The sequence below is a fragment of the Papio anubis genome, chromosome 16, assembly GCF_008728515.1.
Source record: "Papio anubis isolate 15944 chromosome 16, Panubis1.0, whole genome shotgun sequence".
Classification (NCBI taxonomy): Eukaryota; Metazoa; Chordata; class Mammalia; order Primates; family Cercopithecidae; genus Papio; species Papio anubis.
Genome location: NC_044991.1, coordinates 87,299,399 through 87,587,756, shown reverse-complemented (window position 1 = coordinate 87,587,756; position 288,358 = coordinate 87,299,399). Strand labels below are relative to the sequence as shown.

The 288,358-nt window shown below is 43.5% G+C and overlaps 3 long non-coding RNA genes across 5 annotated transcripts; 1 reads left to right on the top strand and 2 right to left on the bottom strand.

Moving 5' to 3' along the window:
- Window positions 1-122,469: 122,469 nt before the first annotated feature.
- LOC110740468 lies at window positions 122,470-279,507 on the bottom strand. 3 transcript variants are annotated; one of them, XR_002515047.2, is made up of 7 exons: window positions 276,795-279,507; window positions 257,720-257,809; window positions 237,153-237,340; window positions 230,043-230,121; window positions 129,007-129,601; window positions 127,624-127,765; window positions 122,470-125,111 (listed from the first exon to the last, which is right to left on the bottom strand). It is a non-coding gene; the product is annotated as an uncharacterized LOC110740468 (long non-coding RNA). The 3 variants fall into 3 exon arrangements; XR_004179134.1 differs by lacking the exon at window positions 237,153-237,340; XR_002515048.2 differs by lacking the exons at window positions 122,470-125,111; window positions 127,624-127,765; window positions 129,007-129,601; window positions 230,043-230,121; window positions 237,153-237,340 and adding an exon at window positions 254,040-254,125 and having other exon boundaries at window positions 276,795-277,277.
- LOC110740479 lies at window positions 151,848-161,552 on the bottom strand. Its single transcript, XR_002515050.2, has 2 exons — window positions 152,036-161,552; window positions 151,848-151,940 (listed from the first exon to the last, which is right to left on the bottom strand). It is a non-coding gene; the product is annotated as an uncharacterized LOC110740479 (long non-coding RNA).
- On the top strand, window positions 176,099-176,879 carry LOC116270833. Its single transcript, XR_004179135.1, has 3 exons — window positions 176,099-176,221; window positions 176,327-176,675; window positions 176,820-176,879. It is a non-coding gene; the product is annotated as an uncharacterized LOC116270833 (long non-coding RNA).
- Window positions 279,508-288,358: the final 8,851 nt, after the last annotated feature.

The window sequence follows — 288,358 nt, the reverse complement described above, 5'->3', positions numbered from 1 at the left end:
GTGGAATTGGTGCTGGCCTGGTCACATAAACTCTGTGATGACTGTAATGACCTAGTCTGGCTTGTGAGAGCAGGCCGTTAACACCAATGCTGGCAGACTGTTGACTCATAGTCCAAGGGAGAGCTTGACTTTGTTGTGTTTTTTTTCCAGAACTTAGGAGTTTCCCAGGATCCGAGACTTGGTGCTAAAACCAGGAGAGTTTAGAGGAAACCAGGACTATTGGTCACCCTACATGATGAAGATCATAATGACAGTATGATGAAGGTTATAATAGCATTATTACAAACAGCAATAGCTCACATGTGCATGACACTTGCTATGGGCCAGCCCTGTTCTAAGCCTTTACAAACGCTGCCTCTTCAACCCTAAGGACATGCCGTAGGTATTACTGTCCTCATTTTCTGATGAGTTGTGTGGTTCAGGTAAGTTAAGTCACACACTTGATAAATAAAGGAGTTTTGATTGAACTCCTGACTATCTGGGTCCCAGGTCAAGGCTCCTGACTACTCTGCTAATATGAAAACCAGCAAGAACAATCATTTCCTGAGTGTTTCATATGAATCAGAGGTTATGCTGGATATCTGGCACACTCTGTCACTTTTAACATTCACAAATGTTGTTCAAGGTGAGTACTTACAGCCCTGTATTACAAATGAGGAAGCTGAGACTTTGAGGGAAGAAATATTCTACCTACGGTGACACAAGTTCTAACCAGCAAGGTCAGGATTCGAATCTCAGCTCCTTGTCTTGAGCTCAGAGCTCTTAACTCCACCACTCTGCCTTGCTATGTGTAGCTCTCCAGAGGAAAGGCTTCTACATCTGGCCTTTTCCTACTTGTGGGGAATTGATATCAAGGAGTGATTTGGGTAATCTGACCCTAACAGACTCAGATTGATGCAGCTCTTCCACCTGCTCTTAACTGCGGAGCACCTGGGTGGCTGGAGTTAGTGGGGCGTAAGGACCTGCTCTCTCAGGCCGTGAGCAAACCCCCAGCTTGTCTTCACCTTGTGGCAAATTCATTTCCCCCTTGCTGCCAATAGCCTAGTATTTAGAGAATATATGCATACTTAAAGACTGAATAATTAGATTCTTCTCTCTGCTTAGATTGATGTTTCTAACAAATTTGATCTCTTCACACTTGCTGCATTGTACTCTGTTAAGATGATTTTTGAAACTACATAAGAATCAACTGAGAGTAATTTGGAGCAGAGTCCGAGTTCAATATAACAGAAATGTTGGATTTCTGGAGACTGGATTATTGAAATAATCTCTTTATTCACTGGTTCTCACATTCTGGTCCACAGACTTCTCCCCTAGTAGAGTCCTCAAGGTAATCTGAAAAGGCAAAACTCTTTTCATTGCCTATTTTTCTGTACTGTCATTTGCACTGATGGAGGGACAGCTATGGTGGGTAAGCCTTCTGGAGCTGTGAGCGTGGATCAAGGCACCAGCAACTACCTACGAGCAGTCCCTGCATTCCCCACTGCTACTTGCTTGCAGCTGAACAAAACACAAAAGCACAACAGCCAATCTCACTTAAAAATGTTATTGATACAGTGGTAAAAATTATTAATTATTGAATATATTAATTGCATTACATCTCAAAATTTGATTACACATCTTTTTAGTATTCTGTGTAATTAAATGAAAACTTCCCATAAAGCACTTCTACTACATCATAAACAATGGTGTCTGTGTCAAGAAAATATATTTTTATAGTAGTTAGAATTGCTAACTAAACTAGCACTTTATTCATAGAACACCATCCTTATTTGAAAAAAAAAGTGACTGACAGACAAACTATGGTTTTTTTAGACTTAGGTATTTGGAACTGGTATTAGAATTTGAAAAGTTTGTATTTTACACCATGAACTTTACAGATTCCCAATACTTCATAATTTTTCTGATGAAATCAGTGGTGATATTAATGAATATGGTTATTTTATATAGAATGGAATATACAAACATTTGAAAGATCTGCCTAGACTTAATAGTAGTAGTTCACACAGTGTGGAACAGAGGTCACTGAGTTTAAATATCCCAGATGCCCCTGTGAGTTCATTGCAGCACCCCAGGGAGCCTCAGAGCACCCTTAGGGAATTTCAGAACCATAGAAAGAAAGAAAGACATGGAATAGTATGAACAGCACTAGCAACTACCTTGACCTAACTGATACTGTAGAGCACTGTACCTGACAACTGCAGAATGCATTTCATCTTATGCATTCTTTCCAAGTGCATGTGATCGATTTAACAAGATAGACTGTACACCGAGCCATAAAATATCAATTAATTTAAAGGTATTGAAATTATACAGAGTATATTACCTGACTATAGTGTAATTAAATTAAAAATCAATCACAGTAAGATATCTAGGAAAAAACAATTATTTGGAAATTAAACAACACACTCCTAATTAATCTATGGGTAAAAGAAGAAATTAGAAAGCATTTCAAACTAAATAGAAACAAAAATGCAACCTATCAACTAAGGGAGTACTTGAGGGAAATTTGTATCCTTAATGTCTATATTAGACAAGAAGAAAGGTGCAAATCAATGACTGAAAGTTCCACCTGTAAAAGCTATCAAATAAAGAGCTGAGTAAGTAGAAAAATTAAAATAATGAGGAAACCAATAGAAATTAATGAAACAGAAAACAGATAAGTGACAGGGAAATTTAACAAAACCAAAATAACACAGCTCTATCTAAACTTATCAAGGAAAAAAAAATAATAAGCAGGAAAGGAAAGAAAGATTAGAGAAAGAGAGAGAATTTCTAATATCAGGAATGAAAGAGAGGTCTCAACCTATATTCCACATAGTTTAAGTGGGAAACAAAGAAATACTTAGGATAACTTTATATGAATAAAATTTGAAAATTTAGATTAGATGGACAAATTTCTTGAAAAATACTGTTTTTACTAAAACTGACCCAAGAAGGTGCAGAAAGTCTAAATAGACTTCTATGCAAGAAATTTATATGCAGATTTGAAAAATCAGGAAAACGCTGGAGGACTTACACCTGACCTCAAGACTCACGATAAAGCTGTGATAATCAAAACCGAGTGATACTGGGATAGGAGTGACACATAGACCAATGGACAGAATAGAGAGCCCAGAACGCTTGAAACTCAATAGTGAAAAGATAATCAACAGAATTTACTAGCTGGTCAACACATTTGAAAAGACTTTGCAAACAAAGATACATGGCTGGTCAATAAGCACACACCATTAGATATATTGAAAAGGCAAGTTAAAACTCCAATAAGAAATAGCCAGACCCCATTGAAATGACCAAAATTAAGAAGACTGACAACACTAAATGTTGGTAAGTATGTGGAGGAACTGGAATGCTCACACATGGTTGGTATAAATTTCTAATAAAGCTAAACACAGACCTACACCATGACCTAACAATTCTACTCCTAGTGATTTTCCCAAGAAAACATAAAAGCATGTGCCAATAAAAGACTTATACAGTACATAATTGTTCCTAGCAGCTTTATTTGCAATAGTCGAACACTGGGGAAAAATTCCTGATAGCAATCAACAGGAGAGTGGATAAATACCCTGTGGTATGTCTATACAATAATGTACTCAGCAACTGAAATGAACCAGTCTATGGCGCACACAAGAGTGAATCTCAAAATCATGATACTACATCAAGGAAGCTTACACAGAAAGCACATAGTGTATGGGTTCATTTATATGCATTCTAGAACAGGGAAAAATGATGTATGGTAAGAAATAATCAGAAAGGGGTTGCCTCTTGGGATTGGGTGGAGAGTGGGTAATAGGGAAGAGGCCAGGGAAATTTTCTGTGGGGATGGAAATGGTCAGTATCGTCACAGGGATTTCCATTACACATGTGCAGGCATTTCAGAATTCATAAAATGATATGCCTAAAATTTGTGCATTTAATCTTATGCAAACATTATCGTAAAGGAAAAAATCTCTAAATAAATATTGAACTCGAGTTTATGATCTACATGTTGAAGTAGGAAAAGGGGCACAACTGCCTGTAACTTACTTTTAAATATATATAAAAAACATGATGGATTGATGCTTGGAGAGAGGAGAGGATGGATGGATGAACATGCCATAAAACAAGACTCTGTAGGCCAGGCGTGGGGACTCATGCCTGTAATCCCAGCACTTTGGGAGGCCGAGGTGGACGGATCACCTGAGGTCAGGAGTTCAAGACCAACCTGGTGAACATGGTGGGACCCTGTCTCTACTAAAAATACAAAACTTAGCTGGGCGTGGTGGTGACGCCTGTAATCCCAGCTACTCAGGAGGCTGAGGCAGGAGAATTGCTTAAACTCAGGAGGCAGAGGTAGCAGTGAGCAGAGATCGTGCCACTGCACTGCAGCCTGGGTGGCCAAGTAAGACTCCATCTCAAAAAACAAACAAACAAAAAAAAACCCCAAAAAACAAAAAAACAAGAGTCTTTAAAATGGTCATAGAAGAATCTGGGTGGTGTGTAAAGGTGTACCTCATAAATTCTGTCAATTTTCTGTATGTTTGAATTTGTTTCTAATAAATATCAAAGGGAAATGAAGTGGTACTGAGTGGACGCCAAGTTCATGGCACAGTGCTGGAGCCTGCTCTGTCAGACACCATTGGCCCTGCTGAGGGTCACCCTGAACCTTCTGCTCACCAGAGATGCACTGCGGTCTCGGGTATGGGGAGGACAGCTTCTCTGTACTCGTGAGTGCTGCCCGGGCTCTGAAAGCATCACACCAATTCGGAAACTCACTTCCACAGTCCCTGGATGGCATTTGCTTGTCGGAGGGGTGAAGAAATAGAGTCAAGCAGGTGAGCTTCAGGGAGAGCCAGGACATGAGAGCACTGGTCTCAAAACCCGATCATCTGGGTTGGGGAACTCGTTCCATGTCTGATTGTTTGAGCCTGAGCAAGTTATTTAACTTCTCTGTGCCACAGTTTCCTCACTTGTAGAAGGTGCATAAGACAGTACCTTCTTTATCAGGGTGTCCTGAAGAACACACCAGACCAATACATTTAAATCACAGCGAGAGCAAAATGTGTTTGAATGAATAGCACAACTGTTATTTGCATTATTATCATCTCTCTCTGTAGCCCTCATTTTAGCCTCCTTTAATCTCCAATACCAGGGCACACAATTATGCCTCCAGCTCCTTCAGCTAAGGCCCCAAATACCCATAAAAATCAACTCCTGGGATTGGAAGCCTCAGCACTAACTGGCCACCTGTCCCTCCAACATTCTCAAAATCCCAGCATTTATGTAGATGGTGTTTACACCCCAGCTTCATGATTCTTTTACCTTTTTTCCAATAATTTGGACCTTCTCCCTATCTCAGCCCCCACTCACACCACCTGGTCTTCTTCTAGGTCCTGTCATTGCCAATAAAAACACACCACCTTCATCATCTGAGCACAACAGTACCATTCCAGAAAATTGCGCAGTCAGGTTCCCTGGTCTCACTGTAGGTTCCATTCCAGTGCCCTAGCAGGGGCCTCGGGCATGGCCCCTGGACACCCTAAAGCATTTCTCCAGACCACCGCCACCCACTCTCTGAGATAACTCACTCACGCTTTCCTCCTTCCAAACCTCAACTCCCCATGTCCTGTCTTTGCTCTCAGCTCATGGCCTTCCTTCGTAGTTCACAGAGAAAAAGCAGAAGAAATCAGGAGAGAATTACACATCCTTACCAGTCCTTCTCTCACCTTGACCTGGCTCCACGTCTCTCTCGTGGCCCTCTTATTAGTATAACTGGACACCCCATGCTCTTTCTCAAGCCTGGAGTGTCTGCACATACAGGAAGGACCCCAGCCGCTGTCACTGATGCAAGAGTGTCATTCGGCAATTGTCACCTTTGTTTCTGGATCATCAGCTTTCTCCCCTCTGTAGGATCATCCCCCTCCATGGACAGTATGCTGAGATTCCTCTCGTCTTAATGAGCTTGAGCTCATATCCTCCTCGATCTGCCAATTTCCCTTCTCCCTGTACGGAAACGCATCCTGGAAGGGTGGCTGTACTTGATGTCTTCATTTCTGTTGCTCCCATTCTCTTATACCTTCTCTCAGTTGGATGCTTCTACCCTCAGCCCTGTATCAGCTGCTCTAGAAAGATCACAATGATCTCCACGTCAATAAATCTCACAGTCAGCCCTGAACCTCACCCCATGGATCGATCTTACACTTTCTTTCCTAGGCTCCCCTGATACCGCACTCACCTGGGGTTCCTCCGACCTTCTCAGTCACTGTGTTTTATTCTCTTCTCTCTGTCTACTCCATCCCTCCTGGGGGATCTCATCCCATGCCCTGCTCACAAATACCATCCATGCGTCTCATCTCCTTCTGGAACTCTATCCTCTGCTCACTGATGGACACCCACTCTTATTAATTCATTCAGTGACACAGTACACATTGATTTAGTACCTGCCAGGTGCCAGAAACTCCTCGGGATCATAGAAACGCATCAGAAAATAAACACAGTTTCCCACAAACAAGCAAACTGAACAAAATTCTAGTAGGAGCTTTCACTCTGGTAGAAAAGACAATGAACATAAATGTCTAAATTATATAATAAATCAGAAGATAAGTAGTAGTATTGAAAATCTGTAAATGCCATATATGTGTATCTACCTCTATATTATGTATTCCTTCCATGTTCTCTAATCTACTTTGTACAAATCGTATATGTGTCATTTACTTTTAAGACATTATTTATTTTATTTTTCCATAAGTTATTGGGGTATGGGTGGTATTTGGTTACATGAGTAAGTTCTTTAGTGGTGATTTGTGAGATCCTGGTGCACCCACCACCTGAGCAGTATACACTGCACCATATGTGTTGTCTTTTATCCCTCACTCCCCTCCTACTCTTTCCCCCAAGTCCCCAGTGTCCATTGTATCATTCCTATTAAATAGCGGTCAAGCATAAAAATCCACATACAACAACCTTTTACTCTGCAGAAATAATCAAAGTGATAGTAAAAGTTTGGAATTCTTTGCCAGTAAATAAAATAACGACAATCTTAGAAGTCACCCTGTGTTGCGGTTGGGCCCCTGTGGAGCTGCGCCCTCTCCTGTTGCTCCTTCCCGTGTGGGGGACCCTGTGCAGCTGTTTCCATCCCCTGAATGTAATATCTCAGAATGAGAGCAGGGCAGCTGCTCCGCGCTGGCCTCTTGCCAGGCTGGGACAAGGCCTGTCAGGGTCTCTTTATGTCCAGGATACTATAAAGCCCCATGCTGGACTGGAACTTGGCATCCTGGCTACATTTGGCTCATTGAATGAGACCTCAGGCCAGAAGCCATTGACTCCACTAATTTGTTTCAAAGAAGGCTGGGGGGACATTAGAGTGGTCATTTCAGATCACGGGTGTCATGAATACAAATGGGAAAATAAATTCCAAATGTCTTCAGGTTATGAAGCCTCTCATGCTTGGCTAATGAGGAAGCAGAACTGAATTTAAAACCAAAATCAGACCTGCTAATTAATTACGTACTGCCAGCGATTTGAAAAAGCAAACATACTAATATGACTTTGATTTTTTTACAAGGTTTTTGTTTGTGTACCCAGATGGTAATGTACAGAGACAATGGAGAATGTTCGTGGAAGATAGGAGAGGTTTTCAGTTCAGAAAATATCAGATAACATACTGTTTTAATATTTAATGTTTTCTACCTCTCAGAGACAGCTGCTTAACTTTTACAGAGATGTTCCAATACTTAATTAGAACAACTTCTAAATGTCTGCTGGCCCATCCAGAAGGGTGAATAATAAAAATAATTTTTAATGATGCTGAAACTAAAAACAAAAACTTTTGTTTTCACAATTCTTGGCTGCTCGGAAGGGCCTTTACATGGGGCCACGTTAATTGGGTCGCTAAGTCAATAGCAGCCTGAATAGTCACTGCCTTAAAGCATTCATAAAAGAACAAATGATTTTGAACCCATTATAACTCAACAGAGACCACAAGGCTACAGGAATGAGCTCTTAGGAGCAGTATTTGCACATGGCATAGCCAACCTTTCCTACAACCCCGCAAATGGATTTCTCAGGCCTGTTTCGCAGATGACAAAAGCGACTCAGAAGTTAAGCAAGTGCTTTGGATAAGCCAACTAGCACATATCCAGCTGGGATACAAACGCAGGACCGCAGATCAGCCTGTACTCCTCACAGAAGTCCACACTGACGTTTAGTGTGGTCTCCAAACATCTTGCTTTTCTTTATGGAACATTCTAGAATTGATGTATATTCCTTTGGCCCTGTAAAGTCAGTAAGTACCAGCCCACAGAATGACAGCTTCCTTAAGACACCAACAGCCCTAGCTTTACTGTCTTATTCAAAAACCAAAGAAAATTAGTGTTGTTCCAAAGCCCAGTGTGTAATTGGTAAATCAGTTCAGTTAAACCAACATCAACCTCACTCCCGATTCTTGTCTTCCTGCTCCCTCTCAAATTAAAGGCATCACCACGAGTCCCGTGGCTCAAATCAAAAAGGGGGCAGTTACTCCATGTATTCCTCAGCTCTCCCCCAGTTGTCTCTCCAAGCCACTGGAGTCTCTTCCTTTCCACAACCACTACCCTAGTTCAAACCAGGCTGCTTCACACCTTCAGCAAACAGGGCCTGGATGTGGGTCTCCTTAGTCCCTCCCTGGTCATGCCACTCTCTGGATAGTATCACCATGTTCATTTTAAACATATAAGATTGGCAGGCAGATCAGTTTCCCCTGCAAAGATGTCCACATCCTGCTCCCTGGAACCTGTGACTATATTAGGTCCCATGGCAAAGAGGTATTGAGGTTGAAACAGAATTCAGATTGCTGATCAGCTGGCGTTAAAATAGGGAGAGTATCCTAGATTATCCAACGTGCTCCCATGTACACACAAGGATCCCTTATGGTGGAAGATAGAATCAGAAAGAAGGGAGGGAGAGAAGGAGTTGGCTCACCATTGCTGGCTTTGAAGGTGGAGGAAAGGGCATGAGCCAAGGAGTGCAGGGGCCACCAGAAGCTGGGAAAGGCAGAAACTGATTTTCCCCTACAGCATTTGAATGAAATTCCGTCCTGCTGCCACTTTGACTTTATCCCTGTGGGATCTTGTAGGACTTCTGACCTTCAGAGTTGAAAGAGAATACATTTATATTGTTTTAAAGCACTATGTTGGTATAATGTTAGAAAATCACTAGGAATTAATACACCAGGTGAAGTCACTCAACTCTTAAAAATGGCCCAACACTCCTTAATTGCTTTCAGTTGAAAATCCAAGCACTTCCCTGTGACCTACTGCTCCCCGTGTGAACTGGACCCACCTGACTCCAATTGTAGCTCTCTATGACCTTCCTCCTCACTCATTCTACCCCAGGCTCATGGGCCACTTGTGTTCCTTAACTGGGTGACCCTGGCCTCAGGGACTTGGCCCCTGCAGCACCTCTGTCGGCAACTTTCTACCTTTCTCTTCTTCCCCCAGGTCTCAATGAAAAATCTCAGCATGTTCAGTTTAGCAGCAACAGTGTCACTCAGAGCTTGTTCTATGCAGATTCTTAGGCCCTACGCCAGACTTGTTGAATCAGAAACTCTGGGGTTGGCTCCCGTGATTCCTAAGCTCCCTGAAGTCCAGGAAGCATGACACTGATTATTGTCTTCAGGACCCAGCTGCAAGTCGCACTTACCTTAGCAGCTGTCTTCCTTGTATACTGGGCTTTCTCTCCTGCCCTGACACATCCAGGTAACTCCAGGAAGGCAGGGACCTCACCTGTCTTGTCCCCACTTGACCACCAGTGGTGAGAACAAGGCAAGCCACGTGGTAAGAGTTCAGTAAACATTTGTGGAATGAATTACTGAATTTACTTTCTGGAAACCACCTCGCAGGGACCATGATGTGAATGCAAAGATCAAAGTAGCATGTCCCCATCCTTGAAAGCCTACACGTCAGTGGAAAGGTCTTTGTTCATATGATGTGGGTGTATGCTGTGATAGAAGTTTGTGGAAGCTGGAATGAGGGCCTCTGAGCCTGGGCAGCACATGGCTCATCCCAAGCAGAGAAGGAATAACTGAATGATGTCACATCATATTATTAGGTTGGTGTAAAAGTAATTGCAGTTTTGGCCATTAAAAGTATTGCACCAACCCAATAATTATGTACGGTCCCCTGGTTGGGGGAAGCTCTGTTTGTGCTGGGATCTCATCAGTCTCTTTCAGAAGATCATCTATACCTAGCACTTAGGACAGTGCCTCATACCTGGAGAACATCAGTAAAAACTCGTTGAGTGAATGGATGTGTATAGACTCAGAAGACAGTGAGACAGGTCGGGCGCGGTGGCTCACGCCTGTAATCCCAGCACTTTGGGAGGCCGAGACGGGCGGATCACTAGGTCAGGAGATCGAGACCATCTGGCTAACACGGTGAAATCCCGTCTCTACTAAAAAATACAAAAAACTAGCCAGGCGAGGTGGCGGGCGCCTGTAGTCCCAGCTACTCGGGAGGCTGAGGCAGGAGAATGGCGTGAACCCGGGAGGCGGAGCTTGCAGTGAGCTGAGATCCGGCCACTGCACTCCAGCCTGGGCGACAGAGCCAGACTCCATCTCAAAATATAAATAAAATAAATAAAATAAAAAATAGAAGACACTGAGATATAGACAAGTTGATGAGATTTGGATTCTTTCAGGTAAGCTTGAGTGTTCCAGACAGAGCACAAAGCACGAGGAAAAAGCACTGAGTGGTAAGCAGTCTGAGAAAAGGCCGGCAAGGTGAGAGGAAGGTGGATCTGAAAGCACCTTGCTCTCTGATGAGAATGAGGTTGGCAAAGCTTTGGTTCCAGCTGAGGCATGTAATCCCAAACCCAGGCAGAAACCTGCCAGGGGCTTCCACACCACCTCATGGACAGACTTCATAGTCACAGTTTCACACAGAGGATGAAGGATCCTGGGGACAGAAGAAGTGCTACGTGGGACAGGTGGGGGACTCATCAACTGACCGAACCTGTGGAGAAGCCAAGACTGGCTTTCCCTCCCCGCATCCAAATGACAGCACTTTGCAAGAAGTGACTTCGTCCAGAGGGCTTGTTGAAACTTTCTATTTTAACTCCAAAAACAAGGGCTGTGTTGGTTTGAACTCTGCTTGAGACCGTGGAATGGGAGACATTTAGTGCTTCCTAGATGATGGGCTAAATTATTTGAACCCTTTTCACAGAGCAGTGAGTAACTGGAGATGCAGTCATCATTGTGCATCACCAGCTGGGCGTTTGGGTACTAATTTGATAACACATCTCCCTTCGGTGAATTTCCAATAAAGGATTTTCTAAATTTCTATTTCTTTAAGATCTAAAAAATACAATAAGATTCTTTATTACCTAACATATCCTAGCTCAATAGAAGGCCTACAGGTAAAATATTCATGTGAGCATGTGTGTTAACAAACATGGATATTCCATGTGTGAATACAGAACGAGCAATGTTGTCATAAATAAAATTACACCAAAATCCATAGCGCTTTTTATCTCCTTATCAAAAATGCACTGAGGCATAGCTCAGTGAATAGATTCAGTGATCTAAGCTATTCATTAAAGGTAATAGAACAGAAAAATAACTTTTGATACACAGTCATTCCAACATGTTATGTTTTAGAGTCGTTGCTAAATCATATTGTCAGAGTTCACTTTATTTGACTATTGAGTCAATGGAAAAGAATGAACCCTCTCTCTCTGAAATTTCTCTCTTTAATTCTCAAGACCCGCTCTGCTAGGTTTAATACCTCGACAGTTCCAGGCTTAATTTACTCCTTGGAACAAGCTATTAAGTATGCATTGCTGCTTTGCGCTTTCTCTCTGAACCGTTTCCTTTTTTAAACATACAACCACATAGTAATGGTCTCCTAAGAGAGGATTTTATCAGCGTTTGGTATTTAACAGGAAATCATGATGTCTAATTTGTGTGCCCATCCAGAATCCCTCCTATGACATGCAGGTATTTTGCATTCATTAAACAGTCAACCATATGGCCATTCAGATGGTACTTTCACCTACATAGATGGATTGAGAATTAATAAAAATGATTGCATTATTTAACAGATGCAGTAACTATATCATCACAAGGTGAATGCAGTCACTTTGAGGTCAAGAAATGACAGGGCCATGGAGGACTCCCTGGTCAGTTATGTAAGTGCATTTCACTTTTTTGAGAATTTTTTGAGAATCCTTGTGTGCATCACTAAATGCTGGGGCAGCTTCTACCGGGCAAGCTCCACTCGCCTTTGGAAACAACTTATTACTGCATTCTGACTCCAAGGATCCCTGGAATGCAGACTGTTTCTGATTTAAAATGCTGAAAAAAATCAATAAAAATTAATTTTAAAAATGTAAAATTGAATAGACAAATGAATAATGAGCAAAAAACCTCTTTACTTCTTAGTAAATTTTATTTTAGAGCATCAAAACATGCATTTTTTTCTCAGATGAAAAAAGCCAGAGTTCCCAAGGTAAGGAAATTTGGCATAAAATATGAGGAGAAAAGAATATCAAATTTAGAGGCATGTCAAGCATAGCAAATGCAAAAAACTAAACTAAACAGTCAGGAAGTCCCCCAAAGCCCAAATCAAAGCACCGCCACCAGCATGCTAAAGGCAGAGATGCAACTGTTTGAGCTCTGGCCAACTTTCCTCCTTTCGTTCATTCACTCATCTCCAACTAATGGGGAATGTGCCAGGATCTGGAACAGACCATGAGAATCTCTTGCGAGGGAATGAGACACACAGTCCCTGTTCCCATGAGGTCCATGGTCATAAACAGAAAAGTACACCACTGCAGAGTGACTTTTGACATCTCCTGCCAACACCCACCAACAGCTCTACACTGCAATTAGAATAAAATCCATGGTTTTCCAACCTCCCCCTCTATCTTCACTTTGTCCACTCTCTCTGGCACTCTCTCCTCCAAAACACACATCTTCTTTGGCCCCCAATGCCATTTGTTCTAACCCCAGGGCCTTTGCACTGGCTATTCCCTCTGCCTGAAATGCTCTTTGCTTCATCACTGTAGGACTGACTCGCTCTTAATCACCTTACCCTGTTTTATTTCCTTTGTCATGCTTTTCACCATCTAAAAGAAGTTTTTCACGTTTACTTCGTTTAGTAGCAACCCCCTACTATTCTAATCTCCATAGAAGCAAGGAGTCTGTCTGTCCTGTGCTCTATTCCCACTGCTTGCAACTGTGCCTGGCACATAAAGAGTGGTCAATAAAGGGAAGGGAAGGGAAGGGGAGGGGAAGGGGAAGGGGAAGGGGAAAGGGAAGGGAAGGGAAGGGGAGGGAAGGGAAGGGAAGAGAAGGTAGTGAGGGAGGAAGAAAGGAAAGGGAGGGAGGAAGAGAGAAAAGAATGAATGAAGGGAAGAAGGGGAGGGGATGGGAGGGGAAAGGGAAGCAGAAGGGGAACGGAAGAAGGGAGAGACTTAAATACTTAAAAACGTGTGCCAAATACAAAACATGGATGAAATTAATCAGGTGCTTTGAGAGCAAATGAACGTTGCTGGGGGCAACAAATAAAGAGACAGGGAGGCTACCCTCTGATAATGTTATATTTATGCCACATCCTGAATAATAAAAAGGAGTGATCCATGAGCTATGCCCCAATTTGGGAGAAGAGCGCCCTGGAAGACAAAGTAACAAGTCTCCGAAGTGAGAAAACCTGATGGACTCAGCACCCACATGGGAGATGCATCCAGTGCCCTGTGGCTCCAGCTCCGGGTCCACCTCCCTCCACCTTCCCTTCTCTGTCCCACTGAGCGAACACACTCACACCCTCCCGCTGACCTTGTTACCATTTGTAACTGCATCAGCTGCAAAATTGGGTCTTTGAGCTTACTGCCCACTCTTCGACTTCCTCTCTGTCTAGCATGTTTGCTTAATTACTCCAACTGTGACCACTCTTCCACTCGCCAGACTCACAGCCTCAAAGCCTCCTCCTTTCTTTGTTTCTTTTATTATCAGTTCTAGGACTTGTGAGTTGGACCCTGTGCTCATCACCTCACTTGTCTGGATAAACTGGTCCTTGATGAAGCGAACCATTTCATTTCTCCATGACCACACCCAAAAAGCCAAGCCTTGTGGCAGAAAGTCACATAGGAGGGAAAATGATGTTATCATCAATTTACAGTCATCAGCTCAACTGTTCTCAACCCTGCTTCCTGGTTGGCTCTGGCCCCGACCTCCACAGTATCTATTTCTAATGCTCACCAGTACCCCAAATGTCCATGCATTCCCCTCTTTTCTATTCTTCCTTAAAGATGACATCATCTCTAATCTTAAAGAATAGAATAGAAGCCATCTTTCCCATCATGTTTGTAACAGTATCCATACTCATTCCTCTTTTCTCTTTTTGTTTAAAGTTGAGATGTTTCTCTGTGTATCCTAAAACTTTCTCTGATGTTTCTCTGAGTGCATTCTTCCCTCTGTATGCAGGGGGATTTGTTCCAGGACTCCTCAGATACCAAAATCCACCAGTACTCAAGTCCCCCTGGCATTCCTCCTCCACATCCTCAAATGTAGAGCCCTGCGCAGGGGGCAGAACGCATATCTTACATCAGACTCTCTAAACCTTGGAGTCTATCCCTTCCTGCTCATTCAGAAGCCTTACAGAATTGATCAGCTTGGGTGCATGTTGTTACTCTTTCTTTCTTTCTACATTTAATTTCATTAAGATATAATTCACATACCATAAAATCACCCTTAGAAAATATACATTTCAGTGCCTCTTAGTAAATTCACAAGGTGTGCAACCATCACCACTATTTAATCTAGAACATTTCATCATCCCATATTAAAGAAACCTATATCCATGAGTAGGCACTCCCATTCTCCACCTCCGCACAACCCGTGGCAACAAATAATCTACTTTCTGTCTCTATGTATTTTGCCTAGTCTGGACATAAATGGAATTAAATAACTTTTGGCCTATTATGTCTGGATTATTTCACTCAGCATGATTTTTTAAGATTCATCCATGGTGCAACATATACCAGGAATTTATTCCTTTATTTTTGGTGAAATGACATTTCAGTGTATGAACATCCACATTTATTTATACATTCATCAGTCGATGGACATTTGGAGCATTGGTGTGGTTTCTGGATTTTGGCTATTTTCAACAATGTTGCTGTGAACATTCATGTGCCAGTTTTTGTGAGCATATGTTTTCATTTCATTTCTCTAGTGTAAATATCTAGGAGTGAAATTGCCAGATTACACAGATGTAACTCTATGCTGAACATTTTTCAAAAACTTCCAGACCGTTTTCCAAAGTCATTTGTACCATTTTACATTCCCATCAGCAATGTATGAGAGTTCCCGTTTCTTCACATCCTCACCAATATTTGTTATTTTCCTTTTTTTTTTTTTTTTTTTGTTTTTTTTTGAGACAGAGTCTCTCTCTATCCCCCAGGCTGGAGTGCAGTGGCATGATCTCAGCTCACTGCAACCTCCACCTCCTGGGTTCAAATGATTCTCCTGCCTCAGCCTCCCAAGTAGCTGGGATTACAGGTGCATGCTACCATGCCTGGCTAATTTTTGTATTTTTAGTAGAGGTGGGGTTTTGCCATGTTGGCCAGGCTGGTCTTGAACTCCTGACTTCAGGTGATCTGGCTGCCTTGGCCTCCCAAAGAGCTGGGATTATAGGTGTGAGCCACTGTGCCCAGCCATTTGTTCTTTATTATGCCCATGCAGTGGTTTGAAATGGAATCTCATGAAGACGTTGATTTGCTTTTCCAAAATAATGATGTTGAGCATCCTTTCATGTGTTTGTTTGCCACTTGTGTATTTCTTTGAAGACATGTCTATCTAGATATTTTCCCAATTTGTATTGGATTATTTGTCTTTTTATTGTTGAGCTTTTAGAGTGCTTTCTGTATTCTGACAACTAGATTCTTATCAGAAATAAGAATCATAAATATTTCTCTCTTACTATATGGGTTCTTTTTTCACTTTATTCCTAATAGCATTTTTGACACATGAGAGTTTAAAATTTGATGAAGTCCAACTTATCAATCTTTTATTACTTGCTTTTCTGTTAGGTGTTACATCTAAGAAACCATTGTCTAATACAAGTTCACAAAGACTTACGTGCTTGTTTTTTATCTAAGAATTTCATCATTTGAGCTCTATAAAACTCAATAAGCCATTTGTTAAAAGTTAGTACTTTATTTTTTAATTTAATTTTTAATTTACAAATAATAATTGAATGTATTCACAGCATACATAGTGACGTTTCAATTCATATAATGCACAGCAATCAGACCAGGGTAATTAGCATAGCCATCATCTGAAACATTTGTCATTCCATTGTGTTAGGAACATTCAATATCCTCCTTGTAGCTATTTGAAAGAAGACATTCATACAGCCAACAGACACATGAAAAAATGCTCATCACCACTGGCCATCAGAGAAATGCAAATCAAAACCACAATGAGATACCATCTCACACCAGTTAGAATGGCTATCATTAAAAAGTCAGGAAACAACAGGTGCTGGAGAGGATGTGGAGAAATAGAAACACTTTTACACTGTTGGTGGGATTGTAAATTAGTTCAACCATTGTGGAAAACAGTGTGGCGATTCCTCAAGGATCTAGAACTAGAGATACCATATGACCCAGCCATCCCATTACTGGGTATATAACCAAAGGATTATAAATCATGCTGCTATAAAGACACATGCACACATATGTTTATTGCGGCACTATTCACAATAGCAAAGACTTGGAATCAATCCAAATGTCCATCAGTGACAGACTGGATTAAGAAAATGTGGCACATATACACCATGGAATACTATGCAGCCATAAAAAAGGATGAGTTCATGTCCTTTGTAGGGACTTGGATGCAGCTGGAAACCATCATTCTCAGCAAACTATTGCAAGAACAGAAAACCAAACACCGCATGTTCTCACTCATAGGTGGGAACTGAACAATGAGATCACTTGGACATGGGAAGGGGAACATCACTCACCAGGGCCTATTGTGGGGAGGGGGAGTGGGGAGGGATGGCATTGGGAGTTATACCTGATGTAAATGACAAGTTGATGGGTGCTGACGAGTTGATGGGTGCAGCACACCAACATGGCACATGTATACATGGCACATGTATATGTAACAAACCTGCACGTTGTGCACATGTACCCTAGAACTTAAAGTATATTTAAAAAGAAAAAAAAGAAACAGAAGAAAAAAAAAAGAAACTATGTAATTTTTTTTGTTAACAACAGTCATCTTACAGCATTATGGAACACTGGAACTGATCCTTTCTCTCTAGCTGTAACTTCGTGTCCTGCAACAAATCTCTTCCTAACTGTGTCCCTTCCCTTGCCCCTTCCCAGTCTCTAGTATCCTATGTTCATTTTATTTCTATGAGATCAACTTTCATTTAGCTTCCACATGTGAGCATGAACATGCAATTCAACAACAGGCTCCTGAACAACCTATGGATGAAGAAATTAAGAATGAAATTTAAAAATTTCTTGAAACAAATGAAAATAGAAGCACAGCACACCAAAACCTACGGGGCACAGCAAAAGCAGTGTTAAGAGCCAAATTTATAGCAACAAATGCCTACATCAAAAATCTAGAAAGATTTCAAAACACAACCCAATGATGCACTTCAAGGAATTAGAAAAGCAAGAACAAACCAAACCTAAAATTGCTAGAAGAAAAGAAATAAAAAAGATAATTAAGCCATCTTGAATTAATTTTTGTACATGATTTGAGAGGTAAAGACCCAACTCCATTATTTGACATGCAACTATTCAATTGTCCCAACATCATGTGTTGTAACGATTATTCTTGTCCAAAAATAAATGAACATAGATGTATGGGTTTACTTCTAGATTACCAATTCTAGTCTACTGATCTGTCTGTCTATGCTTATGCCACACTGTCTTGATTACTGTAGCTTTGTATTAAGTTTTGGAATTGAGAAATGTGAGTTCTCCTACTTCCTTCTTTTTCAAGATTGTTTTGTTTATTGTAGATCCCTTGAATTTCTACATGAATTTTAAGATCAGCTTCTCAATTTCTATAAAAATCACAGTTGAAATTTGCACAGGGATTACATCAGCTCTAAAGATTAATTCAGAGAGTATTTTTGTCTTAACAATACTAATTCTACCAGTTCATGAACATGGAATATTTATCCACTTGTTTGCATCTTTAAATTATTTCAACACTGTTTCATGGTTTTCAGTTCTTTTGTTAAATTTATTCCTAAATATTTTTATCATTTTGATGCTATTATAAGTGGAATTTTATTGAATTCACTTTCTAATTGTTGATTGCAAGTGTATAGAAATACAACTAATTTTTAATATTTATCTTATATCCTGCAATATTGTTGAAGTCATTCATTAGTTCTAAGTGTGTGTGTGTGTGTGTGTGTGTGTGTGTTCCTTAGGATTTTTTGTTTATAAGATCATATCATCAACAAATGGAAATAGTTTCTCTTTCTTTCTGGTCTGGATGTCTTTAATTTTATTTTTTGCCGAATTTTCCTCTCTAAAAATTCTAGTTCAATGTTAAATACAAATGATGAGAGTGGTTATTCTTGTATTGTATATGATCTCAGAGAGAAAGTTTCAGTTTTTCACCACTGAGGATTTCATTAGCTGTGGATTTTTCATAAATACCTTTTATCTTGCTGAGGAAGTTTTTTCTATTCCTAATTTCTCTAATGTTATATCATGGAAAGGTGTAGAATTTTGTCAAATGCTTTTGCACATTTATTGAGATGACCACATTGTTTTAGTTCTTTATTCTATTAAATGGGTACTACATTGATTAATTTTCATATAACAAACCAACCTTGCATCCTGGGATAAATCTCACTTAGGGATGGTATGTAATGTTTTTACTATGCTGCTAGATTCAGCATGCTAGTATGTCTTTGGATTTTTGTGTATATGGTCATATGGGATATTGGTAAATCATTTTCTTTTCTCATGATTTATTTGTCAGTTTAGAATCAGCATAATATAGATCTCATGGAACGACATGGAAAGTATGTCTTCCTTGTCTATATTTGGAAGTGTTTGTGTAGTACTGATGTCAATTCTTCTTTAAATATTTGGTAGAATTACCCATGAAGCCCTCCAAACCTGAGCTTTTGTTTGTAATAAGTTGTTTATTATTATTATTATTACTGCTAATTTAATCTCATTACTTGTTATAGGTATACTCAGATTTTATACTTCTTAAATTAACAGTTTTATTGCAACATAATTCACTTAGCATAGAATTCACCCACTGAAAGTGCTCCAGTCAGATTTTTAGCATATTTACAGACACGTGCAGCCATCAATACAGTCAATTTAGAACATTTTCATCACATCCGAAAGAAACCCCATGACCTTATCTATCACCACCATACCTTCTCACACCCAAGCCCAAGCAACCACTATTTTGCTTTATGTCCCTATAAATTTTACTATTCTGGACACTTCAAATGAATAGCTCACACTATGTGACATTTTCTGACTAGATTCTTTCACTTAGCATAATGCTTTCAAGTTTCATCCATGATTAAGAATGTATCAGTACTCCATTCCTTTTGATTGCTGAATAGCATTCTGTTGTATGGATATGCCACATTTTATTTATCCATGTGTCAGTTGATGGACATTTGAGTTGTTTACTCCTTTTTGCTGTTATGAATGGTGCTATGCTAAACATTTGTGTACAAGTTTTTGTATGGATATACGTTTTTATGTTTCTTGAGCATATACTTAGGATGGAATTGCTGAATCATAAGGTAACTCTATGTTTAAGTAATTGAGGAGTTCCCAGACTACTTTCCAAGGAGCTGCACCACACCAGCAGTATATGATGGTTTTATTTTTTCTACATCCTCAGTAACACTTGTTATTTTCTGATTCTTGATTATAGTCATCTTAGTGGATGTGAAGTGGTATCATATTGTGGATTTGATTAGCGTTTCCTTGATTACTAATGATGTCAAGTATCCTTCATGTCCGTATTGGACATTTTTATATCTTCCTAGCAAAAATGTGCATTTACATACTTTGATCATTTTTAAATTGGGTTATTTGTATTCTTGTTCTTGATTATAAGTGTTCTTATATATTCTAGATATAAGTCCTTTATGAGATATAGTATTTGCAAATATTTTCTCCCATACTGTTTATTGACTTTTCACTTTCTTGATAGTATCTTTTGACACACAAACTTTTGGAATTTTGATAAGTCCAAATTATCCATTTTTTTCTTTTGCTATTCATGCTTTTAAGTCATATCTAAGAGTATTTTTTCATATCTGAGATTGGGAGGATTTTCCCCTATGGCTTATTCTAAAAGATTTATAACTTTAGTTCTTTCATTTAGGCCTTTAAACTACTTTGAGTTCCTATTTGTGTTTGGTGAGAGGGAAGAGTCCCATTTCATTCTTTTGCATATGGCTGTCCCTACACCATTTGTTGGTAAGACTCTTTTTTCTCTATTGAATAGTCTTGACATCCTTGTTAAAATTCAGTTGACGATAGATGCAAGGTTTTATTTCTGGACGCTCACTTTTACTCCATTTATCTATATGTCTCTCCTTATACCAGAACCATACTTTCCTGATCACCATTTCATTGTAGTAAGTTTTGAAATCAAGAAGTGAGTCTGCCTATTTGATTCTTCTTCTTCAAAACTATTTTTGATATTTAGGGTTTGTCACAATTCCATATAAAGTTTACAATTACCTTATTAATTTCTACAAAAAAGTATGCTGGAATTCTGATTGGAATTGCTTTTAACCTATAAATCAATTTGGGCCATATTTCCATCATAACAATATCATTTCTTCCTTTCTATGAACATATATTTTTTTCCATTTGTTTGGCTCTTCTGAAATTTCCTTCAACAAAGTTTTGTTGTTTTCAGAGTATGAGTTTTACACCTCTTTTGTTATTATTCTTAAATATTTAATTATTTTTGGTGGTATTGCAAACAGAATTGTTTTCTTAATTTCATTTTTAGATTGTTCATTGCAAGTATACGAAAATACCTGTGTCTTTTGTTGGAACATGGATAGAGTTGAAGGCCGTTATGCTTAACAAACTAACACAGGAACAGAAAACCAAATACTGTATGTTCTTACTTATAAATGAGAGATAAATGATGACAACTCATGGACACAAAGAAGAAAACAGCAGATACTGGGGCCTACTTGAGGGTGAAGGGTGGGAGGAGAGACAGGAGCAGAAAAAATAACTATTAGGTACTAGGCTTAGTAACTGGATGACAAAATAATCTGTACAAAATCTCCATAACATGAATTTACCTACATAACAAACCTGCACATGTGCCCCTGAATCTAAAATAAAAATTTATGCAAAGTACAACAGCTTTTCATATATTGATCTTGTATTCTGAAACCTCGCTTAACTAGTTCATGAGATTTTTTATGGATTCCTCAGGATTTTCTACATATAAAATCAACTCATCTATAAGTAGAGATGCTTTTAGTTCTTCCTTTCCAATCTAGATGTCTTTTATTTCATTTTCTTGCCTAATTTTCCTCTCTAGAATGTTCAGTACGGTGTTGAATAGAAATGGTGAAAGCAGGCATCCTCGTATTTTTCCTGGTCTTAGGGGGAAGGTCCGGTCTTTGAGCATTGAGTATAATGTTCATTGTGAATTTTTCATGGATATTCTCTATCAAGTTGAGGTGGTTCCCTTCTATCGCTAGTTAGTTGAGTGTTTTCATCACAAAAGAATGCTATATTTTGTCAGATGCCTTCGGTATTTATTGAGATGACCATGTGGATTTTGTTTATTTTATTTTACTAGTGTATTACAAAGGTTAATTTTCACACATTAAACCAAACCTTGCATCCTGTGATAAATCCCACTTGGTCATGGTGTAGAATATTTTTTATGTTGCCAGATTTAATATACAAATATTTTATTAAGGATTTTTGCATTTTTATTTATAAGAGATATTGCTTTGTAGTTTTCTTTTCTTATGATGCCCTTTTCTGTGTAGTACTGAGATAGTAATAGTCTCATAGAATGGATGGGAACTGTTCCCTCTTCTATTTTTTGAAAAAGTTTGTGAAAAATTACTATTAATTATTATTTAAATGTCTAGTAGAATTAAGAGGTGAAACCATCTGCTGGACCTGTCTTTGTGGATAGTTTCTTGATTACTAATTTAATCTCTTTACTTGTTTTAGGTCTACTTAGGTGTCTGTTTTTTCTTGAGTCAGTTTTGATAGTTGATGTCTTTCCAGAAATTGTTAATTTCGTATGAGTTACCTACTTTATTGGCATACAACTGTTCGTAATACTTCTTTATGATCCTTTTTATATCTGTAAGTTTGAGTCTTTTCTCTTTGTTTCTTGCTAGTCTAGCTAGAAAATTATCAATTTGTTAATATTTTAAAACACATGTTGTTTTGTTATTCTCTATTTTTAATTAAAAAATAGAATTTTTATGTATTTATCATGTATAACATAATGTTTCGAAGTACATATAACAAACTGTGGAATGACATACATTCCTCACATAGCTGTCATTTTTGTGGTGAGAACACTTTACATCCACTCTTGCATTTTTTAATAATACAATATATTGTTCACTATCATCTTCATGTTGTACGCTGCATCTCTTGGACTTATTCCTCCCATCAAACTGAAATTTTGTTTCCTTTGACAAACATCTCCCTACCACTACCCTTCACCACACCCCTGATTACCACCATTCCACACAGTACTTCTATAATATTAACTAACATTGACTTTTTTAGATGAGTATGTGTGAGATCATGTACTATTTGTCTTTCTGCGCCTGACAATTTCACTTAACGTAACGTCCTAAGACCCATTTTATTTATTTTCCTCTTTTATTATTTCCTTTTTTGCTGCTTTCTGATTAGTTTGCTCTTGTTTTCCTAGTTATTTTAGCCTGTAATATTAGGTTATTGATTTAAGACAGACCTTTATTCTTTTCTAATGTAGGCATTAATTTCTGTAAATTTTTCTCTAAGCACTACTTCAACTGCATTCCATAAAGTTTGGTATGTAGAGTTTTAATTTCAAAGTATTTTCTAATTTCACTGTGACTATTTCTTTAACTTGTTGGCTATTTAGGAGGAGTGTGTTGTTTACATTTCTAATTTCAATCATTGTGGTTGAAGGAGATGCTTGTTATGATTTCAATTCTTTTAAATATATTGAGACTTGTTTTATGGCCTAAAATGTAATCTATCCTTAAGAATTTTCCACATACACTTGGAAAGAATGTATATTATGCTATTGTTGGGTGGACTCTTCTATAGATATGTCTTATGCATAAACATTTATAGTATTGTTCAACTCTTTTATTTCCTAGATGATCTTTCTTGTAGTTGTTATATCCATTATTGAAAGTGGGGTATTGAGGTTTCTGACTATTGTTGAATTTGTCCTAAAATCTATTTTAGTATTAGTATATCCACCTCAATTCTATTTTGGTTACTGTTTGCATGATGTACCTTTTTCCAGCTCTCTTTTGCTTACTGTTTTCGTGGTATATGCTTTTCCAGATCTCCTTTTGTTACTGTTTGCATTATAGACCTTTCTTCATCTTTTTATTTTAAACAAACTTTTGTCTTTCAATCTAAATTATGTTTCTTGTAGAAAGCATATAGTTGGATTATGTTTTTTATCCATTAAGTCAATCTCTGCTTTTTGATTAGAGAATTTAATCCATTTCCAATTAGTGTAATTACTATTGGATTTACCTCTGCCATTTTGCATCTTCCGTTTTGCTATTTTCTATGTTACTTTCAACTTATTTTAAATAGCTAATTTAAAGTCTCTCTTTAGTAAATTCAACATCTACATTCTTTCAGGGATAGTTTCTATTGATTGCTTTTTTTCTTCCTGTGTATGGGTCATACATTCTTTTTTCTCTTATTTTTTTGAAACTTGATGTTTAAATAATAAAATGTAGCAATAGAATCTAGATATCAGATTCTCTCTTTGCCCTCTTCGGTCCCCAAGGTCTGCAATTGCTGCTTATTGTAGTTGCTGGGTTTGTTTGTTTTGTTTAGTGTAGTGACTTTTCTGAACTAATTCTGAACAGTCTGTATTCATGGTTGCGTTTGATCACTGAAGTCTTTAGTGGTTAGCGAATACCTGGACATAGATACATTTAAATAGATGGAGCCAATATGTCTCTAAGTGTTGCTGAGAGCCACTGTTCACTCGTAGCGGTATACCTTCAACACTCAGCCAGGTAATTAGCAACTCTGCCTTAGCCTTCACTTGCTGCTCACACATATTCTCAAGATCAGCCAGAAGTGAGACCTTAGGGCCTTTTAGGTCTTTCCTAAGCATGTACATGCTCTATGTATGTGCATGGTCCTCTATTTTTCCAGGAATATTTTCAGAGCTTTTCAAAACCCCTATAGATTTCTCATTGCTCCATGTTTCCTTTTTATGTTTTTACTTAATAGGCTTTATTTTTTAGAGCAGTTTCAGTTTATATAAAAATAGACCAGAAAAGTACAGAGTTCCCATATACTCCTCCTGCTCTTCTCACATACTTTCCATAATTATTAACTTATTGCATCAGTGTGGTAGTTTTGTTACAATTGGTGAACCCATATTGATACATAATTAGTATTACCTAAAGTCTATAGTTTACACTGGGGTTTACCATTTATATTATATTGTCGATGGGCTTCTATATGCCCTCTGCATAATGTCAGATGCATAATATCATGTATTCACCATCACAGTATTATACAAAGTAATTTTACTTCCCTAAAAATCCCCCATGCTCCACTTACTCATCTTCTCTCTTCATTCTGCCCCCAGCCCCCAGCATCTACTATCCTTTTCACTATCTCCATTGTTCTTCCTATTTTAGAATGTCATATGGCTGGAATCATACGGTATGTAGCCTTTTTAAACTGACTTATTTCACTTAGTAATATGCATCTACGATGCCCCCATGTGTTTTATAGCTTGTTAGCTCACTTCCTTTTATGGATGAATGAGACTCCATTGTATGGATGCAGCACAATTTTTTGCCCATTCACCTACTGAAGAACAACTTGCTTTCTTTCCATTTTTGGCAATGATTAAAATTTTTTTTTTTTTTTTTTTTTTTGAGACGGAGTCTTGCTCTGTCGCCTGGGCTAGAGTGCAGTGGTGTGATCTCGGCTCACTGCAAGCTCCGCCTCCCGGGTTCATGCCATTCTCCTGCCTCAGCCTCCCGAGTAGCTGGGACTACAGGCGCCCGCCACCATGCTCGGCTAATTTTTTTCTTTTTATTTTTTAGTAGAGATGGGGTTTCACCGTGTTAGGCAGGATGGTCTCGATCTCCTGACCTCGTGATCTGCCCGCCTCAGCCTCCCAAAGTGCTGGGATTACAAGCCCAAGCCACCGCACCCAGCCAATAAAGTTGTTATAATCATCTGTGTGCATGTTTCTGTGTGGACATAAGTTTTCAAATCAATTTTGCAAATACCTAGTGATACAAGTGCCAGGTGGTAGGACACGACTGTCACATTGTATCAGTTTCTTCTTTTGTAAGAAACTGCCAAACTGTCTTCCCAAGTGTCTGTACCAATGTTTTTTATTTGCATTACTCCTAGGAAATAAATGAGAATTCCTGTTACTCCATAGCCTCACCAACATTTTGTGTTGGTGTTATTTTGAATTTTAACCATTCTAATAGGAGTGCAGTGGAAACTCATCATTTTTTTCGTTTTTAATTCCCTAATGACATATGATGTTGAACGTCTTCTTGTTTGCTTCTTTTCCATCTGTTTATCTCCTTTGGTGAAGTGCCTGTTCAAACCTTGTGCCCTCTTTTTAACTGAATTATTTGTCTTCTCCATGTTGAATTTTAGGAGTTTTAGCATTTCCTTTTAAAGTTTTTTGTTGGTATGTTTTTACATAAATGGTTATCTACCACCTTAGGCAGCTACAAAGTTAAAAGAACTGTCAGTAATTATTTTAAATAATCACCCCTAGAGAGAAGGCTTTTCCCTCTGTGTAAGCTCTAAATCAATCACATACAGCCCTGTAAGTAGGGTCTTCCAGGGATTACCTGACATGTCACAAATGACAATTCTTTGAGAATGAGGCTTTGAAGTGTTCTAGCTCCCCTCTGAATTCTCTAGTGACTTTCAGTTTGCACTGGGGATGTGAGCTGCTATTTTTCAAGATCATTATGGAATTGGAGAGTGGGAGATGAGACAATGGAAAATTAAAATACCACAAAGCTTATTCTTCTTACTAAGATTCAGCCACGTTTCTTGGGGGAAAAAACAAACCCTTCCTGCATTGCTGCAAGCTTTGGTTAATTTCTAGAATTCTGAAAAAGCTTATTCTGATCTTTTCTGCAAGTTTCTTTTTTATGGAAGAGGGACTTCTCAGAGGTCTTTACTCTGCAATTTTCATGTCTCTTTCTTGCTTGTGTATTTTAACTGGATCATTTTCATCAACTGTTAAATGGCTCAAGTATTTTCTGTTTAAAAAATTTCTCACATTTTACTTGAGTGTACAATCTAGCTTTCATCTCTTGAAATATTAGACTATTCCCCGATCCATTTTCTCTTATCTTACGTTTACTCACTCTACTCTGCTCTGCCCCTCAGCTCTTCACCTGGCCACAACTACTCCCCGCAATGACCCCACCTGCCAAGATCCAGAAGCATTCTCCAGTCCCTTACTCGACCTCTCAGTGGTAACTTCTTTCTGGAAACATTCTCTTCCCTTGGCTGCAGTCAGCAATATTCTCCACATTTTCTTTCTCATTCTTCTTTAAGGACACATCCTCTTTTACCCAGACAGTAAATGTTGCATTCATAGAAGAAACAGGGAGAGAAAAAAAGAGATTGGAGACCCCATTCACAGGTGAAGTTTTTACTTTCAGCCTAGGTAATCGCTCAATTTTACTTACACCTGTATGATTCTCAAATGTGTATCTTCAGCCAAGAACACCGCTCTCATTTTTTTTTCTCTATTCTTTTTGAAAAATGGAGACAGGGTCTTGTCCTGGCTAGAGTGCAGTGGTATGCTTATAGCTCACTACACTCAAATTCTTGGGCTCAAGTGCCTCGAATTCTCGGGCTCAATTGATTCTCCCACTTCAGCCTTTCAGCTAAAATTACAGGCATGCACCACCACGCCTGCCTATTTTTTAAAATTTCTTATATAAACGGGGTCCCATTATGTTGTCCAGGTTGGTCTCAAACTCTTGACCTCAAGTGTTAGGGTTACAGGCATGAACCACCATGCCTGAACACTCCTCTGATTTTTAGCTGGCATATCCCACTACTTCCTTGACCCACCCTCTAGGACATCTCACAAAAACTTCAGATTCAATAGGTTTGCAAAATAATCATAATAGAATTCCATCCTGGGTTTAAAAAAAATCACGGAGCTCTTGCTAAGAGTAGACCTAAAAATGCTGACACACAATTTGAATTGATATACCTTCCACTCAGGCTCTGGGTCCCCCCTTCAGATTGCCGGTCCCTGATAACTTTGAGTAATACTCCCCCATTATTGTTGGCTTCACAGGTCTTTTTCCCCTGCATCTGTTCCTCTTCATTGTTTCTACCTGTGGACATTTCCATCATTCGTCCTGTTCAGCAAATCAGAAGCTACCAATCATTCTTGGCACCTCTTTCTCCCTTTCATTCCCCACACCCATTTCATCACTATGTGTTGTCCGTTTCCCCTTCTGTTTTTTGTTTGTTTGTTTTTGTTTTTTTGAGATGGAGTCTCGCTCTGTCGCCCAGGCTGGAGTGCAGTGGCACCATCTCGGCTCACTGCAAGCTCCGTCTCCCGGGTTCACGCCATTCTCCTGCCTCAGCCTCCCGAGTAGCTGGGACTACAGGCGCCGCCACCGCGCCAGGCTAGTTTTTTGTATTTTTAGTAGAGATGGGGTTTCATGGTGTTAACCAGGATGGTCTCGATCTCCTGACCTCGTGATCCACCTGCCTCGGCCTCCCAAAGTGCTGGGATTACAGGCTTGAGCCACCGCGCCCGGCCCCATTTCCCCTTCTAAGAGAGGGCTGTGATGAAGCTGACTCATTCCAGCTATTTTCTCTCTTTTTTCTTTTCTTTTCTTTTTTTTTTTTTTGAGACAGTCTCGCTCTCTCGCCCAGGCTGGAGTACAGTGGCGCGATCTCGGCTCACTGCAAGCTCTGCCTCCCGGATTCACGCTATCCCTTAGAGAAATGGTTGTTAACATTTACCAGCATGCCACTGCTTCTGAATCTTTTTCAGATTTACTCACCTTCTTCCCTCTACTGATAAACTACTACTACTTCTAGCCTGGTTTCTACTCCAGAAGACATTTAAGAGATCCTTCTTCCTCCTCCATTGCCACATCCACATTAAAGCCATCTTGTCTTTAAATAAAAACAAATTAGACAGAAACATGCTCCTGATTAAGACAGTTTAGTTTCCATTTATTTTTCAAAAAAAAAAAAAAAAATCTCCATTTTGACCAATGATGTCCCAAGCGGTCTGGATCCTGCCTACCTCTCTAGAGTTATATCACACCATTGCCTTCTTCTTGGTCCAGAAGAGAAGGGTGTTTCAAAAAGGAGGAATGCCCCACATAGTTAAGTATGGTGCATCAAGAAGTACCAAGGAAATTTGCAGAATGGTGGTCTTTGGGGTCCTGGAGCAGAATAGATTCCAATGGCTGTGCCCATCATCAGAATGTAAGCCCTGTGAAGGTAGGAAATGATTGCTCACTGCTTTCTCCTCAGCGCCTAAATCATGTAAAGCATGCAGCTGGTGCTCAATAAGCATTTGTCAATTGAGTAAATAAATGAGTGAATGAATGAAGATGGGATGTGAACAGACCATGTTGGAGAATGCCTGGCAGGACCTTATCAGCACTCTGACTTACAGGTAAAACAGTCTACCCTAAAAGACATTCTAAGTTTTTTAGATCTCCGTACATCTTGTGGATTAATTCAGGAAGCATTTGACATGGTTGCATCTTTTTGTGAACTTCCTTTTTGCTTCTTAACCGTATGTTTCTATGCCTTGCAATATATTTATGGGGAAGACCTTAGAGACTTATCTTTTTTATTTTATTTTTTGATACATAATAAATGTACCTATTTTGGGGGTACATATAACTTAATGCATGCATATAATTTGTAAAAATCAGATCAGTATAATTGGGGTGTTCATCATGTTAAATTTCTTTTCATTATGCTAGAAATATTGGAATTATTTTCTTCTAGCTATTTTGAAAAATACAATAGACTATTGTAAACTATAGTCACCTTACTGACCTATCAAACACTAGGTCTTATTTCTTCTATCAAACTGTGTAGGTATACCTATTAATCAGTCTCTCTTCAACCTTCCCCCCTGCCCCCACCAGCTCTTCCTGGCTTCTGGTGACTACCAATCTATTATTTTCACAAAACCTGCTTTTGTAGCTCTCACATATGAGTGAGAACATGCATATTTGTCTTTCTGTGCTTGCCTTATTTCACTTAACATAATGACCTGCAGTTTTACCCATGTTGCTGCAAATGACAGGATATCTGATGGTGGGGATGAGAGGCAGGGCGATTTTCTTGTTACGATGCTCACACAGTTTCAAGTCTTTCCATATTCACACCACATTAAAAAGACAATGATGTATTCTTCTTTGTAATAAAAAATAATAATAATGGGTTATAGACTTGAAAGGGAAGAAAAGCTGGGCTTTGTAATAGACTTCTTAGAGGGATCTTGTAGGTTTTCAACATCCACCTTCCACAGTTCATGATGAATGTAACTAATCCAATGGGCAAATAGACGAGTGAATTTTCTGGAAGATGCACCAAAAACAAAGCATGCACTGGCTAACTCTGTAAGTCAGGAGAGTATTCGATATTGAGCATTCAATCCCTTAAAGTGAGAGGAGGCTATACTTTAGAAATCATTGTCAGTGCTTATTATGACAAAGGGCCAATCGGGGGTCTCTAAAAGCAATGATTGTATTTAAGTACAGAAAAACAAGAGAGACCAAACACACATTACCTAAGAATGGAGATATCCACTGTATTTTTCTAAACATGTAAACATAATGTCACTGTTTCAGAGGAAGGAGGAGTTGGTATCTCTCATCTCACTATCTGTGCTTGGAATAACAGTGACACACTGATGCCTTTGGCCCAAAGACCCGAGTTCATCTGAAAGGAATTAACTTTTTTTTTTTTTTTTTTTTTGAGACGGAGTTTCGCTCTTGTTGCCCAGACTGGAATGCAATGGCACGATCTCGGCTCACCGCAACCTCCACCTCCCAGGTTCAAGCGATTCTCCTGCCTCAGCCTCTTGTGTAGCTAGGATTACAGGCATGCACCACCACGCCTGACTAATTGTATTTTTTTTAATAGAGACAGGGTTTCTCCATGTTGGTCAGGCTGGTCTTGAACTCCCAACCTCAGGTAATTCACCCGTCTCAGCTTCCCAAAGTGCTGGGATTATAGGCATGAGCCACCACGACCAGCCAGGAATAAACTTTTCTGCAGTGCTGTTTTATAACTTAGAAAGAGTCTGATCTCCTACCTATTGCCAATGCTTTGTCAACAGCTCATATGGCATTATAGTGCCGTATGTTAACTGTATTTTCTTATTTTCTGTATCCTTGATGCTCTGACATCTGAGGCCTTGGGCACCTGGAAAAGGACCACTTCTCCTACGGTTGGCTAATTCCTAGATGGCAAATGTCTTGCCTGAGAGTACACCTTGCATACGCAAACCAGTCAGAGTTCATATCCACAACTTCTTAAGCTCCTGAAGTCTGAGACACAATTCTCCTCCCCTAATCACCCCAGAGCTAGATACCAAACAACTAGGATAAGCTCTTCATAGTAGTCTGTTCTCACACTGCTAATAAAGACATACCTGAGACTGGGTCATTTATGAAGGACAGAGGTTTCATGGACTCACAGTTTCACATGACTGTGGAGGCCTCATCATCATGGCAGAAGGCAGATGAAGAGCAAAGTCACATCTTACATGGCAGCAGGCAAGAGAGTGTGTACACAGGAACTCTCATTTATAAAACCATCGGATCTCATGAGACTTATTCACTACCCTGAGAACAGTATGGGGGAACCGCCTCCATGATTCAATCATCTCCACCTGGCCCTGCCATTGACAGGTGGAGATCATTACAATTCAAGGCGAGATTTGGGTGGGAATGCAGCCAAACCTTATCACTCCTATAGCTCAGAGCCTGCCAGAATTATTCGAAACTTCCAATGCAAAGCCTGCCCCACTTGCTCACTTTGCTTCTCCCATTCCTTCCCGTGAAAACACAGTGAAGGTTCTCACCACAGCTCCTCCTTCCCACTGCCCGCTCATCTCCCTTGGTGCCTCTCCCCATGGCCCCACACGCTGAGTCTGCTCCCTGTTTCTCAGGACCATGAGCATATTACAACTTCTTTCTTAATGACAATCATTTCTGTGTCTGCCTGTGTTGTCATACCTGCTTAAACCAAATCCCAGGCACATTTTACAACCTACCTGCACACCCAAGTCCCCACATATCTCCAGTGTGTTCACTCATTCATAACATTGGAATACGATCTTGTGCCCACTTTATAACTATGTACCAGGCAGTTTTATGTTACTAGAATGGACCTGCAGGTTGTGGAGGTTGAGAGCTGGACTATAGTGTCAGACTGTTCACCACTTGCATGAAATGTTTCAAGTTGTTGAATCTCTCTGGACATTAGTTTTCTTTTAAGTATGATAATACAGATAAGCATAAATAATATAGAATAAATATGGTTATTTTGAGGATTACCTAAGTTAGTTTCCTCAAAAATCCTAGGCTATAGTAAGTGCTGAGATATTGGGATATGATATTGGATCCTCAGAAGTCTCCCACTTTTATAAAATGGCAAATTGGGAATGTGCCAGAAGAGCTCTTGAAGTTCTTACCCTCAACACTTGCTCATTTTCCATCACCAACTCCACCAGCTAATCTTGCTTTACATCAGGAGCCTAAAAATTTTGCCTTGAACAAACTCTCAGAAAGAGTAAAGTGAAATTAATTTTAGTCCCTGGTCTACCGCTAACTACCTGGGTAACCACAGTGGGTTATTTTACCTGCTGTATCAGTTTATTTATGTGTAACGACTGACCACAAACTAGTTCGTTAAAACAACACATTTTTATGACCTCGTGATTTCTGTGGGCCAGGAGTCCAGCATAGCTTAGCTGGGCCCTCTCTCTGCTTCCGGGTCCCTCAAAGGCTGCAATCAAGGTGCCCACAGTGGCTTGCTTGTGGCAGGATTCATCTCTGAGCTCACATGGTTGGATGACAGCCACGCTCCCTCGCGGCTGTCAGACTGAGGTCTTCCTTGCTGGCTGTTACCCAGAGGATGCCCACAGTTCCTGCCACAGGAGCATCCTTAGCACGGCAGGGGGGTTCTCAAAGCTAGCAAGGGAGAGAGGGTCTCCTAGCATGACAGATGTTGCAATCTTTTGTAACACAATTATATAAATGACATTCCATCCCCTTTGCCATTTCCAATTACTAAAAGCAAGTTACAAGTCACACCCACATTCAAGGGGAGGGATTACAATAAGAGATCATCTTAGAATAAAATTCACACCTCTCCAGATCCCAGTTCCCAGGAGGGTTTTGAAGAGAGAGAACCAAAAGCTCCCTCATCCATCTCACATTAAATCCAGACTGAGTAAGAAACTCATTGCCATGAGCCTTTCATGCAAACATCAGTTCTAGGAGGACATAGCAAAGCAAACATTGTGACAAGCCAGTGCCTAAATCATCCAGATGTTTCTAGCCAAGTGCAAAGATACTTATTTACCAAGTGAGGGAAAAAAAAAATAAAAAACCAGTCCCAGCCCTTGTTAACTTTCAATCCAATGCCAAGTAGCACAATTCAGTATACCTATTAGAACATCAAACAACTGAAACACAAAATAGCTGCAATGGCCATTTTTTTAAAAGAAGCAATTTTGTAAATTCAAAGTCCAATGTAGATGTTAATAATTGCTTTGTTCACTCTGAATAATGGTTCATCATGCCAAAGGCTTGGCTCATTTTTCCTGTCCGTTCTGTAAAGCATGTATTTATAAATACACGTTGCGATTCCGGGAGAGCAGAGGGTGCCATTCTTCATTCTGTGAGACAATTGATTAGTAGGACCTTGAAGTCATTTTTCAAGGAATAACTATCAATATTAACAGCCAGCATTTCCCATTTATAAGCAGCTAAAACCACCTCTTCTCCATGGGGACAGTATTTACATTTCGACCTGGAATTAGTTTGCGGTTCCCAGGGTAGAAATCAGGTATTATGTTGTGATTCCTTAAGGTTCAGCTGTCCAAATACCAGGTGACAAGGAGAGCTTATGTGCAGCCTTGGAAGGGAGCTGATTAGCATAGGCTCCCGCCCACCCTGCACAACACCACCTGCCTTCTGCAGGAGGTGGGCAACAGGGTAGAGCAGAAAGAACCAGGATTTGGGGGCAGAAGGATCAGAACTTGAATTCCAGCCCCACCAGTAATGCACTCAAGCACACAGGCAATTGCTCAAACTCCAAGTCCCAGTGTCCTCTGTGGAAGCCAAGGAGGCCCCTCGGTGGTCTTAGGGGTTACTGTGAGGAGAACTGAGTTAGATAGCGTTGACAGAGCTATGAGAATTTGGCCGATGTAACTCGGCTTTTGGCACTGTTTATTTTTGAAAACATTTTAGTATGGAAAATTCCAAACATAGAAAAAAGTACAGAGAAAGAATAATGAGCCCCATGCATTCATCAACTGGGATCAACTCATGCCAATTTAGTTCCATCTGTAATCACAGACTCTCCTCCCTCCAATTATTTTGAAACAGAATTCAAACATAATTTCATCTGTGGGTATATCAAAATATATCACTAAAAGACAGAGACTCCTTTATACCTAACCACGATATGATATTGCACTAAAAACAATAATGTTTTAATACTATGAGATATTCAGTTCCTGTTCACCTCTTTAATCATCTTATACACAGCGGTCTTCATATCTGTGTGGGTTCTGCATCCATAGATTCAAGCAAATGCAAATCAAAACTAGTTGAAGAAAATAAAACATAACAATACAACAATAAATATACAAATAAAAAACAATACAACATATCAACTATATAACATTTATACTGTGTTAGGTATTGCAAGTAATCTAGAGATTATTTAAAGTATATGGGAGGATGTGTGTAGGTTACACACAAATATTATGCCATTGTATACCAGAGGATTGAGCATTCATACATTTTGGTGTTGGGGGTTGGGGGTGGAAGGTTGTCCTGGAACCAATCCCCTGTGAACATTGAAGAATGACTTTTTAGTTTAGTTTTTAGAAATGAGGTCTATATATTGCAATTCATTGATATTCATCTTAAGTCTTTTATTTTCTTACAAGGTTTGTTAAGGTCACATGTACTATAGATTTTCTGAAGTCTAGATTTTGCAAATTGCATTCTCCTGGCCTCATTTTAACATGTCCTACTGTTCTGCATTTTCTGTAAATTGGTAATTGAATCTAGAGGCCTATGTGATAATGTTTTATTTTTCTACTCTCAAATTGATATACAATAAAATTGGCCTTTTTGGTGGACAATCCTAGATTTTTTATGATGAACTTTTTGTTTTTAAACTTCAAACAGGATTTCTCGATCTTTGAACTATGGACATTTGGAGCCAGATTATTCTTTGTTGTGAGGGCCAGTCCAGTGCATTGCAGGATGTTTAGCAGCATCCCTGGACTCCACTCACTAGATGCCAAGAACACCACCTTTCCCCCTTGTGACAACTAAAAATGTCTCCAGATGTTGCCAAATGTCTCCTGGTTGGGGAGGGGAATCGTCCCCCATTGAGAATCACTGTTTCAGAAGATTAGAGGGACCGTGTCAGAAACGGTAGAGATATTCCCCTGTCCCACCATGTCCTCCAACTTTATCATCAGTTGATTGGTATATTAGCCCATCCTCCCACGGCTATAAAGAAATACCTGAGACTGAGTAATTTATAAAGAAAATAAGTTTAATTGGCTCATAGGAAGCTATACAGGAAGCATAATGCTGGCATCTGCTTGACTTTTGGGGAGGTCTCAGGAAACTTTCAGTCATGATGGAGGGTGAAGGGAGAGGCAGCCTTTACATGACTGGAGCAGGAGAAAGGACGAGGCTGGTGCCACCCACTTTTAAATGACGAGATCTCACGAGAACTCACTCACTATCAGGAGAACAGCACAAAGTGGGAAATCCACCCCCAGGATTCAATCACTCCCCATCAGACCCTGCCTCCAACATTGGGGACTACAATTCAGCATGAAATTTGGTCAGGGACACAGATCTAAACCATATTACTTGGCAATGAGCCTGAACTATCCACATTTCCTCCATGATAATCCCTCCAACTACAGATCACAGTAGTGACTTGTAAAATCATCAGAAAGCTTGGTCAGGAGCAAATTCAACTCTACTAGAACTTACTAGAATTTACAGCTGTTCAACATACACAAATCAATAAATGTAATCCATCACATAACCAGAACCAATGACAAAAACCACATGATTATCTCAATAGATGCAGAAAAGGTCTTCGATAAAATTCAGCACTCCTTCATGCTAAAAACTCTCAGTAAACTAGGTATCGATGGAACATATCCCAAAATAATAAGAGCTATTTATGACAAAATGACAGCCAAAATTATACTGAATGGGTAAAAACTGGAAGCATTCCCTTTGAAAACCGGCACAAGACAAGGATGCCCTCTCTCACCACTCCTATTTAACATAGTACTGGAAGTTCTGGCCAGGACAATCAGGCAAGAGAAAGCAATAAAGGGTATTCAAATAGGAAGAGAGGAAGTCATATTGTCGCTGTTTGCAGATGACATGATTGTATATTTGGAAAACCCCATTGTCTCAGCCCAAAAACTCCTTAAACTGATAAGCAACTTCAGCAAAGTTTCAGGATACAAAATCAATGTGCAAAAATCACAAGTATTCTTATACACAAATAAGAGGCAAACAGAGAGCCAAATGATGAGTGAACTCCCATTCACAATTGCTACTAAGAGAATAAAATACCTAGGAATACAACTTACAAGGTATGTTAAGGATCTCTTCAAGGAGAACTACAAACCACTGCTCAAGGAAATAAGAGAGGACACAAACAAATGGAAAAACATTCCATGCTCACGGATAGAAAGAATCAATATTGTGAAAATGGCCATACTGCCCAAAGTAGTTCATAGATTCAATGCTATCCCCATCAAGCTATCAATGACTTTCTTCACAGAATTGGAAAAAACTACTTTAAACTTCATCTAGAACCAAAAAAAAGCCTGCATAGCCAAGACATCCTGGGCAAGAAGAACAAAGCTGGAGGTATCATGCTACCTGACTTCAAACTATACTACAAGGCTACAGTAACTAAAACAGCATGGTACTGGTACCCAAACAGATATATAGACCAATGAAACAGAACAGAGGCCTCAGAAATAACACCACACAGTACAACCATCTGATCTTTGACAAATCTGACACACACAAGCAATGGGGAAAGATTCCCTATTTAATAAATGGTGTTGGGAAAACTGGCTAACCATATGCAGAAAACTGAAACTGGACACCTTCCTTACACCTTTACAAAAATCAACTCAAGATGGATCAACAAGTTAAATGTAAGACCTAGGACCATAAAAATTCTAGAAGAAAACCTGGGCAATACTACTCAGGACATAGGCATGGGCAAAGACTTCATTTCTAAAACACCAAAAGCAATGGCAACAAAAGCCAAAATTAACAAATGGGATGTAATTAAACTACAGAGCTTCTGCACAGCAAAAGAAACATCATCAGCATAAATAGGCAACCTACAGAATGGGAGAAAATTTTTGCAATCTATCCAGCTAACAAAGGGCTAATATCCAGAATCTACAAAGAATTTAAACAGATTTACAAGAAAAAAACAAACAACCCCATCAAAAAATGGGCAAAGGATATGAACGTCTCAAAAGAAGACATTTATGCAGCCAACAGACGTGTGAAAAAACACTCATCATCACTGGTCATTAGGGAAATGCAAATCAAAACCACAATGAGATATCATCTCATGCCAGTTAGAATGGCCATCATTAGAAAGTCAGGAAACAACAGATGCTGGAGAGGTTGTGGAAAAATAGGAATGCTTTTACACTGTTGGTAGGAGTGTAAATTAGTTCAACCATTGTGGAAGACAGTGTAGTGATTCCTCAAGGACCTAGAACTGGAAATATCATTTGACCTAGCAATCCCATTACTGTGCATACACCCAAAGGATTATATATCATTCTACAGTAAAGACACATGCACATGCATGTTTATTGTGGCGCTATTCACAATAGCAAAAACTTGGAGCCAACCCAAATGCCCATCAATGATAGACTGGATTAAGAAAATGTGGCACATATACATCATGGAATACTATGTAGCCATAAAAAAGGATGAGTTCATGTGCTTCACAGGGACATGGATGAAGCTGGAAACCATCTTCCTCAGCAAACTAATACAAGATCAGAAAATCAAACACTGCATGTTCTCACTCATAAGTGGAAGTTGATCAATGAGAACACATAGACACAGGGTGGGGAACATCACACACCAGGGCCTGTCGGGGGGTTGGGGGCCTAGGGGAGAGATAACATTAGGAGAAATACCTAATGTAGGTGACGGGTTGACAGGTGCAGCAAACCACCAGAGCACGTGTATACCTATGTAACAAAACTGCACGTTCTGCACATGTACCCCAGAACTTAAAGTATAATAATAAAAAAATTAAAAAGAATTTTTTCACATCGAATTAATTAAAAGTCATTTTCCTACAATACCTTTTTTCTTATTTGTTCCCTAACTAGCTAGCTTTGAGATCGATGTTATTCCTGCCTAATAAGGTAAAAAAAAAAAAAAAAGAATTGAGTTCACTAAATGTATTGGGTAAGAACTTTTATATAAGAGAAATATACTTGTATATTATATTTTATTAGTGAATATAGGATGGTTTTTACTCAGTTTTCCCTTCTAGTCTGGTGGCAGCCACCATAAACAAGTCAAGCTTAGGGCCCACGCCAGCTCACCTGTGGGAAGGACATTCCCTTGGTGGCTTTGGACTTACATGAGTTGCTTGGCAACAACTACGGTGGGTCATTGCCTTGTTTGGTTTCTCCTTCGAGAGCCACGAACAAGAAAGTTCCAGTTCACTTCATGGGGGCAGGAGATGTGGACCTGGCAGCCCACATGGCTGAATTTGAGAAACACTGTTGCCAGAATATCTGACATTCTAATGACCCGTTTCCAGGCCACCTGTCATGCTGACCTACATATTCTAAATTGGGATTATCTTCCTTCAGGAATGAGAGCACCAAAGAATGGCAGAGAAGCTGGGAGGATGTTTTAAGATTAAGAAGAAACTTGGCTTCTCAAGCACCTTGATTCATAGCCTTGTTTGACTCTTACTTCAGCGGCAACCTTAGGCAGGTTACTCAACCTCTTGAATATCAGCTTATCCATCTATGAAAATGTTTATAAGAATGTCCACACTGCACACACACACAAACCTCTCACAGACAGTCACTGTCAGTAAGGACTGAGTATGTGTTCCTTCTGAGCACCTAACAAGCAAGTTTCAGGAAAGTTTTGCTTTTAAGAAATTCAGCAATGTTTTAAGAAAAAATAAAGATACAGATGTTATCTCTGTCTTGTCCCCAAATAGGTTTGTGATTAACAGTAAAGATGAAGAGAACACTCTCGAACATAGACTATCCATTGAATGTTGAGGCATTTGCAAAAATTGCACCTACTCAAGAAAGAAAAAGCAGAAACAACTGTAAAGTAGCATTTCTTACATACTCAAAATAATGCTCAGTGCTTTTTAGACTTTATTATGTCACCCTAAAAACTAAATATCCTTACTGTTCCCTTTTCACAGATGAGAAAATCAAGGCTCAGAGTTTGGGGCCCTTTCTCTCAGTCTGACAACTAAGAAGTGAGACAGGAACTTGAATTCTCTTCTGAGACCACTTCTGCTCTTATTTAATAGCGAGGCTAACTTTGGGAACATGCACCAAAAAAAGCAGCGAGCAGGGCATATCCTGATTTATAACACATGTAAGATAAACATTGATTTGATGGCAAGGACGCTTCCCCCCATCCCCTGGGAGATCTGGCTTTTTGCTTTTAGCATTTTTTTCTCTTTTACCTGGAGGAGGGGAGAGACGTTGGCATATCACTTGAAAAGCTTACAAATGACTCTTGCAAGCATAATAACGCCACTGATCAGTAGACTTGGAGACAGACATGCGCTGGGATAAAATTATTTTTTTCCCAAAGGGACAACACACTTAGCAATAAAGTGCCCATTAGCAAATCCTGCCCAGCAGTGAAAAAACAGGCGATTGCCACATGACTAGCGAGTGAGTGCATGGAGTTCTCAGCTGGAATGCAGAATTATTTTATTATGAAAAGACACTTGAAGCGAAATTTTGCTGAGAGAAGGACTTAGCCAGGAGCGAGAAGCACTTTCCACTTAGATTTCTTTATTGCTACACCATTGAACTCAAAGCATTACCCAAACTGTCATTATCAACTCTGCATTTCGGGGGGTCAGAGCAAGCTATAAAAATGGACTTCATGCAGGCTGCAGCTTGATAATCATCCTCTAAATGGGTAACCCGTTTCTTCCATCATTCCTAGTGGCAACTTAAAAATTAACACTCTTTAGAGTTCCAGATGTTCAAAAGAAAGAGAAAATAGAATCCTCCTTCCAGTCCCCTTCCAAACCCTGTATGCCTCAGGAAATAATGAGGTTTTTATATGGCATTGAACTCATGCCCCACGCCCATGTGTTTGAAACCCTTTTGTAGCTTGCCCCTGCCAAGGCCCTGCATGGCAGGGAGGGGCTGGCTGGCTGATGGGTCCTGCGCTTTCTCCCTCCTCCCTGGGCTCCAGCCACACTGGTCCTCTGTACGGGTCAAGGTTCAGCACTGCCAAGAAGAGAATCTGCCTCTGGTTAACTTAAGTTAAAGGGCAGTGGGAAGTTACTGCTGGGCTCAAGGCTATTGGAGAGCCCATAGGCCTGATGGGGGCGTTACAGGACCAGGCTTAGGACGGGGAAAGCAGGCAAGGGATCCCAGCTGGCACCAAGGCCACCAGATGCCATTACCTCCATCATCATCACCTGGATGAACCCTAAAGTCCCTACTGCACTAAGCTAACATCCCCGCCACCGCCTCAAAGTCATGAACGCCTCATCACAGACCACAGGGGCAAGGGAGCCAGGGCCTGGCCTTGTCCGGTCCTTTTGTGGGAGACAGGACCCCAACTCCAAAAGCCTCACATGGGGTGGTTTCCCCAAAACTCTGGAGAATGCTCCACTTCTGGGCGGCCTGCAGTGTGATAAATGACAGCAAAACCTTCTTCGGTGCTTTGAACACTTCACTCTCCTCTCTGCCTGGGACCTTCGCGCCTTTGGTTCCCTCCCCCTGGAATGACTTTTCCCCATCTTCGACACATTCCCACCCATCCTTTAGAAGTGAAGTGAAGACTCAGGCCAGGTCTACTGGGATCCGCTCCAGCAATGTCCCCTATCCCGTTTCATAGCAACGACCACAATGCAATTCTATACTTACTCACTTTGTTGTCAATATTCCATTTTCCTAGTTAAAACATAAAACTCATGAGGGCAGGGACCACGTCTTGCTCACTTCGTACCCCCAGGGCTTAGCTCAATAGCTTTTCATGATGGCCTCTTGACCCTTAAGGGAGAGTATACATCTGGGCTCTACCAGGCTGAGGACATTCAGGGAGGGGATTGAAGTGACACCACCTGCAGGAAGACCCTCTTCTCAATAGGGGTTAAAACATGGAAAATTAGTGAGGCCGGTTGCTGATTACCTTTGCTGGTCAAAAAGATGCCTGTGGGTTCAGTAGCTGGTTATTGTGCTGTTCCGTGTTGCTGATCTAGTTACCTATCTCTCTATCTTTCCATCTATCACATGTACACACAAAGGAAAATTTCTCCATAATGCAAGGAAAAAAAAATCAATCACATATAAAACTTGAGTTTGCATAATTACAGAGTTAAAACAAAAATCAGAATGAGGCTGTGGAGGAGGATAAGAGGTAGTCGCCAATCATGTCATACCCAAAATTATCACCAGGTGTGTTTATATCAGGGCATCGCTAAACATATTTTGAGAAAACCATTTAGCGTAACTATACCCTGGTGAAGTAGACCCAGGAGGCGGCTGAAGACCCAAGTGTGGGTAAAATGCTCTGTGGGGGACATTGTGCTCATCACCTAATTCATTCTGCAGCACGGGGACACGGAGCAGGTCCTCCGCACTGATCACTGTTTCAGGTGCAGGAAATCCAGAAGTGACAAAGAGATGGACAATAGAACCACTTGCAAAACTCCACTCTATTCCACCCTGGGAGTGCATGTCTGGAATGAGTCGGTGCGGGGGCTGTGAATCTGTGATTTCCCCAGCTCAAGGGAGCTGTGAGTCTGTGACTCCCCAGCTGAGTGGGGGCCGTGAGCTGGTGACTCCACAGCTGCCCTGTTTCCCCTGTACCTCTTCCAGGGAAATAGCTTACCATACTCTCTGATTCCGGTACTTTGAAGATATGTGTTTTTCCTACAATATGACTCCAAGGTGCCAACCAAGAGCTTTCATTTTGGAGAGGAACAGCACCAAATCCAGACTACCTATATTCAAATCTGGCCCCACCATGGACAAGCTGTGTGACCTGGGCAAGTTCCTTAGCCTCTCTGTGCCTCGGTTCTCTCACCAATCCACGGTCGTGATGCTGGCACTTTCCTCAGTGGGTTGTTGTGAAGATTAAATGCATTACTTAGGGTATTTTAGAGTGCCCGGCACGTAGTCTGTTTAATGAATATAAACTTCTATCATTTTATATGGGATTCAATAAAGACATGATAATCTGTTCTCAAATTGGAAGGGATTTATTAAAGTTACTTGTATTTTCCAAAGTGATTTTGCCTCTATGAGAGTTATGCCTTCTGGTCTGACCACAGACTTCCTGAGAAGGAGGCCCCTCTGAGGTCAGCAGGTGCTCAGCCAGCGTGCAGGGGTGTCATGCAGAGAAAGGAAGGATGTCCAGAGACGGGGGACGCCCCTGCGGGCTATAGCTGCCATGCCACGTTTCTACTATAACACCAGTTTTCAGGCAGAAGAAACCTCTTTTCACTACCAGCATCATATGAAATATTCCCCCAGAACTCACCATCCTCAGTGTGTCCTCTGGTCACTTGAAAATGGTCACTGTTATCCACAAGGATGTGCTATGAATTCTGGGGATTAGGACATGGATGGTGACCTCAGCAGAGCAAGGAAAGTCAGGACAAAGCCTGTTGGAAAGAGATGTGTCTCGGGCTGCCTGTTGAGACCTCACAACTGTCCCCCTTTACTCGTGCAAACACCATCCTGATTTTCTTCAAGGCACAGCGTTCCCAGTCTCAGATGATGTGTCCTGATGCGTTCAAGGCATTGGCTTTTAAGTGCAGCCTACAGGCTGGCAGCACAGCAGCAGCAAATTCTCATCCCCCACCCCAGGCCTACTGACCCACGAGTGATCCAGTTCTGACTCTGCAGAGCTCAAAGGAAATGGTCTCAGAGGAGAGTTACATGAACAAATCACTAAGACATCAGCAACTGCCAGGCCTCAGATTCCGAGGCGAGAAAAATAACTTTTCATTTGTTTAAACTGAATGTCTGTTCCTTAAATCTGGTCACATTCCTAATTTAAATGGAAAGGATGATGGTGCATTTGTTTTTTGACATGTTGCTATGGAAGAAGCGAAGAGCACTGTTGAGATCTATTAAAAATGGGAGAAGAACTGAAAATTAATTCAGATAAATAATACTAACAACAACAAGCAGCGCTTAGTCTTGGCCGGGAAAGCTTCTAAATGCTTCACTCAACTGATTTAACCCTCCAACAGTTCCATAAGGTAGGTGCTATAGATCAGCATTTTATGGAAGACGGAAACAAGATACAAAGAGATTAAGGAATTTAGCCCAGATCATGCAGCTGGACGCAGCTGTGCATGCACTTGAACCCAGAGGGCTGGCCTCGATCTCCGCTCTGTAACCACCGGTTACTATAATACTTCCTCCCCTGCCGCTGCCCTCCAGGGCTCAAGGAGTTCCTCAAGGCATGGAGATTTGAATAACCTTCATTTACATAATCGCATTCCTTCTTCTTTTAATTCTCAGCTAATTTAGAGTGGTTCAGTTAGCAGGAAATTTAGAGCCTTCTGTAAATGAGATTAGGAATGCTGGTAATGTGGAATGTGGATCCCAGTGGTTCTCAAACTTGACCATGCATCAGGATCCCCTGCTGGCCATGAAAGCCCCATTGCTGGTCTCACCCTGGGCCTCTGACTCAGGAGGCCTGGGGGGAGCTGAGAATGTGCCTTCCCAGTAAATTTCCCGGGTGACCTGCTGCTCCTGGTCCAGGAGTCACACCTGGAGAACCACAGGACTGTCCATAGATTTAAGAATTCGAAGCTCCCACTTGGAGCCCCAGAGAGTTTAGACCCAGTTTATTTGCACTACTGCAGATTAAACCTAGACCACGCAGGACACTCCGTGAAGGTTGCCACTCTCTGTTGATACTTCCTTCCCTCCGTCCCCCATGTCTTTCAGGAGGTGGTGGTGTTGACTGGGAGTGAATTTTTGGAAGGGACCATGGGAATTTATATATCATTTTGAAACTTATGAAACCTTTTGTCAAAGTTTCAGTTTCTGATTCAGGCTCAGTCCAGTACATTGTTCAATTCCCCTGGTGTAGGCATCATATGGCAATAAAACCAACTCGGAGGCCGCCAGCCACGTGGTTTCCATCTTAATTTACTCAATCCCAGGGCACACAGGCTACAGATGTGGAGAAAGATCTAGATTTTGGACATTACCCCTCATCCCACCATCTTGCATTCACTCATTTTCGCTTCATGAGACGCCGGAATACAAGCGCACGTGCTCTGAACTCCCCACCAGAAAGCTGAGTTCTTCTTTACTCATCAGCTGCCCTGTTAAGATCATGATGCAGGCACCAAGTCACTGATTTGGACTGTGTGCATGTAAACAAGAATATAAATTAAAAAGTTTTCATAAACAACAGAGAGTTTTGTTTTCATATGTTTTAAGAATAAGACTCTTATTCAGACCTGTCTAACGATGTTACCCTACTCAAGCAATGAGTTGTAATTATTTTATTCTGTTGAAAACTGGACGATCCCTGTTAAATGAATGCCATTTAACAACAGTGGTAGTCCTTGGGGAGATGGGATAGCATTCTCCATGACTTAATTACAGTAGACCCACTGCTTATCCACAGTTTTTTTGTTTTTTTGTTTTTTGGGGTTTTTTTCCCTCCCATGGTTTCAGTTACCTGGTGACAACTGAATTTCTGAAATATTACATAGAAAATTCCAGAAAGAAACAATTTATAAGTTGTAAACTGTGCATCATTCTGAGTAATATGATGAAATCTCACATCATCCTGCCCTGTCCCACCAGGGATATAAGTCATCCTTTGTCCACTGTGTCATGGAAAGGAATCAAACTCTGTAAAATATTTAATGCAGTTTATTCTGCCCAAGTATAAGTGACCAAGGCCTAGGGCACAATCTCAAGAGGTTCTGAGAGCATGTGTCCAAGGTGGTTGGGCAGTTTGGTTTTATATGTATGAGGGAGGCATAAGGCATCAATCAATGTATGTGGGTAGGAAAAGGGAGGCGTCAGCCATCAATCAATGAATGTGCGTATGCATTACTTCTGTTCGGAAAGGTAGGACAACTTGGAGCAGGAGGCTTACGGGACACAGGTGGATTGAAAGATTTCCTGATGGGCAATTGGATGAAAAAGCTAAGTTATTATTGAAAGGGCTGGAATCACTAGAAAGGCCTGTCTAGCTCAAGGTAAGGGGTTGTGGAGAGCAAGTTCCTCGTTGTATAGATGAAGCCTCACAGGTGACCACCTTTGGAGACAACAGATAGCAAATGTTTCCTATTCAGGCCTCTATTAGGTGCTAGATGCGCAGTTAATCTTTTCAGATTGGGAGGGCTTGGAAGGGGGAAAGATCCAGCTGTTTTAACAGAGATTCTTTGCAGAGACAATGGTCCTCTGCAAAAATGGCTTTGCAGGTCATTTCAAAATATGGCAAATAAATCTATTTAGGGGTAAAATATTTTGATTTCCTTCTTTATCTATCATGTGATATGATACCAGAATAGGGTTGGAAAGCGAGTCATGTTAGATAGGGTTAAATAGGACCCCTCTAAAGAGATTTTATAGTTTGTGGAGCAGACTCCCCAGGCCTCTTAGGTAAGAATTTGGGCAAGAGAAGTAAAATATCAGAGTTTAGTCCTCAAGTGTGTCCACACTGTACACACTACGCACCCATTAGTCATCCACATCCTGTGTTCCTGACATTGGTCCATCCATAGGACATCGTCATGGCTTCGTGATCTAAAATCACCCGAAACAGATGATCTTTCTCCTGACTTGTGGTCAAAAGGTCAATAGCAGCCTAACAGTGCCTCACAATGCCTACACCATTCACATCACCTCATCACCTGAGCACTTAATCGTCTCACACCAGCACAAGAAGAAGGGTGAGTACGGTACAATATATATTTTCAGAGAGAGACCACATTCACATAACTTTTATTAAAATACATTGTTATGAGGATTCTATTTTATTATTAGATACTATTATTGACCTCCTTCTCTGCCTAATTTATAAATAAAATTGTCTCACAGGTATGTGTTTGTAAGACAAAAGCATAGTATATACATGGTTCAGTACTACGCTTGGTTTCAGGTCTCTAGTAGAGGTCTTAGAAAGTAATCCCTGCAGATAAGAGGGGACTACTCTAACACATTTAGTGAGCACCCACTATGTTAGTGGTCAAATGAGGTTTACTAAGAAGGTTAAGGTGAGACTTGTGTTCCTAAAGAGCTCACAAGGAGCTGTGGCTGGTACCAATGAGCACCGAGAGCTGGTGTGCAAGGATCTGGCCTAGCTCACAGCCAGCGACCCTTCCAGATGGAGCCTCCCTTACATGTGGAGGAGGAGCACATTCTCCAGGATCGGCCGCCTCTGCACACCTGTGCTGGATACATGAGGATGAGGGAAGTGAGAGGTGATGTCTCCACATGGCCTCCCCAACCATGAGTCTAAGTCAGGAGAAACCCCCAGATCCCAACATAAGTGACACAGTGGACTCCACTTCCCATCCGCACAGTGCGATATGAGGGTGGCTGTGAGGCTGGTGTGACTGACCATTGTGGGAATTGATGGCAGGAGGGGGATGTAAACTCCCTTTAAACATGGGGCAGTGAACTCCCCAGTAGGTGATTCGGGATGTGGACAATTCATACTTCTACATACCCATGGCTCCTGGTACATGTGCACAAAGAAGATTGCAACACGGAAACACAAACATGATTTTAGCAGAGAGAAGAATATTGATCAAAGGGGCATGTATTGACTAGAGGAGGGAAAAGCTTCATAGTTGATGAAAATAGATTGATCTAAATCAGCAAACTTAGAGGAAAGGGGAATCTTGAAGAGAAGCCACCTAAATAAGGAGGAAGAGGCAGCAGATCTGCAGAGGGCTTGTGTTTTTTTTTTTTTTGAGACGGAGTCTTTGCTCTGTAGCCCGGGCTGGAGTGCAGTGGCCGGATCTCAGCTCACTGCAAGCTCCGCCTCCCGGGTTTGTGCCATTCTCCCGCCTCAGCCTCCCGAGTAGCTGGGACTACAAGCGCCCGCCACCTCGCCCGGCTAGTTTTTTGTATTTTTAGTAGAGACGGGGTTTCACCGTGTTAGCCAGGATGGTCTCGATCTCCTGACCTCGTGATCCGCCCGTCTCGGCCTCCCAAAGTGCTGGGATTACAGGCTTGAGCCACCGCGCCCGGCCAGGGCTTGTGTTCTTAAGACCACAGGTGCGAGAAGAGTTAGGAGCAAATTTTGGAGCGTGAAGTGCTGTCTCGACTTTCTCTGCTCTCAGTGACCTGGCAATTAAATTCCTTCCTGATGAAAATGAAGTAATCATGAGCAAAACCTTGTGTTTATGGCTCAAAATGCAGGCAAGGCAGGGCCGTGGTGGGGCTTGGAGGGGGCTGGTCACAAAGCATGGGTGAGACGTCACGTCAGGTCTGGTTTCTCAGACCTAAGCCACTGCCAGCTGGAAGACCTGCTTTTTGTTAAATTAGTTTTAAGGAGTCCCTTCTCATCGGACAGCTGCCTGTGCAGTCACCAGCTCAGTCTCATCTGCACCTTTTGGGGACCCAGTGCTGGAGCCTGGCTGAGCTCCTCGTGGGGCTCATGCTAGGCCACTGGGCTGTGCTATGAAGCCACTACCTGCTTCCCCTGCTGTAGTAGTCTGTTCTCACACTGCTAATAAAGACATACCTGAGACTGAGTAATTTATAAAGGAAAGAGGTTTAATTGACTCACAGTTCACCATGGCTGGGGAGGCCTCAGGAAACTTACAATCGTGGCGGAAGGGGAAACAAACATGTCCTTCTTCACATGGCGGCAGCAAGGAGAAGTGAGGGAGTAAAAAGGGGAAAAGCCCCTTATAAAACCCTCAGATCTCATGAGAACTCACTAGCAGGAGAACACCAAGACTGTAACCTCCTCCGTGATTAAATTACCTTCCACCTGATCCCTCCTATGACACATGGAGACTATGGGAACTATTTAATACAATTCAAGATGAGATTTGCATGGGGAAACAGCCAAGCCATATCACCTGCCTTCCCGGGGCTCCCGTCAGCCAGGAGGGATGTGATGACCAGAGTGGAAGGGAGGTTTACAAAAGATAGGAACTCACAACATAGCATCAGCATCCAGGCCGGTGCTGGGCAAAGCTACTCACAGGCAAGCTTACTTGTCCTGCAGGGAGCTCTTTCTGCCCATACCCATCACTCCACAAATGGCCCCAGACACCTCCATATCACAGATCGAATCCTCTGAGACCTCACACTCCCCCCATTTCCCCAAGCAGCCTCTCCTTGGAAGGAGAAGAGGATAATTTGTTGTCATATATGGATAAACACCTCTGTGAAGGACAGTATACAAAACTCCATCAAAAGAATTAAACATATTTAAACAACCCGAATTACTCATCCCACTTGCAGGACCCTAGCCCCAGAAAATAATCAGATGTGTGCAGATATACGGAGGTCAAGCAGTGTTTCTCAACCAGCAGCAATATCGCCCCAGGGGCATTCAGCAAGACAAATTTTGGGTTGTTGCAACTGAGGGGAGGAAGGTAGGTGTTTCTGGCATCTAGGAGGTAGGGGCCAGTGGTGCTGCTACACATCGTACCATGCCCAGGGCAGCTCCCATAACAAAGCATTATCCTGCTCAAAGTGTCAACTGTTGGGAAACCCTGATGTGAAAGGATGTTCATCACAGCAATGTGATAGCCAACTAAAAAAACTGAAAATAGCCTAAACGCCCAAGCATAGATGGTGTGAGAGTTAATACAGAGTGTCAACTTGAGTGGATTGAAGAATACAAAGTATTGATACTGGGTCTGTGGGGGTGTTGCCGAAGGAGATTAGCATTTGAGTCATTGGGATGGGAGAGGCAGACCCACCCTAATCTGGGTGGGTACAATCTAATCAGCTGCCAGCATAGCTAGAATATAATCATCTGAGATGGTATCTCAGACTCCTTTGTCACATTTTTCTGCCTGCTTATATTCTACCTATGTGGCAGCTGATTAGATTGCACCCACCCAGATGTAAATGATGAGTTAATGGGTGCAGCACACCAACATGGCACATGTATACATATGTAACAAACCTGCACGTTGTGCACATGTACCCTAAAACTTAAAGTATAATAATAAAAAAAAAGAAAAGGAGTCTGGCCTAGCCTCCCAGCCTACATCTTTCTCTCATGCTGGATGCCTCCTGCCCTCGAACATTGGACTCCAAGTTCTTCCGTTTTGGAACTTGGACTGGCTGTCCTTGCTCTGCAGCCGGCAGATGGCCTATTGTGGGACCTTGTGATGATGTGAGTTAATACTTAATAAACTCATATATATATATATATATATGTATATATATATATATATGTATATATGAGCATATATATGAGTGTGTGTGTGTATATATATATATATAGTTCTGTCCCTCTGGAGAACCCTAACTAATACAGAAGGTTTAATGTGTTTTGTTTTTGTTTTTTAAAGACAAAGTCTTTCTCTGTTGCCCAGGCTGGGGTACAGTGGTGCAATCATGACTCACTGCAGCCTCAAACTCCTGAGCTCAAACAATCCTCCTGCTTCAGCCTCCTGAGTAACTGAGACTACAGGTGTGCACCACCACACCCAGGTAATTTTTAACTTTCTTTTGTAGAGATGGGGTCTCACTATGTTTCCCAGGTCGGTCTCAAACTTCCAGCCTCAAGTGATCCTCTCACGGCCTCCCAAAGTGCTTGGATTACAGGCATGAGCTGCCGTGCCCAGACTGTATGTAACATACTCATGTAACAAATCTGCACATGTACCCCCCGTATCTAAAATGAACACTGAAATTAAAAAATATATGTCTTTAAAAATATATAGGCCGGGCGCGGTGGCTCAAACCTGTAATCCCAGCACTTTGGGAGGCCAAGACGGGCGGATCACGAGGTCAGGAGCTCGAGACCATCCTGGCTAACACAGTGAAACCCCGTATCTACTAAAAAATACAAAAAACTAGCCGGGCGAGGTGGCGGGCACCTGTAGTCCCAGCTACTCGGGAGGCTGAGGCAGGAGAATGGCGTAAACCTGGGAGGCGGAGCTTGCAGTGAGCCGAGGTCTGGCCACTGCACTCCAGCCTGGGCGACAGAGCGAGACTCTCTCTCAAAAAAAAAACAAAAACAAACAAACAAACAAACAAACAAAAAATATATATATAATAACTAGAGAACATGAAAGTAAATCTTTAAAAAGCTCATTTTTAAATAATATTTAATGGCATAAGAAAATGTTCACGGTATGTTGGAAATAAAAAGATCAGTGGTTGCCAAGGATTCTGGGTGAGGAAGAAAGGAAAGAACAGGCAGAGCAGAGAGGGTCTTTAGGGCAGTAACGACTCTGTATGATCCTGTAATGGTGGATACATGTCATTATACACTTGTCAAAACCCACAGAAGTATAACGCTAAGAGTGAACCCTAATGCACACTGTGGGCTTTGGTTAATAATAGTGTATCAATATTGGCTCACGGATTGTACCTAACGCAGCACAGTACTGCAAGCTGTTAATAATAGGGAAACTGGTAGGGGGTGAACTTGGTGTGTGGGAACTCTTTGTACTTTCCACTCATTCTTTCTGTAAAACTAAAACTGCCCTAAAAACAAAGTCTATTAACTTTCAAATAACCAAATAAATAAAGCAGGTTACATACAGCACCGTGGTGGCTATCCCATCATCTCTTTGATGGCATCAAGACTCCGGGCTTGGCCTCTTCCTTCTTCCTCCCCAAAGGTGACTTGGGTCTAAGGGTAAGATACACTGATCTGTACCTTAGAAGAATTGCCTAAGCTCAGGTGTCATGGTTGGACTGCACTTTTAGAGGAAAACTGCGACAAAGGTGGCAGCACATGGCATCTCTTGTTTTCCTTCCATAAGACCTGTGAAGAAAATCATTGCCTCTTTTTTCCTTTGGATACAAGGCCGTATGGGACAAGTGGTCCCAGTGTCTCCCATTTTGCTGGGAAGACTTTGGCTCTGTGGCTAGCATGCCCTGCCCCAGTCACCCTCCTGGACTCCACCAAACCAAGGACGTGGGTGGATTTACTGAAGACAACAGGCATTCCAGCAAACTTTGACCAAGTAAAGAAGGCCGCCACTAGTGTGACCCAGCTCACTGGGATCTGTGTTGTTTTGTGGTGAAGGAGTGTCTGGGCTAAGGGAGGATTTGGGTGTTCATGGGTTCCCTGTGTAAATATCACCATAGTTTCATTTTACCATTTCCCACTCTAAGAGCAACTTTCAATACATCTTATACACACACACACACACACCCCTACACACATACACCCACATTAGGAAGGAAATACTACAGACCAAAATATGAACAGAACTGGCAGTGTTTATTTTTGGAAGGCGGAATCAAGGTTAATTCTTCTTCTTTTTAATCTCGAAAATTACAAACCTATAGAAAAGTTGAAACAATGAACTTTCATTTAAACACTCATTTGCCACATTGTGTGTGCTTTATGTAACTATATATAGATATTTAGATAGAGATATTTTTGCTGAAGAATCACTTATAGCATGCATACACTGTTTTATTTTTCTTTTCTCTCTTTTTCTCTGCTTTGTTCTTCTTTGCTGCAGCATTTGAGAGCTAGTTCAGACACCATAGGACTTCGCTCTTGATACTTAGGCAAGTACTTTCTAAGAACTAGAGCATTCCCCAGCAGCATGTGAGTGCGACAGCTTCTCCATCTTGTCTCTGATGGTGACAGGACGGAGATGTAGCTTAGACTCCAGAATCCACCTGTGGGATCAGGAAAGCCTGCTCTGCGTCTGCGTGGCTTTGCCTGAGATCACACCCTGCTCGCTTCTCCCCATCCTCATGCTGTTCTTACTCCCTCCTGCCAATCTCCCCAGGGATCACTTCCTTGATAAAGCCCTTGCACAGGCATCCTCTTATCAGGTTGTGCTTCTGGAAGACACACCCTAAAACTCAGCATCACCAAGAAAGCAGCCACTCTGTAAACGAACCGCTGAAAATGGAAGCACTTTTTTCCTCAATCACTTTATTGTATTATCTTATTTTTATATATGTTGAATTTATGAAAGAAAACCAAACTGTACCCAGTAATATGGATTCAGGGCTTCTCAGGGCAAATAACAAACATTACCAACACCTTCAAATATTTGAAGTCGACTCGATAAACATGAAGTTCAATGCCAACAGCTTTCAGAAACAGCTTAGATCATAGATTAAGAAGTTACAGGGAAAGAACACATGGCTAGCTCAACATGATTGTAGACTCAGACTTACCATCAAGAATAATAGCAGGCAAGCCTAAATCTGAGGCACAAATCCTTCTAAAGTAATACTCATATGTTCCCAGCTCTGGAGGCAGCGCATTGCTTGTTGAGCTGCTACCAACTGCTAGAAAAGCCTATTTTATCCTGAGCTGAATTCCACTTCTATGACAAGACCACCCATGGACACCACTTCTGGTTTCTAAAGCCACAAGGAGTATAACTAATCCCTCCTTTCACACCACGGCCCTTCAGAAGCCACGGAAAGCCTGCCTGCCGCATCAGTTCGCCTTGCTTCCATGCTAAGCACATGCGGCCTCATCCATACACTGTTCATTGCCTCTTTCAACAGGCATCCATCCAGCACCAACCATGCATCGGCATCGTGGCAGGTGCTGAAGACGGAGTCGCAAATGAGGCAGGCAGGCATCTGCCCTCATGAAGCTGGCAAATAAGCAAGGTAAACAATGGAACTCCGATTATCATGATGGACTTTCCAGGGCTACAGATGCACCCCAGTGCGGGGAGAAGATCCTTTTACATCTTCATCCTTGAAACACTCCCAAGGAGTCCTCTGCAGAACATGTAATTCCCAGAGACACTCTCCAAGCCAGGGTCCTATGGGCAAGTCGGGTTGGCAAAAGCTGCCAGCACCCCTGCCTGGTCAAGTCACAGCCATGTGTGTTAGCAGCACCACGTTGCCGCCGCAGCACAAAAATCTACTCTACTCTGTTGCAACCAGTATTTCCCAGCTTATTGGAACCACAATGCTCTGTGTGTTTTGCAGGCAGAGTTTTCTGTTTTATCATTCTCACACTGGAATTCCTTGCAACATATTTGATTTCTTCTATTTTTACAAATAAAGACAAAACTAAAACCCAAGCAGGCAGCTTCCTGGTCCTATTTCCACATGAGTGCCTGTGAGGGGAGGTGCAGCCAGCCATTTGCTGGAACCAGGGCCAGCACGGTTGGCAGAAAATGAATGGCAGAACCTCTGAACAGACCTTGAAGAGTCTCCAAGTAGAGTTCTCTGCCTCCTTGGGAAGCAACAGGAGATGGGGCGACCAGCTGTTCTGAGTTTTGGCTCATGGTGAAGCTAGGGCACCATCTGCTGAGTTAAACCAACCACCTGCCTGAGACGATCCCTGGTGAACGCGTTGGGCATCGTGAGCCACTTGGCCCAATGTCACAGGAACACTACCTGCAGGGCTGCCAATCACCTTTTAGAAACACCACCATCAGCTCTGAGCACCAGACCAGCATCACAAGCAATTTGTGAAACCAAGATTGGCGAGTGAGACTCAAGACGCATCAGCCAGGGCTCTTTTGGTTGTGAAAGAAACCTGATACAAATTGGTCTATTAAAAACAAGAAAATAATTGACTCCTATAACCCAACGACCTAGGACCAGGCCAAATACAGGTGCTCCAATGTCATCATGCAATTTACATTCAGTCCCACTGACTTTATTCTGGGGCAATTTCCCCCTTTATTCTGGTGGCAGTTAGCAGCACCAGGCTCACCTCTGATCAGCTTGTTGTTCCAGCAAAGAGAGAGCTCTTTCCCAAAAAAGGAGTCCCCTGAGCACAAGTCTCAAGTCTTCCTTGCTTGATGAGTCATGCCCATCCCTGAACAAATTACTATAGTCATAGAAATGGGAAAAACTGGCTGTCTAGGCCAGGTCCAGGGAAGTTCTCTTATGGATAGGGATGGAGTCAGCCTCTCTCAAACCTCCTGGACTAAAAACAGGAGAAGGGTGGTTCCATAAAAGGAAAACACACATTCCATTTCCCAGGTACAGGTGCCAGGCAAGCACAGATGTCCACTGCAAGGGAAGGGACTTACTTCTGCCAGTCCTGTACCTGTATCTAAGATCATGAACAGAGGAACAAACACATTCTTGTCATCCCTCCTGAACTTGAGTTTCTTTGGAACTGCTGAAGTTCCAACTTGACCTTCATACTCCCTCATCACCAAATGACAGCATCACCATACAGGTGATCAAAGTTGAGCCCAGGCCTGCAGAGGTTTAACAATCACTTACAGGGCTTATTTTCACACTACTGCCCATTCCATGGGCCTCAACTTCAGGGTGCATAAGAAACTCCTCCTTGAGTTAAGCATGCCTGGGTCCCAGGCCCCAGCCCTGGTGTTTCATCTCAGCAGGTCTGGAGACGGCTCAAGCATCTGAAGGCTCAACAAGCAACTCCGGCAATGCTTACGCCCATGGTCCTTAAGCAACAGTTTGAAAAAAGCCGGATTTAACCCATGGAGAAGTACCTGAGCCCTGGGAAATTATTCCAATCTAAAGAAGAACAAAATAGCCTGAGGATAAACACATAACCCAAGGAATCAGAGGGAAGGAAGGGTGCAAAGACAGGCATAGAATGACTAGTGCCTCAAAAGGATTGATGATATTTGAAATACCTTCCTGGGCCCTGCTCCCAGCATAAAAATAAAAATCCTCCATCATCAGAAGAAACAAAGAAATAAACAGAATGGTGAGTCGTGGTGGAGAGAGCCTTTCTGGGAGAACAAAGACTTGGTTTTGTTTTGTTTTGTTTTGTTTTGTTGTTGTTTTTTGTTTCAGGCAGCTCTGCTCTTAAACTCCAAGACCTTGGGTGTATCAAGACCCCACCTTGGGCACAAATTCACTTACTTGACAGGTTAGAAACTTGGAAATCTAAGGACTGGCCACAATGATAAAGTCAGAGTCAGGTGCATAGATACAGAGGTCTCTGTCTTTTATGATATTTATGTCCACACATCTAAATAGACAAACCTTTTTTTCTCTCTACATGCCTGTACACCCACACACACCCTGGAAGAATGTAGAGACATACTCTGAAACATTACAAGCCTCTTAGTAGTAAGAATTTGGGTGAGTTCAACTAGTTTCTGTCATATTGAAATGTTTATATTATACTTTATTTTTGCATAAAGAGGAAAACAATATTTTTTATTAGTCAGGGTGGGTGAGGCTATGCTATAGTAACAAACAGCTTCCTAACCACAGTGGCTCCAAACAGCAAAGGTTTATTTCTCCTCTAAGCAACATGCCCATCATCATTGAGCGAAAGGACTGCACCAGGGGACTCTCACCCAAGCATGCCATGGGCTGAGTGGTCAGCGCCTTGTTGCTCCAGGCAACAAAGAAAGGGACAGCTTTTTCAGGTCTCACACCAGAAGGACGTGCTCAGGCATGAAAGCAACACATGTCAATCCACTCACAACTCATTAGCTAGGGTTGGTTACATAAACCCACCCAACCATGGGGTGGGGTAGTGAGAACACCAGAAGTATAATCCTACCATATGCACAAGAGTCGGAAAGCTAGACAGGTTTAGCAATCCACACTAATGATTACTGCACTCTTTAATGAAAGGTTTAACAATCCACACTAATGATTACTCCACTATTAACAATGTGTGTTACATGTATACACGTCTGTGTTTCACATGCATGTGTGTGTGTGTATGTGTGTGCGTGGTAAGAGCTTTATCACAGGATTGGGCTCCCAGCAAACGTTTAAAGGATTAGAAATTCCAGCCTGGGCAACATGGTGAAACTCTATCTCTACAAATATACAAAAATTTCCTGGCATGCACCTGTGGTCCTGGCTATCCAGGAGGCTGAGGCTGAAGGATCTATTGAGCCCAGGAGGTTGAGTCTGCAGTGAGCCGTGACTGCACCACTGCTCTCCAGCCTGGGTGACAGAATAAGACCCTGTCTCAATAAATAAATAAATAAATAAATAAGATGAAAAATAAATAATGGCTTCAATTCATGGACCCTTCTGCAGATTCAGGGTGGGATCAGAGCCTCCACTCACTGGGGACTCATCAGTGTCATGAGCACTTGCACTTCCTCAAGGAACAGACTGGTATGGATGAATGTTCAGTTTCAGGATCAGGTGGAGCATTCCATCCTTGCCTACTTGTTCATTCGCTAACACACAATTGCTGCGAGCTCAGCTCTGTCCGAGGTACTGGTGGGAGCACAGTGGACCTCTGGGAGTTTGCATTGTACTAGAGACCTGGCGGCACAAAAAAGAAAATCATTCAATCGGCACTCTCCGATGGGGACAAAGGCTCTGAAGAAGATTAAAGACGGCAATGGGTAGGTTGTGAGGAGGGGCAAGAATGGAAAGTTCTTTAGGAAGACAGGCAGGAGGCCTCTCTGGGGAGCTGACAGATGAAGGAGGTGCCAGAGCAGGAAGAGCCACTCTATCTGCACCCATCCTCAGAAGAGTGGGCCCCAGAAGGATGTCCTCAGCCCTCCCGAACCTAGAGGAAGAGCAGCCGGGTCTGCTGTGCTTGGTGAGCTCCCAGAACCTGTCTACCCAGATGACTGCCCAACCGGGGCTGCAACTACTTCCTGTCAATTCTTGCCCTTCCCCTTGCTCCTTAGGACCCTGGTCAAAGATGTGCAGGACCACGTGGTCAGTCAAGAAGGAGCTTCGCTAACCGTCTCCCCCATACGTTGAGTCATTGTTTTCCATTTGAGACAAATAACCACATGGTTTAGCCTTTTCCCAGGCAGCTTTCCATTCTAAAGAGGCGCCTGCATATTAGAGCCCATGATGCATGGCACGGAGGCTGCTTAGAGCTTCTTTATGGCCTCATCAGCAGTAGCTGGACGATTACAAAGACGTCTTCTCTGTTTTTAAAAACAATGATTTATTGAAGCTCTTCAACTCTTCCTTCCTGAGTATGTGTATTCCATGGACATGTTTTGCTATAATTAAATTCCTAGATTACTGTCAAGTCAATTGTTTTACCCGTCCAATCTGTAACAGCACATTTTATTGTCTCTTTTTATTTTTTAATTAAGATAGAAATAGATGTATTCTATGAAAGCCAGACACAAAATAAAACAGACTACTTCTCTAGTCAGTCAACTGTACTCACAGGGATGCTTCGGAGTCAGGAGTTAGGAACCCTAAGTGTGTTGTACCTAGTGTGGGAGCAGCCAGACATTCTGAATTCATTCGTCCTTCATTCGACAGGTATTTATTGAGCACCTACTATGTGCCAGAGGCTGGAAAGTTCACTGGGGATTTGGTGGTGAACAAGACAAAGTTTGCCCATATTTGCCTACATTCTTCTAGGAGAGACATGTAATAAACAAGTCACCATGATACAGTAAGATGTAATATTTTACGATGAAGAAAAGCAAACAGGGTGTAGGATAGAAAGTGATAAAGGATGAGGACCACTAAAATCAAGTTGACCACGGAAGGCCCTTCTGTGAAGATGACAATTGAAATGAGGCCAAAGTTAGGCTGACACAGCCATGCGAAATCCAGGAAAGAACACTGATAGTACAGGGAATAGAAAGTGCAAAGACCTTGAAATAGGAAAGAGCTTGGCAGGTATTAGGTGTGGGCAGAGGGTGGGAAGAACACGAGGAGAGGGTGTTGGAAAGCTGGAATGGAGTCGAATCTGCAGGACTGGAGGAAAGGAGTGCCTCCTAGGAGGAGACAGATGAGGAGGATGGGATGAGAGGATCCATAAGCAGCAGAGACCCCAGCTCTGGCTACATCTTAGGACACACCTGTATGGTACACCGGCCTTGCATCCCAGAGCTCCCGGCCAGTGATTCCTGCAGCCCAGGACAGCACCTGCAGCACAGCCCCTGTACCTCTCTGGTCTTACCGTGGCACACAGGCATCTTTGCCTGATGGCAATGGCCAGGGCAGCCTCCTCGATGCCTGGTGCTGCCTAAAACCCTGCAATTTCTGGGGGCCTGCAGATGGGGGGTAATTCCTCAAAACAAATGAGGTTGCATTTTCCTCTTGCCAGGAAGGATGAAGGCTCAGAGTTTTCATTCCTTAATATAAAGAAAATGAGGGCTTTCAGTATTCTGTGTGCATGTGAATATGAGGATGTTATTCAGCCCTGCTGTATTTGTAGCTTCAATACCTAGAATGGTTCCTGGCATATAGTAGGTACTCCATCAATGATGAATAAATGAAAGGCTGGCCTGGAAGGAAGATGTGGCCCTTTCCTGACCCTCGCCACCCATCCCAATATTACCTCACAGTCCAACGTTCCTTCCCAAATCCACTCTGCAACGAGGGCTCTCTCAGAGCCCAGCACAGCACCTGCCCTTCTCTGGGTCCCTGCAGAGATGGCAGGAGCATGGTCGGTGCCTGTCACGCTTCCCTCTGGACCCCTCCCTTCCCTGGGCCCTCTTGCCTCCTTGCTCCTCAGTCCTCTCTTGGAATTTAGCTGCAGTCTCTGTCCATGGTCCATGCCAGGTTCTCCCCTCTAAGTACTGCCAGGTTGTTCAGAGATTCAGTTTTGAATTAAGAGCTTCAGCCACTGTTGGGCCTGGACTCTTGAGTTCAGACTACATCCACTAAGGAGGCAGAATGAGAACCAGCGCCCTCTGGGCAACCTCTACACAACTCTCAGTCTTCATTCTGTATCTCTGGGTTCGCTGCTGGATGGGGTAGGGGGAAGGCAGTGACTTAAACCAAGGGCCTTGTGGTGATGCAGCTTCAGGGCAAAACATCTAAAGACAGAGAGATCTCGTGTACATCCTTCTCCCTGTGATGTGCACAGAATGTCTCTCCATCTCAGGCTTGATCACATAACTAGAAGATCTCCTTCTAGCTCCAACCTCCAGGAAGCAGGAGCAGGGAGATGAAGCTGTCCATTCTAGAAATGCAGACACTGTGGTGACCAACTACCCCAGTTTGCCTGGGACTGTGAGGTTTCCCAGGACACAGGACTCTCTGTGCTATAACTGACATTTTCTTTAGATACAGGGTCTCGCTCTGTCATCCAAGCTAGAGTGAAGCGGTGTGATCACAGCTCACTGCAGTCTCAACTTCATAGGCTCAAAGGGTCCTTCCACCTCAACCTCCCAAGCAACTAGAACTACAGGCATGCATCACCAAACCCAGCCTAGTCAGTCATCGTAATACATTTACCTATTGTGTGTGCGTGTTTGTGTATCTATCTGTACAAGCTAGTCATATTCTTAGGCAAATCTCCAGTGCTGCAGTGGAGGTGAGTCTGTAGTACAGGTGAGTCAATTCCGGCTGGCTGAAGCAGGCTGCTCTACGCTCCTTTTCTCATGGAGAAGAGGGGATGGACCCTAAGTGGTCCAAGACATAAAAGAACTGAAGCTTTTCACAAACCCACTGTCACAGAACTGCTCAAATGATTCCAGAGAAAACTGGAACCTGCAGAATGCCTTTCCATCGTGTCCTTGGACCAAATGCAAAGCACAGAGAGGTGTGTGCGTTTGTTTTATGTTTTTAAAAATGTATTTGGAGCTCAACCTAAGTGTTCATATTTTCATGCTGGGAGGCAGTGGGAAGCGTTTTTCTCCTTCAGTCAATTCTCATTTCCATGTAAGGCCTATGTTTGTTCTGGACGTGGCCACTTTCAAGGACCCAGCAGGCTTTTTTTGTCACAGCGAAGATACCTTCTTGCTTATCAACTTTTTCTTCTGTGTAGAAAGTTTCCTGGATTCCGAGCCATATTTTCTGACGGCACTCATCCTGCTCTTAGCATTGAAAGTCTCAGGTATCTCATAAGAGGGGGCCTTGTGGACACAAATGCTGACCCACCTGCATGAGTTGGGCTGAGAGGAGGAATTTATGTCATTTCTGGAAATACAGATGAACCTGGAAGACCTTATACTAAGTGGAATAAGCCAGGCACAAAAAGAAAAGACACTGCATGACCTCCCTTCTATGTGGGCCGGAAAACAATCAAACACCGAGGAGCAGAGAACAGAATCGTGGTGACCAGGGGCCGGAGCATTGGGGAATAGGAAGATGCTGGTCAAGGATGCAATGTTTCAGTGAGAGGCGAAAGGATGTTTCAGTGAGGTGAAAGGAGAAAATACACATTTGAAGTGATGGATATGTTAGCGAACTTCATTCAAGCATTCCACATGGCATACACATGTCATGATATCACTTTGTATCTCATAATATATATAATTATAAATATAATCTCATAAATACATACAATTATAATTTGCTAATATCCAATAAAAATAAATTAAGAAATAAAAAGATAGCTATGTGGTGTCCGGATCCTAAGGAAGTGAGGGCACACGTTGTGGCCAGACTGAGGTCCCGACACCTGCAGGCCCCAGCCTGAAGAGCCTTGGGGTTATCTGGGGAAGGAGCCCCAGGGCCCAGTGCTGACTGCAGCATCTCAATGCACAAGGAACCACCTGACATACAGGAGGTCAGCAGGATGCTCCACTGTTGCAGTCCTAAAGTAAAACAGATAGGGGTGGGGGCTGCAAGCCTGCAGCAGCAGAGGCCAGCCCTCCAGGGATTTTGACAAATCCATCACTCAAACAGCACTGAGGTGCTTGATCATAAAGGGGAGATTTATCACAATGGAGGGACATGAGTATTTATTACTTAGATGGATAAAGACAAGCCCAGAAAGAGTGAAAGCATCTTAATTTTGGCCTTGCCTGAGTGCAGAAGGTCAGGTCTCCCCAGGGAGGCTTTAGCCGGATGGCTTGTTTGAATTTCCACAAAACTGCACTTTTTACATTGGAAAGCAATGGGTGAAAATAGACAAAGGGGTGGGTTTAGAAAGTTCTAGCAAGGCGTGGTGGTTCAAGCCTGTAATCCCAACACCTTGGGAGACCGAGGCAGGCAGATCACGAGTTCAGGAGTTTGAGAGTTTGAGACTAGCCTGGACAATACAGTGAAACCCCATCTCTACCAAAAATAAAAAATAAATAAAAAATAAAATTAAAAAAAAAAATTAGCCAGGCACAGTGGCACGTGTCTGTAATCCCAGCCACTCCAGAGGCTGAGGCAGAATAATTGCTTAAAGCCGGGAGGCGGATGTTGCAGTGAGCCAAGATCACACCACTGCACTCCAGCCTGGGTGACAGAGCAAGACTCTGTCTTGAAAAAAAAAAAAAAGAAGGAAAGAAAGAAAGAAAGAAAGTTCTTGTCACCTATATACATAGTGACTGATCAGGAAAGGAAAGGGAGGAAGAGGGTTTGTTTTCTATTGAGGTACCCTGTGCCAGGCCTCAGCTGTGTCACTGCAACAAGGCAGCTCTGAAACCCCTGCTGGAGGCCAGGACTCCACACTGGCAGTCCCTGGGCCCCCACTCAGCTCTCTTGGCCCCACTGTCCTTATGTGTAGAATGGGAAAAGAAATTCTAGTACTTAAAGTGGTCATTGTACAAAGTAAAAGAGACAGTTTAAGTAAAGTGCCTGCTACATTGTAAACATACAATAAATGCTAGTTATTATTTTCACTCCTTTGATCTACCAATATTTTTTTACTTGATGGATATATTTCCTTCCAACACAATACTTATCTTGTCTATATTTTTACACTCTTGGTTTATTTACAGAAGTGTTTCTTATAATCAGAAAAGAGGCATGCAGTATTCTTAAGTTTATCTCTCCTCCTTCTTAGGGCTTCTTGGAAACAGAGTTGCACTGAGACCTGAACAGGAACGTTTTACCTTCACAAGCACATGGGTGACCACCTCCCTGGACCCACCGTGGACTAAGGCTAGCTGGGTCACGGCACAGCAGAGGGTGTGGCTGAAGCAGGGAAGATGAGCTAAGGCAAAATGTTTCATTACTATTAGAGATACAGCGAAAGAATCCACAATTTATAAATAGAAAAGAAATATGGTTGGGAGGCCGAGGCGGGCAGATCACGAGGTCAGGAGATCGAGACCATCGTGGCTAACAGAGTGAAACCCCGTCTCTACTAAAAATACAAAAAAATTAGCTAGGCGTGGTGGCACATGCCTGTAGTCCCAGCTACTTGGGAGGCTGAGGCAAGAGAATGGTGTGAACCCAGGAGGTGGAGCTTGCAGTGAGCCGACCGAGATCGCGCCACTGCACTCCAGCCTGGGCGACAAAGCAAGACTCCGTCTTGAAAAAATAAAAAATAAAAAATAAATAAATATAAGAAATATGGGTTAGCTGGCAGGTATACCTTATTGTGTACTGTCTTGATTAGTTTCTGGAAACCTCTTCAGATGTTTTGTGTTCTTTTAATTGTAAGGTGTCACTCCAAAGTACTCAGGTCTTATTTTCTCCTTCCCTGCCACATATCTTTCTAGGCGATTTCTCTGACATAGGTCTCTGTAGACAATGCAAACTCTTCAATGTTTCTACCCCCCCAAAGTCTTCAAAGGCCACCATTTCTTCTTCTTTTTTTTCTTTTCATGACTTGTACCCTTCAGCATGCTGAGCTTTTGATGTCAGGTATCAATTTTTTAACTTTTAATTTTGTCTCCACAAAGTAATGTAAAGAGAAATATGAAGGTTAAAATAATACTTCTCATAAGCATACAGCTACAGATTTCATGGCTAAAAATGGAAAATTAATAGTACCTTTCTCTTTTAACTCTTAATGTGATAACCACTTCTTGATTTCTGCCTTTCACTGAGGTCTGTTGGGAAGAGGGTTTGGCTGCCGTTGTACAGATTCAGGTTCCAGGACAGGAGTCCTTCTTACCTGGGACATAATAGTGCTAAATAGAAAACACCCCTTTTTAATGCAATGCTTATTTATTTATTTACTTACTGAGACCGGGTCTCACTCTGTCACCCAGGCTGGAAGCACAGTCGCACCATCATGGTTCACTGCAGCCTCAACCTCCTGGGCTCAAGCCTCCCAAGTAGCCTGGACTACAGCACACACCAACATGCCTGGCTAACTTTTTGTATTTTTTGTAGATACAGGGTTTTGCCATGTTGCCCGGCCTGGTTTTGAATTCCTGAGTTCAAGCCATCTTCCCACCTCAGCCTCCCAAAGTGCTGGGATTACAGGTGTGAGCCACCGTGCCTGACCAATGCTTTTGGATGAACGTCTAATATCTCTGTTTTTCATCTGTTAAAGATTTCAAATGATCGGTGGGACCTCCTAGTGCCATCAGGGAGAGGTTAGAGAGGTGGGTAAGGAATTTACCCTGGCTGGTTTTTTTTGCAGCTTGTCCATCAAAGGTTCTCAGATTGGAAAATGAAGGGGCCAGAGGAGAGCCTCCCTGCTCTTGCCTGTGAATAGCCATGTCTTTCTAGAGGTCTTGGGATTCCATGTAGGAACAGGCTCTGGGACCACAGAGGATGGAGAGGAGAGAGGGGAGGGGTTGAGGAGAAAGATAGGAAATGCAAGTGCCAAGGTAGAAGGGCCCCAGGGCTTTTCAGAGCAGAGGTGCTTTGATTGTCAGGCATCTAGGTCTCATATGGGAAAGCTCTCCAACCCTCTGCATTGTCAGTAAAGCCTATGACACACACAGATGTTTTGTGAGCAAGTGTGTATGTGTGTGTGTGAATCAGACGAAAAGAGCCCGATATCACATTTAAGTCAGAAGAGAGAGACAAGAGGAAGTGAGATTGGAAAAGAGAAACCCAGCCCTGAAGTGGACTGTAAGGAAGTAAATTTCCAGGGTGCACAGAAATTTCAGAGCTGATGAGAGCTAGGGGGCTTGAGGCAACGTCTGGGGTGCACTCAAACAACCTTGGAAAATGCTGGGACAAAAGTGACCAGTGAGTAAAAGGCAGAACTGGGCTCTTAGCCCATATCTGTGGGATTTGGGATATGAATATCAAAATAATAATCATGATAATGACCATCATTAATATGGTCAAGCCTGGACTTGTAATCTTCAGAACAGCTCTATGACATGACCCTAAGATGACTCTCACTTCACACAGGAACACAAATACTCTTGAGAGTTTAAGAAACCTGCGCAAACCATGCAGTGAATAAAAGCCTGAGCTGGGGTTCAAATCTGGATCTATCTGACCCCAGAGTTCTTGAGTTCTTGCTCTTTTTTTTTTTTTTTTTTTTTTTTTTTGTATTTGAAACAAGGTCTTGGTCTGTCACCCATGCTGGAGTGCAGCGGTGCGATCGGAGCTCACTGCACCCTCAACCTCCTGGACTCAAATGATCCTCCTGCCTCAGCCTCCCGAGTAGCTGGGAACTACAGGCACACACCACCATGTCCAGCTACTTTTTTTTTTTTTTTTTTTTTCATAGAGATAAGGTCTCTCTATGTTGCTCAGGCTGGTCTCAAACTCCTGCCCTCAAGTGATCCTCCAGCCTCAGCTTCCCAAAGTGCTGAAATTGCATACATGAGCCACTACGTCCAGCTTCTTGCTTCTTCTTAACCTCTTGCTTTACCTGAATGCAGATTAAAAGCTCTGTCTTGGGTTAAGTGGATGAGGAGAAGTGAAAAGTCTCCTGTATACCTGTTAACATTGTGCATTTTATTAATACTGTCTAATGGGCAGGTTGGCTGCCACCATCTGATGTTAAATAAATAAGTACAAACAGCATCCTGATATAAATATCATCTGCCAGCTTTGACAGTTGCTCTGAAATTGCTCTCAAAGTGCTTGGAGATGGTAGAAGACACAAGAAAATCAGCAGAAAGCTTTCCGGATTGAGCCTTTGATCTCAGCAGGGCTCAGATCAAGGTCCACTGCGCGTACAACGCCTTGGTTTAACCAGCGCCTGAAGGATTAACACAGAACAAAAGCTCAAAGCACACTACCTGCGTCATTTCTAAATGAACACATTTGCTGCTGTCTCTGTATGTTGCAGGGTTTATGCTGAGGTTCATTACTTCTCCCCCTTACTATAGAGGGAATATTTAACTATGCATTTTTCAGCACAGGCTATTTCTCCTCTTGCATAATAATTCAGTAGAAAAGCAGGGGAAGAGGAAAAAAAATGAGAAAAAAAACCTGTTTAGTTTTTATGTTTTGTTTTGAATAGACTTTTAAGAATTAGCAAATTTAGCAGCCGGACCTAGAGGAGAAGGTGGGCCCTTTCGAGTCAGAAGGCCCGCATTTGCAGTTCAGCATTAAGGTAACCCCGAGCGTATCTTCCTCCAGTCCCAGTTTCCTGATCTCTGGATTTCCAGCCCAGCACTCTTGTTGCCACAACTTACTGCACAGATCTCTGCATCACTATGGGAGCAGACACTTAGCGAGCAGGACCACGTCCTTGTGATTAGAAACTAATCACGCAGAACCAACACCAGCGCAAGAGGTTTCCAAGGGCAGAGGCCTCTGTGGGCTGGTAGAGACACCTGTGAGGGCAGGAGCTCCAGACAGGCTTTCTTAGCAGGTCCTCTGCCCCACTCACAAATCTGTGTCCCTTGCAGCCTTGTACCTTCCCAACCGAAGGAACTGCCATCCTCAATGACTCAAACCAAATATTGGGAGACTGGTCAAAGCATGGGCCTCAGGTTTCTCCTCCCAGCCAGCAGGGGGAAGCAGCTGGACTGTACCTGAGGCCTCCCACCTCGGCCATGGCCTCACACTGGCGGCTAGGGATCAGCCCGTGGTGGGAGTATCTATACCACGGAAATCGGCAAACCCTAACACTAAGGACTGTGTTTATTCCAGAGAGCTGGCTTAGCAGCACACCACTGATGTACCCCCAATTGCTTTACCTCTCTCCATCCCCACTGAGACAGGAATAATACAGGGTGGTCAGGTGGTCACCAGAAACTAGAAATTTCCAGGCAGCAGTGTTGCATGATTAGCAAAAGGAAAGAGCTGAAGTAGGTGCAGAAGAGAGGGGCCAATGAGACCCTGAACAACAGGATGTGGGCCACGCTGGCTAAGACAACTGGACCCAACGTGGCACTGGATTTGATCTAGGTTTCACCTAGGACCTCGTTATATGCTCATTAACATTCTAAGTCACACGCCCAGGACAGCTCTGGGAACACACACATTTGGTGTAAAAATGGGTAGCACCACAGTTTTGAGAAACCTTTACATTTTTCTAGGAATTTTCATGAATATTCCACCCCTCAGTTAGAGAAACCCATAAAGATAGAAGTCCCAAGTTGCCTTGGGTGTGACTCTCTCGGGTATTCCTGCACTCCCATCTTGAGTGCAAGCTTTTCTCTTCGCGATAAATCTCTGTAGTTTTTTCCAACTCACCCTTGAATTCCTTCGTATGACAGCATCAACAGTCTAGACACCGGCTGGGGTCAAGGTCTCACTGGCATTTGGAGACCTCCCCTAGCCCACTGGTATCACCACCGCAACCACCTGAGTGCAGGCTACCATCAGCCCTTACCGGGATAACTACACTAGTTAGCTTCCCCCACTCTTGCCCCTTCTAGCTCGCTCCGCTACAGCTGAAGAGGAGTCTTAAACCTCAAATGGGCCATATGTCACATCCATGCTTAGCTTCTTATCAAACTTAGAAGAAAATCCCAAACCCCTACCCGTCCTGCAGGACTTTGCACGATTAGGTTCTGTTTACCTCTTCCCCTTCTCCCCTTGGATCCCTGGGCAGGACTCTGCATGATTCGGTTCTGTTCACCTCTTCCCCTTCTCCCCTCGGATTCCTGGGAACAACTGCACTGGCCTCTACTCCGTACTGGACCATCCCAGTTCCTCCCGACCTCAGGACCTTTGTCCTCATCCTCTCTCTGCTTCATGGCTTAAATACTCCCTCCTCACGGAGATCTTTCTGGACTAGCATTTTCAGTAAATGACCACCCATGTCAGCGCAAGTTCATCTCCATTAGTAATGATTTGGGCTTATTTATAGCCCTTGTGCATTTTATAACTCTACTTGTTCATTATTGGCTTATAGTGTGTTCTCTCCCAACAAACTGTAATCTCCCAGAGGACAGAATCCGTCTGTCTTGTTCACTCAGGTGTCACCAATGTCTGGTACCTAATATGCTCTCAATTGGTATTTGTTAAATAAATCAGGGGATAAATAAGCATATTTGTTTTCAGAGCAGATTTGAGAGAATAAGAGCTCTGAACTTGGGGCCCAAAGTGAGGCTTCAGGAAAGGTAGAACCCCTCTGAAATCATGTGGAAAATATTTTATGTCTGTGGATCTTTCCTTCTCAGTCCTTTCAAACTGTTGTGCTCCAAAATCAGCCACCTAGAGTGAAAACTGTGTGGGCGCTCGTGTTGTTTGGACAGCAGTTACATTGGAATCAGCCTCCACATTGCACTTCACTGCCTGGTTGATGCTCTACTCAGTCGTGGGCACAGCAATAATCAACAACGCTCCATCGAAGACCCTTCACCATTGTTTTCATAACTGTTCTTTGTAAGGCAGTGAGTTCTTTAGTCCTGGCCAGATGTCTCCTGGCACCTACAACTCTGAAGACGGTGTGCAGAGGCCCACAGGACAAATGTGCTTCTGAATAAACAGTTCAGGGTATGCACATGCCCTGAGGATGTGGCCTCCTATTGTATTCAGCAGAGCCAGAGAGATCTGAAGCTATTCAGGCTCTTCAGGCCTGTGGCCATCCAGGTCTCATGGGATGTGGGATGGGGATCCTGATGGCCCCGGGGATGACTTAGAGTCCAAGAGAACACTGCATAGAGAAGCAGCTGCGGGCTGGTCCCCTTCATGGACTGCTCTGCCTCTTGGATCAATATTAATGTCCACATTGATTGCAATTGCTTCCCTGACTGAAATCAGCAGTTCCAGAAGATGTGGTAAACATTCCCAAATGAAGAAGAGGAACCAATCTGTGCAGAGGAGCACACACACACACACACACACACACAAAAGGTTTTCTCTGAAATCATAAAATGTTTATTACAATAGCAGATAATGGAGTAGCATTATCTTCAGAACACAAAGGTACCAATTAAATCTGTTGGACAAAATGTCCCCCACCGCTAGGGACACACACAGAAGCTCAGAGCCAAATCTCCTCTGTTGTTTTGATTTCCTACCTCTGTGATTACAGAAACTGCAAAGTCTTGACTGGGGGTGGCAGAGAGACCTCATCTATTAAAAAGTACTTTTTAAAAAATCAGAAAAATAGAGAACAGAACCCAGGAGGGATTAATTATAATGCATCTCCAGACATGGGTGGAAGAGCAGAGTGCATTTTGCCAAACCAACAGAGCTCCCGACCTGTAGACCTCTGAGGTCCGGCTATGATTCCCTATGAAGAGGCAAAATTGAGATGCTTTTCTAGAAAACATCATGCCACATCACAGGGGAGTTCTTCCCAGCAGAAAATAGATGTTCACAATAATTGATTTTAATTGTAATATTTCCTTGTGTAAACTGGATATTCTGAGACTGAGTCGCATATTTTTGAATATTTGATGGGTATGAAGGGAGACATGCTGCTATTTTTAAGCTTGCAAAAATTTTTGAGTCCATCCTTAGGAGGAATATCAGTCCTTTATTTCAGAAAAAAAATTAACCGAAAAAAAAATCACAAAGCACTTCAATGAGCCTTTTGATTTTGCAGAGAGGAATCCCAAACCCTGCTGAGGAATGGAGAGATTCTGATCAGTGAGAAGTGAAATCATGCTGCACGATCATCTGAAGGGCTGTCAGCACTGTGGACAGAATTCACCTGGAGTTAGTGGTGTGTCTCAGGAGCTGGGCTTAGTATTTGAGTTTGTGTGTATTGGGCTGGCGTGGAGAGGTCTTTCTGTTGGTTCCCAAAGATTTAAGGTGGTCAGACCCATAGTAGGAGTTTGGGTTCAAGATGCTTCTGTTGATGGCAGGTGGGAGGTGGGATGCAGTCCTGGAGGGCTGGGGTAGAAACCTGGTGTCCAGTTGAGGGTTTAGGAGAAGCACTCCTCGTGGAGACCGACTCCTGTGATGGAACTTGGCTTAAAATCATAGCCTTCCTTCAGCTCCTTCCTGTCCCTCCCACCTTTCCATGAAGTTGTGATAAATACCAAAATAGCATGATTTTAATCCTATTTTGATAAACTAGGAGAGGCATTTAATCCACATGTAGGATAAATAAATACAAAGATGCTGCACACCTACTAGTGTACCCAACATCCAGAACACTGATGACATCAAATGCTGGCAAGGAAGTGGAGCAACAGGAACACCCATTCACCGCTGGTGGGAATGCAAAAGAGTTCAGCTGCTTTGGAACACATTTTTGTGATTTCTTACAAAGCTAAACATACAATAGTTTCCTTGGTCCACAGTTTCACTTACTGCTGTTTCAGTCAACCACGGTGTGAAAATAATAAATGGAAAATTCTCCAAATAAACAATTCATAAGTTTTAAATTGCACCCCATTCTTCATAGCATGATGAAATCTCTGGCTGTCCTGCTGTGTTCCCCCTGGCATGTGAACCATCCCTTGTCCGTGGTCTCCATACCGCCTATGCTACTTGCCCCTCAGCTACTTAGTGGCTGTCTCGAGTCAGATTGACAGTCACAGCCTCACAGTGCTTGTGTTCAAATAACCCTTATTTTACTTAATAGTAGGTCCAAAGGGCAACATTATTGATGCTGGCAATTCAGATATGCCAAAGAGAAGCCATAAAGTGCTTTAAGTGAAAACATGAAAGCTCTAGACTTCATAAGGAAAGAAAAAATATAGTATGCTGAGGTTGCTAAGATCTACGGTAGAAAACGAATCTTCTATCCATGAAATTGTGAAAAAGGAAAAAGAAATTCATGCAGTTTCAGTCATCTCCTGTGAGTCTTGGGACATGTCTCCCTGGGATAAGGGGCTACTGTAGTCTTACCATAAAACGCAGCAACCTCAATCTTTGGTAATGACCTAAACGAGATAAAAATGTAGGACTACGCAAAAACCTACATATGGATGTTTATAACATCTTCATTCATTATTGACAGAACTCGGAAGCAACTGTGATGTTCTTCAGTTGGTGAATGGATAAACCAACAGTGGTGCATTCAGACAATGGAGTTAGTGTTTGGAAGAAACTTCTTTTTTTTTTTTTTTTTTTTTGAGATGGAGTCTTACTCTGTCACCCAGGCTGGAGTGCAGTGGTGTGATCTCAGCTTACTGCAACCTCCGTCTCCCAGGTTCAAGCGATTCTCCTGCCTCAGTCTCCCAAGTAGCTGGGACTACAGGCATGTGCCACCATGCCTTACTAACTTTTGTGTTTTTAGTAGAGGTGGGGTTTCACCATGTTGGCCAGGTTGGTTCTGAACTCCTAACCTCAGGTGATCTGTCCGTCTCAGCCTCCCAAAGTGCTGGGATTACAGGCTTGAGCCACTGCACCCAGCCTTGGAAGAAATTTAAATGCATATTACTAAGCAAGAGAAGCCAATCTAAAATGCTACATACTGTATTACTCCAGTTATGTGGCATTCTGGAAAAGGCAAAACTTTTCGGAGACAGAAAAAGGATCAGTGGTTGCCAGGGCTTAGAGGGAGGGCAGGATGAATAGGTAGCACACTGAGGATTTTTAGGGCAGTGAAACTGTTCTGCATGACACTGTAATGGTGGATGCATTTCATGACACATTTGTCAAAACCTATAGAAGGTCTACCACCAAGAGTAAGCCCTATGCAGACTACGGACTTTGGGTGATAATGACCTGTCAATGTAGGATTATCAATAGTAACAAATGCACTGCTTTGGTGAAGGATATTGATAATGGAGGAGGCTGTGCACATGTGGGAACAGGGTATATATGGGGAATCTCTGTATCTTCCACTCAATATTGTTGTGAATCTAAAGCTGCTCCAAGAAACAGTCTATTCTTTAAGAAATAGGAGAAGAGAGGAGAAGAGAGGGGGTGGGGGAAACAGAGAGACCCATAGGCTCCTGCCGAAGGTCATTGCAAAATGCCGGTGATCCAGGGAAGGCTGGAATGGCCTCTTTCTGAGAAAAAATGAGTGTGGCGTATGTCCGCAGATATAATCATCCTCCGCCGCCTGCTGCTCTTCCTTTAATCTTGGGCCTCTGAGCTTCTGTTTCTTGTCTGAACACCTTTGCACACAAGGATTAGCCAATCAGGATGCTTTCTCCCACTGGCAACAGTGCAGACTTCATCCTGGACAATCACAGCCTTCCCTAGGACTTTTGTTGAACTTTGAACTGTTGGTTGAAATGGTTGCCGTGGAGATGGTCTCAGCCTAGAGGGGCTGCTGTTCGGCTTTGGCCCGTCAAGGGAGAACACATCTGAGAATGAAGAATGGTTGAGGCACTTGTTCCTCTAGTTTTCTCTCTGCTCCAGTGCGGTAGGTTGGCCTTGTCCTTCTTCTGAAGGCCCCATTTCCATCCGGTGACTGGTTCCATGTAGCTGTGGCTCCTCACAGATCCCCTCTCTCAGTTGCCATAACTGCTACCCTCCTTGCTCCTACAGGCACTGGGGCAGAAGTGGTTCCTCCACTATTACCAGCCCAGGGTTCTTTCAACCTGCCTACATCTGGAAAATACCTCCTTACCAAACTCTTCCTCACCAGTGTCAGTTCATGGTCAGTTTCTTTCCTGACCCACACCCAGGGAAAGGCCAACCTTCTGTGGCCAAGATGAAGCCTCTTCCACTGTCAGCTGGACACTGATAGGGGCTGTGAGTCCTGAAGAATGGAGAAATTCAGGCCATGTGTGTGGCTCTACCTCATGAGAAACAGGAGTTATCAGGCCTGGGCTTTGCTCACAGCATCTGCCAGTTCCTGGGAAGAAGTCACATCTGCCTCGAGCTGCCCTGACTGCCTTTATTATGATGCCTACCCATGGCTTGCTTGTGCCAGCTCTGAAAACACAGGGCTGCCTGAGGGAGCTCTCGTGTGAGCAAGCAGCAGCTCGTGGGTAAGGAAAGCCCCTTCATTTATTAACATTAAAGTGATTGCAGACTCTTATGTGAGACACTTATGCGTTTGGCTCTGTCTGGATAAGTCACCTGTATTAACTCAGCTGATCCTCTTAACTCCATAAGGAAGGAATCCTTATTGTCCCCACCTTAAAGACCTGTGAAATGAAACCAGAGATACTGAATGATTTGCCTGGGATGACTCCGCTAGCACTTGGCACAGCCACGGTGCTGACCCAGTCGGGCTGGCACTGAACACCCATATTGTAGATCCCTCCTGCGTGAGTCAGTGCCTCTGTCTATACGGAATCGATCAACTTAAGGTGCTGGCAGCTGATAAAGACTCGATCTCTAACTTCTGTCAAATGTCTTCATCTAAGTTAGTTTGGGACCAGGGACAGCTTGCTGGGGTCAGCAAACTATGGCTTGTGGGCCAAATTGAGTCTATTGCTTGATTTTTAAAAATAATTCATTGAAGTGAAATCCATATAACATTAACTATCCTAAAGCCAGCAATTCAGTGGCACTTAGTACCTTCCAAGTGTACCCCTTTATCTAGTTCCAGGCACTTCCAACACTCCAAATAAAACCCTCCTATGGACTCAATGCTCATGTTCCTCTGAAATTCACACACTGAACCCTCATCCTAGTGTGATGATGTTAGGAGGTGGGGCCTTTGGGAAGTGACTCAGTCATGGGGGTGGGGCCCTCATGAATGGAATGGGTGCCCTTATGATGGGCTGCAGAGGCCAGAGTTCTCCCTTTCCCCCATGCAAGGACATATTCAACGTCATCTATGAGCCAGAAAGTGGGGCCTCCAGACACCGAATCTGCCGGCGCCTTGATCTTGGACTTGGCAGACTCCAGAAATGTGAGAAATAAATTCCCATTGTTTAGAAGCCACACAGGTTATAGTATTTTGTTATAGCACCCCAAAGGGACCAAGACAGACCCTTCACCCATTCCGCAGCCCCTCCCCCTCCCATGGCCTGTCTTGTAAATAAAGTTGTCTTAGAACACAGCCACACCCATTTGTTCATGGATTGTCTGTGGCTGCTTTTGTGCTACGGTGGCAGAGTTTAGTTGAGCAGATACAAGAGAGACCTGTGGTGATATTACATTACATATATAAAACATATATAACATATAAACATATGAAACATATAAACATATAAAATGTATATAATATCTATATATATGTGTGTGTGTGTGTGTGTATAGATATATATATAGAGAGAGAGAGAGGTTTTCATTCATGGTTCATAACTCCCATAGCCTTTGTTACTGCTTGCGTGCTTTAGGCCTCAGGAACAGGCCTAGAAACAGAATCTCTCTTCCTGCCTTCCCCTTCCCCCTTTTCATTTGCTCCCTTTTCTCCCCAAAGAAGGAATCTTCCCCTGCCTCTCTGTTTTAGAGCTAGCAATAAAAATACGTTATGACCTATTTTGTCTAATGATAGGTCACAAGAGGCCTATTTCAGAATGGGTTCTGTCCCATACTCTGGAAGAAAGAATGTTGTACGGGGAGGCCAAGAAGAATCTGAACTGACAGGCTTTACTGGGGTTCCCTACTCGGCCCGTTCGTATTAGATCAGATCCTTTTGCCCAGTCACATCTGTACATGGTTGCCTACCAAAGTCTCTATAAAAAGCCCAGGAGAACAGGGTTTGGGGAGCTTCCAGGAGGCAGGAAGGTGAACAAGAATTCATCCATGTACCCGACAGCTGGTGCATCCCAAATCCACGGAGACAGAAGCTCCTGCACTCAGACCCTTCCAGACCTCACCCTGTGCGTTTCTTCATCTGGCTGGTGATTTGTATCCTTTGAAATATACTTTGTAATAAACTGTTAGATGTAAGTAAGTGTTTCCTTGAGTTCTGTGAGTCACTCTAGCAAATTCACTAAGCCCAAGGAAGGGCTTTTGAGGACTCTGATTTACAGCCCCTGGGGCAGAAGCACTGGCAAAACAACCCGGGACTTGTGATTGGCACTGGAATTGGGTGGGAAGCAGTCTCGGGGACTCAGCCCTCAACCTGTGGGACCTGGTGCTATCTCCATGGAATTGCATTAGAGGACCTTAGAGGACCCCCAGCTTATGCCTGCTGCAGAACTGATAGCTTGCTTTGTGTATATGGGAACACCCTCCCTGCCACATTTGATCACAGAGGTCTTCTGTGTTGATTGTTGTGAGTGACAGAATAGAAAAAGCACTTTCAATGAGTTCGTGTTTTCCACTCAGGCCTGCCAAGTTGAAAATATTTACGATCTGGTCCTTTATAAAAATGCATAATGAGTTAGAGCACTAGCTTAGATAGAGGTTGGAGTCCTGGCTCCTTACTGCGCCAAATGACCTTGAGCGGGTTCCCTTGCCTTTCTGTGCCCCCCACCCTCCAGTGTAAAGTGGGAGCAAATCAGTGCCCTGCCTGCAAAGCACTTAGCATGGTGCCCGGGCGTGGCAGGCACTCAATCAATGACAGTCAATGCTATTATCTTGACCGACACGACCTTATTTGATCTTCCAAACTACCAGTAAAGCATTATCCCCATTATCTCCATTTCACTGATGAAGGCAGGTGCCTTAGAATAAATCAGAACTAGCTCAGGTTAAAAGTGAGTGACTAGCACAGCCACGGCAAGAGGCCTTGGGCTCATTTTCTTCATTTTCTTGCTGTCTACACCCACAGGGCAAGCAGCAGAGAGAAAGAAAACGAAGTCCGCGAACCCAAACCCAGCAAGTCTGAACCATGCATGCCTGGCTCCTCGGTGAGCATGTGCAATGCACTCGAGTATGCCTTTTAACTTGTTTCCAAAATTCCATAGATTTCACTTAGAGAGTATCTGCCTTGGAAAACCCCCAGCCTCCCCAGGGTGGGGAAGGTGGAGGGAAACAATATGCTTTCATTTCACCAATGCCCTGGTCTCCACAGCTGCTCCTTCCTTTGTGCCATAGTTGCAAATTAAAGATGAACTCACTAGAAAAATGCTCCGTCTCTAGGCTGGCTCTGTGCTGAGCTGGCTCTCTCGCCCTGTTGGAGGTCTTCAAATCCCCTCCCATTTCCTTGCTATCTTCACAGGGCAAGTACTCAAGTGCTCTGGGGTGACTCCAGCACTTTCTGAAATTCAGGGGAAAATGAGCTCAGCAGGCTCCACAGGTAGTTACCACAGGACACGGCACCAGACCTGCCTTTGCACTGGCACGCAGGCAGGATTCGCTGGGAACTGGCCGGCTGATACATGACAATGTCTATTTACCTCATATTTGAAGTTTGGCCAGGGCTGGAGGAGACATAGCAGAATGTACCCTGAGAAAGAAGCAAACCAGCAAAAATTCAGTTCTGCTTCTACCCTTTCCTAGGGGTATTTGCACACAGGAAAACAGGAACTGTAAGACTTTTAAAAGTTTGCCTAAAATCAGAGGTGCTGAGTTTTGATTTAAACTCAGTGAGCTTCTTACTTAGCAAATGATTTCTCATGCTTCCAGACATATGCCCCCTTCAGCTTTCTCTCAGGAGCCACGCCGACAAGTGGCTGGCCGGCTCACTCCTGGAGGTGATTTAAGTGCTTTAGTCACTCCAGTTATAAAAACTGTAATTTTTATTATGTGACTAAGAAAAGCACAAAGGCTTCACGTTACTCTAAATTTCCCTCTGAAGACCCCAGTAGGGGTGTTGATGACATGATTTGTCTTTTCTCCAGCACCAGGTGGGCAGGCAGAGGCACACGCAGAATCACAAATCACCATTTGCATCTCACATACAAGGAGAAGAAGCTAAAGCAGTGTGTTTTTCTGTGGTAAAAAGAAACACGGGGGCTTTGGTTTTGGGGATCACAGGGATGGAGCAGAGCAGCTGGCAGGCCTGAGAGAAAGACAACCTTCACGTTCCTGTGGCTACCGGGACAAAGGGCCACAAGCCGATGGCTTAACAACAACAGAAATCCATAGTCTTGCAGTTCTGGGGGCCAGGAATCCGAAACCAGGGTTGGTTCCTTCTGGGGGCTTTCAGGGAACATCCCTTCCATGGCTCGTTCCTGGGTGCTGGTGGCTGCCGGCAAACCTTGGCATTCCTTGACCTGTAGAAATATCACTCCAGTATGCCTTCGTATTCACGTGGCTTTCTTCTCTGTCCGTGCCTCTAAACATCCCCTCCTTTCTCTTATAAAGACAGCAAAGAGACCTAAAGCCCGAAAGAGATGACGTCTCACTCTAAATCCAGGATGATCTCATCTGGAGGCCCTTGATGACAGCTTCAAAGGTCCTATTTCCAAAACAAGGCCACGTTCAGGGTTACCAGGGATTAGGACTCAGACATATTTGGGGGACAATATTCATGCTACTGTAGCAGCCAGAGGGACCTGTGTACCCCGGTGCTAGTGCACACTAGTTCACTTTTCTGACCTCACAAGGCAAAAAGGCTATGCTCTTGAAGAAACGTAGGGACAAAAGTGATTCCTGTGGAAGAGCCAAGCACCTGGGCTGGGAGACCCAGGCTGAATCCTTCCAGCTCTGCTGCTTTCTGGCTGTGGGACCTTGGGCTGGTCACCCACCCATCTGCTGGTTTGTGTGGTTCAGAAAATAATAGAAACTAGCCAGTGAGTTTTTCAAGAGACTAAGGAACCCATGATGTTGTCTGCCAGAGAATATGCTCAGTCAAGGCTAACGATTCTTGTTTTCTGGGTCATAAGGAAGGCAATGATGGTGCAGTCTATGGAAATGATGATGAGGTAATCCCTCAAACCGTTCTGTTTATAAGCAGGTGAGGTCTTTGATTTTTGTTTCTGATCCGAGTTAATCATTTATTCATGAGCATTTGAAAATTAGACACAGGCTAATTGAAAGCTCATCAGAAGAATGGGTTCTACACTTCCCATTAATTACCAGCAGGCTGGGAGGTATTTTTCCAGACTGTGGAAACTGGAAATGGATCACATTGGCTCTGAGGAAGTGGGCCAAGAAATAAATAAACAAGTTGGGTCTGGGTCTTTTGGCCTCCCTCTGCAAGGGTTTCCTTTTTTTTTTTTTTTTTTTTTTTTTTTTTTTTGAGACAGAGTCTTGCTCTGTCGCCCAGGCCGGAGTGCAGTGGCGCGATCTCGGATCTCGGCTCACTGCAAGCTCCACCTCCCGGGTTCATGCCATTCTCCTGCCTCAGCCTCCGGAGGAGCTGGGACTACAGGTGCCCGCCACCACGCCCGGCTAATTTTTTGTATTTTTTTTAAGTAGAGAGAGGGTTTCACCGTGTTAGCCAGGATGGTCTCCATCTCCTGACCTCGTGATCGGCCTGCCTCACCCTCCCAAAGTGCTGGGATTACAGGCGTGAGCCACCGCGTCTGGCTGGGTTTCCTCTTAAAAGCTGCCTTCTTGTTACTCTTTTTCCTCCCTCCTGCTCAGGGATGATGATCAACATGTTTTTAAATGGGCGTTCTTCATGGATTAGGGTTGCCTGATACAATGTAAAAATGCCCAGTGAAAACTGAATGTCAGATAAACAACAAACTTTTTAGCATAAGTATATCCCACATATCACATGGGCATATATATACCTTAAATCATTGTTCATATGAAGTTCAAATTTAACCGGATGTTCTGTAGTTTTCCTTGCTACATCTGGTAACCCTAGAGTAAGGGTTGAGCTGGAAACCACCACGGCATTCCTGCTGAGGACTGGCCTTGCCGGGATCCTAAAAGAATGTGGCGGATTGTTTTTCCAAAGACGGATGCCTCAGTCTCTCCCATGCCGCAGGTTCTTCTCAGTCCATGCCACTCCTTCATTAGGAGATGAAATCTAATATTCCTCGCTGTGAATTAGGGAGGTGGAGGGGATGGTAGCTTTCTTAAAACCAACAGAATGTGGCAGAAATGCTGTGGTGTCACCTCTGAGGCAATGCAGACTCCACCTCCATGACTGGAGGCCGTTGGAGCCCTCAGCCACCGCACCGGAAGCTCCACTTCCCAGAAGCGGCCATACTGTGAGGACACCAAGGCCAGGTGGAGAGTCTGGCTGTAGCTGTCCCAACTGTGAGCCAGAAATTCCCATCAAGGTCCCAGGCAATAGCCAGCATCCACTACCAGACATACAGACAAGGTGACTTCAGACGTCTCCAGTCCCCAGCCGTGGAGCATCCCCCCCACCCCTCCTGTGTGAATCTTCCCAGCTGAGGCTTCAGATCTCATGGAGCAGAAACACAGTGTCCCTGCCACACTCTGGCTGAATTCTTGACCCAGAGATTCTGTGCACATAACAAAACAGTTGTTTCATGACACTAGATTTGCAGGTGGTGTGTGACACAGCAGAACCAAGGGTCGATAGCGCCTCCAGCCACATCCTGTTTGGTACCAGATCCTGCAAATTCCCTATACGTAATAAGCCTTTGTTCTGCACTGCTGTATAGAAGATGGAATAATGGCTCCAAAGATACCTAGAGCCTAACACCCACATCTTGTGGCTACGTCACTATACATGTAGCAGAGGGCTTAGGGTTACAGGAGGGTTTCTGTTTGTTAAGCTGATTTTGGAGATGAGGAGCATATCCTGGACTGTCTAGGGGTGACCAGTGTGGTCACGGGTCCTTATAAGTGGAAGATGGCAGCAGCAGGTCTCTTCCCAGGGTTGCAGGCTTTAGGAATGGAGGGTGGGGTTGTGAGCCAAGGAATGTGGGCAGCCCCTCAGAGCCAGAGATGCCAGGAAATGGATTCTCCTCAAGGGCCTCCAAGAGGGTCATAGCCCTGACAAAACCTTGATTCTAGCCAGGGATGCCCATTTCCCACTTCCCATTTCTGGAACTGTAAGATACTAAATCCGCACTGTTTGATGCCACTGAACTTGTGGTCATTTGTTACAGGAGCCACAGGAAACTAATACGGGCCTGGTGCCTGATGGCCCCAGGATCAGCACTTTCCCTCCCCTCTTTCCCTGGGCTCTGGCCTCCACTTCCTCACTTCTCACCCAGTCAGCCCACTGGACATTAACAGCTGCCCTGGGCTCTCCCTTCTCAGTCTTGTCTCCCCTCAAGGTTTCCAGCTATTTATTTATTTATTTATTTATTTATTTATTTATTTATTTATTTAATGTTGAGATGGAATTTCACTCTGGTTGCCCAGGTTGGAGTGCAATGGTACAATCTCAGCTCACTCCAATCTCTGCCTCCCAGGTTGAAGCGATTCTTCTGCCTCAGCTGCCCAAGTAGCCGGGATTGCAGGTGCCCACCATGACACCTGGCTAATTTTTTTGTATTTTTAGTAGAGATGGGGTTCACCATGTTGGCCAGGCTGGTCTCAAACTCCTGACCTCAGGTGATCCACCCATCTCTGCCTCCCAGAATGCTGGAATTACAGGCATGAGCCACTGAGTCTGGCCAAGGTTTCCAGCTCTTAATGGGCAAGGTGCCCACCTACCTGCCGTGCCAATTCCTCCCACCTGTCACCAACCTTCCCAGGTGAGTTGCCTGGAGTGGTCTCCTCCCATTGCCTGCTCTGTGCCCTTTACTCTGCCCAAGAACCTTGCCCACCAACTGTTCATATTTTCTGTGCTTTCTGCACAGGTGCCAGCAGCTCCTGTTCTGAAAATTTCCATCAGCTGCTGATCTCGTGAGCTCTTATTCTGATAAGTTAGGAGCAAAACAAACAGTCTCATGGAGCGAAACAGGTTGAATCCTGATGGTACTTTGAATGAGGCTGCAGGAGGAAATTGTTCTACTGCAAACTAGAATCCCTAACAGAAAAATAAAAGATAGCACCAAAGGACATGCAAACTTATTGTGAGCATGCGAACTTATCACACGCAACATGCAAACATGCAATGTTATCCTCTGAAAAACTCCTCTGAATTCATCAGAGGATAACAAATGCTCAAATCTTGCTAAGCAAATCCACTAATAAGACAGTTGTGAAATGTATTTATCTCAAAATGTGTTGGGTTGAACACATTTGAGTTGTATCCTTCTGATTTTAGGTTTAAATGAGGAGAAAGAGCTATTTTCAGATGAGAGGTTCATTTACTGTGAACTTACTCTTAATTTTCTCTATAAAATGTAAGGTAATGAAATAGTTTACAAATTCAGCTGCTTACATCCAGCAATAATTTACTGAAATGTGTTGGATGAGACCTCACAAGTGACTTGTTTCTCAATCTGCTTTCCATTCCCTTATGTCTTTTGAAAATAGACATTGAGGGTCAGTTTTTAAAAAAATAGTTGTAAATATATCACCAAGACTGAATATTACCAAAGATTCCTGTAAGGACTTGTCTTATATTATTCAACATTTTAAGCAGAGTTGCTGAGGTTAATTAGATTTCTGACCCTGAAAAATTTTAAGTGCCTCTGATGACTTATTTCAAGCTGATAATTTTGTGTTAGAAACAGAAAAAGAATAAATAGACAGTGAACAAATACACTCTTCACATTCCTTCTTATGAGTGCAGAGAATATATTTCTGAAATTTAATTAAATAGCAAGATGTCCACAAGATCTATAATAAACCACTTTGCAAGACCTCTAAATGTCAAGGAAAAACACATTTTACATGAAACACCCCCTCCCCCCAACTAAATCTGTGAAGATTCAAGACATTTTAAAAACCTGCAGAACCCATGAGTACATATTTTATCTTGAAAGTACTTTTTCAAAGACTGGGGAGCAGCTACTTGTTTGCAGTATGACAGAGTGGAATGTATTTTAATGTATCACAGAGTGGTTTGTACCATTAGTTTTAGAGATCTGCCAGACGGTTTTAAAATAATGCAAGAGCTGTGGAGTTAAAGCTTAAAGTGGTGTAACTTAGTACAAGATGATAAACAATCACTTCAGTTACTTTTCCACTTTGCTGATATACCATGCTAGGTCCGCAGCAGATAGTCAAATCACATGCAAAAGCAGATGGTCCTTTGGGGAAAACATATAGGGGAAAAAAGGAAACATTTGTCATCCCGCTAGCTTTATTATCTTAATAAATCATACCATCTTAGTGCAGTGGCTCCCTATGTTTGGGCTGTCCCACTTGGGACAGTTAGATTTGAGGTTGGACGTAATCACAGCACTGAACATCACTGAATCCCACAGGGTGAAAGTTATTGCATTTTCAATTATCGTTTAATCCTTTATACATAAAGGACAAAGCCCCATTTTGCTGCTAACTCATCTTTGATGCCTCTTGGACTCTTGCTAATACGTGTTTAGAGCAAAAAGAGGCCTCTGACTCAGAGTCTTCAGGCCCCAGATTCTGTCCAGAGTTTTGCAATGTTTTCTTGGTCACTTTGCTTTCCTTTTACAGCATCTGCTATTGAAGGCAAGTGCTACCGAGTTTCCTTTCAGCTGTGGTTTATGGTTGTAGCCTGGGATTTGGTGACTGGCACATTAGTATTGAAGAAGCATCAGTCTAAAGTAGGAGTTGCAAACTTTCTCTAAAGAGCTGGAGAGTAAATATTCAGCCTTTGCAGGTTGCGCAGGTTGTGCAGGTTCTGTCCCGACCACTAAACTCTGCTGCCGTAGAGCAGCCTTGGATGATACGGAAATGAATGAGCATGGTTGTCCTATAAAACTGTACTTAGGATCACATCTGTAATCCCAGCACTTTGGGAGGCCAAGGCAGTGGATCACCTGAGGTCAGGAATTCGAGACCAGTCTGGCCAACATGGTGAAACCCCATCTCTACTAAAAATACAAGAACATCAGCTGGGCATAGTGGCATGTGCCTGTAATCACAGCTACTTGGGAGGTTGAGGCAGGGGAATCGCTTGAACCAGGGAGGTGGAGGTTGTAGTGAGCTGAGATCACACCACTGCACTCCAGCCTGGGCAACAAGAGTGAGACTCCATCTCAAAAAAAAAAAAAAAGACAAGTAATGGGCAGCTTTGTTCTGTGGAATGTAGTTTGTCGACCCCTGGTCTAAGGTATCCTTGCAAATTGAGTTAAGAAATCTGCCAATAAACCTGTTTCACTTAAAAATGTGAGGTTTTTTATTTGTTTGTTTTTTAATGTTGAGCAGACAGTAGCTCTGGAGTCCTCAGATATCCAGCACGTGTTGGGAAATGTGGATTTCCCTGGGTCAATGCTCCCACCATGGCCACTTGAAGCCTACCAGCGTGATTTTCCTGAAAACTGATTTAAGAAGAGATGTCACCATCAGCTTCCTCAAACCATGTGAAAAATCCTGAAAATGAATATCCTGTGTTGACTTTGTCCTGCCAAATATCATGCCCACCCAGAACCTCAGCATGTGGGTTTATTTAGAAACAGAATCTTTGCAGATGTAATTTAGTTAAGATGAAGTCATCCTGGATTAAGGTGGTCTCTGATTCAATGACTGACATCCTTTTAAAAAGAAGAAAATTTGGACACAGAGCATCTCAGAGGGAAGACGATGTAAAGGAAGATAGGTGAGAAGGTCAAGTGAGGATGGAAGCAGAGCATGGAGTGATGCATCCGTAAGCCAAGGAACCCCAAGGATTGCTGCAGCCACCAGAAGCCAGAAGATAGGCCAAGAAGTATCCTTTCCTGGAGCTTTTGGGGAGCATGGTCCTGCTGATACCTTAAATCAAGGTATCAGCAGGTGCTTGATTTAAGGTATCAGGGCCAGGTGTGGTGGCTCATGCCTGTACTCCCAGCACTTTGGAAAGCTGAGGGGGGCGGATCACCTGAGGTTGGGAGTTTGAGGCCAGGCTGACCAACATGGAGTAACCCTATCTCTACTAAAAATACAAAATTATCTGGTCATGGTGGTGCATGCCTGTAATCCCGGCTACTTGGGAGGCTGAGGCAGGAGAATTGCTTGAGCCCAGGAGGAAGAGGTTGCGGTGAACCAAGATCATGCTATTGCACTCCAGCCGGGGCAGCAAGAGCGAATCTCCATCTCAAAAAAATAAAAAAAGTTTTCTGACCCCCAGAACTATAAGAGAATGAGTTTCTCTGGTTTTCAGCCACCTAGTTAGTGGTAATGTGTTATGGCAGCTCCAGGTAGCTAGTGCAGTGGGACACAGTGGTATGTGGATATGGGGACATTTGGGAATCACAGTGTAGGTCACATAGCCAGTAAGCGTCAGAATGGGAATCTGAGCTCAGATGTACACCCTTCACAAGCCCAAGTCCTTAAGTGTTTGTGTGTCTTCTTAGAGAGGAGTGTTGAAGGAAAGGACTTGCGTTGTGCACTGAAAGTCAACAAGATACCATGGTGGAGGCCAGCAAGTCCTCTCTTAGTCTGGGACATCCAGGACACCTTGAGTTGCTTGGTCAAGCCTACATGGCACAGACGGGACCATCACTGTGGTGCCAATGAGCCCCACCTCCAAGTTCAGGGCACTCACGACTTCCCACGCCAAGTTCCCATCCAGAACTTTCCAGAGAACAAGAAGCTGGCATGTTTCTGCCCACAAGAATTAGCTGCTGGGCAAAGTAGACCTCAAAGATGAGCAGAGAGCTGCCATTGAGACCATCCTGGCACTGCTGGAACTGCTCGCAGGGGTTTTGAACCCCACAACCTCCTTTCCATGGAGTTTATTTTTAAAATTATATGCCAACCTTCATTTAAAAAAAAAAAATCAGAAGTAGTGCTTCTTTCTTAGTTTCTTTCTTCCTCCCTGTTTTGTTCCAGAAGACGGCTCTGGAGGTTGTTACTTCGTTTGGAAGGCAAGAGGAAGGTTAATTAGCTTTTGGGACCCAAGGGCTCTAAGGAGGGATGTCAAGTGATTTCCTAATTGCTCCTCAAAGTTCGATATGGTTGGAGGGGCAAGGTCCAGGAGAGAAGATGCTAAGCTGGTTGTTAGGTTGACTATGAATTCCACGCAGCATGGTGGGGAGGACATTTGCAGGACATTGTTCTCTGTGAGGAGTCCAGATAAATAATTCATTCCTCTCTTGGGTCCCATCAACTGGTGGCCTCCAGCCCAGCAAGCCATTGTGGATTTCAGGGCCAACACAAGGCATTTCTTGGGTCCGAGTCTCCCACTCAGTCATAGAGAGAATCCAGCCCCTACATCTGCATTGGTTGCATTCTGCTTCCTGAGCTCCTGGAAAACATAAACAGCGCATTTCTCTGCTTGGCAAAGGATACCAAGGCAGAGACTTGAGATATGCCAACCATGGTCTTCCAAGTTCTTAAACCTCCAGACTGTGGTCTGCAAATGTATATCACCTGGGAGCTCCTTAGACAGAATGCAGATTCTCTGGCCTACCCCAGACAGGCTGAATCAGGATCTCTGGGCATGGGGCCCAGCACTCTGCATGTTCACAGGCTCTCCAGGTAATTTTTTTTTTTCACTCTTGTTGCCCAGGCTGGAGCACAATGGTGTGATCTCAGTTCACTGCAACCTCTGCCTCCCAGATTCAAGTGATTCCCCTGTCTCAGCCTCCCAAGTAGCTAGGATTACAGGCACTCACCACCACATCTGGCTAAATTTTGTATTTTTTAATAGACATAGGATTTCTCTGCTAAAAGAGTCAGGCTGGTCTCAAACTTCTGACCTCAGGTGATCTGCTCGCCTCAGCCTCCCAAAGTGCTGGGATTACAGGCGTGAGCCACTGTGCCTGGCCTTATCCAGGTAATTCTGATGCACACTAAGGTTTGAGCAGTGCCCTTAAGGACCACAGTCCTTTGTGACTGTTAAAAACCTAGCAGAGAATAAATCCACTCGCTGCCCTCTCCCCCAGACTCTCAGTCAACCAAGACACCAGCTGGGGGATTCCAATGAGAAGCAAAGCCTGCATTAGATTCTCTTGCAGAAACTGGTATTCACTGGTGATTTTCTTCAGCAGTTCCTGAAATCACTGAACAGGTGGATTATTTCTTCCTGACTTGGCAGTATATCTTCCTCAATTCACTTACTCTTTAAAATATTTTGCTTGCCATGATTGCAAAGTCATTGTGGCAGGCAAAAATGCATTGCATGTCATTCTTCCCCATCTGCACATGGCTCTCAGGACATAAAGAGGATATTAAAAATAAAAATAAAAAGCAGGACATAAAGAATGGCCCTGCTACCGTCTCCCTCAGTGGAGTCCTCTCTCTGGCCCCGGGAAGCCTCACCAGGGGTGTTTCCCTTCACTGAGGCTATAAAATTTGCATCCTATTCATAATTACACGAAATCCCCCAAATGCAGGCTGGGGACAGCTGCTCCAGGGCCACATTGCCAAGGATAGCAGCCACACCAAAAAGTCAAGCAATGGTCAGCTTGGATGGAAAGCCATGGGGTGAATGTATTCTCCACGTGATGAGAAGAAGTCACCTGTCCAGTCGTCTTCTAAGGCAAGAGTAGAAGCTGCCCATCACAGCCCAGATGGTGACCACTGGGGAGAGAAAGGGGCTTGATTCAGATGTGGTTCCTTTGGGGACAGACACAGTGACAAGGCAGGAGCTCCTGGGGTCGCAGGGGTAGGGGAGAGGGGATAGGGTGTCTTTAGCTGATTGAAATCTCTTCTCATTTGACTGCAGGTGAAGTAGGATCAGAGATGGATTCACTGCGAGGCCCTCATTTCTATGGGGGCTCCTTCCAAGACTAGGAGGGGCCCTAGTCATGTGTTCCTGTGGCCATAGCTTTGCAAAACTTGTTGATGGGGACAGATTTTCACTGCAGTTGGCTGTAGGCCACCATCTCCTTCTGCTCCAGCTTCCCATCCCTAGGGTTTGCCTCACCTCGAGAGCTGTTAGAGGGGCTGCTGCTCTTCTGGAATGCGCTTATTTAGGCTCGAGTGGCAGATTCGGATGAAGCCACTTCCACATCAAGTGCCATTGTGCTAGGTGTCCTGGGCCAGTGATGTTTCCAGGAACAATCCTGCTGCCCATGGCAATAGCGCTCCCAGTGTCCTGCCAGGATCCCAGGGCAAGATGAGCTTCTCATTGGTGCCCAGCACCAGAGGGTTTGGTGGAAGAGGAAAAGGAGCAAGGTTTGAAATGTATGGAGCCAGAAGCCAGTCTAAGAAAAACCTTCTTATCATCAGACATGCAATTATCAGGAGAGGATTCAGTTCTCATCATTACCTAGTCAAAATAAATGTTCTCCCTTGTAAGGAATAATTTGTAATGCATATACACAAATGTAAATGAACCATTTTTTTATGGGATGAAAAAGAAACTAAGGACGGGTGCAGTGGCTCATGCCTATAATCCCAGCACTTTGGAAGGACGAGGTGGGTGGATCACTTGAGGCCAGGAGTTCCAGACCAGCCTGGCCAACATGGTAAAATCCTGCCACTACTACAAATGCAGAAATTACCTGGATGTGGTGTGTACACCTGTAATCCCAGCTACTCTGCTACTTGGGTGGCTGAGGCACAAGAATCACTTGAACCCTGGAGGTAGAGGTTGCAGTGAGCTGATATTGCTCCACTGTACTCCGGGCTGGGTGACAGAGCAAGACTGTCTCAAAAAAAGAAAGAATCCATCAGAATTCTTGTATCCATAGGATAAAACCTTACCCAATGCCACAGTGAGTCTGTCTGTGTGTCCATCTGCATGTTGCACACCACCAACTATCCATAACTTTAAAAAAAGCTTTACCCGACCACACTAGAGGAATTATCTTTCTGTTCTGTTAAAAGCAATACCAAAAAATTTTGGTATTCATATGAAAAGGCAAAACGGAAGCAAGAGAAAAATGTAGGAAAATGTAGAATACAATCAGGTAACTAATTAAAATATTCAATAATGTATAGTTTTGTGACATACAGAAACTTAGCAGCTTTTAAGAATTTAAATAAACCCCATTCCTAACTCATTTTGTGTGTTGTTTTCTTTAGTTTTGACCCCCACACAGCCTGGATCTGAAAGCGTTCATTCATCCATGCATTTGTTCAGCAGATGCTTACAGAGCCACCACTGCAGGCACAGGCAGCAACGCAGCCAGCAAGAAAGCTAGTGCTGGCATCAAGGGGTGAACAGCCAGGTGGGGCACATGATAGCCAGCATGTCAACAAGCACATTCACGGGAAGCTGCAGAGCTGCAAGGTGGAGGGAGGAGCAGAACCGCAAGGAGGAAGGGAAAAAACTTGCAATGGGCTGGTCAGAGGACCTCTGAGGAGCTGATGCTTAAGCAGAGACAAGGATAACGGGAAGGGACCAAGTAGGCCAGGAGCTGAGGAAAGAATGGGCAGGGGCCACGGCCCAAGCAAATGTTCCGAGACTGTGTCAGGGTGGTTGGAGGGAGGTTATTATCGTCCAAAAAGAAGAGCAAGGCCAGCGGGGTCAGACAGATGACAGTGAGGGCTGGGTGGTCGTGGAGATGGACTGAAGGGCCCCACCAGGAGACAGCACGCATTGGCGTGCTGTTCCCGTGGCTGGGATGAAAGATAACACGTGAACATTACACCAAGCGGGAAGAGTGATTAAAGGCGATACAGAGACTCCCCTGTTCTCCGCCAGCAAACTTCCTGCTTCTTCCTCAGTCTGGTCTAATTACACACAGACTCCCGTCTTGACCAGTCACCCCAGAACTCATGTGTAAAGCTAATACGCAGAAATGAGGCTTACCGAGGGGCAGGGAGAGCCTTCCAATTAAACATCTTCCGCAGCAAATGGGAAATGGCGCTCTTTAATGTCGACTCCAGCTGCTGCATTCTAAAAGAAAACCAGGCAGAAATACATGGTGGTTGGGACACTTCCTCCAAATATCAAAGCTGAATACATTCTTTTTCAACTTCAGCACAGCGATCCTTCTCTAAACAGCACCAGCCAATGGAAGTCACAGCTCTTCTTACTCCAGAGAGTTACATTAAATCAGTCCCTTTGTATATATCTTTAAGCCGAGGAATTTGCATTCTTCTTGTTTTTCTTTGGAAATGGTGACTCAAGTCTTTTACTGGTCTTGTCCTCAAAGAACAGGAGGAGTGACTGCTCTCACCAGACAGACAGCTTATTCCGAGCGGAGGGCTGAGGGGATTCACCACGTCTCTGGTTTCTCAGCTGCTTGAAAATCGAAGTGGAATTCTCACAGTGGCCTGTCCCCGAGCAGTTCAGGGAGCCTGATGAGTATCGTCTCAAAGCCACGCCATGGGTGTGATGGAGTCTGAGCAGGTCTGGACCAGAAGCAAAGAGCAGCCCTTCACGCAAGAGTGCGTGGCCTTCCTTTGTAAGGCGGAGGTGACCGCTGAAGAAAACAGCTGCAGGCTGCGTCTACAGTGGGTGTCACATAAGGAATCCCCAGGCAAGCCCGGCTGGAATTAGCTGCCACCTGTGCCTGCCCACGGGGCATTCTGTGTACATCCACTACAGCTCACAGTGCTGGAGTCCCTAGTCCCTATGGCTGTCTGTGCTACAGATCTTGAACTCTTAAAAGGCAGGGGGCATGTGTGGTTTGACTTTGCTTGATAAAAAGTCACCCCCCACCACCACACACACACAGCACATAGTGGGAACTCAGGAGCTATTGAATGAATGCAGTGAGCTGACGCCTTGGCCGCAGGACATGGAAATGCATACACAGGGCCATGGAGCCCCACTAAGCCCATGGCGCTGAAACTGCTGGAGCACCTGCTGACCACAGTTCTTCAATGGTTTTCTCCAAGAACACATCAGAACGGAAGCACCAGGGCCTCTCTCTCTCTGGGTGCATACATTCACTGCATCAATACACATGGTCCATTTGGTCACCCCAGCTGCTCATCGTATCCAGGAAAATCTCCATGAGAAATCCAGCATTTTGGGCGAGAAGCTGAGATTCTCGAAGTAGAAAGCCCACTGGCTAGAGGACACAGAGACACACGTGCTGTGGGGCTGGAACCTGCAGGACAGCTGGGCTGGGAGGCAGCCTGAGCTGTTGGCTGGGAGTGGAACCAGCTACCTTGGAAGGAAGTGAGGTGTCCATCCGCAAGCACCCACACAAAGCCAGAGGGCCCTGTTGTACTGGGAGGGAAGTTGGATGGCATCACAGTTCACCCCTCCCAGCGTGGGTATGAATCCATCATTGTTTGTTTGTCCTGACAAAGCACATTGCCATATGTTAATTTGGCCACTGCAGTTAGAATAGATCAGGAACAAAACCCCACTATTCCTATTCGTCGAGTCATTGCCTGGTTTATTGGTTGTACAGACTTCATGGATAGGGAACCTGAAGATCATATCCGAGGATCAGAATATTTTCTGCAGAGGAGATGTAGAGTCCAGGGATGAGTCCATGTTCACCCCAAGCCTGCGGAGAGGCACCTGTTTTTCACTCTGTGACTTTGTGTTGAGTCCTGCCATATCCCAGATGCTGCTTTGCAATGCAGCGAGAATGGGCCCACAGAACCTATTCTAGCATGGAGATTAATTCTGCTAAAGGAGACCAGCAAAGAGCCAGTGACAGCATGCCCCTAGAATGAGCACAGCTGTGATAGGTAGACAGATAGAGGACAGAGCTAGAGAACTGCACAGAAGGCTAACTTAGGGGTGGGGGGTGCAATAAAGGCCTCTCTGGAGAGGTAGCATCCAAGCTGAGACCTAAGGAGAAGGAGAACAAGGTGAGCCAGGCAGGAACCTTCCTGAAGCAGGAAAGTACGTGCAAGGGCCCTGTGGTTGGTGGGGAGGGAAACCACAGCCTGCTGTGGGGCCGGAAGGGTGAGCAATGCTGCAGTGGCACCAGGGAGGGGAACCATCAGTGTGGGGTTCTCATGACCAAGGCCCGAGAGGCAGAACACAGAGACACCATTCAGCAGGAACCAGCTTTGATAGGAGACTTGGGGAACACAAGGATAAGGCATTTGAGGTTCTTTTAAAGCTTTCTGCAAAAATCACATCCTCAGCGGTCTGGACGTGGGGATGTGGAGCAGGCCTGAGTCTGGCAGGTTGCTGAATATTTCATGCAGCCTCCTCGGCTGGCCGGCCCCTCGGTGTTGGGCATGGTCTTCCTCTTCATGCATGATTTACAGGGCTCTGCATTAATGCCCCAGCCCCATTTATCCTGGTCTGCTGACCATTAGCATGAGCAAATAAATATACATTTCCAAGAGCCCAGATCCCCAGCCTGAGCCCAGTCTAGCTGACAGCTTTCCACTTTCTCCTAATCACAGGAGTTGGGGGACTGGAGGACGGGGGACCACCTGTTGTGTGAGAAGATTCCAGAACCGCCTGTGGATTGGATTATTTCCCCCTCTTCCAGAATTTTTACCTTAGAAATTCATCATTCCCTCTTTCCCTTTTGGGTGATAGACAGTTCTTTCATGTACTGCTGAGAAGATAATTCAGAATTCTGTTTATTCTAATGCAGTTCAAAATGTCTGTGACTAGCATCTGAAAATAGCTCTCTGTGTTAAATACTGGCAGCCAGAAAGCTTTTGGAGCCTGTTTCTCACCATCCCCGGGTCCTCCAGCAGGTCCATCAGTCTGTCTGTGTCTGTGTGAAAAGCAGTTCCTTTGTCTCAGGCTTTGCGGGACTGGGCTCTGTGGGGTGGTTTGGGGGAGGGGAGGGTCATGGTTGGATATCATTTATGGGGCATGTTCTGTGTGTTAAGCTTTGTGCTGGTCCCTGGGAAGGACCCTGTCCTCTTGCAGCTTTCAGTCTGATGGGGAGACAGGCACTGAATGGGGAAATAGACACAAAAGAGACATTCACTGACCATCACCATGGTGACGGGACTTACATCCTAGGGGTCCTCAGATTCATTTCATTTGGGAAAGCGATTGCAGAGACTGGGGCTGGAACCAATGTGGCTCACAGGGAAAGGAGCAGCTAGAAACAAGGGAAGTGGGAAGCAGAGAGGTGGAGAGGGAGTGGGGAGGGGTCCAAGGTCAGAAAGCCAAAGGGTCAGGCTGAGGCATCATCGGTAGAGGTAAGTACCTGGGGCAGGTGTCAGGAGGGGAAGGAGTCAGGGGCAGTCACATCAGTGACACAGGAGCTGGCTCCAGTGGATGTCGCCAGAATATGAAGGGGAAATCTGGGAACATGGCAGTCATAAGAACAATGACCAAATCCAGCTCCTCAGTGTGTCTGGGGCATGTAGGCAAGTTGGGCACAGAAGACCTCGTGTGCTGTGGTCCTCCCCCCTCTCCCACCTTATTTCTTGCCTTTTTCCCCTTACTCTGCACATTCCTAGCCACAAGGACCTCCTCCCAGTTCCTTGAATTCTACACTCCCTCCTGCCACAGGCCCTTTGCTCAGGTCACCCTCTTCCAAGAATACTGGTTCTTTCTTTCCACTCTCAAAGAAATCGTCACCCCTCCAGGAAGCCGCCTTTGCCCTCTCCTTCCCAAAAACTATCCCAAATTCTTCTATTAGCTACTCTTATAGCCCCAGGCACCACACCTCCTTGGGGCTTATTCCTGTTGAAATTTTACACACATTGATATATTTTTTAAAAATTATCTGTCCTTCCTGTTAGATTTATGCTCCTTAAAGACAGGAAGGAACCACATCTAATTTTGTTCAACACAGAATCTATGTAACTGGCATGAAATCAATATATTCTTTTTAATTTTTGGAGATGGTTTCTGTCACTCAAGCTGTAGTGCAGTGGCACGATTATAACTCATGGCAGCCTTGAACTTCTGGGCTCCAGGATGGATGGATGGATCAATGGAAGGATGGATGGATGAAAGGATGGGAGGATGGATGGAAGGATGGAGCAATGGATGTATGGATAGACGGCAGGATAGATGTATGCATGGGAGGATGGATGGGAGGATGGATGGATGGACGGATGGGAGGGTGGATGGATGGAAGGGTGGAATGGATGGATGGATGGATGCATGGATGGATGGATGGATGGATGGAGGGGTGGTGGATGGATGGGAGAATGGATGGGAGGGATGGAAGGATGGATGGATGGATGGATGGATGGATGGATGGATGGATGGTGAATGGACGGACGGGCAAAGGCGGATCGTGGCACACGGACGCACGGGAGGCGGACGGACGGCGCGGGCGGCGGATCTGGCGATCTACAGGACGGACGGACGTTCCATACGGGATGGACGGGAGTGACGGACGGGATACGGATGGACGGGAGGACGACGGACGGATGGAGGACGGACGGGAGTGACGACCGGACGTGGAGGATGGACGGACGGACAGGAGGACGGACGGACGGGGTGGGTGGTGGACGGACGGCATGGAGAAACGGACGCAACGGATGGACAGGATGGATAGGAGGATGGATGCATGGAGGGTGGATGGATGGCAGGGTGGGTGGCTTTTATGGATGGATAGGGATGGATGGATGGATGGAGGGTGGATGGATGGGGGGATGGATGGATGGGAGGATGGATGGATGGAAGGGTGGATGGATGGAAGGTAATGGATGGATGGATGGATGGATGGATGGATGGAGGTGGATGGATGGATGGATGGAGTGGATGGATGGAGGGTGGATGGATGGAGGGGTGGATGACGGGAGGTAAGGGGATGGGAGGTGCATATGGAAGGTGGGAGGGTGTATGGATGGGAAGGTGGTGGTTAAGCATTATTGGAAGGATGGATGGATAGGGATGGATGGGGAGGAATGGATGGAGGAAATGGATGGAGGGATGGATGGATGGATGGATGGATGGAGGATGGAGGATGGATGGATAGGTGGATGGATGGATGGGAGGGATGGAAGGATGATAGGGAAGAAGGAAAGGAGGGAAGGGTGGATGGATGGAGTGGATGGATGGGGGAGTGGATGGATGGAGGATAGGGATGGATGGATAGTGGATGGATGGATGGATGGACCCACGGAAGGAATAGGTAATGGAGTGAAATACATAACGAATAAATGAGGAAACAAGTGAATGTAGAACTCAGACCTGAGAGGAGATTAAGATAACTAGACCCTGCTGTGGCAGAAGGGCAAGTCATGGATGACAGAAAAGTGCCTGAAATCTCCCTATGAGAATCATTGTAATCCCATATTTCAGGATTTCAGACCTACTGAACACCCCCCACCCCCATCACTTAGATTACAACAACTTTGCTGAATTTGAGACAACTACGTTGTCCACCCAGGCATTTTATCCATAAACCATTAGGTAACGCAATACTTGGACTGAGCTCACCTGGGCAAATTGCTTTGAATATAAAAAGTCAGCATCAAAATGTAGCACGTGTGACCTCCCCACTCCTGAGCACACACTTGATCACATTCCAGGCAGGTTTCTTCCGGCACTTTGTGGCTGGGACAACGCGTGAGCTGAAGCTGCAGAGCAGCACCACTGCTGCTCAGCTGATGTCCTCATCCCACTCAGGTCACCAGGAGATACCCCGTGTCTCAATACACAGACCAATAACTCTAGGTGAGAGCTCTCTAGCCAGTGCCTGGCCCCTGTTCCATCTAAGAGGCTGCCAGGACTGAGCATCAGGAACCAGATGACCTGGCCCAGGGCTGCTGTAAGCCTACAGTCACTTGCATTCTCCAAAGTTCAGGGCAGATGAGCTCTGTTGCAATGGCAAAGCCCATGGAATATTTATGTTGTTTTAAATATCAGTGTATCCCCAAACCTGTGAGTGACTGACAGAACAACAGAAACTTCCAGTGTGGGATCTGCTAGAAAATGGTCTGAAAGTATGAATGGAGTATGCTCTAGCCAGTGGTTCTCAAGATACTGCTGCAAAACACATGCTACTGGAGGCAAAAAGGCAAGGGATATGCATGCCAATGGAGCTTGGAGGGTTTCCATCCTATTTAGATCCGTGTCCCCTATGCATCTGCCTAGCAATATGGATAAAGTCAAGCCCTATCCATGAAAGCACCCTTCAGGCAGGGGCTGCTCCCCATCCTGTTCTCTGTATTCACCGTCACTCAGGGCAGAGCTTGGCCTGGGCCAGGCACAGGACCGAGGCCTTTCTCTTAAACTTTCCCAAGGCCTGGATGCCTTGATGGTTGTCTGGACCAGGCAGGCAAGAGAACGATGAAACTCTTCATCAACAGGCCTCAGACGAGGTGGTAGGGCCACTGGAGAAAAAATTTAACAATCTCTTCTTTACCAGCCATCCCCATTACCTTCTCAAGCCAACCTCCAGTTTACATCTATCTCCTCTGCATTATACCAATAATCTAAACACCTCTCTCCTTCAGTTGCTGGGGACTGCTTATGGCCAAAGCTTAAATCCTATTGATGGTTAAATAAACAAAAGAATCATGTACAAATGGATGCATAGATGAATGACAAATGAACAAAGACTGATAAATGGATGGATGGATGGATGGATGGATGGATGGATGGATGATGCATGCATGGCAGGACGGATGGATGGACAGACGGATGGATGCATAGACAGACGATGAATGAAAAGAAGGAATGATGGAGGGAGAAGGGGAAAATAAATGGCTCTTTCAGCTTCCAACAAAACTATGACCAGTCCTGCCTCAGTATTTGTCAGCTGAAAATGAACTAAAGACAACCTTAATTTTTGAATTACAAGCCAACCTTAGTCTTTCCAATGAAATAATTTCTTTTGAGATGGAGTTTCACTCTTGTTGCCCAGGCTGGAGTGCAATGGCACGATCTTGGCTCACAGCAACCTCTGACTCCCGGGTTCAAGTGATTCTCCTGCCTCAGCCTCCTGAGTAGCTGGGATTACAGGCACGCACCACCATACCTGGCTAATTTTGTATTTTTAGTAGAGACAGGGTTTCTCCATGTTGGTCAGGCTGGTCTCAAACTCCCAACCTCAGGTGATCTGCCTGCCTCGGCCTCCCAAAGTACTGGGATTACAGGCATAAGCTACCGCTCCCGGCCTCCAGTGAAATAATTCTATCGTAGACCATCTAAATATCAAGATTCTCTAACATAGATAAAGGTGCAGAAAGGCTCCCCCACCACCTGCCCTTTCAGTTTATTCCAACTTCAATGCGTTTTCTCTTCCCTCTGCCCACTCAGAGCTCAAATGAAGTGTCAACCGCTCAGAAAACCTTTCTTGACCACACAACCTAAAATACTTGCCCACCTCAATGAACTCTCCGTTTATTTTTCTTCGTAGTTCATGAGGTTTCCTGCTATTGTTCTCTCTCTTAATTTGCTATTGTTCTATGTGTATCTCCCCTGTTGGCAGTGAGAGTCGAGCTTTTCCTTTCTCATTCTTGCTGTATCCACAGCTGCTGTCCTGTTCGGTACCTGGTGGACAGGTACTGGTGGAAAACACAGATCTGCTTATTAGAGGCATGCGTGATGGAAGATCATGTCTCTCAATCTGTCTTGATGGAAGATTGTTAGCGTTTATGGTCTAGATATCTGGGTAAAATCCAGTTCTTCTACTTGGCATCCGAGTGAACTTAAAAGGGGTCATTTTTGTATGCTTTTGAGCACTGTGCTGGGTGCTATGGACACAGCCACCAGTGGGACATCGGAGGTCCCTTCCCTTCCAGAGATGAGCTCACAGACCCTGTGAACATCGTTTTCCTCATGTGGGGATAATAATTGCTACATATGTCTTTATGGCGTGGGAGGGTGAAATAAAGTGATGTTGTCACATATAAACAAGGTTTGTATGTTGTGACATACAAACAAGGCATGGGACTAAAGTTATATCTGAAAGCAGGATAGCAGTTAGGGCACTTGGGTTGCCAGCGACCAGAACAGATTCAGACCAGTGTGAGCAAAAATAGAACTCAAGGGGCAGAGATCTGTGAGCTCACAAAATGATATCAAGTTTGAGAATTGAGACAGCTCTGAAGGTCAGAGCAGTAGGATTCTTTTAATTATCTCAATAGACAACTTCCTCTAAAATGAATGAATCCTGGCCACTTTTTCCTTCCCTTGTTATTCCACTCAGCTCCAGAGAGCAAGGCTAATGGGCCTGGCTTGCCTTCTAGCCAGCTCTGGACAGGTGGGGAGGATCCATTGGTTTGATCCAGACAGCCTTCAGTGGTGAAGAGGTGTTAGTTTTCCCAAGAAAATTAGGGGTTCTGTTGTCCAATGAAGAGAGAATTGGTACCAGAACGTTAGAAAACAGATTTCCACTCTTAAAACTATGTCAAACTAATTCTGGCCAAAAGTTCCATCAAAACACTTATTTTCCAACAATTCTTATTGAGTATTGATATGGGTTAGCAAATAACATTAAAACAACAAGTTTCTATCTGTTTATATTTTGCCCATTTCAAGTTTAATTAAAGCTACAGGAAATGCAAAGCTCGACTGGATGTGTGTGTTGGGGGAAATGCTTTCTTAGAAGAAACCTACGAAATTCCACGTAAAATCTAGTGGCAGGGAAAACATCCTTAATCAATACTGAAATCTTAGATGTGTAGAAAAGAGAGAAAAAAGAGTCGTATCTGACTACATAAAAATTGAGAGCTTTTGTATAGCAAAACCCTTTGTAAACAATGTCAATAAAGATTTATTTAAAAATCTGCAACACAGATAATAGGCAATGGGTTAATAGCTGTTATAAACACAGACCTCTTATTAAAATGACGAGAAAAAGAAACGACCGAGTAGAAAATGAACAAAAGGATTGTGAATATGTAACTCACAAGAGTACTGTATATCCAAAAGGCCGAGAAGCTTATGAAGAAAACAATAAACCTCAAACTCACTGGTCATCAGAGAAATGCAAATTAAAGTTACAATGAGCCATTAATAAACACCCACCAAACTAGCAATCATTTAATAGAGTAATAGCGCCTATAGCTGACGGAGACTCAAGAAGACAGCTTTAATGGCTTTGCATGGCAGGTGAAAATGCGTGTGCACCCCGCAGTGGGAAGATGGCGGCAGCTATTCACTCTGGAAGACAAATACATGAGTCAAAAGGAAAACTGGATGTCTGCTCCTTCCTTCTCGTTTTCATTAATGTGGCTTGCACATCCTGAACTCTGATCATGTGGGAGGAAGTCTTTTGGCTTGTTTCAGGTACCCACATATATTTGCCAAATGATTTATTTTGCTTTGAATTTTTCAGGGCACAAGTGTAGAGGCTGTCTCCATTGGATGGCAGGCCTGTGGCTACAAACTTCTCTACGATACAAGGGATAAGGGCACCTTAATAGGAAGAAAATGAGATCCCATCCAGCCCTGATACCAGCACGTTCCTTCTCTTACAAGCTGGCCAGATGCTCAGGGCTTCTCCATGAGTTGCGGTGGCCTGAGGGTCTTCATTGTCAACCCTTTCAGCAGGGCCTGCGATTCGGGAAGGGATTTAGTGGGTTAGTGGCTTCCCGCATCATCAGCTGTTCCCTCCACTGGCTACACCCGACACACTTAACAACATAGTCATAATCAACTTCAATTCCCAAACTTCAACCCTGCTCTTTCCTCCCAATACAACCCTTGACTTCTCTTCTTCATCTCCAAACTTCTCAAAAATGTATCCTCCCCTTGCTACCTCAATTCTTTCTGTTCATACCTTCATCACTCTTTACATCTTTGCCTCGACTCTCAGTAGACTCACATGGAGGCCCACCAGAAGACCACCTGCAACTCCCTGTTGTCTACAGCCAATGTCCACTCCCCCCGCCATTGTCCTCCTTGACCTTCAAAGCATTTGGTCCAAGAACACAGCTTACTCATCACCGCCTGTAGCTCATATCACACCTAGCACCTAGGGAGTGCAAAATACGTGTTGACTGAGAGAATGATTAAGTAAAGGAGTAAATATATATACAGATAAGAATTTCCAACCCAAGGCCCTGGCTCAATTTCTTCTGTCTAATGTAGACTAGAGAAGACTTTAGCATCTCTTTTCCTTAAGGGACATTTTTAAAATGTCTTTATACTTTTACTCATGGTTCCCTGAAAAAAAAGGTATGAAAAGGGACAGCTCTGAGGTCAGCTTTAAGAAAGTTAATTCTGACCTGGTACAAAGTACTATGGATTTTTCAAATTTAATTCTATAGGAAATTTACTCTGACTGAAGTTTACTTTAAGAAAATACATTATAGGGAAAATTGGAAAGACAGATTATGAGATATTTTCAGGGCCATCAGAGTGACAGATGCCCCTGTCTAAAGAGGTTGTAAGCCTAATCTGTGAGCAAACTTGATCAGGATACCCACTCTTCATTCACCCATCCATCCATTTATTTAAGAATGATTTGTCAGGGGCTTACCCTGTACCTGGTACTGTGAGGCAAGATGATGAGAACTCCTGCCTGGATCCTCATAGGTAGAACCCCAGTGGACAATATAAAGAATTAAAATGCATAATACATTTGGTGTGACCACAGCTAAAGGGGAAAGCAGAGAACAGAGTGGGCGCAGGGTGTACGATGGTAAATACGGTGCCCAGAAATGCCCTCACTGAGAAGATGACATTGGACCTGAAAGAAGACAGGGCAGAGGGCAAGTCAAAAGCCTCACTGGCTGGTGGTGGGACCAAGCTCTGTCTCATTCTCCCAGGTACAGGTGTTGTGTGTTCGTGGCCCCTGAGCTTTGGTCCTCGCCAGTCAAATCTCTCCTGCCTCCTGCTGCCTCACCTGCCTGGATAACTGCGGCAGCATCTCTGGGCAGCTCTCTCTCTCTAGTTGACGTGGGGGCTAGGCTCCCGCCTGAAGGTCAGCTGGGGCACGGTCTGGTCCTTGTCTCCTTCTTCCTGTGGATGATGGATGCTGCTCTCCTATGCTCTGTCACAGGCAGAGAACTGAGCTAAACAGACTGACCACAAAGGATCATGGAGGGACCCATTTGACTTCGGTCTCACTTTCATTGTTTGCAGAAACTTCTCAGATAAATGGCCCCAGGCCCCTTTGCTGCATCCATTTGTACATTTTGCCCTCCATCCTTCAGTTCTCCACTTGAGGCTTAGACAAAGTGGGTGGGTCCCATTTCCACCTTCTCCTCCCACACGGCCCCAATATTAGGGAGGAAAAAGACTCCAACACGCATGCTCTTAGTCTCCCTGGAATTACACCTGCTTCCCTTAAGTGTATATCCTCACAAACACAGCCTACAAGGTGAGCATAATTCTCCTACTTCCAGATGGGGTAGAATGGAGCCAGGTAACTTCCCTAGGTTTGCATGGGTAGGAAGAAGTCGTGGATGCAGAATTGGGACTGAGACCCCTGGACTCCAGGTCTACATCCTCAACTAGCATGCTCCGTTGCCAGCTGGAAGCAAAAACGAGGTCTCTCTTGTGAGTAGTTGTATCTCTGGTGTACTGCACAGCACCTGGTGCATTGTGGCTGCATTTTCAACATTTGGTGAATGAAAGAAGAAGGGAGGGAGGGAAGGTGGTAGGAAGGGAAAGATGTAGAGCAGAGCCTGGAGGGGTATCAATCCTCCTGCTCAGAACCAGAGACACAGCTAGCTGGAAGTACACAGACAGACGCTCCTGGGTCTGCCCCTACGTTAGTCAGATACATAACTCACTCATAACTCATCCACAGGTCATAAAAGTTGGGGGGGGGGGGTGTCTGCCTCCATCTTTGAATTTCACACATAAAATTTGCATGCATAATAACCTCTGCCAGATGTTCACAGGTGACAGACTTACAGCTCTCCTGTCTTTCTGCAGAGCGCACCAGGTCACATCCTCAGGTTACTGGTAAGAAAATCATCCAACTGCCAGGGCAGACATTCTATTCTCTATAATTTTTACCGCTGAGCAATTAAAAAGGAGCCACAGGCCCGCCAGAGAGCTATTCTGAGAGACTTCCCAGGTCTGAGTCCTCATCCTTCTACCTGCCGTGCATCAGTGGAGACAGATGGCCCCGGGGCCGGGAGGCTCCGTTTTGTGGAGAAAGGTCAGCATATGCCACTTTGATTCCCTGTCCCTGACACTTGAGAAAGGAAAATGTTTATGAAGGCAAAGTCCTTCCCAGAAAAATCCAACAGATCTCTGCAGCGTAGGCGCCGCTCATCCATGCTTTCCAGTTTTTTTTTTTTTCTTTTTTTGGTTTTTTCTTTTGAGACGGAGTTTCACTCTTGTTGCCCAGGCTGGATTGCAATGGTGCTATCTCGGCTCACTGCAACCTCTCACTCCCGGGTTCAAGCAATTCTCCTGCCTCAGCCTCCCAAGTAGCTGGAATTACAGGCATGCACCACCATGCCTGGGTCATTTTGTATTTTTAATAGAGATGGGTTTCTCCATGTTGGTCAGGCTGGTCTCGAACTCCTGACCTCAGGTGATCTGCCCACCTCAGCCTCCCAAAGTGCTGGGATTACAGGCATGAGCCACACACCTGGCCATGTGGTCTTTAGTGTTAGAGAACCAACCCAGAGATTGAAAAGAGCCATTACCATGTCCCTTGAGGTAAACTGCCTTGAGATCGCAGAATGGGGGAAACATTACAGAAAACCTCTCTTGATCAAAGAGGGGTGAAAGCTGCATGTCCCTAAGCATGAGTCTAATGCTGGGAGCTGAGGGCTTTGACACACAGTTGCCCTCTTCTGATTCATATGGAGCCCCCAGAACTCACGTCAAGAAGCTGGGTGCAGGTTCAGCACCCCCACTGCCTCAATCTGGAACCCTGTGCAATCTCTTCTTGCATCTCAACTTCCCTGTCTTAAACTGGGAATAATACGTATTCCAGGATAGTTTGAAAAATTAAATGAGAAATGAGAAAGTGTGAGCTGATGACTACTGTTGTCCCGTATCGTCTCAGCTGGCAGGCACAACAATGTGTATTATCCTTTCACACACTTGACTCTTGAACACCGTGGGGGGTTAGGGGACCCACTGCCCCACTACTCCCTGCACAAGTGAAAATCCACAAATAACTGTTGACTCCCCAAGACTTTAACTACTAATAGCCTACCCTTGGCTGGAAGTCATACCAATAACAAACAGTTGATTAAAACATATTTTGTATGTTATATGTATACTGTGTTCTTGCAATAAAGTTAGCTAGAAAAAATAAAATGTTAAGAAAATAAAAGAAAGTAGATTTGCTATTCATTAGGTGGAAGCGGATTGTCATAGGGTCTTCATCCTCATGGTCTTTGCATTGAGTAGACTGAGGAGGAAGTGGAGGGGGTCTGGCTGTCTCCGGGGTGGCGGAGGTAGAAGGCCATCGGCATGGAGGGGGACCCATGCAGGTCAAGCCCCTGTTGTTCAAGGCTCAACTGTAATTGTATTTTGATTCATCTGATGAAGAAAGTCTCAGTTTCAGAATGTGTCTTTAACACCTCACGTTACTCATTTATCTTTTCAATAAAGAGCACAGTCCTTGGACTCAGAGCCTTTGATAATTAATATTTCACAAAGATGCCTTCCCTTTTTATTGTATTAATCATTCCTGTTATCTCCTATTAATACAAACGACACTGGCTTTCCATCTGTGTAACTGGTTCCTTTTGAAATAACTATTCCAGCTTAAAAAGTCAACTAAGGAGACAAAAACTAGATCATAAGAGAGACGATACTTAGACACGGCAAAGTCGTAGGGAAGAAGTGCCGTGTCGGTGGATGTGGCCAAACCCTCGGGGAGGAAAGTGGCTGAGGCTGGACAAAGGCTGATGTTGGCGACACGTGTGGGGCAGCATGAGACATGTGAGACCGGGTGTTTCTCCTGTGGGGTGGGGGTGGGGCGGGGAGAAAGAGGAGAAGAGGACCCAGCCCCAGAATCAGATGCCCTTCCCCTCCACCTACATCACCTGTGCATGTGAAGTGTCCCCTGGCAGGCCCCCATGCAGGGGCTCAGGATGCAAATTGGGCCCAAGCTGGAGGTGGAGGGGTAGGTAGGGTCACCTCCTGCTTTGGTTGTTTTCCTGTTCCTGCTGGCAGCAGGGCAGGACCCTAGGTTGCTGCTCAGCTACATTCTGACCTGCATGCACCAGGGTGAGGATAGAGAGGCCACTGAGCTTGAGGCCTCAGAGACAACCACTTCCTCTCCTGGGATCGCAGGTGAAAAGCAGGTGTGCCGACAGGCAGTGATGCCCAGTGGTGAACTCCTGATCTCCAGCCTTCTGAGTCATCCTGGCTGTGGCAGTCAGTGCTGTCCTGGCAGGCTTGCTACACAGTACTTGAGAGAATCCACAGACAGCCAGAGCCCCTCCTCAGCATTTTTAACAATGACCTGTAAGCATCTGATTTCCCGGTCCTGAATCCCTTCCTGCTTGACCCAGCAGAGGGGCTCTGTGTCATGAGTGAACTCTGACAGTCGCCCTGCCCCTCTACCTGGTGCGTGGAAGGCAGAAGGAAGGACAGAATTGTCTTGGCAATGTCAGCTCCACTGGATCGTGGGTGATTTGCTCAGGGCTTAGGAGCATGTGATGACTTACACGTGACCCATCCCTTTACCGCCTACAGGAGATCCCTATCCTGCATCTTTTCATGTTCTTAGCAGTGTCCACCAGGCAAACCGTGGTCGATTAAAACCCCCAGGAGCCCTGTTCTCACCTGCACACCTGTCCAACTAGAAAAGGCCAAGTGCACATCTCCCTCCGTTCCTGAGGGTGGAAGTTGAAGATGCCATGACAAAGATTGGGTCTTCTTTTTAAATGAATTTCCTAGCCTTTACCAATCCTCCCCACCCCCCACAAAAAAATTTAAAACCCCTTTTATTTATTTTGAGAACAGAGTCTCACTCTGTCGCCCAGGCTGGAGTGCAGTGGTGTGATCTCAGCTCACTGCAACCTCCACCTCTCAGGTTCAAGTGATTCTCCTGCTTCAGCCTCCTGAGTATCTGGGACTACAGGTGCCCGCCACCACACCCAGCTAATTTTTGTATTTTTAGAAAAGACAGGGTTTTACCATGCTGCCCAGGCTGATCTCAAACTCTTGGACTCAAGTTATCTACTGGCCTCAGCCTCCCAAATTGCTGGGATACAGGCTTGAGCCATCGCACTGGCAAAAACCTCTTTTATAAGCTAAAGTGTGAAATCATATTTCACAAAGAAAATACACAGGTAGGCATAGTTTCCATAAAGAAAGAGTGAGGGAGAAGAGAGAAAGAACGATGACTAGATTGCAAAGGGTTATTGCAAAGGGCTAATGGGAACTTGATTTTTGAGATGGAGTCTCACTCTGTCGGCAGGCTGGAGTACAGTGGCGCAACCTCTGCTCACCGCAACCTCAGCCTCCCGGGTTCAAGCAATTCTCCTGCCTCAGCCTCTCGAGTAGCTGGAACTACAGGCACCTGCAACCACGCCAGCTAGTCTTTGTATTTTTAGTAGAGATGGGGTTTCACCATGTTGGCCAAAATGGTCTCAATCTCTTGACCTTGTGATCCACCCACCTCAGTCTCCCAGAGTGCTGGGATTACAGACGTGAGCCACCGCACCTAGCCAGGAACTTAATTTTTTTAGCACTATCAGAATAACCCTGGCTCCCCTCTCCCTCTGGTTTGCTTTGATTAACATTTCCAGGAAAAATCTATGGCAATAACCAACCCCAGGCCCTGCTTAGCCTATTTATTTTCTGTAGCAACCTTGGTATTGGCTCTACCAGGTCACATTTGTAATTAGAACTCCTTGGGTGGCAGTCTCTGATGCTACTGCAAATACATTTGTCAAGCAACACGATGTTATTTATTTCAACTCTCATTTGTTTCTTGCGGCAGTTTCTATCTGGAAGGAAGGCCTGGCTGTTCATTTTGGTGGGAGAACTCAATACAAAGTTAATTACTGAAAAGAAAGAATATGAGGAAGCCTGGCCACTATCCAGGCCATTTCTTCCAAAACACATTCCAAGGCAACTGGAACCAAGCAAGAGAGGCTCACGGTGCTTTGAACGAGCGAAAGAGGGCACGAGGAGGGACCTGGAGAATTGCCAGATCTTGCCAATCCTCGTTGGGGACTGACACACAGAAGATGAACGGCAGGAACAGGGAACTGGCTGCTTCTCACGCACTCATCATTAAGGCGCTACAACAATTTTTCTCCCGTTTGTTCCTTCTCTCTTCACACTCTAGAAACTGCAGGGGCAGAGAAATTTGGCTGTTAGTTTTCAATATAATTGGACTTCGTTGTGGCATGTGTAATCTGCTCTTTGCTGGTGCTGGGAAGTTTATCTTGAGGCCACTGCTGCTCTGGTGGAGTGATTGGGAACTATGTCAATCTATTTTCTCTCCAGGGAAGCAGTGTACTTTTGAAGGGCTTAATAACAGACACAAAAGGCTGGACAATCTAGGAATGGACTGGGCCATGGATTGGCTCTATCCTCCTTCCCTCCACTTTCTCTGGTAATGGGAAGGTTTTAAATAGTGCTGTGTAATCCACATGACTGAAGCTGCAGAATGTGTCTTACAAGGACGTCAAGTTACAGGCAATTATCCCACGAAAATGGATTTAACTGTTGTTCATATTTGTTGCAGTAAACATGGAGCAGTGAAAATATCAATGCTATCTACACATCAGGAACTGTCTATGCATTTCTAAGGCTCTGACTGAGCATCTCTGATACTTTTGATGCCTGTCACAAATCTCCTGTGCCCCTCACATAGGCAACATACAGCTGAGATGTGAGGAAGCTGCAGAAGGAAGCTTTGCAGAAACTCTTGTGAAGACAGATTTTGGATGACTGAATCAGGATTATTCCAGAGACTTGGCATTGGGACTCTCAGTGTGGAGGAATTCAGTAAAAATCAGGAGCTTGTCTGGCTCCCAAACTCCAACGGCTAGCTGCCTTGCACATGCGAGGCTCCCGATTAAGACGTAGGAATGAATGAGATAACCAATAATCAATAATCTAGATTCCTGGCTTGATGCCAGATTCAAAGGAATCCAGAAGTAGGGAGATAGAAAAAAAAAAAATAGATGCAAAGGAAATCCGAGATGGCCTAAAACGCAACACTTGAGTTACCTTGGGCTAAGTATGAAGAAAGCCAGATATTGTCTCCAAATTATTTTATCTTTTTGAGACAGGGTCTTGCTCTGTCATTTAGGCTGGAGTGCAGTGATATGATCATAGCTCATTCACTGCAGCCTTGACCTCCCAGCTCAAGCACTTCCCCTGCCTCAGCCTCTCCAGAAGCTGGAACTACAGAAACACGCCATCACGCCCAGCTAATTTTTTTATTTTTTATTTTTGTAGTGACTGAGTCTCACTTTGTTGCCAAGGCTAGTCTTGAACTCCTGGACTCCTGCCATCCTCCCGCCTCAGCCTCTGGTGTCAATGAGTCCTCTTGTACCAGACTTGCCTTGAACCAAACTGTTTGTTGCAAGGTTGACACCTGCCAGTTCAGAACCTTCTTGGAGGTTTTCGGTAAGTTTTCCAAACAGTAAGCTCTTTAAGAGCAACAATATGTCTGCATTGAGAGTCTCGGTCCCTCACCTTCACCCCATTCAGGGGCTGAGTGCAGAGGTCCTGGCACAAAACAGCAATAACCAGAGGTCATTCCTAGCCTTTGGCTATTCCAGACACTCTCTGTATTTTTAACGTGTCGGTTTTTCCTAGGGTAGAATGGACTCAATGAGATTTTCTTCATCTGCCATGCTACTCTCTCTCCCCTACAACCAACCCACTTTTGTGACCTTCAAAGCCTCACTGCAATGTGACCCTGCCCTAAGAAGTTTTCCCTGGCTGGCAATAGAGTGAACTGAATAAAGCACATGCTCTGATATCAGAGGGACGAGGTTGGAACCTTCAGCACCTGCTTACTGGCCGCATGACCTGTTCCTTTCGTTATTATTCTCACTGTCTTTTATCTCCCCTTGCTCTGTAGTTCTCCAGCCTCAAGAGCCTGCCCTTTTGTGTGGCTTACAAGGTCCTTCACTTATATTTTCATGTGTCCAGCTGAGTGAGAAAAGAGCCACTGAAGGGTTAGAAGCAGAGTGATGTGATCTCATCTACTTTTTTTTTTTTTTTGGAGATGGAATCTCCCTCTGTCGCCCAGGCTGGAGTGCAGTGGTGCGATCTTGGCTCACTGCAACCTCTGCTTCCTGGGTTCAAGCGATTCTCCTGCCCCAGCCTCCCAAGTAGCTGGGATTACAGGTGTGTGCCACCATGTCCAGCTAATTTTTATATTTTTAGTAGAGACAGGGTTTCACCATGTTAACCAGGCTGGTCTCAAATTCCTGGCCTCAAGTGATCCACCTGCCTTGGCCTCCCAAAGTGCCAGGATTACATGCATGAGCCAAACCTAGCCCTGCACCTAACCCTGTCTACCTTTTAACAGGTTCACTCTGGCTACTATATAGGCAATGAAGTGGCAGCAGGGCAGGAGCAGGAACAGGAAATGCAGTTTCCAGGCCAGGGCAGAAGCCACATGCAGGATAGAAGTCATGCAGGTTGGATTCTCGACATATATTGAGGGTTGAGCTGAGCGGCATTGTGATGGATTCAGTGTGAGGTGTCAGAGAAGAATGAGTTGAGGATGACCCATATTTCTGGCTGGAAGACATGAAAGGACAGGGCTTAAATTTCCTAGAACATTTTAAGATAGGAAAGACTTTAGGAAAGTTTGGGGTGGGAGTTCCACTCTAGACATGTCAGCTTTGAAATGACCTCTAGACATCCAAGCAGAGACGTAGAGAACATTTAAATGTGGAGACTAGAAGATCACCAAGAGATCGCATGCAGATGGAGAGGAGACCCACAGACCAAGCCCCAGGGTATTCTAACATTTAGTGGCAGAGAGATGAGAGAGAGTCAACAAAATGAAGTAACACCTTAGAAGGACTAGCCACAGACTTAGAAGGAAAACTTGTAGAAGAGAAAAATCATGCCTCCAAGCCAGATTGAGAAAGTCAAGAAGAGGAATGCCATATTAACTGGTCAGTGCTTTTGAGAATGGATCACTAGATTTCGCAATGCAAAAGGCACTGGAGATCTCGCAGGGTGGGGACAAAAGTGTGACCATAGAGACTGGGAGGAGAGGAAGTGGAGGCGATGAATACTGAGATTACTTTCCATGTGTTTCATTGTAAAGGGGTGTAGAGAAATTGGGTGATGAGAAAAGGGGCATTGAAACCAAGGGAGGTTTTCTGGTGCACGTTTGTTGAGATAAGAGATGTTTCTGCATATTTTAAGGGATGAAGGAAGCACAATGCTGAGACACGCAGAAGACAAATCCCTAGGGAGGTGTGCTGGAGAAGACAGGAGGCATAGATGCCAGTGTGCACATGGAGATCTGGCCTCTGGGGTCTTGGGGACAGGGAGGCAGAGTCTTGAGGCTCAGAGGAGTGTGATGGGTGGATGTGTTGATGGGATATGTGGCAATTATGAGTGTTTGTTTCTTAGTGAAATAGGAAACAAGGCCAAGAGCTAGAAACAGATGCAGTAGAGGAAGGGTAAATGGCTCAAGAAGGGGAAGAGGTGTGGAGTCGTCATCTCAGACAGTGGATAATGGGCAGACTCAGGGAACAATATCGGCTTGATGGGCAGAACCAAAGACTCATAGACTCATCTGTGGTTTTGCATTTAAAATAAATACAGAACATTGAGCGGTGTGTGTTTGTGTATGTGTGTGTGTATACATATTTACCTGCCTGGGTACAGGAAGAAGTAAGTGGGAGGTTTGATTTCATCTGCTTAGACCTTGCCATATTAATGGCTTTAAGAGAGATGAGAAACAGCCGAGTGTCTTCATGGGACTGATCCTAGTATTGCATGATGAACTCTAAACTAGATGAGGAAGGCAGTGAGGATGCAAAGGGGCCTGAGAGCTGAAAAGGGTGAGAAGAATGTAGGTCATGATGAAATTTATGAATTGGAGTTGGGGGAGCTGGAAAAGGAGTAGGGGTAGTTTGGAGAGAGGGACACTGGACATCCAGCTCCAATGGGGGTGCAAGTGAGGAGCAGTGATTCGTGACCTTAGCTACCCAATGGAGCAAACTGGGTAGTTTTAAAATGCTGATGCCCAGCTCGTATCCCAATAGACTGTGCTCTAATAGATCTGGGGCACAGCATGCAGAGTGGAATTCTCTAAAGCTCCACAAGGTTGAGAATCCATAGTCTAGAATATGACCCATGGGACTAAGTGACTGAGATAGGGCAAAATACATTATCTTTGGAGGAGAGGAGGTCACAAAACTGAGAACTTGGGATATTGAAAAGATCATTCAAAAAGACGCAGAAATCACCAAGAATATAGCAGGATTTATATGAAGAAAGTGCAGGGAGGTGGCTGCAATCCCCTTCACATATAAGGGGAGGGATCAGGGCATCTGTGGATAACAAGTGGAGTAGTGGGTGGTCTTGCTCTGAGATGTGAATTTCAAAGTGAGAGATGGGTGCAGTCAGGGAGAAGGCAGGGACACCCTAGCTAAGTGGCACAGCCACTGATGATGAAAAAATATTATCACAATTACATATAAAATGTTGTCAATATTACCCAAACCCCAAATGCGGTCACTGAAATCACATTTCCCTTTAGACAAACAATCACTTTAATAATCATTCTGCACAGGCTTTCCCAGCTGGCTTTGAGAGTTGGCTGCAAACAGAGTCTCGGAGAGCTCTGATTGCACCGAGTGTCCACTCCACTCAGCAACAGTTGGTCTTTTGCACCCTACCCTCCACACCAGATGCAGAGTAATGGTCAACAGCCTGTCACTGCTGTCAGCAGCATCCCCTTCATACTCAGAGGGGAGGTCTGGCCACTTTGGAGACCCCGCAGCTCCTTTTCCAAACTCAGTTGCTCTCAAAAAGGCAAGAAAAGGTCACCCAAAGAGGGGAAACCAGCACTTTTCACCTGCATCCCTCCACCGGGGCCCACTCCTCCGCATTAAATCTCAATGACACACTAGGAAAATGTGCTCCTTTATGTGCTTCTGCGAATCCCTCATTCATTTCGATGCTATATGTATATGTGTGTGTGTGTGTATATATAAAATATATATATATGTAAAATATCACAGAAGGAGCTCAAAAAAGTTAATCTACCTGAGTTGTATTTTACCTTTTAAAAGATAATGCCTTCTTACTAGACACTTGGTAGGGCAGGCCTTGCATGCAAAATATACCCATACCTCGATGCATGAGTGCCCAGGTGGCAGGATATGGTTGTTTAATTTCAAGAGGCCAATTGTCAGTCACCCTGGAGACCTTACAGACGCCTCATGGGCTTGCCAATCACCGCGTGTGACTTGTTCTGTCTACTCTCCCTTTTCTCCCTCAGGAAGTGAGTTCCCACTGTTTCAGGATTATTTTTTAAAATTGACTGAAAGGTAAGTCATCTGTGGACATATCCTCTAAGGAATAAAGAAAAAATTATATATATAAATAAAAAAGTCTATAATACTTATATACCTATATGATACATAATTTTATATATGTATATATTATATATAATTTTATATATGTACATTTTATATATAATACACATGCATAATATATAATACATAATTTTATATGTAATTATATATATGCTGCGGTGCTGAGCATGTACCGGGCATGGTGGAGACCTTTCCACACCGCTGTCTCATAGCTAGAGACCGTCACTGGTGTTCCAGTTTCCAGACCAAGACATGGATGGAGCTCGGAGCCACCCTGAGCTCTTAGGGGTGCCCTCTTCTTCCAACCACAAACATTCTCAGCCCACGCCCTCTTACCCAACACAACAGAGGACACTGCTAAAGATGATGCATCTTAAATATTAAAACATAAAACAGGTAAACATGCCTCCAGTTGTACATTTACCAACCTTTGAGGAAAAAAAATGTATATATATATAAACCCTTTGCCCTCTGCTCTGGGCCTCGCATGCGCCACACCCATGAAGCCACCTCCCGTTTGTTTAGGCTGGCGAGAGAACGTGAAGAGAATTTGAAGCAGCAGCAGGTACAGCCATCAGCTGGAATTTTGACTTATTTTTCCCTCAGTGCTTTATTGTTGTTTCACAGAAAAAAAAAAATTGAAGTTTTAGTACCTTACCTAGTTTGAATCTTTCCAGAAATTCAACCTTTATTTATAGAAAAAACAGCCTTCTTATTTGCACTCTGATGTCATTGTTCTATGTAACATTTAATGCAGGGTGTAACTACACTAGCAAGTATGACTGGAGTAAACAGGTTTGGGAACAAATATAACCGACTCTTGGGAAGCACACGACTGCACAGTGTGGACGGTGCCGGGCGGCCCGGTGCTCTGGTGCAAGGTGTGAGTGAGCTCAGGAAGTGATGATTCAGAAGCTGCAGGGCCCATTCACGGCGAGTGTGGCGGCCACGCTGGAGTCTGTGCCATGGGCCAGCGGAGAGAGCTGCAGGGCTGGTTCTTTTGTGACTGACAAGGAGAAACCACGCAGGAGCAGATCTTGGAATGTTTTTCACTGGTGTTCATCTGGGCCCGGCATGGAGTGATAAGGTCCCGGTACAGCAGGTGGGCCGTTGTAAAAGGCCCCTCGGAGTGTGTGGCTTTCCTGCTCCAAACACGTCTTTCTCCTGCGCCTGAAGTAGCCCACTCTCCTCAGTGCCTACGGGGCCTCCAGGATCCTGCCTGCTTGTTTGCTCCTACAGCCTCCTCTTATGCTCCCCGGGCTACCCACTGGGTGCCAGCCTCCTTGGGGTCCCATAGTTACAGACACACCTGCTATCTGCTGCCTCCAGGGCTTTGCCTAAACTCAGTATCTTACAACACCCAGGCAGCTCCCACAACAAAGAGGAATCCAGTCCCACTTGCCAATGGAAACCTCTTCCTCTCTCCAGGTGATACGCATCCTTCAGGCCTTGGCTTCCTCTGACCCCACAATGCACAGTGGAGTTCCTTCATGGACCCTGCAGCCTCCTGCCCCCAAATGTCACCCCCTTGCAAGCAGCGTGACTGCCTGTCACTTCACCATCCTGTCCTCTGACTCGTGAATAGCTCATTAAGTGCAGGGCTGGGCCTGTTCAGGGTGCCTGGCACACACAAGACCCTTGAAAGGGTGTGTGTTCCTTGAAAGCGTGAGAAGCACTAGGCAAGGGGCGAATGAGCAGATTTAAGAAACACAAGTCAGGAGCCCACACCCTGCACTCCTGGTCCCCTGGCAGCCAAGGACGCGTGTGGCCAGTGCAGTGACTCCACGGATGCAGAAATGACAGCATCACAGAATGAGGCTGTGGTCCATCCTCAGAGCGGCTCCACCAGGGCTTGCTGGTGAGGAGCTCCAGGTGGAAGAGGAGAGGCGAGCTGTGTTCTTACTAAAGAGCAGGAGCCCCCAAGGATCCTCTGCACTGTGAAGAGGTCAGGTTCCAATCAGCGCTGTGTTTAGGAATCTCAGGAGCATGTTGGCAGGGTCAGAGCCCCGGGCTTCTCAGCCGGGAAAACACTGAACTCTCAGAACATCTGCTCCAAGGAAACCCAAAAGGCAGACACTGCAATCCCCAGCAAGAAACCAGTGTTCTCGCCGTGCTGGCGGGGGACGAGGCTGGAGCCTCTGGAACTCCCCTCGGACAGGCAGCCTTACTAGTGGGAGCAGGGGCCTCTGGGCTCCCAGGCCTTTCCCCTGCCTGTTGCACTGACTCTCTGTGCTCATCAGTTCAGTTTTAACCAAAAGGCCTAGAGGCTTCCCAAACCCTACCCTAGGAAATAATAATCATTACTGTTATATTAACAGCAACCACCAATTTTCCTTGAGCTCTTATGGATGCCATTGTTCTAAGTGCTTTGAACAAATGATCTCAGCAGTGGGTTGAAGGCTGCCCCCTCCCCCAGCCAAGAAAAGGTCTGTTCACATCCCAGCACCTGTGAATGTGACCTTATGTGGGAGAGGGTTGCTGCAGATGAAGTTAAGGGTCTGACGATGTCATCATCGTGGATGACCTGGGTGACCCCTACATCCAATGACAAATGTCCTTTACAAGATCAGAGAGGAGAGGACATCAACACACAGAGGAAGCGGTAACGTGAAGGCAGAGGCAGAGATGGGAAGGGGTGACTCCAGCCAAGGATCTCCAGGAGCCACCAGAAGCTGGGAAAGGTGAGGAAAACCCTCCCCCAGAGCCTCAGGGGTGAGCATGGCCCCACCGACACCTTAACTTGGGACTTCTGGCCCCCAGAACTGTGGGAGAGTGAGTTTCTGTTGCATGAAGCCACCAAGTTTGTTGTAATTTGTTACAGCGGACACAGCAAACAGTTACAGTCTAACATAGCTATTTCCACAGGCGTCACTAAGAAACAGCATCGGCTAAACACCTCGCAGTCATGCCATTTATTTCCAAACACCTAAATGCTGCTTTTTCAGAAGTTGATCACTTGTCAAACTTACATATCTTAAAGTATGAGAACTAAACATCTTAAAAGAATGAGAATTTCAAATTGTGTTTACAGTGAAGTAAGTGTAAGGTTCTTTATAAAGCAGGGGCCCTCAACCTCAGGGCCACAGGCGGGTACTGGGCTGTGTAGCAGGAGGTGAGCGAAAGGTAAGCAGGCCATGTTTCATCTGTGTTTACAGCCACTCCCCATGGCTCACATTCCCGCCTGAGCTCCACCTTCTGTCAGATCAACAGCAGTACTAGATTCTCACAGGAGCCCAAACTCGAGTGTGAACTATACATGCGAGGGATCAAGGTTGCACACTCCCTATGAGAATCTAACGCCTGACAATCTGTCACCGTCTCCAATCGCCCCCAGCTAAGACTGTCTAGTTGCAGGACAACAAGCTCAGGGCTCCCACTGATTCTACATTATGGCGAGCTGTGATTTCTTGATATATTACAACGTAATAATAGAAATAAAGTGCACAATAAATGTAATGCCCTTGAATCATTCCAAACCATCTCCCTGCCCTGGTCCACAGAGAAAACATTGTCTTCCAAGAAACCAATCCCTGGTGCCAAAAAGGTCAGGGAACGCTGTTGTGAAGTACAAACATTTTATAGAGAACAAGTAAAAGCAGCCAAAGTGGCCTGAGTTTTGCCGTGTGCGCCGGTTGAAGGAGTGTGTCTGTGCAGTTTTGCCTTTGGCTTCCTGAGAGCAGGTGTCCCAGAGCACCTTTTTACTCCATGCAAGCTCAACAGAGCTTCTGAAAGCTGGGATGCAGAACCAGACTGCACACCTGCCTCCTCTGCTTTCCAGCCACGTGATTTTTGACAAGCTATTTGGCATTTCAGCCTCTTTTTTTTTTTCTCACTCTGTGGCCCGGGCTGGAGTGCAGTGGCGTGATCTCGGTTCACTGCAAGCTCCGCCTCCGGGGTTCACACCATTCTCCTGCCTCAGCCTCCTGAGTAGCTGGGACTACAGGCACCCGCCACCACGCCTGGCTAATTTTTTGTATGTTTTTTTTTTAGTAGAGATGGGGTTTCACCATGTTAGCCAGGATGGTCTCGATCTCCTGACCTCGTGATCCGCCAGCCTCGGCCTCCCAAAGTGCTGGGGTTACAGGCATGAGCCACCGCACCTGGCCACATCTCAGCCTCTTATTCCTCACCGGGATGATGGTGTCCATTACAGAATTAACTGCTCACTGCCGGTCCTGGGAGTCATGCCCTTGGAGCAGCGCCAGGAACAGAGGGACCACTAGCCACCTCCCCCTCTTTGCCTGTGGTCATGTTGTCATTCTAATTCTGCCTCCCTCCAGCCCTCACAAGGGACACAGGAACCATGTCATAGACACTCCCCACATTTTGAAGTCAGCTCACAGAGAGTCGTTTTACAAGAATCTGACTTTCAACCCCAATATCTGAGTCCAGGATGAAAGCTCATTAACTTGGGGTGGCAAAATGATTAAATTTCATCATTTTATCCTCGTTAACTTCTGGTTTTACACATCATAATTAAATAACTAATTATGGCATCCATATGAGTGTGACAAATAAGGTTAAGAAATTGACAATGTTATGCCCTTGAAAGGTTGGCCTGGGATTCTGTGTCCCACCCCAAACAGGAAGCCTTTGAGCCCAAATTCTCCCCTGGTGAACCGCTGGTCACTGGAGAGAGAAGGGGACAGCTGCTGTCCTCCTGGGGACTGTGCTGTGGACCCTCCCACAGACGCTCATCCCCCCATTTCTCATCTGGCTCATGGAATAACATCCCCATTCCCAGCAACTTTCATCTCACCTGTGCAAAAGGAGCACACAAAAGGCCTGGTGCAGCGGGCTTTGATCTAAGGTGTGCTCGGGACACTGAAAGGGTGGCTTGCTAGAGAGAAGCAGTGAAAAGTAGGGCTCTTCAAAGTTCAAAGAAATAGCCAACATCAAAAAATTCCTTTTGCCATATTCAGCGCATGCACCATTTACAACAAATACTGTTTCATTTGACACGAAGCCTCCCCTCAAACTTCCCATTTGAAAGAACGCAAGTTCAGGTCCCAGTGTTACCTTTTTAACACTGATGAAGATGGCCTGTGCTTGTCAAAGGGGGGAATCCTACCTTACTAGCTGATTTCCAAGTGGAGAAAGGTGGTGAACCAGTAGGACCATTTCTGGTGGATCTTGTTTCCACCCAAGAGAACACCTGGTCCAAAGTCCGTACTCCAGCTTGCAAGCTAACTGCTGGGGCCAGCCTGTGGACTCTATCATGAGGAGCTCATGCCCTGGAACTTCCATCAGTCAACACTCACACCTCCCTCACAGACTCCATCATTTCTCCCCTCCCCTGCTTCAGTAGCCTTCCTACTAGCTTTCTTGTCCTGTGAGGTTCCCCTCTACACCAAGCAGGCAAAGGGAGCTTTTCAAGCTGCAGCCTCATTTCATTCCTCTGCCTGAAATTCTTCAATGACTTATTACTCTCAGGATAAAGGCCCAAACCCCCGCCATGTCTGACAAGCTCCTGCATGGCTGCCCTGGGACCAGCTTCTCTAACCCTGACCCAGAACATACTCATTCTCTAAATATCAGCCATTCTCCGTTTCTTTCCTTCACCATGAAGTTCCTCCCTGTCTCAGGACCTTTGCACATGCTATAGCTGCTTCCTGGAACACTCTCTCCTACTACTCTCTACCCTCTGCCTCTTCCCAGGTTTGTTTTGTTTTGTTTTGTTTTTTTGAGGCCGAGTCTCTTTCCTGTCAACCAGGCTGGAGTGCAGTGGCACGATTACAGCTCACTGCAGCCCTAACCTCCTGGGCTCAAGTGATCCTCCCACCTCAGCCGCCTGAGTAGCTGGGACTACAGGCACGCATCACCACACTCAGCTGGTTTTACATATTTTTCGTAGAGAAAGGGTTTCACCATGTTTCCCAGGCTGGTCTCAAACTCCTGGGCTCAAGCTTTCCACCCGTCCCAGCCTCCCAAAGTGCTAGCATTACAGGTGTGAGTCACCCCACCTGACCACTTCACCCACTTTATTCTCATTTGTTACCTATCAGATTAAATGCCACTTCGTTAGGGGAGTGTCTTCTCACTATCCCCCTTCAAACCACGCCAGTCCTGCCTGTTTACCCGATGAGAGCACCACATCCCTCCCTTCACATCACACACACAGTGGCAACCTGACACGCACTAGTTTGATTGTTTCATTCCTTTCTGCCCTCCCTACTGCTCTGCGTCTGAATTTTTTGCTGCTCACTGTTATATCCTAGAGACTAAGACCTGGTGCATACGAGGTACCCAACAGCACTCCATGACCCAGTGAATGCACCAGGATCTCCGTTTAAGTTTATGCTATTATTGGCTACTGACAAGGCGGGCACGAACTTAGCTTGCAATAAGAGAACCCTAGCGACAGAGTTAATACAGGTGATCATTGTAAACTTAATTCAGGTGTTCTAAAACCAGGTCGTGGTGTGGCATGAGGTCCTAAATACTAAATTTTGTAGAGTGATATCAATCAGCTGGAGGTAGATTTAAAACAAAATCTTGGAGAGACTCAGAGCCAGGCTGTGGGAAACGTGCATGAAGGATGCTTGAAGGACGTGGCAATGATGGAAGGAAACTGCTGCAGGGAAGTGAGTGCCATCTTTGGCCACCCAAAGGTCTGTCCCCCAGGATAGGTCAGGCACGTGCCGAGCAAGTAGGAAGCCTGGACTGTGGGTCAAAGTTTGGGAAATCAGATTTCAGACTAACACAAAGAGGAACAAGCACTCCCAGAGGCTGAAACTTTGACACTGTGTGATTGAGAGCATCTTACCCCTGCTGGGCCTCATTTTTTACATCTGTGAAATGGGTGACGGTGTTTTCCATCCCACAGGTTATTGCAAAGATAAAACTAGAATAGATATGCAAAGTCGTGCTTTGCAAAGCACCTTGCACAGGAGGGCTCGCACCCATGCTCTTCGCCTTTGTGTAAGAGGGGCCACCTTGGCTTCTTCTGAGCATCAGGCCTGGCCCTTATTCTTTGACCAGGATCAAAGAGGCAGCAGCAATTCCCAGCAGTGGGCTTTGGGATGAACAGGTAGAGAAGCCAAACACCCACCAACCACCACACTTCTGATCACTTTCTTTTTGCTTGTTGTGTTTGGGTTTGTATTTGTCATAATTATTGGATAGAGCTCAGTCGCTATTTGTGCTTTTCAGGTTGCTTACCTTAAAACGGCCAGAAGGAGAAGGCATTTCTATCTACCTCACAGTCTCAGGCCTTCCCATCGATTGTGGGGTCTCTGGTCCAAGTCACTGTATCCTCATCCCCACTTTTCCCTCTGCAAATAGCTTCCATGTGACAATGTGCATGCTTGTGGGATCCTATGCTCAATGAAGTGTTCATAGCATTCCCTTTGCCCCTAGCTGTGGATAAGACTTTATGTCCATGACCACCTGTTGTTCCAATGCTAATATTCAAGGGCACACCCCCTTCTGTATTTTTGGTTAATGCATACATTCCAACAGCAGAAAGTCCTCTCATCTCTGCAGTAATGGGTAAGTCTGTTGGTTGCAAAGATACATCTTTTTGCAAAACCAAGCCTGTGGTTCCTTTAACACCATTAGTGAATGGAAATATGTTCAGCGTTCATTAGGATGTCAGATGCAGAACACACAGTATCAAACAAATAAAATATTTATCTGTCATTTTGGAGTATAACAAATTAAGAGTTTATTTTCAGGAGGAGCAAATGGCATTAATACTCCTGACTACAACAAAAATGGTAACAGTAAGTGACGTTTACTGAGCACTCGTTTGGTGCCAGTCATTTTGCACACACCACCTCAGTTCCTTATACACACAGCGGGAGCTGCCCAAGTTGCCTGGCTTGTAGCTGGGGGCCTCAGGCCACGGGCCAGGCCCAGGCTGACCTGCAGCTGCCCCCTACTCTGCCTCCCACACAAGCTGGTTGTTTTCAAACACAGCCAGCTGTAATCAAACTAGAACACCTTGAATAAATCATTAGTCATGGGCGTTTAGTTAAGTTTTTGTTGATGATTTTTCCCTGCTCCATGCATTTTTTAGTACTTAGCCCTTAGACAAATGTGTCTCCTTTGTTGTTGAGGAATTAAATGTGATTATGAATGTATGATTCTGATTCTGCTCAGGGACGTTCGGTGAAAGCCCACTTGTACGTGTCCTCTTTCTAGGGCTTGAGCAAACAGGCCAAACCCTCATGCCTCCCTCATGAGACTCACAGCCAGGGTCAAGAAACTCAGCCAAGGCTTAGCACAGAGCACACAGAAGCCTTCAGGGGAACAGGCTGGGTGTCAGGGCACACACATCTGTGCCTGGGTCATGACAGGCCGTCCCTCTTGGGGCAGCATGTGAAAGAGCCCACTGGGGTTACGGGGTAGACTCACCCCAGATGGCCTCCTGGAGCTCCAGAAATGTATGCCGTCCTGGGTGGACTCAGAGGATACGGTCCTTTCTACAAAGAGCAAACGCAAGAGCTGGGGTTGGAAGACATAACCTGAAGGGATATATTAATTTGTTCTCACACTGCTAATAAAGACATGCCCGAGACTGGGTAATTTATAAAGGAAAGAGGTTTAATTGACTCACAGTTCAGCAAGGCTGGGGAAGGCCTCAGGAAACTCACAATCATGCTGAAAGGCAAAGAGGAAGTAAGACATCTTCACAAGGCTGCAGGAAGAAGTGCAAGCAGGGGAAATGCCAGATGCTTATAAAACCATCAGATCTCGTGAGACTCACTCATCATGAGAACAGCCTGGGGGAAACTACCTCCATGATTCAATTACCTCCACCTGGTCCTGCCCTTAACACATGGGGATTATGGTGATTACAATTCAAGGTGAGATTTGGGTAGGGACACAGAGCCAAATCATATAAGGGGATGAATGAAAAAAACAAAGAAATAAAGATCTATTAATAATTCATTGCTTACAGTGTGATAAGCCTAACCTTGCATCTTCACATCTAATTATCTCAGTTTGCTTTGAGGACAGCCCTATTAGAAATCTCTTAGTAGGTCCATTTTACAGTTAAAGAAACTGAGGCTTAAAGAGGCTAAGTAACTTTTGCAATGTGTTGCATCCAACTTTCAAGTGTCAGGTCTTCTGACTCCAGATGCTATGCACACAGGGCACCATGTGAACAATAGCATGACCCCAGACATGAGAGGGCTCATCAAGGGGCCCAGTCTCTGCAAGGAGTCACATAAAGAAACAGGCTTACACAATCACACCTCTGAACACTCAAACAAAATTTAGATCATTTCAAATTTTTTGTTGGAGTCTCTCAAAGAACATCAAAGAGAATGCAATTCATAACCCACAGTAAGGCTTTTATTTCTAAATCCCTATTCCACTCACTCTTGGTCTCCCCCATACCCTGTAGCTGCCTTTGGAATTCTTTCTATCCATCTCCCTCTCCCAACATTTTCCTCTCAATCTTCCAATCCCACACGATTCTCCCAAACCGAGTACCTTGCATCATTAGTTGTCTCCCCTGTCTGATCCTCTCTCTGTCTCTTTTTGTTTTCCAGTGACCAAATATCCATAATTACTTTTAACTCAATTACTCAGATTCACCTGTCTCCCTCCACTTCTCCTGTCTTTCTACCCATTGTCCTCAACCCAAACCCAAGCTGGGGCCTGAAACTGGCAGAGGATAGCCCAGCCCATCTCAAGCCTAGAGGGAGGGGACATAGTCAGTTCTTCAAAATGGATTTCTTCTGAAGTGGCTGATAAAATTTGAATATTTGCTCCCAACCAAATCTCATATTGAATTGTAATCCCCAGTGCTGGAGGTGGGACCTGCTGGGAGCGTTTGGGTCACAGGCATGGATCCTGCATGGCTTTGTGCTGTCTTTGTGATAGTGAGTGAGTTCTCATGATATCTGGTTGTTTAAAATATGTGGCACATCCCCACCAATCTCCCTCTGTCTTGCTCCTGCTTTTGCCATGTGATGTGCCTGCTCCCCTTTCACCTTCTGCCATGATTGTAAGCTTCATGAGGTCTCACTAGAAGCCAAGTAAATGCCAGCGCCATACTTCCTATACAGCCTGCAGAACCATGAGCCTATTAAACTTATTTTCTTTATAAATTATCCAGTCTCAGATCTTTCTTCATAGCAATGCTGGAATGGCCTAATACAGAAAATTGGTACTGAGGAGTGTGGTATTGTTATAAAGATAACTGAAAATGTGAAAATGTGGAGGCAGCTTTGAAACTGGGTAATAAGCGTATGTTGGAAGAACTTGGAGAACTCAGAAAAAGAAAGGAAGATGAAAGAAAGTCTGGAACTTCTTAGAGACTGGTTAAATGGTTATCACCAAAATGCTGATAGTGATATGGACAGTGAAGTACAGGCTGAGGAGGTCCCAGCTGGAAATGAGGAATGTATTGTGAATTTGAGCAAAGGTCACACATGTTATGCCTTAGCAAAGAACTTGCCTGCATTCGGTTCACTCCCTAGGAATCTGTTGACTTTTGAGCTTGAGAGTGAGACCTAAGGTATCTGGTGGAAGAAATTTCTAAGCAGCAAAGCATTCAAAAATTAACCTGGCTGCCTCTAAAATAGCCTAAGCTCAAGTGTGGGAGCAAAGAAATAACTCAAAGTTGGAATTTATATTTAAATAGGAAGCAGAGCAAAAAAGTTTGGAAAATTTGCATCCTGGCCATGAGGCAGAGAAAGAAAAAGCTTTTTTCAGGAAAGAAATTGAAGTGGTTGTAGAGCAACCACTTGACAGAGAAATTTACCCATAACTAAAAGGGAGCAAAGTATTAGTATCCAACATAATGGGGGAAAGGCCTCAAACATATTTCAGAAAACTCCCAGGCAGCACCTCCCATCACAGGCCCAGAGGCCTAAGAAAAAATAACAGTTTCACAGGCCAGACCAGTGCCCCACTACCCTGCACAGCCTCAGGACAGTGCTTCCTGCATTCCAGCTGCTCTGGCTCCAATCATGGTGTTAGTCATGGCTCAAAGGGCCCCAGTTACAGCTTGGGCTGCTACTCAGGAGAGTGTAAGCTGTAAGCTTTGGTGGCTTCCATGTGGTGTTAAGCCTGTGGGCACACAGAGTGCAAGAGTGAAGGCTTGACAGCCTCTGCCAAGATTTCAGAGGGTGAATGAGAAAACCTGGGTGCCCAGGCAGAAGCCCGCCTCAGGGGCAGAGCCCTCACAGTAACCTCTACTAGGGCGGTGTGGTGGGAAAATGTGGGGTTGGAGCCCCCACAGAGTCCCCACTGGGGTACTGCCTAGTGTAACTATGGGAAGGGGGCCACCATCCTCTAGACCCCAGAATGGTAGATCCACTAGCCGCTTGCACCATGCACCTGGAAAAATCACAGGCACTCAATCTGTGAGAGCAGCTGTTGGGGCTCATCCATGAAAAGGCCAGAGGAGTGGGGCTGCCCAAGGCTATGGGAACCTATCCCCTGCACCAATGTGCTCTGAATGTAGACTATGGAGTCAAAAAAGAGATTATTTTGGAGCTCTAAGATTTAATAACTGCCCTGCTGGGTTTCAGACTTGTGTGGTGCCTGTAGCCCCTTCCTTTTGGTTGATTTCTTCCTTTTATAATGACAATGTTTATGCAATGTCTGTACCCTCATTGTATCCTGGAAATAAATTACTTGGTTTTGATTTTACCAGCTCATAAGTGGAAGGGGCTTGCCTAGTCTCAGATAAGATTTTGGGCTTTGGACTTTTCACTTCCTGCTGGAACAAGTTAATACTTTGGGAGACTATTGGGAAGGCATGACTGTATTTTGCCATGTGAGAAGGACATAGATTTGGGAGGGGCCAGGGGAGAAATGATGTCGTTTGGATATTTATCCCTGCTGAACTCTCATGTTAAATTGGAATACCCAGTGCTGGAGGTGGGGCCTGGTGGGAGGTGTTTTTGGATCATGGAGACAAATCCCTTTTGGCTTAGTGCTATATTCATGATAGTGACTGAGGCCGGGTGTGGTGGCTCACGCCTGTAATCGCAGCGCTTTGGGAGGCTGAGGCGGGCGGATCACGAGGTCAGGAGATCGAGACCATCCTGACTGACACGGTGAAACCCCATCTCTACTAAAAATACAAAAAATTAGCCGGGTGTGGTAGCGGGCGCCCGTAGTCCCAGCTCCTCGGGAGGCTGAGGCAGGAGAATGGCATGAACCTGGGAGGCAGAGCTTGCAGTGAGCCAAGATCGCGCCACTACACTCCAGCCTGGGCAACAGAGCAAGACTCTGTCTCAAAACAAAACAAAACAAAACATGATAGTGACTGAGTTCTTGTGAGACTTCATCATTTAAAAGTGTGTGGCACCTCCCCGCCAACTCTCTCTCTCGCTCCTGCATTCATGATGTGATGTGCTTACTCCCCCTTCACCTTCTGAGATGATTGCCAGCTTCCTGAGGCCTCCCTAGAAACCGATCAAATAGCAGCACCACGCTGCCTGTAAAGCCTGCAGAACCATGAGCTGATTAAACTTTTTTTCTTTATAAATTACCCAGTCTCCAGTATTTCTTTACAACAATGTAAGAACAGCCTAATAACAGGGGGTGGGTGACAGAAAGCAGGTGACAGACATGGAGAAGGTTTTCCTTCCTGACCCATCCTGAGGACAACCCTGTCGACAGGAGGTTGAAGGGCAAGTGGTGACCAGCTGCAAAGCTCCATCCATCCAGAGGCAATCCCTGGAGGCTTCCTGGAGGAGGAGATCTTTGAATTATTTGTAAAGTGTAGGCAGCATTTAGGTAAGAATAATAAAAAATAAAAAGGACACAGAAAGGTGGGGAACCATGGAGTTAGCTGTCATACCTCCACTCCCTCTGTAATTAACCTGAGTCAGTCGAGTGAAATATTCAAACATTAACGACCTTTTTAAATCTTTGATCTGGGTCTGAAGAGAACTTGAGGATAAGACAATACTCACATTTCCATCACAGGTTGTTGTTATTATCAGAAGTACCTATTACCCAACATGAAACAACAAGCTAAAATTGGATGGGAAAATGAGTTTCTACTTCATAAATACATAATACAAGCAGTTACAGTTTTTAATTGACTTATCTCAGCAAATTGTTTCTACTTTTATGTTAAAAAAAGCTATATTCTGCTTCTCATTTAATTATTGCAAGTTTTTATTAGAATTATTGACAGAATTCATAACTAGAATTTGAAACACCTTTTTATCCCTCAAGGGATATACAGTGCAGGACCACATGTGTCACCAGAATGAGCCTTTTGTTACACTTAACAGGCATTATGGTAATTGGAAGGTGATGGCTTATTGGATGGAAAGCATGGGTAGGCACTACTGGCCGATTGTCATCTCTGCCGAAATACCCTCTTCCAGAAACCTGAGAGCACAGTGCTGCTGCAAAGACCCCCAAAGCTGGCCCCACTGGGGACAGGTCAGTGGCTGCCTACTCCTCCAGAATGGCCACTGTACCTAGAGGGATGCCAGGCCCCCAGTTGCTGGGCCATGCTGAGGTTTAGTCACTGGACAAAAGATCTAAATGTGAAATCCCAGGCCAGAAGCAGGACCCGACTGCGGACCACAGAAGCAGAGAGTGGGGTCAGAGGGAGAACTTCTGGAATGGACTTCATTGAGAAGTTCCTAGGACCAGTGCTGCAAATATCCTGGGGCCAGGAATTCGGTGGTTGGCCTAAGGGGCCAGGGACAGGGAGACAGGCAAGCCACAACCACAGTCAGTCCCATAACCCAGAAACAGTGACTCATTCACTCTTTCCTTTATTCTTCTCTCTCCTCCTTCCTCCCTCCTTCCACTTCCACTTCTTCATTCTCTCTCTCAGCTTTCTTCCTCCTTCTCTCCCTCTGTCCATACCTCCTCCTCCTCCTTAACCTCCCCTTCCTTTCCTCTCCCTCCCTCCAATCCTCCTCCTGTTAACAGTAGAGGGTCTTGACTACAAGTTGTCCAAGTTATTGGCGTTTTGAACAAAGTATTGGACAAATGCACAAACAAAGCAATAAAACTATGAAGCAACAAAACCACAGATTTACTGAAATCAAAGTACATTCCACAAAGTGGGAACAGTCTCAACCAAGCAGCTCAAGATCACAGGTTACAAAATTTTCTGGGATTTAAATACCCTCTAGAGGTGTCCCATTGGTTACTTGGTTTACACCCTATGTAAATGAAGGAGTGGCCTGTGAGCAGTCTGATTGGTTTCAGAAGGTGACCAATCGGAGGCTGAAGTGAACTTAGAAAGTTATACCGTATGCAAATATCTGACTGGTGGTGGGAGGGGACCAATCAGAGGCTGAAGTTACAAAGTTACACCCCTATGCAGATGAAAACTAGGCCCGTGTCCAGTTTGATTGGTTGTGGGAGGGAAGCCATCAGAGGTACTTTCCATTTCTCATCTGCCATGCAGAAAGGGGGTGGGGATTGCAAAGGGAGTAGCTTCTATTCTTTTGTTATGTGGAACGTTGGGTTTTTCATTCTGATTTAGTTCTAGGAAGTCAATGTGAATTGGCCTTAGGTTCCCTGCCCCCAGTCTCTATTTTGCTGCCTCATTTCTCCCCCCTGAGAGAGAGGGAGATGGCCAGGGGTGGTGTCTTTACCTGGAACTGACTGGAAGCCTTGCTGCATGATTATCTGAAGCTTGATGGTCTCCAGGCAAGAGGAAATGAATTTGGTTAAGAGATTTAACAAACATGGTCCGAAAACCAAGGGAAGTATCATCATTAATGAAGGGCCAGCCAGAGGAAAGAGCTATGAACCTCAACTTAGCGTTTTTGATCGGGAGTCCCATGACATGGACAGCTGTTGTGATATATCGGAGGCCCAGTTAGCTAATTTTTCTGGGTGGCATTCCTTACAAATCCTGATTGGTTGACATAAAAGCAGCATTCTTCCTCTAGGAAAAAGACATAAGCCACCTTTTTTAGCATTAGGAGATCCAGTCCCCTCCTATTTTGTAAAGTGACTGCTGCCGAGACGTCTACCTGATTTTCTAAGGTGATGATACTTTGGGCAATGCATCCAAGCTTTCCATAAAATCCTGGGACAAGCATTGATAATAGGATAGGGAAGTTGCAAGCCCGCTAACTTCTGTTCCTATTCCAGCTGTTACGCCTAGTTCTACCAAAAGGGGTATGAGTTGACTGGTTAATTTGTGCCTGGAAGTTGCAGTCAAAGGTAAAATGAGGAATTGGTTATTGAGAACTATATTAATTGCCGGGGTTAAATAAACAAGTGTACAGGTTCCAGTCCAACAAATAGGAACTAGTTCCACACAGGAAAAAAAGCTCCTTGTTGTTCAAGACAAAAATTGTTTTCGGTGATGAACATGTGGGTTAGCTTGCCATTTTTGTTTTTCTAAGTGGTTAAGGTCCCTGCTAAGATGGCCCCAGTTAAAGGCTGGAAAGGACCTTGGGAAGTATCCTGAGTCCCCCAGCAGTTCTGTTTTCCCGATGTAGTTAGTGACACTTAGTGTCCTCCAACAATCATCAAAGCTATTTTCACACTGAGAAATCAAAAGGCAACCAGATATCTGAGGATCAGTACAGTCTTCCCAAGGGAAAATGCGAACACAGCTAGTGGGCCTACTTGACAGTACTTAGACTGTATATCCTTTAAAGTGCCCTTAACTCAGGATGATTTCCATGAAAACCATACAGGTTTTCTAAATAATGCAGTTTGGGTAACTGCATAGCTTACATGATTATGTGAGGGATTAATTTCCAGGGTGCAGTTGTCTTAATGACTTTTCAAGGTTTCCAGGGCCTGATAAAAATTGTAGCTTCTCTTAATACAAAGTGGCACCTGGAATTTTAGTTCTGTGTATGTTGATATTGGCCCCCAAACGGGTTTCTAATGGGATATATCCCCAGAAAGTTTGTTCTGATGAGACTGGAGGAGGTTTACTGCTCATACTGTCATTCTAACCCTTGCCATTTACATAATTTTGAAGTCATATAAGTCATCCAGGCTCATTAATTTGAAAGGAGTTCCTCCCTTGTAGTTAGGAATGATAGGTTATTTTCTCAAGGGCCCACGATTGGGCTGGGATTGAGATGGCAAAGTATTTGGATGATGATGGAGATAAACAAAGCCAACAGTCCTCTGCCAGAGTGGGGCTGGTGGTATTTAACAGTCTTTCCAGTAAATTTAAAGTTCTTAATAAATACCCAGAATCCATGAATTGATGGAGAGGTAAAGAGAAACTCTGTTGTAAAATAAAGCTGATTCCCATATGCATGGTCCCAGTATACACAGGCTATGGGTGACTATTATGGAACACAAAAAATACTTATTTGTTATTTTGTTCTATAGAATGGGAACTTTGGGGTGGTGGTGGTGGATACCTATCCTGCCAGGAATGATTGTTATAAAAATGGATTACAACATTTTGCTTTGCTTAATTATTAGAAAGAAAGTGATTCCATCTGTTTGGAGGAAAGAAATTAATTGTAAAAATATAACAATGGCTACTATTATCCAGCCTGCAGCAACTGTGCTGCAAAGACACCAAGGAAAGTTGGGAAGTATTTACTTATCTTTTGACTGTCTTTTAAACAGATACTTCAGGTCTTCCACAGGCTCACAGGTGTACTGGCTGATGGCAGCTTCAGATTCCAGGTCCGGGGCTTCAGTTATCTCTGGCTTGACCCTGGAAAGATGTATCCAACCATCTAATCCTAGTACTTTGACCACAGAAGGCATGACCAATCCCACTGAAAATGGTCCCTTCCATTTGGGTTGCAATTTTTGAGCAGGTGATCCCTCCTTCCATGTTTTAACAAGTACATTATCTCCTGGCCTGATTTTGGGTTGCTGGTTAGTTCCTGGTGTGAGGAGTCTTTGAGTTCCAAACTTTTGTATAGCCTGCTGAAATTGTCCTAGGTTAACTAAGTATTTTATTAGGCTGGCCATTTCTGGATCAGTAACGAATCATTAGTTTAAAATGGCCTTCCGTATAACATTTCATGTAGGCTTATACTAATTTTTGCTCTAGGGGAATTATGAATCCTTTAGAGGGCTATGGGCAGATAAGCTGACCCAAGTTTGTGATGTTTCCTGACTTAGCTTAGCTAAAACCTGTTTTAGAGTTTGATTAGCTCTTTCCACTTTTCTGGAGGGTTGAAGTCTCCACGCTGAATGTAAATAGTATTTGATTCTGAGAAACTTAGCAACCCCTTGAGCTTTTTGGGAGACAAAAGACGGCCTGTTATCACTTTGGAGGCTTTAGAGTAACCCAAACTGGGGGATTATTTCCTTTAAGAGAACCTTTATAACTTCATTAGCCTTCTCTGTTCTGGTAAGGTAAGTTTCAATCCAGCCAATAAAGGTGTCTACTAGTACTAGCAAAAACTCGGATCCTTTGCAAGCTAGCATATGGGTGAAGTATAATTATCAGTCCTCCTCTTTAACTTTAGCCAATGTGTTCACACACAGAATCTCTTTAACAATTAATTTTTAATAAACCTTCCACAACTCGTTCAAGCCTCTAGATTTTTCCTATCTCACTTAAAACAATCCTTTAACTAAACTTAGGCAAAAATCCACATTCCCATGACTTTTATCAAATGTATATTCTACTTTTCTTACACAAGTCCTCTTCATTACTTACACAGACCATCTATGACATGCTTGGACTTTCTGACTTGTCCTAAACATCCCTCGTTTTAAACAACCAGACATTTTACTTTAGGACAAGCATTTACCATACACGATCCTTTCTCATGCAAAGTTATTGTCTCTACAACCTTTCATACCAAAAACACATCTTCACATACATAATGTTCTTCACATCTCTCTCCCCTATTTACTGGTTCCTTCCTACCTTGTTTCATAAATAACCCCTTTTTAAAGTCCATAATTTGAATTAACTTTTAGATAACTTCTAAATTACACAAAATTACTTTTTCTCTCACTAATAGCACATCTTTTGGCACATTTTGTATACAGAATTATGTATTAACTAGAATTCTTATCCTTAGTAACCTTAAATTTTAGTGAAACCCTAAAAAGCAAAAAATCCTGAACTATCAGATATGAGCATTTTATAAATGAGAACAATTCCACACTTTTAGAAATATATTTCCCCATATCTAGACCAGCACTGTTTCTCTAATGTTCAGCTCAGGAATCAGGCATCACAGATTCTCAAAAAGCATTTACTCAGAAAGTAAGGGCGTGTCTGTACCCACCTGCCCACCCACTCACTGAAAAAAATTTAAAACACCTTTTTTGACATCATATTTATCTCTATTCTGGAATACCAGCTTCCACAAACTTCTTATCCTGCCTGGGGTTTTCTCTCCCCTGTAAATATTTTATGAGGTCAGGAAAGGCACAGGGAGGTTCTGAAGTTGGGAGGGGCAGTTCCACAGGTGCCTGACATTGTCCCATGAAGCATTTTGGGGGCTCACAAGGCCTACAGATTCTTAGACAGTGAATCTGTGACTTGTGGTCTATTTCACAGGGTCATCAATTAAATCAAGCAGAAATGAAATGTAAATTGCTGGGCAATGACGCCTTCTGAGGGAAGTGCCTCTTACACAGTGCCTGGCACAGGGTTGGTCTCAATGTGTGTTTCCAAACCTCCCTCATTTCCTCTGAATATCAGGATAAACAGAAAGCATGCCTTCAGTTTCCTCCCAACTAAAGGTGAAGTGTAGCCCTGTGGTGCTGAGGGTTCTGACGGCTGGTCTTCCCTGTTCCTGCCATGTCACCTTGACTCTTTGGGGGCCTGTGATTTAGCAGCATGTGCTCAGCTCAGCACAAATTAATTTTCAAGGCATATACAGTCTTTTGTGATGTGAGAGCCAGATGGGGTTTTTACTGACATGTGCCACTGTTGAGCATAATTAGACTGAGGCAAAAAACCACAGAGTCACCCAAGAAACAAGTCAACAGGACTGGAAGGATGGGGAAAGGGCCTCATAGACGTTCCCAGCAGGAAGGTGGGGCCCTCCAATCTTAGGTGGCTTCAGGGGCCTCTGTCGTTCACCTCATTCCTGTTCAACCACAAGAATTATGCCTTCCCAAGTCATGAGGGGACAGTCTGAGAAGGTGAAAGATCCATGCAGCCATGCAGCTGCTCCTCCTTGGGGGGCTCTGGAATCTGCTCTGTGTGGAAGTAAAGTCTCAGACTCACAGCTGCCTGGCAGGCATCCTACCTGGCTGACTGTCCCTCAGAGCATCCCAGGTCCTCCAGCCACTGCTAGGTGCTTCCAAAGATGGGCAACTCCTGACTCCTTCTTCTGCAGGTTTAATAGTTAGAAAACCCCTCCTGATGTGTATGTCCTTTGAGAAGTGGTCCTAGGACATGAAAAACATCCACATTTGCTAGTGTATCCACTCATCCATGCAGCTAGCCACTACTCCCCTGCCTGCCCTGCCCTCAGGGCTCTCTCATTCCTGCCCAAGCTCCAGCCTCAAAGGTCTCCTCACAGTGCATTGAAAATGCCACTATCAAGGCTGGGTGCAGTGGCTCACACCTGTAATCTCAGCACTTTAGGAAGCCGAAGTAGGCGGATCACCTGAGGTCAGGAGTTCAAGACCAGCCTGGCCAACATGGTGAAACCCCATTTCTACTAAAAATACAAAAATTATCCAGGCATGGTGGCGGGCACTTGTAATCCCAGCTCTTCAGGAGGCTGAGATTGGAGAATTGCTTGAACCTAGGAGGCGGAGGTTGCAGTGAGCCAAGATCACGCCATTGCACTGCAGCCTGGGCAACATAGAGTGAAACTCTGTCTCAAAAAAAAAAAAAAAAAAGCCACTATCTCCATCTCCATTATAATAAGTATTAATTTTAAATAGCAAAAATCATATGGGCTATCAGTGCAAACATCCAATAATCATCACCCATAATTAACAAACGTTAACAGCTTGTCGTTTGACTTTCTTATCCTGACCCCAGAAGCAGCCACTATTATGAAATTGGTGAGTATAATTCTGATCCCATATTAAAACTTTGTATGTAAATATAAATGAAAAAATTGTATATGTGTTTACCTATGCACTTTACACATATGTAAATATATGTTGAGTGTTTGAATATGAATTATATGTACATATGTTAATATACACAATACAAAGCAATACATGGATCTTTTATCCTTTTTTAAAATTGGTGTAAGTGGTATCACAATTTTGTGAAACTTATTTCTTTCTTGTAGTCTGTGTTCCTGAGACTCGTTCAGGTTGAAATATTGCAGAGGACTTAGTCAAACTCAGGGTTAGGGGCTCAGCTCTCCAGATGGCCAAGCCAGCCAAGATTCCTGACACACGTCCAGGGGTCTGCAGGGTCACTCTCACTTCTGGTCATCTGGCTACAAAATTAGAGGTTTCCACAACCCCTCAGGATGGATAATTCACAAGAGTGACTCTCAGAACTCAGGAAAGTGCTATATTTATAATTACAGTTTTATTACAGTAAAATGACACAAATTAGAACCAGACAAAAAGAGGGACAGCTAGGGCAGGTCTAGGAGGGGTCCCACCAGGAAACTTTTGGTCCCATTAATCAATCCCCACAAAGGCCTGGCTGGTGTTACCTCCTCCCAGGTTGGATGCATGAGGACACTCCAGCATGTTGCCAGCCACGGATGCTTGCCAGAGCCATCGATGTCAAGATTTCATGGGGGCTCTGTCTGTGTAGCTGGCCTTGGTCTCCTGTCTCTCCTGCAAGGTCAGGCTGGTATCTTTGTTCTCCAATTCCTCCAGAGGTTGGGACTGCTGTGGCATGTACCAAAGCCCTCATCATGAATCACATGTTTAGACTGCAAACACTGGACACTCCTAGAGGGAAGAACATTCCAGGAACCTAGAGATCACTCCCAGTAGCAAGGACATAGGCCAGATCTCCCTTTGGGTAAAGTCACTTCTTCACTCTCCACATGTAAATCCAGTTCCTCCATTTTCCCTGCTGTGTGGCATTCTGTTGTCCATGCTTTTCCTTAATGCTGCATCTTCATGCATGGATGGCCTGCCTGGATGCTTCTTCAGGTCTCAGCATGATGGCTACTTCCTTGTGAGGCCCCTCCTCACCCCAGGGCCAGTGTTTCTCAAAGGATGGCCCTCGGTCACCCTCCATCACAGCTATAGTGGAGTGCATGATCAAAATTCAGACTCTTGATTCCATCCCAGCTGCTGGAATATGACAAGCAGAAATTTGTATTTTTAATAAACTACACAGGCAATTCTGCTGTACATTAGACATTGAGAACAAGTGCACTAACACACACTCAGAGATTTGTTGATTAAATCTGAATTTTGTGCATTATCTGGCAATACACAAGCAGCAGGTGTTTATCAGTGATCAGTTCTTTCAACCTCCACTAATAATTTCCAATCACTGATCCTGATTTCACGTTTAAAAAGCAAAACAAACACACCCACACTTGTGCTCAAATATAAAGTGATTCCCTGTTTCCTCTATTTGAAATTCTCTCGAAAAGACCTTGATCACCCTCCATGGAGAAAGCTCCTGGGACAAGATGAAGAAGTCTGTCAACCCAGCAATCCTATTACTGAGTATTTACCCAAAGGAATATAAATTGTTCTATTACAAAGACACATGCACACACTTATGTTCCTTGCAGCACTATTCACAATAGCAAAGACACAGAATCAACCTCAATACCCATCAATGATAGACTAGATAAAGAAAATGTGGCACGTATATACCACGGAATACTACAGAGCCAGAAAAAAGAATGAGATCGTGTCCTTTGCAGGAACACGGAAGGAGTTAGATGCCATTATCCTCAGCAAACAAATGCAGAAACAGAAAACCAAATATTGCATATCCTCACTTATAAGTGGGAGCTAAATAATGAGAACACATGGACACATAGAAGGGAACAACACACACTGGGGCCTATTGGAGGGTAGAGGGTGGGAGGAGGGAGAGGATCAGGAAAAATAACTAATGGGTATTAGGCTTAATACCTGAGTGATGAAATAATCTATACAACAAAACCCCATGACACAATTTTACCTATGTAACAAACTTGTACATGTACCCATAAACTTAAAATAAAGGTTGAAAACTAATATTAATAACACCTATTAATAATATTGAAGTTGTTTGGACATATAGCATATTTGAGTGGTATAGAAAATATGGACTTGGAAACATCGCTTTGTCCATCTCATTCCTGATCAGACAGTTTTACTCAGGCTCTTCTCTTGCGTCTTTGACGTTGTTGCCATCGCTGGGGTTACTTTGTGAATGATCAACGTGGTGTTCCAGAGTACACCATCTTGTCTTACATCTCGGGTGTTTGTGATTAGGTACTTTTTGACTCCACGTATGAATGGAAACCGATTCCTAATCCAAGTCCTCATTCATAGCACACGAGGAGAGTTTGTTTTTCATTTGTTTTTCTTGTAGGAGCACATCAGTTATCTCCAGAGGACTGCTGGCCATGCCACTTTTTAAAGTGGTTCTTTAGAGCCGTGTGCAATAACCCTCAATGTTTAGAAATGTAAAGTCCTGCCCCCAGGGAATAGTCACCAAATCTGTGCTAATTTTTATTACTTTAAGAACACATTTGAATCCTAATTTTGACATGTGCCCTCTATAAGCACCCAAACCTGGAACTGAAAGAGATTCTCTCAGCCAAATGTATCTTCCAGAGTCAAAACATTGTTCTCTAAAATAAAAAGAGAGCCACATGAAAGGAGAAACATTTAAAAACGCAAACCTAAAGGTACTCTCCTTTTCTGAGGGATGATTTGTAGAAAAATGCTTCTCCTGTTCAGGTATATATTATCAATATAAATTCATAATTGACATCCTCTAGTCAAGCAGCACAGTGGGGGAAATGCTGTAAAAATTTGAATTTGAATTTAAATTTTTAGCTCTACTCTTGAGAAAACAGACAAAAGAGGATAGTTCCAATAAATTAATTAGCTCCCACAAAGCCGTGACAGTAAGTTACACCATTTTTATAACCTTCAAATACTATATTGGCTGGGTGTGGTGGCTCACACCTGTAATCCAACACTTTGGGAGGCTGAAGCGGGAGGATCACTTGAGCTCAGGAACTTGAGACCAACCTGGCCAACTTGGTGAAACCCCATCTCTACTAAAAATGCAAAAAAGAAAAAAAAAATTAGCTGGGCATGGTGGCAGACGCCTGTAATCCCAGTTACTTGGGAGCTGAGGTGGGAGAACTGCTTGAACCTGGGAGGCTGAGGTTGCAGTGGGCCGAGATCACTCCACTGCATTCCAGCTTGGATGACAGAACGAGACTCCATCTCCAATAAATAAACAAACCAATATTATATAGACATAGCAAGAGAAATATTGTATTTTTTCCCCTACTATAATCCCTCCAAAGGACTTAGCTAGGTCAGTCAGGGTCATGGTCATGGTATGGAGCAAGACAAGAACCCTCCCTCTGTCTTGGGGGAATTCCGGGTGTATGCATTGTGGAGACACGAGGGATCGTGGAAAGATGAACACCCTGCTGCCTCTTGCACCACGCATGGCCATACCAATGACCAGGAGCTGCATTAGGGCATCGACACCCCATTCTTTACAGATCCCACAACACATCTCTCATTGAGAACGATAATGGCAAAAGGGAAAAGAAAAATCTGGGGAAGAGTTGAATTCTTCAGTGTATAGAGTGCCTGCCTCATGATTATGTCTACAAAGTGATCTACAGTAACACAGTCAAATCAGAAGCATATTGGCACACTACAGTTCAGGGGATATCCCTATAGAGAGTTCTCCCTCTACTTAAAAATACAAGGCATCATTGGGCTGTAGGTCCCAATCGGCAAGGAGAGGGCACCATTTTGAAATGGCCCTTCCATCAGCCCCAGGAAGTCTAAGTTCTGTGCCTCGTATGCTTAGAAAGAGCCTGGGTCTGTCTGTTTCCTTTGTTGCTCAAAGATCACTCTTCTTTGGTTATCATTTTGCCATCCACTGGAGAGCCCCACCACAGCAAGCTTCTTGAAGTCTGCTCTAGTTAGATGTGAACTGACCTCTTCTGTGCCCATCACAGGGTAGGGAGGAGGGAGCTGGCTGGAACAGACCCTAGCATTCTTCTTTGAGAAGCACTGCTTTTTAATTACTTTATATAATTTGTTGATATAACCCAGTTCTGTCTAGGAAGTTATCAGGAAGATGGGACTCAATCTGCTGTACAAACTGAAGACACTGCTACAGACCTTCATTAATGAATGGGATAGAATGTACTCAGACATTCCAGATCTTAAATCTCTGCCTCCACACACATTAAATTCTCTCATCAAATGATTACCCATTAAGGAAATGAACACTGAAAAAAATGCATATAGAACCTGTCTCCAAAGTATCTAAAAGTGCCGTTTCTGAACAGAGAAATTGAAGAGTATTTGGGAAACATACGTGCTTAAAGGACCAAAATCTAAAGCAAACATTTAATCAATTAATACCTCTCATTAAAAAGTAATATGTGCTTAAATACCTAGCGAGGAAATGTGCAAGACTATTAATCCTTTGCGCTTACGGTTCTTATCATTTGGTACCACCGCAATCTCACTTCCCTTGCGTTCCCCAGGGGAAGATCTAGCAAGAGTGAGAAGAAAGGTGAACCCCACAGCCAAGCATTCTAGATGAACTCTCTCTGGCTGAAACTTTGTTTTTAACTGTTACCTCCCACTCCCCAGTCAACCAACTACAGTTGCCTTTATTTGCATTTTAATAGTTACCCTAATTCCAAACTTAAAATTATAGACTTTTCCCAGCTGCTTTTTAAATGCTACATTATAATTTTGAGGAAGCATCATACATAATTACATTTAATAGACACAGAATTGATTGAAACACTTAGCTGGAACAAAAAGCCCAGACCTAATTTTGTAAACATGTTATTGTACAGTAACCCCCAATGAGTCTGTTCTTAAATCTCCTAATTAATTTTTAATTAAAAAGCTCAAAGATGCTATTACACTTGTTGTTGTAAATGGCAGCCTCATGCAAGTAGAAACGACAGAGCAGCGCAGACAAATATCTCCCATTAAAATCTGTGTTAATGAGAACTGCCGTGTTCAGGATTTCTGAGATAGGAAAGGGGCAGAAACCACCATTTAAGGGAATCATTAGATGGAAGCTTTCCGCCCCTAACTTGTAGAGGTATGTGTACATCAAGAGTGATGAGTTTGTATATGACAAGCTGTCCCAAACCTTATTTAAACATATCCTTCTTCTACCCTTTTCAATATCCAGCTAAATATAGCTGGTGCATTCAGTGGCAAATTATATTTAATATTGTTACCAGCCAAAGACGCTTCTGCTTCTTCTGATGATGACTTTCGCTTTCCTGTTCAAATGCCATCTCGATATTAAATTACAGTGCCCCTCCTCGCAGCCCCTACATAGGCAGACACTCTCAGCCTCTCCATTTTAATATATCCATCTATCAGCCCAATCTTGCAAGAGTTTTGTTGTAATGCAGTAATTGAAACTCTGTTTCTCTGGGGATGTAGGTGATGTCACAAATGGAGAATTATTAATAGCACCAAACACTGCAAGTGTCTTTTTTCAATGCAATATCTTAATAACAGGAGGAAAAGTGTTTCGGCAAAGACCAGATCATTCTCCTTGCCGGTAACTCAAACATGATCAGCACATCATCAGACCAGGTGTCCTTCCTCTGCCTGGCTGCTCGGGGAATGAGCCCCGTGGAGGACTGTAATTTAGAAGTTATGGCGCCGTGCTTACTAGCTACACTTTGTAATTAAAAGGAAAAATGTCCGTTGCTGTCCTTGTCATCATTGTTCCTAAAAAGGCAAGATTTATATGATGCATGGGCATCATTCTGTGAGTGTGGACATATTTCTCCTTTTCCAGTTTTCCAAAGACAGATCCCAGTGTTATCCAAAACTTCTAGGCCAAGGTTCCTTACAAAAATGAATTGTTGACCATTTCATCTTTATGCCGTCTTCCCCTAGACACCAGGGCTTTTCAACCTCAGTACTACTGAAACCTGGCCGTGGGAGGCTATCTTCTGCACTATAGGGTGTTTAGCGGCATCCCTGACTCCCACGCACCGGATGACAGCAGCACCACCCCTCCCAGTTGTGACAGCCAAACAGGTCTCCAGACACTGCCAGGTATCCCATGGGAAGAGGATAAAATTGCTCGCAGTTGGAAACCACTGGGATAGATTGAACAAAGAAGGATACCCTTAGGGGAACCATCCATTTGAACAAGAGGGTGAATATCGACGTGGCAAGCAGCATTACTGACAGGAAGACTTGCCATAAGGGTCTCAGATTGAGCCAGGCAACTAAGAAGATGGGCTGGTGTGTGTGTGTGTGTGTGCGCGCGCGTGCACGCGTGCATGTCTATTTGAGAGAAGCCTGTGTGTATGTGTGTGTGTGTGCACCTGCATGTCTATTTGAGAGAAGCCTGTGTGTGTGTATGTGTGTGCGCGCGCACATGCATGTCTATTTGAGAGAAGCCTCTGTGTGTGTGTGTGTGCATGCACAAGTACTCAGGCATGTGTTTGTGTAAGAGGAGAGGGCTGCTGAGCCAATAGGGAAGTTTACAGCTCAACAAGAAGCGTTCATTCGTGCTCAGACTTTCAGAAACACCTTCGTCTGATCTTTCAAAAGAAAGCGGCTGAAAGCCAGGAAGGAGCAGTGAGTCCACCTTAGGGCTTGCCAACCATGCCATTTATTAACACGCCCCATGGAGGAGCACGGGCACATGCCTGAAGCCCAGCCGGCGGTGGGGGCAGGCCAGGAACCAAGCACAGGATGAGGGGAGACCCCCCAGAGCCACCTTGCCCAAGCTGCCCAGGCAGAGAAGGCTAAGAGGGTGTGAGGGAGGTCCTCTGAAGACAGTGGGGTTTGCTTTCTCAGACGTGTCCCTGTCTACCAAATGGACACACTCTGAGAAGGACACCCTCTGTGACAGTTAACCAAATCACACTGGCAACATGCTCTTTTGTTTAAAGACCTCAATGGCAATTCTTTTGAGAAGAGGGAGAAGCATTCTTCTGTTATGTGAACCCTTTCTTAATTTCTATTTTTTCTAGTTTGGATGTTGGGGGCTTCTCTAGCAAGGACCACTGTCTACAGGATGTAGTGCCCCTCAAATGACTGAAAAAAACAGGAATAAATGATGTCCCAGGAGAGAAATTCTAGGCATTAGACAGAGCTAGAAGGCCTGAGTTTGAATTCTGGCTCAGACCTCAGCCACATCACTCAGCCTTTCTCAAGGTAACAAAACCTGTTCCCTTTATCTCAAAGGGTGTGTGAGGATCATATATGCAAAAGGGCTGAGTAAACTGTAGATTGTTATTGCAGATAATGTTATTTTTATTTTTTAATTTTAGCAAGAAAACATTTCTTAGTGGCTGGCAGCAGTTAGATGCCGGTATAGATAACGTACCAAGATTCAGTAGCGGTCTCACAGGTTCCGGCTGCCTCTTCCAAAAAGCGGGGACTTATCCTCATGGCTTCAAGGTCACCTGCAGTCCTTAGCTTTCCCGATAGATAGACTTCTCTCTCCAAAAGTCCCTATTTTTAGCTGTTTTCACAGGGGCACCCAGAGGCAAATATTATACAGAAACTACCACATTTAGACTGTGATAACCCACACCTGCTGGATGGGAAGTTAACCTTTGTACAAAGAAGAGGGTTGGCTGAGTCAATTTATGGCAAGAACAATTTGGAAAAGGTAATGCTGGAACTACTCAAGTCCTTTCTCAAGCGTGCTCCAGCATTTCAGAAGCACCTGGCAATTAATATGTTAATTACAAACCATTCTTACCCGTTCAGGAAAGGGCCCCTGAGGTCTTCTTCCAGGGAAGACTTTCAGCTTTGTGAAAGCCACTATATTGGAAGAAATAAAAAATATTTTCCTTCCCTCCATCCTATCCTTCAAACTTGTTCCCATTTCTAAACAATGTCCAACCTCAGTCAAAATTCCTGAGTAGCGACTATATTGCATTTCTTCTGCAAAAAGTAAAAGAAATAGCAAATACGGAAATTATTATCTTGATTTTTACCCCCTTCCAAAGTTCACCTCTCATTTGTCTGGGATAATTTTCCTAAATCATTTATATTTTACCTTATTCCTCAGCTGGAGTAGATTTTTATATTGGAATTTTGGCACCCACCTCCACTCCCAGTTCTCCCTTGTCCTGGTGTTCTCTCTCTCTCTTCGGAATGCCTTGCAGGTATCTGAGCCCAAATTATCTAGGTCACTGCAATCCTGTGTTCCTGGGATTTGAGATGTAGCTTTGAAATTGTAATAAATGTGTCAGCAATTCTTAAGGTACTAACCTTTGTGAAGTTCATACCAAGCAGGACTGAGAATCAGGTAAGTTTTAACCATGATCAGGCTAAATCTCTGAGGTCTAAACTTACATGCACCACTGCACCACAGCCAGCATCTTGCTTCTTGAGAAAAGTGGGGTTTTTTAAATACTTTTAGTTCTAGGGTACATGTGCACACGTGCAGGTTTGTTACATACGTATACATGTGCCATGTTGGTGTGCTGCACCCATTAACTCGTCATTTACATTAGGTATATCTCCTAATGCTATCCCTCTCCCCTGTCCCCTCCCCACAATAGGATCTGGTGTGTGATGATCCCCTTCCTGTGACCAAGTGATCTCATCATTCAATTCCCACCTGTGAGTGAGAACATGTGGTGTTTGGTTTTCTGTTCTTGTGATAGTTTGCTGATAATGATGGTTTCCAGCTGCAATCATGTCCCTACAAAGCACACGAACTCATCCTTTTTTATGGCTGCATAGTATTCCATGGTGTATATGTGCCACATTTTCTTAATCCGGTCTGTCACTGATGGACATTTGGGTTGATTCCAAGTCTTTGCTATTGTGAATAGTGCTGCAATAAACATACATGTGCATATGTCTTTATAGCAGCATGACTTATAATCCTTTGGTATATCCCCAGTAGTGGGATGGCTGGGTCAAATGGTATTTCTAGTTCTAGATCCTTGAGGAATCGCCATACTGTTTTCCATAATGGTTGAACTAGTTTACAATCCCACCAACAGTGTAAAAGTGTTCCTATTTCTCCACATCCTCTCCAGCACCTGTTATTTCCTGATTTTTTAATGACTGCCATTCTAACTGGTGTGAGATGGTATCTCATTGTGGTTTTGATTTGCATTTCTCTGATGGCCAGTGATGATGAGTATTTTTTCATGTGTCTGTTGGCTGTATGAATGTCTTCTTTTTAGAAGTGTCTGTTCATATCCTTTGCCCACTTTTTGATGGGGTTGTTTTTTTCTTGTAAATTTGATTGAGTTCTTTATAGGTTCTGGATATTAGCCCTTTGTCAGATGAGTAGATTGCAAAAATTTTCTCCCATTCTGTAGGTTGCCTGTTCACTGGCTCTTTAGTTTAATTAGATCCCATTTGTCAATTTTGGCTTTTGTTGCTGTTGCTTCTGGTGTTTTAGACATGAAGTCCTTGCCCATGCCTATGTCCTGAATGGTATTACCTAGGTTTTCTTCTAGGGTTTTTACGGTTTTAGGTCTAACACTTAAGTCTCTAATCCATCCTGAATTAATTTTCGAAAAGTGTTTTTTAAAAAGTTAATGGTGCTCCAGGCTTCTCCCTTCCAACAGAGAGAAACCGATTCTGCATGTCATTACTAGCCAGCCCTCAAGGGGCATTGTGGAACCTGTCTCTAAAAGAAATCAGTGCTGTGTCCCTATCATGGTTGTCATTAAATCCAGCATTCTAGATTCTGTCACTGCAATGATTCTGATAAACCACCAAGTTTATTAGATGACATACAGATCACAAAGCTATTCAGTTGCAAAATATCTGCCAGATTTGTTCTTCCTTTCCTCTCTGGAACCTCCATGAGAGAGAGGTTGGACCCGTTTGGATTAAGAATTGCTGAGCAATACCTCTCTCTGGGGCAAGGGGTCACTTATGAGGAGGACCCTACTTTATGCAAGTGATTGTTCCCGGAGATATGGAGGGTAGTGCAAAATGTGGGGACATCGAGTACTTTTTTTTTTTTTTTTTTTTTTTTTGATACAGAGTTTTGCTCTTTTGCCTAGGCTGGAGTGCAGTGGTGCAATCCCAGGCTCACTGCAGCCTCCATCTCCTGGGTTCAAGCAATTCTCCTGCCTTAGCCTCTCAAGTAGCTGGGACTACAGGCATGCACCACCACACTCAGCTAACTTTTTTTGTATTTTTGCTAGAGACAGGGCTTCACCATGTTGGCAAGGCTGGTCTCAAACTCCTGACCTCGTGATCCACCTGCCTCGGCCTCCCAAAGTGCTGGGATTACAGGCATGAGCCACAGCACCCAGCCCAAATAACAATTTTCCATGGACTTGAATTTCTATTGGAGGTACAATGTATATTCATTTTAAGTGTCTATCAACAATTATATGTTTCTAATATGTTAGTTCCTTTATACTCCTTTGTCAAGATTTCAATTCAATATGACAGTCCAATGACATGTTAAAAAAAAACACTGGCTGGGTATGGTAGCTCACGCCTGTAATCCCAACACTTTGGGAGGCTGAGACAGGTGGATCACTTGAGGTCAGGAGTTCAAGACCAGCCTGGCCAACATGGTGAAACCCCATCTCTACTAAAAATACAAAAAATTAGCCAGGCATGGTGGTGCATGCCTGTAATTCCAGCTACTCAGGAGGCACAGGAGAATCGCTTGAACCTGGGAGGCGGAGGTTGCAGTGAGCCAAGATTGAGCCACTGCACTCCAGCCTGGACGACAGAGTGAGAATCCATCTCAAAAAACTAATAATAAAAGTAAAGGCTGGCCTTTCTGACTGTGTACCAGGTGTTGTGCTAAGCATCTTATGAGTGTTAAATTATTTGATCTTCACAACAACTTATTTATAGATGAGACTGAGACACAGGGCAGCCTAGTTACTTGCCAAGTCACCTCGTTAGTGAGGAGCAGAGGTGGGAACCTAGCCAGTCTGCTTGCAGCCCCTGTTCTCCTAAGCCCTGAACTAGGCTTCTGAGAAAACCCAAATGCTGTCCACTGGTCTTCCTAAAACACTCCCCCAAAGTGCTTCATCTTCACTGGCAAGTGCACAGCCTGGGTGTATGCCTGCCACTTCCCTCCACACTCTGAGATCACTGGAAGCAACAAGGAGCCCGGAACCACATCTAGAGTCCAGGACCCCAGAGGGATGGCTACCACCTGCACCAACAGGTAAATCTCCAAGATGGTCCTCGCTGCCAGAATCTCCTCTCTGAAGGTCCCAGAAATGACCTAGAGAAGGTGTCCTCAGCCCGCCGGCCTCTGACTTTTCTCATCAACAGTCATAAGACTTCAGGGAAATCAGAAGTAGTGACTTCTCCGGAAAAGGTTGAAGACCCTCCAGCAAGGATACTGTGAAGGTGCAAACACTCTGAGCTAATGAACCGAGGAGAGACAAATCAGATTTCCCTCTCCAGCTCAGTCTGCAGTGACCTCCAGGAATTTTCATGACTCTGGGGATAATTGATTTGTGAGTGCTTTGATTGGAAGCAGGCCATTTTTGCCTGATGGAGGCAATCCTGTACGGGGGAAAAAGAAAATATTTTCTCATGGTTTCCACAGAGCAGTCCCCGAATAAATAAGACACAGCAGAGTAATGAAGTAATGACAGCTTTTGTCTTCGTCTTGAAGAACGTCATTATGCAGGAATAATTCATGGCTTGGTACTGTCAGTCCTATTTATGTGACGCTCAGCTGTCAAGCCCTATGAAACTAGACTTCATGTGAGCCCTTATGTGCCACACTCAATTTACTTAGGCTCCTGAAATTCAGAGAGCTTACCAATTGTCACTTATTTAACAAGGGCCTTAACGAGCTTAACTTTTATGTAGCCCATCAGAAAGACAGTTCCTGCCTCCAAGACCAAGGCTTCTAGGGACTCAATACACTCTGACCCTAAAATGTTGACTCAAATTACATCAAGGTTTGATCATACGCATATGAGGATCAAAGTCTTTTTTCAGGAAAGGCAACATTTTTCTTCACCCACAATCCATGGATATGATACCATGCTCTACATTGCTGAGAAGAAATGAATTACATGAGGAATTGGGAATGAAAGCGCATGTTCATTAGCCTCTATTGGCCACTGGGGAATTACCGGGTGAGACGGAGATCTCTCTCGAAGCTGCACTAACGAAAGACATTTTGCTCAGCGTCCATTTCAAGGATGAGAGTCTGCATCCCACAAAGTGGCTAAGTGCTGAGGATTCGCAGAGGCGCCTTTGGTTTCTCCCTGATGTTTAAGGAGTGGGTAGCCTTTAGGAGTGACTGTAAAGGGCCATTCAACCCACCTCCAACCAGTTGCTCCAATGCCTGTTTGCAGTGAACAGAAAATGGCATTTCTTCTCCCAGAGCCTTGGGCCCACTCTCATCCTTGCACACCTGCCATGCCCTGCACTACACAATGCTTTCCTGGCTGCTGTTGCAGAAACGCTCAATTCAGACTAGCATGGGGTAGAGGAAATATACTGGCTTATATATCTGCAAAGTTCAGGGATTCCAGGGAGGTCCTAGTCTATGTGTTCTAAGAACATCCCTGGCTGCAGCCCTCCCTCCTAGCAGGCTTGATGGTCACCAGGGGACAATTTAGGGGGAATCCTGATTGACCCGGCCCTGTGCACATCTCTGAGCTGATTGGTTCAACCTGGTCATGTGCCTATCCCTGAGCTGATTGGTGAGGTCTGGTCATGTGGGCATCCCTGCACTGATTGGTTCATCCTGGTCACGTGTGCCTCTCTGAGTTGTTTGATTTGGTCTTGTGATATGTATGTCTCTAAGCTGATTGGCTTTAGGTTGGTCATGTGTACAGGGCTGAGCTGCTTGGTTTGAACTGGCCACGTGTGTGTCCCTGAGCTGACTGATTCAACCTAGTCACATGTACATACCTGAGCTGATTGGTTCAGTCCAGACAGGTCACTGCCTATCTCTAGGGGAAGGTCAGGATATTGAACCAAGTGAAATGTACTCCTCATAGCAAGGAGGGGCCCTTTAAGCAGAGAAGAAATGAATTTTGGGCAGGCAGAAACACAGTCACACTCCATGTAATTTGCAGCTAAGAGCCTTGTGAAATACTTGTTTTATTTGCATGTTATAGGTAGAAAACATGGACTCAGAGACGTGATGAAAGCTGCCCAAAGTCACAGAGCTGGTCAGTGGTGGGTCCAGGATTCAAACAGGGTCTGTGTGAGCCCAAATTCTAAGATTTTTATGTAGCCTGCTCCAACATTTCACCCTTTAGCTCTTGATTTTAAACCCTGCTTATGCCACCAATACTCACACTTAAAAATAGAGTAGGCCGGGCGCGGTGGTTCACGCCTGTAATCCCAGCACTTTGGGAGGCCGAGGCAGGCAGATCACAAGGTCAGGAGATCGAGACCATCCTGGCTAACATAGTGAAACCCCGTCTCTACTAAAAATACAAAAAACTAGCTGGGCGTGGTGGTGGGTGCCTGTAGTCCCAGCTACTCAGGAGGCTGAGGCAGGAGAATGGCGTGAACCCCGAAGGTGGAGCTTGCAGTAAGCCGAGATCGCGCCACTGCACTCCAGCCTGGGCCACAGAGTGAGACTCAGTCTCAAAAAAAAAAGAATAGAGTAGAAAGGCTGTGGCATTTCAGAAGCATCAATATTAGAGGCCCATTCACAATCCCACTTGGACAAGTTTTCTTCTAAACAAACCCTGTGGCAGCCAATAGGAATGGGATGCCTTCTAGAGAATGTGACAGCAGGCTCCAGGGACTGGGCACCTGCTGGGTCACTGGGCTCTGGTCAGACAGGACACAGGTGGGATTATTAGTTTGCACCAAAGGCCAGTTAAGAAGCAAGGTGCAAGGTGCAGGGGCTGAGGTTGTGCAGAGGCAGGGAATGAAGACTGAGGTTCTTACCGGTGCTGAGACCCACAGGCTACTCACAACCCACCTTGTGGATTGAAATGACAGGGGTTCTTTCTCACAACACATGGAGGAGCTGTGGCTTGGACGTCCACATGGAGTGGGGGCCTGGGGTAATCGTTCACCTTTCATGCCCACAGTCTATGCCCTTTGCCAGTTTCCATAGACTGACATGTTTGACCACTGTTTTCCCAGCCATGTCTGGTGGCAGCATTGCTACTCCTTGTGACCTGTGGTCCAGACTCCTGAACACAGCAAATGTTCACCCAGAGCCATGGAGTGATGGGCACACCTGTCTAGTTAAGAATGACTCCCATCCCTCAGAATACTAGTGTAACCTTCGACAGAGACCTTGGCACTGCAGAATCTGAGAAGAATCCATCAACCTTGTGGGTGTCACCATGCCACACCCATGACAGCCTGCCCTGGTCCCAGCCTCAATCATGGGGGTCCTTCACGAACAGAGATGAGGTCAAGAGCCCAGCCTTTCCCCTGCTCCATCTCACTTTCCACCATCTCTTCCCTCTCCGTGGGGCAGGAGGAGAGCCTTTGCCATGTTCAAGTGAATTCAGTGTGTACTTATTGAGCACCTGCGGCATGCCAGGTCCTCAGCAGAGCCCTTTGGATACTCTGATGAATAAATCAAATAGAAATCGTCCTGTCCCCATGCAGCGCTCACAGGAATCACAAGGGGACGAATCAGTGAGCTCGTCTCAGATGGTGACAACAGTATAGAGAAACCAGAACCAGGTAACGTGATGCGGAGTGACTGGGAAAAGGTGCCTTTTCGTCAGATGCTCAGGTAAGGCCCATGGAAGGAGCTGACGGGTGACCCAAGACAGAGGACCTGACAGAATTAACCAGAGGAAGAGCTGGGGACTCTGATGGGCTGGGGCTGGGCTCCACCACCCAGAGCCCCACTTCCCGGTCACCGGGAAGGTAGCAGAGGCATGGCAGGCCCCTTAGCTGCGGGAGATGAAAGGACAGCTGCACAAGGGGGAAGTCTTTGGGAACAGGCAGCCTTTTAAGCAGATTCTGAGTGTCAGATAACAGAGGCTGTTTTCTCTGCTCTGGAGCTCATTTCCAAGTATGTGGCAATACCAGACCTCCTGAGGGTCACCAGTATCACTTGATAAGTTGTTCCTTAAACCACCACCCCCCCGCCGCCCTCACAGGGGTGTATGTCCACAAGGAGAGAAGCAGCTGTCTCCATCAGGGAAGGACTCAGGGGAGTGAAGGAGGGGCCCTCCATGCACCACACCCCACCCCACCCAGGAACACAGATCCGAGAAGAGGCAAGGCTCGCTGTGGTGGTCAGGTGGGGCTGTGTAGACCCAGGAGAGAGATGAGCAAAGGCCTCCCCGCTGATGCCAGGTCCCCCAATACTGCCTGAGACCAACAGAAGTTCTGAAGCATTGGCAACTTCCTTGGAGGAAGTGGAGCAGCTGACAGTTGGCTCAGAAGCATCAAACAATGGGCAGTGAGGGCCAAACTACGGGGTGCTTTCCCCGGCGAACAGGAAGTGGTGCCCATTGCAAGTGGGTAGAGTGGGGAGCCACTGAGGGTTCTTGAGCAGAGGAGGCAACAAGCAGCAGAAAGAGGTTATATTGACGCATGTACAGCTTGGATGTTTAAAAGCCAAATAGGAACCACAACGATGCCAGCTGGGCCTGCATGTTTACAGGATCCAGGAATAATATCTCCGCTCTGTACTCACAAGCACGATTTCATCAACTCCCACAAACCATGAGGAGGAGCCTGAGGTATGTGTTTTTCAGATGAGGCAAGAAGTCACATAGAAGTTAAATAACCTGCTACTGGCAAGTGACAGGCCGGGTCTTCAACCCAGCAACACCTGAAGGGGCAGCCCCGTTATCAATGAGGGCATCTAGGCCACCACACTGCTGACTTCTGGGACTGGAAGATTCTTGGGGAGGGGATGCTCTGCTGTGCACACACAGTGTCCATGCACCCATGGTGCAGCCCAGGGCTCTGCCCGCTGTATGCACTAGCAATCCCTCCCACATCGTGACAACCAAAATGTTTCCAGACTTTGACAAATGTTCCATAGGGGCCTGGACAGGGGGCACAATCACCCTGGTGAGAAAACCCTTCACACCAAAGCACCCTGTACTTCAGCGCCAGGGAGGCTGCCTGGACCAAGAAAGCAGAGCAGCACCGCGCAGCGCCACCACATGGTACGCAGAAGAATTTGCACCAAAGACCAGTTGAACATGACAAAAAAAGGCAGGAGAATAAAGGCAGAAAAAGGATTTGATAGTAAGAGAGACTAGCCTCAGCAGGTATTTATTTAATAGATACATGTGCTTATAAATATCTGTGACCCTGTTGTCATAGACTAAGCTCTCAGGAAGAGAAGTGTTAAGTGTCTAAGTGTATTTTTTATAGCACAAGGCCAGCTGCAAGCAGGAGCTCAGTAAACAACCTTGATGACACTGGAGACCCAACATGGATGGAGGGCGCTGTCAGAAGCCCGCCACGCTCTGAGGCCATCTTCACCCTAACCCGCTGCTGGTCCCCCCATTCTCCACCTGCAAGCCCCAGCAGATCCCACAAATGCAGAGAGCTCTTTTCCAAAGCACCCAGTGTCTTCCGGGTTGGCTCCAAGCTCATAGAGAAAGGGAAAATGACACAGACAGGCATCTCATGCTGGAGCCCGTCCCCTTCCCCAAGTTTAGTCAGGGTTTGGTTCCTTTAGGAACAAGGTCAAAGCTCATCCTCCTGGGCCGAAGTCATTCTCCTTGAAAGTTTTCTGCCTGTGTAACGGCTAAAGCAACTGTTTGTTTTCCAGGCGATTTTCCTACAAATAGGGTCACCATTTCCATCATTTCCTCTGCCTCTGTCTTCTGCAGCAGCTCTGGGTACATTTTACCTTTCTTATCAGTACCCAGGGCTATTTATTCCTTCTGAGTGTTATAAACGCAGTTTCCTCCACCTGTATTTATGCACAAACTGTTGCTTGGCCTGGGAAATACTGAATCTGCAAATTCACCATACAAAGCCTATGGATGTAATGGTTAAAATGTTCTTGTCTCAAATGGAAATGTTTAGCTTAAATAAAAGAAGAAAACTGTCCGAATTTTCATATGAATGTCTCTTCAGTGGAAAAGACACCTGGATGCTAAGAATTGGTGTCCCCACCACAGGGTGATGGGTTATGAGGGAGCTTTAAGGAGCATCAGTGTCTGAGAAAAATAGTTGGAAAACAGTGTGACTTTGACCCTTCTTTGTACATGGCAATAGTTCTGGAATGCTGGGGCTGTCTGCTGTGCCCCACTAAATCAGGGCAAACATGACCAAATGAATATGTTGCAATCATATCCCTATTATTTTTCTGTATCTCCAATTTATTCAGGGAGCAGGAGAGATATTTAACAATTACTTAGCAGGCTTCTTTACAGAACAAGAGGATGAATACAGATAACGCTGGAAAAGATTATTGAGAGCAGAATATTGAATTATCTGTGGATGGGAGCGAGCACATGAATAATTCATTCTCCCCACCTTCCGTATGGGCCCCTCCCGGGCCTGCCAGGCCAGGCTGCGGGGCTGAGCTGAGCTGTGGCAGGGTATGTGTGGGGGAGGCATGCTAACATCTTGGCTCTCCCCATTTTGCAAACAGTGCAAAGCTAGGCGTGGGACTTGCTATGCAAAAGCAACTGCATTTCAACCTTTTTGCTTTTCTGCAGAGCATATTTAATTTCTGCATTGCTGTGGACAGTAATCAGTAATGAAGTCATTAAATGCAAGAGGGGTGGAGAGAGAACCGTCTGCCAACCTCCCCCATTAAATTCAGGTACTTTGGCACATCTCTAATTAAGATCGGGAGGCTTGGGTTCCAATTGACAAAGCTCTTCATTCCCCTGATACTTAGTCAAGAGCGCTCGAGGGCAGAGCTAATACAGCGAGCAGGGTAATGGCATGGATAATTCCAATAAATGTTTCGAGTTATACTAGATTCTAGAGGTTAACTGGTACTACCCAGAGAAGGAGGCCATTTCTGGAGGTGTTGCCAGGTCTCTTCCAAACCTACAGAAAGATGTGATATTCGTGAGACCACGGCTAAGCAATTTGCCTAGAGTCTATGGGGGCCGCCTTTAGAACCCTCAGACTCAGGACCTTCTCTTATGAAACTAATGGTGTCTCCCTCTAAGCACCCAAGATCTGCAATGTAAAATACTCCCAACTGGCTTCACCCTCGGGAGCAATAAGGAGACGTATCATGTCTATGGAAAAGACCAGGGGCCAGGTAATTCCTAGGGAAGTATATTGTTTTATTTTCCACTCATTTAGATATTTAAAGAAAACATTTTACATTTGCCGGTTATTCCAGCTTTCCCCCAAGGAACCAAGCTTGAGTGCATTAATTTTAGATTTATATTTCAGAAACCCACATCTGATGTGTGAGTGTGGGGAGTGGAGAGGGGGTAGCAGAGGACTTACAATGTTTTGGCTACTGTATCTTCAAGGATTCCTTTCTATTTAGATGACTGGAAACAGAGAGCAGCCCAGAGAGAAGGAGGTAGAGAGAGGAGGAGGATGGGATTCACCTTTAGTGATGTTTGTGAAGTGCAGGAAAGCTCTCCCATCCACCAGGGGTCGCTCTCCAAGACAGGCTCATTTTCCATCCAGAGCTGTCCTGCCTCCATGGCCAGCGAGCAGGCTTACCTGCCCACATGGAACAGATAGACACCTGCCCAGGTGAGGACTTAATGGATTGTGAAGACCAAAAGAGCTGCAGCCACCAAATATTCAGGTTTGTTCTGTCTCCTTGCTCTGTCTGTCCCTTTCCAAAAGGTCAATCACTAAGTCACCAAAAAGCCTCCAGAAATTTTGTCAGTTGTCTGTCCATATGGTTTTCAGTGATGGCCAAGTTGGAAGTCAGTTGCCTGCATTAGATGCCAATCTACAGTGTTAATTCGGGAGCTGGCAGCTCTACCTCTGCCCCACTGGATAATCCAATAACGGAACCCAACAAAACTTCTATGTGAGCTGCAAATTATAGTTAGGTTAAGTGGCCTTAAAAATCTCTATTAAGCCATATCCCTGGATTCCATGAAGCTCTAATATTCACATTATTTTCCTTTTTTTTTTTGACAGAGTCTCGCTGTGTAGCCCAGGCTGGAGTGCAGTGGCATGATCTTGGCTCACTGCAACCTCCGCCTCTTGGGTCTCAGTTAAGTAATTCTCCTGCCTCAGCCTCCTGAGTAGCTGGGATTACAGGTGCATGCCACCATGCCCAGCTAGTTTTTGCACTTTTAGTAGAGAGGGAGTCTCACCATGTTGGCCAGGCTGGTCTTGAACTCCTGACCTCGTGATCCACCCCCCTCGGCCTCCCAAAGTGCTGGGATTGCCATTAGCCATCTTTTTAATGCACAGTTCTTAAAAGTCATTTCCCAAAGGACTTCTTATACCTCTGCATCTTGAAGAGCATGGCCTGATTTTTTTTAAAAAAGGTTATAAAAATAACACTATCAGATCTATAAGTCTTATTTATTACTTAAAACGATTCATTAAAATAGTCTGTGATGGTTATAAATAATTGAAGCCATAAAGAAACATTTTGACTAAAAAGTAAGAGCTGTTCTTCCCCACCACACTCCTATTCTAGTCCTGCCCCATATCCCTAGGGGGAACCCTATTAAGAGTTGTTCTACAAGTTTTTAGAGCAAAGTTGGAAAAGTTATACTTTTGTCACAATGAAAGAAGTAACTTTAATAAGACATTTTAAAATTTAATAAAGTAACCAAGAAAGCAAGAGAAAGAAAATCTTGATAAAATTATCCCAGTGAACATGACCACAGCAGGAATTAATCTAAAACCTACAAAGGCAGGCACAGAAATGACAGTACACAGCCCCTCTCTAGCAAGGGCTAATGAATGTGCACCATAAGTAACAATAAGTAACAATAGATAACGGCTTCCTCAAGAAGCATTGGTATGCTAAATAGAGAATTAGATGAGAATCTTGTCACATGGGGAAATAAAGATTATGGAGATAGGAGAAGAAAATAAAATGAACAGGAAACAAATAAAATGGATTAGGTGGGTGACTTTTGACAATCCTAAAAACTTAGTTCTCTGTGTTTTTAGTGACTGCTGGATTTGCAAGGAATTGCTTTTTTTTTGGGGGGGGGGGCATTATTTCCAAGAAGAAGGCTCTTGGGCAATACCAACCACATCCTTTATCTAATGGCAGAGATGGGTGAAGCTCAGCTCTTCTGCCGGAAGCAACAGTTGCAGGCCGGTACTTTACATGCATTTCTTCCTACCTCCTAACACCTGTTGGTCAACAGAAACAAGTCCCTGAGAAATCTAGGAACGATTTAAACGCTCAAGACTTTTTAGATGCCCTCACCTCGTGATACCCAATAACCTAATATCAGTCAGGAGAAGGAACTTGGAGCCAGGCAGATTTGGGTTCAAACCCCAGCTACACCACTCAATAGCCGTGTAATATTTAACAATTTACTTAAACTCTATGATACATAAATTACACACACACACTCACAAAGGTGGGAGGATTCCACCAACAGGATTTCACAAATGTCTGTTTAATTCATAGAGAACTAAAGATTAAGTAGATATTTGTGAAAAGTGCCTAGAACATAAAAAATAGTCAAGAAGTAATGGTGAATACAGTCAACAAAAATTGAGATACATGAAAATGAAATTGAAAGAAGAGACCCATAAAAGAAAATCCCAAATGCTTTTGTCTCCTTGCCCTAGGCATGGACGGACCATGAAGGGACAATCTGGCTTTCCGGCAGCAATATTGCTAAGCACGGTGAGTCCTCTCTCAGCGCTGAGCATTGGTGGGGGGGGGGGGGGGCGCCGTTGAGCTCCTGCTGCATGCCAGGCCCTGTCCTCAGCACTCTATGTGCCTTTCCTCCAATCCTCTGAAGCTGATGCTTTTCATCAACTCCATTGTACCAAAAGAAAGCCACGGAGAAGAGAGGTTAATTTTCACAAGCCCACACTGCTCATAAGTAGCAGGTGAACTCTTGAATTCAGGTTTTGGGGTGGTAGGGCTCGAATGCTTCACCAAAACCACATCCCAACACCCAAATGTTCTTACTCCATCCCAGGAGCCTGCAGGCACTGGAGCCTCCTGCTCCTCTGCAGTGAGGTACCCTTCCTTCAATGTCCTGGGTCGTGCCTGGCACACACCACCAGGCCAAATAAACCACCAGGCTGCCCTCTGAGACCCACCCAGCTTCCAGTGCACCTTCCCCAACTCCCATCTCAATCACATGTCATCTCCACAGGAAGACATCCTTGGCTCCATCTGGGGAAGAGCTGTCCGCACACTGACTGCTGGTTTCCTTGCTGATTTTCATCCTCATACAATTACTGTGATGTATTTGTCTACTTGCTTGGTTTGGTCCATCCCTCCCACAGAACTGTCCCTGAGGAGGGTGGGCACCTGGGGCTCTTGTTCACTGGCACACAGTAAAGATTATGAAGTAGATGGAGGACCATCAGCTGCAGGCTGCCTGGGCACCTTCCTGATGTATCTGTCTGCCTTGTTCCCAAGCTCTGGAAAAGAATAAGGACACGGGGTCTTGTGTCCTCACAGCACGTGGGACCAGGTCAGGTATCTGTCCTAACTGCAGGGACCTGTGTCTAGGGCTACACCAATAGCATCAACCTGCCCCACAGCAACCTTCAGAGACAGCAGGTGCAGTGGGCATCCCGGACCCTGAAGGAAGCAGCTCAGTGAGGGCTGGTGTTCCTGGGTGCGTAGATCTCACGACCAAGTCCCTGGCTTTCCTAGGGATGCTGGGGGCTAACCGAAGCCCTTTAAGGAATTCCCTGTATGTTGAAACTAGCTACCAGTTAGGACAGATTCTACCATTTGCAACTGAAAAGCATGAGTAAGATGAAAAAGCAATGGAAACATTTTAGAAAAATAAAGAAAATGGGTCAGGTATTCAGAAGGCTGAGAGAGAGACAGAGAGAGAAGACAAAATTTCCACAGACTCTAGTATCCAAAATCTAGCCACGAAGCCGGCCAGGTGCAGTGGCTCAGACCTGTAATCCTAGCACTTTGAGAGGCCAAGGCAGGCAGATCACTTGAGGTGAGGAGTTTGAGACCAGCTTGGCCAACATAGTGAAACCTCGTCTCTACTAAAAATACAAAGATTATCCAGGTGTGGTGGCAGGTACCTGTAATCCCAGTTACTTGGGAGGCTGAGACAGGAGAATCACTTGAACCTGGGAGGTGGAGGTTGCAGTGAACTGAAATTATACCACTGAACTCCAGCCTGGGCAACAGAGCTAGACTCCACCTAAAAAAAAAAAAAAATCTAGCTATGAAACCTTTCCTATGATCCTGTGTATTTGTTGTGTTCTATTTCAGTAAAGGATCACATCTTTTCTCATTGCTGCCTTATGTTTTTTGTAGGAGGCCAAAATCCAGACTTAACCCTGATTTTTGTCCTCTAAGAAAACCAACAGTTTATACTGCATGCATGGATTTTCTTGGTAATAGGAATTCTTAGCAACAACAACCGAGAGATTTTATTTCTTCCTTTCGGGTCATATTGTAGCACTTCAGCATGAAAGCAGGGTGTGTAATCCACCCTCAGGATTTCAGGGTCACTGAAAGGGTCCCTACTGATTCCCAGGCCACATAATGGATCTGCCACTCTGGCTTAACAGATTGCCTGCACTTCTAGCATTATGATATAATTTGTTAGAGTCAAGTATTGTCATATATAAAGAAAATATTTTGTCAAATATGAAGACCCCCGCAACACACACACACACACACACACACACACACACGGGAATAGCTGAGTAAGTAGCTATCTGCTGTGAGTATCTCCAACCACCAGACGGTCTTGACAGAAACAGGCACCTCTTTTAGGGAGAAAGAGAGGCGAGGATTCAGAGACCACCTAGCCCTTTCCTAGTTTTGCCCTTTAGACATATGCAAGGGAAATAGTGAGATGGGTAAATAGTCCCTAGGTTAATAAAACCAAAAAGACACCAACTCCATCTCACCACGCACAAAGAAGACTTCGTTCCAGAGATGGGACTGTGTCCTGGCAAGCTTCCACAATCAGGATGACCTTGGCAAGAATGCCTGGTCCTCCTGCCCCTCAGATGGCCCTGAGTGGGAGGAAGTTGATTAAAGAGTAATTTTTTAATGGAAATGCATTGTGTGAATTTCTGCCCTTGGGACAGGAGTATTTGATTAGTTACATGAGCAGGTAGAGACCACTAAAACCTGATTAAAATTCTGCTCAGTGCCACCTTCTCTCCTCCCCACTCCCCTAACCCACACTCAGAGGCAGGTTGACTCTAAATAACACCGCAGCATATTTATCTCCCAAATCAAATCAATAGTTGGGGGCGGAGAGGCAAAATGAGCAGGAACATGGCAATTATGGGTCAGGTGAACCCACACTTGAAGTGGCAAAAATAGATTTATTCCAAGTTTCTTTCTTTCTTCCTTTATTTTATTGCAGAAAATCTTCATTACCTCTTTGTCCAAGATCCTGGTGGTTTTGCAAAGGATTCTGAGTGGGGAAGGGAGCATTCCTGGGTGTCTCATCTGTAACAGGAGGAGGAATATATATCATTCAGCAGCTGAAAGTCCTAACAGTAGCAGCCTTGATTCCATATTTTGGTTGGTCAGTGGGGCTTCACCTTGTTTCAGTGAATTAGCTCTTCATCCGCCTTCCCACTTTTCCAGTTCACGGTGTTCCATGAAGACTTGTGCTGCGATGCTCATAAAGGAATTTTTGCCCTAGAGCCTTCTGCTACAGGTGACATTGATGGCTGAGTGCTCAGTCAGTCTTTTCTCCTGGAAAGTCTGCTGGGTGCAGATGGCACTGCTGGATCCTGCACTACCCCTGGTGCATGTGCCCCTGGGTTTGCCATGAAGATGTTGCGTGAGCAGGTGCACCCAGGCAAAAGCAAGTGCAGGCAATGCATGCGGTAAGCATCCACATGTCTGCTGAATTGAGTTCCTAAAAATAGTCATCAACTCAAATACACACACACATCCAATAGATACAGCAGGTGCAGTGAACCTTCAGGGGTCACCTACCACATGGCGTGGTCCAGGAATCCCCATGCTGGAAACCACTGGCTGCCTGTTGGATTCTCAAAAGAAAGGGGCCTGGGGCAGGAGGAAGGTGTTTTTTATATTTGGAATCCCACCTCTTTCATGTTTGGGCTCCCACAGAGTCACTCACTGCTGAACTCAGTCTCATCCACCCTCACCTTGAGATGCCTTAACCCCTGGCGTGCCAATGTGGCAGGGTGCATTTTTGATGAGTATCAAAACGTTACTGCATTTTGATGACTAACAGGGCAGCAGTGTCAATGTTTTGAGTGACTCTGGGGAGGGTGAACAAACCAAGGGGATCGCCACACAGTTTGGAGCAGGGGAAGATGGGGGGCAACGTTTTGGAGGTCCTGACGAACTTGCATCTCAAAACAGAGAGAGGGTTCTTTATGCACTTGAGCCCCCGTGTGTGCTGGACCCCTGCTATACCTCAGCGTGAATGTTCTGAATTTCTGCATCAGTTAAAGGCACAGAATTCAGAGTCAGACAGACCTGGGCTCCAATCCCAGCTCGGCCACTCCCCAGCTGTGCCACGTCAGAAAGCTCAGTCTTCCGTGTCTCAGTTTCCCCAACGACACAATGAGAATCATAATTCCTGACAGAGTTCTCCTAGGATGAGATGAAGCAAAGCGCGCGTACCTTTTATCCTGTTCTGGCCCAAGATTTCTCAGCCTCAGCACTGGGGACTTTCTGTGTCAGACACTGCTCTGAAGTGGGGTCATCTTGCGCCCTGTAGGGTGCTGAGCACCGTCCCTGGCTTGCACCCACTAGATGCCAGGAGCACAACCCCCAAATGCGCCAATGACAACACCCCCAGATGTCGCTGGATGTCTGCTGTGGAGAAGAATCCCCCTTGTTGAGAAGCATTGGTCTAGCCCATCAAGAGTATCCCCAAAGTGTGGCTGCTTCCCGCTGTCGTCAATACCGTGACCACTCATGGGGACGGATAAGGAACAGGGACACTCTGCCTCACACAGCTCGGTCTGGGCAGCCACTGAGGATCACAGGCACTGAATTCAAGTAGGGTCATTCTAATGCTTTGACTAACCTTGATACTGAGTGCCTCATCCCTCCACTTCCATCCTTGACCCCAGACCCCATCTCTGCTCGCCATCAGAAGCTCCTTATAAAAACACGGTTCTGACCATGTCATTTCCTGTCTCCAAACCCACTTCTCCTGTCACTCAGATGCAGCCCAAAACCCTTCCTAAGCCCCACAGGCTGTGCTTCTCCCACTGTTTCCTACGTCCCAGCTCCTCTTCCACTGCTCCCACTCCCTAACCCCTAATTCATCTGAAGGCACCTGTCCCCTGGGCTCAGGTGGCCTTGCAGTTTTCCCAAAGACCTTGCCCCACCTAATCTCCAGTCACCCCCTCCAGCCCTGGGCAGTTTCATCATCATAGCAGTTTCATCTCACAGCACACCCCGTGGGGCTCTCTGCTCCCTTATTTCCTGCGCATCTCCTGGCTAGACGTGAGCCCCCTCTGCCCCCCCGGTGGGGACTTTGCCATTTTGCTCACAGCTCTCACCTCAGCACCTAGTGACGTGAGAGCTGTAAGCACCTCATCCATAACAGCTGCTCCGAAGTATCAGCTGAATCCATGAGTGACTGAGAGACCAAAGTTCCCTGGCGCTGGGAGAGGAGAATAAGTCGCCCAGACTCACTCACAACTTTGGCTTCATTCCACAGCAGGTCCGTGGGGTCATTATGAGTCTGCCAGGAAGCCAGTGAATAAGACATAAGAGGCCACGGCCTCCCAGCGAGGAGAGGACCCCGAGTCGGCCTCCACGGCACAGCTTTCCCAGCACAGAGAAAAGAAAATATTGACTTCACAAATTAAAAGGAACATTATTAAAATTTTACAAACCTAATATAGTGTGGCCAGTCCCCTGCTCACCTTTTCTCAACACCATCAGAGATCATTTCACGTGAACTCGCTGAAGCACAACACTCTCTCCAGGGTCCCTCTGAAGCTCCTCCCTGCAGATCGGGAGGGTTTTTCTGCCGGCTGCAAATGGACTGTGGAGAGGACACCCGGCTGGTGTGTTTATGAATCCCTGGGAGTGTCCTTGAGTGTCTTCAGTTTCTGTGTCTGCAGCAGCCTTACACTGCCTGCTCTAATTCCAGCTGCTGCCACTCTGCACCACTGGAAGCACCCTCTTTCCTCTAGGGGTGGGAGATAGATTTCCTTCTCCTGCAAATCCTTCATCCAGCCAGACCCAGCCCCTCCTGGACCTCAGCTTCAAGGAGACACTGAGAAAGGAAGACCCCAGCAACACCACAGGGTCCTCTCATATCTTATACTTTGCACCTGATTTGATCCCAATGGACAGACGCTTTGCCTATGTGGCACTGTTCTATTTCCCGTCATTTTCTAATATAAAGGTGCCTCGGGTCAACGTCACTGGGTCTGAGGGTGAGTGCTTGGCCCCCTGCCCACCCATCTCTCTGATGAAAGTGATCCAACAGTTTCTGTGCCTGGGCGTTTTGGATATCGGCTTCCCCAGGAGAGTCTGCGGGTGAGCCATAGCCTTCCTGTAACCTCCTTGCCCCTGCCTGACAGGCTCACTCTAGCAAAAAATTAAGTTTCTTTCATGACATTATGCCAAAAGGACTGGACAAATTTTCACCCAATTTTGCAAGTATGTTAGGAAGAATCTGGCTTAAAATACAGGCCATGTGACACAGTCATGGTTCATTTGGAGGAGCCTTGGGGCTCAGTAAGGGTCAGCTTCAGAGCAAACAGCAAAAGAGGTCGCGTGGAATAAGAGGATAAAGACAGAAGAAAACGCAATTGGCTGTTTCGAGCACGAGTCCCAAATCAGAGTTCCAGAAAGGACGCACCAGAATGCTGGCGTCTGCATGGGGTTGCCTGGGTGCTCCATGAACCACGCTGGGTGAGGAGGTGGGGTGGGGGGTAGGAGTAATGGGGGTAGGGGGCTGTTTACTTTCAGGGAGACAATCCTATGTGTGCACCTATGGGTGTGCTATTCTGGCCTAAGTTGTAACTAAAACATAAGTTCAAAATACCTTTTTAAGAAATGTTCTATTTTGAAATTATTTTCAAAGTTATAAAAGAATTTGCCAGAATAGTACAAAGATCTCCAATACACCTTTTACCCAGATTCACTAATTTTTAACATTTTGCCAAGTTTTCCATATATGCACAGGTGTATGTGTGCAAGCTTGTGTTTCAGAGTCATTTTTAGGCAGGTGGCACCCACCGTGCCCATTTCTCCATGATGTTCAGTGTCTACACCCTAAGAACAAGACTCATTACATATTCGCAGCACAGTCACTAACTTCAGAAAATATAACATTAATACAAAAATCTCAATGACAGATCGTATTCCAATTTTTTCAATTGTCCTAATAATGTCCTTGATAGGATTTTCTTTCCTGCACAGGATCCAGTCCAAGGTCACTTGGTGCCTTTACTTCTCATGTCTCTTTAGCCTCCTTTTAATATAAGACAATTCCTTAATCTTGAGGCTTGTTATTCTATAGCCTGTCCACCAACTGGGCTTTCCCGGTGTTTCCTAATGGGTAGGCTGACAGCCTGGTGGTGGGTAGACACCCTCCACTAGTATCTACCTACTGGCCTGATTGATGAAATTAGGATCCTCAAAGTGGCCCCAGAAATTTCTGAGTGTCCTGATAGGAGTTCTTCCCAGGTGCCTGTCCACCAGCTCGAGGCCACGGCCCCATCCGTCCACCTAGACTTCTCCCTCCTGACTGCACAGCAGCCTGGACCTCCACTTGGAGAGGCCACACTGGGCTGCCCCAGCCCAGCAGGGACTGCAACATCCTGCATCTTCCTGTCAGCATTTTCAGGGAGCTCCAGACGGAGATGAGGAGAAAGTGACCCCCCCTCCGCAGCCAGTGCCTGGGCTTGCCCCACCTAATCTCCAGTCACCCCCTCCAGCCCTGAGCAGTTTCATCATCATAGCAGTTTCATCTCACAGCACTTACACTTACACACATCCAAATCACTTACACTTAGGCTGGAGAGGGGCAGTGCCTGGGCTCCAAATCACTTACACTTAGGCTGGAGAGGGGCAGGAGCTGCCCAGGAAGGATCTCATCAGCTTCTTCCCACCCGAGGTACTGACTCAGCCACAGACAGACTTCTGCCCTGACCATCTCTCTCCTGGGCTCCCTCCAGGTAAGAAGGACAGTGGCTACAGACATACACGGGCATCAGTGCACCTGCAGTTTGCAGTAAACACCCTCCCTTTACATACCTAATGCTCACCCTGTAAGATTCTTTCCTACACGGAGATTCTGTTAAGCCCTCTCTCTGTCACCGCCACCACGATAGCCAGGAGGTCGGACGTCAAGTTGCCAGGAGCACCAAACATCAGGTTGAAGGAAGAACTGGCTGGAGACAGGTGAGGAGCCTCCTCCAAACAGGGGAAGGCTGCTACCTGGGGGGCACTCGCAGCTCTGCCTGAGTCCAGAATCGGTAATGGGAGCAGCCGTGGCCCAGGATGGGTGGAGGCTGCAGATGAGCCCTTGCTTTCCCACACCTCCCCCAGGACAGTGCAGAGACATTTTTCTCCTCATCCCTCATGGTGCCGCAGAGGCTGCAAGCGGGGTCAGTTGCCTCATGGAATATAGCTTGAGGATGCACCTTCAAGGAATCAACCTCCTTCCCTCCCTGTCTCCCTTCCCCACTCTCTAATTGGTGTTTCCTTCAATCACTCAAATCCTTACCTCAAGAGAAATCCCAACTCAGAGACCCCACATCCCCTGAGAAAGGTTCTTACAGGTTTTCTGTGTTCACATCTTAAGTGGCCTGAGCTTTGGAGAGAGGTGATCTGAAGTGGGCTCAGCCTCCCTGTGCAGAGCAACAGGCAGCCAGCTCTCCTTCCACTGCCTGACCTTGGCCCCTCAGAAGAAAGGGCAGATGTCAAGTCAGATGTCAAGTCAGACAGAATGTCCTGACAGGTCTGAGGTGCCTCCGTACCTGACAGTTCCTCAGAAGCCCTGGACAGGTGGAAGTGGCAGAGGGACGAGTACAGGAATCAAACAGAAACTGACTCCCTGGATGAGACTCAGACAAGGGGATTGCTAAAGCCTCTCCGCCCCCCAAGGACTCCTCCTCCCATCTGCTGCAGACAGCTTGAAGCTAATAGGGGTGGGTGATGACTGCAACCCCTTATGAGTTATTAGCAATACTGGTAACTGCGAAATAAAAATAACCATTGAAACACTGTAAGACACGTTGAATTGCAATTCAATTGCAATAATCATTGTTATTGTAATAGTGAGTTAGAAAATGATTTTCTGTTAATAAACCAATGAGTAAAGGACAATTGCATACTGCATGTGTGTGGGCTTGGCCCTGACCAGTGATCTGAGGATAAGCCCTCATCCCCGGATAGTCAAGGTGTGGGAGGTAGGGTGGGCAGCGGAAGAATGATAAATATTTTTGAATGCACACCCTCCTAGAATAGCAGCAACAAATCAATGGGCAGAGCACCTAGGAGCTGAGAAGTAAGACAGGCTGATAAGATCCAGAGACCTTGAATGACATTCACTTATGCGATGCTGGAGTGAATAAACACAAGCCTGGGTTAGATACTCGGTGCCAGAGCTGTTAAGGGGGTGAGCGGAGGCGATGAGAACACTTACAGCCGTGAGTTTCAGGGGCTACTCTGCTGAGTGCATTCTAGGCGTTCTCTTGTCCCATCCTCCAACCACCCAATCAGTCAGATAGTTCCACTGCTGTCCCCACTTTACAGGTGCCAGCACGGAGAATCACAGAGGCTGAATAACCAGCCCACAGCCCCGCCTGGTTGGTGGTGGATACAGGACTCCAACCCCAAGACTCCAAGGTTCTATGTCCGTCCTAAAAGACAGGAAAGTTGAGCAAGAATAAAAGAGTTGGGTCAAGGTTGTTTTGTGTGATAGGAAAATGTCATGCAAGAGAAAAACCACACACCCAGCCATAAGAAATGGGAAGCATGCACATTTGAGCACCGACAAGGTTAACCTTTTAATACAGAAATAATTCCATGTTAATGTGCTTGTTTTTCAACTTGCTGTGACACTATAGCCAAGGAATTTGCATCTGCGATTTTAAATGTCACAAAATAGATGCATTTGGAAGTGGAATTTTGAAATGATGTGTTTCTGGTTCCCTCCCCTTCACATTCCTTTCCTTTCAAGAAAAATAAGGTGTGGCCCCATATAGCACCTTCTAATGAAATTTTAATGTATTTGGGAGTATTTTCAGCACTCTACAATTTTATAGAGATGAAAATATAAAAGCTCCCAAAAGACTTCAAAACTGAATTAGTCTGCAACATATATTCAAGCTGTATTTCTTTTTGACCCAGTTTATTTTTAAAAGTCCAAAAAATATCAAAGGAGCTTCTTTCTCTTTTTTTCTCTCGGTTCTTCTTCATAATTTAACAATTATTGAACACCTAGCATGTGCTGCATGCCTTACCAGAATAATGTTATTCAATTAAAAGAGTAACCCTCGGAGGTTGGTTGCTCTGTTATTTCTATTTTAAAGGCAAGGAAACGGCACCTCAGGGAGGATGATGGACTCTGCAGGTGAGGTAATGAGCCAGGGTTTGCAACAGGGCTTCTCTCTCTTGGTTTGATACAAGTGGGGTCTTTGGTTCTTCCATAGTTTTCCATTGTTGCTATAACCCATTGCCACAAATTCAGTGACTGAAACACCACCAATTTCCTATCTCACCCTGTGGCAGTAAGAGGGCCGGCATAGGTCTCACAGGTCTAAAATCAAGGTGTCTTAGGACTGTGGTTTCTCTCTAGAGGCTCTGGAGAGAACCTACTTCCTCGCCTGCTCACTGCGTTAGTGGAACACAGTTCCTCACTGTTGCAAGACCACGGTCCGGTCTCCTTGCTGTCAGCTGCGGACCCTGCCCAGCGTCTAGAGGGAGGCTACATTTCTTGGCTTGTAGCCCCCTTCCTCCATCATCCCAGCCAGGAGTGCTGAGTTGAGTCTCTTCATGCTTTGAATCTCTTCTCCTTCCTCTCCTGTCTCAACCCTCTGAGCACTCTTCCACCTTCCCCCAGTTTTAATGACTCATGATTACATTGGGCCAGGATGATCCAGGGAAATCTTTTTGCTGTTTGTCTTTCCAGCCCTCTCCTTTCTTCTGGTGACACAGCCTCCCTCTGCCCACAGCATGACTGAGGTGGGTCCAAACCAAGGCCCAGTTATTCAGAGCCTCCTCTGGCATGCATATCTGTTGATGCCACCAGAGAAGATCACCCCACAGCATGGAGCTGCCCAGCTGGCTGCCCTGTCACATGCCAAGAGCCCACCTGTGCTGGTACAGAGTAAAAGCAATGCATAAAGGGAGCCCAGCAACAGAGAGGGAGGCAGGGAGAAAGACGGAGAAGAGAACACGTTGGGGAGGGAGTGTGGGTTGGGAGAAGAGAGAGAGAAGGAAAGAGAGAGCTCAATGAGCATCCTTCAGTCCTTCCTGAACACTGGGCCAATATTTTAATCTACTGATTGATTCATTATAGGGGTAATTTTATTCAGATTTCAGTGATTTACAGCTGAGAAAATCCAGGGCTTAGCAATGTTTTGTTCAATAACAGAGAGAGATGGTCAGCCTACTCACCATGCACCTTCTTAGAGTGTTAACTCATTACCTTAAAGCAACACTCCTCAGTGGCTGCCATGCCCACAGCTGGGAGCTGAGCTCTAGGGCTCCATTCAGAAGGCAGTAGAGCAGGGAGCAGAGGTTCCAGAACATGGTACGCACACCAGCAGCATCAGCATCACTGGGGAACTTGATAGAAAGGTCAATTCTCAGCCCCTTCCCCAGACCTGCTGATTCAAGACCTCTGGGGTGGGTCCCCCATCCGTGTCTTAAGGAGTCCTTCCGATGATTCAGTGCTAGCCTGGGAGAAGCGTGCCATGGAGGTGAGGAGCACAGGCTTGCAAGCTGAGTCACCTGGCTCTGAACTGCAGCTCAGCCGCATAGCAGCTCTGGGACCTGGAGGAGATGACCTCCGCTCTCTGAGTTGCAGCTTGCTATCAATGAAATGGCCATAGTAATTGTACTACCAGGACTCTGATTGTAAATGACAGAACTGAACTCAATCTGAGTTACAGAAAAAATGCTAGCTCATGTAAATGGAATTTCATGAGACACATGGAACTGAAGCGAGGCTGACTCTGTGTTCAAATGTTCTTGACATGTCCCCTCCCTTGCCTCCTGGACTGCTTTCCTGGGGATCACCTCATGTCCAGACAGTGTTTTCTCCATGAGAGGGAGGGACAAGCACAAAGCCCCCGCTTCCATGAAGTTTACAGTTCTGATCTCACAGCAGAAGACCTTCTCTCCTACCTCACCCCCATGACCTATTCTTATGGGGCATTTGGGGTCTCATGCTCATCCTTACACAAATCCCAAGACCAGGGGATGGCCTGTGCTGATTGAACTTGTCTCCCCTGATGGGAAGACGGGCAGTTAGCCTCATCCCAAACCCACTGAGTGACTTCCCAAAGAATCAGGGAGTTTATACATGTTAAAGAAAAACGTGGCACATCATAAAATTTTAGCATATGGATCAATTACTACAACTCTACTGCTATCATCACTGCTATTTTTGCTATTATTACTAAATATAACCAGAAATTTATGAAATTTCAAGAGAAAGATGTGTTTCAGGGGAGGGATGAAAGGAGAAGAGTCTTTTTATAAAGATGTGTCAATCAATAAAAGCCCATGCCTACTCTAAAGAACTGGATAAAAATATAGAGGAGACCATTTTTGCAAGGCTGAGTCCATGGAATCAGGAGACTTTTCCTAACACAGTCAAGACTGTGGTTAAACCTGCACCAAAAGGCAGTACAAGGCCCAAATGAATTCTAGGAATTTAGAAAATCAGTACATAAGAAATCAATATTGATGTGGTTTCTCTGTGTCCCCACCCAAATCTCACCTTGAATTGTAATAATCCCCTCATGTAAGGGAGGGACCAGGTGGAGATAATCGAATCACAGGGCTGGTTTCCTTCATGCTGTTATTGTGATAGTGAGTGAGTTCTCATAGAATGATTTTATAAGGGGCTTCCCCCTTTGCTCGTTGCTCATTCTCTCTCCTGCCACCCTGTGAAGAGGTGCATTCCACCGTGATTGTAAGTGTCCTGAGGTCTCCCCAGTCATGCGGAACTGTGAGTCAATTAGACCTTTTTCCTTTATGAATTTATCCCATCTTGGGCAGTTCTTTATAGCAATGTGAGAACAGACTAATATAAATATCAACGAACTTGGGCAATGGAGAAAAAGCTTCCTTCCCTTTCCTTTCTTCCTCCTGGAAGAAGGTGGGCGTGCACGTAAGTACTGCAATGGGGTGTGTGTGTGTGCGCGCGCGCGCTTGTCTGTGTCCACAGAAATATTACTTGATAGCACAGAAACAAGGCCTTCGCCCGCAAATGTTAGTATTTAAAATCCTAAGAATCATGATTCTTGGGGTGCATGCTCTGCTAGACCCCATGAACAGGGTTCTGAGAGGAAAACCGTTGAAAACTTCTCAATATACCTTACACTGGGATTACTTCTCTAGAAGAGCAACATGTAAAGAGAGCCCAGTGGCAAAGAGGGTAAGAGGGAGACAGAGAGATAAGAGAACCTAGGGGAGAGAGTGGGAATGGGGAGAAGAGAGAGTGAGAAAGAAGAAGAAGGAAAGGAAAAGAGAGAGAAGGAAAGAGAGCGTTCAGCCAAAGAACATCCTATCATCCTCCTCAAACACTGGACCAATATTTTTATCTATTGCTTGATCCATTGCAGGGGCAATTTCACCATCTCTAGAAAAATGGTCTGAGAAAATTAGTGTCAAAAGATGTTATTTGGTTGCTCAGTGTCTTTCTTTCCAGAGGGTTCCAAAAGGGGTGTGTTCGGAGACAGACAGAGCCAATGAGAAGCTGCACCACTTTCTCTAAGGGGGCCTGGGAGCCCAGAAGCCCAGTAGCATCTCTTCCAGAACATTCTCAAAGCTGTCACAAAAGCCCACCCAGAGCCTAACAGAGGGGACATGAGACACCGCCCTTTGAGGGAGCGCAAGGTGCTATAAGCCCCTGTGGGACAGACATCTCACGTGGCCACTACTAGAACATGCGGGCTGCCAGGCAGCCCTGCCTTCCTCCCTTAGCCTCGCTCCTGCAGGAGCCAGCCATCTCTCCCCATCCCACTTGCCTTGCTTCACCCCAGCTCAAGATGTCACCTAATTCCTGGGGCTTTAGAACTCACTCTCCAAGCAGGTGTCCTTGTCACTCTAATTTAATTTAGACCAGCAAATTGGCCCATATGTGAAAGATGTGTTGAATTACTTCTCACAGGTATCTCAGACCCCTCTGGCTGGTGGGGTGCTTAGGAGGAGAGCCCTCTGGGATTAACAGAGAATGAGGATACACACTTGCAAGCACTCCAAAATGTCCCCTGCTGCACCTCACCCCACTGCCAAGGCGTTATTTTAAGATAAGCAAGTAAGCAGTGGCTCGTGCCTGTAATCCCAGCACTTTGAGAGGCCGAGGCAGGTGGATCACCTGAGGTCAAGAGTTCAAGACCAGCCTGGCCAACATGGTGAAACCCCGTCTCTACTGCAAATACAAAAATTAGCCAGGCGTGGTGGCAGGCACCTGTAATCTTAGCTACTTGGGAGGCTTAGGCAGGAGAATCGCTTGAATCTGGAGGCAGAGGTTACAGTGAGCCAAAATCGTGCCATTACACTTCAGCCTGGGCAACAAGAGTGAAACTCTGTCTCAAATAAATAAATGAGTGAAAAAATAACTTACCTGATACCACAGAGTTAAGGGTCAGAGTGGTGGGGCTGGGGTTTGAACCCAGGCAATTTGACTCCAGACACAACATCCTAATTCCCATCCAGTGGCAACATCATCAGTGAAAAGGCCTCTGTATCCAAACATGTCCACCTTGAACCGCCATTGTTAAAACACAGATTCCTGGGCCCCACCACAAAGGTCCAGGGTGGGGGCTGAGAATGCACATTTTGAATTCCTCTGACAAGCTCCCCAGGGTTACCTTGGGTGCTGCTGGCCCACAAACCTCCCTTTGAAGGGCCCTGCACTCTATTGGCACAACAGTGACACAGTCTCTGGGCCCTTACGGCATGACTGTAAAAACCAGAGAAGAGAATTACAAAAGGAAAACCCTTATTTCTTTCTCGCTGAATATAGCAGCAAATTCTTGCATGATAATGAATGTAAAAACAAAAAATCTTTTGTTGAAACTCTTAAATGTGTATGTTTATGTATACATATATTTTGCAATATATGTTCTTATTTTATAAGAAAAATTAGTTTTTCTTTTAATAAAAACCATATGCAGTTTAAAAAATAATCAAAGAAGAGAATATTGGTGACCATCCTAAACATAATAGAGCTCTTTGAAAAAGTAAAGGGTGGCTATTTAGATTATTGATCTTGGTGTTATCTTATGGGTCTAATTTAACAAAATTCCCAGCCCCGTCTTCTGAATACCTGGGTTACAAGCTGGAGTCTGTGCAATTATGAAATCCCAGGCCACGTCTCCATCAGAGTTCTATTTTTGCCATTAATATTCTAATAAGAAAGGCTAAATGGCATCAATAGGAAGCCATGTGAATTGCCTGCGGAAAAGACTACAAAACTTTTTTTATTGTTATTATTTCAGTTTCTAGACATTTCATTGTAATGGGAGAAATCAGAGGCCTGGGCTGAGACTTAATCTGTATTTTGTGGTACAGTGAGGAATATTTTCCCCTCCTAATCTCTACTTAAAGTGTAAGTAAGAGTGCCTCTATCCGTCGCTGTGAACAAAAAGCACAAAAGGATTCAGAAAGTAATAACAAAGATAAATAACTTTGCAATAAAATTTCAGCTCCAGTAATTTTCCATTTATATTTTCTCACTGAATCATGTAGTCCCGAGCATTGCACTGTTAACGTCTGAGCTGCATCATGCAAAGTAATTTCATATCTAATGCTTCCCAGAGAGTCCCAAATCTAATGCCCCATACCCCTGCACTGCTGTGCAGCCAGTGAGTCACGCGGTTCACCCCAATAATAGGACTTCCCATGTGATTTCATTGTCTTTCCCAGGCAATCAGTCTCAACATCTCAGAGAGAACGAATTGTCAGGAAGCCCCTCCAGCAAAGGGGGGTCCGATGCTATTACTTACGCCACTTATGGTTGGAAGTTGAATGCTGAACGTGGTTTTACTGGGTGAAACCGCTGATGTGGTTTTCGGTCAGCCAGTGCAAGCCTTGGTTAGCAAGGCAATAGTTAAGTGCATTAGGGGACCTCAGAGAATGTTCCAGAGAGGAAAGGGAGGTGAAAGGGTGGGATGAAGACAGGAGGAGGAGCAGAGCCATTCTTCAGGCTCCAGATAGGGAGCGCACTCTGCTCTCTTGAAAGAAATCTCCCTCTCCCTATCGCTCTCTTTCTCCATCTCTCTCCACCTCTGTCTCTGTCTCTGTGTCTCCGTTTCTCTCTCCATATCTGTCTTTCCCTCCTTTCTACCCTCTCTCTCTCCCCTCGCCTCAGTTCTTTCTCCCCTCCTCTCTCCTCATTCTTCCTCCCCTCTTCTTCGTCTACAGAGAGATGTTCTCCATCCAGCCTTCTACCTTTTCTTCTCCTTTCCCATCCATGCATCCGTCTCCCTCTCTCCTCACTCTCTTCCTATTCTCTCCAGTTCCCTTGCCCTTTTACCCCTCCCATTCCTCTCTCCTCTCCCCCCACCTCCACTCTGGACATTTTTGTCTCTGAGCTGACCTAAACCAGATGCAGCAAGGGCTCTGTAGAGGCCACCCTACATTAGCATGCCCAGGTGCCTGTGGGTCCTCCTTGGACCCCGTGTTCATAGAACTAAGTCTATCTGTGGGGTGGGGCATGTCTCCTGGAAGCTCCTAGAAGATCTTGCTGATCTTGCTGTATGTAGGTCACTGGTCTGGGTGTTTCTCCATCCTCCATCCAGTGCACCTGCTAAACCCTACATGTTCTCTTCTTTCTGCCCCTTCTCTCTCCCTGGCTCCCAGTCCTTCCAGGGCCTTTAAAATAATTTCAATGCACAACCAGTGAGAATACAGCTCCTGGCCTCAGGCGGGAGGTGAACACCTGCTGATGTCCACCCAGGGCTGCTCCTCTCCTTCATCTGGGTTCCTGCACTTTCTCGCCTCCACCTCTTCTGGCTGGGCCACCTTGCTTTCTCATGTGAGCTCACAGTATCCTTTTCAAAAAGTCTGTATCTTTGTAATTATCCATTGGCTACTATTTGTTTAGTTAAAATCTGCACACACACACACATACGCACCTATTTGTCTATAAGTGCCTTGAGGCAGGGTCTTGTTGATGTCTTTCTCTCTGCATCCTGCACTGGATAGAATCATGTCCCTCAAAGATTCTGAGGTCCTTCCTGGAACCTCACAATGGGGCCTTATTTGGAAGCAGGACTATTGCATATGTAATTGGTTAACCTACAATGAGGTCAGTGTAGAGTGGGCTCTTAATCCAGTACAGCTAGTGTCCTTATAAGAAGAGGGAAGCCCAGAGGGATGCATGGAGAACACTGTGTGACCACAGAGACAGAGATCGAAGCCACACAGCTGCAAGCCAAGGAAAGCCATGAGTTGCCATCAAACACCAGCAGCTGAAGAGGCAAGGAAGGATCCTCCCCTAGAGCCTTCCAAGAGAGCATGGCCTTGCCTGCACCTGGATTTCCAACTTCTACCCTCCAGAACTGTGAGATGGTATACTAAATTTCCATTGTTATAAGTCACTCGGTTGTTGATACTTTGTTGTGACAACCCAATAAATCAAGTCCCCATGCCCAGGGTCTAGCACCACCCCTTGGTCTGTGCTAATGGCCATCCTGGAAATGACATGTACACATAGTATCCCATATTTAAGTTCAAGCTTTAGTCAATAGTCCCATATTCTCAACTTCACAAACCACACGTCTTAATTTGGGTAGCCCAGGAGCAGACCAAGGCTAGGAATCCAAGGGCAGATATTTTAGCAAGAGGTAACCCTGGCAAACACCAGTAGGGCTGGGGAAGCAAGGCAGAGGAGGGAAGGAGTCAATAGGGTGCCCAGCAGAGAGTTTAAGGTTACCCGTGTGGGCCACTAGGGCACAGACTCCCTGGGGACCTCTGGGAGACAGGATAGACAGTACTTTTTAGAGAATCCCACCCAGGCAGGGGAAGAGTGCTGGCTGAGAACAGGGACAGAATCTGATAGCACCTGCTACAACTCTGGAGACATAGAATTGTCACCTTTTATGTTGTCAAGTTGGAAAAGAATAAATGCAAATTCCATTTAATGCCTCTCCATAAAAGGAACATTTAACATTACCAATGTCAAGATGATCATTTTGGAATAGAAGAGAGTTTTTTATGTTAAGTTTCTGCCAAGGTCTTTCTGTCTTTGTCTTTATTTTGTCACTGTTGTTAGTGTGGGTTTTTGGATTTTTTGGGGGGGAGGGTAGTAGATTGTGTAACTAAACTTTTATTGTAGAAAAAAATTTATATTTTCAGAAAAGTTGCAAAAATAGAGTTTCTATATCTCCTTTACCTGGCTTCCCATAATGATGACATCTTACATAATCATAGTACTGTCAAAACTAATAAATTAATATTGAGACAATACAATTAATTACTTGGTTCTAACTTTTAGACAGTTCATCACTAAAAATGATACCAATCCACAGATTAGCATCTGGGAGCCACTGTCTTAATCTATCCTGAATAAGTATGTCATGGTGCAAGTCTCTGATAATTTTCTGTCTTGCTTCTGAGCAGTTGACAAGTTAAAATTGGCCTCCATCTGTGGGTGGGACCCACAGATCAATCAAGAATTTCTAAGCACACAAAGACCCTGCCCTCAGACTCAGTAGCCCATGCAAGTTAAAACAAAAAGGCAATGCCTACAAATGCCTATATTGTATACAATATACATAAATGCATGCATTCTATATAAAAGTGTCCATGGTACTCTATGTGTACAAATGGACACTGAAGGACAGGTATTCATCATCAGCTATACTAGTGGCTTTATTAAGATTTCATTTATACAACATAAGCGTTTACTTGTTCAAAACATACAATTTAATGCTTTCAGTTATATTGACACAGTTGTGTCAGTATCCTCATAATCTAATTTTGGGACGCTTTCGTCATTCTAAAATGGAAGCTCATAGCTATCAGCAGTCATTCTCCATTTCCACTTTCCCTAGCTTGTCAACCACCAATCTGCTTTCTGTCTCTACGGACTGCCCTATCCTGGACATTTCATATGAAAGGAATCATATAATATGTGGCCTTTTTTGTCTGGCTTCTTTCACTTAGCATGATGTTTTAAGGTTCCTCCATGTTGCAGTAGGTATCAGGACTTTATTCCTTTTTATCACCAGATAATAATATCCCATATATAGCATATACGGACATACTACATTTTGTTTACCCATTCGTCAGTTCATGTGTATTTGGGTTGTTTCCACTTTTGCATTACTATGAATAATGTTGCTGTGAATATTCTATGGGTTAAATTTGATCAAACGTAGTGAGAACTTGGATCTGCAGGAAAACATTCATTCTACAGTAGAAGGGCAGCATGAGCAAGCCATGACCTCAGAAGACTAGAGATCTGCGGATCTCAGAGACTTTATCTATCAGCAACACAACTTTAAGGGATGTCTGCGCTGAGACTTACCGTGTGTAGGCGGCTGTGTGCTGGACTCTGCAAGGATTATCTCATTTGATTCTCCCTGGAACAATGTCATTTTACAGATGGAGAAACTGAGGCTTGCTCAAGGTGACACAGGAGGAAGGGGTAGAGATCAGATTTAAATCCATGTTAGCAGGACTCCAAAGACCACATTCTTAGCTAGGACACCGCACCAAGATGCTGGGGCGGGGACCACAGGCAGGGGAAATGTGGACCTCGGCACGCGTCTGCACTGTTTGTCTCTTGACTGTTTCCTATCCGCTTTGCTGCTGAGTCACCCATCGCCAAATCCCAGCCTACTGTTGAAAACTGGCTTTGAAGGCAGGAGTTTAATTCTTCCACAAGATAGTCTCCCCGAACCAAATCTCATTAATAAAAGATGATAAATAAATTTTAATAAAGGACTTGCCGAGATGCTTCTGCAGCAGCACATACTGTCAAAAACTTTTCTCCCCCTTGAACAAAAAGGATCTTTCTCAGCAGGGCAAAATAATCTCCTCTCCTTTATGGCAAGTCTACCGACTGCTGGTGTGGAAGGAGCCCCGGCTTCAGGTTTGCATTTACATGTGCTGTTGTTCATCTCCCTGGCATATTCAAAATATGCCATTAATTACTGAACATCGTCAGGTTTGGAAAGGAAAAAGAGAGCACATAACTGGAGACTCCCTTTCACTCCGAAGATGTTTGGAGGGACATGGGAGGAGGTCATTGCAGTGTGACTGGTTGTCACCCCTGAGCCGGCTGGTGACAGCAGATGTCAGCACCGCACAGCAGAGAGCATCCTCCTTGGAAGGCAGCTCGCTCAGTGGAAACGCTGCCATGGCTCAGGGCAGACCATGGCTTGGCATTGATGATGTCGCTTTGTTTTATTGCACGGTCTGAAAATCTGCCTCTGGATTGTGGAGCCAAATTGCACAGCCCAAAAGGCACCGGTCCAGCAGGCAATACAGGAGCCTGCTCAGCTCTGGCAGCAGCTGTGCCAAAGCAAATCTTCCTAAGCCAAACAGTTCAAAGAGTGCCAGGGTCTTCCCTGCTCACAAGTCTTCAAGAGGCTTGCTTTGCACACGTCTTCTCTCTGTAGTTTCACAGTTTCCATTCAAGTTTACTTAGGTTTGTTCCCTACGTCGTTGCCCAACAGAACAAGAGGACTCAGTCGGATCCCTCCAACTCTGATCAGAGGCAAGCCAGGACAGGACGCCATGTTTTCTTGCTGCCGGCAGGTTCAGAGAGCACGTGCGGTGCTGTGACCGCAGCCCCGCATGGTGGGCAGTCCTCGAAGGAGACGCTCCTTTCGTGTAGCTGCCATGCCTGCTCTGTGTTTTGCATTTTGTTCGGAGTCTGTGATGTGCGCTGCACCCTGCGAAGCCAGGGGCTTGAAGATACCACTGCAGAGTGCTTAGGAAGAGACAGGAGAGTTCACAGAATCCTCGTCAGTTCTGAACAATGCTGTAAAGCAGCGTGGGCTCCAAGCAGCTCAGATAAATTGGAAATCACATCCTTTCTCCAAGACAACAACCTGCCACATCCTTCATTGTTAGACTGTGATGCTGGGCTGTGTGATCAGCCTTAAGTCATGGCAAGGATGCAGGTGGCTATGAATTGAAGCCTAGATCTGTCTAGACCAAACACAAGACGGGACAACCACCCTCAGGCTTTCCCTCCAGACCCCGCTCTCATTGCCACAGCACTCTGATTTCTCTGAGGACATTTGGGGGTTCTCATTAAGGGTGACCCACTTGTCCTGATTTGCCTGAGACTTGCCTGGGTTTAGCATTTGAAGTCCTGCATCCTTGGAAATGCCTCAGTCCCAGGCAAGCTGGAGCTGTGGGTCACCACATGTGTCTTTGCAACCCTTACTGGCCAATTCTCAATATATTTTTGTTCATCCCTGTAAGACTCATTCTGTGAATATTTAGTGAGCACCTACTGTGTGCCAGGCACTGTTCCAGGTGCTGAAGATGGTGTCAAAGCAGGCAGAGCCCCTGCTCACACAGGAAACAGACAGCGCCACTGAATCAATGCATCGCCAGCACGCTGTAGGGTAGCAAAGGCTGGGGTTCAAATACAACTGCACGCAGGAGAGACAGAGTCCTGGGGTGGGGTAAAACCATGTTAAATGTCCAACAACAGCCTCGGCAATGAGCTGGCATTAAAACAAAATCCAGAAGAAAGGGAGAGATGGGGCCTTGTGGTCAGGCAGGGGCAGAGTGGTGTGTGCTTGGAGTCCTGGAGGAAGACAGGGAGGCCAGGCATGTCTGAAGCAGAGAGGATGTGGGGGGGATTCACAGGGAGGAAGGGCAGCGCAGTGCAGAGGCGTCTTTGTCCATCCAGGCTGCACCGTAGCCTGGGTGGCTCATAACCAACAGAAAGTCATTTCTCCAGGCTGCAAGCTGGTGATGCACCATCAGAGCCGTGGCAGATGCAGCGTCTGGTGAGGGCCCTGGCTTCTGGCTCACAGACTTGCCTCCTCTCTGTAACCTCACACGGTGGTAGGTACAAGGGGGCTCTCTAGGACCTCTTTTAAGAAGGCACTAATCCCTAATCACCTCCCAGAGGCCCCACCGCCAAATACCATCACATTGGCAGATAGGTTTCAACATATAATTTTTTGGGGAGTGCAAACATTCAGACCTTAGCATAGGACCTAGGGGATGTCAGGTCATGATTCAGTTTGATTAACTTAGTTAGTTACATGTTCTTTGTAGCAAGGTAGTACAAAAAAAATGTTATTCCAAGAGCTGGTAACTATCTTTTCTTAAGGAGAAATATGTCTTTGTTTAGAAAAAATAACTCACAAAGCCACACGGGTAGGTGAGACCCTGAAATTTGGTGAATGGAAATGAAGGAGTGAAAATGGTCATGAAGTTGCTGTGCATGAGAAGGGAACAGAAACACGGAGGTGAGAGGGACAGAGGAGCAATGAGGCTGAAAATGGGAGAAAAGAGAGGGCCGGGGTGGCCACACGGACAGGATGGTTCACTGAGGGACTTCTAAGGCTCAGAATGCCTGACATTCAGCTGGCAGCTGGCAGGATGCAGAGCTGTAAAATCTTCCCGTGACTTCCTAAACATAGTAAACTAGTGATAGTGTCAAGTTCATTTGCACCCACTGAGAGTTAGGGTCCTCCACAAACCTGTGCAGGCTCTCTGGCTGCCTGGCCAGCAGAATAAAGAGCAAGTGATACAGGCTCTGCTGGCTTCTGAGTCCACACCTAGGCCCTGACACTTGCACTTCTGCTTTCTCTGCCTTGGACTCTCTGTTCTTAGAACCCAGCCCCCATGCTGTGAGGGGGCCTGAGCAGCCCCATAGACAGGAGACATCTGCCTGAAGAGGAATCAAGGCCCTGACTAACAGCCCTGTCTGACCTCCCAGCCCCAATTCTCCAGCCATATGAGTGAAGCATCTAGGAGATTCATGAGGAACATTAACAGTTGTTGGTGTTTTTGGCCACTATAGTTTGCGCGGTTTGCCCCCAGATGCAGATAGCCAGGGCACTGAATTGTGAAGAAACTGCCTTCATGACAGCCTAGAGGAAGTTGTGTTGTGATCATTGAGGAAAGAGACTGAGTCCTACACCCAGGCCCAAGTGATAGAAACCTGAGCAGCATAGGCAGGAATGCTGCAGGGCTGCAAAAACTGAGTCAACTGGGTAGAAGCTGGAGGCTGGCGTCAAGAACTGGCAGCCCCCGGGAACTGGTGGAGATAGGGGGAGGGCATCAGGTTTCTTATCTGTTCTTGAGATAATTTTGTCAAGAACTCAAGAGGCAGGGTGATCTCATCTGATATTTAGGTTCCCACTCCCTGCTGGGCAGAACCCATCACGCCAGTCCACTCAGGTTGGGCTGTTCTTGGGCAGTGTCCATCCCAGATCTCTAGGCACTCCTCACACAAGATACCCACGCTGTTCCTTACACCTGGTCTTTTAGCAAGTGCTCTGCCAGCTGCAAGACAATGGCTATGAGGGGCACCAGGACCATTTTATTTCCTACAAATGCACCTGGACAGTGTGCAATGAAAAGAAATATAGTTCCTGCTGCACTGTGTGAGCAAGCAGAGCTGAGCATGTGGAATTTCCCCAAAGTTAAAGCTTCCGTTTCTCCTGTTCAACCAAATGTGAGTTGAAGATTTACCAAGAAAGAAGACACTTGCCAAGGTTAAAATGACTGTATTCGTTCAGTATTCTGAGCCCTTTCATATGACTCCTAATCTTCACAATAATCCTCTAATATACCAACTTGATTTTGTAAGTGAATTTATCAAAATTTATAAATTTTATAAAATAAGGCCCAAAAAGAATGACTACCTAGCTCAAGCTATGTATCTCATGGTGGAAGACCCAGGGTTTGAACCCCAAGAGCCTACATTTTAAGCGCTTTCTAAAGCACCACAAAAATGCATTAATTTTGGATAGTTTCTAAAACTAATTTCAGTGGATTCATGTCTATTTAAGTTACAACTGTGTATATAATTGCATAAACTTTCCAACACAAATAAATCTAAGCACGCCAGGCTTTGCAAGGAAACATCCAGCCTCGAAGAAAGCACATTTCATTATACAAGTAGTCATACTGTAAGTGGTATGAGGAAAGCAAAAAGACCATCTCAGTCAACACTCTGCAACTGGAATTCCCCTGAAATCTCTGTACGAAATCAGAAATTATCTAAACCATAAATGAGTTAACTAAACTACAGATCAAGTGTCTAAATACAAAAGCATTAGAACATCAGAGAGCAATACCATACAGGTAGATATCTGCTTATTTATTCCTGATGCTGTGACAGCATTTATGTCTATTTTTTTATTGAAGGAGCTTTTTCCATAGATAATTCAATACAAATTATTTGAAAGAAAATGTATTTTGTTATTACTTGGAATAGAAAAAGGCAATCATGTTGGAATGGAATGCAGATAAAAAATAAGATCATATAATAAAGGATACAGCATTTGGCAATTTAAGCAGAGCCATTCAAAGGTAGGTGATTCATGAATAAGCTGAAAAATGGTTTGACTAATGTTTCTGCACCACCTACTATGTACTGGGAAAATGCTATATTATCCTTCATTTTAACTGATAATGCAATGCTATAATTTGTAAAGGAAAATATTTATTTTGCAGGAAAGTCCCTGCAGGGGACATTGACGTGGGAGGAGCTCACAGGTGCTAATTCTCCTGAGGCTGGCACACCTTTCTTTTCACCTATACCATCCAGGCAGAAGAGATGCTCCCTCTCTGAGTGCCCTCTGTGTTTGTGGGGAGGGACATGTGCCAGAGTTCTGGCCAACGAGATGTTAAGTGAAGTCTTCTAGGTATTGGGTCCTGGGATAGAAATGATTGGCACAGATCTTCCCTTATTCTTACTGCCTTGAATGTCGATATGATGTCTGGAGTTAGAGCAGCCATTTTATTACCATGAGGAAGAGATTTGCAAAGATGTAGACTCTTACATTGTTGATATACTAAACCAATGCCAAGAACTGACTACGTGCAGATTTCTTGTCATTTTAGAGAAATAAGCCTTTAATTATTTAAGATACATTGAGCACAGTTTTGTTTTTGTTTTTGTTGCTGTTTGTTTGTTTAGCCAAAACATTCTTAACTCTGTATCCCTTGTATTATGTGAAGGGGATACAATGGATATTTATTCTTCTTTATATTGATAACTATAGAAATGAAGTTTGGGTGTTTTCTTAACACTTAAAGATAACTATTCATGGCCATAAAAATAGGACATATGACTTCAATATTATGAAAAAATGATTAAAGGCAATATAATCCATACAGCAAAGAAAAAAAGGGGCATAAATACAGAATACAGAAATAGAATGACAAGAAGATCAAGTATATCATATCCATTGCAACAAAAATGTAAATGTGTTAAACTTTCTATCAAATGATAAAATATCTCCTACTGGTAAATATATATCCAATTATATAGGTCTAAAAGACACTCCAGCATAAAGTGATAAAGAAAAGTTAAAGATAAAAGGAATACTGACAGAAGTACTTCTATAACTAGAATAATGCATCTTATTAGAGGTTAAACGGGAAAATCCTGTCATCACCTGCTACATGGATGTAGGCACAGAAAGGCATCTGATACTATTCAACGTTCTTCTCTGACAAATTCTCCTAATAAACTCAAATAGGAAGAAAATTTGCTGTCATGGTAAAGACTAACTATCTTCAGGGAGTACCACTTGAAGCATTTCATTATTGTCTATATAAAGGTAAAAATCCCCATAAGCTTCGTATTTGTCATTGTTTTATCAAAAGTAATTAAGCATCCTAAAATGGTATGTTAGAAAAATAGAGATGATCATTATTACTTTCACACAGAAAAAAAAGTCTACCTGGAAAACAGAAGAGCTGCTGAGATACTAACAAGAATTCATTAAATGACCTGTTAATAAATAATAAATCAATGCGTGTCTTTACCCACAGTAACCAGTTAAAAAAATAAAATAAAGATTCCAGGTATAATAGCCACAAAAACGTAACATACCTCAGGCTAATCTCAAAAAGAAATGTACAGGACTTCATAAAAATATTATAGCACTGTACTGAGAGATATAAAAGACAATGAAGAAATGGAGAGGGCATCATAGTCTTAAGTGAGAAGGTCTGATATAGTAAAAATATCAAACTTTAAACTATAAATTTAGTGAAATTCCAATGAAAATTCTTATATAACACTTTTTGAATCTTAATATGATTTTAAAGTTTTTCAAGAAGAAAAAATGGATAAAATCGGTCAAAAAGTTATGAAAGAGAGAAAGAGAGAGAGAGAGAGAAAGGGAGGGAGGGATAAAACAGAGAGGAAGAAAGGGAGGGAGGGGAAGGGCAGAGGTGGGTTGTCTTAACAAATATGAACAGTAAGTTAAAATAGTCTCTTATTATCCAGAAATAATCACAAATATCACCAGGACAGATTCAAAACTTAGAAGCAAACCCATGAATAGTATGTGATAAGAATGACATTAAAAATGAATGGTACAAGGTGACAGATATGTTAATTTGGTTGATTGAATCATCCTATGTTGTATACATATACCCAAACATCAAATCGTACTCCACGACTGTATATAATTATAATGTGTCAATTAAAATAATATTAACAGTAAAATTATTTTTAAAACTAACACTAAGTGGTTAATTCAACAGATGTGAGATCACTTATAATAAAACAAAGTTGGATCCCTACTTGTGGCTTGCACCAAAATAGAATCCATGAGTATGAATGATCGCAGGGTCAAAAGGGAAGTAATAACTTGGAGAAAATATCTGCATTATATGTGTATGATATTCTTAATGCCCAAAGAGATCTTCTAAATAAGAAAGTGAGAAGCATCTCAATAAAAAGATAGTTAAAAGATATGATTAGGTAATCACAAAAGAAGACAAAAACGTTTGAAATGACCAGAAGTAGAATGAGTTCTATAGCAATGTTCCATTTCTCACTTAGAAGCTTGGGAGATATTTGGAAAGTTGTGGTGATGTTTGGTGATCAAGGAAAGGTGGAACAGAAAACCCATCGGGCTGGGGAGTGTAAATTAGTAGATTTCACCATGGAGAGTAATTTGATGTTATTATAGCAACCTTGCAGGAAAGTATCCCAAAAAATAATCTCAGATGAAGACAAATTAAGAACAAGGGTGTCAGAGATGTGATAGTTACAATGGTGAATATTGAGAAAAAAAAACTTAGGAGGCCAAGAATAAAGGAGTGGTAGTCCAAATTAGGGCACCTCCATTTGAAGGCATGCTATGCAGTTATGAACAAATGTTTTTAGAGAATATTTCATGGCATGGGAAAGAAAGATGAACAAGAAAAGGGTACACTATCATATAGATGAACGGTGTCAGCAAGGAAGAAGAGCAGGAGGTGGTGGGGAAGGAATGGCTGGAATTCAGTTCTCTTTCTCTCTTACAGGAAATGTATGTCCTCAGGGTCCCCAGGGTGATAAGTCTGGATAGAACCATTGAGTCATAGCATTTGGACAGAGACCTCAAGTGAAGGATTTTTTTCTTCAGTTCTTAGAGGTAGTTATGCTTGTTTCCCCCCATGCTAAAAGATGGAGGCTAACCCAGTGGGCTGACAGTGTGTATCTGAGGCAATTCTTCTCACCGTGACCATTGGTTTGTCAGATTTATTTGCAGCAGTAATTCATACCAGACAACTTAACACCATTGCTGTTTCCTCCCTGGCAGTTCAGGGACATTGAGATGAATCTTCAAAGTGGCAACGTAGCTCCAGATGCTGGACACTGTCCCAGAAATGGGCCATTTGTCCCATGTGGGCGCCTACAGAAGCTGACATCGCCCAAGCTCAAGCCACACCCATCTGTCAGGGAACAGGTTGGCTGGTGCTTCTTGAACTAGAGTTTGTAGAGTTTGATTTGAGAGAAGTCTACAGTATTTGGAGGAATTTTTTTTTTTTTTTTAGAAGACTCACAAATCATCTGTGCTGACTAGGCATTGGATACCTGCCCAACAGGTACATATAATCTTGTCCCAATACATAGACATAAGGGTCACTTATACGAATATCCTATCTCCTACACCCTTTTAATTGATGAAAACCCCATCCTTTATTGCATTTTGCCATTTTTGCAACACTTGTTATATAACTATATTCCAGGCTACAAAGAGAGGCTAACAAAGGCAAGTCAAGAAAACTAAGACATGATTCCTGCTAGTAAGCATCCCACGGTCTACTTGGAAAAACAAATACATAAGCCAATAACTAGAACTCTGAGTACAGTGGAAAGGATGTGAAAGAGGGGTTGTGGGAATTGGAATGTGATGCTCAACCCTGCCCCCAGGGAGATCTGTCATACAGACAGTGACATCCGAGCTGTCAATATGAGTCTTCAAAACAGACAGGCACATTTCCCTTGAAAGTCACAGCATGTGCAAAGAGGCAAAGATGCAGAAGTGGGAAGAGCACAGAACTTGGTATCTGCAGGCACTCGGGCCACCTGGGTAATTTTACATTGATTTCTGGCATCCCTTGACATGACCATGAAAATCCAATTTAGTATAGGTTGCAGTTTTTAACCAAGGACTCCTGGAGCCGAGAGAGGCCTGAGCAGACTCTCCAGGGACCCTGAAGCCCCTGAAAGCAGGTATATTTTCCTGGTCCACAGCTTTCATGAGATTCTTATGGGTCCATCACTCTCAAAGGTTCCAAGGGTCATGTAGATATGGTTAACTCTTGTGTGGCTGGACTGTGTCTCATGGAAAACCTTGAAAAGAGAGAACCACAGGAGTTCCCCAAGACCTGCTTACATTCAGGCAAGGTTGATATCTTTGAGAATAAAAGTCCTCTCCTTTCACAACTGCAGTCCCATCGGTCCATGTCAAGCTTAGGTTCTGAGTGCTGAAAGGAAGCTCACCCAGCAGAGGTTCCCCCCAAGACTTCTCTAACACTAGGCGCCGGGGAAGAGATGCAATGCAGGGGTGCAGAAGCAGCATCCAAGTATCTACCCTCTGAAACTGCCAGTGTCTCCAAGGTGCAACCAGCTTGGATCGTCACCTGCCAGAAAGAGCAACCCCAAGCACCTCTTACAGGATTAAGTAAGGACCAAAATAAACTACATGTATGAATGCATTTTGAGAAGTATCAAGATGTGCTCAGCTATCACACTGTTGAAGGGCGAATGTAAACAGAGATAGGAGGCTGTGCTCCAGGCACACCCACATGGTGACCTTTTGGCATCTGAGAGGGCAGAGTGCTGGCTGGATTTTGGTGCTCCCCTTGCCCGCTTGTGCAGTGAGCAGCCTGCATAAGACACCTTGGACTTTTTCCTAAGGGCAGGCTGCTTGGGCAGCATAAAATGATAATAAGGTCTTTATTTGTCCTGTGTTATATACTATCCATGGGTTTTTTCTCAATTAATCTCATTACTATCCATAACCCCAACTATATTAATAGATAGTTGAACAGGCATTAGTATATTCATGTAAGCAAAGGAAAAAAAATAAAGGATTGGTTCACCAAAGAAGTAATACAGGTAATCATGATCAGTAAACACGTAAAAACCAAAAAGCTTTCCCTAGTAATTCAGTAAATACAAATTAAAACAAGATACTACATTCGACCTGTCATATTGGCAATATCGGCTTTAAAGGCTAATGCTTGTTTGATACATTGCAAAATTTACTGAGTAACTACTAGTTACCAAGAAGTAAAACGGGCAAAGAGGATACAGAGAACCTCTGTACCTGCACCAGTATGACGAAGTCCCTGTCCTCAGTGGGCTTCTAGTCTAGAGCTGCTCAGCCTTGCACAATTGACATTCCATGCCAGATCATTCTTTGGGTGGTGTGTGTGGTTGAGGGAAGGGGTATCCTAGGCATTGTAGGATGCTCAGCAGTGCTCAGCCTGCACCCATTTGTTGCCAGTAGCACCCTCTCCATTTTTGGTGAGGATAAACAAAAATGTCTCCAGACATTACAAAATGTCTCCTGGGGGGCAAAATTGCACTTGGTTGACAACCACTCACTTAGGGTTAACAAGAAAACTGCAAAATCATATTTATGAGCTGTTTGTGGGAGGAGTATGTTAATTGAAGGGCAACCGAAATGAAGCCTTAAACTTCCTCATACATATCACTCAAGCAAGTGAACTTCCACCAGCACAGGTAAACAGCAAGAGACCCTGGCACTGCTTGGTTCTGAATAAAGAAGCCAAGCCTTGCTAGAAATTCCAACCCAAGTCTGCACCATCCAGGATACAGAGTTCAAGTTTGCACTTCATCTATAGGGCAGAAATTCCAAACCAAAATGAACATAACATTTGCATTCAGGCTGAGGAAAATTGGTCTATAGGGACGAGTTTGTGTAACCAAAGTTACACAAAATTGTCACAATATATAGCCTCACCAGCTGAAGATAAAATGAAAATTAAAAATTCTAACCTAGATGAAGAAAAGCTACACTGTAACAGAGAACCAGCATATACAACAAAGGTAACTGATCTATCCAATAACTTAGAAAAATTGAAGAATTAAAGGGAGTAAAGAATTAAAATACTCCATTATGAAAGAACAAAATACTATAAAAGAAAGAAATGATGGATTTAATTTTTAAAAATCTAGAAACGAAAAATACAGTCACTAACATGTAAAACTCAACAGATATAGCTGGAGAGCAGAGCTGAATAAATCACTAGTCACGCAACAGAAATTTAGAAGATGGAAGTCGTGGCAAGAATTTCAAATCATAAACAATAGAATGAGAAGGCCAATGTATAGTCAAAACAAGTTACAAGTTATAGTCAAAACAAGAAGATAACAGAGATGGAAGAAAAGCAATCTTCAAAATGAAATCATTTTGAATTTTTCAAAATTGAGGATACAAATAAATCCTCTGTTGAAAACATATGAAATATATACCCATTCCTAGATGTGTCCCAGTGAAATGAAGATTACCAAAGACAAAGAGAAAACCTTCAAAGGAGCCAGGAGGACAAGCAGTTCTCCACAAAGGAACAATAATGCGAGTGGCAATCAACTTCTCAGTAATAATAAAGACCACACACGAATGGAATGGACTATGAGATGCACATGTATGGACTATGAGAAAGAAAATCTAAAACTTGATATTAAAATAAGCCATAGTTTAAGAGTGAAGGCAAAAATTAAGACATTTTCAGACAAAGACTGAAAAATTCACCACTCACAGACCCAAAATGAAAGAACTATTAAAAGAAGTTTTGACTAATAAGAAACAAGTATGAAAGAGTGAGAGTCAAGAGACAGCTGCAATCCCTCTATCAGTAAACACGTGGGGAATTAAATGTTCATTGATTATAAAAATAATCTTGATAATTACTAATTTACAGAGGTTAAAAATATGGTGACAGTGTAATACTAAAATAATATATCTCAGAAAATAGAATGAGTAATCAAATTTAAAAGTTTAGAGCCAGGTGCAGTGGCTCATGCCTGTAATCCCAGCACTTTGGGAGGCCAAGGTGGGTGAATCACCTGAGGTCAGAAGTTCGAGACCAGCCTGGCCAACATGAAACACCATCTCTACAAAAACAAAACAAAACAAAAATTAGCTGGGCGGGGTGGCGGACACCTGTAATCCCAGCTACTTGGGAGGCTGAGGCATGAGAATGGCTTGAACCTGGGAGGTGGAGGCTGCAGTGAGTGGAGATCAAAACACTGTACTCCAGCCTGGGCAACAGAGCGAGACTCCATCTCAAAAAATAAAATTAAATAAATGAAGTTAAAATGCCTTCATGTTGTTCGGGAGGATAGAAATGATAAAAATGTTCATTAAGTCTAGAATTCATTTCATTAAATCTAGTGCTCATGTTATAAATTTCAAGTTGGCCATAAAAATAATTGTAATCAAATGTGGACTTTTCATACCAAAACAGATAAATCAGGGAATAAATGAACTCTGAATAATTATTCAGTCTGTAATAGAGACTAAACAGAGGAGAAAAAATATTTTTAAAAAGACAATAAATTAAAACCACAAAATAACATAGTAGAACTAAACTCAGTAATCACAGTAGATATAAATCGGAAAAATACTAAAGTTAGAAGACAGAAATTTTGAGATAGAATCTATCCACCTCAATGCAGTTAAAATTAGAGCTGTAATAACACCAAAAAAGATGAAGGTGAGAAGGTGAAAAGCAGAAAGATGCCAGCAATTTGGCAGACACGTTGGGGCAAGCACAGAAAGAACTTACCCAGCAGCCTGATCTTGTCACCAAAGCCACATACAGCCTGTTCTCTGAGGAAGTCCCAGCATGCTCAGAAACTCAATGATTATCTCTGAGAACCTGAGTTTTGAAGTTCTCTGGCTCCAGTGAGCTCCAGGAACCCTGTGAAAAGAACCAGTCAAGCTGTGTTCTAACACTGCCCAAGGAACCTGAGCCACAGACACAGAGAAGACCTACCCCTGCTGCCAGTGAAGACACATAAAAAAGCTCATCAAACTGAGCATTTTCCAAAATAAAACCGTATTAAACAAACAAAATGGCAGGTAAATAAATGTCCTAATGTGGTGTGTCTAGGAGAGAGAGTTCAGTGGTCGAGTGTTGGTCTCAGGGTTTTCCTGGAAGTTGACGAGCAGCTCCTGTAATCCACATAGACAAGTTACATGAAGAATGATTAAAACAGTTTTGGAGAAGAATGTGAAAGGCAGTATTGACCACTCAGTTATCAGCTATTAATCCTACATGAAATTAAACATGCGTTTTTGTCCCAGGGGTAAAAAATTAGGACCTTGGAACAGGGTAGCACAGAAATTAATATCTGGAACCCCGATATGGAATAGAATTAGCCTTAAAAACTAGCAGTGAATACACAGATCATTCGATACCTGACAGTGGGGCAGTAAGCCACTCATAGGGAAACAATCTCATTAGATCCATACCTTATATACAAACAAACTCCAGATGAATTTTAAGGCAAAAATCACTAGAAGGAAAACTGAAACTTTTAGGACAATGATAATCATCTAACTTTTCTTGAGTGAATATCAGATGCCAGGCACTTTTTAGGACTTGACATAGGTTAACTCTGTGAAATCTGCAAAACAAATTAACAAAGCAGGTACTGTTATTACCCCCTTTATATAAACCAAGAAATCTCAGTCCAGAGAGAGATCTTTCCCCAAGTCACAGAGCTACTCAGCATGAGTGCTTACCAGTGGATCACTAAGGTGGAACACAGGGGAGTGTCTCCACAGTGTTGCAGTAGGTATGTACTTCTTAAGACACCCAAAGTATATAAGACACCAGTAAAGAAAAGGGCCAGACACAGCAGCTCACACCTGTAGTCCCAGCACTTTGGGAGCCCGAGGCAGGAGGACTGCTTGAGCCCAGGAGTTCAAGACCAGCCCTGGGCAACACAGCCAGACCCCATTTCTACCAAAAAAAAAAAAAAAAAAAAAGCTGGACATGATGGTCATGCCTGTAGTCCCAGCTATTCCAGAGGCTAAGGCAGGAGAATTGCTTGAGCCCTTATGATTAAAGCTGCCATAAGTCGTGATCATACCACTGCACACGAGCGTGGACAACAGAGTGAGACCCTGTTTCGAAAAAAAGAAAATATTGACAAATTTGACTATTTAAAACATTAAATTTTCTTTGACAAAAGACATTATAAACCACATTAAATGATAAGTTCGAATCTGACAAAACAATGTCTTTGCAAGACATGTACCTGGCAAAGAAATCTTATCTAGACTACATAAAGTAGTCCTATAAAATAATAAAAGAAATCCATTCAAATAAAAAAAAATTGACAAATCGTAGAAGAGGAAATGGGAGGAGCAAATGGAAAATATGTTCCACTTCCTGAGTAATAAAGGAAATGCAAATGAAAACAGTAGGATAGAATTCCTACATATTCAGATAGGCAAAAATGTGTCATCTGCCAGTGTTCTGCCCAGAAGGCCGTGCCAGGGTTGTGAGTCGGAACAGCCCCTTCGGAGGCGAGTGGGTGCCCCTGCAGCCGCACATCTCACAGAAGCCTCTGGGGTCTGCAAGCAGCCTGCTTCCTGTCCCATCTCTGTGTAGACAGCTTCCTCATACTTTGTCATCACAAAACCTTATTTCTTCCTCGTATCTGTAGGTGCCATTCAAAGCCCCACGGAAATTCTCACACAGAACACAATGAGCCATTAAATGGAACATTGAAGATGAATATTTAACTACACAGAAAAGCATTCAACATATATGGTTAAATGAAAAGGGTTTGAAAACATTTTGTATAATAAAGTCCAATTTTTAAGTAAAGAAATATATCAGCAAAGAGAGAATATGCAAAAACTATACACTAAATATGCTCTCTGTTTACAGTTGTCTCCTGGTATCCAAGGGCGAGTTGGTCCCAGGACCTTCTGCAGATGAACTAGCATAATATTTGCATCTAACCTACAGACATCCTCCCATGCACTTTAAATCATCTCTAAATTACTTATAATACCTAATCCAACGTAAATGCCACGTGAATGATTGTTACATTTTATTGCTTTTTATTTGTATCATTTTTTAAGTGTTATATTTATTACTTTTTTTCTAATACATTTGATCTGAGGGTGATGGAATCCTCAATGCAGAATCTGTGGATTACGGAGGGCTGACTGCACTGCCATATGTTTATTTCTAATTTGTTTTACATGTACTTTTTAAATGTTTCTTTCTTTTCTTTTTATATGGCCTACTTTCAAAAAATTAAATCTTCGGGATGAAATAAACACTGTAACTTTTATAATTTAATAAACACTGTTATATCATACACATACACACACACGTCCGTATATATGAATGTTTTGTTTTGCTTCCCTATTCTAGGCTCTGTGTTAAGTGCTTTATCTGCCTGAACTCCAGGCCCACTTCCCAGGTGGGGAGACTGAGGCTGAGCAACATTACATAGTTTGCCCTCAGTCCAGCAGCCAGGACTCAGAGTGGGCCTGGCTGACACTGACACCCTTGCCCTCCTCCATCATGCTGTTTAGCCAAAGACCCAGCTGAACCCCCAAGCCTAGGCCTTCTCCCCCAGGCAATGCGAAGACACAGGCGGGTCTCCTGGCTGCACCACTCCCCCTCGTACCTCCGTATACAGGTGCTACCTCATGTTCCCAAAGGATGAAACCTCAGGTTTGCAACGAAGTTAAATATGTCTCATGTCATGGTGGAAGAATTCCCAGACTCTCCTCCTTTCAGCAGAGAGAATATCTCGAGGGAAGACCTCTACCTAGACTGACTCTCAGCAGAAAAGGCCACGCCATGGTTATAATGTGAGGAGACCGTAATGTTAACTGAGCATTTACTGTGTGTCTGACAGACGCTCTGCAGGCCTCACCTCCTAGGAGGCCAATGGACTGAGTCAGGCCTGCCTGAGCTTCTGTGTTCATTTCCTAGAGGTGCCTTCACAAAATACCACCAACCGGGCAGCTTCAAACAACAGAAATATATTCTCTCCCAGTTCTGGAGGCCAAAAGTCCAAAATCAAGACGTCAGCCAGGTTGGTTCCTCCTAGGGCTCTGCGGGTGGGTCCTCCCCTGCCTCTCATCCGGCCTCTGGTGGTCCTTGGAGGTAGGTGATGCTGATAGTCGCAGCTCCCAAGTCCCATGGCCAGGTTTGGTCTCCACCAGCCAGGCCCGTCACTTCACCGAAGCTTACAACAGATCCCTCATAGGATAAAATAAGATGATACCTTAGTCCAAATAAACAACAAAAAATGTATTTCGTGGCTGAGCACGGTGACTCACACCTGTAATCACAGCCCTTTGGGAGGCCGAAGAGGGAGGACCGCTTGAGCCGGAGAGGTTGAGGCTGCAGTGAACTATGATCATGTCACCGCACTCCAGGCTGAGTGACAGAGAGAGTCCCCGTCTCAAAAAATAATAACAAAACAAAACAAAATAAAATAAAATATGTGTTTCTCACAGTTGTGAGGGCTGGAAGTGCAAGACTCAGATGCCACAGATTCAATGTCTAGTGAAGGCCAGCTTCCTGGCTCCTAGATGGCTGTCTTCTTGCTATGCTCTCAAGCGGAGGAAGGGCCAAAGAGTCTCTCCAGGTCCTTTTTAAAATAAAATCACTAATCCCAATTACATGAGGGATTAAGATTCAAAATATAAATTTGGGGAGAACACGTTCAGGCCATAGAAGATGACTTTGTGAACTGCTTTCCACAGGGTCTGAACACAAAATAGGTGTTCCATCATGATTTCCTGCCGTCAGCTGCAGCAGCAGCTTTTTGTCATACTTGGGTACAGCCGCCGTGTCTGGTCATGACAGTGGGACACCTTGGGTTTGCATCTGGCCCGGCTCAAACATTCCAATGCACTAGAACATTCTCTAGCACTCAATTCAACTCAGCAAATGTGTACTGGGTGCCCACACACCCAGCACTCTGTTAGCGTTGAAGTTACTGAGACAATGAGGCCTTGACCTCAAGGAGGAGCTAGAGAAACAGAGACACAGCTGTCCAAAGAGATGGAGGCTGGAATCCCAGGCTACCTTTCACCAGCATGACTGACTTGGCCAAGTTCCTGAAACCTCTCTAAACCTCAGTTTCCATATCTGTAAGCACAATGTACAGGACAACTCTTACCTTGTTGGGGATTGGCAGGGCCCAATAAAGCAGCACTTTCAACACTCCTGATAGGCCGGGCGCGGTGGCTCACGCCTGTAATCCCAGCACTTTGGGAGGCTGAGACGGGCGAATCACGAGGTCAGGAGATCGAGACCATCCTGGCTAACATGGTGAAACCCCGTCTCTACTAAAAAATACAAAAAACTAGCCAGGCGAGGTGGCGGGCGCCTGTAGTCCCAGCTACTCGGGAGGCTGAGGCAGGAGAATGGCGGGAACCCGGGAGGCGGAGCTTGCAGTGAGCTGAGATCCGGCCACTGCACTCCAGCCTGGGCGACAGAGCGAGACTCCGTCTCAAAAATAAAAAAAATAAAAATAAAAAATAAAAAAAAAACTCTTGATAAAAAGTAACCATTTAATAAATGCTAGTGATTATCATCATGGGCAAAGCAGGAGAGGAGAGTGGGGTGGACGGGAGATGTGGAAGAAGAGGCGTTGGGGATGGCTTTGCCAAGGCAAGCTCTACAGAAAAGGTAGAAAGTGAAGCCAGGCATTCCAGGGGGCAGACCCCCTGGGAAGGTGGTGAGGGACACAATGTTCTAGGTACCCCTGACCAATGTGAGGGGCCATCACATAGTGGGGAATACAACATACAGGAGAACAGAAAGATGTTTCCAGGGGCAGAGCAGGCCCTAAGTCCAAGCTGAGGTTTTCCATCCGGTTTCAGGGAGAAAGAACTTCAGGTTTGACCCTCTCTGGGACTTTTTAGACATGAGATTCTCTGAAAGGACATTTCCATTCCTGTTCCTGAAGTCTGATCTCCAGGAAAAAAAAAAAAAAAATTGTATTAGGGCTGTTGGGACTGGTGGTTCTTTATTCTCTAAAAGTAATACAAATTTGAATATTGCTTTAGCATTTACAAAAACTATCTATGACCCTGAGATCGCACCACTGCACTCCAGTCTGGGCAACAGAGTGGGACTCTGTCTCAAAAAATTAAATTAAATTAAAATTTAAAAGTGGGTATAAATATGACTGCAGAACTGCCCTGAGCTGCTACTCTGAGCACACTGCCTGCGAGGTGGCCTGTTCTGTGGGAGCAGTCATGGGGCTGTAACACTGCCATCTCAATAAAGCATTTTCTTCTGCCACCGGCTTACCCTCAGATTCTTTCCTGGGTGAAGCCAAGAACCCTTTTGCTCTAAGCCCCATTTTGGGGCTCATCTGCCCTGTATCAATGTAATTTTTAGGAAGCTCCATTTTTTCATCTACAAAACATGAATGATAAGGAGAGTATCTACCACATGGGGTTAAATTGAATATTATATATGAGACCGTTAGCACACTGCCCAGCACAGAGTAGGTTATCAGCAAGTAGTGGCTATAATAATAGTGTATGTTATGATTATTATATTTCTGCTTCTAAGAGATCTTAAATCCATGCACATTCTCTCCAATGCCATCATCTTAGTCTAGGCCACCATTATTTCCAGGCTCTGGAATGGCCCCTCAGTTCCACTCTTCTCCTCTAATACAGTCACCATATCACAGCAAGAAGGAGCCTATCACACAGATTAGGTTGCTTTTCCCGTTGCTGAAATCCCTGCAATGGTTTTTCCATTATTTCTGCAAAATCCCTCCCTCTGGGATGCCCAGCCTGTGCCCCCGCCCATGATCCTTTCAGAGTACTGCGCCACAATCAACTTCCTTTACTCCCTGGAAAATCCTATTCATGCCCTGCCCCAGGGCCTTTGCACAGGCCACTCCCACTCCTTGGAGCTTGCTCCCAGGTGTTCACTATCTTGGAACACTTGCCTCCTCCTCATCCTTTCCAAGCTTCTCAGAGACGCCTTCTTTGTAACAACCAGCTCCAAAGCATCACTCATTGCACGCAACAGTAAAAGTATTCTGTGTATGTCGTCATTCTCTTTCATGCTGTTTCTCCCATTAGACCGGAGAGAGAAGTGAGGGAGAGAGCAGTGTTCGTGTTCTTGCCTGCTGGGTCTCCAGTCCCTAGCTCATGGTTCTCTTTGTTATAAAGAAGGAAAACAGGGAGGGAAGGAGGGGACCGTCTGTGCTGCAGTTGGGAGCTGCAGGTAGAAGGGAGACATGGGCAATTCACAGCCAGTGGCCCGACCGTGCACGGTGAATTTTTCTTTGCCTGCTATCATTGACTGAGCTTTTATCTCAATCCCCCAGTCTTCCTAGAGAAGAACACTTTAACTGTCACCTATGGACCTATTCAGTTTAATCCACCAAATTTTTAGTCAAATGTGAATTTATTTTATCTTACTCACTAGTCCTGTTTGGGCAAATCGTCATACATTACTTTACCCTCCAACCCCTTCTCCCTGTCTGGGGGTGAAGTGGCAGAGGAGGGTGGTGATCCATCAGCCCCCTGCCCGTCCGGTCTCTGCATGTGTATGCAGGTGCTAGACCCCCATCTCTTTGGCTGGTGGGCATTCTTTGGCATGGCATCTGCCTGTGGTCCCCGCCACGGCCTCCCTGCATCCTCCTCTCCAGCCTTGAAAAGGTCCTGGTCCCTGCTCTCTTAGTCTTTCACTTCCTACCCCACCCACAAGCCTTGGAGATACTCCCTAATGTCCTTGCAGCTTGGCACTGGCCATAGGGAACTGGGAGCCATCTTCAGGTTCTCTGTGGGATCACAGCAGTCCCACAAGATTCTAGAGTTTGACAGCAGGAGCAGGACACCAGCCCCTCTCCTTCCAGAATTCCCTTCAACCTTCCTGAGCAGGTACCTAACCCTAGCCTCCTTCTCTTCCTCTCTGTTCTTCCATGTCTTCCCTGCACTCCCAGTCAGGGGCAAATGCTATGTTTTGCATAACGTCCTGCTTTGGACCTCCTTGTAGCTTTTTGCAATGCACAAATCCTTTGTTTAATTTTTCTATCTTATATAAAACCTAGTTATTCCAAATCATAAATGTTTGTTTTTACCTGTGCCTTTCTGTGGCTTACAAACCTCAAAGAAGATATTGCCAGTTTTCCAAAGTGGTTGCACTAATTTCTACTCCCACCATCAGCATATGGAACTTCTAGTTGTTCCATGTCCTTTTCAACTTGTCCTTCTTTATAGACACTGATGGAGATGCAGTAGAATGGCTTAGTTTCAATGTGCATTTCCTAGATGACTAAAGTGGTTAAGCACCACCGTTCCATGTTTATTGAACAACTGAGCATCTTCTTTTGCGATGTGACCGTTCAAGTCTTTTACTGATTTTTCTATAGGGCTTTCAGTCTTTTTCTTATTAATTTCCAGAAGTATCTGTTTGGCAGCCCCTAAAACTGAATATGTATATGCCCTATGATCCGTCAACTCCACTCTTCAGTATATATTCAACAGAAATGCATTCACATATTCATGAAAATACATGCACACAAATGTTCTCAGCAGTGCAACTTATAATCCCCAATCTGTAGATGCCCCAAAGGCCCCTCCCCAGTGGCATGAAAGATTCAGTTGCCCCACATCAGATAATGGAATATCATCCACTTTGAGAGTGAATGGGCTGCAAGTGCACAGAGCATGAATGAATCTCATGAACGTAATGTACAGTGAAAGAAGCCAGGCACATAAATAGCACATACAGGATGACTCCATTTTATCAAGCTCAACAAACCAGACAAAACTAATCTATGGCTCCGAAGTCAGGCTAGTGGCTAACTTGGGGCAGAGGAGAAGGAGGGGGCATGACTCCTGTCCTGTAGCTTGGCTTAGGTGCTGGCTACATCCACATGGATTGCTCACTTTGAAAAGTCATCAAGATATAAACTTTTGACGTGCACTTTTCTGCATGCGAGTTATACGTGAACAAAACGTATAAAACTGTAAAGTTGAGTAAAGACAAGTTTGTTCCAGGCTCTCAGAAGGAAGGTGCACATAGGGTGGAGAGCCACTCCAGAGCCACTAGGAGTAATTAGGAGCCATGAGAAGTGGAAATGCACGGTGTGAATACTCTGAACCATCTCCTCCATATGCATCAGCCACAGCCAGGAGGTCATCAACTGCAGGTCATTTTTCCCTCTCCTTCCAGGGACATTTGGCAATGTTGAAGACATTTTCAGTTATCCAAACTGGGGGTTGCTACTAGCATCTAGTGGGTAGTAGAGGTTGGGGATGCTGCTAAACATCCTAACCGGCACAGGACAGCCCCTCCCAACAAAGAATCACCCTTCCCAAGTCATCAGTAGTGCTGAGTTGGGAAACCTTATCTAGTCCAGCATCCGTGTTTTACTGATGGGGAAATGCAAGAGATGGATGCCCGAGATCCTGTGACCAAGGAGCTGCAGGCATCACGTGCGAGCTGGGGTTCCGGGTCTGTGTCCCCGACCTTCCTGGTGCAGGAATTTCTTGTTGGCCCTGTCACCTGGACCCAATCTTCAGACTTAAGGTGTCCAAATGATGAGTTGTAAAACACTGCCTCCCATCGACTCCCCTGGGAAATTGGAGATACCCACCTAATTAAAAAATCGGACAATTACATTTTAGAGCATATAAGTACCCTGTTCTGTGGTTATTGCTTTAGATTTTATAGGGAACTTGGAAGGAAAGTATTATCAGCCAGAAACATCACAAGAAACTTCTGGTGTTAATGCACGGTGCCAGGCTGACACCGGTTACATAAAACGCTCAAGAAGTGGAACATTTCACAGGTGGTACGGGCAGGTCCAGAGTCATTTTTATTCATCATCTAGTTATGTTTTCCAAGGGCAGGAAAGGGGGGGAACACCTTTCTTTGAAGCTATTTATCTTCTTTCACTTAGAAGATCATGTTTTGAAGCCGTGAAGCCTAAACACATCATCACAGAGTTTCAGCAAGATGCTTTCCGAAAACAGTAGTCATAGTATTGGTTAATCTGTACATTCAAATAGAACGAAGCCTCCATTGTGGACTATTTTTATCCAAGCCGTCACGGCGGATGGATTCATATGCCATTCAGACATGTTCCCAGTTGCAATGAAGTTCCAACCTGTTGTTTTCCCCAGACTTCTGCCTCCCCAGCTTGAAACATCGGCACTTAAGTGTATGCAGCAATCTACCAATATTAACATGTATATCAAACCCAAACAATTGGCTGAGCCTTTCACGCGTGCCAGGCTATGAGCTGGGCACTGGGTTTGGGGAGGAAGACAGTGAGATACAAAGAAGCTGGAGCACCCAGGCTCCAAGCTCTCAACAATCTTAAAGACCTAGGAGTAAAAACACACACATACACCAGTGGAACAGGGTGGAGAACACAGAAATAACTCCATACACTTAGGGCTAAGTGGCCTTTCCAAAAGTTACTGAGAATACCCACTGGGGAAAGAACAGTCTCCTTAATACATGGTACCAGGAAAACTGGCCAGTCACATGCAGAATGAAATTGGACCCCTATCTCTCACCCGATACAAAAATCACCCAAAATGGATTAAAGATTTAGGTGTTGCAAGACCCAAAACCATAAGACTACTAGAAGAAAACATCCATGAAATGCTTGATGACATTGGCCTGGGCAAGGATTTTTTGGATAAGAGCTCACAGCACAGGAAACAAAACCAAAAGCAGGCAAATGGGATTACAGCCAACTAAAAAGCACTATACAACAAAGGAAACGATCAACAGAGTGGAGAGACAGCATGTGAGAAAATATTTGCAAACTATGCATTTGATAAGACGCTAATATCCAGAATATCTTACAAGGAAGTCAACTCAATAGCAAAAAAAAAAGTCCAATTTAAAATGGACAAAAATTCTGAATAGACATTTCTCAAAAGAAGACATTCAAATGTCTAATTGGCATATTAAAAAATGCTCAACATCGTCATAATGAGGTATAATGTTCAACATGGGTTTGTTGTTGTTTGTTTGTTTGTTTTTTGAGACAGAGTCTAGTTCTTTTGCCCAGACTGGAGTGCAGTGGCGCAACCTCGGCTCACTGCAGCCTCTGCCTCCCAGGTTCAAGCAATCCTCCCACCTCAGCCTCCCCAGTAGCTGGGACTACAGGTGCACACCACCATATCTGGTTAATTTTTGTATTTTTAGTAGAGATGGCATTTCACCATGTTGCCCAGGCTGGTCTCAAACTCCTGGCTTCAAGTGATCTGCCCGCCTTGACCTCCCAGAGTGTTGAAGTTACACGCATGAGCTGCCACTCCCAGCCTCAACGTGTTTTATATGTTGTTAAACTGGGGATCAGAAAGGGATAGAAATCTTCCTGAGGCCAGCCAGCCCATCAGAAACAGAGCCAGGGCTGGAACCCAAGTCTCTCGCATCCCTAGTTCAGTGCCTATATCTTAGGTCCCTTTTAGCTGGAAATAACAGAAAACTTGACCAACCTCAATAAAAAATGGTTCCTTTCACCTACAGGACAGGAAGTCTGGGAAGGTGGCTGATGCTTCATTTGAGGGGTCTAATGCGACCACGGCTGAGGTCTCCACAATTTCCCTTGGACTTTTCTTCATGTGTGCAAAATGGCTGCCAAAGCTCCAGATACCATGGAGGAGTTCACGATAAGAGGGAAACGGAAAGGAATCCATCTAAATTCAATTTAGAATCCATCTAAATTCATGTCTGTGAGTTCCACATCCCTGAATTCAACCAACTGCAGATCAAAAATATTTGAGAAAATAATTGTATGTGTACTGAACAGGTACTGACTTTTTTCTTGTCATTGTTCCCTAAATAACGTAGTATAACAACTATTTACATAGCACTTCCATTGTGTTAGGCATTATAAGTAACCTAGAGATGGTTTAAAGCAGACAGGAGGATATGCACAGGTTATACGTAAAATTACACCGTTTTATATCAGGGACTTGAGCATCTGCAGACTTGGGTGCTTGCGGGGGGTCCTGGAGCCAATCCCCCCTGGATATCATTTTTCTCCCCAAAGCCAAAGCTTTTCCTGCAGCCTCCCAGAACACTTGTGTGTAGATACAGCCACTCCTAGGAGTCTGAGAAAGTGGATATGTCAATTTCCACCCTCCGAAGAGGAGACAGAAAAGAGAGAAAGGACTTAGAAACAGATATAGGATTAACCAACCTGAAACATCTGCTTCCATTTCCCTTCCATAACTCACATCAGTTGGGCAAACACAGACTTGTGGCCTGCCACATGCTGGGGTGGTACTGATTAGCAGCCCTCCAGGCTGTCCTTCTCACTCTACAGCAGACGTTCCAAAATCTAGTGGATCACATACAACACTTAGGAAACACCGCAAAGGTATGTATTTCCAGATCCCACTTGAAAACTATGAGATCAGAAGACTAGAAACAGGGTCCACGAATGTGTATTCAGATGGAGATGGACTCTTGTCATTTAAGAAATAAAATACGGTAATGCCTGCAATCCTAGCACTTTGGGAAGCCAAGGTGGATGGATCACCTGAGGTCAGGAGTTTGAGACCAGCCTGGCCAACCTGGCAAAACCTCGTCTCTATTAAAAATACAAAAATTAGTCAGGCATGATGGCATGTGCCTGTAATCCCAGCTACTTGAGAGGCTGAGGCAGGAGAATCGCTTGAACCCAGGAGGCAGAGGTTGCAGAGAGCCGAGATTGTACCATTGCACTCCAGCCTAGGCGACATGAGTGAAACTCCGTCTCAAAAAACAAACAAACAAACAAACAAAAAACAGTAAAATCCAAACAATATATAAAGTTGTCCCCACAATCCCAGTACCCAAACACTTATTTCTTTTCTAAAGGCCCCTTTTGTAGCAAGTTCCCTGTGGGTCCTTTGAGAAATATTTTGAGTACACACAAGCATGTGTGTAAATCTCTCCAGCATTTTACACAAATTGAAGCTGACTGCACATTGCAGAGCACTCTGCTTCCTCACTATGTATCTTGGAAACTGTTCCACATCAGCACATGGACATCTGTTTCCTTTTTTTTTTTAATCATGGCTGCATAGCAGAAAATTTGTCTCTTGTAAAAGTTCCCCAAGCAGTTGTGAGAGCAGGCTAGGTGTGGGGTTGATGGGCTGGTTGGTGCTGCTAGCGGGTTGAACAGCCCTTGATAAAACAGCAAGGGCGGCATCCAGCACGAGCCAAGCCCTGGGATGCCTGCCAGCACCATGCTAAGCTCACGGCACAGATGCCTTTATGTGACCCTCTCCATAACCCCAGAAGGTGGGATTATTCTTCTATCCCACTTTACAGATGAGACATTGCAACACAGGGAAATTAAGTAACCTACGCAAAGTCACACAGCAATGCTGTCACAGACAAGGCTGCACTCTGATAACCTGGACTCAGAATCAAGCCCTCACTCTGGTCAGCACGGCGTGCAGCCCCACCCAGCAGTTCTGCGCGATGGCAAATTATCTGGAGCACAAGAAGAAAGACCAGGGTCTGGCCTGGGATCCTCCTGATCTGTCCTGCTGCAAGATCTACCATAGAGTTAAGTGACTACATCTGGGTGAGCTGTGAAGCAGGGAAATGTACCAGTCACTGGAGCGGGGAGCAAGCCAGGGTGCAGCTCCATCCTTCTCTCCCTGCATCACCTGCCACCTCCCTGCTCCTCCTCCCAGCAGCCTCCCCTTAGCAGCTACAAAATCTGGCACCCATGATGCAGCCGTCAGTGTGCTATGTGCAAAATCAGTGGAAGCTTTTGCATGGATGCCTGGGACAAGAATTCATGTAAGGACTCAGAAAGAGCAATGCCTCAAAATTCACACACACACACACACACACACACACACACACACACACACCCCCAGCATTTGGTTGATGTCTCTTCCAGGGTCAAGGGTGATGACACGACACTCACCTCCCAGCATGCCCTAGAGTCTGGCACAGAGCCGGTGCTCAGTGGATGTATGTGGTATTGATTTAATTCCTGAAGGAGCTGTGCATCCCTGAACGTACCTGAAAACCACGGCTGCAGTGATGGAGTTAAATTCGTCATCTGATTCTTTCTGAAATTATATTCGGTCTGCTCTACAAAGCACTATGCCAGGCACTGGGACAGACGAAAAGCATATGGCCCTTGTTTCCAAACCTTCCTGTCTTATAAGGGAGACAGATGTGCACAGCATTAAGTACATGATAAGGCAGAATGTGGTAAATACTACAGCAAATAGACAGGGGGTCGTGAGAGTTGAACTGGTGTGAATACTTGATGAACATCTGTTTCCCACAGGACCCACCGGCCTGCAGCTTCCCCCAGTGCCCAAGCTTGTCTGCGCTCCGCGCTGCTCCATCCTCGGGTTCAGCACTTGGGGACCTGATCCCTGACCGAGGAAAGCTGGCTGACAGCCACTTGCAGAGTGAATGAAGTACGATGGCTTTGGGTGGTTTTCTAAGCTACTTTCCATGCTGCATTTTATTGGATCTCAGAAGCTGACTTCTGATATAGCAGTGGATATAGCAGCTCCTCTAACAACTTGAGCCTCAGCCTCTCTGTCTCTAAGATGGGAAAACTCCTAGTGCCTTCCCTGTGGGTTTCTTGTGAGTATGAATGGGGCTGATCCATCAAAAATGCTTACCAAGGGGAGAAAGACTGCATGTCGGTAAATGAATGGGAGCCATGAGTGACTTGGTCTCCTCCCTTCGCACATGAGCGAATCAAGGCTTGAAGGGGTGGATCAATTTCTCCATCTGTTGATGCACTTATTAAGTTCTCAAACCTATGCCTCGGCACCCCCATCTCACTGGAATCCTGAGACTGATTCTCGTCATCCAAGACACTAAGTAGGGGTAGACACACAGGGGAATCCATGGCTGTCCAGCACACAGTAGGTGCTTTGTAACTATGTGCAAACTGAAGCAAAGCTAATTCAGAAGCGACCTGGAAGTTAATTTCTTTTCCTTAACTGAATCCTGCTATCTTTGTATTTTGATTCCTCAGCTTTACTCTTTCATGAAAGTTGACCAGGTAAAAGATTTCATTTATACAGTTAAATAAGAACTCCATTTACTCGCGCTCTCCTCAGCTGATTTTAAAGGCAGATATAAAGGATGTAGATTTCCAAAACTCAACACTCATTTTTGAATATTGATTATGTGCCAGTTACTGGGAATATGCAATTTCTAAAACCCTCTGTGTTTCCAGAAACCCACAGTAAATGGCAGGCAGGGAAAGGGTCGGGGAGGAGCATGCTCAGGATTACAGGGCGTGAATTGAAGGCTCAGAGAGATGTCCAAGGGTTTATGGCAGCAACTGGGGTAACATGGCTGGTGGGGTCTGTTAAAACCTCAAAGGAGTGACTTCTGCAGAGAAGAGTCTTGAAGGACAATTAAGAGTTTGCAAAGTGACCCAAAGAGGGTAAAATATCCCGTGAAATGAAAGGGACGTTCAAAACTCAGGCTCCCAAAACCATATAGTATGCTGAAGTGACCACAAGTTGCCAGAGAGAGAGAGAGACAGAGAGAGAGAGAAAAAAGAAAACACCCCTGCTTACCTGCTTACCCCTCCTGGAGGTGCCCCTGGAGGCATTACTAATCAATCACGGCCCTAGGCTCCAGGAAGCCCTGCCCTGGCCTTGGAATCCTTCTATGTGGCTCCAGGGAGCTCGCACCACAAGAGCTGGACCATGAGATTCAGAGAGGAAGAGAGATCCAGGTTGCAGAGTTAGGGAGTTAGGTTAAGGGGAAGCCATCACTGCTTTTCCAGCAGGGCATGTTCAGCTTCCATCACTGCTTTAGAAAGGCCCTGATATTCACAGGGCAGGATGGACTGCGGGAGGGTAGTAGCAGGTGGCAGAGATAGTTGGAAGTAGGTAGGGCAGGCAGAGAGTGAGTCCTAGGAGTCACATGGTCCTGATGACAGCTGGAAGGGAAGGGGCACTTGGGGGAGGAGGCTGAGACCAGTAGACATTTCACAGGTAGAAAGGAAGGGACTTGGGGTGGGTGGAGATGGGAAAGGGCGGATGGCAAAAAAGCTGTTAACTAAGACAGCCACCTCGGAGGAGAAGGGGGTTAGAACCTCTGTCTCTTGGCCTAGGATCCAGAGTCGGAGGCACAGCAGCATGGCTGAGTCGAGGAGGCTGGGCTGGGGCATCTGACACGCCTGGGTGGGAATCCAAATGCCCCAGATTCCGGGCTGCCTGAAGCACGTCACTTAAGCTCACAGGACACAGGAAGCAGGAGTGGAATTAGCGACACCTACGAGCACAGGCTCCGCATTCGGCTCCTGAGTTCGAACACTGGCCTGGTTCTGTGACCTCCTCAAAGCTGTCCAGCGTCCCCAGGGTTGAGCACAGGATGGAGCCCTTGCTGCCAGCAGGAGAAACCCATGTGAGGCCTCCCACGCACCCCATCCACATGGCACCTGACCATGAAATGAAGCCTGCGATACGAATCCCTCCCTCTTCACCTCACTTGCTTTCTCACGAAGCTTCCACCAAGTTCTTGTTACCTGATTCCTCCCCGACCCATTCCTTCCCGCTTTGCTTACCTGCCTCCCAAGCCTTGAGTTTGCTTCTGGCCAACATTAAACCCTGGCAGGCAGCCCTTTGCCTTGACCTCTTGGCTCCCAGATATCACTTAGCTCTTGACCTCTGGTCATGCTGGGGCATGACCCCAAGGCATTTGCTCCCTGACCCCTGCCCAAGATCCTCCACTAGAGCCAGGCTCCTCTGTCCAGCCCAGGACCGCTGCCACTCAGGTCCTAGCATAATGCTACCAGGTCACCCCTTCAAGTTCCCACCTTTGCCATAATCACCGCACGCTAAACGTGGCCTGGGACGTATGGCAGTGACTGTTCAGAACCACCAGCCACAGTCCATTCTTCTGCAAACACCCAGATCTCCCTGCCATTCCCCCCATACCCTTTAAAATCTGTTTGGTTTTCTCACAATTTATGCTCAAGACACACAGAAATATCCACCATCACGTTTTCATGGTGCCCAAAGAGCTTGCTTTGCTTATGTGTACATTAAAGCTACAGTAACAACAAAACAATTCTATGTCAGTGGAACAAGCAACTCACACAAAGAAGCATGTCAGCTTTTAATAACGCCAAGAAGAAAGCCCTCTGCTGCCGTGCCCACCAGTCATCCTGCATCTGATGCCCATTTAGGGACACCTGGAAGAATGGCAGCCTGTCTGTTGTCTGGGAAAGCATTCTCTGACTGGGTTGTGTTACTCCTAAATTATTCAAAATCTTGACTGGGATTCATCAAGGTCACCACCTCCTGGAACCTTTGTGCCGAGAGGAGCATGCGGGCGCCTTCCAGGCCTAAAAAGATGCAGGAGATGAAAGTCTGTGAGTGCAAAGGCCTCTGCTGCGCCCTCCGCAGCTGCTTCTGGCCTCCTCCGCAGAGGAAGCCGGTCTCATCTTTACTGTGAATCAGGGACCTGCAACACGGCCTGTGCTCGTTTCAAATGGGCAGAGAGGGCCATCTTTACAACTTACATTCAAATCCTAATTCCAAGCATGTTCTCAACCTGGTAGTTACAGTCCAGGAAGCCTGACTGTCAACCGCTCTCACTTTATTCCCAATTTCTGCCTGGGTAGAAAGGCACTCCAGGTCCTTACCAGCTCGAGTCTGTCACTAGAATGCATGAGGTGTACTGAACACACTCGAGTACACACACCTAGAAGGCTCTAGTGTGGGTGCGCACGGGGGATGAGGCTCTCCTGCCCAGGAGACACCCACTGCTCTCCCAACAAACACAGTGAGTCGAGTCTCCCAGCCCCATCACCGCTGGGCAGAAGCCCTGGAACCAAACGCTGGGGGCCTGAGCCCAGAGGCAGGGCCATCCGGAGCCCAGAGGCAGGGCCATCCGGAGCCTGTCATGCGGCAAGGCTACTGTGGAATTCTCCATTCTCCACGTGTTTCCTTTGGATCAAGAGGTTTTTGTTTTTGTTTTTAGAAGAAATAGAATGAAAAACAAAATACTGAGCTAAAATCACAATTATTTCTTCTCCTGAAACATACTCACTGGACGCACATTGGCGGAAGTTCTCAAAGACTGACGTTCAAAGGGTGAATTTCTAAGGATTTCAGAAAAGACGGTCAAATAGAATCTTTTCTTTCTTCCTTCTGAAGAAGAGTGGATCACAAAGTTATCTGAGTTGTACAGCCAGGAAGGTGAGGAAACATAGATTTGGGTCGTCTCGTCATAAACATAAAAATGCGCAGACCGCTTGCGCGCTGCTTAATTTCTTTTTGTCTTATAATTACCGCTGGGCCCCTCGGCCTGAGTGACAGGCGCGAGGCAACAGCGCCATCTGTAGGAGAAACTTCACAGCCCAGGCAGGACGCCCAACCCTGTGGTTTAGTCCCGTGTCCAACACTTGTAGGATTCAGAAGCTCCGGTACCAACACCCCTTCCCCTGCACACAAACACACCCATCCCTGGATGAGCTGAATGCCCAGCTCAGTCATCTAAAGAATATACGGGCCGGGCACAGTGGCTCACATCTGTAATCCCAGCACTTTGGGAGGTCAAGGTCGGAGGGTTGCTTCACTCCACGAGTTTGAGACCAGCCTGAGCAACTTAGTGAGACCCCGTGTCTGCTAAAAATAAAGATTAGCCTCGCACGGTGGCGTGGCGTGGGCCTGTGCTCGTAGCTACTGGGGAGGCTAAGGCGGGAGGATCGCTTGAGCCTGGGAGTTCCAGGCGGCAGTGACCTGTGATCATGCCACTGTGCACCAGCCTATTTATACTTTAAAAAATAATAATAAATAATAAATGGTTACTATTATTATGTTGGAGGAAGAGTTAGTAAGATCTATCACATTTTAAATTGGCCATTTCCTTTAATCTAGCAATTATTCCAATTCTGGAGGTTTACCTTGCATAAATACTAGCTTGTATGCACAGATAAAAATCCAAGGGATATTCGCTGCAGTGTTCGTTTAGTAGTGAAACATAAAAGCAATCTAAACATTTTTAATAGGACTGGTAAAATAAATTAGGGCCCTCCAGGGCACAGAAGCCCATGTGAAATTTACCATGAACAAGGAGTTATGCACGTAAGGAGACCGGACAGTTTGCCACAGTAAAATTTTCAGTTACAAAAGTAGCTTTGCAACATCATGTAGAATGTGGTCTTTCTGCAAAGATGTGTGTTATATGCACACACACACACACATACAATATCTGGAAGAATGTGTTCCACATTGTGATGTTACAAACAGTGACTATCTTGGGGGTGGGAGGTAAAGGAGGAAATTCACTTTCCACTTTGTACATGTCTGCATTATTTGAATTGTGCTGCAAACATGTACTAATTTTGGATTTACTATCATGGTGCTTGAGGACATACTCAGGTCATCCTCAGAGTATCTCTGGAAGGCAAAGCTTTTTGGGTCCTTGCCTCTCTGCAAGGGTTCCAGTTTACCCTCCAACCTGAATGTGATTTCGGCTCAGCACAAGATTCTATGTGCAAGGCAGCTTCCCTTAGAACTGCCAAGACCCAGCCTTGGTGCCAATCGAGGCTCAAGCCTATAATCCCAGCACTTTGGGAGGCCGAGATGGGTGGATCACGAGGTCAGGAGATCCAGAGACCATCCTGGTTAACACACAGTTAAGCCCCGTCTCTACTAAGAAATAATAATTTAAAAAAAACTAGCCCAGGCGAGGTGGGGCACCTGTAGTCCCAGCTACTCAGGGAGGCTTTGCAGGAAGCAGGAGAATGTGAGCCCATGAATCCAGAGCCACTGCGCTCCAGCCTGGTGACAAGCTGAGACTCCATCTCAAAAAAAAAAAGAACTTTACCCAAGTCCCACATTGTCTCCTAGCATCTGACACTGGCAGTGAGAGTATGTCACAATCTAGAGGTATTAGCTTCTTTGCAGAAACCTCATTTTTTCTTTTCTGGGAGCTTTTGGTATTCTACTCAGCCTTGTGGTTTTTCTGAAAATTTCAGCACAACATGTCCAGCACAGGCCTTTCCTCATTTCTCCTCCTCAGTAGGTGATTTGCACCCTTAGATGTGCGACAACCACTGGCGTCTTTTGTAATCTGGAAAATTTTCACTGATTTTTGAACTTGCCATTCCTTCTCCACATTCCCTCTTTTCTTCCTTCCCAGGATTCTTTAACTAGATGTCCATCTTGGAGGTTCATTCTCTATGTCTTTTAACTTTTCTCTCATCTAACTTACACATAAATGTTGGTGCATTCTAGAAGAATCCCTCAAGCTATATCCATTCTGTTACTCAGCCGACGCATGGAGCTTAATACAGTATTTCAAGAATCTCGTTTTTAACTTATTAGATCTCTGGTGGATTCATTTACATCATACATGATGCTTTACATACTTGAATCTCTCCAAAGTACCTAAAGTTGCTCCATTTTCTTCAGTTTTCTTCAGTTTGCTGAAGAAAATGGTTATTCCCATTCTTTAGGTTTTGGTTCTTCAATTGGATGCATTTGGAGTCATGTACCCTGCTGTTGATTTCCCTCAAGTGTCTGCTGATGTGTGATTATTTGCTTTTCTTTGTGTGTTAAATGCCCTGGTTTCCTGCCTGGTCCATTTATTGCTGCCTGCTTTCTGAGATGGTGGGGAGGGGCAGGGCCAGCTGCTGCTGGGTGACAGATCTTATTTTCTGGGTGTGGGAGCCACCCTGGCTGTCTGGAGGTCACTGACTCACTGGATTTGTGACCTGGAGCCCTCACTACCCACTTAGGCCTCAGGCAAATGTCACTCCTACTTGACACTGTGGAGAGATAGAAAGCGCCTCCTCCCAGAATGAAGACCCTCAGTTAACCTGCTTGGCAAAGGCCCTGAACCCCACCTCCACCCTCCCGCCTGCCAGGTCTTTAGGTCTGGACTCGTTTCCTGCCCTTACCGGCCCTTTGCCTGTGTTTGCTCTGGCTTTGTTTCTCTGAGTGGCTGATTTTATTTGCCTTTTGACTTTCAAGACTTCCTGGTCCACTGTTGTCACTTTATCTTGTTTGGATTATAGTTTGTACTGCCGTTTTGCTATTCCCATATGATTTGGGATGGAATTTAACATGCAAGAAAAATAAATACTACTTCTGCGTTTACATGACTTCCCCAATGTAAGGAAGGCCAGGAAATGTACGAAGTCATCAATACTGATGCCAGAGTGTGGTGTCAGAGGTCACCATCCCCAAAACGGATTTAACAGCACAGACAGCCCATTCCATGGAGTTAATCAGCTTGATTGTGCTTCCTGGCATTATTGAATTTGGGGAAATAAGTTACTCTCAGTAACTTCAAATGTTAAATGTCAGATCACCGACATCTTATGTTAAATTTGGAAACAACCCTTCACTAATCAAGAGAGACATATACTCAAAATGGAACAACTGATATTTTCCTCTTCTATTCTCTTCTTCTCCTCCACCAGTACATTTTAATTAGGAACATGTAACTCCTAAGTTTGTAAACCTAGAGAAACAAAGTACTTGAAAATCTAGTTTGTTTTGTTTTGTTTTGTTTTTGTTATTACATCCACGACACCCTTCGTGTTAAGGTTAGAAGTTGGGTTTGGCTACCGCCCCAGAGTTCCGTACGGGAGGTCTTCCAGATTTCTTCGTTAATTCTTCTTTCACATTTGGTTTTCTTCAAACAGGATGAGAGAAGCTCACAGAAAGAAGGCATTCACTTAATTTTACAGACTGTTTTTCCTGGGTCCTAGCTTAGAGAGGAGCATCTTGACCTAGATGTCCTCTTTAGCATCTTTTGTGCATGGGGAGGACTCAGCTGCCGAGATGCTGGCAAAGATGTGGATGCCATTTGCTCCTCCTCTGCTCATTTGTCTGTAATCACAGGAGTACACTGGGCAATGAGCTTGATGAGAAATTGAAAAGGCAAGGCGAACGGCCTACACAGCCCTTCTAATGTAGGCACTGAAAGAGTGTAATTTCCTGGAAAGCAACCTCAATGTCAGATTGAAATGCCGGTTTCAACCTGCTATTCGTGCACTGGCTCCCTAAGCCTGGAAGAAATGCCTTCTCGGGGTGCTGTCCCCTACAGAGAGCAAGTGGGCCTCCCTGTTTCTACTCTCCACCCTCCCAAACCATCTTCACCAACAGGTAGAAGAATCCTTTCAAAATAGAAACCAGATCCTCTCATTGCCAGCACAAAACCTGGCAAGGGTCTGCCATTGCCCTCAACCAGAAACCCAGAGTTCTCACATAGCTGATGATACGGTGTGGATCTGTGTCCCCACCCAAATCTCATGTCGATCTGTGTCCCCACCCAAATCTCATGTCGAACCGTAATCCCCAGCTGGGGCCTAGTGGGAAGTGATTGAATAATGGGGGCAAATTTCCCCCTTGGTGCTGGTCTGACAGTGGGTGAGTTTCCCTGAGATCTGGTTGTTTAAAAGTGTGCAGCACCTCCCCCACCCCCTTGGTCCTGCTCCTGTCATGTAAGACGCCTGCTCCCACTTTGCCTTCCGCTGTGATTGGAAGCTCCCTGAGGCCTCCTCAGAAGCAGAAGCTGCCACGCTGCCTCTACAGCCTGTGGAGACATGGGCAATGAAACCTCTCTTGTAAATTACCCAGTCTCGGCCAGGTGCGGTGGCTCACGCCTATAATCCCAGCACTCTGGGAGGTGAGGTGGGCGGATCAAGGAGTCAGGAGATTGCAGACCATCCTGGCTAACATGGTGAAACCTCATCTCTACTAAAAATATAAAAAAATTAGCCAGGCATGGTAGCGGGTGCCTGTAATCCCAGCTACTCAGGAGTGTGAGGCAGGAGAATTGCCCGAACCTGAGAGGCAGAGGTTGCAGTGAGCCGAGATTGCGCCACTGCACTCCAGCCTGGGTGACAGAGCGAGACTCCGTCTCAAAAAGAAAAAAATAAATAAAAATTACTCAGTATCAGATATTTCTTTCTCTTTCTTTCTTTTTTCTTTTTTTCTTTTTTTGAAACAGGGTCTCCCTCGGTCACCCAGGCTGGAGTGTAGTGGCATCTCAGCTTCCTGCAACTTCCATCTCCCAGGTTCAAGTGATTCTCCTGCCTCAGCCCCCACCACCCGCCAGAAGCTGGGATCACAGGCATGCACCACCATGCCCAGTTAATTTTTGTATTTTTAGTAGAGATGGGGTTTCGCCATGTTGGCCAGGCTAGTCTCAAATTCCTGACCTCTGGTGATCCTCCTGTCTCAGCCTCCCAAAGTGCTGGGATTACAGGCATGAGCCACTGTGCCTGGCCTCAGGTACTTCTTTATAGCAATGTGAGAACTGAGTGATATAGCTGAGGAGCCTCTCTGTGATCCAGCCAGCTTCCCCCTAATTACCCTCCCTCACAGGGCTGCAGCCACAGGGCTTCCGGCTGCTCTAGGATTCTGCCAAGCCTTTGCACTTGCTGTGCCTCCTGCTAGGGATATTTTCCTTCCAGCTTTGCCCACCATGGCTTCCTCACTCAGTGGAGGTTTCTGCTCAAATGCCTCCCTGCAGGAGCCCTCCCCAGCCACCCAGTGATGACAGGAGCTCAGGGAGACTCTCCATCGCCCTCTTGTGTTCTGTGTCCTCCTAGGACTTTCTTACTCTGACATCATAGATTCACATGCTTGCTTTCTGTTTCCCACATTAGAACGTAAGTTCCATGAGAACAAGGGCTGTGTTTTGTTCTGTATATAGTCCCCGCATCTAGAACCCAGCCTAGCAATCAGGAAGGGCTCAGTAGATATTAGTGGGTGATCAAATGCTTCTGGATTTTAAAATAAAATTTAAAAAGGACGGTGCCTCATAACTGTACAGATAAATTCAATTTCCAAAGGATACATTTAACATAAAAGTATGACAAAAGGGCTCCCAAAAAAGTTAAATATTGAATAACCATATGACACAGCAATTCCGCTCCTAGGGATATAGCCATGAAAATTAAAAGCAGGGACTCAAACGGGCACCTGTATACCCATATTCATGGCTGCATTATTCACAGTAATCAAAAGGTGGAACCCAAATGCCCTTCAATAGATAGAAAGACAACCAAAATATGACATAGCCATACAGTGGAATATTATTCAGTTCTAAAAAGGAATGAAATGCAGATCCATGCTGCCACATGCATGAACCTTGGAGATATTATAAGTGGAATAAGACAGACACAAAACGACAACTATTGTATGATTCCTCTTATGTAAGGTAACTAAAATTGGCAAATTCACAGAGACAGAAGCAAGGATAGAGATGATTAGTGGCTGGGGAAAGAGAAAAAATGGGGGTTATTGTTTAGTGGGCACAGAGCCTCTGTTTAGGATGATAAAGAAGTTCTGGAAGTGGGTAGCGATTATGATTTCACAGCATTGTAAATGTACTAAATGCAATATACGCACACACATACATATATACACACATATATATTCCCAAAAGAAAATGGTAAAGCACTTACTCTATTTGCTTTGATTTTATGAAATTAGATGAATTTATCCTGAGATTTTTTTTTATTAGATAAATCGGCACTAGTAAGTCTTTGCCATCTGTTTAACTTAACATTCTAACACAAATTCTTGATTTAACATTCTTCATTGGTTTTATAAAGATGAGGCCTGATAATTATGTACATAAGCCAGTGATGCCTGATTTATTACGCAAGCGAGAGAAAATACGTCAGATGCTGCTGAATTCTTATTTTTCCCAGTGTCATTTGTGAATATTACTCAAAGTTTTTACCCATGTTATTATATCTGTTCCCTCAAGATTGAAAAAAAAAAAAAAAAACACTTCTGCAAATGTTTGTCAAAATTGGGAGCACTTTAACAAATAGCTCTCAAATATAGTACCTTCTAACATGTCATTAAATATTCTCCTTTGAATATCATTTAAACCTTTTCAGTTACATTGGGAAATTCTCTAATATATTTCCATAAATTACAATAAATAATGTCCTGTTAAACTTCTGGGGTTTTCAGCTAATGTGTGATGTGAGTAATTCAAGTTCAGCTCTGTGTTCTCCCCGGTGTCCGCAGTTCCTCACACCAGCCGTACGCATTAGGGACGGAGCCAGCTCCACCAGGCATTTCAAAGGATTCCAAGCCCGGCGTTTGAGTGGTCATTGTGGGTGGAAAGGATGTGGGGGAGGAAGGCTTGAAAGCCCCCTTTACTGTGGCTCAGGGTCTGGGTCACCTTTGTAAAACTCCTCAGAGCAATTACAAAAGCATTTGCATCCACAGGTCCTCAATAAATACCATTTGAATGAATACCCCAGGGTTTTGCAGAGGCTGTTACTCCATCATGGATGGTGGGAGGGACATTTTAGATGGTACAAGGACAAACACCTGTTTAATTGTCATGCATTTTTTAAACATTAAGACAAGTGACATCGGGTTTTCACTGATAATAAAACTACAAAATACCCCTTAAAAATACATACATTTAAATTTTAAAATGTTTATATGTAAAAGAAAGAATTGACTTGCGGTGTAGGATTTGGAAACCATCCATACGGTGGTACACAAATGACTGAATGGGCTGGGCGCGGTGGCTCAGACCTGTCATCCCAGCACTTTGGGAGGCCAAGGCGGGAGGATCACTTGAGCCCAGGAGTTCCAGATTAGCCTGGGTGACATGGTAAAATCCCATCTCTACAAAAAATACAAAAATTAGCCAGGCATGGTGGTGTGAGACTGTGTGTAGTCCCAGCTACTGGGGAGGTGGAGGCAGGAGGATCACTTGAAACTGGGTGGTGGAGGCTGCAGTGAGCCATGATCACACCACTGCACTCCAACCTAGGTGACAGTGAGACTCTGTCAAAAAAAAAAAAAAAAAAAAAGACTGAATTGAGGGCAACACTAAACGAGCAAATGTTTATTGTTAGCCATCAGAACCTAGAAACTGGGAGGACAGAGCAGGGCGCGTGGCCCAGTGTGTACAGGAGCTTGACAGGCCCCCGAGGCTGGCTTTGGGATGTTGGAAGAAGTAGAGCTTGGAGCCCACAGTTGGGGGCACCCAAACAGAAAGGAGCCCTGCAGCCTCCTGACTGTTGTCACGACCCAAAGGAGAAATGTAGTTTACAGGACCCCACAGCACGATGAAGCCACGAGCCGATGAGTGGGCTGGGGGCAGGGGCAGTGGCTGAATATCTGCTGCAGACTGGCTGGGTTCACCCACCCTTTGTGGGAAACGGCCAGAGGCTGCCTTGCTTCCCCTCCGTTGCCGCCTTCTGCCCACACTAGACCTCACTCCCACTTAAATTCCGAACTCCTCTGCCCTTCCAGCTCTCCTGCAAATTCCTTTTATACTTGGGGCGGGACTCGTCAGGCCATCCCTACCCAGGCTTGCTGCATCTACACCATCTTGCCCACAGAGCTCCAGGCTCGCTGGGTTGGAGGGCCTTCTGTGATGGGAGGTTGCCAGGCCTAGGAAGCTACAGGCCTTGAATCAAATATCTTGCTCAAGCCAGTAGGAGCTGACAAAATTTAAAACTAGAGCTCACAGACCTGCCACAAATAGTTGGCAAGTTTGTTATGATCAAGATTCCATCCTAGCCCGCATGCTAGGAGGATTTGGCATCCCTGATCTCTGGTTCTCTCTAGACTCCGAGGAACACCACCAGCCATCCATCTTCCCAAATGTCGGGCCTTAGCAAAGGTACTAGTCCTTGATGTGCTTTGCTTTTCACATCTGTAAAATGGGCTTAATCAGGATATCTGCATGGTATTTGTTTTGTAATGATTAAATGAGATCATCCAGGGGCAGTGATTAGCACTGTGCTGGCTCAGAGCAGACACTCACTACATGTCAGCCATCAGAAAAGAAAATAGAACAAGTCTACCCATGTTCCCTGTCTAACAATGAGAAAGACATTGGATGAATCCCAACTGAAGGATATTCTACAAAAACCCTGACCAGACCTCCTCAAAACTGTCAAGGTTATCAAAAACAAGGACAGTCAGAGAAACTGTCACAGCCAAGAGGTTCTCAAGGAGACATGATGACTAGCTGTCATGTGGGGTCCTGGATGGGCACCTGCAGGAGAAAAGGGACATTAGGGAGGAGAAAATAAGGAACTCTGCATGAGGTTTGGACCTTAGTTAATGAGAATGCATCAATATTGATGTATTAATAGTAAATAAGGGAGGAGACCACCCCTCATATCGTCTTATGCTCAATTCTGCCTCCAAAGAAAAAAAGAAGTAAAAACTAAAAGGCAGAAATGAAATCCACAGGCAGTCAGCCCAGCGCCGCACCCTGGGCCTGGTAGTTAAAGGTCGACCCCGATCTAATCAGTTATGTTATCTATAGATTACAGATATTGTACAGAAATGCACTGTGAAAATCCCTATCCTGTTTTGTTCCAATCTAATTACTGGTGCATGCAGCCCCCAGTCACGTACCCCCTGCTTGCTCAATCACGACCCCCTCACATGCACCCCCTTAGAGTTGTGAGCCCTTAAAAGGGGCAGGAATTGCTCACTCAGGGAGCTCAGCTCTTGAAACAGGAGTCTTGCCGATGTCCCCTGGCCGAATAAACCCCTTCCTTCCTTAACTCAGTGTCTGAGGAGTTTTGTCTGCGGCTCGTCCTGCTACGTAACAGATATGTCATACTGATGTAGGTTGTCAATAATGGGGACAGTTGAGCTTTCTGTGGTGTATTGGCAGTTTTTCTGTAAATCTAAACTATTCTGAAATAAAAAGCTTATCAGAAAACAAAAAAAAGATTGGAACAAAAATGTAAGCCTCTCTCCCAAAGACACACAGCTGGCATAAAGACAGCTATGGTTTAGGACCCACTTTTTAGTGACCTGGGAGCCTATACACCATCCATTCGGGGCTGCACCTAATGTTATTTTTTAAGACAATTGCAGGCTGGAAGAGGAAAGCTGGAAAATGCAATTCTCCCAGTAGGGCTTTAGGTCTGCAGTCACCTAAGTGGAACCACAGTGGTGGAGAAGGGCTATGGACGGGAAATAGCAGCCCACAGGTAAAGGCAGAGTTTAAAGGACTAAATCTGCTTGTCCACAGATCACTTAAGAACAACGCCCTCAGGGTGTCCAGAGCAGCCATGTCCCTCCTTCCTGCAGCCACAGTCCTTGCTTTGGAGAGACTCTAGGGCAAGTCAAGCTTGTCAGGACGGAGTTATCTGCCCAGAACAACTGTGAGCATTGGCAGGCAGCTTCTGCGAATGCTGCCATCCTTTCCTTTGTCAGGACAACCCAGGGGCCCATGGGGGAGCTGCCTGTAACACAGGAGCCCTTCCTCTGCCCAGTAGTGCTGGCAGATATCAGGACAGGGAGCAAGGCTGGATCAGTCTGGGTTTTCAGTGCTTGGTTGCAGCAGATCTTGTGGGAACCTTGCCTAACTCTGCCCAAACGCTGTGGCACCTCATCTCTCCAAGGATCCCATGTGTCAAATCATTTGGTTTTCAAACCAGTCAGATGGAAGGCAGTTAGCCCCTGTGCCTATTTCCAGTAGTTTGCAATTTTGCCTTACAGGTGACAATTTACTGTCTTCTGCTTTCTTGAATAATTATTTCATTTAACATATTTAACAAAGTTTCATTGAGCACCAACCTCAGGGGAGTCCAGCTGATTAGGCGGTAGGGAGAATTTCCTCTTGAGCCTCACTTGGACCACCTGGACCACGATTAATTTTCCATTTCTCAGCCTTAATGTGAAAGACACCTCTTCACTGCCCAGCAAGCATTCCCCTTCTTCCAGGTGTGCTGTCATCATTTTGTTTGGGGACCTCACCCCTTCCCTACTCTCAGACCATGTGGTAAGGATGGTGCAGACCCACAGACCAGTTCTAGGAATAGTCTTCACATCCAATCATGGGAATGAGTGCAGAGATGGTCACATAACCTAATGCAATTAAATGAAGCCATCCTCTAATTGTTTGCTAGATCTGTGCTTTCTCTGGTGAGGGTGCTGAGCTGGGAGGCTGTGTGCCTAGAGCTGCTAGAGGCCACCTTTTGTCATTGCATGGAGAGAGACTGCTGAGTATAAGGCATCTTAGAAAATGAAACCAACATAGTGAGTGAGAAATGGAACAGGGTGAGTCCTCATGCCATCTGGGGCCCCTGGATCTGCCATGCCTGCAGCCAATTAATTCCCCTCTTCCTTTTCTAATCCAGTTTGAGCCGGATTTTTTTTAACCTGAAGAGTCCTGTTAGATGTGTTGTTTGATGATACTGTTAAAAAGCAATGCAGCATAGGTTCAGGGGACATTGCTGTGCCACATGACATCACCCTATTGAAACCATGTGCACTCACTGAGCCCTTTGTCCCCCAGGTCTCCATGATGCACTAGAGACGTATTTCCTTCCTGCAAAGTGCTGAGGTCTCAGCTTTTCTGGCCGGAAGAAAATGGCAAGTTAAAGTAGAAAAATCTGTTTTAGAAAGTCTTCTGCTATAGGTATTAGCACCAGGTTTTTTGTTGTTTTTTTGTTTTGTTTTGTTTTAAGATGGGGCCCCAACTGATAACTCAAAATCTAGAAAAAAGAGCATTTCTGGGGCCAAGATGGCCAACTAGATACAGCTACAGTTGGAGGCTGTCACCGAGCAGAACAAAAACAGTGGGTGAATCCTGCACCAGCATCTGAGGAATCCAGGTTCTCACTGGGACTGACTAGGTGGTTGACGTGACCCATGAAGGGGGAGGAAAAGCAGGGTGGAGGGATAGCCCACCCAGGAGCCACACAAGGCAAGGGGACCTCCCACCCCCAGTCAAGGGAGGGGCGAGTGATTGTGCTACCCCACCCCAGAAACCACATTTTTCCCACTGATCTGTGCAACCTATGGGTCAGGAGATCCCCTTGGGAGCTCACACCACCAGGGCCTTGGGTCCCAAGCACAGAGCTGTGCAGGTTCTCAGAGGTCACTCAGCAGGAGATTGCCTAAGACTACTAAATTCCCAGGGTGAGGAGTGGCCACCAACACTGCAGCTCCAGTCTGCAGTTTTCCTCTGCTGGTGCCATGGAGACTGGGTGGTTTGGACCCAGGAGGAATTCCCCACAGCACAGCACAGCGGCTGTGGCAGACCATGGCCAGACTGCCTCTTTAGGCTGAACTCAGACCCATTGCTCCTCACCCAACAGGGCCTCCCTGTGGGAATTTCAGCAACTCCAGCCAGAGGTTTATGGACAGAACTTTGATCTCCCTAGGACTGGGATGGAACCCTGCGAGGAAGGGCTGCCACAGTCTCCATAGATCAGTAAATTTAGTCTTTCTCCCGCTGGCTCTGAGGAATCTGGGCAGTCCAGACAAGTGGGATTCCCTTCAGGGCAGCACACCTTCTCTGCCAAGGGGCAGCCAGACTGCTTCGTTAAACGGGTCCCTGATCCCGTGCCTCCTGACTGGGTGAGACCCTCCAACAGAGGTCGCTAGACCCTTATACAGGAGCATTCTGGCTGGCATCAGGTCGGTACCCCTCTGGGGTAGAGTTCCCAGAGGAAGGAGCAGGCAGCCATCTTTGTTGTTCTGCAGCCTCCACTGGGTGACAGCTCCAGGTGTGGGAGAGACTCAGGCAAATAGGGTTTGGAGTGGGCCCCCAGAAAACTGCAGCAAACCTATAGAAGAGGGGCCTGACTGTTAAAAAAAAAAAAGCAAACAAACAGAAAGCAACAACCACAAGAGCATCAACAAAAATGTCCCCACAAAAATCCCCATCCAAAGATCAGAAGCCTCATAGATCAAAGGTAAATAAAGTCATGACGATGAGAAAGAATCGATGAAAAAATGCTGAAAACTCAAAAAACCAAAGTGCCTCTTCTCCATATGATTGCAATACCTCTCCAGCAAGGGCACAGAACTGGGCTGAGGCTGAGATGGATGAAATGACAGAAGTAGGCTTCAGAAGGCTGGTAATAACAAACTTTGCTGAGCTAAAGGAGCATGTTCTAACCCAATGCAAAAAAGCCAAGAACCACGGTAAAACACTACAGGAGGTGTTAACCAGAATTACCAGTTTAGAGAGGAACATAAATGACCTGATGGAACTAAAAAAAACACAAGAACTTCACAATGCAACCACAAGTATCAATAGCTGAATAGACCAAGTGGAGGAAAGAATTTCAAATCTTTAAGACTATTTTGCTGAAATAAGACAGGAAGACAAGATTAGAGGAAAAAAAAGGATGAAAAAGAATGAACAAAAGCTCTGAGAACTATCAGATTATGTAAAAAGACCAAACCTACAACTGATTGGGGTACCTGAAACAGACGGGGAGAATAGAACCAAGTTGGAATAACATACTGCAGGATATCATCCAGGAGAACCTCTCCAACCCAGCAAGACAGGCCAACATTCAAAGTCAGGAAATCTAGATACTCCATGAGAAGATCAACCCCAAGACACATAATCATCTGATTCTCCAAGGTCAGAATGAAGGAAAAAGTGTTAAGGACAGTCAGAAAGAAAGGTCAGGTCACCTACAAAAAGAAGCTTATCAGACTAACAGCAGACCTCTCAGCAGAAACCCTATAAGCCAGAAGAGATTGGGGGTCAATATTCAACATTCTTAAATAATTTCCAACCCAAAATTTCATATCATATCAAAATTTCATATCATATCTCCTTCATAAGCAAAGGAGAAATAAAATTCTTTTCAGACAAGCAAATGCTGAGGGAATTCATCACCACCAGGCCTGCCTTGCAAGAGCTCCTAAAAAAAAGCACTAAATATGGAAAAGAAGACTTGTTACCAGCCACTACAAAAACACACTGAAGCACACAGACCAATGACACTATGAAACAACTACATCACAAGTGTGCAAAATAAGTAGCTAGCATCATGATGACAAGACCAAATCTACACATAACGATATTAACCTTAAATGTAAATGGGCTAAATGCCTCAATTAAAAGACACAGAATGGCAAGCTGGATAAAGAATTGAGACCCATCAGTGTGCTGTATTCAAGAAACACATTACTTGAATACACATAAATACACATAAGCTCAAAATAAAGAGATAGGGAAAAATTTACCAAGCAAATGGAAAGCAGAAAAAAGCAGAGGTTGCAATTCTAGTTTCTGACAAAACAGACTTTAAAACAACAAAGATTGAAAAAGACGAAGAAGGGAATTACATGATGGTAAAAAGTGCTCAATTCAACAAGAAGAGCTAACTATTCTAAATATATATGTACCCAATACGGGAGCACCCAGATTCATAAAACATGTTCTTAGAGACCTACAAAGAGACTTATACTCCCACATAATAATTGTGGGAGACTTTAACACCCCACTGTCAATATTAGCCAGGTCATTCAGATAGAAAATTAGCAAAGATGTTCAGGACTTGAACTCAGCTCTGGATCAAGTGGACCTGATAGATTTCTACAGAACTCTCCGCCCAAAAACAATAGAATATACATTCTTCTTGACACCACATGTCACTCTAAAATTGATCACATAATTGGAAGTAAAACACCCCTCAGCAAATACAAAAGAACTGAAATCATAACAGTCCTTCAGACCACAACACAATCAAATTAGAACTCAAGATTAAGAAATTCACTCAAAACCACACAACTACATGGAAATTGAACAACCTACTCCTAAATGATCCCTGTGTAAATAATGAAATAAAGGCCAAAATCTAGAAGTTATTTGAAACCAATGAGAACAAAGAGACAAGATACAAGAATCTCTGGGACACAGCTAAAGCAATGTTAAGAGGGAAATTTATAGCACTAAATGTCCACATCAAAAAGGTAGAAAGATCTCAAATCGACATTCTAACATCACAACCAAAAGAACTAGAGAACCAAGAGCAAAAAAAAACCCAAATCTAGCAGAAGACAAGAAATAACCAAAATCAGAGTGGAACTGTAGGAAACAGAGACATAAAAAACCCTTCAAAAAAACAGCTAATCCAGGAGTTGTGTTTTTTGTTTTTTGTTTTTTGGAAAAAAGTTAATAAAATAGACCACTAGCTAGACTAATAAAGAAGAAAAGAGAGAAGAATCAAATAGACACAATAGAAAATGATAAAGGGGATATCACCACTGACTCCACAGAAATACAAGCATCAAAGAATACTATAAATGCCTCTACGCAAATAGACTAGAAAATCTAGAGGAAATGGAAAAATTCTTGGACGCATATATCCTTCCAAGACTGAAACAAGAAGTTGAATCCTTGAATAGACCAAAACAAGTTCTGAAACTGAGGCAGTAATAAACAGCCTGCCAACCAGTAAAAGCCCAGGACCAGATAGTATTTACAGCTGAATTATACCAGAGGTTCAATGAGGTGCTGGTACCATTTATTGTGAAACTATTCCAAACAATTGAAAAGGAGGTACTCCTCCCTAACTCATTTTATGGGTTTATGAGACCAGCATAGTCCTGATACCAAAACCTGGCAAAGATACAATAAAAAAAGAAAATTCAGATTGATATCCCTGATGAACATCAATGCAAAATCCTCAATAAAATATTGTCAAACTAAATCCAGCAACACATCAAAAAGCTTATCCACCATGATCAGGTCGGCTTCATCCTCAGGATGCAAGGCTAGTTCAACATATACAAAGATAAACATAATTCATCACATAAACAGAATCAAAGACAAAAACCACATGATTATCTCAATAGGTGCAGAAAAGACCTTCAATAAAATTCAACATCTCTTCATATTAAAACCTCTTAATAAACTAGGTATTGAAGGAACATACCTCTAAATAGTAAGAGCCATTTATGACAAATGCAGACCCAGTATCATACTGAATGGGCAAAAGCTGGAAGCAATCCCTTGAAAACTGGCACAAGACAAGGATGCCCTCTCTCACTACTCCTATTCAATATAGTATTGGAAGTTCTGGCCAAGGCATCCAGCAAGAGAAAGAAATAAAGGGTATTCAAATAGGAAAAAGAGGAAGTCAACTGTCTCTGTTTGAAGATGACATGATCCTATATTTAGAAAACTCCATCGTCTCAGCCCAAAAGCTTATTAAACTGATAAGCAACTTCAGCAAATTATCAGGATACAAAATCAATGTGCAAAAATTATAAGCATTCCTATACAACAATAGTCAAGTAGACAGTCAAATCATGAATGACCTCCCATTCATGATTGCTACAAAAAGCTTAAAATACCTAGGAATACAGCTAACAAGGAAAGTGAAGAACTTTTTCAAGCACAACTACAAACCATTGCTTGAGGAAATCAGAGAGGACACAAACAAAAGGAAAAACATTCCAAGATTATGGATAGGAAGAATCAATATTGTGAAAATGGCCATACTGCCCAAAGTAATTTATAGATTCAATGCTATTCCCATTAAACTACCATTGATATTCTTCACAGAATTAGAAAAAAAATACATTAAAATACATATGGAATCAAAAAAGAGCCTGTACAGCCAAGAAAATCCTAAGCAAAAAGAACAAAGCTGGAGGCATCATGCAATCAACTTCAAATTATACTACAAGTCTACAGTAACCAAAACAGCATGGTACCAGTACAGAAACAGACACGTAGATCAATGGAACAGAATAACTCAGAAATAAGACTGCACATCTATAACCATCTGATCTTTGACAAACCTGACAAAAACAAGAAATGGGGAAAGGATTCCCTATTTAATTAGTGGTGCTGGGAAAACTGGCAAGCCATATGCAGAAATTTGAAACTGGACCCCTTCCTTACACCTTATACATAAATTAACTCAAGATGGATTAAAGACTTAAATGTAAAACCCAAAACTATAAAACCCTAGAAGATAATCTAGGCAATACCATTCAGGACACAGGCACAGGAAAAGCTTTCATAATAAAAACCTCAAAAGCAATTTGTAACAGAAGCAAAAATTGACAAATGGGATCTAATTAAACTAAAGAGCTTCTGCACAGCAAAAGAAACTATCATCAGAGTAAACAGACAACCTATAGAATGGAAGAAAAATTTTGCAATCTATCCATCTGACAAAGGGCTAATATACAGAATCTACAAGGAACTTAAACAAATTTACAAGAAAAAAAAACAACCCCATTAAAAAGTGGGTGAAGGACATGAATAGACACTTCTCAAAAGACAACAAACATGAAAAAAAGCTCAACATCACTGATCACTAGAGAAATGTCAATATCACTGATCACTAGAGAAATGCAAATCAAACCCACTATGAGATACTATCTCACACCACGCAGAATGGCTACTATTAAAAAGTCAAGAAACAAGAGATGCTGGTGAAGCTATGGAGACATAGGAACACTTTTACACTGTTGGTGGGAATATAAATTAGTTCAACCGTTGTGAAAAATAGTGTGGCGATTCCTCAAAGAGTTAGAACCAGAAATAACATTTGACCCAGCTATCTCATTACTGTGTATAGACACAAAGGAATATTAATTATAAAGATACATGCACACATACATTCATTGCAGCACTATTCACTATAGCAAAGACATGGAGTCAATTGAAATGCCCATCAAGGATAGACTGGGTAAAGAAAATGTTGTATATATACACTGAGGAATACTATGCAGCCATAAAAAGGAACAAGATTATGTCCTTTGCAGAGACATGGATGGAGGTGGAAGCCATTTTCCTCAGCAAACTGCTGCAGAAACAGAAAACCAAACACTACATATTCTGACTTGTAAGTGGGAGATGATAATGAGAACACATGGACCCAGGAAAGGGAACAACACACACTGGGGCCTGTCGTTGAGGGAGGGGTCATGGGGGGAGGGAGAACATCAGGAAAAATAGCTAATGCATGCTAGGCTTAGTGCCTAGGTGATGTGTTGATAGGTGCAGAAAACCACCATGGCACATGTTTATCTATGTAACAAACCTACACATCCTGCACATGTATCCCAGAACTTAAACTTAAAAAAAAAGAAAAAGAGCATTTCCAAAAAATATATTCCTTGGAACAAACGGTATATTGTTCAATATAGTTGAAAAAGACAGAATTTCACTAAGTTATTTGAATTTCTTTTGTGTAGGGTTTCCAAGAGACCTGAGTACACAAATGTACACAATGCTAAGGGCTCAAATGGGTTTCTCTTAACTGACCACAGAAAAATTCATTTTTTAAGAATAGAATGTTATGCAGAACTGTATTTTTCCAGGGAGCAATGTACCAAAAGTTCTTTTTACACAACATTCATTCTTGGAGTCTCATACCTCACAGCTCTAAGCCACGTGCTGAGTCCCAGCCTTGCTGGATTTCTCAGTGGGTAGGGGACTGTAGGAAAAGATATTTGTGCAGAAAACTCAGCAAGACTTGCAGGGGCAGGTTGTGGCGGGGGTTGCTCCGTCCATTCTCTTCAGAAATATTACTTTAGAACACCTTCACTGCAAAGTTTAGCCATTTCATCATGAGCAAAAGCATCCCATTTTTGGTAATTTCAAAGCCTTACAAAAATTAAAAGCAACTGCTCCCAATAAAATATGTGGGTCCCTGTCCTTGTTGGATGCAGATATGCACACTGGCATTCTCTCTCTTCAAGCACTCACAGGTCTCACCTCCACGCAGCAGTGTCTAGGGCCCAGCACCTCCAGCCAACTACTCTGCACAAATATCTTATCCTCAGGACCAAAGGAATCATTTGGAAACTTCTCATTTGAAGTCTTTTCCTTTTGAAATACTTTTGAACTTGTTTCATCTCCTTTTACCTTTCTTTTTGACAAACTGGCACTTTCTTAAATTTTAGAGACATCCCCATTTTGGAGGTAAATTCTTGGGCAATTTTTAGGGCAATTTCTGCTTAAAGGGACATTGTGTGACATGTCCAATAAAGACCCATTGATTTTCATTGACTTTTTAATGGATTTAACTTGGTTTTAAAAAAAATGATGCAAGGAAATTAAAGGTAATGAGAGGGAAAATGGATGATTCCAGACTTTTTTCCACTTTAAAGATAGCCAAATTTAATATGCCCAAGTTTGATGAAATTATTTTATTGTTTTAACCATCATTTATGGGAAATTGAGTTTTCCTAGAGACTGCAAGGATCCATTGAAGAAACGCGGGACTTTTAACAGGTAAATTGGCAGAGGGTTAGGGACTGTTTCTCCTCTTCTGCAGTCACCACCCAAAGTACTTGCCTCTTCTCTGTTTTACCCATTGTGGCAGCTGTGGACCACACACTTCTTTAGGGGATTTGCTTGGGTTGGGCTACCCCAACATCTGTTTCCCTACTTTTTGCACGATGCCCATCTCCCTTTTGGGAAATTGCCCCTCTCCCACTGTGTATGGTCTTGGGTTGGCTGGAGGTCAAAATGCCCTGCTTAGTTGGGTGGGCTAGCTATAAGTCAAGGTATTCTGCCATTGCTTGATGGGGTGGGCTGGCTCTATGTTAAGGTTCCCTGCCATTGTCTAGTAGTGTAGGCTGGCTCTGTGTCCAGGTATCCTGCCATTGCTGGTGGAGCTGGCTGCAAGTTAAGTTGTCCTGCTATTGCTTAGTGGGGTGGGCTGGCTGTAAGTCAAGGTGCCCTGCTTTTGCTTAGTAGGATGGGCTGGCTATAGGTCAAGTGCCCTACCATTGCTTAGTGCACTGGGCTGGCTGGCAGTCAAGGTGCCCTGCCATTGCTTAGTGGGGTAGGCTGGCTATCAGTCAAGGTGCCCGGCCATTGCTTAGTAGGGTAGGCTGGCTGTCAGTCAAGGTGCCCTGCCATTGTTTGGTGGGGTCGGCTGTTTACTGGCTGTAAGTCAAGATGCCCTGATATTGCTTCATTGCTTAGCAGCGCTGGGGTGAAGGGGTACTGGAACTCAAGATGGGGCAATCTCATGAACTCTCCTTCCACCAACCCCCAGATATTCTGACTGCTAGCCAAGATGACACAAGATAGGGAAAAGAGTTAACCTGATTCCCACCAGGTACGCTGAGTTGAGATGCCTGGTGCCAGCTCCTGCTACTTGGACCCTAGCTCTGCCCTTGATCTTGCCATTTCCCAAGCAGAGTTCTCATGCTCTTACTAGATCCTCTTCTGCTTAACCAGAGCTTGTGACCGGGGTAACCCTCACTGGCCCAAACTCATTTCAATAGATCAAATGATTCCTTCTCACCTGAGAAGAGGCAGCTGGAAGTCCTCCCAGACACTCCAAGGCATCTAGTCTTCCTCCTCTGCAACAAAAGCCTGGCAGTGTCCCCTTCCCCCTGAAGGATGGTCAGGCCAGCAGCTAGCACAGGAGGCACAGAGCTCCTCCATGGTGGCCCTGTGTAACGGAGGGGATGGCATAGATCCACAGTGAAGTTTGTATCCTCTGGATGGAGGCTGCCCAGTTTGAATCCCAGCTCTGCTCCTCACCACTGTATGACTTGGACAAGTCACGAAGTTACCTCGCCCCCATGTGCCTCCATTTCCTCATCTGCCAAATGCAGCTAATGCCATTGTTTTTATCTCAAAGGCTTGTTTTAAGGATTAATGAGTTCACATGTGTAAAGCACATAGAACAGCACTTGACCCAAATATTCATTTACTAAGTTTTAGCTATTCTACTCTTCCTCTTATCACTGTTGTTAAAAAAATAAATAAATAACATTCTTGCCAATTTAGTTTAGAGATGTAACTGGCTTTCATTAGTGAGTCATGTGTCAGGCAGCATTCCATCTAAAGCTTTGGAAAGAAGATCCTGTAAGGTGAGAAAAGGAGATGGCCTTTATGGCTGAAAAAAGGAATAAAAAGTAGATAGGGCATTACAAGTTACTTTCCTTATAAGGTCAAAATGGAGGGAACTTCTGTATCATGCTGGTTGAGACAAATGGGGCTTCTTCCAACTGCTGCTGGGAATCTCCTGTTTTTTGGAAAACTGGTCCATATGAGTCAGTTTGATTACATGGCACTTAGCATGGGCAAATCTATTCTGGTCTGCTTGGTCTGTTGCGCCTAAAGCGGATCTCATTCTAAACAATGACCCCCATCATTGTTATACAACATTATCATGATTTCTACTGTCCTCTTCAGCCTGCAAATGTGCCCTGGTTCAGGCTGTGGTCGCAGATTTTACAGATGCTGGTTTGCCAGCACATCAAGAGCTGATCCTTCTCACAATGGCAACTCCACATATGCCAAGTTTTTACAGCTGAAGTATAAGCTCCAAATGCCAATTTTTAACTTACAGTAACTCATCTCTGTCATTTGATGGTCAAGAACACAGACTCTGGCATCAAATCCATCCTAGATTCAAATCCCAGTGATACCACCTGCACACTGTGGATTGTTAATCCCCTCTCTCAATCCTACCTCATAGGATTGGCATGGGGATTAACACAAAATAATACGCACAGAGAGCTTCATGTGGAGCCTGGTGCCTAATAAGTGTTCAATAAATGGCAGCAAAATGTCCTGTAATTATCATGGTGATTGAAAAGATTGCCCCTGCATGGTAGGCATAAGAAGCCAACTTGTATTCAGTGCATTTGTTTGATTTTAGAATGAGAAGTAACTCATGCTGAGCACAGGATGCTCAAAGTCCCTATGATTCCTGCATTATCTCCCTGCAGGCAGACTATGTGGATACCACAAATAATCAGCAGATAGTCTGGGGAGCCTGGAATAGACACAGGAAAAGGTAGGGGTGTTCAATGTTTAATGTCACTTGGTTAGGAAGATGCATCAGCCTCACCTGATGGGTTTTGCCACTCTGGCCAGATTGCCTCCACGGCTAAAGCTCTCTCCACCCCTCAGAGAGGTTCCAAATGAAACTTCCAGTATTTGCCAGTGGGATTTATACACAGCTTCCTGAGCACAGCAAACCTTCTTTGAATGGCACAACCTCCTCTTGAAGTTGTTAATAAATTCACCCAGGTCCCAGCCAGCCTTTTGTCTCCCTCCCTAGCTGGCTCTGCCTCTCTCATCTGGGGAATTCTGTGTTGATCTATTTCTTAAAGCCCTGTTGAAGCCAGTGTTTCTAAGTTCTGCAGGAGAAGGAGGCATCTCAATTCAGCCTTTCAATATCGTTCATAACTGAACACTTAGTCCAGGGAAACTTGATCTCTTCTGTCCTAAAGTTGCATGTACAATTGAACTCAATTTTTTAAAATTACATCATGTCTCTGCCTAGAGGAAAAGCACCAGCTCCCATTACAGGATGCCCCATTATGCAGTAGGCACACACAATGTCACCATGCTAAGCTTTCAACATAGTGTATCTTGTGCAATCCTGAAAGGAAACCCCTGTGGAACACCACTCCGCAATGAAAAGGAGTAAACTACTGATGCATGAGAAAACCTGGTTGGATTTCAAGGGAATTACCTTGAGTGAAAAACACCAATCTCAATGGGTTACATAACACATGATTCCATTTATATAACTTTCTTAAAATGGCAAAATTGTAGAGATGGGGAGCAGATCCATGGTTGCCAGAGTTTGAGGAGGAAAGCTCATGGTGTGACTATGGCAAAGTGGCACAAGGGGCCTTGTGATGAATCTGCTCTTTCTGGACTGAAGTGATGCTCACGAGAATCTACACGTGGCGTAAAATTACAGGGAACCGCACACCCACGTGTAGGGAAGAAAAAGTACCTTTTCCTCACCCATTGCAAGGGTCTTGACTGACAACCCTGTAACAAAAGGCAGATGACCAGGAGAAAGCATAACACATTTATTTTTATAAAGGTGAATGTGACACAGGCCTCCAGAAATGAATATTCAAAGACCCAGGGAAAACTGTGCATTTTTATGCTAAGTGTGATGAAAATTTTAATTTGTGGAGAAGTAGAATGGAACAAAATGGGTATGATCTAAAGGTAATAATCTGGGGGGATCTTCAGCAAGGCCGGTTTGTTCAGATTCTTTTCTGTGTTTCTGCAAAACATTCCTCCCCCACCCACTGCCCCAGGTATGAGGAAGGACAATGAGGATCTTCAGGGGAGAGGGGAAGAGGTAAGAGTGACTTTTCTCAGTGTCATTGCTTGCTTTGGGTAAGAAGGATTCTAGTTTCTAAAACCTGCTTCAGGGAAGAAAGAGGGGCAGAAGACAGGAGGATGGAGCAAAGTCAGAGGCCTTCTTGCTTCTCAGGTTCTCCTGTCTCTTGCGGCTCAAAAATACACATGAGTATGACACGCCAAGATACCATCACGTTCTGAGCCCAAACACATACACACACACAGACACACAGACACACACACACATACATGCACACATACATATATACACACACACACATATAAATGGATCTGTCTTAGGACTGCTATAACAAAGTATTATAGACTGGGTGGCTTAAAAACAGACATTTTTTCTCCCCGTTTTAGAGGCTAGAAATTCAAGATCAAGATGCCAGCACAGCCTGATTCTGGTGAGGACCCTTTCCAGGCTGCAAACTGCCACTGACATGGAGAAAAGAGGGCACGAGAGCTCTCTGGGGTCCCTTTCATAAGGGCACTAATCCCATTCATGAAGGCCCCACCCTCATGTCCTAATCACCTTCCAAAGCCCTATCTCCTAAGACCATCACCTTTGGGGTTAGGATTTCAATGTAGGAATTTTGAGGGGACACATTCAGTCTATATCAGGGTGCACATTAAATTGGTGCCATATCAATGAAGTTGGTTGAGTGTGTCAATGCCAACATCCTTGTCTTGATATTGTACTCTAGTTTTGCAAGACTGGGGAAAGCTGAATGAAGGGTAGGCAAGATTTATCCACATTATTTCTTAGAGCTGTGTGTGAATCTACCTTGTCACTGGGGAGTAGCACGACACAAAGGCGTCTGTGAGCTGGGGAGCATCAGTTTGGATCCCTACACCACTCCCTGTTGTCTCTGCAACCTTGGGCCTGTTACTCAACCTTCCAGAGCCTCAGAGCCTTCAATACACAATGAAGGTCATGGTAATGCCAATCCCAGATGGCACCTTTTTAAAAAAAAATAATAATTTGTTTAAGTTAACCAGAGTCAGTTTTTGTTGCTTAGAACAAAAACAATCTTTGCTTTTTTGTTGCTTAGAACAAAAACTAATACAAATCATGTTATTTTATAATAGGAAATCAAGTGACTAAGATATATATTTTGTCATCTGGTTGATGATATAAAGGACTAGTCTACAGCAAGACAAATCTTTTGCTGCAAACATACACACACAAAAACTGGATGAAACATATATATTAAAAAGGTGAATTTTACATGATTGTGTTATTTTCAAGGTTAGAGAAAGGTCTACCAAACGAAGACAGATAGTCCAAGATCCCAGAGAAAAGGAAAACATATTTAGATGAGGCGAGTATTCTACATTGCTTTCACTTTGAGGTTTATTTAGTTTGCAAGTTATATGGGCAAAAGGCTGAGAACCTGAGCAGAAAACCAAGCATGAAGTGGGAGCTGAGCAGAGCTTTTGGCAATTTATAGGGATAGGAGATGAAGGTTGTATTCAAGGACATGATGGCTACCAGGACACATAGGTCCAAGAGCTTGGAGAGAAGGCAAGCACTGAGACACAAGCCCAGCATTTCTACTCTGGTTTTCCCCTTGAGATATTTGCCAATGTGTAAGTGGGGACTAGTGAAAGGTTAGGAAGACAAGCACAAAGCAGTTCCAGATGTCGGAGAAACTAAGCACAGCTTTCAACAGTCTTAAAGGCCTAAAAATGTAAAACTGAAGTTTTACTGGGAAAAGGGGCAAATAGAAGGAAAACGACCCTGTCTTACGGAGTAGAAACCCAGTCCTGAAGTGATCAAACTAATTCTGATTAGCCTGAGTGGTCTTCCCCTAGTATAACTGCCTGATACAAACTCAAATAAAATAAAATTCTTCTCTGGAAGATTATAATACCGTAGAGAGGCTCTGCACCTCATCGGTCAAGAAAAAGTTCAAAAATTAGCATGTATACCATGAAATAAGACACAGAGAAAAAGCAGACAACAGAAGCAGATCCACAGATGAGCCATACATTACAGTCATAAGGTATGGATTTTTAAAGAACTATGATTAATATATACAAGAAAATAAATAAGAAAATGGGGAGTTTTAGTAGAGAATTAGAGTCTCAAACTGAAATTGGACATCCTAAAACTCAAAAATAAAGTAACTGAAATTACATACTCGATAGATGAGTCTAACAGCAGATTAGAGAGAACTAAAAAGAGGATTCATGGGCTGGATGATAGAATAGAAAACATCCACTTTGAAGTGCAAAAGGGGAAAAATGATAGAAAATATACATGTGATTATAATACTAAATATACATATTAACTACAGTCCCCAAAGAGATGAAGTAATAAAGGTGGGAAGAAGCCCTATTTGATAAGGTGATGGTCAAGAATATTTTAAAACTGATAAAATTATAAAACTGTATATTCAAAAATGTTATGAACCCTAAGATGTTTAAATAAAAAGAAAACCACCCCTGGGGGATATCTTAATGAAATAACTAAGAATCTAAGACAAAGAAAAACTACAAAGCAACCAGATTTAAAAAAACACACACACACTTTATCACAAAGAAGTAACAATAAAAGTGACAAGTAGGATACAGGAAAAGAAAGCCACACTTAGGTTCTTTTTTTCTCCTCCCTTTAAAAAAAAAAAAAAAATTATTTAAAGCTCGTGTGACAGTAGCCACACTTAGGTTCTTAAGGAGAAAAGCCACATGAGGAATTACTTGCAAAGGAGTAAACAGTAAGAATTACAGTTAACTTCTCAACAGAAATGGTAGAATCCAGTAGAAAAAACAATGACACCTTTAAAATGGTTGAAGAAACTAATATCCAACCTAGAATTCTATGCCCAGTGAAAATGTCATTCAAAAGTGAAGATTAATAGACATATTTCCAGACAAACAAAAGTTAGCAGTCCTAACTAAGATATTAAAGAGATATCTACCAGTATAATACAATGATCCTGCACAGAAATTCAGAAAGATGTGGAGAACAGAAAAATGTATGTAGATATATGGATCTCTCTCAAGAATTGTTCAGAGTATTGAATCATAAGAGCAATGCTGTCTTGTGGTTCTTGAAATATATATAGAAATAAAATACACCGATAACACAAATGGTAAAGGGGTTAAATGAAGTTAAAGTGTTCTAAGGTAATTGAATTGTCTGGGAAGTGGCAAAAGTGCTAATTAGATTAGACAGAGGCACTGTAGTGACTCAAGAATACATGTTATAATTTCTAGTTTACTTATTAAAATAATAGCAAAAGAATGCATAACAAGGTAAAACGGGGAGAATATAAAATCATGAAAACATTGATCCATATAAAAGAAAGCAAGGAAGGGAAGAATAGGTAACAGAAAAAACAAATAGCAAAATTATAAACTCAAACATGTTAGTACTTGCATAACATGTAAATGGATTAAATGCTCCAGTTTAAAAAGCAAGAATGTCTGATTAGATTTTTTTTTAATGCATGATATAAAAGAGACACACTTTCTACATAAGGATACTAACGGGCTGAATATTAAAACATGGGAAAAAAGGCATGCACACAGTAATCAAAAGAATGGTGGTTTCCTAGGCTGATATGCAAATCTGTTTTAAAGAAAGGAGCATTACTAGAAATAAAGAGGGATGTCTCATCATGGCAAAAGAATATATCAGAGAGATATGATCATTTAAAATTTGCATGTACCTAATTAACATACATTCAAAACATATAAGACAAAACTTGATAGGAATAAAAGAGGAAACAGGAAACCTACAATGAGTGTGATAGATTTTAACATACCTCTCTAAGGAATAGAATAAGCAGACAAAATGCCGGAAAAACATACAGAAGATTCATGCATCCTGACGCGCCTGACTTAATTGACATGTGTAGAACACTTCACCCAACAGCTGTAGAATTTGCATACTTTTAAAATACATGTAAAACATTTTACACACACACACACACACATATCAACATCTCAATGATATATCAACATATCAAAATGTGTGGTATGCAGCTAAGCCATGCTTAGAGGAAAATTCTTGGTCTTAAATGCCTATGTAGGAAAGAAGAAAGCTGAAAGACCAATTGTCTGACTATCAATCTCAAGAAATTACATTTGGAAAAACCAAAAAACCTGAAGTAGAATGAAAGAATATAAACGAAGACATAGGATATATTCAAACAGAAAACAAGGCTGGGTATGGTGGCTCACGCCTGTCATCCCCGCACTGTGGGAGGCTGACGCAGGAGGATCGTTTAAAGCCAGGAGCTCAAAACCAGCCTGGGCACAGCCATTATTGAAAATTGTTCTGGAGCTCCTAACCAGGAGATATAACCAGGACAATAAGCAAGCAAGCAAGCAATATAATAAAACATGAAAAGAAAAAGATAAGACTCTCATATCTAATACTATGTGGAAAATCCAGAAGAATTCACAAACTAATTGAATTATTAAGAGAATTCAGCATCACTGCTACATGCATGTCAATACACAAAAGTAATTTCATTTTAATGCCAGTAACAAGCAACTAGAAACTGAAATGTAAAGAATAGTATTTACAAGATCAGTAGAAATGTATAAAAGCCAGGAATAAATCTAACAGAAGACTTGCCAAATTCCTATAAAGAAAAACAATCAAACAAACAAACAAAAAAACACCATAGAAAATATAAAAGACCTAGGTAAATGGAAGGATATATCATGTTCGTTGGATTATAAGAGTTCTTAATGGAAAGGTGCCAGTTTTCCTCAAATTGATGTATAGATTATAGGCAAGCCCATAAAAATCCCAGCAGGGCTTTTTTTTTTTTTTTTTTTTAGACACTAACAAAATTATTCGAAAATTTACATAGAAAAAAAAAAAAGCAAAAGCAGTGCCAAGTATGCCTGGAAAGAATCACAGAGTTACAGGTCACAGGACCCAAAGCAGGGGCTGACTGTGGAGCCACAGCCAGTGAGACACTGTGGCCTTGGTGCAGGCACAGGCCAGGTTTCTTAGCCAACCTCAGCACTACTGACATTTAGAGCTGGGTGTTTTGTTGTTTTTTTTTTTATTAGGGAATGTCCTGTGCGATGGAGGTTGCTTAGCAATATCCCTGGTCTCTACCCATGAGATGCCAGTAGCAGCCCCTGCACATACCTGTGACAACAAAAAACATCTCCAGAAATTGTAAAATGTCCCCTGGTGGGGGAAAAATTTACCCCGGGTTGAGAACTACTGGAATAGAAAACAGAGTCAATAAAATGAAAAATGAGATACAGACCATACATAGTGTTCTTTGATTTATGACTAAAGAGATATGGCCTCACACTATAGGCAAAGATCTATTCCCAAAGCTTTGGTGCTCTAAATATGAAAGGTGAAAATTAAAATGAAGTTTCTAGATGACAATATAAGACAATATCTTCACGGGCTTGGAGCAGACAAAGATTCCTTAAATAGGGCACATAATAGCACAAACCATAAAAGGAAAAAGATGACACTGGATTTCATTAAAATTAAGAACTTCTGTTGAACAAAGGACATGCTACAAGATTAAAAAGGACAACCATAATTTTGGAGAAGGCATTTCTGAAGCAAATATCTGACAAGGACTACTGTCCAGAATAGATAATTAACCCCCACAATAAGAAACAGGCAGATGACCCAATTAAAGACAACCTAATATAGAGTTCTTGAGACACTTCTTAAAATAATATAAACACACGGCAATAAACATAAGGAAAGGGAGCCTTGTTAGTCATTAGGAAAATGCAAATTAAAGTCAAAAGAAGATACCACTGTATCTTATTAGCCAAATGAGCACAATGGAAAAGATAGCTAAAATGAAAAATCAGACAATACCTAGTGTTGGTGAAAAGTTGGAACAACAGAAACCCTCCTATGATGCTCAAGGTGTTCCTATCCACACAAACACTAGCAATGCCTGCTAATGTTGGCCATTGGCTCCTCCCTGCCTCAGTGTAGCAGATACTCTTGGTGACCCACTCAGGCCATTTTATGAGCCAGGGCACCAATGTCCCAGCTCCTGAAAGCGTTAGCTGCTGAGGTCCCACACCTTTTCCAGAGAATGATTTTGCTGATGGGAGCCATCATGCATACAGATGCTTCACAATGTTATCCCCACCCCTCTGGGATGACACCCAGCCAATGCCTGGCTGATGCAAAGATACCAAAACCCTCAGAAGATCAACGCTGTGGTGCTGGTCACCCCCCAGAGCTCCCTATGGCATCAGGCTGCCCTGGACTCTACCAGAATCCGTATATGGTATAGCTTCTCCCATGCTGTCTCCTCCTTCCCTTGCTTCCTCCCAGCTTCCTCCTGAGAGCACCCTTTCTATAAATCACTTGCACATCTCAGATTCTGCTTCTGGGGAATGTGATCTAAGTTATCCATTAATTCCACTCCTAAAAAGAATTCCACTCAATAGAAATGTTTGCATGAATCCACCAGAAACAGGAACAAGGATGTTACAGCATTGTTATTTATTGTAGGCATCCCGAATGGCCCTCAACAGTATAATGCATAAATCTTCTTCTTTGGTGGAATATTACATTGCAATGAAAATGAACACACTACAACCACACACAACATGGGTGAATCTCCCACACATAATGATGAGTGAAGGAAGTCTAACACAAAAGAAAGCACCCTGTGTACACATTGTGTGTAAAGTTCAACAATCAGAATTAATTCCTAATGATAGACCTTCTGACAGGGATTAGATTTTGAGAAAGCTGTAATTGGGAGGGGGAAGGAATGTGCTTCCCAGATGCTGATAAACCTTCTCGTTCTTCCTTTGAGTAGGTAAAGACCCATTAACTACACAAAGTATTATTTATGTACATTTATGTATGTTATACTAAGTATATTTTAAAAGAGATCATATTGTTATATATCCAGTAATAAATTATACAAATGTACTGCTTGCAGAAAGTCGACTGATAATTCTTTATTGATTTTCTTTCTAGTATTTTATTATTCCTCAGGTCTCTTTCTGCTGAATAAGGTAAGCGCATTTCAACAATGTTTTCTCTACCTAAGTTGTCTATTCGTCCAGAAGGAATTGTATCCAGATTACTCCTAAATCCTAAACTTCCTGATTCAGTTACCCCTGAGGCTTTCTCCATCTAAATCAATCACTCAATAATTATTGGACACTATGAACCAGGCGCTGTTCTAGGCTCTGGAGACGAAGTAGTGACTAAGACAGGTGTGGTTCTCTGCCTCATGGGGCCTACAACCTCCATAAAGACCCACACCTGGGAACTAACACCCATCAGTTCACTGGGAGATCCTTGGAGCGCAGTGGAAAATGTTTATTCAAAAGACTGAGATAAAAGCATCTTTCGAGATAATGATACAGCACACGCAAGGTCATCAGCAGCGAGTACCGGAGATGGAGACCAGCACAGCCACCCTTGAACTCACCAAAACCTCCAGAATGTCTGTGCCCCAAAAGGAAGGTACAAGGAAGTTCAAAATATCTGAGATTGAATTTCCTACCAGCCTTCCAGAATATTGCTTGAGAGTCATATTTAATTCAGTCATTTACAACGTAAAGAAATATGACATTTCTCATCTTCCTCTGTGTGCAGACACAAATCCTTTCTCACTCCAAGGCAACAACAGCAGTAACAGAACGAGAACGGCTGAGCAGAAAGCCGCAGCCCGGAGCGGCTGAGCTGGGGACACGGAGCACCAAGGAACAGAGTGGGGGGTCACCGGGAGTAAATGTGGGTCTCAGAGTCCACTGTATCTTATGGAAGTGCTGATATCCAAGCCTTTTTGACCATAAAAACATCAGTTTCACAAGGTGTGTGCTAATGTTCCTAAGCACTAAGCATGCTCTCCCACTGGTCAGCAGAGTTCAGTGGGGTCCCTCTCAGCCACCAAGAGGTTTCGTCCTGGTGGAAACACCTCAATTACCTGACTAAAAAACACCTCAGGCCGGGCGCGGTGGCTCATACCTGTAATCCCAACACTTTGGGAGGCCAAGGTGGGCGGATCACAAGGTCAGAAGATCAAGACCATCCTGGCCAACGTGGGAAAACCCCATCTCTATTGAAAATACAAAAATTATCTGGGCTTGGTGGCATGTGCCTGTCATCCCAGCTACTCGGGAGGCTGAGGCAGGAGAATCACTTGAACCAGGGAGTCGGAGGTTGCAGTGAACCAAGATAGTGCCACTGCACTCCAGCCTGGGCGACAGAGCAAGCCTCTGTCTCAAACAACAACAACAACAACAACAACAACTGCCTGATGCCACAACTACCTGTTCCTGGGCCAACAGGACTCAGGCCCAACCTGCATTCTCTACAGATGCCTCCTGATCAAGTGAATGGTGTGACTTTTTTCAAATGATCAAATGCTGCCCAAAGATTATGAACTAAGTACAGAAAAATATCCCATTTCATTACAGACAAGGATTTCTGAATGTGGCTCCACACAGAGCACAGCAGTCCCAATGCCCAGGCCATGATGGGTTTTTATGCCTAGCTTATAAGAAGAAGATATTCTTACCAGGAAGTGGAAAATGCATCCAATTTCCACCTGTCTCTTAATGAGACGAAATCAGTTACATTAAACAGAAAAGTACAGTCAACCTGGGCTATTAATTAGGAAGATCTAAACAAATCTTCTCCCATCATTCCCTTGCAGTTGGAAAGTCAAAATGTATATTCATTAAAATTAGGTTCTTAGAGTGTCCCCGCTGTGTTGATGTCAAGGGGATTTATCTATACAGGCCTTCCCCATGCTTCAAGAGAATCAAACCGTGGGTTTTGCATATCTCTCTTAAGGAAGGCCTTAATGCTCATGCAATTCAAATCACCATTCAGCTGTCTGTAATTTCAGTGACAACTGTCCCCGTCGCACATACATGCACCACTAATCAAAGACTGCAGCCTGAGCCTAAAGGCTGAGAAGATGTGCCAGGAAAGTGGCAGGCCTGGGGATTCTGCAGAGAGCAATAGACTTGAAATCAAATGCAAGAGGATTTTGTTAGCTGAGTTTACATGCACTCAACCCCAGCTACAGAGCTGCATAGGGAAGAAAGCTGTCGTAACATACAAACATCCCCCCTACAAAGGACCACGAGAAAATTAGCCCCTTTCAAATGTCCCCGCCCACTCACCTGTAGCTCCTGCCCTGGTGCATCCCAGCACTGCCTTCACAAGCCCGTTCCCACCACGGGAGGCTCCTGTTGTCAGCATCTAAAAGGACAAGACAAATTGGTTTCAGAGGAAGTGTAAAGATCTCACAAATGATGTATGGTGTTATGAAATAGATAACTGTGATTTTGGAAAACACAGAGTCTTGTACAGAGGCATTCGCAAGAGGATTCTTCGGCCGAGACAAGAACTGAAAAGAGAACTTACGAGAATGGTGACCATGCAGACATTTTCAAAGAAAAAATAATTTGAATTAAGAAACGTTCTTGGCAGAGTGGTTATAGCATCTTTATAACAGTCAATTAAAACAACCCAAAGCTCCGTCAGGAGAGGAATGGATAAATAAATGATAGTACATGCATAGCAAGAAATAGCTCACAGAAATGACAATGAGTGAGTTGCAAAGAACAGTCGCCAGGATGAGCCTCACAGATGACAGACAGGCTGGGTGAAAAGCCAGATGCAAAAGAACTCACGATAACAATTCCATTTATATGAGGTTGGGGAAGAGGGGAAACTAGCCTGAGGTAAGGAAAGTCAGCACAGCGGACACGTGTGGGTGGGGAGGAGTTAATATCTGCAAAGAATCATGTGAGAAGACTCTGGAAGGTGGCAATGTTCTAGATCTGCATCTGAAAGCACCCGGATGTGAAAGTTCACTGGGCTGAATACAGAAGACATGCACTGTGCTCAAGTAATACTTTACTATAACTCGTTTCTACATAAGAGTTTAAAGAATATTCTTGCAAAATTGATGAAGCCCTTGAATGAAGCCCTTGAATGACTCTCCAAAATGTCCTCTTCCTGATAGTTCTGTGAAAGTCAAGCAGAAAGGGAAGGATATTTTATCGTGCTGTCATACAACCTGGTTTGGAAAATTCTACAAAAAATAACACTCACCAGTCACAAAAGGACCACCATGTGTCATTTCACTTATATGACGTACCTAGAGTGGTCGAATACATAGGGAGGGGAAGTTGCATGGCAGCTGCCAGGGGCTGGGGGAAGGGGGAATGGAGAGTTGTTGGTTAATGGGGACAGAGCTTTAGTTTGGGATGATGAAAAAGTTTTGGAGATATTTGAAGGTGATGGCTGTACAATGGGAATGTTCTCAATGCCACTGACCGTATGCTAAAAAATGGTTAAAATGGTACATTTTATGTTACATATATTTTACCACAATTAAAAAAATTGAGGGGAAGTCAACTTGGTTTACTCTTTCTCTATTTTAAAATTAGCTTATAGTTATGATTATAATGTAAATATTAATTATAAGATAAACATATCTTCCTAGTTTCATTTCATTATTTTAAGATGAAGTTTCAACTAAGTTTGGGTTTGGGGAGGGATTTTCTTTTTACTGTTTAATAATAAAAAGCAGGTGCCCATTGTAAGGAACTCAATTGTGAAGCCTTTCTCTGGGGACCCCATATCCTAGGGTCCCAAGGACCCTTTGTTCAAGGGTTCTGCCAAGATTGTATTCAAATTTCTTTTTCTTAAAATGCATTTTAACTATTTTCAAAAAACCTGTAAAATAAAGAGCAACATGCTTAAATGTCATATATACCAAATTATAACACAGGTTAAACTGTGTTTGTGCAGAACTTCGAATAAATTCTCACACAATTTTTGTGCATAATTTAATTTCCTTGAGCATGTTTTACTGCCTAAGAAGGCTGTCACTTTGAGTTGTACATTTAAAACATTCAGTGCTTTTTCCATTTTACTCAGAAAAAATTATCTAAGCAAGCAAGCTGATAAAGCACACACATGCCTCTCTCAACTACATGCCAGGCAAGACAGGGAAGCACGTGTGTGGGGCGTGCTCCAGCATCACACGCAGTATGCCTACATGTATGACACATTGTGTATGTACACCGTAGGTATCACAACAAGAACATTTGTCACTGAGATACCAGCCAAAGCCTATGTAGAGTAGCCATTCTCTAACAGCCCCATTCTAAGTACATTAATTTCCATGATCTCATTTCAAACTATTTTCATACCTCATATCAAATCCTTAAAACAATCCCACAAGGTAGATCATGTTCTTCTCGCATTTTACAGAGGGAGAGGATAAAGTGAGGTGGAGTGAAGTCATTGGCCCAAGGCCACACAGCTAGTGAGTGGGGAGAACTGAAAAACAGAAGCATTAAGAGGCCAGACCCTGGCCTCCTCACCACTGCACTAAATGTGCACAATGGTGAGTGCACACCACATTGAGGTTGAACCTTAGAACATATAGATATTTCAGCACTTGAAATTTTAGGGCACTTCTTGTCTGATCTTTCTATTTAAGGAAAGAAATGTGGGCTGTTACCGGATTATTATTGGCAATGCTGTACAAACACACAGGACCCGACAGGTTTACTACTCTGCCATTGCTGTCTTGACATTTTTAATAACTTTTGAACAAGGGATCCATCTTTTCATTTTGCATTAGGTCCCACAAATTATACACCAGTCCTGATTGTTAGTGTTTCAATTCACGTTGGAAAATGTTTCCTACTGCTTCTCTTTCAATCACACTGATTAGTGTAATTGATGAGATAGGAAGGCAAGGTGTTGAAAACATCTACAATTTTTACCTCTACACCAATATAAAGCCTAACATTCTTAATATTCTGCAACCAAAACAAAACACAAAAGCAAATCTGACCTTGAAACTAACATGAGGTGCAAATGTCCTCTGTCCCTTCTGTGGTGGGCACACGATGCTGTCCTGCCACAGTTGGTACCCCCTCCCCTGGCCATAACGCCAATTTTTGTTTATGGTCTTCACCTCTCCATGCTCAGTCCTGGTACATGTGCAGCTCTGGCCCCAGCTTCTGGAATGGAGCCTGGGACAAGTTAATCAACTCAGCTCATTCTCGGGCACATGGTCCAGCTCAGTCCATCCAAGTGACTCTCTGGACTTGGGTTAGCCCTGGCTTTCCTGGCTGCACGTGAGGAGTATGGCCATCTGGCCACCATGAGCAAAGAGCAGGTCAGAGAATGGAACCAACTAGACTAGGTAGCCCTGGAGAGACTGAGTTGGTTGTTAAATTGTCAAAATACCTCCATACTTGTTGGCAAATAGCCACTGGCCTCAGGCCCTCCAAGTTATCCCTCTACCACCTGTCGCCCCAGCCCCTCCCCTGGTCCTCCTGTATCTCCCCACAATGCAGCAACTGAAGAAGTAATGCTGGCACAGCAGGGGTCTTCCAGAAGCCCTCGATGCTTTGGCCTGTGTTCCTTCTGGTTCCTCAGTGCCTGGTGGCTACACAGTTTGAATATCTCCCCTGGAGCCACCAAAAGGAAATGCAGCAGGGAAGTGGAGGGAGAGACACCAGCTCCCATGGAGGGCTTGAGCCCCTTTGTCAGCCTGCCCCCAAATCCAGTCCTAGCTCTTTATATCATGGGAGCCAATGAATGACACCATGCCTGGGCAGTTTGGGTTGGAATTCCTGCTACTTGCAAGCAAAAGAGTTTTAAATAATGCAACCCCAGTTTTAATGCTGATGCTATTCTCAGGTTAAATTTCCTCATGGGGAAATGGCTGAGTGCAAGTTGTAGGTCAAGAAATGTACAAGATTAGCCTAGACATTGTGTCATGCCCGACAGCAGACAAAGCCACAATCAACCTGCAGCAGCTCCCACTGGCCAGAGATAATCATAGTCCATTGAAGTATATCAAACATATTCAAACCTGTAAGTTAATAATACCATCCTCTACCTCGAAAACAAAAAGAAAATAAAAACTGATTGGTCATCTCTGGAGAATGCCAGGAAGTGAAGTTATTTTGAAAATTAGTAAATAAAAGGGGAAAGATTTAAGTTTTTATCCTAAATGTCCTATACAAACTATACCTCAGAGTAACCAAGGACTTGAATTGGAGGAAGTATTCTGACAGAGATGTTCCACCAAACAAATGAGAAAGAAATGACAGAACAAGGGCATTCTAATGTTGTCACACGTATTGAATTAAGGTCTTACGCAGTGATCAACAATGGTTGATCTAATGTCTCTGTTTCTCTCTCTACCTCCTCTCTCTGTTCCTCCCCCCATCTCTCAATCTCTCTACCTTTTTTCTTCCCTTTGTCCCTCTCCCCACCCATCTCTCTCTCTCTCTCTCTCTCTCTCTGTCTCTCTGTCTCTCTCTCTCTCTCACACACACACACTCAAAAAGAAGAAAAAAGCATCCAGATGTGATGTATCCTTTGATGCTACCTATGAAACCTTTTGGCCAAAGTTTCTATTCTGAATTTCCTCCAACCTTTAGCCCTATCAGTTTATAGATGCACAGAGAACAGAGGAACATTAAATAACACCCCAGAGAACCAAGCATTAAAATCCAAACTGCCAAAAAAAACTCCACAGGACTAATAAACAAGTAAATTACAAGAGATGAGGAAAAATACAGATAAAAAATATTGAGAAATTTATCAACCAATTGCAACGTATGGACCTTATTTAGACTCTGTTTTGAACAAACTAAATGTAAAAGAAAAATTTATAAGGTATCTGGGGAAATTTGTGCACTGACTAGGTAGTGAATAAAATTGAGGAATTATTGATACTTTAAATACTATTGTAGCTATGTGTAAAAACAAGAATCTTTATCTCTTAGAGATACATGCAAATCTTAAAACCATTAGTTGGGGAGTGGGCAGGAGTACCCGTAAAACGAGGTTATCAGGGAATGGTAAGTGTTGAAGTTGAGCGACAGATACATGAGGTTGATTACTTTAACATTTTACAAATGGTTTCTTTTAATTTTCTTATTATATTTATCAAATATACAAGATGGCTTCAAAAAATCTTGGAAAATATGTGTTACTAAAAAACTGCGTGTGGATTTCAAAAATTTTGTAATTTTTTTTGAAAATTTTCAATTTTTGCACCAAAATAAACTCATACTAACTTGTTATAACATGTCTGAATAGGATCCAGTTTGAAGTACTAAGAAAGATAAGACAACAGTTTGCAAAAAGCCCCTCTCAGAGCAACATGAATTCTGCCAAATGTGAAAAAAGAACAAACGTCAAGTTTATGGTGAAGTTTGTGTGGAAGAGCATGAAATCATTGATGCTTTATAAAAAATGTATGAGGACAATACCCCAAAGAAATCAACAATTTACAGATGCATAACTCATTATATGAAGCGACAACACAATGTTAAAGATGAAGCCTGCAGCAGTAGAGACCACACCCCTAATTTGCAAGGAAAATATGCATCATGTTCATGCCGTAATTGAAGAGGACTGATAATTAACAGTGCAATCAATCACCAACACCATAGTTGGTTCAGTTTGCACAATTCTGACTGAAAAAATATATTTGAGCAAATTTCCACTCAATGGGTGCCAAAATTGTTGCACCTATATCAGCTGCAGACGAGTGAAGAGCTTTCAATGAAAACTTTAAACAAGTGAAATCAAGCTCCTGAAGTACTCCTTTAAAGAACTGTAACAGGAAGTGAAACATGGCTTTACCAGTACCATCGTGAAGACAAAGCACAACCAAACAACAGCTACCAAGAGTGACCCAGTCAAAATACAAGTGCACTGGGCTAGAGCAAAAGTCATGACAACAGCTTTTTGGGCTGCTCAAATTTGCTTATTGACTTCCTATGAGGCCAAACAACAATAACATCTGCTTGTTATGAGAGTGTTTTGAGAAAACCAAAGCGTCAGCAGCAAAAATACCCAGGAAAACCAGAGAGTCCTTCTCCACCACGAGAATATTCCTGCTCATTCCTTTCATCAAACAAGGGCAATTTGGGGAACGTTTTGATGGAAAATCATTAGGCATGAACCTTACAGAACTGATTTGGCTCCTTCTGACTTTTTTTTTTTTTTTTTTGTCTCCTAATATTAAAAAACTCGTAAAGGAAACCCATTTTTCTTCAGTTAATAATGGAAAAAGAACTGAATTGACATGGTTAAATTCCCAGGACCCTCAATTCTTTGGGGATGGTCTAAATGGTTGGTGTTCCTGCTTACAAAAGCATCTTGACCTTAATGGAGCTTATGTTAAGAAAGTTTATATTCTTTATTTTTATCTCTTAATTTGATTTTTCCATGAACGTTTTGAAGTCCCCTTGTACATTAAGTATATATTGAAATTTTAAATTTATATACAATAATTTATTCTAACACTATGCCATTTGTACTGATCTTACAGTACAAGTTCCACAAGACATTAAAGTTCCACAAGATATTCAACTTTTGGAAAGAGGTCTTTATGTACCCCTCCCCACTCTCAAAATACAATTTTATAGCTTCTACCTTCTGTGATTATTCTGCGATTATTCATTGCACCATTACAACATTTATAAAAATGAGTAATATGGACCTAGATCTGAGCATCCAATTCAGTGGCCAACAGCCACATTTTGCTGCTGAGCACTTGGAATGTAGTTAGTCCAAACTGAGATGTGCCACAATTAAAATGTACACTCTGCTGGATTTCAAGAATTTACTACAAGAGAAAGGTAAAATATCCCATTACATGTGTTATATGGACAACATGTCGAAGTGATAGTATTTTGGATATATTAGTTTAATAAAGTAAAATATATGTTTTTTGAGATTATAATAAAGTATAATACATATTTGTTTTTTTCAGTTGCCCAGGCTGGAGGGTAGTGGCACCATGTTGGCTCACTACAACCAGCATTTTGGGAGGCTGAGGTGGGTGGATCACCTGAGGTCAGGAGTTCAAGACTAGCATGACCAACATGATGAAACCCCATCTCTACTAAAAAATACAAAATTTAGCCAGGCGTTGTGGCAGGTGCCTGTAATCCCAGCTACTTGGGAGGCTGAGGCAGGAGAATAAAGTATATTATTAAAAGTAATTTTACCTTTTTCCTTTTGTGTTTTAACAGGACTACCAGAAAATCTAAATTACGCATTTGACTTCTATCATATATCTATTGTATAGTGCCACTCGAGATAAGCAATGAGTAAAGCAAGTATATGGAGTGACCATTCAATTTATGATCCAAAGTGGGACAATTGGACAGTGCCCACAGGCATTCTTAATAATCACACTAGAACAACAGGCATAAGCCAGGACATATGCTCACCTCACTAATGAACCAGCAAATGTGATTGTTGAAAACATAACAGAAATAAAAGATTCCTCTTGCAACTTCAACTGCTCTTGAAGGGGTGCCTTGCTGCCTGCTTTGTCTTCATGGATTCGTTGTTAGGTTGCAGCGTGGACCTTGCAGAGGTTGCAAATACCCTGAGAGTTTGGAGTTTCAGGAAAAATCTGAGGGAGGAGCAAGAAATATGGAATGAATCAGAGAAACTCCCTGGGAAAGGACTGGGGGTTCAAAGGGCATTTTAACAACAGCATTACTACCTAACTGTTCTACTTGAACTTCTTTTTTCCTTTTCTTCTTATTCTAGTACAAATTTTCCCCTCATTCTCATCATTCTTATCTCTAGTTTTTGGTTTTCTTTTTTTAAGGTTTCTGTTTTCACACACTTTATATGTGACTAGGGCCAATTTATGATTTGTAAAGAAAAAGATTTTTTCCATCTGGCTCAATGTGGGGCACAACAGCCCACAGGCAAGGTGGGTGTCCCCTGGGATGCAAAGAAACCAAGAGAATGAGCTCCCACCCTCTGAGCCACCGCTCACCCTGCTGCCCACTAGAGGAGAGGAGAAATTTCTGTGCAGGGTTTTGCCTTTCCAAATATGGGACGTGATAGGAGCTGGCCCTGACCTTGTCGCCTCAGAGGACCAGGAGGTCCCAGCCAACATCAGGAATATGATAGTAAAGGTTGAGTAATAATGACAAAATAATACTCTGAGAATTATTCAGTAGTTTCCAACTACAATAGTTCTCCCTTCAGAAATGCATAAGGTTGGCATTCATTTTGCTCTAGAGACAGCATTCCTTATTAGAGGAAAGTGAAAAGGAAAGCAACAATACCCAAAAAGAGGCGGAAAATGAAAAGCCGCAAGCTGCCACCGGCCTAGAGGATGCAATTTCTCTTTGCTTATTTAAGAACAACTGGGATGCATCGAACACCCTATAAAAGGCCGGCTGTGGACTCACATGTTTTATCTCCTTATTACAACATCACTGTGTGCTGCTGAAAATGGCCAATTCTGTAGCAAAGAATCATTCCCAAGGGCAGCATCTGCCTCATTGCTGTTGACAATGCTTTGGAAACAGCACTGGGTTGCTTTCCAGATTCCTCAGACCTCTGCCCAAGAGGTGACCTGAGCTGATTCTCACAGAATCCATAGAAATAATGTGTTGGCATAAGCTAGTCCAAATTCAGGCTGCTGGACTCAAAATTTGTGTCCCCGAAGAGCAGTTAAGTAGGTGTCATCTCCTCCCGCCCACTCCCCTGGTAATCCACTGTTTAAAACTAACTAGGCATCCACCTCAGAAACATTTACTGGACAAGAGCTCTATGTCAGGCCATGCAGTACAGTTACAGGCAGGTTTCATTGCATCTTCACAGCACTAACAGGTATGCATTTTTTATTATCCTCACTTCACACATCAGAAATGGAGACACACAGAGGTTACGTAACTAATGTGGCCAAAATGGAAGAGCAGGTTGGAAAAAAAGCCATGTCTCCTGACTCCAAAGGGCGTGGTGGTAACGCACACAGGGCCACTCCCCAACACATGCGTCACATGTTAATTACCTATAAATCCATGTGAAATTTTCATTCATTCATTCATTCACTTAAACTTGATTCGATGCTTCCAGCTGCCCTGGATACAAAAATAAATAAAATCTGGTCCCTGACTTAATTCAAGAAATTCACCATCTGGCTGAGAATAATTTTGGAATGCAAAGGTCCAAACCCCCACTTATTTGTTTTCTGATTTTGAAAAAGTTTTTGTACTGGGTTTACCCATACTAGGATTTTGCATTTTGTTTGTTTTCTCTGAGCTTGGCGGCAGAAAGACCTGCAATCAAATACTGTATTTTTTTCATTGTTTTATTTCCTGTCTATTATATTTTGGATTTGGGACCCACTTTTCTGCAAAGTCTTTCATTTGCATCTGTATGCTATAAATATGCAAATCCCAAACAATCAGTAAAGGAAAAACTCAGCCAAACCAGCCACTTGACATCAGGGTAGTTTACTGACTTCTGACTCTACTATTAGCCAGTTTGTGCATAGCAGACATTACAAAGTGGCAGTTTAGCCTAAAATGAGCTTTATTTGGCCTGTTCAGTATTTTACTTCTGAGTGAATCAGTGTTTTAAAAATAGAAAACGTTACATAAAAATCCAGATTTCTAGTATTTGTTGAAAAATTTGAAATTCTCATAACAAAACCCTGGGCCCACATGCCTACCTGGCAACAAGGGCTGGAGCGGAACAGTGGCTGTCCCTGTTGGTGGCATGCTCATTCCAGCTCCCCACGGTCCCCACCACTCCCAACTGAATCCCCATCCTTGAGACCCTGTGTACCAGTTGTCATCCGGCCCCTCTCTTAGACAGTTGATTTCCTATGGTATGTGGCTATTTCTGTATCTGTATATTTATCCAAATACGTAAAATAAAACTCAAACTAAAAGGGCCTGATGAGTATTTTTCTACGCAACCTGCCTTACTCATTTGCCTGACTACCTGATCCCTGTCGATATGGGTTTGACCCACAGTGTCAACAAATTGCATTCCCAATCAGACCAACAGAAGGATGTGCAACTCAAGTTGTTTCAGTGGAGTGTGTGGCTGAAAACCTCTATAGCCTACATGTGTCCATTACCTATAGCTGAATAACAGACCTCCCCACAACTCAGTGACTTAAAACAAGCATTTATTTGGCTTTTAATTGTGTGTGTCTGAAACCTGGACTTGGCTCAAGTAGGTAGCTCTTCTACTGGTCTCACTAAACGCACTCATCTGTGGTCAGCTGGTGGTCATTGAACTAACGTGCCTGCCTACAGGCTGGCTGGTTGCAGGCCGAGGCCATGAAGGTACCTAGGTGTCCTGTCTTTTATCACCCAGCAGGCCTGCCCAAGCTCGTTCTTGGGATAATGGTTGTAAAGTTCTTGCATGAGTTTGCTAAAACTGCCATAACAGAATACCGCCAACTAGGGGGGCCCTTAAACAATAGGACTTTACTTTCTCACAGTACCGAAGGCTGGAAATTTAAGATCAAGGTGCCAGCAGGACTGGTTTCCAGTGAGGCCTCTCTTCCTGGATTGTGGATGGGTGCCTTCTTACTCTGTCCTCACGTGACCTTTCCTCTGTGAGCCTGTGGAGAGGAAGTGGTCTCTGGTATCTCTCCCTCCTCTTATGAGAACACAGTCCTATCAGAGTAGGCCCCACCCTTCTGGCCTCATTTAACTTTAATTACTTCCTTAAAGGCTTCACATTCAAATATAGTCACATCGAGGGTTAGGGCTTCATCCTATGAATTTTAGTGGGATGCAATCAGTCCATAACAGTTCCCAAGAGCGAACAGAAGACAAGCCCTTTGTGTAACATTTGATTTTTTCTCATTGACCTAAACAAGTCCCCTGGCCAGGCTCTGAGTCAGTGTGAGAGGGGACCACACTGACACAAATGCCAGGACACAGAGAGGCATGAACAAATGAGGGGCTGTGACAGCAGCAATCCACCATGTCCAGACCAATTTTCTTCAACTGCTGCTTACTCTAGGTCAGTGCATTTTAGATCATGCTGTGGGGGTTACTGTGGTTCACTATCCAACAGCTGATTCTCATCAGCAGGTAATTTTGAGAGGATTATGGGCTCCCTTTCCCCTTCAATGACTGATGGGGGAGTGGGCACGGACCCAGTGCAGATAAAATGGAAATGTCTGCCGCATGTCGTTATGGAAAAGGTTTCCAGGCTCCAGTAAAGAACCGGAGAAGAGAAGGTGCTGCTCCTGGACGTTGCTGAGTCAGATAATGCCTGGATCAACTGTGGCCACCTTGCCATCTCTGGAGGATGATGCCAATCCCTCAAAGGCAATGCGAGCCCAGAAAAATGCAGATAAAGGCTCCGGAGCCTGACATCCATGCCTAGACCCCACTCTGACTCCGGATTTCTTGTTACACAGCACCATGGATATCCTTGTTGCTTGGATTGGTCTGAGTCACTGTGTTCAGTCGCTTATAGTCTAATGCAGACCAACAATGCAGACACTGATGAGACTGGCCCATCCATGTGGAGCCAGGGAGGTCACACACATTTCATGGGGAGCCCTGGATTCTATGTTTATGTTGGCAGGGTGGCCTGGGGCGGCTGCTGTCTCAGCTTCCTCCACTGAAAAAGTAGAAAATGTCTATTCTATAACTCCAAGCGTGGATTTATGATCAGATGAGATAATGCATAGGAAAGCATTTCACGCTGTATAAATTGTCAAACCAGTGTAAAGAAATGAGAAAACAGCATCTTTAAGGATGAAAGGATTGACAGCTAATCGCTAGAATTATGTCATATCAACAATCCATCCATCCAGTCAAGTCAGTCAGAGGACTGTCAAACCTGTTTACTATTACAGAGACCAAAATAACCACATATTCTACAACAGACCTCCACCTATAATTAACCTTTCAATTAAATGAAGATAGCCTCAGCATTGTGTGAGTGCTAAGAGTGGTTAAAGGGTGGAGGCACTGGGAGGAAGCAGGTCTGCATCAGCTAGGATGATTTCAACTGCAAGGAGCCAGCGCCTAACTCATCCTGACTTAGAAAATAATTTATTGGCTCAACTATGAAAAGTACAGCAGTTGGGCATCTACCTGAGGATTTCAGGTGAGGAGTCATTCAGTGGCTCAGTGACAGCCTAAAACCCAGCTTCCCTCTTCCTCTGCCCTCTGTCTTTCATGGTATTGGCCTTATACTCACAAATGTCCAGGGAGCAATTGCTAGGCGTATCCTCAAGTAAGATCACGCATTTAGTCACTGCACTTGACTGTGTAAAAAGCATACATTTCTTCAATGAAGAGAATATAAATATATCCAATTTTTATAACCCTATTTCAAGATTCGTTCATTTGTCAATGTATTGGAAGCTTCGGGAATTGACAAGTGCGTGGGCTTCCTCAATATGAAGAAGTCCTGTTTGTCCTGATATAACTGATGATTGGTCCAGAAGCCATTTGCCTGAAAACTTTCTTCCTGGAATGCAGCTTGTCTTCATCTTGCACACACACACTTGGATGCCTGCATGTGTTGAGATGGGCTGAAATGACCCAATAACAGATCCCCACTTTCGCCACAGACATAAAGAAATGTTTGTACTTGAGATGGGAGCAACAGGCCCCTACTGGACATGCCTCCCACTGAGATTTGAGAAAGTAAATAAAAGAAGAAAAACCTTGCTTACATTAATTTACTATCACCCACTGTGGTTGGAATGCTCATTAGAATCCAGCATTTATAAATAATTTTAAATTGGCCCAGGTCTTCTAATCCTTCTAATGAGTTATTTCCCTGCACTGGCCATAGATGTTAAGGCAACCATCAGTCTTTACACCCATGTAAATATTTTTGTACTTATTTTGTGATGAAAGTTGACAGGGAGCTTGGTGTCACAATGAAACTGTGTGTAGAAACCAGAGAAGACTAAGTGCTAACAAGCATAAGCCACATCCCCAGGGTTTTGAACAACCATGGTCTGGTCTTTCTCAACTCAATTGAATATGTATTCCTTTATATAAGCAAGCCAAATACCAAATGGAAATTATATTAGACATGCAGAAACATCAGCAAACCTCAGTCTCTAGTCAAGCAGAAAGAAACAGCAATCAATTAAACTCACCCGGCAATCAATGCCTGAATCTATTTTGTCTGACATCATATGTCCTGGCAGTACACAATTTAAGACAAAGCAAACTCACCCATTTCAGAGATTAACATCTATGCCCCCTAGCTGTAAGGAGTTTTGGAACAAAAATCCTAAAATTGAATTTTACTCTATTCATTCCATCAGTAGGTCTAGGAATGAAACTCCATTTATTGAAAAACATAAAATTCCTGACATTTCACTATGTATGCCATCTTCTCCATTTTCTTTGAATTAATCTCATGTATAACCTGTTATAAGCAGATCATCCCTATTAGACACCAGAGGTCATGTCATTAACATATCTGCATCCCCAAGGCACAGCAAATCATACAGCATACAGTCAGTGCTCAATATACGTGGGCTAAAGTTTGATGAGACTTCGGAATATCCACCTTAATAAACACTTGACTATTTGAACTCCCTATCTCATAGTGTCATTTAGGTGCTACCTTTCCTCAGGTGGCTGGCCATGCATTTGTGACTGTATAATATTCATTCTTTGACCAAACAGGAAGTTCTAGAAACAGCATTCTTGAAAGCTATTCTATCACGTAACCTTTGTTAATGTAAAGCTAGAATAAATAAGTGTCTGTTGTATTTCCCATTAGTATAGTTGACTAGCAGGGATTCATTTTACCATTTCTAAAATCTGGAAAGATTACAGGTTGTTTTTTCATAGGAATTTTAAAAAGTCAATGATCCATCAGTAAATGTATATCTGACCATTCTTGCTTTTGCATCCTTTGAGAGAAAGACAGATGGACAGCTCAACATTTCCACATTCTCCTCAAACTGCTCCTTCTTTTACCCTCAAATACAGAACAGCAAAGCCTCTACCAGCATTTCAAGTCAGCCTTGCTATTGTTCCTTTAGCAAGCCTGGAAATGGTCAGGCAAGACAGAGTAGTGATTAATATTCCAAAAGTTATTTAAAATTCCACAAAAGATGTCTGTTGTGATTTCTGCCTGCCCAACATTCATTCCCTTTTCCAGGCTGTGGAGACAAAGTTTCCATCAAAGAACTACCCTCTGCCATTTGGCGTATGGGAGGTTGAACCCATAGTGTGGCTTCAGAGGTAGGCCTGGGACCCCAGCTTGGCCAATGGACAGCATCCCCCTGGCCAAGTGATGTGTTTAGGGCTACAAATGTGACCACAGCTAGGCTAACAAGAGCTTTAGTGCTCTTTATAGCAGGGTTGCTAAACTGCTAAGCTGTGGCCTGAAACTCCTGGTGACCACCTTCATCACCAGGTGGAAAGACACGAGAACAGGAACTGATTCCCTGAGGACACCATTTATGCACCTGGATCCACCATGCCTGGGATGCTGGCTTCTGGCTTTTCCACTATGAGACAATAAATTCCCTTTTAAAAGGAAAATGAACTTATGTTTTGAGCTGGATTTCAGTAACTAGGAGACTAAAACAGAATTGTAGGGCAGTCCAGAGAAATGTCTTTTTGGAAAAATAGATGAACTAAACTTTGTAAATAAGCTAATTAGAACAGAAACAGAGTCTGGGATATGTCAGTGCTATTCTTTTTTAACGTACTCAATTTAATCTGATGTCTTAGAGTTGTAGAAACCAAGGAGGTGTTTCTCTGTATTGTCATTCTGAAACCACCCCCACTCTAATGTTAGCCTGGTCCTATATCATACAATTAAGTATGCATGGGGATTCGTGCCCTAATTACCCAATAGTTATGCTGAAGCCTTGGTCTTAAGTGTCCCATTAATATTTCCCAGCAACGACAGATGAAAGTGCTGAGAACATTATACTGCAATTAGTGGTTGACCCACGAAAATAGAATTATTCTTTGTTGCCGTCATATAATTGATTCAAATGCTTCATATTATTTCCAGTGTGTCTGAAGCTCTCAGCTCTCACTGCTTCTCTATAGAATAAAAGGTGATTGTTAGTTTTTTCCCTAAACTTCACTTTCCTACAAAATAAGAAGGATCTTTGTATTTTTCTTTCATATTTCAATCTTTCCGTTGTAGTGATATCTGGCTGATGTGAAATCTAGATGTTGGCGTATCCCATGTGGGATATAAGTTGCTTTGGATCAATTTCATTTAATTCAATTAATTCTATTATGATTGAATGACAAATTTGGAGAAAAAAGGAAAAGAAAAATAGAGAACCAGCCCAGGCTACCTCATTTACCCAAGGGAATTCAAAATGAGAAACAGAATAAATGGAGTTGTGGCAAGGATCAGTAAAATTATAGAAGAAAATTTCTGAGCACTGAAAATAATTAAATCTTATCTTAAGTCTTCAAAACAGAACAGTCTCAAGGACCTAAAAAATCAGTGAAAGTCAAAAGAAGCTATCTCTGTCACACATTCTGGTGAGCTTATTTTTTTCTGGAAATAATTCACATGTACCTCTAAAATATAAGATTTTTTAAATGGCCACAATACCATTATCAGCATAACATAGGACAATAACGTCTTTATATGACCAATATCCAGGGAGTGTCATTTCCCTCATTGCACATATGTGTGTGTGTATATATAGTTGTGTGTATATATATATTTTATATAGTGTAAAACATCTCTAAACTCTCATCGACACTAGGCATTAGCATTCATTTTATATAGTGTGTATATATATGTGTGTGTATATATACAGTATATATAGTGTGTATATACACAGTTGTGTGTGCATATATTTTATATATATGGTGTGTATATATAGAATTGTGTGTGTATATATTTTTATATACTGTAAATTTTCTAGTGTATGCATATATACAGTGTATATTATATACAGTGTGTATATATATATTTTTACATATAGTGTATATTTATATATATAGTTGGCTTATTCAAGTTAGGATCCAAAGAAGGCCTCACCTTGTAGTTGCCTAATATGACGCTTAAATCTCTATCTGTAAGTTCTTCCTCCTCTCTTTTTAATGGCTTCACAATTTATTTGTCAGTGATGACATAGGGTCTCTCACATTCTAAAATTTGTTGATTACAACCCTGTGGTATCATTTAACGTACTGCTCTATCCCCAGTCTTCAGGTTCAATATTTTTCAAGAAAACCCCTAATTGGTATCATGTGCTTTCATCCAGAGACACAATACCAGGCTGTTGCTCTTTTTTGTGATGCCAGCAGTCATTGGGGATGACAGCATGGTTCCATTATTGCCTATGAGGCTGAAAAATTATGATATTCTAATTCTATCATCCATCATTATTATTGAGCTGGAACTCTTCAATATAAAAAGAAACATTCCCAAATAAACCACTGTGTTACCCTGAGGTACAGTTGCAAAATTAAGGCAGGAAAAAATGCTCAATTTTTTCTCTTTATTTGCTGGTTTTCAAAATTGTGAGTTGGTTCCCTGTCTCTCTTTCGATCCATTTCATGGTGGTGTTGATTTGCTGCAGCTTCTGCGGTGGTTTTGTGCTTTACCTGTGGATTTCGACACGGTTGATGTGTCTTGCTCCATTGTTGTCTGTTGTCTGTGTTTTCCGCATGGATGTGAACACAGATGATGTGCTTCCATTCCACGTCGTTATTCTTACTGAAGCCCCGAGTGTGTGGGGCTCCTCCGAGGAGACCCAGCAACCTTTTTTCTTGCTTCCTCGGGTTGAGTAAGGTGATCTGGGATCTTCTCATATATTTCGTGCCCCAGATCAGGAGTCAGCCATTACTCGAAGAATCCCTGCTTTGTTTTAGTGGATAGGTGCTCAGCAGTCACAGCGTGGGTAGTAAGTACATCCATTGCTACTAGTTAAGTTCTTTCAGGGCTTGTTCAGTTGGCAGAGGTGGAAAATGTATCTTTTAAGTGAAAGCATATTGGCATCTATGCTGATATTTTCAATTCAAATTTAAGGTTGCAGGGATTTTATTTAAATTCTTTTATATTTTTCTCTCTTAAGCTAAATATATTATCTCTTGTTCATGTTAACGTAATTTATTTGATTTCTCCTAGAATTTACTTAAGTAGCTTCCAAACAAAATACCAAAGTTATTATTCACAATATAATTACTGAAAAGAAAATGAAATTTATTTGATGTTATTTACATCCTTAACATATATGCCATTAAGATGTACAGCCAAGTAACTGCTTTTTATAGTAACTTAACCTGATGTCCCTCTGTGAGGGTTAAACCAGCAACTCAATGCATAGGTTTATTTGTCTCACTTTGCTTTTGATTTTGAAAAAGAATCACATTAAAAACAAAATCATGCCAAACCACAGAAAATGACTTAACATTTTAATATATGTGTTTCTAGTCATTTGCCTACATAAATGTTGTTTCAAAAAAATGGAACCATATTTTCATAAGGCTTGATATTTGCTTTATTCACCCCAGAGTGTATCATAAACCTCTTCCCATGTCATTAACATATTTCTAAATCATTATTTTAATACCTTCATAGTATTCTATCATTTAGATAAATTACAACTCTCTCAGCTAATTCCCTACTGTTGACCATTTAAGTTGTTTACAATTTCTCACAACTTTAAATGACATTGTGATGAATATCCTTGGGACCAAATATGTCCACACATTCCCAAATTTTACTGTTTTAGGGTAAATTCCCACAAACGTATTTGCTGAGCCAAAAATAAAAATAAAATAAAATAATCACTTTAAGACTTTTGCCTCATGCAGCTAAAGTGTTCTTGTGAAGTATTTCAGAGTTCCCGCATCTGCAGACTCTCACCAACATAAGGAATTAGCATATTAGCATAGCATTCTTTTTTTTTTTTTTTTTCAGATGGAGTCTCACTCTGTCGCCCAGGCTGGAGTGCAGTGGCACGATCTCAGTTCACTGCCACCTCTGCTTCCCAGCTTCAAGCAATTCTCGTGCCTCAGACTTCCAAGTAGTTGGCACCACAGGCACACACCAGGCTAATTTTTTGCATTTTTAGTACAGACAGGGTTTCACCATGTTGGCCAGGCTGGTGTTGAACTCCTGACCTCAGGTGATGCACCCGCCTAGGCCTCCCAAAGTGCGGGGTTTACAGGTGTGAGCCACTATGCCTGGCCAGCATTCATTTTTAATGTGTCTAATGTGAAAGGTTAACATAGCCTGTGATGGTGGCTTATGTAGACACTTCTTTAAATGGATTACTATAGGCATTCACTTATTCATTTTTTAATTCAACAAAACTGTAAATCAGGATTCACCATTTGCCACACTGACCAACATAGACACATCCCCCCACTTCATGGGGCTCAGAGTCCAGTGGAGAAAAAAGACATTTGAGTGACTCAGCTGTGGGAGAGCAATGCAAAGCATCAAGAAGGTGCTTAACAGCAAGACCAAGCTAGACACAGCCGGGGCAAGTGGGCATCACAAAGAATGCAGGGGTTTACGCTGAGACCAAAAGGATGAGTGAGCCACAACTAGGACGTGAGCAGGTGACACATAGGGAGAATGACCCAGAGAGAAAACAGCATGTGCAAAAGCCCAGGAGTATGAATCATATTTTTTCTTAATAGGCAAATACTCCATTCGTGAAAGAGGAGCTGGAACTGCAGAGACCCATCTCCTGCATGCCTACTCTATGCAGAACCCGGTTCATGTGAAACACCAACGCTGTCATTAACGATCAAAAAGGAAATACAGCAAGACCTCAGCATCTTGTCTCAGACGTCTCCTGCAGGTGCTCCTGTCTCCATCATCTTTGCCAACATAAGCAACAAGTGCTTCTTCGTCATCCCTAACATTCTCCAAGTCAAATCGCGTGATTGTGGTCATTTACAACAGCTGTACATCCAGGGCAGATTAGAAAGAGAAATCTTTATAATGATACAGGCTTGCTGTTATTTAAATATTTACCAACATTAAACACCAAAGGGCTGTGCAAATGATCCAGGGATTCATATTGTTCTAAGCTAATATTCTTTGTACAATATTATGCAAATTGCATAAACTTTATTTTGTTGTTGTTGCTCCAAGCGGTGTATCCCAAGGCAGCCATTCACTAAGTTGAAGCAGATAAAGTTTTAATAATAAATAGTGATGATAAATAAGTCACAAAGTTTGTGCAATGCTAATGTACTCACTCACCCTAGGGTAGTTTATTAGATAAACAAGTAACATTTCCTGCTTTGCTCTTGCTCAAGTGGCTTCATTTTCCTGGAAATGTTTGTGCAATAAATTATTTCAACCCATTAGGTGTTAACGAACAAATCATATTCACTTGCAATCTGTCGTGAATTGCTGAGAATTGAGATTTAAACACTGAAATCATACATTAATTTTACTTTACAACAACAAAGCTGGTTAAGAGAAATAAAACTTGGCTGAAATGGGAACAAAACAGTATGTCTGATGCTGAATATTTTAAGGCTGCAAAGGAGGCTGCAAATGGTTTCATTAATATTCAGAACACTGGGTGCTCATGACAACGAGAAAATGCAAATAACAACCCCATGCCTTGGGAATACCATTGGCAGCAATGCGTCCGTGCAGGCAGCATGTCTGCCCACACGATGCCATTGTTGGGTCAGGAAGGGTCAGGGCTCCACGCACCTGTGTGGTGGCCTGGAACAGGCTGAGCTCCCTCTTGGCATCTGCAGGGCAGAATTGGTTCCATGCCCCATGGTATCATCTGTCTGTGCTCATAACAACCTGCTTCTGTTTAGAAGGGTGATTAGAAAATATCTTGGAAAATGCATGCAACAGCAAATAGCTGGAAACAAATGTGCATGAGAAGGTGGGAGTCTGAGGGAAAACGCCATTCGTCTGTACAATAAAGGTGTCTACAGCTACGAAAGAGGAGGCAAACCCATATGTTCTCAAATTGATTTCCAAGATATGCTTTTTTAAATTTCTAGCATGAATTTTATGGAAGAAATTCATGCTTACAGAAATGTGCACAAACCATATGTGATGATGAATTTTCACAAAGTCTACACATTGGGCAGCCAACAGCTACACCAGGGAGCAGGACACTGTAGGCAACCACCCAGGGTTTCTCTTACACAGGATGACCACCATCCTAATGTGTGACGTCACAGCTAAGTCCTGGGGCCATTTACACTTTCACCTCTGGATTCTTTTAGTCAAGATGATGTCTGTGATATTTGCCCACTTTGTCGGGGACAGCTGTAGTTTGTTCGTTCTTATCAATGGATAACATTCTATTGTATAAATATACAATTTGCTGACTCATTCCCATGTTGACAGATATTTAGTTTCTCTCTAGTTTTTAGCTATTACAAACAGTACTGCTTTAGACATTCTTGAACATATCCCTGGTGAATGTAATAACTTTTTTAAGTAAATGCAGTCAAGTAAAGATCAGGTTATGTTACGGTCATTGATATGAAACAGAGATGGTGGTACAGGCACATACACAGAAATACATACACGCACCCCAAATACTCACTAGTGATATATGTGGAGACCATTTCTGAAGTGTATAAAAATAACAGCCTCATCTGCCTTTGGGAAGAATGTGGGGGGGACAGGGGAGTCTTACTTTTCCTTGTTTATGTTTTTGCACTATTCTAAATTTTCAAGGGCATCGATTAGCTTTGCAATATAAAATTATGTAATCGAAGGGGGGGAAATGTAGTGACTCTGAAGTCATTTACGTCCTAACTGCACATGTAGCCATTATTATAACATTATATTTATTTCCCTTCAGCTGTGCGTTATCATTTACAAAGTGCTTTCCCAAAGTTTATCTCACTGCTTCTCACAATAATAGTGAGAGGAAGCATTTGCTGCCTATTTCTATGTAACAGACATGTATCATGATGCACTTAATCTTCCCGGTTAACCTAGGAAAAGGGTGTCATTAAGTACCCCACTTCACTACCTGGAAGTCAGAGGCGTTGGGTGAGTCCCCAGGAATTGTGCAGTGTGTAAATGGTCTCTGGACCTTCGGTCAAGTGCAATTTTCACTCGTGACTGCCCCCCGCAGAGCCTGGAACATGCTGGCGCCCAAACAAAGGGAGGTAAAGAAAGGTGAGGGAGGCAGAGACTGGGAGGTCAGAGCTTTAAGGGGCAATTCTAGAATGAACATGGGGCTTTCTGCCCCCTTCTCATCCCTAAATAAAGGGCATCTTCTTAATGGCCCCCCCAAATGCCAATGCTTTCTGCAGTAGATTCTTTAGGTCAGGGATTGGCAAACATTTTCTGTAAAGGGGCAGATGGTGAATATTTTAGGCTTTGTGAGCCATCCAGTCTCAGTTCAGCTTCTCAATTCTGCCTCATGTGTATGAGAATCAAGTAGCTATAGACGATACATTAATGAATGGCTTGGCTGTGTTCCAAAAAACTTTATTTAAGACACTGACATTTGAATTTCATATGCCTTACGAATGTCATATTCTTTCATCTTTCAACCATTCTAAAATGCAATGACTATTCTTATTCTTAGCTCATGGACTGTATAAAAGCAGACAGTGGGCCAGATTCGGCCCATTGGTTACAATTTGCCAACTTTTACTTTAAATGGATGTAAAAATAGGTTAAGATACAACCACTGAACAGAAAGTAATCAATATATAGTTAAAATGCTTTCATTTGCTAAATTGGGACCAAACTCAAACCAGTCTCGGTCAAAACAGGGGATGTAAGAACTCATAACTGAGAAGCCCAAAGGATTGGCATTCAGAGATGACCAGTGTAGGGGTTTCAATTGTATCAAGGTTCTCTTTCTCTCTCCCTCCCTCCATCAGTTCTCCTCCTCCTCTCCTTCCTCCTCCTCTTCCTCCCTTTCCCTTTCTTTCTCCTCTTCCTTTCTGCCTTTTTCCCTTCCCCTACCTACTTCGTCTCCTCTTGGACATACTTCCTTATTCTCTTTGAGACTCTATGTCCTCCAGTGCTTGCGATCCGATTTCTTAGTCTAGACAAAAACTCTTCTTTACCAGTAGGGGAAACCCATTCGAATCATACTAAAATACACTATGCTCAGATGTTACTGCCTTTGTGAAACCTCCTCCCATGGTGAAATAAGTTCACCCCCTGCTTCCTCCACTTAGCACTTACTCAGCAGCCACTGATCAAGCATCTTGATCCCTGTCAAATAAAAGGATGGGCACAAAATGGTAAGTGGACACAGACACACCATCAAGAACTTCAGAGTCCAAAGCGGGAGACAGTTGAGTAAATAGGATGTGACAAGGACAGTCCACGGTGCCCAGCTTTCCGTCAATCCTCCGTGATCCGTGGGATCTGCTCATTTGCTTGCTTACCTTGCCTAATAAACCTATTTCTTCATTCAAATATTTATTGAGGCTCCGCAATGTATAGATATGATACTGGGCACAGGAGACAGAGAAATAAAACCAAACAAATGCCATCTGTGTATGGGAAGTCCATGGTCTAATGGATAGTACCTGCTTCCGTGAAGTGCATGATGTCATGGACAATGCCTCAATTCCTTCACTTGTAAAGTAGAATTGTGATTTCAGCTAGCCAAGGGTCAAATTATACCACCATTACATGCTACTAGCCATGGAAGCTTCAGAAAGTTATTTACTCTCTGTGCATTTCTAAGCCTATAAAACAGGCATTAGGGCAGTAACCATCTCATGGGGTTATGATAAAGATAAATTGAAATAATGCACACAAAATGCTTAGCAAAGTTCCTGGGGAAAATGTTGGTTCAAGAAATATTATCTCATATTAACGTGTTCTAACCCAGAATCTGAAATGTAGTAGATGTTCAATAAATGGTTTTTGAATGGATTTTATTTACCTCTTGGAGCCTCTTAGAAAACTCTAATCCTTATAGCTTCCTGTTACCCCCAATTTATTGTCACATGCCTATAAAATGCACATGATTTGCATTGGAATTCCAGCTTCTTATTTAATAACCATACGCAAAGATCGCCCATCAGCTTCTCCTAGTATCCCCACGGAGGCCCCAGGCCCTTTTCCCTGGGGCTTCAGTTACACTAAAATTTTACGTACTGTTTGGGAATTATTATATGGACTTACAACTGCCCTCAGACTGCTCAGGTTGAATGCAGGGTGAGAGATACGGCTTCTTAAAGACTTTTTTGTATTTTTTTTTAACTTTTATTTTAAGTTCAGGGGTATAAGTGCAGGTTTGTTACATAGGTAAACTTGTGTCATGGGGTTTGCTGTACAGATTATTTAATCACCTGGGTATTAATCCTAGTGCCCATTAGTTTTTTTCTGATCCTCTCTTCCCACTCTCCACCCTCTAAAAGGCCCCAGTGTGTGCTGTTTCCCTCTAAGTGTCCATGTGTTCTCATAATTTGGCTCCCACTTGTAAGTGAGAATATGCGGTATTTAGTTTTCTGTTCCTGTGTTCATTTGCTAAGAATAATGGGCTCCAGCTCCATCCATGCTTCTGCAAAGGACATGACCTTGCTCTTTTTTATGGCTGCATAGTATTCCATGATATAAATGTGTCACATTTTCTTTATCCAGTCTATGGCTTCTTAAAGTTGAGTGTTGCTTTTAAAGTAGGCATGGAAACCAGCTGGTTTCCAACAGCCCCTGCCATTAATCATTATTTTGTTCAATAAGAAATAGCACAGTTCTCTTCCAAGCCTACAAGTTTTTATAGCCCCATCCCCATTTTCATGGAGCAACACACTCTGCCATGATTTACGTTACAGCTTAATGACTTAACACTGATTAAAATAGTTGTTGCAGTTGGTAAAATCATCACATCATAATAGCAACAAAGATAACAGAAATGTGTTATCACAAGAATACAGAAAGTTGCAAGAGACAGTTGATACCACGTGAACAATGAGAACAAGACAGATGGACCACAAAATCAGTTTTTAAAGACCCACCAGAGGGGTAAAAATGAAACCAGCCTAAATGAATTAATTCCCTATGGGGATGAGCCTTATGAAAGCCTGGACCCAGCTCTAAGGCAGATCGGATCTACTCAGCTGCCAACACTTATATCCTAACAAAGGAAGAGGCATACCACCTTTCCAGGGGTAAATATTATTTATTCAGTATCTACTGTCTTCATATAGGCAATATCTGGAATAGGATTAAAATTATGAGACATAAAAAGGAAGAAAAGGTGACTCATTACCAAGAGAGAAAACAGTCATTAGAAGTAAATGCATAGATAACCTAATCATTGAATTAACAGACAAGGACTTTAATATAACTAGGAAAAATGTGTTAAAGGTCCAGTAGGTAGGCAGAATATTCAAGCCCTTAAATAACAATTGGAAATGCAATCACTGAATAACACCATATGAAAAATTAATATTTTATTGATTTTATAGACTGGATATCGGAAGGATTTGGAAACTTGAAGAGAGGACATTAGAAGTTATTCAATCTGCAACACAAAGAGAAAAAAAGCAATTTTTAAATTTAATTTTTATTTTAAGCTCAGGGGTACATGTACAAGTTTGTTGTATAGGTAAACTTGTATCATGGGGGTTTGTGGTATAGATTATTTCATCACCCAGGTATTAAGCCAAGTACCCAATAGTTATTTTTCCTGATCCTCTCCCTCCTCCCATCCTCCACCCTTCAATAGGCTGCAGTATGTGTTGTTCCCCTCTATGTGTCCATGTGTTCTCACCATTTAACTCCTACTTATAAGTGAGAACCTACAGTCTTCGGTTTTCTGTTCCCATGTTAGTTCACTTAGGAAAATGGACTCCAGCTCCCTCCATGTTCCTGCAAAGGACATAGTCTTATTCTTTTTTATGGCCGCATAGTATTCCATAGTGTATATGTACAGTGTTTTCTTTACCCAGTGTACTGTTGATGGGCATTTCGTTTGATTCCATGTCTTTGCTATTGTGAATGGTGCCACAATGAATGTAATATGCATGTGCCTTTGTAATAGAATGATTTATATTCCAAAAAGAGCAATTTTTTTAAATGTTAGAGAATGAGAACTGTGAGTCAATATGAAGTATTTAATATAAGTGTGACTGAAGCCCCCCAAAACCGGAAATAAAGAATGGTGAAGAAAAATATTTGAAATCATAGTTTGAAATTACTAAAAAGGGATGAAAGACATCAATCTAGAGATCCAAGAATCTCAGCAAACCCCAAACAGGATAAATACAAAGAAACCTGCAACTAAGAATAACATACTCAAACTGATGATATCAAAGACAGAGAAGACATCTAAAAGTATCCACAGGGGGAAAAACAAGATATTGTATACAGTGAAGCACTAAAAAGAATGTAAGCTACTTCACAACAAGAACTGTGGTGACCCAAAACAATGAAACAATATTTTTAAAAGGCTAAGAGAAAAAAACCCTCCTAATCTACAGTATACTATCCTGTTAAAATATACTTCAAAATTAAGAAATATAAAGACTATTTTATGTAGACAAAAGCTGAAAGAATTCACATCCAGCACATATGTGCTGCTAAAAAAAAATGCTAACATGTAGGATTATGAGAAATGATACCACACCATGAGCTGCTTAAAGCAGAATAAAACTATTGCAGGTCCATAAGATACACAGAGGTAAAATACACAACACTAAGAGGACAGAGTAGTGTAGGAAGTAAATGGAAGTATGTAGCTATAAAACATTCACATTGTGGCTGGGCGCGGTGGCTCACGCCTGTAATCCCAGCACTTTGGGAGGCCAAGATGGGCAGATCACAAGGTCAGGAGATCGAGACCAGCCTGGCCAACATGGTGAAACCCCGTCTCTACTAAAAATACAAAAATTAGCTGGGCATGGTGGCAGGTGCCGGTAATCCCAGCTGCTCAGGAGGCTGAAGCAGGAGAATTGCTTAAACCTGGGAGGCAGAGGTTGCAGTGAGCCAACATCATGCCACTGCACTCTAGCCTGGTGACAGAGCAAGACTCAGTCTAAAAAAAAAAAGAAAAGAAAAAAAGAAAATTCACATTGTTCATGACATGGCAAATTATTCTTTGAAGATGTGTTTGATAATTTAAAGATAAATATTGTGGTATCTAGAACAACCACTAAAAAATGTTAAAATAATTGCTTTCTTAAAAAAAAAAAAAAAAAAAAGGAGATTAAATGGAATACTACAAAAATATTTAGTTAACCCAAAAGAAGATAGGAAAGAAGGAAGAGAACAACAAAGAATAAATGGGACAATCTTTTTAAATGACAAAATAATAGACTGAAATACAATCCTACTGACTACGACACTGAAAGTTAGTAGACTAAACATGTAAAAGGTAGAGATTGTCAGTTTCAAGGAAAAAAAATCAAGATACAACTATATGCTATTTACTAGAAACATTCTTTAACTATAAACATATAGGTTAAAAGGAAATGTGTGGATAAACATATATTGGGCAAAAAATAAACATAAGAAAATTACATTAATATCAGAAAAAATTTCTATATAAGTGATATTAATAAAGACAATGAGGGAAATTTCATAATTATGTTAAATGTTAATTGATAAAGAAGATGTAACAGTGCTAGATATTAGGCAAAAAATAAAAGAGATTGTGAAAATTTAAGTAAAAATTGACAGGGAAATGAGAGAAACAGACAAATCCACCATATTAGTTACAGGCTTTACCACTTCTCTCTCAGTAATTACTAGAACAACTAAATAATAAATTTATAAGGTTATAAAAATTTGCTCAACACTCTCAATCAACTTAAGTATTTAAATACACATTGAATAGCTACCAAGATAGAGCAGTGCTGGGCCATAAAAAAAAAGCCGCTGTAAATGCAAAGCATTGAAACGCACAGAGTATGTTCTCTAATTAAAATGATGTAGCCTAAGAAAACAATATGATTTCTAGAAAACCTTACAATGGTTTCAAATTTTTAAAAATGCCTCTAAATAATGTATATCAAAGAATAAATGACAAGGAAAAATTGAAATTAAATCTACTGAATAACAAGACAAATAATGAAATATCAAAATTTTAGGATACTGCTGAATTGATGTCTAGAGGTAACTTATATCTTTATATATGTATATATATATACTTAATGGAAGGTTTAAAATCAGTGAACCGAGCCTTCAACTTAATTAGCTAGAAAAAAGAACACATTTAACTGAAGGGAGTTAAATAAAGCAAGTGATTTTAAAATGAGTGGTAATCAAAGAAATAGAAAACCAAGAAACAATAGAGAAAATCAAAGGTCAAAGTTTGGTTCTGTGAAAAGATTAATAAAATTCACAGACTTCTATGAAGACTTATAAGAAAAAAAGAGAACATATAAATCACCAATATGAAGACCTTAAGAGGCAATATTACCAGACATTCTACAGACATTAAAAGAATAACAGGAGGAATGATGTTTTATCAACAAACTTAATGAGTCAGATAAAATGGAAACATTCTTTGAAAAACACAGCCAGCAAAAATGACACAAGAACTAGTATATCTAAATGACCAATATCTTTTAAAGAATTTGAATTTGTAATAAAAAACTTTCCAACAGTTAAATGTAATCCCAGATGACTTCACTGTGAATACTATCCAATGTTTGAGAAAGAAAACAATACCAAATGTATATACTCCTTTAAAGGGGAGAAAAAGGAAGAAGGAACAGTTCCTCCACTTGTTTTAGGGCAGCATAACCATAGTAGCAAAACATGACAAATCAAACAAATAAAATTACAGACCAATATCATTCATAGTACAATTGCAAAAGTATTAGCAAATCAAATATGGCAATATATACAATTTATCATAACTGAGCAGGGCTTAACCCAGGAATTCTGGTGTTTTCAACATTCAAAACTCAATTGGTATAACTCACTACGTAAATGAAATTAAGAATAACCATATAATTATTTCAGTAAATGCATAAAATGTACTTGACAAAATTCAAAATCCATTATTTAAATAATTTTTTAAAACTTTCAGCAAAATGGGAATAGCAGAGAAATTTCAAAATCTGATAAAGGACATCTATGAAAAACCTAAGGTTTATGGTTTTATACTTACGGAAAAGGACTGCTTTCCTCTTCATATCAGGAACACAGCAAGCACGTCTTCTCTCACCAGTTCCATTGAACACTGTACTAGAGGTCTTAGCTGTTGAAGTAAGACAAGAAAAAATAAAGAAACTATAATCACTGGGAAAAACAATGTGTATCTGTCCCTACTCTAGACATAATTGTGTATATGTAAAAAATGGAATAGAATCTGCAAAGAAAAAGTACTAGACTTAATTGAATTTAGAAAGGTTACAGAATACTCTGTGTTTGTCTGTTATTGGTGTATAAGAATGCTTGTGATTTTTGCACATTAATTTTGTATCCTGAGACTTTGCTGAAGTTGCTTATCAGCTTAAGGAGATTTTGGGCTGAGACAATGGGGTTTTCTAAATATACAATCATGTCATCTGCAAACAGGGACAATTTGACTTCTTCTTTTCCTAACTGAATACCCTTGATTTCTTTCTCTTGCCTGATTGCCCTAGCCAGAACTTCCAACACTATGTTGAATAGGAGTGGTGAGAGAGGGCATCCCTGTCTTGTGCCAGTTTTCAAAGGGAATTTTTCCAGTTTTTGCCCATTCAGTATGATATTGGCTGTGGGTTTGTCATAAATAGCTCTTATTATTTTGAGGTACGTTCCATCAATACCGAATTTATTGAGCGTTTTTAGCATGAAGGGCTGTTGAATTTTGTCAAAAGCCTTTTCTGCATCTATTGAGATAATCATGTGGTTCTTGTCTTTGGTTCTGTTTATATGCTGGATTATGTTTATTGATTTGCGAATGTTGAACCAGCCTTGCATCCCAGGGATGAAGCCCACTTGATCATGGTGGATAAGCTTTTTGATGTGTTGCTGAATCCGGTTTGCCAGTATTTTATTGAGGATTTTTGCATCGATGTTCATCAGGGATATTGGTCTAAAATTCTCTTTTTTTGTTGTGTCTCTGCCAGGCTTTGGTATCAGGATGATGTTGGCCTCATAAAATGAGTTAGGGAGGATTCCCTCTTTTTCTATTGATTGGAATAGTTTCAGAAGGAATGGTACCAACTCCTCCTTATACCTCTGGTAGAATTCAGCTGTGAATCCATCTGGTCCTGGACTTTTTTTGGTTGGTAGGCTATTAATTATTGCCTCAATTTCAGAGCCTGCTATTGGTCTATTCAGGGATTCAACTTCTTCCTGGTTTAGTCTTGGAAGAGTGTAAGTGTCCAGGAAATTATCCATTTCTTCTAGGTTTTCCAGTTTATTTGCGTAGAGGTGTTTATAGTATTCTCTGATGGTAGTTTGTATTTCTGTGGGGTCGGTGGTGATATCCCCTTTATCATTTTTAATTGCGTCGATTTGATTCTTCTCTCTTTTCTTCTTTATTAGTCTTGCTAGTGGTCTGTCAATTTTGTTGATCTTTTCAAAAAACACAGAGCCAAATCATGAATGAACTTCCATTCACAATTGCTTCAAAGAGAATCAAATACCTAGGAATCCAACTTACAAGGGATGTAAAGGACCTCTTCAAGGAGAACTACAAACCACTGCTCAGTGAAATAAAAGAGGACACAAACAAATGGAAGAACATACCATGCTCATGGATAGGAAGAATCAATATCGTGAAAATGGCCATACTGCCCAAGGTAATTTATAGATTCAATGCCATCCCCATCAAGCTACCAATGAGTTTCTTCACAGAATTGGAAAAAACTGCTTTAAAGTTCATATGGAACCAAAAAAGAGCCCGCATCTCCAAGACAATCCTAAGTCAAAAGAACAAAGCTGGAGGCATCACGCTACCTGACTTCAAACTATACTACAAGGCTACAGTAACCAAAACAGCATGGTACTGGTACCAAAACAGAGATATAGACCAATGGAACAGAACAGAGTCCTCAGAAATAATACCACACATCTACAGCCATCTGATCTTTGACAAACCTGAGAAAAACAAGAAATGGGGAAAGGATTCCCTATTTAATAAATGGTGCTGGGAAAATTGGCTAGCCATAAGTAGAAAGCTGAAACTGGATCCTTTCCTTACTCCTTATACGAAAATTAATTCAAGATGGATTAGAGACTTAAATGTTAGACCTAATACCATAAAAATCCTAGAGGAAAACCTAGGTAGTACCATTCAGGACATAGGCATGGGCAAAGACTTCATGTCTAAAACACCAAAAGCAACGGCAGCAAAAGCTAAAATTGACAAATGGGATCTAATTAAACTAAAGAGCTTCTGCACAGCAAAAGAAACTACCATCAGAGTGAACAGGCAACCTACAGAATGGGAGAACATTTTTGCAATCTACTCATCTGACAAAGGGCTAATATCCAGAACCTACAAAGAACTCCAACAAATTTACAAGAAAAAAACAAACAACCCCATCAAAAAGTGGGCAAAGGATATGAACAGACATTTCTCAAAAGAGGACATTCATACAGCCAACAGACATATGAAAAAATGCTCATCATCACTGGCCATCAGAGAAATGCAAATCAAAACCACAATGAGATACCATCTCACACCAGTTAGAATGGCGATCATTAAAAAGTCAGGAAACAACAGGTGCTGGAGAGGATGTGGAGAAATAGGAACACTTCTACACTGTTGGTGGGATTGTAAACTAGTTCAACCATTATGGAAAACAGTATGGCGATTCCTCAAGGATCTAGAACTAGATGTACCATATGACCCAGCCATCCCATTACTGGGTATATACCCAAAGGATTATAAATTATGCTGCTCTAAAGACATATGCACACGTATGTTTATTGCAGCACTATTCACAATAGCAAAGACTTGGAATCAACCCAAATGTCCATCAGTGACAGATTGGATTAAGAAAATGTGGCACATATACACCATGGAATACTATGCAGCCATAAAAAAGGATGAGTTTGTGTCCTTTGTAGGGACATGGATGCAGCTGGAAACCATCATTCTTAGCAAACTATCACAAGAACAGAAAACCAAACACCGCATGTTCTCACTCATAGGTGGGAACTGAACAACGAGATCACTTGGACTCAGGAAGGGGAACATCACACACCGGGGCCTATCATGGGGAGGGGGGAGGGGGGAGGGATTGCATTGGGAGTTATACCTGATGTAAATGACGAGTTGATGGGTGCAGCAGACCAACATGGCACAAGTATACATATGTAACAAACCTGCACGTTATGCACATGTACCCTACAACTTAAAGTATAATAATAATAAATAAATTTAAAAAAAAAAAAAAAAAAAAAGAAAGAAAGGTTACAGAATACAAATACACCAAACTCAAGTGTACTTCCAGTATATAAGCAATAACAATGGGAAAACATTTTAATCTATATACATATATATTTATAGTTGCATCCCAAAACATGAAATACCTAGAATAACAAAAGATCTGTAAGACCTCCTCACTGAAAACTATAATACAGTCACTTATCTCTTAACAAGGAGGATACCTACTGAGAAATGGGTCATTATATGATTTTGTCCTTACAGAAACATCATAGACTACACTTACACAAACCCAGATGGTTCCGCTTACAACACACCTAGGCTATAGGATCAAGTTTTATTGCTTCTGGGCTACAAGCACGTAACTATACTGAATGCTATAGGTGATTGTAACAAAATGGTGAGTATGTGTATCTGAACGTATCTCAACACAGAAAAGCAACAGTAAAATATGGTACTATATTCTTGTGAGATCACCATTGACTATGTGCTTCCTCATGGACTGAAACATTGTATGCAACACAACTGTACATTGTATTGTAATAATAAAAATTAATTATAAAAACTAAACAAATGCTCACAGGCTGATCAACTAATATTGTTAAGATGTCTATTCTCCTCAAGTTGATTCATAGATTAAACACAATCCCAGTGAAAATCATATCAGGATTTTTGCATCAATTGAAAAGCGAATGTTATAATTTACATGGAAATTCAAAGGATTTAAAATAGAATAATCTTAAAAAAACAAAGTTGCAGGACTTATAATTTCTGCTTTAAGAGTTACATAAAGTTATAGTAATTCGGATGAGTTGATATTGGCACAAAAATAGAATATACATCCATCAGTGGAAAGAATGAAAGATTCAGAAAGAAACCCACACATTGATTTTTGAGAAAGGCATCAAGTCAACTCAATGGAGAAAAGAAAGTGCTTTAAGCAAATACTGCTGAAACAAGTGGACAGCTGTATCCAGGGGAAAATAAACGCTTGACCCCCACCTTGCTCCACTTCAAAATAATAATAACAAAACATGTAACAGACTGAAATGTAAAAGAAGGTTAAATGGGATTCATCAAAAAAAAATGTGCTATTTAAAAGACCCCATTTGGCAAATGAACACACAACCACAGAGAAGAAAAAAATATCCATAACACATTTGTCTAACAAAAGATTCAAATCCAGAATGTTTAAATGACTCCAAAAAATCAATAATAAAAAGACAAGCACTCCAATTAAAAGAGTGGGAAAAAGACTTTAACAGGCACTTCACAAAAGAAGACATAAAATGGCTAGCAAGCACATGAAAAGGCACTTAACCCCATTAGTCATTAGGAAAAACTAGATTAAAGCAAGATATGATTTCACATTCACCAGTAAGACCAAAGTGAAAGTGACTTGCCCTATGTTTGCAAGGACATAGAGTGACAGAAACTCTCATATGTTGCTGGCAGGAGGGTAGAATAGCACCTTGGAGAACTTTTTGGCAGTTTCCTATAAAGTTAAATATACAACTCCTCTATAACTCAGCAAGTCTACCCTCTTGAGATTCACCGAAGAGAGATGAAAATCTGTGTCCACAAAAAGACTTGTACAAGAGTGTTCATAACAGCCTTATTTATAATAGCTCATAACTGGAAACAACATAAATGTCCATCAACAGATGAGTAGATAAACAAATTGAAGTATATTCATAAAATGCTTCTTGGCAATAAAAAGGCAAGGACTACTGCTAATACACAATACCTTGATTGAGTCACAAAAATAGTCGGCTCCCAAAGTAGGCATTCTGTGTGCTTTCATGTATATGAGATCGAAGAACACAGCTAAACTCATCTACAGTGACAGAATCAGAAGGTGCTTGCCTTTCTAGACTAAGGGTATCAACTTGAAAGGAGACTAGGGAACTTCTTGGTTGGGGGGTTCATGGCAAAAGTATTCTACATCATGCCTTGGGTGGACGACTACAGGAGCACACACCATTGACAAAACTCATTGAAATCAATACTTAAGACTGTAAGACCTGTGCACATTATTGTTCATAAAGTAATCCTTTATTATAAAAATACTTTAAAATAATATCTAATCTCTAGATGCTGAATGGATAAAATTTAACAGAGAGTTTGCAGAACTGATGGCAGGTGAGTTAGGAGACTACTGCCATGATCCAAACCATTCAACAATGTAAGCTCTCAAAGAAATTCCATTTCTATCCATCCTAGCCTTTTGGGATGAGCTCAACCTTCTTCACTGGAAGCAAAGAAATGGAAGTCAATCCTTGCTAGAAAAGCCACCCTTCAAAGAATGAGAATGAGATCGCCCTTCTCCCAGTTTCTTCCTGCAAAATGATGCTGAAAGCATAGGCCATGCAGTGTTCCACTTTCTCGCATTGTGATGTTTTGGGGTTCACCTTATGTGTGATCACTAGAATGCACTCATTCTGAAATCCTCTCTTCATAACTTTTTCATTTTTCAATGTCTTTCTTAAATCTGACAATTTAATATTCTCTTCTATGAATTCAACGTATTTCCGACTGTCATTTCAAAAGGGGAGGGGAGTGATAGTGAGTTCTCTGTCTCTGGGATGATTCAAGTAGAGTGTGGACAATGAAGTGTCTAGGGAAATGAGAAATGGTGAGGGTGAAGCTCTTAATGGAGGATGGGGGATAGGCTAATCACCTGGGTCCCTTCCAACTTTAAAATCTCTACTTTTTGGTCAAAGTCTTGATAAATGTTAATACAGTGTAAGAAATACAAAAAAAAAATCAGTTAATTTATACTTAATTTAATTAGCTAAATTTAATTGTACCCTATATGTATTCTGTTGGACCAGAGGATAGAATTTTATGCATATCTATTCTGGCAAGAAACTCTAAAATTCTCTTTGATCCTCTGCTAATTTTGCCGCTACAACAATTAGCCGTTGCTCAGCTGCTCTACCTTTCAGGCACAACCTGATGTTGATTTTAATTACTTACCCTAAGACCAAGGCAAAATGAAACACCCACTGAGTCCTATTCCAATTTCAGTTCATTTAATGCAAAATCTACCACTTGCAGACTTGGACTTTGCTCTCTGAATTAAGCATCACACATTGTGAGGCATTTAAATATTAGTTTCCTCTTTTCTTCAGTTCTCCACTCATGACCTTTCACAGTTATGGTTATTAATTAGCCCAGCAGTCACTGCCTTCTATTGTTGTGGCTCCTCTCTGTAAGCCTCCCTAGTGGTCCTCCTAGGGGAACCACACACGTCCAGCGCGGGGTTCCAAGCACAGTTAAGTCCAGCTGAACCGCGTTTCCATCCTCAAAGCAGAGGTCTGGAGCTTTTGGTTCTATGGTGTCAAGGCATCACTGTGGGTAGTTCATGCTTTACATCTTCCACCTTAGGTCCCCTCTCTAACACCAGTTAAAGGAGTTTTGTTTTAATCTCAGGTGATTTGGGTAAGTGTAGATATGAGAAGCAGGAGCCAGACTTTATTTTACTTTTTCTTTTACCCACAGCCAGATCTAATGACCACAGATGATGGTCTTGACTGGAGTTCAATACTAATCTGGCTGAATGGATTTCTCGAGTTTACTTCATTTTTTTAATTCAAGCTCTAGCTTAAAAAAGAAAAAGTTTAAATGGCTCAATGCAATCAAGTTGCTGCATCATTCAATCCCTGTCAACAAACTGGACCTGTTTATACTTTGCTTTCCCTCCCGCTGGTCACCTGCAGGTTATGTCAAGCAGTAACCAAGGATCAAATTTATTTCCAAATGACGGCTAACAGGGAATAGGCAGACAGAGTTTTCAGATATCTATGTATTTTGATAGTCTGCAAAGTTGCCTGAAGAAAAAGAAATACAATTCTTTATTTTTTAAAGCAAAGAGAACAGGGAACAACACACATTGATGCTCTCATAAGCAGCTTTTGCCCTAGTTTAGAAATCCACATTTCCTCCTACTTCAAGTTGGGAGGATCGCTTTGGTGCCAATTATCAGATAATTGGAATCCCCAAAGATCCTATTTGGGAGTCATGTGGGCCTTACGTTATTGTTATTCTGGAAAGGCAAGCTGAGGGAAGAAAACGTACGCTTTCACTATTCACGAAGACAAGTCATGTATCTAAGGCATGCGTTGTGTGTGTGCACACACCGCATACTAAACGTTCAGGGAACATGTTTGATCTCCACATGATGGGGCATATTATCCTGTCGAGCCAGATAGAAAGGAGCTCCTGATAACGGAGAAGAAAGGAACTATATGCAACACATGGTCATGGGCATAGAAATTGGGGCTGTCCTGGAGGTCACACACACAGCTTCTGTTTCCAGTCTGCAAGCGAACTGGCTGAGCAAACCCAAGCAGTCTCAGCTCCCAAATACAGGAGGCCATCCTATTCAGAGCATCTTCCCTTGGAATTGGCCACCATGCTAAGAGAAAGAACCATCTACTTCAGAACTGCTCTTGAGGTTCTGAACTTTGGGGCAACCCAAGCTTTTCCTTTCCCCTGGGTTATGGCACCTACCAGCCATTCTATAAATATTTAAGTGCAAATGATATATCCAGCCTAAGGCAAATTTGTGACTGAGGTCATCATTCCCCAGACCCCTTTGCCAGCAGCTGCCCACTGTGGGGGCTGCCTTTGGAGGCTGCAGTCTAGTCTTGTTAGCAGGGGTGGATCTGTACAAGTCTGCAGCAACTCAGTTCTTGCCTCGCAGAAGAAAGAATACAGCCAGGGGCAGAAGGCAGGGAGTAAAAGTTTACTAAACAGTTTAGAGCAGGAATGAAAGGGAGTACTGTTGGAAAGGGCCAAGCAGGCAACTTGAGAGATCCAAGTGCTCTGTCTGACCCTCAACTTGGGTGGGGTCTTGGATGACACGACGCCAGGGTCCACATTTCTTCTCCCCTGATTCTTTCCTTAGAGCAGGCTGCTTTCATGCACAGTGGCCTGCCAGCACTTGGGAGAGGAGCATGCGCAGTGTGTTTGCTGAAATGGTGTGCAAGCTCATTTGAGGCACTCTTCCCTTTCCAGGTAAGCATTTCTAGAGGAAGATCATATACCAGTTAAACTTCATTTTGCTTCTTAGTGCACATACTTGGGCCCACTCGTCCAGCTCCTGAGATCCTAGCAGGAAGCTGATCACCAGCTTCAGATGTTTCCTATCTACTGGAAGAGAGTCTGTCCCTAGTGCCAGGTGAGGCCAATTAGAGACAGCTTAACAACCTGGCTAGCACCTAATGGTCACGTGACATCCCTGGGGCAGGGGGCTCTCTTCCGCCCTGCTCATGTCTGCCTAAATACCAACTCTAACAGTCTGATGTCCCAAACATCTTATTATGAAAGGACCGCTCCTGCTCCCTCTCTGTGGGTTTTTGAACTTCCCACTCCATCATGAGTGTCCTCACTCTCCACACCACAGCCCCTGCATCTCTGAGACCTTCCATGCTTACTCTTCATGCTGCCCCTGGCCTCACTCTCCACCCTGCGGCCCCTGCATCTCTGCGACATTCCATGCTTATTTTTTTTGTTCCCCCGGCCTCATTCTCCAACCCATGGCCTTTGTGTCTTTGCGACTTTCCACACTTTCTCTTCCTGCTCCTGCCTGGCCTGTTTTCTTCCACACTGCTGTCCCTTTCCTCTTTGCCTGCTTCTCCCTCTCTCTGTCTCTCATTCTTTATTATTTATGAAATAGATCCTCAGAGTGCTCTCTTCACAAAGAAAACTGAAGAGGGAGGTTTCTCTCTGCTTTGAATGTCTGGCTTTCTCCTCCCAAAATAGGACATAACTCTCTGGATGCCTCAGTGCTGGCCCACCATTTCATAGCGTTTCTGAGTGGCTATTTTAAGACCACGTGAGTACAAATGTTTTGGATATAGTCCAACCTTATGCAAATACAGGAAGTATTAATTTTAAAGTCATCTAACAGGATTGACATCCTGAAATTATTTTTCTAATAGGTCTTTGTTGCTCACCTATTTTTGCTCTGCAGTGCTGTCCATGGGGTGGGGAAAGGACCATCGAGGTGAATGATGCATGAAAGACTCATTGTCCTGACCTGGCCAAGCCTGACCTTCAGACAGACCATCAGCAAAATTCCAACTGATTGGGACGGTTGCTATAAAGGGAAAACATGGGGTGCCCTGATGAAGAGTATAATGGGGGCTTCTTCACATCAGGTGATGTTAGTCACTCAGGCTGCCATAACATAGTATCACAGACTTGGTGGCTTACACAGAAGAGATGGATTTTCTCATCATTCTAGAGGCTGCAAGTCCAAAATCAGGTGCCAACATGGTCGGGTTCTGGTGAGGCCTCACTTCCTGGGTTGCAAATGGCTACCTTGTCACAATGTCCTCTGTAAACCAAAAATAAAATTCAAAGTCCCCCAACTGACTGAAGGGACTCTCCTCTTGGCCAAGGGGATTTCAAACTAAACCTGAAAAACTGGTTCAGACCATGATGGGAAGTGGGGGGTCAGACATGCCTCCTTATACCCTCCTCCCCCAGAATTCAGGCACCACTGACCAGCTTTAACATTAAAATGTAGATCTTAAGACTGACGGAAGAGAATCCATGTAGCAATAAGATACCAAATTCCAACCTGACTCTAGCAGAGCGTCACAGGACAGACAGCAGGCCCTGAAAGACATCAAAGCATTTTCCCCCAAAGCATATTTCATTGACATATTCTGAAATGGCCGTGCAAAGCTGTCTCTCACGGGGAAAATCTACATTCTGTAGAGAATCCCCTTCCCTTTCCAGGTCTTTTCCTAACCCAGGAGAGATTTAACTAAGAGTCTTGCACCTTTTCGCATCTGATAAAAGATATTTACTATTAATATCTATTTTCTGAGGCCTGCTACCTAGAGGCTTCATCTACATAACAAGAACCTTGGCTTCCACAACCCTCCTTATCTTAGCATTTCTTTCTGCTGACTTCAACTCTTCAGGCAGAGCTTAACCCTGTCAACCAACTGCCATCAGGAAATCTTTAAATCCAACCATGACCTGGGAGCCCCTGCCTCTCCAGGCCAAACCAATGGACACCTTGCATGTATTCATTTCTGTTTTCATCTATAACTTCTATCGTCTTAAAATTTATGAGATCAAGCTATGACCCAATCACCTGGAGCACATGTTCTCTGGACCTCTTGAGACTATGCCTCAGGCCTTGGTCACTCCCTTGTGGCTCCGAATAAATCCTTCAAATATTTTACAGATTTGACTCTTTTTTTTCAAAACCCCACAGAGCCTTCCCTCTGTGCATGTCCCGGGAGGAAAAGAGAGTGCATGAGCTCCACCAATAAGTCTGCAAATTCATAGACCCCTCTTTTATGACCTCATTTAACCTTAATTTCTCTCACATCCGTCCATGTGAAGAGACCACCAAACAGGCTTTGCGTGAGCAACAAGATTGTTTATTTCACCAGGGTGCAGGCGGGCTGAGTCTGAAAAGAGTCAGCGAAGGGGTGGGGCCGTTTTACAGGATTTGGTTAGGTAGAGGAAAATTACAGTCAAAGGGGGTTGTTCTCTGGCAGGCAGGGGCGGGGGTCACAAGGTGCTCAGTGGGGGAGCTTTTGAGCCAGGGTGAGCCAAGAGAAGGAATTTCACAAGGTAACATCATCAGTTAAGGCAGGAACAGGCCGTTTTCACTTATTTGGTGATTCTTCAGTTACTCAAAGCCATCTGGATGTATACATGCAGGTCACAGGGGATATGATGGCTTAGCTTGGGCTCAGAGGCCTGACACTTAATGACCTCCTAAAAGCCCCATCTCCAGATGCAGTAACATTGGGGGATTAGGGCTTCAGCACGTGAGTTGCAGGAATGGTGGAGGGATGGAGAGTAGAGACACAATTCATTCCATAACAGGTGGTCAAGAAAAGACTCTCTAGGATGGTGACACTTACGGTGAGACCTGAAGAATGAGAAGGAACCTGCCATCTGAAACTCTGGGGAAAGCCCACTGCAGAAAAAGGAACAGTAGGTGAACAGATGGAGAAAATGGGGGAGAAATAAGTTGTAGAGAGTAGCATTAAGCATTCTATTTCACATTTGTTAAATTTGGGGCTTGTGTGACATCCAGATGGATCAGTGAAGCAATGGAATAAAAGAATGGAAAATCCAATAGTAATACAAATAATTTATTCCTTGCCAAAGTACAACCATCAAAAGTTTCAAAGATACATGTGCATGGCTTTATGGCTGCCCTGTCTGGATCATTGTCAATCGTTTGGCCAGCATGAAACAAGTGATTTGGGTCTGGGGGAGGAAGGAGAATCAGTTGGCAAGCGTGGAGCCAGGCTAGCTTCAAGTGCACCCCAGAGAGCCAGGTGGAGGAAATCAGCACCAAGACTTTTCCCAGGCGAAGCACTTCATCGGGCTTATCAGAGAAAGTGTGTTTAGGGGTTCCTTAGAGAACACAATTAGTCAAAACAAATTCTTCCTGTCTGGGAAGCCACCAAGTCCTTAAAAAAAAAAATGCTATATGAGAATCCCCAGTGGCCAATTGTGCATCCAAAAAACTGCTGCTGTCACCATCTGAGTAAGTTTCATTAGGTCCAAATGCCTCAAACTGCTTTCTTTTTCTTCCTGAAACCCCCAGGTATTTAATTCCCTGAAATCCACTGTCTTTGACTTCCCACTGCACACAGTTGTTTAGATAAATCCAGTGAAGATCTCTGCCCACAAAGCACATGATTCTGGAGAAAGGAAGAGACGCTTCCCAAACCCCATGAGAGGCCTTACTCTTTTCCTGGGAGAAGTTCAGAAAAGATGCCTCTGTGTTCTTGGTATCAGACGGTGCCTTAAGACATCGAGAGGCACTGGTGATGTTACGTTAAATCTCACATATAAACAGAACGCATCCGATTTTAATTGCTTTATTCCTCTCAACCAAACAAAACATGTATAAGCCTTAGCAGACTGATAAAGGCCTCCAGGCACTGTTTTAACAACTTGCATATAATTTGGAGTTTGCAAGCACTGGTGAGGACAGGGCTGCTCGGGGCAGAGGCTCTGTTACAAATCCTGGAGGTGAGGTTGCCAGGAGGGGAAGGAGGAGTGGAAAAAATTCCTATTACTTTGATCATGTATTTAATCCCAATGTATTGAAAAAATACACTCATTTTGTAATATAATTGTGTCGATGTGTTTTAATACAGCATGTTGTTAAAGTTACTTATACATTCCTGGGAAGATAAAATCTAGGGGCTAGAAGTAAGTCATTTAAATAATATGAAAATATCCGGGGCTCATTTGATGACAGTGTTTCAAATCTTGGACCAAGCAAGAAGTGATTCTCCCAACTTTACTATGATCTTTACCCCTTAATGTTACTCCAACAAGTGGTATTTTGAATTAATTCCATCTCTCATTTATTATCTTGTTACCAGAAAAAGGAGTCCCAATCTAGACCCCAAGGGAGGGTTCTTGGATCTTGTGCAGGAAGGAATTCAAGGTGAGTCACAGAATACAATAAAATGAGTTCGTTTATTGAAAGCTACTCCAGTTACAGAGTAGGGATCCTCAGAAAGCGAGAGAAGGAACATAACATCTTTGTTTTACGTTTTCCTTACATAGCAGTCTTATCTATGCAAAACTAAGCTAAGCTATGACTATGTGCAGACGGGCTGACAGCGTGACAAAATTTATTATTCTGCTGATTTAAAGAAAACTGTCCTTGGCATTTTAGTGCATATGTACATCAAAGCATAATAAGAATGAACTTGAAGGCATATATTATTATGTATATTGGGGCATCTGGACATTTTGTTGTCATTGGAGTTTGTCCTTGCGGGCACTGTAAACTGCTTCCTTAGCCATGGACATCTTATGACAATGGGTTGTGATTGGCAAGGAATGTGCCTTGCTGGTTTTAAGATGGCATTAATTCTAAAATGGTGTCACCTGGGCTCTCCTCGGCTCCTGTTTCCCTAAAAAAATCTCATGCAAGGAAATGGAGAAGTGAACACAACATGTCCTAGGAAAAAAACCATAAGTATCTTGCTCAATTAGAAAATGCTAAAACTTGGGTTTCTCTGAGTATGTAAACTATGTCAAAGAGTTGACGGATGACATACATTGATATATTCATGAAAGGGGGCATTTTTCCTTTACTTATAAGGGAGTTTAGGTTTCAAGTTTATATATAAAGAGCTTGGAAGTCATTACTCCAGTCCTTCCAACAAATAAAAGTTGGACAAACTGAAAATCAATGACCTTTCTTGAACCTATTGGAGAACTGAGTTCACAGTGAAACAGAGTTCATGGGTGGCCACTGTTTAGGACTGGCCTCCTGCACTAGGCCCCTGGCAGACCAGAACAGAGTCAATGTACTAAGGGCTACCTAATGAAACTGAACTTTGAAATTAACCAGTTTTCCTATAAAAGGGGAGATTCTGGTCAACCTGAGTCAGCATAAGAAAGTTTCCTTTGTTTTAGTCCCATAAGGAAAATATCTTCAAAATGACCAGTCAGCATAATAAGAAAGTTTTCTTTGTTTTAGTCCTACAAGGAAAATATCTTCAAAGTGAGCAGTCTGCTTTCTGTTTCTGCTTTCTTCAGCCCATTTCTGCCTATAAAGCCAACCTCCTATGCTCAGCTCATTAGAACACGGACTCTATACAATGACGTGTTGACAAATTGCAAATAAAAGCCCATTAAGACCTCTAAGCTTGTTGTAAGTTTGCCTTTTGATAACAGGGTAAGTCACTACCCAGAAATCGGGAAGCTCTCCATCTCTGGCTGAGTCCAGAAAATCACGGCTGAGCTCTGCCTCCCTGGAGCAGAAGCCGCTGTAGACATAAACTGGTAGGAACACTTAGATGATCAAGTTGACACACTGCTATGAACTGAATGTGTGAGACTGAGGAAGGCAATGTAAGACTGGGCACTGCAGCCTTGGGGAGACCTCACGCTTTTGTGGATTTTATCTCCAGGAGCCCTTCAGGTTCTGATGGCGAAGATCCCAGAAAGAGCTGCTCCCAGCTTTGGCAGGGAAAGGAAGAGCATTCCTTGTGAAATACACCAGAGCCTTCTCCTTTCCCCTGGAAGGTCTACTCTCCAGGGGAAAAACTTCTCAGCCTCATTCCAGCCTGGGGAAGGACATTTTCTACTGCAGCTCCCTCCAGCCTTCCAGTCTCACCTAAGGCTGGGGGAAACACCTGTGAAATCACAGGCCAGACACAGAGCCCCACTGAAAGACTGAGATTTAATATGATGATTATAGGACACTCCCCTTCCCCTGCAATTTACCACCTCATCAACAGGGCTTCAGGATAACAGCAGTAAATTACAGTTGAAAGAGCTCCAGACAGAGGCTCCGAAGAACAGGACTCAAGGTCAAGAGGTGAGGCTTCTGGCACCTACAGCAAATATTGAACACAGCCCAACTCTGAGGCAGATGAACATAAACCCTCACACGAAGGCCTGTTGACCTCAGTTCCTATTGCTCTGAATTATTAGCCAGATAATTTAAAATACTATGGTTAGTATGTTAAGGGTTCCAGTGAAAAACTAGATAACATGCAAGAACAGATAAGTAATATAAGCAGAGTGAAGAAAACACTAGGAAAGAATCAAAAGGAAATACAAAAAATCAAAACACTGCAAAAGAAATGATGAATGCTTTTGATGGGCTCTTCAGTAGCCTAGACAGAGCCAAGGAAAGAACCAGTGAGCTTGAGCATATGGCAACAGAAACTTCCCAAACTGAAATGCAAAGAGAAAAACATATTTAACAAAAAAAAATAGAATCCTCAAGAACTGTGGAACAACATCAAAAGGCTTTACATATGTGTTATTGGAATACCAGAAAAAGAGAGAACAGCACATAAGTGTTCAAAGTAATAATGACTAATAACATTTCAAAATGAATGATACACCCAGAGAACTGATAAATACAAAACAAGCAACAAATAAACAAAAGTCACAAACACACACCCCTAGGTATATTAGGTTCAAACTGCAGAAAACCCAAAGACAAAGAGAAAATCTTGAAACAAGACAAAGGCAGAGGGAGAAACCTCTTACCTAGAGAGAAACAAGGATAAGAATCACAGCAGACTTCTCATCAGAAGCCACACAAGCCATGAGAGAATGGAATGAAACATTTAGTCTTGAAAGAAAAAAAAAAGAAAACCCTTTCTTTATCCAGAAAGATCGTCCTTCAAAAGTAAAGGAGAAACAAAGACTTTCTCAAACAAAAACTGGATGGAATTCACAGCCCATAGACCCGCTCTGAAAAAATTGTTGAAAGTTCTTCAGGGAGAAGGAATAAGGAAGAGGTCAGAAATACAGATCTCCATAAAGAAAGGAAGGGCATCATGAAGGAAACATGAAGATAAAATATAATCTTTGAACTTTTTTATTGATCTTTAAAAGACAATCCTTTAAAATCACAGGAACAATTTATTGAGTTAGTATGGCACATGGAGAAGTGGGGTGAAGGCAACAACATCCCAAGAATTTGAGGGAGGAACTGGGAATGTTCTGTTAGGTGGCATCTGCACTGTCTGTGGGAGGCACAGTGTTATCTGAAGGTGACTCATTGGTAATCGGGGAGAAGGGTCCCCAAGGAGGTAGAGTGGCGTGGTAACCGGGTAGATGCACCAAGCATGGATAACAGTGACTGGAGCCAGAGAGACAGGGGCTCAGCCCCAACCTCACTCACTGTGCCAGCTTCAGTAGGGTCTTCACAGCTTTTGCTCTCAGAAATCTCATCTCAGAAATTAAAGCTATCAATAGTTCCTTTGTAAGTCTCTCCGGAGATTGAGATAAGGCAAGTAAAGCTGTCCACATAACACCTGGCACAGGGAAATTGCCTACATATGGAAACTGTTATTATTTCAATTGACAGCAGTGGTGCCCAAATTGTGGTTTCCCCAGACCAGCAACATCACCTGCAAATGTGTTAGAAATGCAAATTGTCAGCTCTCACCCCAGATCTACTAAAGCAGGAACTCAGTGAGTGGGCCCAGAAATTTGTGTTTTAACAAGTCTTCCAGGTGACCCTGATGCTTGCTAGTGCACAAGAAGCACTGCTTTATAGAATGAAGACATTACTAGTGAGGCCAAATACTGAGTGGCAACTCTGATCAGCTGGCTTCCCTGACATCACGCTCTAACATCATAAGCAGCTCAGACAACAATGTTGTGAAACACACCTATTCTTGATCACATTCTGCCTTCACGATCAGAGGCAGCGCAATGCTTGGCCCATAGTAGGTCGCTAAAAAAAAAATACTCAAGTGAATCGGTAAGTTCAGGACCACAGCTCTCCCCATGTAACCTCAGTACTTGGATAAGGAAGGCAGAGCGTCCAGCAGCTTCCTGCTCCACCTTGCCCTGTGTGCTCTGCTGTCTGATGACAGCCCCATGAACAAGTCAGAGTTTGACTCCCAAACATAGGACTAAGGGGATTGAGATTGGATCCTACAGCCTCTGTTTTCAAATGGGATAAGGCTGAAAGGCCACATGACTCCCTTTGTGTGTGATTCGGGGAGGAAGGAAAACTAGAGCTAAGATCCCCAATTTTTTTGTTGTTCTTTGTTCCACGGTTGTGCTGAACCCCTATTAAGCTCAATAGGAAGGCTGAAGAAGAGACCCAGAGCTAGCACCCAAGCCATGGGGTTTTATTAGGGGCGTACGTGCAGGGAGAGTGTCCAGTGGTGGTGGGCTGAACAGGGAAATCACCTCATGTACAGAAATAGTCCAGTGGTGGCGGGCCAGGCAGGAAGACTGTAGCCTCTTCTGAACAGTATGCCGTGTACACAGCATTTTCACTTAACACCCTCCTGGTAACCTCCACCTGGCAACCTTCATCCAGTCCCAGACTCAGGGCCTCAATCCCCTGAAGGGTCCATGTTCCACAGAACAGGCCAGGGGCTCAGATGTTTATCATAGACATGGAATGAACCTCCTGGTTGGCCACTCCTGGATTCTCTAGCGCGGAACATACATTTAGGCACATCTGCCATACAGGGTCATTCTAAGGGTGTGCTTAAGTTATTACTATCAGTTGCATTTACCCTATATCCCCTCATGAACATTAAATGTTGAGGTTTCTTGATGGAAATTTTTCATCCATTCATAATTTTGGTTTAATCATAGTTTATGATCAAACTCTGTGGGGCCTCTGTGGCATGTACAATGCTGTGCTGGACAAGGCAGGTGACTAAGACACATGTCCCCATCCCCTGCAGAGCCGGAGCCCTGCCCAGGAGAGAGAAAGGGTGTAGACAGCCTCATGACGATGCAGAATAGGGAACCATTGTGTCATAGCAAAGGCCCACGCATGATGTTAGGGGTGTTTAAAGGGCAGAAAAGAAGTCTGTTCCCAGAGTGGAGGATCGGGAAGGCTTCACACAGGAGCTGGACACCAGAGCAGCTTCTGCCAGGGCCTCCCTGGAGACAGTGATCTGGCCGCTCCAGGAGAATGGAATGTCCCACCTGACAGCCATGCAAAGAACTGAATGGTGAAACAGACAGCAGGTCCCCTTTGCCTATTACACTAGCATTAAAATGTAGTGGACACAGCTAGTGCTGGCAACAGTGTGATGAAATTGGCATTCCCATCTATTTCTGGAAACATCTGGCAAACTGCCAACTGGGAAGAAGCTTTTGGAAATCATCAGTCAACACGCGTGAAACGTTATTGTCAATGTTTGTGTCATCGGTCCCAGCAATCAGACATGTGGAAATCTGTCCTAACGGATGTTGTTGTTAGCAGAAGAAAAACAATATTCTCCACTGGGCTCATTTCCCTACAGATGGAAGCAATACTTCCATCTGTAGGGAAATGTAGGAGTCAGAGAATGGCCACCTGAATAAATACTAACTGCTCAGTGTTGAGTAGCCTCTAAAATAATTCTTCTGAAAAAATTCAGCCACCTGCAAATAAAAATCTTAAGATATATTAAATTAAAAATCATGTCTCAGATTTGTCCTCAAATTTTACTGAGGACAATTGCAAATATTTAACAAGTAATAAACCTTGGGCAAAGATACTGGAAGAAATTACAACAAAATAATAGTGCTATCATTAAGATGGTGTGGTTGGTTGTGGTTTTATTATATGTTTTCTCTGCTTTTCAAATGCTCTTAGATGTTCTTACAGATAATAGTTGGAGAATGCAAAATACTAGAGAGAGAGAAATGAGAATGAAAGGTTACCTCCTTCTCATTGAAGTGGTAATAAAAATAGTCACAGGACCTCTCATCGCCAGCAGCACTAACCGTCATGTGAACTTTATTTTCATTCTTTTCTGTTGCTGAAAATTGGTCTCCAAGGGCAGTTAAGTCTCAGGGACATTGCTTGACCTCAGGCTGTAAGGAAGCCCAGCACCAGGCTGGATTTCTGAAGCTAAGCAACAGGTTCTGAGGTAGGTCAGAGACGGTGGTCATAGCCTCGCTTAGAGGACAGCAAACTTGCTAAATAGATGGTGAGAACAAACCACCGATGGTGCACAAGCCTCATCCCAGGCTCGTGGTTAGACCATCCTGCATCAAGGAGGTAGAAGAGCAGAAGGAAAAATCCGCGAATTCATCCAAGTGCAGAAACCAAAGATTAGTGTCCTTGGGCTGACCTGTGCTCATTGTAATACTAAAGAACTGGGTGGAGATTTACGATGCTAATGAGACATGCGATGTGTGTACTAGCAGGCACAACCACAGCACATGTGCCACCAGGAGACAGCCCAGAACATGCGTAAAGGCAACACCCCTTCCCAGTCCTTCAGGAATAATCATGTAAGACTCCCACAAAGGGGGTTTCCCCAGTGTGGGCCCGCACGGCTTCGCCTTTGAGCGGCCACTCTGATCAGAGGGCAGAGCGCACTTTCGCTGTGCAATCAGCTCCCTTGCTTACCTTTACTTTGGACGTGCTCTCAAGTTCTTTTGGGTGGCGAAGTCAAGACCCCGAGCCGGTCCACCAGCAACAGTGTTTTCGGAGCCGCTTAACCACAGGCCCTGAAAGACGCTGAAGTCCTTAAACTGGGGGAGAGCCTGGGAGCATCTGAAACACAAAACGGCTCCCAGCGGATGGGGAGGCAGCACCCTGACCGGAACCCGGAAGAGGTTTGCCCGCGAGCCTAAGTCTCCGCACACAGCCATCCGGGCATCCGGGCCGAGGTGGGGCAGGTGAAACCTCGCGTGGTGTGGGTGTTTCTCCAGCTGTGTTCTGTCGAGCCGCTAAAGGTCTGGCCTGCATTGGAAGGGCTTCCTCGTTTCTATTCAAACAGAGAAGTTCTTATTTTCTGTATTTGTGGTTTTTGCTTTCTCATATAATTTTGGTTGCACAAAGCTAAAAAATATTTGAAAGCCTCCACTTAATTGTATAACTAAATGCAATATTATCTTTTGCTTATTTAATAACTATTTTAATATTTATTTTCTATTTATGTTAATAGCAATAATAAAAATATAACTTGGAGTGAGAGAAAACTTTTCTCTCCGTTAACTATCACTATATCATTTAACTACCACTAGCTATTCCTCACAACAGATTATAAAATGTAAGCACCTGCCACCTCATTAGCCTCTATGCTCCACAATGCCAGGGACTCTTTGCCTTAGTCTCCACTATGTGCTCAGAATACCTCCACTATGTGTTCAAACATACTAGGTTTGAACAAAATGCATTTTGGAGAGTGGATGCTGCCGCCACCTGGTGACAGCATACCCACATTTCATGCCTAGCACTTTGATTACTTAATGAAATTCACAGGGAATGGAATCAGAAAACCTAAGACATGCATCTGTGTGATAACAATCTCACTTTCCTCACAGCTTTTTCTGTTTCCCTACTCTGCACAGGTTGGAGACATCTGAGTTTTCTCTGCCCCCATCACCTGCACCTGCCCTGGTGGCATACACTTGCACCTCCTTTGTGTGGTATTAGGTTGGTGCAAAAGTAATTGCTGTTTTTGCCATTACAACTGCATAAACTGCAATACTTTTGCACCAAACTAATAATAGGGCTTGCCCCTCCACATGATAGAATCTTTGCTTGTCACCTTAGAACTTCTCATACAGAGCACTGCATTCATCAAACCCCAGTCTCAGCCATCCTCAGGGCACATGGAAGGTCATGCCCATAAATCAATGCCTCAGCCAACATCTGGTCTCCCCTTCTGCCACTCCCTGTGTCCCTGCCCTGGCACCAGGCATTTGCAGGTGCATGGGGCAACATCATTTAGTTAGCTTAATCTGGGCAGGGAGGAGCATTAGTAAACATGAGAGATAGCTGTTGGCTCATGGAAAAGATTAGTTTTAAGCTATTTAAGGCAAAGCAATAAAGGATGTGGTTTCCTCCTCTGACATGCTTCCTAATTTGTAGATTCATATGACATCATACTGGATTACAAAGCCATATTACTCTGATTGGTAATATTATGCTATCCTAATTCAGTTTGTATAATTATTTAAATTTAATTTTTAAGACTGCTATCAAATATTAACATTGGGTTCGGTAGAGGCCAGAAAAAAATTGGGAACACGCATCCACACACATCAAGAAGCTTAATTGCTAGAATCATGCAGGGCAATTATTTTAATGAGAACAAAGCCTCATGTCTGGCATATACATATGACTGTGTCCAGCCCAACTCCGTTGAAGTGACAGTCACCAGACTCGAAGCTCCTCAAGGACAGGGGCCATGTCGCTTTCACAGACATGACTCATTGCTGGGGCTCAATCAGGGTTGAGCTGACTTGACTTGAAGCTGAACAAGGACAAAGAAAGGTCAGGCAGTCCTGGAAAAGTCGAAGGTCCGAGAGACAACATTCACTGTTGTCCTCGCTGTTTATTTCTCTGAGGTCCATTAATTAGGAAGCAGGTAGGAGCCATGTCATCACGGCCACTTGGGCCAATCTTCTGCACAAATGGGGAAGGCATCTGCCCCCACAGTGAACTCTAGGCTTATCTGCCTCCCAAATCTCTCTCCAAGCTAACTTCCATGGTTATTCAAATCCCTCTTAAATATTCAGACCTCCGGCCCCTGGACCTCTATGGTCCTTCTGAGAAAGCTGGAGCTGTGATTTCTCTGAGCCTCCATTCTTCATCTGTAAAATGGGGCCATAGAGTCTACTCCACTGGGCTGAGAAGCTACTGGAAACCAGGCTGCCAAGTGCCTGATGCAGCATCTGTCTCCAGCCAGCCTCCGCACAAAGACAGTTTCCTCCTTTTAAAATTATATCTAGACTTGTAATCATTTTTTATTTTTATGGGTACACAGTAGGTGTATATATTTATGGGGAACACGAGCTGTTTCGATACAGGCATGCAATGCACAAAACTCACACCGTGGAAAATGGAGTATCCATCTCCTCAAGCATTTGTCCTTTGTGTTACAAACAATCCAATTATACTCTTAGCTATCTTTAAATGTACAATTAAATTACCGTTGACTCTACTCACTCTGTTGTACTGTCAAACACTAGGTCTTATTCATCCCCAGGTCCGTCCTTCTCACCCCCACAACCCTTCCCAGCCTCTGGTGTCCATCCTTCTCCCCTCTATCTCCATGAGTTCAATTGTTTGAATTTTTCGATTCCACAAATAAATGAGAACATGTGATGTTTGTCTTTCTGTGCTTTGCTTATTTCATTTAAGATGATGACCTCCAATTCCATCCCTGTTGTTGCAAATGACAGGTTCTTATTCTTTTTTATGGCTGAATAGTACTCCGTTATGTAAAGTACCACATTTTGTCCTCTTATTTCTTTTCATCACTGCTGAGAGCCAGTCCTATCTGCTGCTTTTCCAGGGTTTCCTAGGAAGATGCCCACCCTATGTGTTAGACCAGAAGTTTCAGTTAACGTGGTCCATGGACAATCACAGCCCAAGCACCCGCGGCAGGGCCTCAGGTGCCTGCATGTCACCAACGTCTTACCCCAGAAGAGATGCCCACTCTGGCTGGGAAAGTTTAGCCGCCGTCCACGCACACATCTGCCCAACAAATATGGACGGATTGCCTACCGTGTGCAAGTGTTAACCACACACCTGAGAAAGCATCATCAGGTTAAGAGAGACTCTATTTCCACAAGCAGTTTGCAAACTGGGGAAATGCAGCCTTCAGTGTAAAACAAAGCTGGGCCTGGAGAGAACCAAGAGAGTCGTTGTCTTTGATAAAGTTCCCACCCAGCTTCCCACTCTGGCCCACTTATGCAGTTGTGGGATGTAAACTGGTCAGTTTTGATTGGCTGATGCTGTCACAGTCTATTGCTCAGGTCCAGGAGGCAAAATAAGGTTTTCCCACAGCTACTGATTCAGGTGGCACGAACAGGAAAAGACAGCTCTGAATGTCCCTAAGTTACACTGCAAGGGTGTGAGTTTTCCTGGAACAGAGTATGTGTGTGACCTAGAGTCAGCAAATGACTGCTTGGCTCTGTTTGGAAACTCGGCCCAGTTAGATGCTCAGAAGCTGTTTTGGAGAACAGGCTCTTTCAGGGTTCACAAAAGACAAAACAACCTAGCAAAAGGGAGAAAATATTCCTGCAAGATCTACTTTCTAGATTCTCTAAGAAGGTGGTTTAGTCAGGGTTCTCCAGGGAAATGGAACCAATAGGAGATATTATACATACATACATACATACATATATACATATATATACACATATATATACACACACACACACATGGGTGTGGGGAGATTTATTATAAGAAATTGACTCGTGGCCGGGCACGGTGGCTCAAGCCTGTAATCCTAGCACTTTGGGAGGTTGAGGTGGGCGGATTGCCTGAGCTCAGGAGTTCGAGACCAGCCTAGGCAACATGGTGAAACCCCATCTCTACTAAAATACAAAAAATTAGCCAGGTGTGGCAGCATACACCTGTAATCCCAGCTACTCAGCAGGCTGAGGCAGGAGAATCACTTGAACCCAGGAGGCAGAGGTTGCAGTGAGTGGAGATCACGCCACTGCACTCCAGCCTGGGCGGCAGAGCAAGACTCCGTCTCCAAAAAAAAAAAAAGAAATTGACCCGTGCAGTGATGGAGGCTGAGAAGTCCCACAGTCTGCCATCAGCAAGCTGGAGACCCAGGAAAACCCATGGTATAATTGCAGTTCAAAGCCATGAGACGCAGGACGCAGGGGAGCTGAGATGTAAATGCTATTGTGATAGCAGAAGACGAGATGTCCCACCTCAAGAAGAGAGGCAGGAAAAAGGGCGAATTCCTCCTTTCTCTACCTTTTGTTCTATTCAGGCCCTCAACAAATTGGGTAATGCCCATCCCCATGGGGCAGGTCAATCTACTCTGCTGAGTCCAGCGACTCAACTACTAATCTCTTTGGGAAGGCTCCTCACAAACCCACCCAGAAGCAACGTTTAACCTGGGCACCCAGAGGTGCAGTCAAGGTGACACCTAAGGCCAACCACCACAGAGGGTGAAACCACCAAGCACTCCAGGAGTTTGGTGTAAGGGTGAACCCCAACCAAGCCAGGGGTCTTGTGTATTAAAAGGAGGAGGCCAGACTCTGACCCCAAAATGTCTGATTCAAAGATCTGAGATGGGCTCCAGAACATTCTATGTGCTCACAAGCACCTCTGCTATTTCTGACTCTGTTGCTCTAAGAACCAGCACAAGGCTGTGAGCTCTTTATGAGCTGAAACCAGGCTCTAGCTCTGTCCCTGAAGGGACAAAGCACAGTATGTGGACGTAGCAGGTGTTCAGCGTCTCATCTGTGAGACGAAGCGAAGGCATCGTGAAGGAGTCTGGAAGGACGGAACAACTTTGCTAAGGGGAGTGAGAGTGAGGTCAGGAGTAGACGAGAAACAGGAAATGGGAGTTCCTTTGAGAGTTGTGAGAACTAAATTCCTGCTGGGAAGAGATGGAGAGGATTCGGAGAAGTGGCTTGCTCTGGTGTGAAGGATCCTTCCAAGGAGGTTAGGATTATAATGATCTCATTACTAAATTGGAACTTGCCCGCCAACAGACCCCACTCATCTCAGACGGAGAAGGAGCTCCACAGCAAGCAGTTGTGATTGCACATTAAATATTTAACAGATCGCCTCTTGAGCAATCATTTGTGGTCATTATCTGGCTCTGTCTACCACCACATCACAAAAACGCTCACATGAAAAGAAACGTGGGTCCAGGAGGTGGTTTTTCAGTTCAATGCACAGATCACTGATGGCCAAACTCCACACAAAGGTGGATCTCCCCCCGCCACAGCGTCTTCTGCAGTCTTGAGTCTCCAGCCTGAACTACCCAATGAGACCAGGCCCAGAGGACACCCAAAGCCTGGGGAGCCCAGGAACAGAGGTGTCCCACATTTGCCTCTAAAGGGCCCTCGCTGCCCATACCACCCTCCCCATGTGCGGGTGCTGGCTTCTCACTGCTGTCAATATCGGCATTGTCCTGGCCCCTACCTCTGCCAACAGGCACACTGACCTTGGCCCTTCCTGCCTTCCTCACACTTTCCATTCTGCCCACCTGATCCAGGTACAGGTGCTTCCTACCTGGAGGAGGGGAGGAGCCTCACTTGCTCGCTGTGCCCGTCACATGCCTTGCTGACAGTTTGCCTTCAGCCACCCAGGAGCTTCCATTTAGGTCTTAGAGCCTCCAGTGACGCTGCACTCAGGGCCTCACTTTCCATCACAGGAAATTCATCTTTAGGCTTTGTATTGTCTTTGGCTATGTTTGTGTAAAGTTCTATTTGAATGCAAAACTCTGAGGCCCGTGTTTGAAATCTACTGAGATAAAATGCCAACTCCCTAGCCTGGCATTCAGAGCCTCTCACTGACTCACCCCTGCACACACCTCTGCATGAATCTGCGTCTCAGGTCCACCTGGTCACTCACTGTCACCAACACAGCTTTGCTTTCATTCTACTATGCTTCACTCACATTACCTAGTTCGCTCGGCCCAACTGACCCTTTTAAAGGATGTAGCAAACCAGGTCACCTCTCCTGTTAAATCTCTCCAATGTCTGCCCTCACTCGCAAAGTGGCCAAGGTTCCCATCACCAGTAACGGCGTGTTGACAGCAGGAGCCTGGATATGATCACGGGCCTGCCACCTCTGTAGGCCTCTCCCTGAACACTCGTCACCCCAGTCCAACCATGAGAAAGACATCAGTCAAACTCAAACTGAAGGACACCTGGCCAGGATGCCTAGAAACCATCAAGGTCATCAAAAATGAGGAAAGTCTGAGACACCATCACAGCCCAGGGGCGTCTAGAGACGCGATGACTAAGTGTGAGGCGGTGCCCTAGACAGGGTCTTGAAACAGAAAAAAAGACGTTAATGAAAATGAGTAAAACCAGAATAAGGCTTAGGGGTTCATTAGTAGCTACATACCTACGTTAGCTTCTTAACTGTGACAAACACACCATATAAATGTAAGAAGTTGATAGTAGGGGAAACAGGGTAAGGGGTATGTAGGAAGTCTGTGCTATATATGCAATTTTTCTGTCAATCCAAAAACCATTCTAAAATTAAAATATTTTTTAAGCTCTCCAACAGCTTCCCGTATCACCCAGAATAAAGTCCAGCTCCTTGCTGGAGTTGCCCAGACTCCACAAGGCCAAGTGCAGCCTACATCCGTCACCCCAGCACCTTGGCCACACCCGGCCTCTCCCTGTCCAGGCCCTGAAGTTGTTTCTTCCTCGCAGCTCTTGCATTTTCTCTTTGCTTTCCCCAGAATGTGCCCCTCCGAGGTCATCCCATGTCTGGTGGTGACTCAGGAGGCCAACTTGGTTTGAACGTTTCCTCTCTGGAAAGTCCTTTCCTGCGGTGGCCCCACAGGACTGCCATCTGTCTCATGCCCCGGGTAGTTTATTCCCATACCTCTCTCTGTGGCTGGCCTCTTTATTTCCCCACTGGATGCCAAGACCATGGCTTCCCTATTCACAGCTGCTTCCTAAGCACAAAGAACCATGCCTGGCACAGAGCAGGCAGCCCGAAGTCCACCCTGAGCAAGTGACATCATTTCTTTTCTTCACTCAACAAACGTTTTGGTGAGCCTGGTATTGAGCTCCACACAAGGACCCACTAGTGAAAGAGGCAGGTGTGTTCTCTGCCCTCAAAGAGCTCTGGGCCCATCCTTTTCTCTTGGCCTAACTAAATGTCCAGCTCCTAGGAATGGACATCAACCCTACCTCTTCATTTGTGCCCCCTGAATACACCTGCCTGAAACTGGGACCGACTCAGCTAGATGTTGGCAGCAAGGCTCATTCTGAAGTCAGAATTAGGTTGTCTTTCTTTATCGTATTTAATAAATGTTGCTGTTTTTATTCAATTTTTCCTTGTAGTAAACTTATTACAAATTAGAAAATATAGACGATAACAAAACAAAAATTCCTCATGCACAATAACTCAAGAGACATTAATATTTTTATGTATGCAAGTAATTATTACAGAAAATAATTATAAATACTCAAAGGGATACATTTGCAAACTACGTAATTAGCTGAACTCTCCATGCCCACAGTTGCAGTGGGGTCTTTACCCTTTCATATGATGTCCTATTTTCAGCTTATGTATCCCCCCACACACAACCTCTGTATTTTGCAAATAACGATGGATTCTTTCAGATCACTATTCTGAAACAACCTCTCACTTTGGCAAATACAGAACCACAGTACCATTTTTTTTTTTTTTGAGAGTTTCAGGAACATGTATTTCTGCTTGTTTCTTTTTTCTTTCTTTTTTTATTATACTTTAAGCTTTTAATGGCTATTTCCTTCTCAATTGTTTCACTGTACCACGACTCATTTAAGTTGTGTTTGTTTGTTTTGGACATTTTGCTTATTATCATTTTTTCACCATTATAAACAATACTAGTCAGTAACCCTGACGTACATCTTTGCACACTTGTCCAATTATTTTCTTAGGATAAATTCACAGATGTTGAATTGCTAGACTAAGCAGTTTTTTGTTATTGTTATTTTCAGGTTTTTTTTATTATTCATGTTGTCATGTTACCTCTCAAGAAAAGGATATAAATTTATATTTCCACTAGCCATACTGTTATTTTCATACAAACCTCCTTTTAAAGGAATATCCAAGGAAGAAATGCAAATAATAAGGTAATGCTTTAAGGCAGCAGGAGATTTATCACACAACAGTCAACAGCCTTCATATATACAAGTTAATTACTTACTTTTTATTCTTAAAAATATTTCACTTATTTTGTCAAAATGATTTAAACTTAACAGCAAATTTAAAACTCAGGGCAGACCAACCAGGATTTGTCCACCAGCAAGATCAAACTCACGGTTCTGGCGGACACTGGGAGAGAAGGGTGTGAGCCTCCCACGGCCATTCATCCAGCCATCCAGCCATCCAGCCAACAAATAGCTACTGAAACACTGATTTTTTTTGTTTGTTTGTTTATAGCAGAAGTGAGTCATTGGGGCCACTTTAGAGGTTGACTGTTCTTACCACCTATCTCACCATCCTTTTTCTTAAATTAAATTATTTTGAGATAACTGTAAATTCGCATGCAGCTGCAAGAAGTAATGCAAAGATCCTGTGTACACTTTATCCATTTCCTCTGGTGGTAAAATCTTGCAAAACTAAAGGAAATATCACAACCAAGAAAGTGGCGTTGATATAACCCATCCATTTGACTCAGATTCCATGAGTTTTCTTGTGCTCCTGCATGGGTGGTGTGCGTGTGTGTGTGCACGCGTGCGTTTAGTTCTACGCAATTGCATCACGTGTGCACGTTTACGTCTCCACCGTCACAGTCATTGCAGAGAACAGAGCATCCCTGGTGCTATTCCTGTATAACCACACCCACCTCTCACCCTCACCCCGCTCCTTCACATCTGGCAACCTCCAATCTGTTCTTCATGTCTATAAATTTGTCATTTCAACAATGTTATATAAACAGACTCGCGCATACAAAAATACATAACTTTTTGGTATTGACTTTTTTCCCACCCATAATTCCCTGGAAATTCATTCACATTTATGACTATCCACAATTAATTCCTTTCAGTTGTCTAGTCGTATTCCAGGATATGATATATCACAGCTTGCTTCACCATTCACCCGCTAAAAGACAGATGGCTTTTTTCCCAGTTTGGGGTTATTATTGACAAACCTGCTGTAAAGATTCACGGACAGGCTTTTGTGCAAATTTAAGTTTGCATTTCTCTAGGATAAACTCCTAAGAGCACAACTGTTGGGTGTCTGGTGTAGTAATTGCATGTTTAGTTTTATGAGAAACTGCCAGGCTGCTTTCCAGAGTAGCTGTACCATTTCATATTCCCACGGGCAAGGTGTGAGTGATCCAGTTTCTCTGCATCCTCACCAGCATTTGGTGTGGTCCCTATTTCTTTACTTCAGCCATTCTGACAGGTATGGAGTGATTTCTGGCGGTGGTTTTCATCTATATTTTCCTTATGGTTAATGATGGTAAATATCTTTTCATATACTTATTTGCCATCTGTATATTCTCTTCAGCAAATGTCTCTCCATGTATTTTGCCTATTTTCTAATTGGATTGTCTTTTTACTTTTGAGTTTTGAGACGTCCTTAAATATTCTAAGTATAAATCTTTTATTGGATATATAATTATTAAATATTTTCCTAGCCTGTAGCTTCTCTTTTCATCCTCTTCATATGCGTTTTCACAGAATGAAAGTTTTGTATTTTGATGAGCTTCAATGTATCCATTCTTTCCTTTATGGGTTGTGCTTTGGGTGTCATGTCTAAGAATGTTCACCTAGCCCTCAACTCCAAAGATTTTATTTTATGGTTTTTTTTTAAAGAAGTTTTATGGTTTTAGTTTTACATTAGCCCATGATCCATTTTGAGTTAGTTTTTGCATAAGGCGATGAGGTTTAGGTAGAGGTTCTCTTTTTATCTTTATCTTTCTTTTCTTCTTGCCTATGGATGTCCAACTGCTCTCACACCTTTTCTTGAAAGTCTGTTATTTCTCCTACGAGCTGCTTTTGCATCTTTGCCAAAAGTCAGTTGGGCATATTTATGTAGATCTAACCACTGGGTTCTCTGTTCTTTTCCATTGATCCATATGTCTATATCTCTGCCAGTGTCACACTGACTTGATTATGGCAGCTACACTGTAAGTCTTATTATCAGTTAGAGTGAGCAATGGTCTTTTAAAGACTCAGTTATGAGGCCGATGGGAGGCAGCACCTTGCCAAGTTGAAGTCTGTATCTGTAAGATGCAGTGTAAGCTCTGGACCAGTGACCAATATGTGGTGGTGTTTTTCCCCTCACCAGAATAAGTGGATCTGGGAACTAAGGGGTAAAAATGCAACTGGCCCCTCTCCCTATAACACTAAACCCTCCACTCAACAGATTTTTACCTCTTATCTCAGCAACTCTCAATCCTGTAGATTAGTGGTCTTGGTTTCCAAAGAAACAATGTTGGGAGTTAAGACTGTGTGCAAGAATCTGAGACTCCTTGTGCCTCCAAAGGCAAGAAGGTCCCCCATGCTGGCTGAGCCCACTGAGGGTAGTTCTACAACAGGAACGTGGCTACTGCCCTGGGGGAAGGGAAGAGAAAAGTGTAAGCCCAGGGACTCTCTGGGGTTCTTCTTAGGACTTGCACATGGAAAACCATAGCAATCTCAAAACAGGCAAGACCACTGAGAGCACAGTCCCCTCAGGAATGAGATGTTGGGTGGAACTGCAATGGCTAAGAGAAGCAAGAGCATGGAATGTAGTGGGAAGAGGATTTTTTTTTCTTTTCTTTCTTTTTTTTTTTTTTGAGACAGAGTCTCACCCTGTCGCCCAGGCTGGAGAGCAGTGGCACAATTTCAGCTCACTGCAGCCTCTGCCTCCCACGTTCAAGCAATTCTCCTACCTCAGCCTCCCAAGTAGCTGTGACTACAGGCAAATGCCACCATGCACAGCTAATCTGTGTATTTTTAGTAGAGACAGGGTTTCAGCATGTTGGCCAGGCTGATCTTGAACTCCCAACCTCTGGTGATGCCTTGGCTTCCCAAAGTGCTGGGATTACTGGTGTGAGCCACCGTGCCTGGCCAGGAATTTATAAATACCAGACGGGGCTATGTTAGTCAGGTTCTCCAGAGAGAAAGGACCCATGGGATATTTGAGAGGGGTTTATTAGCAGAATTGCCTCCCATGATCACAGGGGCAGAGAAGTCCCACAACAGGCTGTCTGCAAACTGAAGAACTGGAGAAGCTGGAAGTGTGGCTCAGTCCAAGTCCAGAGGCCTCAGAACCAGGAAAACAGACTATGTGGCCCCCAGTCTGAGGTCAAAGGCCCTTTGGTTCCCAGGCCACTGGTGCAGGTCCCAGAGTCCAAAAGCCAGAGAAACTAGAATCTGAGGTTCAAAGGTAGGAGGAGAATTGCGTATTTAGTTTTGTGACAAACTGCTCAACTGCTTTTCAGAGTGGCTGTGCCATTTTATATTCCCACGGGCAAGGTATGAGTGATCCGGTTTCTCTGTATCCTCACCAGCTAATTATATCCTCACTAAGCGTCCCAC